General features: G+C 43.3%; 2 protein-coding genes and 1 long non-coding RNA gene across 5 annotated transcripts; 1 reads left to right on the top strand and 2 right to left on the bottom strand.

Annotated features, from left to right (window-relative positions):
• The first annotated feature begins 20,391 nt into the window (after positions 1–20,391).
• LOC121281460 (UDP-glucuronosyltransferase 2C1-like) lies at positions 20,392–22,005 on the top strand. Its single transcript, XM_041194407.1, has one exon. The coding sequence runs from the start codon at positions 20,392–20,394 to the stop codon at positions 22,003–22,005; it is 1,614 nt and encodes a 537-aa protein (XP_041050341.1).
• A 35,839-nt stretch (positions 22,006–57,844) lies between these two features.
• On the bottom strand, positions 57,845–255,044 carry LOC121280820 (dihydropyrimidinase-related protein 3-like). Of its 3 annotated transcripts, none has more exons than XM_041193083.1 (15): positions 254,618–255,043; positions 167,180–167,268; positions 155,449–155,633; positions 139,135–139,299; positions 134,194–134,255; positions 132,580–132,660; positions 132,032–132,100; positions 125,540–125,660; positions 125,275–125,431; positions 120,996–121,137; positions 119,554–119,724; positions 89,675–89,854; positions 66,123–66,282; positions 63,130–63,165; positions 57,845–61,447 (listed from the first exon to the last, which is right to left on the bottom strand). In XM_041193083.1, exons 1-15 carry the CDS (start codon positions 254,960–254,962, stop codon positions 61,359–61,361), a joined length of 2,052 nt encoding a protein of 683 aa, XP_041049017.1. In that variant the 5' UTR covers positions 254,963–255,043; the 3' UTR covers positions 57,845–61,358. The 3 variants fall into 3 exon arrangements, with proteins under 3 accessions (XP_041049017.1, XP_041049019.1, XP_041049018.1); XM_041193085.1 differs by lacking the exon at positions 254,618–255,043 and adding an exon at positions 183,310–183,580; XM_041193084.1 differs by lacking the exon at positions 63,130–63,165 and having other exon boundaries at positions 254,618–255,044.
• On the bottom strand, positions 232,243–237,596 carry LOC121280821. Its single transcript, XR_005943715.1, has 3 exons — positions 237,547–237,596; positions 237,212–237,338; positions 232,243–232,358 (listed from the first exon to the last, which is right to left on the bottom strand). It is a non-coding gene; the product is annotated as an uncharacterized LOC121280821 (long non-coding RNA).
• Positions 255,045–278,229: the final 23,185 nt, after the last annotated feature.

The following is a 278,229-nucleotide window of genomic DNA, read 5'->3' as shown; positions in this document are numbered from 1 at the left end:
AGTTCACCAACTGTAAGGTAGGAGAAATGCATAAAAGTGCGTGTATGATAACAGTATGCAGTTTATCATAAGGAGGGATCTCTTTTACAACCCTGGAACAAATATTTTCATGCCTCCATCGTTGCTGGGTCAAAATCCTGTAACTCCCTAACTAACAGCATTTGTCCCGCAGACTGCAACAGTTCAAGAATAAGGCCCACACCCACCTTCTCAAGGGCTCTTAGGGTAGGTGACCATTTCCCAAACAATGTCCCCGGAGATTCCCTGGTTTTGAGTAAACCTGCTGATGAGCTGTTTGTGTTTGTCCTCCTTGCTGACCTACTCTCAACTCAAAGAAAGTGGTAGAATCACAATGCAATGGAATGAGGAAGGGACATCAAGATAATTGAAAAGAATCCATGTGACATTCCAAAAAGAAGAATGTACGATCAGCATAGGTGGTATCCACTGTGCGCACATACCCCGCACTGTTCATTAGTGCACAGTGGTGCTAGCGAGCCTTGCTTCTTTCTCTTATACTGTCTTATTGTGTCCTCTCTTGGCCCTGGACTTTATTTTTATTTTCAGTTTTTTTTATTAAACACCCTGTGTTAAAATTGACTGCTTGTCCAATTGTACAACATCATTAAATCAAAATTATGGGATATGGTATAAGATGGGGACAATATTAAATGTGTTAGAGAGAATACACCAAAAGTTTTATTATTGTAATTACTATTAGTTATAATATAGATTGACGGTACAGTATTACTGCAGTTGCCATAGCTCTGATGCTGACTGATTGGCTATTGGCTAAACCACAACGATCCCCCTGTAGAGACCGATAACTTTTAAAAAGAATTGAATTTCCCAGCAACTGAGGGAAAGAGGAAAGGGCAAGATTTCATATTTTAACACTTTTACTGTAACAAACAAACTAAGATCAACATAAATGCAACATTAATTAACAGGCAGCTAATATGGCAAAATAAAGAAATGGTACTTTTGCATTAGCTAGCCAAAACAACCAAAATGCATCTTTTGAAACACTTTTACACAACGTCATGCTTCTGGCAGATATGTCGCATATCAAGGACTGTCTCACAGTCAATCCCAGTTTTTCAACAGGTTTACTACCACCTGCCAGTGTCCTCTGACAATTGTTCCATTCAGTGTTCAAGATTACCAGATCCCAGATCCAATTATCCCCAGCATGGCATACCTTGGCAACTCTTCATTCCTTAAATCTCCAAGAACCCCACCCATTTTGTTCCATTTATACTGAACAGAAACCAAATTCTCACTAGCAGCCTGTTTGGTCCTTAGCTCAAAAACAATCCACTTTCTTCCCCAAAGCAATAGCTTCTTTGTCTCTGTGTCTCACATGGCAACTGTCCTTTTTTCTGTGAGATACTATAAAAAGGTGTTAAAACTAACGTCCGACACTTCAATGGGTTTTGGTTTGAGTTTCTCTCCTCATGGCAACTGGATCACATAGCTGAGGTGTTTATTATGACTTCACCATCCCTCTTTTGAGGATGGTCTGTTTCACCTTAAGTTAAAGGAGGCATACTAAACTATAACCTTCCTGTAAAACTCAGCATTTATGTTGATTCATAGAACACATGTAAGATTCAGGATTTTGCGTAAGTGAAATTATTTTGCTTTGATGACCAGTTTCAAAAGAATTTTCCATAATTATTACCAAATGGAAAAGGAACGTTTGTATTATGTTCAATAAGCCAGTCAGTATTTTCCATTTAAATTGGAGGCAAGCCATCAATAAAAGTACCACTAAACATAAAATTTCTTTTACAGTATCTGCTAGTTCAAGTCAGAGATGAACCAACACAGAGGTCTCCCAGATTTGCACCAAGTGCAGTAGCGGACGGGAAAGGCAGCATTTTACCCGCCGACCGCAATGGCGGTTTCTCACACGGTATCGTCCCAATCCAGCCACATTAATTATGCATTCCCAGGAAACACGCCATTTCGATGGCAGGCAGGCTCCGATTCACCCATTACGCTGTCACCTCGCTGCTTCACTACACCAGTGCCACATTTAAAGTACAACCACACTCGCAAATCAGTGCTTCCAGCCCAGGACTGCTGCAAAGAAGACACATCCCCAAAAGGCAAGAAGACTGCAGCCCCTTGGTTTAGTGACGCACACCTCAAATGCCTTTTGGATGCCGTGAAGCCCTGCTCTAATGTCCTCTACCTCCGCTCTGGCTGCATTACCAATCTAGCTTGGTAGGTGATGGCAATGTGATCAGTGCCAATGCTGCACAGAAGAGGTTAGCCATCCAATGCAGACAGAGGATAGCCCAAATCGCACAACCCTTTGATGGAAAAAAATCTCCTCATCTCTGTCTTAAAAGGGTGACCCCTAACTTTAAAACAGTGTCCTCTAGTTCTGGACTTACACGCAAGAGGAAACATCCTTTCCATGTCCATCTCGTCAATACCATTCAGGATCTTATATACTTCAACCAAGGCACAAATCACAGAATTTTACCAGCACAGAAGGAGGCCATTCAGCCCATCGTGTCCGCACTGGCTTTCCAAATGAGCATTATGACCTAGTGCCATTGCCCTGCCTTTTCCCCGTACCCTTGCATATTGTTTCGATTCAAATAATCATCTAATGTCCTCTTGAATGCCTCAATTGAACCTGCCTCCACCACACTCCCAGGCAGTGCATTCCAGACCCGAACAGCTCATTGTAATAATTCCAAATGTTTTTGCTCCATGGGCAAAAAATGAGCTGATTGAAGACCTAAAAGCTGTTCAACATGCATTATTGTCAGTTGTTTATGAATCAACTAACAGACAGGTAAAATTGCCTCCTTCCTTGATTCACTATTTCAAGGCTTATGAAGGCAGCTCATGTGTGCAATTTAAACTTGTCGATTTGGTCAAATTTACAAGTGGGATATCAGAACCTATTGCAGCTGAGATAAGAAATGTCATGAATAAGTATGGAACTGAAAATAAGGATGCGGCATTCTCAGCAAATAATTGTGGTGAACTGCACTGAAAATAGGAATTTCAAATTAAAGTCAAGCTTAAAAACAGATCACCCTTGGGCACCCTGCTTACATTGTGCACAATCTATTACCATCATTGTGGGTCTTAGATGTGGTAGTCATGGATCTGGATTTACAGATAAGGCTGGAGGTTAGGTTATTGAAACTTTACCTTTTATTGAACTTATACTATTTACAATGCAGACTCAGCATGACACTCCACACAAAAATATCTCTCACCATGTTCTGTTATCATGTGATCTTATGTCGCTGATGATGTAGACTATGGGCAGAATTTTCTGCCTGTCGGGTGGGTGGGCCCGGTGGGCCTGATCCAGTTCTCCGGCAGGTGGGGAACCGATCCCCGCCGGAGAAATGGCCCAGCCGCCATTTTACATGGGTGGGCCAATTAAGGCCCGCCCAGCGTGATGTCCGGTGGGAAGTGCTATGCACTTCCTGTGTGGGTGGGGTGTATTCCCCAAAAGCAAGAGGTCGTTTTTTCGCGCATGCACACGAAAAAGCACACATCTCCCTGAGGCTAAGTGCTGCCTCAGGGAGATCACTTACACATTGAAAAGTATGAACAATAGAAAAAAAAATTCCCTAACATGTCCCCCTCATGTAACAATGTCACATGAGATGGGGCATGTTCATAATTTACATAATTCTATTAAACTTTTTAAAACCCTACATGAACCTCATCCCGCCGATGGATGAGGTTTCATGTTTTATCTATTTACCGCCGGGGCTCCTGCCTCCTGCCAACTTTAATGTTGGACGGGCAGGTCCTTTAATTGTATAATTGATCTTGTCAATGGCCTCAATTGGCCATTGACAGGTCGACAGGCGCACAGCTGATTTTGCTGCGGGTCTGCCTTCCTGAAAATTTAAAAGGGGTGTGGTGACATCGGGGGTTCTGCCCAATGTCATCCCACGGCATTTGACATATCAGCGAGCGGGCCCCGCCCCCTGGTCGCCGATGGCAAAATTCTGCCCCATATGTTTGCATATTTAACATTCACACTTTATACTACATCTCCCTCCAAGTCTCTCACTCCCATAAATACTATTTATATTATCCCACATCTCCCCCTGAAGTCTTTGCATTCAACTCTGGTTCACAGAGATAACGCTGTAGGGGTTTCACCAATCTCCCCAACTTTGTTCTCAGTTCTCTCGGAGGTTGTATAGGATTCAAGTTCTCCATGTTTTCACTGGAACTCTGCAGATAGTACATGAATCTTCAGAGACTATTAGTTCTCTGTTCAGGTTGTCTTTCTGATCATATGTGTAGTTACTTCATTGCGTTGATGGCCTTCTTCTTGTAGAGATAAGTGCACTTCTATTTCTTCACTTTCAGTCTCCACAAGAGATAATCTCAGACTTTGTGTTTTCCAGTACTTGGCCTTCTTGATTATGGTCCAGGCTGATTCGCTTGGTGGGAGTCCTGATAAGTCATGCACTCTATGGCACTGATTGTAGTTTTTGGTCTGATTTTTACCATACTCATCCTCCTTCTCCCTTACTCTCTGGATATCAGTTGTTTTTGCACATGGCATGAGTGGATGTGGAAGAACAGGAGGTTGTACAGGAGGAAGTCTTTTTCCCATCAGAAGTTCTGACATAGCCAATCCATCCTGAAGTGATGTAGAATGGTAGCTCAACAGTGCTGATTTGACGTCATCATTCTTTTCCAACAAAGCTTTGACTGTTTTTACTCCTCTCTCAGCCTCTCCATTTGCATGTGGGTACCTGGGTGAGCTAGCTGTGTGGGCAAATCCATTGTCTTCAGTAAATTTCTTGAACCCTTCATTCGCATACTGTGGGCCATTGTCAGGAATGACAAGCTCTGGAATGCCACATGTGGCAAAAATTTCTTTTAGTGAGTTAATGACTGCTTCTGAGGTTCGACCATTTAACATCAATCCATCCAGAAAAATAGTCAACAGCTATAAAGAATGTCTTCCCCTTGAGCTCAAAAAGGTCCATTCTGAGATGTTTGCACAGACTGGGTGGAAATGAGGATACCGCTAGTGGGTTCTTTTTGCTCTTGGTGATGGCTTGCACAGGTGATGCAGCTCAAACTCATTTCCTTTAGTGATTTTGAGATCCGTAGCCACCAGCCTGAATTACACACCCTAGTGCAGCTAATGCCTAGGTGTCCCTGATATCTTCTTTGAAGGACCTCGGTCTGTGGACCCTTGGTATGACCAATATCTCACTATAGATTGATAAGTCATCCATAATACTGAGATGTCTGCGTTACTCGGAGTATTGTTTCAGGATGAAAGTGTTTGGAACATGTTCTGGCCATCCATTTTTGCAGTATTCCTGTATTTTAGCGCATGCTTCATCTGTTTTTTATGCTTGCCATATTTTGTTCAGCCTCTGTCTGGTTGCTGGTAGGAATTTTGTCGTAAATGAGCTGTATGACTCTACATCTTCAACAATATTTATGTCCTCCTGTTCCGGCTCTCCGGCCGGAACGTGTGATAATGCATCTGTTGTTTATTGTTTGCCTTGTACATGTTTGCCTAGTTCCTTGACCTGTTATTCTAGGAAAATCTTCTGCCTGGTTTTCTCAGGGTATTCCTGATCATCACCTTTGTTGATGTGTAGATCTGTGCAAGTTTTTTGACATAACAGTGAACATTCTTGATTGTGGGTCACATACAGAGTTTTTGTGATTTAGCTTTCTGTGTGTTGGAGTTTAGCAATTAACTGTCCATTGACTTGCAGATGAATGCATACCTGGACCATGTAGCCTTATGGTTGATGGCTGGAGTAAGTCTGGTTTAACCATCGTTCCATGTTTGAAAGCTCCAGCGCCTAAATTAAAGTTTGTTTTTTGTCCATTGACCATAATATCTGCACTCCAATAGTTCCCATTTGATCCTGTAATTTCTCCCAAGGAAGTTGTTTCTGTTTTTTTTTTAACTTCTTCAATGTCTTGAATGCCTTCAACTCCTTGAATGGTCTTTTATCTTGCTTGTTTTCCCTTTAATTGTTTTGGTAAGCTGTTTGCTATGGCAAACTGATTTAAAATGACCTCTCTTCTTGCTGGAATGGCACTCCATAATTTTGGCACAGCATTCTTCACGCCGATACAGCCTATTGTGCCACAATGAGAACACTGAATAATTGCTGCTATCATGCCCGCTTCACTTTTTCTCTATTTGAGGTTGGATGTGCTGCAATCACTATGAGTTACAAATTGGACTTGTTAAGAAGCAGAGATAGTTTAAGTAAATAATATTGGTATTTGTGGGTGTTAGGAATGAGTTTTAGCTTTAATGTTTAAATTTGATTTGTATTTTGGTATCTGTGTGTTAAGAAAAAGTCAAGTTGAGTTTTAGTTTCTCTTTAAAAGCTGCCTGCATTTCTAATGTGAGTTTACAACTGTAAGAGAAGTTAAGCAAACACAAGAGTAGAAAAACTTGGCTGTTGCCTAGCAACAGGGGTCCAGAGAGGCAGGTCCTCCCACAGACACACACACACAGAAGAAACTAGAGACAGCAATGTGGTTTGGAAGCTGTTTGAGTTCAGTTGTTTTGAAGATAGCTGCCAAGCAGCAGCAACCAAGAAGGGACTGGTAAATCTCCTCTGTGCTCTCTCCAGAGCAATTATGTCAAAGAACCAAGAAAAGTACAGCACAGGAACAGGCCCTTCGGCCCTCCAAGCCTGCGCCGATCATATTGCCCGTCAACTAAAACATTTTGCACTTCCGGGGTCTGTATCCCTCTATTCCCATCCTATTCATGTATTTGTCAAGCTGCCTCTTAAACACCACTATCGTACCTACTTCCACCACCTCCTCTGGCAGTGAATTCCAGACAATCACTACCTTCTGCGTAAAAAATTTGCCCCGCACATCTCCTCTATAGTTTTCTCCTCTCACCTTAAATCTATGTTCCCTAGTAATTGACTCTTCCACACTAGGAAAAAGCTTCTGACTATCTACTCTGTCCATGCCACTCATAATTTTGTAAACTTCTATCAAGTCGTCCCTCAATCTCTGTCGCTCTAGTGAGAACAATCCAAATTTCTCCAATCTCTCCTCATAGCTAATAACCCCCAGACCAGGCAGCATCCTGGTAAACCTCCTCTGCACCCTCTCCAATGCCTCCATATCCTTCTGGTAATGTGGCGACCAGAATTGCATGCAATATTCCACGTGTGGCCTAACCAAGGTTCTATACAGCTGCAGCATGACTTCCCAGCTTTTATACTCAATACCCCTGCCAATGAAGGCAAGCATGCCATATGCCTTCCTGACTACCTTATCCACCTGCGTTGCCACTTTCAGTGACCTGTGGACCTGTACACCCAGATCCCTCTGCCCGTCGATGCACTTAAGGGTTCTGCCATTTACTGTATAATTCCTGCCTGTATTAGACCTTCCAAAATGCATTACCTCACATTTGTCTAGATTAAACTCCATCTGACATTTCTCTGCCCAAGTCTCCAACTGATCTATATCCCGTTGTATCCTTTGACAATCCTCTTCACTATCTGCAACTCCTCCAACCTTAGTGTCATCTGCAAACTTACTAATTAGCCCAGTTACATTTTCCTCCAAATCATTTATGTATATTACAAACAGCAAAGGTCCCAGCACTGATCCTTGCGGAACTCCACTAGTCACAGCTCTCCAATCAGAAAAGCACCCTTCCACTGCTACCCTCTGTCTTCTATGACCAAGCCAATTCTGTATCCATCTTGCCAGCTGACCTCTGATCCCGTGCGACTTTACCTTCTGTACCAGTCTGCCATGAGGGACAATGTCAAAGGCCTTACTGAAACCCATGTATATAACATCCACTGCCCTTCCATCGTCGATAATCTTTGTCACTTCCTCGAAAAACTCGATCAAGTTGTGAAACATGACCTCCCCTTCACAAAATCATGCTACCTCTCACTAATATGCCCATTTGTTTCCAAATGGTAGTAAATTCTGTCACGAAGAATCTTCTCCAATAATTTCCCTACCACTAATGTAAGGCTCACCGGCCTGTAATTTCCTGGATTATCCCTGCTACCCTTCTTAAACAATGGAACAACATTGGCCATTCTCCAGTCCTCTGGGACCTCACCCATAGCCAGTGAGGATACAAAGATTTCTGTCAAGGCCCCAGCAATCTCCTCCCTTGCCTCCCTGTAATTTGGTGGCCAAAACTGTTTGCAAAACTCCATCTATGGCTTAACCAGCGTTTTATACAGTTCCAGCATTACATCCCTGCTTTTGTATTCTATACCTCGTACAATAAAGGAAATCATTCCATATGCCTTCTTTACCACCTTATCTAGGTGTCCTGCCACCTTCAGGGACCTGCGGACATGCAATCCAAGGTCTCTCACTCCCTCTAACCCTCTCAATATCCTACCATTTATTGAGCATTCTCTTGTTTTGTTTGACCTCCCCAAATGCATTACCTCACACTTCTCCAGACTGAATTCTATTGGCCACTTTCCTGCCCATTAAACCAAACCATTTATATCATTCTGGAGTCAACAGCTATCCTCTTCACAATCAACTACATGGCCAATTTTTGCGTCATCAACAAATTTCCCAATCATACCTCCCACGTATGTGAAAGGGAAAAGCATGATTTGAGGGAATTGAAGTGTCTGATTTCAAAGAAAGTCTCTTTAAGATCCGAGATTGGAGCATTGGTCAAGTTACTGCGGAAGAAATGTTTCAACATAACCATGAATGAGCTTGTGCTGCTTGATGAAGTAACTTTGTTCAATGGGTTTTGTGATAGTTTAGAAGAATGAGAGGTGATCTCATTGAAACATTCAAGATTATGAAGGGGCTGGACAAGGTAGATACTGAGAGATTGTTTCCCCTCGCTGGAGAATCTAGAACACGGAGGCACAGTCTCAGGATAAGGGGTCAATCATTTAAGGCTGACATAAGGGGAAATATTCTTCTCTTTAAGGGTGTGAACCTTTGGAAATCTTTACCCTAGAGAGCTGTGGATGCTCCATCATTGAATATATTTAAGTAAAGAGACAGATTTTTGGTCTTCCAGGCAATCGAAAGATATGGGGAGTGGGTACGAAAGTGAAGTTGAAGCCCAAGATTAGCCATGGCCATATTGAATGGCGGAGCAGTCTCAATGGACCATACCATCTACTCCTGCTCCTGTTTCTTACGTTCTTAAGACAGGGGAACTGTGTAAGTGGAATGACAAAGCTACAACACTCACGGCATGACAGACATGTTTGATTTGGAGATATTGCGGTGCTTCACTCGATTGATTCCAGGAGTGAGAGGATTGCCGTACAATGAGAGGTTCAGTGAACTGGGCCTATACTCTCCAGGATTTAGCATTGAAACATACAAGATTCTGAGGTAGCTTGACAAGGTAGGCGCTGAGAGGTTGGGCTGAATTTTACGCTGGGGATGATGGTTTGGCACCCTCTTGTAAAAGCCAGGGGTGAGCCCAATTCCATTTGGTTCTCATCAATAGCATTAAATGGCCAACAGCCCTTTCATTGGCTAAAGATGGGACATCCGCTCCTCTCCAAGAGGAAATCCCATCTTAGGAAGCTGCAGGCCAATCAGAGGGCCAGCAGCTCTCATGCCCCAGCAGCGCCACTGGGAGCAGTGGTCACGGCAAGGACTGCAGCAGGCCAAGAGGAAAGAATTCAGCATTGGAGCTGGGGTGTTAGGTGAATATAGGGTCTCACTGGGGCCAGGCTGACAGGTCTCAGCGAGGGAGTGACGCAGGTGTGGGGACTTGTTTGGAAAGGAAAAGTGGGGTGAGTGCAGGGTTGCTGCTTCACACCTTGGTGGCAGCCTCTAATGGGCATAGGATGCCAATCAAGGAGAAGCCTACTCGCCAGCCCAGCACCAAGGCTCACAAGGTTTTATCTGGGGACCTGATAACCAGGCATGGCCTTTCCCGCCACATGTAAAATCCCTGTGGCAGCAGGAGGAGGCCCTTAAGTGGCTATTAAATGGTCAATCATTGGTCTCAACTGGCCCTCGGACTGGCCTGGAGCCTGCCTCGCCACTGATAAAATTGCAGCGGGGCAGGCAGGTAGGCACCAGGAACAGTGTCACTGGCATGGTGTCCAATTTTATGGCTCCCTTCCCCCCCACCTCAACATCCCTCCCCTGGGGGTCATAAAATTCCAGCCATTGTTTCTCCTGTCTGGAGAATCCAGAAGTAGGTGACATTCTCTCAGGAAAAGGAGTCAATCATTTAGGAATGAGTCGGCAAGAAATTTCTTCACTCAGGATATTATGAATCCTGAATGAATTGGGCCGATACTTTCTAGGATTTAGCATTGAAACATACAAGATTCTGAGATGGCTTGACAAGGTAGGCACTGAGAGGTTGGGCTGAATTTTACGCTGGGGGTGATGGTTTGGCACCCTCTTGTAAAAGCCAGGGGTGAGCCCAGTTCCATTTGGCTTTCATCAATAGCATTAAATGGCCAACAGCCCTTTCATTGGCTAAAGATGTGAATCGTGAAATTCTCCTGGCCACAGGATTGTGGGTGCTCCATCATTGAATATATTCAAGGTCACGATAGATAAGTTTTTGAACTTGAGTGAATCAAAGGATACGGAAAGCAAGTGGGAAAGTGAAATTGAGGCAGAAGGTCAGCCATGGTCATATTGGGTGAAGCAGCAGACTTGAGGGGTGCTATGGCCTACTCCTGCTCGTATTTCTTATGTTTCGATGTGTGTGGCAAAGGTGATTATGTAAACAAACAGTTCCAAGAATCTTCGGCATGACACACAGATATAAAAGAAACAGGCAGAGCTGATACCGTGCCTGCTGTAAGGCTTCATAGAAGGGAATGGTTTCTGTCATAAACATCCTGTTGACAGCAGAGAAATCCAGATCCAAGGTTGAAACTGTGAAAGCCATTCTCACTGTCAAAACAAACTTAATCTTGCCTTGCCTTGAGTCCTTCAACAAACTGAGCAAGGATCTAAAAATCCTAAAGCAGATACATTCATCAGAGAAATAAAGCTATTAATCCAGCAAGCTTCTGTTATGCTACCAGTATCATATATGGTTAGGAGTGGGAGTATTTTTTTTTTAACTATAGACAATATCCATCTCCTAGACATCTTTGTGGAACTTTGAAAATTAAAATTGATGATCTGGCATTACTAGAGCTACAAGCTATATAAAATAATTTTGTTTGTAATTTAACAATGTGCCACCAGGTGGCAAAAGTCATTTCTGTTAATTCTCATTGAAATTATAAGACAAATTCTACCTACGTTAGCATTGACTGCAATCATAATAAGTCTGAAAAATAAATTACTTGGACAGCAATGTAAAGAAAGAGGATGTATAGACAGTGGGTACGGAAATCTGAAGTTCTTGAATATTGCATTCTTTATAAATGGTGTTTGAATGCTCTTCAGCAATGTGACATCACATCTTCATTAACTATATACAAATTTGTTTTACAACTGCAGTGTATATATGTACAACAGGTAAAATATTGGCTGCTAAAAAATGTTGCTTCGCAAACTACATTTAACGTCCTGGCTGCTTTGCTGTGCTCTCACCCTGGGTGTACTCAGATTTACTTTTAAAATTCATGGTCACTCTTTACTAGGATAGGGTGTTAAGTATTGGCTTTGCTGACAACATATACAGCTGAAAGAATAACAAAAATAAATGCATTGTCAAGAGCTCTGGAACCCTGATTCTTCAACTGACTGTTAATTCTTTGTGTGAATTTATATATAGAAGTTGTAGGGAAAAATATCAGACCATATTCTCTCCCTCTGTGCTCTTAACTGAACTCATTTATATTTTAGGCTTCTATTGATCCATATAGGTCTGGTCTTCCATGGAACCCTATCTTCTTTGCTCCCAGAAACAAAAGAAAGAAACGTTTGTATTTATATAGCATCTTTCATGATCTCAGGACATCCCAAAGCGCTTTATGGCTAATGAAGTACTTTGACAGTGTGGTCATGGTTTTAGTGCAATAAAGAACAGCAGCTGGTTAGTGCACAGTACACCTTCAGAAACAGCAAAGCGATAATGACCAGATAATCTGCTTTAGCGATGAGGTTAAATATTGTACTGGACACCGGGGAGAACTCTTTTGTTCTTTTCTGAATTTTTTTTATTATTCTTTCATGGGATGTGGGCATCATCATCATCGCATGGGTGAACTGCAACAATTGTTTATTCCTGTCTGGTGCAGAAGTAAAACAGGAAAGGTGGCCAAACCATGGCTTACAAGAGAAATTAGAGATAGTATTAGATTCAAGGAAAAGGCATACAAATTGGCCAGAAAAAACAACAGACCTGAGGATTGGGAGCAGTTTGGAATTCAGCAAAGGAGGACCAAGGGATTGATTAAGAAGGGGAAAATACTGTACAAGAGTAAGCTTGCAGGGAACATAAAAACTGACTGTAAAAGTTTCTATAGGTATATGAAGAGAAAAAGATTGGTGAAGACAAATGTAGGTCTTACAGTCAGAAACAGGGGAATTTATAATGGGGAACAAAGAAATGGCTGGCCAATTAAATACATACTTCAGTTCTGTCTTCACAAAGGAGGACACTAATAACATACCAGAAATGTTGGGGAACACAGGGTTTAGTGAGAGGGAGGAACTGAAAGAAATCAGTGTTAGTCGGGAAATGGTGTTGGGGAAATTGATGGGATTGATGGCCGGTAAATCCCTGGGGCCTGATAATCTACATCCCAGAGCACTTAAAGAAGTGGCTCTAGAAATAGTGGATGCATTGGTCATCTTCCGAGATTCTATAGACCCTGGAACAATTCCTACAGATTGGAGGGTAGCTAATGTAACCCCACTATTTAAAAAGGGAGGCAGAGAGAAAATAGGGAATTATAGACCAGCCAGCCTGACGTTGGTAGTGGGGAAAATTCTAGAGTCCATTAGAAAAGATTTAATAGCTGAGCATGTGGAAAACAGTGGCAGAATCAGATAGAGTCAGCATGGATTTATGAAAGGGAAATCATGCTTGACAAATCTACTGGAACTTTTCGAGGATGTAACTAGTAGAGCTGATGAGGGGGAGCTATTGAATGTGGTTTATTTGGACTTTCAGAAGGCTTTTGACAAAGTCCCACATAAGAGATTGGCGCATAAGATTGGGGGTAGTGCTTTGAGATGGATAGAAAACTGGCTGGCAAACAGGAAACAAAGAATAGGAATAAACAGGTCTTTTTCCGAATGGCAGGTAGTGACTAGTGGGGTACCGCAGAGATCGGTGCTGGGACCCCAGTTATTCACAATATATAAACGATTTAGATGAAGGAATTAAATGAAATAACTCGAAATTTGCAATGACAAAAAGCTAGGTGGGAGGGTGAGCTGTGAGGAGGATGTAGTGATGCTTCAGTGTTATTTAGACAAGCTGAGTGAGTGGGCAAATGCATGGCAGATGCAGTATAATGTGGATAAATGTGAGGTTATCCATTTTGGTAGCAAAAACAGGAAGGCAGATTATTAGCTGATGGCTATAAATTGAGAGAGGGGAATGTGCAATGAAACCTGGGTGTCCTTGTACACCAGTCACTGAAGATAAGCATGCAGGTGCAGCAGGCGGTAAGGAAGACAAATGGTATGCTGGCCTTTATAGCGAGAGGATTCAAATACAGGAGCAGGGATGTCTTGCTGCAATTGTACAGGGCCTTGGTGAGACCACACCTGGAATATTGTGTGCAGTTTTGGTCTCCTTATCTGAGGAAGGATGTACTTGCTATAGAGGGAGTGCAGCAAAGGTTTACCAGACTGATTCCTGGCATGGCGGAACTGACATATGAGGAGAGATTGAGTTGATTTTGATTATATTCGCTAGAGTTCAGAAGAATGAGGGGGGATCTCATAGAAACCTATAAAATTCTAACAGGACTAGACAGGGTAGATGCAGGAAGGATGTTCCCGATGGTGAGTGAGTCCAGAACCAGGAGTCACAGTCTGAGGATATGGGGTAGACCATTTCGGATTGAGATGAGGAGAAATTTCTTCACCCAGAGAGTGGCGAACCTGTGGAATTCGTTACCACAGAAAGTTGTTGAGACCAAAACATTGTGGGCAGAATTTTATGGCTGCCGTGCGGGTGGGCGTAGAAGACACCACTATCCTGCTGCCAGGGTACACAGGCGGCGAAGTAGCTACCTCAATATGACTCAGGTGCAGTGCCGAAGGAGGCTCTGTCTCTCAAGGGAAACAGTCAACTACATCTGTCAGATGATTGGCCCTGAGATCTCCCCTAACTGTGTGGGTGGACACCCCATGCCAGTGGCTCTGAAGCTCACAGTTGCCCTCCACTTCTATGCCTCTGGCTCCTTCCAGGGCTTGGTGGGTGAGCTTTGCGGTGTCTCCCAATCAGCTGTCCACACTTGTGTCAAGCAGGTTACAGACGCTCTGTTCAGATGTGCATTGACCTTCATCCACTTCCGCTGCGACCAGGCAAGTCAGGCACAGTGAGCCAGAGGCTTCACGGCCATTGCTGCGTTCCCCCGTGTCCAGGGTACAATAGACTGCACACATGTGGCCATCAAGACGCCAGCAGGTGAGCCCAGTGCTTTCATCAACAGGAAAGGCTGCCACTTCGTGAACGTGCAGATAGTGTGTGACCACAGGATGCAGATACTACAAGTCTGTGCAAGGTACCCAGGCAGCTCCCACGACACCTACATCCTCAGACACTCAGGTGCCGAACCTCTTCAGTGCTCCGGCTCGACTGGATGGATAGCTGCTGGGTGACAAGGGATATGCCCTCCAAAGGTGGCTCACGACGTCTCTCCACCATCCAAGAACAGAAGCTGAGGAGCGCTACAATAGGATCCACGGCACCACAAGGGCTGTGGTGGAGAGAACCATCGGTCTTCTCAAGGTGCACTTGCAATGCCTGCACTGCTCAGGGGTCTCAGTCCAATACCCCACAGATCGCGTCTCAGTGATAATGGTAGCATGGTGCGCTTTGCACAATCTTGCGCTAGAACAGAGGGATGCAGTTGATGATGAAGACCCTGACGCCCTGGATGAGGTTGCACATGATGAATCCAGCAGTGCCTCAGAGGATGAGGAAGCACAGGGCGATGATGAGGGGCAGAACGATGACCCGCATTTACACCAAGGAGGCAGAGAGACCCGGGACATTTTAATCCAAAGAATGTTCAGCTAGCTCCACACACGTGGATGAGCAGGAACAGCATTGCCTGGCACTTCCACACATGGTACGAAAGAGCGACTCTCGCTTTTGGGGAATCCCCCCTGCCTTCATCCCGCCTGCACAGGAAGCTCATAGTGCTTCCCGCCGGACATCATGCTGGGCGGCTCTTAATTGGCCCGCCCATGTGAAATGGTGGCAGGGCCCGCTTCTCTGGCACAGATCGGCTCCCTGGCAGCTGGAGATTGGGTCGGGCCTGCCCACCCAACAGGCAGAAAATTCTGCTCCCTGAGGCAGTCCTGTGCCTCAGGCAGATTGGACCTGATTCCCCCTCCTCTCTCCACTCGCATAGGTAGCGCTTAGCATTGCCCCTCACGATCCACACTGGGTGGGCCTTAATTGGCCTGCCCACATGAAATTGTGGTGCGATGCCGACCGTGGGTGGCAGTCGGCTCCGCGACCACCCCCGCCACCTCCTACCAAGCCCGCCCGACGAATGGAAAATCCGGGCCACTCAATTTGAATTAGCAGCCAGGGATATTGGCACAGGAGGAACTGCCTTACCTTCTCTTGTTCTCGGAAACCTCTTTAATCAAAGTTGAGCTTTTTGTAAGTCGGAAACTCACCAGGAGACCTCATGGCTGCAAACTGAGAACTCTTAAAGGAGGATTCTGAATCAACATCACTGAGTCCACGAGAAAAGAGAAGCAACCAGCCACAACTGCAGAATGGCTTTTCTAGTGAGGAACCCCAGTACCAGCGCTACTTTAGAAAGTGACTCTTCAGCTGCAAACAAGCATCCAATCCAGGAATAATTTAATTTCTGAATTTCCTTTTCACTTGGTCAAGTTTTAAGACCTGATAATCCACAATTTTATTTCTTTTTTACATGCTTGTGGGGGGTTGTGTGTATGTTGTTTTTGCATTAGTGAGTAGCTGGGTGTAATTGTACATTTTAATCCTGTTGTTAATACTTTCTGCATCTTTACCTGAGTGAGTTTTAGTGATAAAACAAATCCTTCATTTGTTAACTTAAGGAACCTTGCGGACTTATTTCTTACATTGAGCCACACACAGTTAAGCGTATATATTGAATTGGCAACCCCGACTTTTTGAATTTAGCTTTGTTATAGCCAACCCAGGAGTGGGACACAGAGAGAAGTCAGTTCACCCTTCCTAATCTGGTTATAACTAGAGACAAAGGCAGCAAATAGAAGGGGGATATTTTAGAAACATGGGCAGGATTTTGGGGTCGTGCAGCAGCCGGACGGACCCAGGAGCAGCAAGGAAGCGGCCCGCCGCCAGAGACCGGCACCCGGCTGCCATTTCACACCGGCTGGCCAATTAACAAGCAGTCAGTGTGAAAGGCGCGCGGCGAAACTCAGTGCTGCCGGGGTGGGGGGTGAGGCGGTAGGAGGGCGAGCACAAAAGCCTGCGCGTGCGTGGGGGAGCACGCACTGAAACCCCCTGAAGGCAGGGAGCCAAACAATTTTGAAATCAAAAATAAAGATTTTTAAAATCTGAAAAAAATGTCCTGACACGGGATTCGCTCACAAAAACATCAGCAGAATAAAAATTCTGCCCAAAACTTTATATTCATTTTTTATTTAATTGTGGAAACCTCATCCCGGCCATGGAAGAGGTTTGTTTAAAAAAAATCAAAAGGCTGCCTGGCTGATTCGCCCGCCCGCCACTTGCAAGGTTGAATGGGCAGCAAAAAATAGGTTTACATTAATTGATTAAGAGCCTTAACAGACCTCTTAATTGTCAGCGGGCGCGCTGCCAACTCTTGCGTGCACCCGCCAACCGAAATATCACACAAGTGTGTGATGATGTCGGGATGCTTGCTGATGTCATTGCGCGTTATTTTACACCCGATCAGGCCGGGCGCGCAACCGCCCATGGGGCGTAAGATCCTGCCCCATTATGAGTGAGCTAACTGAGGTGGAAAGAAAAACTTTAGCAGACAAGACTAGATCAATCAGGCATCTTTGAAAAGAAGATTGCAAATTTGTAGAGTAAATGCATCCAATTAAAAAGGAGGCTGCTTCAAAGCTCAGGATGGCATGGATAATTAAAGAGGTTAGAAATTATCTAAAATTGAAGAAGAAGGCATATTGGCGTGTTAAAACTGATGAAAAGGGAGAAAACAAGTAAAGAGATTAAGAAAGAGAGAGGGAAAATGAGAATATATGAAGGGGGCCTGTAAACTGTTGATCATTCACTTCCTGTTTGAAAAACAGCAGCTGAAATTTGGGTGGGGACCTCTTACTCCCATTTTTCGTCTGATCCAACTTTCAGGTGGGCCTCTAAACATGTGCCTGGCACTCCCTTCTAAACCAAGTATTTGCAAGTTGAGATCCAATACCTGTTGCAGGACTTTGCGTGTAACTTTTAAAGAGTAATGTACAGAACATGCAAGTCAACAAATCCCCAAGTATTCAGAGACGTTGCTGACATCCCTTAAAGAGACAGCTGGTGACCTCTCCAAGGAAAAGGTAAATTTTGTAATGTTTTTATTTAAAAGCAGTTAGCAGGAATCCTCCTCTGAATCCCACGAAAATATTATGATCCATTTTCTCCAGTCCTACAACTGTGATCCCATTCTGAACTCGCATCTCTCTTCACTCCAATGGTAGGGCATAGAAAATCAGGGATGCCCAAGAAGTCAGAATTGGAGTGTGGAGATCTCTAGCAGTTGTAGGACTGGAGCAAATTGCAGAGATACGGAGGGGCGAGGCCATGGAGGGGTTTGAAAGCAAGGATAAGGATTTAAAAACCTGGACAAGATTGAGGGTGAACTTACAGCTTAGCATCCATCTGAGCCAGATTGATAGCTGGCTGAAAAGAGCCTGTTACCTTCTGCTCATTTGTCATTAAATTTAGTTTCAAAAGCTTCATAGTTGTGACTCACTTCTGTTTGTTTGGGTGCATTTCATGTCCTTGATCACAGGGAGGTGCCTGGGTATATATATATATATATATAAGAGAGGTGATGCTGTGCTGTGCTCACATAATTCAACGCAACACAAGCTTCAGCTATCTGTGAGTCCAAGCCTCCCAAACTGTGGGTTTATTCTTCTTGTTCGGTAAGTCATTTAATTCCTTTAAACACAAGTTTAGTTTTTTTTTTTGGAAGCTTAAAACTAAACCCAGCCTTTATTCTATTCTCACTGTGCACAAGAGGTTTCTCGCCACCTCTACTAAAGAAAGGACTAATTTTATTCAGTGACTCTCGCAACGTCACAGCACTTTACAGTCAATGAAGTACTTTTTGATGTGCAGGAACTGTAGTGTAGGAAATGGGGCAGGAAATTTATAGACAGCATAGTCTCACAATCAGCAATGAGAAAGTGACTATAGACAATCTGTTTTAGCAATGTTGGTTGAGAGACAACTGTTGACCAGGAGACCATGGGTCATCTGGGGATGGGCAGCCAGAGGTGACCTACCTCACCACCACCGTCAACCCCCAAAACCCCTGTGCCCCACCACCACCCCTGTCCTCACCCCCCACCACCCCAACCCACTGCTGGTCATGCTCATCCTGGATCAGTGCCAGTTCAAACATGAGACAGACTGAATACCAACATAACATTGACAACATGGCACTGATTGCAGGGAGTACAGCTGCAATACATGTCTTGATGTTTAGTTTATTTAATCTCTGAATGCCTGCAGTTATTGACCCAGATTCTGTGGAATACAGGCAATTTCTCAGCATTCCCTTGTTAATTGGGCTTCCCCCCCCTCACCCTTCAGCTTGAAAAATGTTTGGACCACAATTTACTCGAAATGCACATGGATAATGACACGGAAGTGGGCAGTGAGGCATCTGAAGCCTTGGCGTATGATGGGACCGACAGTCTAGCACCTTAACTAACAAGATTTAAAGAATCAGAAGGAAATCGAGATTGACAGCAAAAGAAGCTGTGTGAATTAGAGTCCAATCAGATACAAAAGAGAAATAAAAGAGAAAGACAAAACGATTAGATTAAGAGAGAAAGAAAAATGAGATAGAAAAATAAAGAAAAAGGAATAACTTTTAAATGCAGCAATTTCTTGAAACTCAGAGGGAAGTCGAGGGTGAGCTATTGTTTTTGAGGATAATGGTAGAGCAACTTGTGGTGATTCATAGCCCACAGGCTATCTCTTCTTCACCATAAGTTGCTGCATGGTTTACACACAAATAACGGCATGCTCATTATAAACTCACCCTTATTTTGCCAGCAAATGCAGGCCCGTTATTAAATAAGCAGTGTAATTATTGAAACCACTGTTCAAATTAGAGAACAGGGCTCCTTCAGACTGACTACATCTGCTTTATTTTTTGGTTGCTTCATGCTTGTGCTTCGTTGATGTTTAACTAATAACAACCTTGCTGTGGTTAAAAACCAAATGTAGATAATTACAAATCCTTGAACCAAATAAGACAAACTAAAACAAGCAGATCATGTGCAGTTTAAGAGGAGTTTCTCTTGCTGCTATATGAGGTAGAAACCAGAGTCCACTGTTTGTTGGACTTGCTAGTCCTTTTGTCTCAACAGTGCTGGAGTGGCTGGAAGAGGCACGAACTGCTGGGAACCGGAGGAGAGGTGAGTGGCAGGGGTCCCAGGGCAGGGAGGGTAGGGAAGGCCTGGGGGATCTGGAGGGGGGGGTAATCGGATTCCTGGGGGATCAGCCAGTAGTAGACAAAGGTCCGGATGTCAACAGGCCTTAAGGGGAGGGCACCCCACATCAGAAGGGGGGCTTCTTGCCCCTGACTTACCCCCGAGATCGAACTCCGTTCATTTTTGGGTTCCCCCCCACTTCGATCCCCCATCTGAGGCCCTGCCCGTCCTTGCATAAAATTGCAATCAGGGCAGGGGAGGCAGGAGCCTGGAGGGAATCCAGTCCGTGCAGTTTCACGCCTCCCTCCGGCCTCACAATCCGCAGGGGGTGGGAAGCCTAAAATTCTGGCCATTGTTCCGGAAACCTCTCCTGGACACACCCTAGTAAAACTGGTCCTGCACAATCAAATATTGAGGCAAATGTGGTGCGTTGTTGAAATTTTGGATGTTTTTCTGTTCTGAGTCACAGGCTGAGGAGGAGAGAAATGTTGAAGTGGACCCTAAATAGATCAGAACCTCACTGGAGTGAATGAGCTAAGTAGATCTGAGTTGATATTTGGCAATGTAATGTTGGATCTCTAATATTCCTGTTAAATTCTACGACAGGTCCTGCATACCATTTCCATGGAAATGGACTATTGTGGATTAAGAAACAGACTACAGATTGCATGTGTTTTGGGTGCCATCATCAGCGTCTCTTTCCCAGTTACTTATGGAGCTAAGATATTGGTTGTACCTGTTGATGGAAGCCATTGGATCAACATGAAAATTCTAATTGAAGAATTGAGACACCATGGTCACAACATTACTGCTCTTTATTCCTCAAAGGCTTGGTACATTAAAGAAAGTCCTGACCTCTATCAGTCAATCACTGTCCAATTGCAAGGCGGAACTACCAACTTTGATGATTCAAGTGGAATACAACATTTTCTTCAAAGGTTGCTAACAGCCTCAAGATATGGCTTGGCCCCTTGGGCTTTTATTCAGGTCCAGCGTCAGACAATATCCTTTCTGCGTGAATGGCACCTTTGGGCTGGAGAGTTCATTACTAGAATTTTTGAAGATAAGGAATTGCTGAAACAACTTGAAGAAGCAAACTTTGACTTAGTGCTTACGGACCCTGCTCTTGGTATCGGTTCAATGCTCGCCTATTATTTGAAAGCTCCTTTGGTGTACAATGTTCGATGGATCACGATGGGAGAAGCTCATTTCCTCTTTGCCCCATCACCACTTTCCTATATCCCCCTACTTGGGTCGCATTTGACAGACAAGATGAGTTTTCTCCAAAGAATTCGAAATGTTTTACAACATCTTCTTGAGCTATTCATTTCTGAATTTTTTATTCACCCCATATACAATGAAGCCTGCCGGCGATACCTAGGCATGGACATGGACATCAAAACGGTTCTCCTCCAGGCAGACGTGTGGCTGATGAGAGTAGATTTTGTATTTGAATTCCCGAGGCCCACCATGCCAAATATTGTTTACATTGGCGGTTTCCAATGTAAATCACCAAAACCTTTGCCTGTGGGGCTTGAGGAATTTGTTCAGACCTCAGGGAAGTACGGGATTATCGTCATGTCTCTAGGGAGCCTTGTCAACTCTTTGCCACTGGACATTACAATGAAAATAGCGGAGGCCTTTGCTCAGGTACCTCAGAAAGTGATTTGGAGACACAATGGAGAGATCCCTCCCAATGTAGCAAATAACACACTACTAGTAAAATGGATCCCTCAGAATGATCTGCTAGGACATCCTAAGGCCCGAGCCTTCGTTGCCCATGGTGGGACAAATGGAATTTATGAAGCCATCTATCATGGGGTGCCAGTCGTTGGCCTCCCACTGTTTTACGATCAATTTGACAACTTAATTAGGCTTAAAGTCCGAGGAGCGGCCAAAATGCTTGATGCCGCGACCATGCAGTCAACAGATCTACTGCAGGCCCTCAATGAAGTCATAAACAACACATCTTATAGGGTTAACATGCAGAAGCTGTCTGCTCTCCACAGGGACCAATTGGAGTCTCCAATGCAAAGAGCTGTTTTCTGGATTGAGTATGTCGCACGGCACAGAGGTGCAGCCCATTTACGCTCCGAATTTTACCGCCTCCCCTGGTATGCCCACCATTGTGTAGATGTGGTTGCCTTGCTCTTGTCCGTGTTTCTAATTACTGCAGTGCTGATTGTTTTAATCTTGAAGAAGTTTTGTAACATCGTAGGGAAGAAGAAGCAAAAAACTCAGTAGGATCCACCTATCTGATGTAATTATTACTTTGAATTTCACACATAAATTTAAATCCCTGTATTAAATGGACCATCTATTTCAATGTCTTTAATTGTGCCAACTAGTATTACTATTACTTGGTGATATATCGCAAGAGTGATTTGTCAGAGCCAAAGGTAACCCTTTGTGCGTGGGTACTGAGAAGCAAATTATGTACTTAATGGAAGATTTCTAGCAGACAGCAGCCTGCATTCCAATTATTGTTTTGGGATAACCATATGAATCGTAGACTCATACAGTTATTCAGTACCTGTACTGTTTTTTTAAAAGCACTATCCTAATTAGTCCAATACCCCACTCCTTCCCCACAGTGCTGCAAAACCTTTTATTTTCTAAGTTTATATTCAATTCCCTTTTGAAAGTTACTATTGAATTTTTTCTACCACCCTAGCAGGCATCACAACAACTTGTTGCTTCACTTTGCTTACCTTTACTGTCTGCTCTAGAGCCTCAACTCTTCCCTTACCAACTTTGAATTTACCTTTTCCTGAATCCTCCTACCATGTTTCCTGCCCCCTTTTTTAGTTTAAAGCCAACACAGATGATGGTGAAATGGATGAGAGATGTAGAACATAGGAAATAAATCAGGAAGGGTGGAGAACAGGAGTCTTCTTTTTAGAGACTGAGGTTGACATACAGTGTCAGAGAATTGCACATTAACCTTTAAACTGCCTTTGGCAGGGTCATGCAGAGCAATTGAGTTCTGGCTCCTGAACTTGGAGGATGTGTTAATCTTTCAGCCATCTCAATCCCCTCAGAATGTGGCAGCCTTTCATTCTAAATCATTTAGCATTCAGTATTTTCTCATCTGTCATGCTGCTGAACAAAGATTACAATGGTCCAAGGTGGGGAAGTATATTAGCAAACTGGGGTGAATTTTCCAATTCTCCACCCTCGTACTCATATAGAAAAGGAACAGCTAATGAGAAACACTGGCATTCTCGACCACCTTTTTAATTTTAATGAGTGAGAACTAAGGTTCTGGTCTAGCACAACATCATCATTTCATCTCCTGTGTTTTTTTTTAGAAACAGTAGTTGGATTTGAATGTTGACCCTGACAAACCAGATGAATGTCTCTTCCTGGTTGTGGAAGATACAGGGTGAAGCGGGTGCAGCTGTCACCGTGCATTTCTTCATGGGCATGGGATGGATGCTGACAATTCAGGGCTGGCTGCAAAATGCCAATCATTGGAATTAGGAATCTCCTGTTTAGCTATACTTGGGAGCAAAAGTGAGGTTTAGCAGCCCAGCTATGAGCCTGGGTTATTTTTTTTTTAAATTGGGGAATAATCCTGAGCTTTGGCAGCACAGGGGTAGAATCAGACTGCAGAATCTGGCTCTTGGGCAAAAATATCAGCCCAGATTTCCGTCCCTGGGTTGGGTGCACTGAATTGGGAGACTTCCCAGCCCTGCGAACCTGACATTTAAAAATGTCTGCTCACAGGCCGGATTTTCAATGTTGGGGGGTGTAGGGGGCAGAGGGCAGGGTTCAGGCTGCAAAAAGAGTCAGGGCAGGCGACCCGGAATGAGTGCGGAGGCTGGGTTGCTGGAAGTCCTGCCTTTGTGCAGAATTCAGTGAAGCAGTGCCTACCGCACAAGTCAGCAGCCTGATCTGGAGGTTCACTTTTCCCAGAAAAGAACCACCTCCTGGCATCCAACCTGGTTTTTTAATTTATTCTTTCAGGGAATGTGGGCTTCGCTGGCTAGGCTAGATTTATTGACTGTCCTTAATTGCCCTTGAGAAGATGGAAGTGAGCTGCCTTCCTGAACCACTGCAGGTCATGTGGTGCTCAGAAGCAAGTTCCAGGATTTTGCCCCAGTGACATTGAAGGAACGGTGATATATTTCCAAGTCAGGATGGTGAGTGGCTTGGAGGGGAACTTACAGGCGTTGTTGTTACCATGTATCTGCTCCCCTTATCCTTCTGGGTGGTAGAGGTCATGGGTTTTGAAGGTGCTGTCGAAGGAGCCTTGGTGAATTGCTGCAGACAGTATACACTGCTGCCACTGTGCGTTAGTGGTGGAGGGACTGAATGTTGAAGGTGTTGGATGTGCCACCAATCAAGTGGGCTGCTTTGTTTGATGGTGTCAAGCTTCTTGAGTGTTGCTGGAGCTGCACTCATCCAGGCAAGTGGAGAGTATTTCATCACACTCCTGCCTGTGCCTTGTAGATGACGGACAGGCTTTAGCAAGTCAGGAGCTGAGTCTCCATGGAATTCCAAGCCTCTGACCTGCCCTTGTAGCTACAGTATTTATATGGCTGTTCAAATTCAGTTCCTGGTCAATGGTAACCCCCAGGATGTTGATCATGGGGGGGGTGCAGCAATGTCCCAGGACTGAGGTGATTGACCTCCAACATCCACAACCATCTTCCTTTGTGCTACTTATGACTCCAACCAGTGGAGAGTTTTCCCCCGATTCCCATTGACCCCAGTTTTGCTAGGGCTCCTTGATGCCATACTCAGTCAAATGCTGCCTTGATGTCAAAGGCAGTTAATCTCACCTCACCTCAGGAGTTCAGCTCCTTTAGTTCATGTTTGGCCGAAGGCTCTAATAAGGTCAGGAGCTGAGTGACCCTGGTGGAACCAAACTGAGCAGCAGTGAGCAGGTTATTGCTGAGTAAGTGCTGCCTGATAGCACTGTTGACAACACCTTTCATCACATTGCTGATCTTGTACAACTTAAAACTGTGACCCCTTTACTCGCTCACCTAACAACCTATCAACTTAAACATAACATAGGGCAGAATTTTCTGCCTGTCGGGCGGGTGGGCCCGACCCAATCTCCGGTGGGTGGGGAGCCAATCCCCGCTGGAGAAGCTATTGCACTTACTGTGCGGGCAGGGGTGATTCCCCAAAAGCGAGAGTGCGCTCTTTTGCACATGTGCACGAAAGAGCTCACATCTCCCTGAGGCAAGTTCAGCCTCAGGGAGATCATTTCCACTTTGAAAAAGATTAAAAATAGAAAACAAAAATTCCCTAACATGTCCCCCTCATGTGAGAATGTCACATGAGATGGGACATGTTCATAATTTACACTATGGGCAGAATTTTGCCGTTGGTGAGCAGGGGGCGGGGCCCGCTCGCCGACATGTAAGATGACACAAGATGATGTCGGGCGGAACCCCTGACATCATCCCGCCCCACTTAAATTTTCAGGTAAGTCGGGGTGCAGCAAAATCAGCTGCAGGCCCACCGACCTGTCAATGGTCAATTGAGGCCATTGACAGGATCAGTTAAACAATTAAAGGACCTGTCCGTCCAACCTTAAGGTTGGTGGGCAGGCCAGGAGCCCCGGCAACAAATAGAAAAAACATGAAACCTCATCCAGCGGCGGGATGAGGTTTCATGCAGGGTTGTAAAAAGTTTAATGAAGTTATAGGGCAGAATTTTATGACTGACATGCGGGTGGCGGACCTCGCACATCAGTGCTTAAAATCTTGCGCGCTGACCTCGGGTGAGCGTCCCAACATCAGCGCGCGCCATCACGGTATTTAGCTGGGCGGGCGCTATGAAGTGTGACTCGCACCCGCCATTAATTAAAGGCCTTGTTAAGGCCCTTAACTCGGCAATCGATGCCGATTTAGAGGTGCCCGTGCGATCTTCGGCTCGGTGCACGGGCGCAATGGGCAGGCAGGTAAGTGACTTTTTAACAAAACTCATCCACGGGCAGGATATGTGGGCTTAGAGGGGTTGTTAATGTTTTATGTGAAGTATTTATTGCAGAAAGTGTTTTAAACTTGCCTGTATGATTGTCAGCAGTTCAGATCGATTTCCAACAGCTTTCTCCGTACTTTGAAGCTTCAGCTCAGCAGTCTGCAGATAGTAATCTTTATCGGGTCTGCAGCTTTCCAGAGGCCTCCATTTAGCCTGGGGGTATGGGTTCTGACATGTCCACTGGAGGCAGCTCCTCTGAGGAGGAAGGGAGGGATAGAATAAGGAGGAGGCCAGGAGTGGACAATCAGCCTCCAGGGGAGTCACCTTTGGGAGGCCAGGCGCAGGCACAAGGGGCACAGGGCCAAGAGGCTGTCCAAGGTGGAAGGGGCTGCAGAAGATGCCACTATCCTACTGCCAGGGTACACAGGCGATGAAGCAGCTACCTCAATATGACTGAGTTCAGTGCCGAAGGAGGCTCCGACTCTCAAGGGAGACAGTCAACTACATCTGTCAGATGATCGACCCTGAGATCTCCCCTAACTGTGTGGGTGGACACCCCATGCCAGCAGCCCTGAAGCTCAGTTTTCCTTCACTTCTATGCATCTGGGTCCTTCCAGGGCTCGGTAGGTGATCTTTGCGGTGTCTCCCAATCAGCTGTCCACACTTGTGTCAATCAGGTTACAGACGCTCTGTTCAGAGGTGCATTGACCTTCATCCACTTCCGCTGCGAACAGGCAAGTCAGGCACAGCGAGCCAGAGGCTTGGCGGCCATTGCTGGTTTCCCCGTGTCCAGGATGCAATAGACTGTACACATGTGGCCTTCAAGGCGCCAGCAGGTGAACCCGGTACCTTCGTCAACAGGAAAGACTCCCATTCCATGAACGTGCAGATAGTGTGTGATCACAGAATGCAGATTCTGCAAGTTTGTACAAGGTACCCAGGCAGCTCCCATGTCACCTACATCCTCGGACACTCCCAGGTTCTCTTCAGTGCTCCGGCTTGGCTGGATGGCTGGCTGCTGAGTGACAAGGGCTAGCCCCTGCAAAGGTGGCTCGTGACACGTCTCCACCATCCAAGAACAGAAGCTGAGGAGCGCTCCAATAGGAGCCACAGTACCACAAGGGCTGTGGTGGAAAGAGCCATCGGTCTTCTCAAGATGTGCTTCCGATGCCTGGACCACTCAGTCCATTACCCCCCAGATCACGTCTCTGTTATAGTGGTAGCATGCTGCGCCCTGCACAATCTTGCACTGGGAAGGGGGGTCACAGTTGACAATAAAGACCTTGACGCAGTGGATGAGGCTGCATATGATGAATCCAGCAGTGGCTTAGAGGATGAGGAAGCACAGGGCAATGATGAGGGGCAGCACGCCGACCCACTACTACACCAAGGAGGCAGGGACATCCGGGATACTTTAATCCAATGATCCTTCAGCTAGCTCCACACAAATGGATCTGCAGGACCATCATTGCCTGGCACTTTCACACGTGGCACTTAGGTGCTACATCTTCCACCTCATCAGCTGCAACTAAGGGCTTAGTACAGAAACATCAATGTCCACTCAAACACTCATGATAAGTCTGTGAAACAGATAAATGCAGCACAAAGGATACACCCTCAGCCATGGTCAGAAAAGTGGACTTTATTGCCACCAAAAACATGAAGAAACATGTCTGTGACGTTGGCAAACAAAAATTCCCTAATCTAAGGCCAACACAAAATCACCAGTGACAAACCCGTGGAGTGTCTAACATGCCTTATGCTTCCGTTTGCGGGTGCTATATCTTGGTGCAGCCCCATCACTCAGAGTGGCTTGTGAGACAGCCTGCTGGCTCTGCTGTCCTATTGGGCTCGATGACATTGGCAGCAGTCCTCTAGTCCATGGAGCCTGTGCTGGTCCTGCCTGGGAGGGAGTGGCCAGTTCCAGAACTGGTACCTCCCCAGTCGTCGCAGCCTCAACCGATGCAAAGGTCACTGGCAGAGGGGCAGAGGAGATTCTGCCCTCAACCGGAGCGCTCTGAGAGGAGCTCACAGTGACGACAGGCAGCTGCTGCGCCGACGTAAGGTTCCATTTGACCTCCCTGCTCACTGCAGATAGATGGGCACCAAGCTGGGATACTTGGTGCCCAGAACATTTCCCACATTGCCAATGATCACCTATGGCCATTAGCACTGTGAGGGCTTGTAGGTCAGAGTGTAACCCAATCAGAAGATTCTTAATCCGCTGGAAGCCCCTCTCCATGACAGTCTCCAATCTCTCAATGGAGGAAGCCTGAAGCTCTGTCCTGAGGTTCATGCCATCACTGACACTCTGCCTGGATTCCTCCACCACAGAGACCAAGTGAAGCACACCCTCATGCAACCCAGCCAGATGCTCCCACGCACCCTGCCGCTTGTCCTGCAGCTGCTGCATGGCTGACATCTCCAGAGGCACATCATCACTGCCGGACTCAGCATGTGCCTGGACCCCTGCAGTCTTCTGGCTACTGGCGCCATCTGCACTCTCTCCCCATGCCATCTCCTCCAGCGATTGTGCAGTGTCCTCTCCACTGTGCCCCGGGACACAGCCGACGTTATAATCCCACCGATGTGGTAGTCGCTGCGCTGGTGCCTGGTTCACTGAAATGATGTGACGCAAGTTGCAAGTGACGCCCCTCAGGTGGTGGGGGTGGGGTGGTGGTCTGGACTTGTTCCTGGCGGCTATGTGGTGGTGATACTGAAATTAACAACAAGGACAGTGCATCAGTTAGTGTTCAGTCAGTCACACAATTCATCCCTTTCCCTCCCAGGCTCATAATGCACTCAACCTCAAGAACCTAAGGAGACCAACATTGGTGGGGTGGTAAATAGTCAAGAGGAGGCCCAAACATTATACGCGCATACAGTCAGGCTGGTCAGATGGCCTAAGGAATGCCACATGGAATGTTATGTGGATAAGTGTTCGGTTAAGCACTTGAGCAATACAAACAATGTACGGGAATATAGGAGAAATGGTAGGACCTTGGAAAGTAAGGACGATTACAGGGACCTTTCTGGGCAAACCCGTTAAGGTAGCAGAACAGGAACATAAGGCATTTAACAAGGTAAAAGCCAGACTTGCCTTTATTAGCCGAGGAATAGAATATAGGAACAGGGAGGTCATGCTGCAAGTGCAGAAAACACTGTAGAGGCCACAGCTACACTTCTGCGTTCAGTTGTGACCTGTGCTTCATGGGAGGGATAGCAGTGGAGTGGAGAGAGTGCAGAGGTTCCTGACCTGGATGAATGTGGGCTGGAGAGTTGGAGTGATGAGGAAACATTGCAAACACTTGCGACATTTGCCGTGGAGCACAGGAGATTGACAGGTCACATTATTGACATTCATACCGTTATGAGGGGCATAGAATGGGTGGACAGAAGATAACATTTCCCCTTGGTGCAGGGATGGCATTTATTTAAGTTGAGTGCCATTTGTTGACAGGTGAGGTGCTGTGACCTTTTGGACAGAGTAATGTGGGACGCACTAGCTGAAAAGGTGGTGAAGATACAAACCCTCCTAAAATGCAATAAGTATTTGGACGTGCAGCAGCGATGCCATGGCATGTTAGGCCTTGGGGATAGTGGTCACAAATGATGTACGGCGACTTTGGAAGGTGATAGAGACACGCATCCTCAAGGGGCTGAGGGATCTTTGTGTATGACCTACACATATGACTCTATCAGTCTGTGAATGAGCAGTGTTGTTGCATTAATGATTGCAGCAATCATCAGTGCTTTGGATGGTGGTGAGACAGAGTGGATGGGATTGTGGATCTCAAATACCTGGCCGCTGCACCCCAGCCTTGCCGACACCTGCCGACCTGGCCGTCTGCCTCCTCCCCAGCTCCATGGCCTGCTCCTCGAAGTGAGTGATGTGCTGCAGCATGGCGTGCCCACCACCAGTCCACAAATGCTCCTGGTTGTTGTGTTCTGGTTTTGCCTGCAGAACAGAGAAGACCATTTATTGGGGTTGATCGCTCATGTACTCTGCACGCGCATGCCGCACCCCAACCACAGAGGCCCATCTGAGGCCTCCAGCGACTCCTGTCCACACCACTGGTGATCAGTCACCAGAAGATAGTACAGTTGCTCCCAACACCCTCCCCCAACGGCCACCTTGGACACATTCGGCACATTGAATAACACACGGGTCTTAGTGCCCATGACAAGGAGGCGAACTAGGTGCAGCTCTGAGGGCAGCAGATGGCTCTTGGACACGACACCTTGAGGCTCCCCTTCCACCATCTCATCACCATCAATAAGATAAAAACAAAAAACTGCGGATGCTGGAAATCCAAAACAAAATCAGAATTACCTGGACCTGCTGAGTTTTTCCAGGTAATTCTGTTTTTGTTTTTTACCATCAATAAGACATGTGTTGGAGTTCTGAGTATGTGTCTAGCTGCCTCTCCTGCAGGTTGCCCCCAGATTACTCAAATGCGACGAACACCAACATATGTTGTGGGGAGAACCCATCTTCTCCGCAACCACTAAGGCTGGTGTAAGCATGGTCACTATTTGTTTGCCCACCCAGCATGCGCCAAATGCCCAATTCAGTAATGACACTATGATGTGGGGTGGGGAGGGCCTCAAAGGCTAAGGCTACCTGCTGGGTAAAATGGCCAAGGCTGACATGGTACTGACCCTTCCAGAGCACAACAAATCATTAAAGCGCTTGCTGCACTGGGTCTCTATGTGCCGCACAGCATCTTGAAAGCTGACGACCTCCACCATCTCCTGCCAGTCCTGCTTGGTTACGTGGGGGGCCCTCCTCCTCCCATCCTCAGGAAACAAGACCTCCCAACGTTCTGCAACTTCTCCGAGGTGGGCAGCAAGGCACTGAACCGAGGGGCACATTGGCCCCCCCACTGGCCTACCCTCCAGCCTTCCCCCCTCCTCTGCCCTGCCCTCCACTGGAGCCGGCTATGCAGACCCCCTGCACCGGTCTGGCCCTGGTGAACAGCCTAAAGGAGGAGCCTGGCCTTCCTTTATACAGACTACCTGTTCCCGATTGGAACCGGCGGTCTGTACATGCCCGCCGCACATTTGAAATTCCCGCTGTCCAGGGGAGTCTGAAACTTGCTGGACGGGCCTTAATTGGCCCGCCTGTGCAAAATGGCGGTGCAGCCCGTTTCGCCAGCGGAGATCGGCTCCACTCCCGCCACCGATTGGGTCGGGCCCACCTGCCCAACAAACAGAAAATTCTGCCCCATGGACAATTATTCCAGTTGCACACCTCTGCACCACTTCCAAAGTTTCAATTTCACCACCAAATGAAGGGACCAAAACTGGACGTAGTATTCTAATTGCGGCCTGACCCAGGCCTCGTACAAGGAAAAAATAGTTTGCTATTTTCTATACTCAATCATCCTATAAACGTATCCCATACTTTATTCAGTCTAGCTGTTGTTTCGTGGTATTGCTTGAGATCCTTTAAAGACCGAAGCACTCGTATGTCCAGATCTTTCTTTCATCTCGAACTGTCATTTATTAAACAAGGAGGTCTTGTTGTGCATTGGGTAGCGTCCCTGCCTCTGAGCCCAAAGCTTTGGGTTCAAGTCCCATTCCTTGATGGCCAAGGAACGTGTGTCCATAACGCAGCCAGACAGGCTGAGTTTCAGCTTGTAAATCCTTCCAACATACGTTAAAAGCAGGCAGTAAGAGCAGGAGAGATTCCTGGTCAGCCAAATAATGCCAAAAAAATGGAGCCTCTACCATCACTATCCATAGCGGCAGGCTACAACATGCACTTAAAAGTTTATGTTGCCACAGCAACTCAGAATCCTTGGGAAGGTGGTGGGGTAATCACATTGGTGTCAACATGTCAACAGCATGGGGTTCGATCCCCATCACGGCTGGGGTGGATTTGGGACCTGCCTCTAATTTCCCTGCCTGCAGTGGAGCTCGTGATGCTGTAAGTTGGACCTGCCTTCAGGCAGAGAACTGGAGAAGAATAAGATGCATTAAACACTTAAAAACTGGACATTAGAAGCGTGCTACATCTTGAAGTTGTGCATGATTTGGATTTCCTATAATGACAAATGACACCTATTGAATTCCCAGAATAAGTAATCTTTTGGAAATCAAAACCAAGATGTTAACCCCAACATGATGGGCAGGAGAGGGTTGGGGAAGATAAAAAGGGAATCGCATGTGCTTGTCAACATTATTATGATGAAGGACACTATCCTATGCAAGTGGCCCCCGAGAGAGGGAACACTAGATTAACGTATTTAGATCAGACTCCCACATATCAGTTGGGAATCTGATTTAAATTTAACGGCTGCCAGCCAGGTTTCCCAGGAGGCAGGAGCTGCCAGCTCCAGAAGGTAAAAGCTATATGATAGCACCTCCTGTGGGCCAGGAGGAGCAGGAGTGCCCTCTTCTCCAGCCCTTCAAGGAAGACTCAACCTCCTCTCTGGCAATCGCAGCCTCTCATCGACTCCCTTCCCCCGCAGTGATCAGTGACTGCACCATCCCCCCCCCCCCGACCCCTCAAAAGCCCATCATGGAACTCCCTCCTTCCTGGTTGCCAGTGGCTGCCCCAAGAGTCCCAGGCAGCAACCTCCTGCCACTGGTTTTCCCAGCTGCCAGTCAACCTGTCAGTTTGGTCCAATAGGAAAACAGAAGAATAATGTTATAATCAAGTCCTGCTGAGGACCTCCAGGCCCTGGTCCTACAGCTTTTGCTGTGCTCCATTACACCCTCCTTGCCTACCCTTGAATTTTAGGCCGCAAATGTCTACCATATAACAACACACAGGTTATGTTCCCATGCAAAAACAAAACACTGTCAATGCTGGAAATCTGAAATAAAAACAGCAAATGCTGAACATACTCAGCAGATCAGGTAACATTTATGTTGAGAAAAACAGATTTGATGGCCTGAATAATATGTTCCAGTGAGCAAGGGGCGGGACCCGCACCTAGAAATGGGCGGCCTTCCGACTTCCAGGCCCATCGTTGAAACGCACCTCACAAAGTGCTCAGTTGAACCTTTTAAACCCGCCCTAACAAACTGCCTCATTAAAAAAAAGGAACCCCACATAGTGTGAAACAGACTCTGCAAGCGTTTCATTGCAGACACTACATATTATTCCAGTCAATTGCCTCATTAGCAAGCTTAAATACCTACGTTAATTAAATTTGAATTTAACCAATTCCTGGTCTCCTGATTTTTAACCCAGCCGACAGCTGTATTATTCAAAACTGGAGTGATGACCCATCACACTCAATAGTATGTCGGCGGGGGAGGGAAGGTAAGCAGCCAGTGATCGTGGTACACATTGGTACCAGTGACATAGGTAAACTATGGGATGAGGACCTGCAAGCTCAGTACAGGGCGATAAATTAAAATGCAGGACCTCAAATGTAGTAATCTCAGGATTACTCCCAGTTCCATGAGAGCAGGAATAAGAGGATAGATCAAATTAACACGTGGCTGGAGAGATGGTGTAGCTGGGAGGGATTCAGATTCTTGAGGCACTGGGACCGGTTCTGGGGAAGGTGGGACTTGTACAAATCGGACAGGCTGCGCCCAGGCAGAACTGGGACCAGTGTCCTTTCAGGGGCTTTTGCTAGTTCTGCTGGGGAGTATTTAAACTAGTTTGGCAGGGGGATGGGATCCCAGGAGTAGGATCAAATAAGAAAGATTCAGGTCAGAAAAATGGAGGTAGAACATTAGCTAGGGACGTTCTGATAGACATGGAATTACAGAAGAAGCAAAGTTTAAAAAGTGTCTGGCAAGGGAAATTGATGGGGTTAAACTGTTTATACTTCAATGCAAGGACTATTACAAACAAGGTAGATGAGTTAAGGGCACAGGTAGACACATGGCAGCAGGATGTCATTGCTATAACGGAGACCTGGCTAGAGGAGGGCCAAAACTGGCATCCAAATATCCCTGGTTATAGAGTCTTCAGACACGATAGAGTAAGATAAAAAAGGAGGGGGGTAGCACTAATGGTTAAAGAATCAATTCCAGTTGTGAGAAGGGATGATATACTAAATGGGTCAACAAACAAGGCTTTATGGATTGAGCTTAGAAATAAAAAAGGGGCAGTCACACCACTGGGAGTATAAAACAGACCCCCAAATAGTGAAAGGGAGATAGAAGAACAAATATGTAGGCAAATTTCTGCTTTTAAGAACAAGAGGGCAATAATAGTAGCAACTATCCTAATATCAACTGGGATTCAAACAATATTAGGGGCACTGAGGGAGAAAAATTCATGCAGTGTGTCCAGGAAAATGTTTTCAACCAATTAGTGACAAACCCAACGAGAGGAGATGCAATTCTAGACCTAGACTTGGGGAACAAAGAAGGGCAAATGGGTGAAGTGACAGCTGGTGATCATATCGGGGACAGTGATCACAACTCAGTTAGATTTAGCATTACCATGGAAAAGGACAGAGATAAGGCAGGGGGGACCAGAAGCTTAGGCACAGATCCAGCTCCTGGGACTTCACTGGAAGGCAGCAAGGATCATACAGTCCTATTGGAGAATGATGAGGCCACCGCCACATGGAAGCACCTCTCAGGGTATTTCTTATGGGGGCAGCATCTCCTCTGTCTATCCACTTTGACACAGTCTTCATGCAGTACCACGGCAATTCAAGATCCTCCTGCCGTGCAGCAGGAGCCTTCTAATGTAGTGGGCCGCTCCAGGCCACAGCCACACAGAGGATGCCTGCCAAAGTCATCGAGGACAAGAGAGGTGGCAGATCAGCAGTGTCTCTCCAGTATAACTGCAACAGAGGGTGAAGCACTGCACCTTCCACCTGAATGTCACTGTGTTCCCTCACCTCATCCTCATCCTCAGATGAGTGGCTCCTATCTGTCGTGCCCTCATCCCCAAGGGCATCCCTCTCTGGATAGCAAGGTTATGGAGGGCACAGTGCACCACGACCATCAGGAACACAGGTGATGGAACTGATTGAAATGCCCTCCCAACCTGTCAAGCCATCTGAATTTCATTTTCAATAGGCCGATGGTCTGCTCAACAATGGCTCCGGTGCTCTCGTGGTTGTCACAAGTGTCATAAGCTATCACTTCAGTGGGTAACTCTTGTAACCTAGAAGCCAGCCATCCAGGGCATCAGGGCCACTGAATAGGTCTGGTACCTGTGAGTTTCACAGAACGAAGGAATCATGGCTGCTGCCCTTGCACGCATTATCTGTCAATGATCAGATTGACGCTCAACAAGCAGAAGCCCTCCCTGTTAATAAAGGTGCAGGGCTGTCCAGCAGGAGCCTTAATGGCGCTATGCATGCACATGGCTCCCTGTACCCTGGAGACACTGCAATTGCTGCAAACCCTCCGGCTATATCCAGTTGACTCTGTTCATCCATTGTGAAAGAGATGTAATCCCCAGCCCTTTGAAACATTGCATCAATGAAGACCTTCACTGAATGAAGGCTGTGTTATGCCACCCAGGTCTCCACATGCTGCCTGAAAGAACTCTATCGCGAAGAAGTTGAGCAGAACACTGACCTTTAGAGCTACAGGTATTGGGTGACGCCCAACGCAGTTGGACGAGATCTCCCTTGCCAGCACGTGGCTCTTGAAGGCTTGAGCCTTCTCTTGCATTGTGTCTCAGGCATCTGCAAAAAGCTCAATCTCTGCCTATATTCTGAGGGGCTGCATAAATCCGTCTGTGCCTCCGTTGAGGGTTTTTGACGGCTTCATCACTCCCTGGCTCTGGCACAGCTCTGCCACCCTCATGCACCACCAGTGTATCCGGGGCCAGGATCCTGATCTGCCCTCTTTCCTCTCACTCTCCTCCTCCTCACTGGAGGTTGTGTCTTCCCACAGACAGAACTATGCCCATTTTCTTTTGGTTAGTTTGAAGCCTGGAGTAATCGACAAGGTCTAAATGGAGCACTCAGCAGTAGGAATAAGGCCTCTAATTGATATAAGTTTAATTAAATTCTGCTTCTTGAATGAAGCACTCCCAGCAGTAACAGAACTCTGAAATACTGTGCTCAGCTGAAACTTTTAAACCCGCCCTAACAAACTGCCTCATTAAAAAAACGGGAACCCCACAAGGTGTGAAACAGACTCTGCAAGCGTTTTACTGCAGACACTACATATTATTCCAGTCAATTGTCTCATTAACAAGCTTAAATATCTACGTTAATTAAATTTGAATTTAACCAGGGCTCCTGATTTTTAACCCGGCCGACAGCTGTATTATTCAAAACTGGGGTGATGACCCATCGCACTCAATAATATGTCGGCGCGGGAGGGAACCCTCCCAACTTCGTAACATAATATTCATCCCGATGATTCAGGTCAATCACCTTTCATTGGAATTCTGTTTTTCTCATGAGCAATGTTAGCTCAAGCTCATTGGGAAGATTCCTAGCATTCAGATGGCCACAGTTGTAATAAAGCACAGTTTGTGGGTCAGGTCATTACTTCACAGTCAATCTGTAAATCTACATCCATGTATAACGCTGTGAGTTAGTGAGCAGGTAGCAAGATACCAGTGGATATGGTACCACTAGCTGGTTGCAGCAATCGCAGTGGAGCTGTGTCTCTCCCCAACTCTAACTTCAATGTAGCTTTAAAGGTATCTGTAACTTTAATTTGCACCTCTGGTGTGATGGATTGTCAACATCAGGTCCTTCCAAATATCACCCACGAGATTGACACCTCCTCTGTGTCTACAAGATAATCAAGTTAAACCATCACATATTCCAACAATCTCTAGCCAATTTTAGCCAACCTGGAGCCAATCTTTGTTACTATGGCCAATTGCTAGGGCGATGTATCTGTTTTTGTATGGTATTTTCCAACATTTAAATCAACAATCTTTTTAACAGTCCTTCCGCCATTTTAACAGTTGAACCTTTATCCTTCAGGAGCCAAATTAATATCAAGCTTTCGTATATAAGATGGATACTTACTGCAGTGAACAACAATGGCTTCAGGCTTTGCAATATTCAGCTAAAGGAAATTTGGAGTTGATATCAGACAGGCAATTTGGCTGTGCGGAAATAATGGTGGGGTCAAGAGAAAGAGGTAAAGCAGGGTGTCATCAGCATTCATAAGGAAAATGACTCTATGGCTGGGGATGATGTCACTGACAAAGAAAGAAAGACTTGCAATTGTGTAGCACCTTTCACAAACACTAGATTTCTCAGAGCACTTTACAGCCAATGAAGTACAATATATAGCTAAGGAAAAGAAAGGGGTCAAAGACAGATCCTTGGAAGAACACAATGTGATGATTTGTGCAATGGAAGAGAAAGTATTTCAGGAGGTGGACTGGCTACATCATGAACGGGTTAGAACCACTCATGAATGTGAACAACAATGAGGAGGTGAAGGAGAATAGCATGGATTATTTTAATTCGAAAGGGCAGGGAACCAAAGATGAAGTTAAGATTCAAATCAACTATAATCTAATTGAATCATGGAACATGGTGTTGAGTGGCTGACTGGCCTCATTCCAAGTTCTTATATTCCTAGGTATGATGGACCATGTCAAGCAATGCAGAGCAGTTGAGGAGAACAAGAGAGATAACACAGGGATAGTACAGTCACAGGATGAGGATGCGACTCATGCAATAGAATTTTCCCCCCGTCAGGGTGGTGGGGAAGTTCAGGAGCGGGCGGATGGAGGCGCGCCTCCGATTGGCGACCCCGATTAGGGAGAGGGCCACCATTTTATGTAGGCGGGCCAATTAAGGCCTGCCCAGCGTGACATCTGCCAGGAAGCACTATGCGCTGCCTGTGCAGGCGGGGAGGGATTCTGTCAGTCAAGAGTGCGCTCTTTTGCGCATGCCCGCGAAAGAGCGCACTCGTGTCCCTGAGGCTAAGTGCTGCCTCAGGGAGATCAACTCCACATTAAAAAATGTTAAAAATAGAATAAAAATTTCCTTGACATGTCCCCTCATGTGATACTGTCACAGAAGTTGGGACATGTCCATCACTTTTAGTATAGTTGAACTTTAATTAAGTTCTTAAAAACCTACTTGAAACCTCATCCCGCCCATGAATGAGGTTTCACACTTTCTCTGAAGCCCGCCAGGCCTCCCAGCCTGCCTGCCAACCTTAAGGTCCATTAATTATGTTAACTACTTTGTCAATGGCTTCAATGGGCTCAATGGGCTGTTGACAGGTCAGTGGGCACACAGCTGATTTGGCTGAGCCCCCCGCCGACCTGAAAATTCAAATGAGGCGGGGTGACATCAGGAGTTCCACCCAACATCATCCCATGCCATTTTACGCGTCAGCAAGTGGGCCCTGCCCCCTGCTCGCCGACCAGGAAATCCTGGCCATGATGTTGACTAGTTTAGTCTTGGTGCTGTAACATGCGCTTGAGGGATTCAGAGTGTTTCAGAAGAGATGGACACACATGCTTAACGACTGCTGAAAAAGCAGATTAGAGATGGTTTTAGTTGAGGGGGGTGATAGTTTGAAATGATGAATGTTTGAGGGTGGGCTTTTGATGAGGGAATGATGTTAATGGGTTTGAAAGAATAAAGGGCAATGCTCAAAGAAAATGAACTGTGAATAATCTCAGGCAGCATGGGGAAGGGATCAAGGAACAGGGATTGGGTCTCAGGGAAAAGATGAACTTGGAAAGGAAAGAATGTAAAATGTTGGGAATTTGGAATTGAAATGTCTGAGAGGATGGGAAGAGGCCTGATGGGAAGAGGAGAAAGAAACTGAACATATTTATTTAAACCTATGTAGCATGTTCAGTTTTTATTTCTCAACATTTAAAAAAAGTCATTATTTAATTCCTGATTTTTAAATTTCTTTAAGCAAAATTAAATGATGGTGAAATAAATTACATTTTTAATAGTATAAGCAAATACCAGCTTTGAATTCCATTGATGCATTTATTATGTTGCTTTAGTCCGTGGATTGAAACTGGAATCTGGAATTTCCTTTTTTTCAATAAAGATGAATTTATGGATGCAATGTGAACTCTGAGAAATATTATCTGGATTCTATTAACAGCAAAACTTTCTGGGACACAAAACATGAACTTTCTTTCTACCCATTTATCTGGCCATTAGCTGACCTTCCATAATGTTGCTCATGACTCTGCATTTCAGAGCATGGTTGTAATGCTGAACTGCAAACCTGGCCCAGTTCATGAAGACCTCTGCTTAGGCATTAACTAAATAAGCTCGGGAGTGGGTCATTCAAGACTGGCAGATGAAAAGCTCCTTTTCTTCTTGTCTCAATAACTTTGCCAAGAGCTAGTGACCGGATAGAGTGTGAGATTGTTCTGTCTAATATGCTTCTCACGTCCTTTAAACATGTCCATTTCTCAATGTTGAAAGCAGAGCAGGAAATATTTCTCAGACTGCATACTTGATCTTTAAAGGCCTTGCTCAGAAATATACACATGCGACACCGAATGCCATGAACCATTCCCAATATACACACAGCACACTTGGAGTACAGTGAACCATTCCTAAATATATATATACTATTTGGTCAGATTCTCCATACATACAGTTTGTAATTTCCTGCTAAGGTATGGTAACCTGCACTTATTATTTAACTAGAAACATAGGCCAGGATTTTACAGCCCCGCTGTGACGTGTCTTCCCCCGGCAGATGCAGTGAGCCATTTAAATCTCCATTCAGTTCAGTGAGACTGTAATATCCCATCGGGCAGGAGGGACCATAAAATCCTGGCCATAATCAGATCTACCACCCCAAAAGTCTACTCTCAGTCATCAGCAAAGTGATGGAATGTGCAATCAACAGTACTATCAAGCGGCACTAAAAGACCAATGATCTGCTCATTGACATTCAGTTTGGGTTCTGCTAGGGTTACTCAGCTCCTAACTTCATCTAGCTTTGGTCCAAACAATGACAAAAGAGTTGAACTCTAGACAGCCATTGACCGAGTGTGGCATTAAGGAGCACTGGCAAAACTTAAGTCATGGGGAATCGGTGAGAAACTCTCCACAGGTTGGAGTCATACATAGCACAAAGGAAGATGGTTGTTGGAGGTCAATCCTCTCAGCTCCAGGACATCACTGCAGGAGTTCCTCAGGGCAGTGTCCTAGAGGCAACCATTTTCAGCTGCTTCATCAATGACCTTCCTTCCATCATAAGGTCAGAAGTGGGGATGTTTGCTGATGATTCTACTGATGATTGTTCATCACCATGTGTGACTCATGAGATACTAAGGTAGTCCATGTCCATTTGCAGCCAGACCTGACAATATTTAGGCTTGGGCTGATTGTGGCAAGTAACATTCACGGCACCTAAGTGCCAGGCAATAACCATCTCCAACAAGAGAGAAACTAGCCATCTACCCTTGACATTAAACAGCAATACCATTGTTGAATTCCCCCACTATCAACATTCTGGAGGTTGCCATTGACCAGAAACTGAACTAGACTAGCCATATAAATACTGTGGCTACTAGAGCTACCAGAGGCTTGGAATTCTGCATCAGGTAACTCACCTCCTGACTCTCCAAAGCCTGTCCGCCATCTACAAGGCACAAGTCAGGAGTGTGATGGAATAATCTCCACATGCCTGGATGTGTTTAGCCCCAACAACACTCAAGCTTGGCACCATCCAGGACAAAGCTGCCTGCTTGACTGGCACCTGATCCACAAACATTCACTCCCTCCACCACCAATGCACAGTGACCAGTGTGTGCCATCTACAAGATGCACTGCAGCAATTCACCAAGGCTGCTTAGAGCATCTTCTACACCCTTAACCTCTTTCACCTGGAAGGACAAGGACAGCATATAGATGGGAACACCATCAACTGCAAGTTCTCTCTTAAGCTACTCACCATCCTGACTTGGAAATATATCGCTGTCACTGGGTCAAAATCCTGGAACTCCCTTCCTAACAGCATTGTGGGTGTACATACATCACATGGACTGTAGTGGTTCAAGAAGGCAGTGCACCACCACCTTCTCAAGGGCAATTAGGGATGGGCAATAAATGCTTGTCTTGACAGCAATGCCCACATCCTGCGAATCAATAAAAAATAAAGGCCTACATGTGATGGCAGGATTTTTTTTATGCTTAAAAATATCAAGAAGTTTTCAGAACTCTTAATTCCCTCCAGGTTTGTTTGTTCAAAAAACCCAGTGGGATTTCCAGGTTCTAGGTTATGTCCCAGTATTTAATTTTTTAAAGGAAAGCTTACAATTTCCGGACAAACTATAAGTAAATGTTTTAGATACATGTACGTAAAGTGTCCTTCATTCTATATTAGGTTTTGGTGAATCTTTTGTGTTACAGCTTAGAGTGGCTCGACATTTAGTAGGACCACTCAAACAGATTCACTTACGATGATTGTGAGCTAGTAATAGACTGAATGAGCAGACACTTAGCAGCTGTCATTAATTCACAAGCCATCCGGATCACATGGGCTGAATGCATACCATGAAAGTTCAAAGACTTTCTTGTTGCCTAACCATGTGACCTGATGTTGTCATGATGTTCACATCTGCTTTATTATCCGCTCTTGCACTGTGTATTCATCACAATTCACGATGCAGGCAGACTAACCTCTCTTTTTCAGCTCTCCTCTGTGACTCACATAAGAGTGGCTCAGATTGAATTTCCCACAGAAACTGTTTAGCTCCTCCAGCTCAATTTATATCCAACCTCTGCTTTGTTACTCAGTGCACAATACATTAAAACATCAATCATGAACACTCAGTGAATTGACGCAGCAATTCTGTTTTACTCAGTGAATTCGTGGCTGGAGACGAACATGTATTTGGAGGGGGAGGATCCAGTTGTCAAGGTACATGTAGGGACCAACAACATAAGTAGAACTAGGAATTATGTTGTGTTGAGGGCATTTGAGGAGATAGAATTCAAATTAGAGCACAAAACCTTAAAGGTCGTAATCCCTGGGTTGTAACCTGAACCACCTGCCAATTGGCAAAGAGCCAAGCAGATCACAGAATTAAACATTTAGCTCAAAGGATGGAGTGAAAAGAAGGGAGTTCAATTATGGGGCACTAGCCCTATTACGAGGAAAAGAAGGAGCTGTCCCATTGTGTTGGGCTCCACTTAAACCAGGCTGTATTACTAATAGGATAGTTGAACAAGTGGCACAAATAGAGACAAATGGTTTAGATACACTCACCAGTACAGACACATGATTACCAGCTGACCAAAGTTGGGAAATAAATATTCCAGAGTACACAACAATTCAAAAAGATGAACAGATTAGAAAAGGAGAAGCTCTAATGGTGAAGGATGGCATAAGGACAGTAATGAGAAAGGACCTTGGCTCAGAGATCAGGGAGTAGAATTAGTATTGGTGGAAATTAGAAACAAAGGTCAGGAAACACTGGTGGGAGCAGTTTATACATCATCTAACTGTAGTTATAACATTGGACAGAACATTAAGTAAGAAATAATTGGAGCTTGTAACAAATGCAATGTAATAATCATTGGAGACTAATCTTTATTTAGGCTGGACAGATCATATTGGCAAAAGTTATTTGGAAGATGAGTTTGTAGAATGCTTTTATGACAGTTTCCTTGAGCACTATGTTGTGGAAGCAACCAGGATAAAGCTATTTTAGATCTAGTATTGTGCATTCAGGCAGGTTTAATTACTAATCACATGCTACAAGGTCCTCTGGGAAAAAGTTATCATAGAGCAACACCCTCCAGTTCCAAACAAGAATCTTAAATATAGACAAATTCAATAATATTGGTATGAACAGAGAGTTGGATAAGAATAATTGGGTAAATAGACTAAAAGATATGACAATAAATGAATGTTGGGAAACATTTAAAGAAGCAATTTAAAATGTTCAACATACATATGTTTAACATATGTATATACATACCAGAAATAGTGGGTACCAAGTAGCTAGTAAGAGTGAGGAAATTAGGATAAAAAATTTCACCAGAGCCAGGAGCGAGGTGGACCTCTGGGAGGAACAGCACTCAGAAAGCAGCAGCAGTCAGAGCAGCAGCTGAACGTGGAAAGAGGTGAAAAAATATCAGTGACATCACAGGAATCCTGTAAGTTGATTGATTGGCGAGTATGGAATGTGAGTAAATTATCTGCAGTTTAAAAAAAACATAAAAAAGTCAAGTAGTTTTCTTATAGCTAAGGGAAACCAGCAAAAGGGACCTAAGAAATTGGTGCATATTCTGCTTTATTCTATGTTTAAATGGTAATGTTTATTAATATTAGACTGGTAAGGTTTCAATTACAAGAGAAGGTACAAGGAAAGGAGCTGACAGGTGAGTAGCTGGTGAGTAATTCTACTTTCTAGTCTCCAGTAAATAGTCTGTAAAGTAACGTTAAGTCATGGCAGGGCAGCTCAGCCATGTGGAATGCCCATTCTGTAACATGTGGGAAGTCGTGGATGATTCCCGTCACTAAGACGAACATTTATGCAAGCATCATCAGCTGCCGAAATCTGACTCTGGTTTTGGAACTCCAGCAACAGCTGGAGTCACTGTGGCACATTTGTGAGGATAAGAACTATGTGGATAGTATCTTTAGGGAGGTGGTCGCACCGCAGGTTAAGAGAGAGTAGGTAGAGAGGGAATGAGTGACCACCAGACAGTCTAGGAGGGCCAGGCAGGCAGGTAGTGCAGGAGTTCCCTGAGTCCATCTTGCTCACTAACTGGTTTTCTGTTTTGGACACAGGTGAGGACGATGGTTCCTCAGAGGTGTGCAGCCAGAGCCAAATCCATGGCACCACAGCTGGCTCAACTGCACAGCTGGGGAGGAAAATGAGTGTAAGAGCAATAGTGATAGGGGATTTAATAGCTAGGGGGACAAACAGGCACTTCTACTGCCATAGTTGTAACTCCAGGATAGTATGTTTTCTCCCTGGTGCCAGAGTCAAGGATTTCACTGAGCAGCTGCAGGACATTCTTATGGGGGAAGGTGAACAGACAGAGATCATGGTCCACATCAGTATAAACAACATAGGTAGAAAGCAGGGTGAGGTACTGAAAGGAGATTTTAGAGAGCTAGGAAAGAGGCTAAAAAGCAGGACTTCAAAGACAATAATCTCAGGGTTACTCCCAGTGCCATGTGCTGATGAGTACAGAAATAGGAAGATAGAGCAAATGAATGCATGGCTGAGGGATGGTGGAGGAAGTGGGGGGTGGGGGGTGGCTTTTGATTTCTGAGGTATTGGGACTGATTCTGGGGCAGGTGGGATCTGAACAAGGAGGACAGGTCACACCTTAATAGGACCGAGACCAATATCCTCTCAGGGAGATTTGCCAGTGCTGTTGGGGAGGGTTTAAACTAGTTTAGCAGTGGGATGGGAACATGAGAGGGAATTCAGACATGACAGAAGCAAAGCTGGCTATAGCAGGGAGAAAAGAAGTAAGCGAAATTGGAAGACAGCAAGCACAAAGGCCAGCACCAAACAAGGTCAAAGTATGGAAAGATTAGTAAAAAGATTGAAGACGCTATCTGAATGTATGCAGCATTCACAACAAGATAAGTTAATTGATGGAACAAATAGGAGCAAATGAGTATGATCCGATTGCCATTACGGAGATGTGGATGCAGGGTGACCAAGGTTAGGAACTGAATATTAAGGGGTATTCGACATTTAGTGAGCATGAATAACTGAAAGAGATTAGCATTGGTTAAAAATAAAAAGTAATACTGGAGAAATTAATGGAACTGAAAGTTGATAAATCACTTGGAGGTGATGATCTACATTCCAGAGTGTTGAAAGAGATGGTTGTAGAAATAGTAGCTTCCTTGGTAGTCATCTTCCAAAATTCTGTAGATTCTGGAATGATCCCTGCAGATTGGAAAGTGATAACTGTCATCCTGCTATACAAGAAAGGAGGGAGACAGAAAATGGGGAACTACAGAGCTGTTAGTCTGACATCAATAGTAGGGAAAGTGCTAGAATCTATTATAAAGGATGTGCTAACTGAACACTTGGAAAATAATGGTAGGATTGGGCAGAGTCAACATGGATTTATGAAAGGGAAATCATGTTTGATAAACCTGTTGGAGTTTTTTGAGGATGTAACTGGCAGAATAGATAAAGGGGGGCCATGGTGGTATATTTAGATTTTCAGAAGGCTTTTAATAATGTCCCCACAAGAGGTTAGTGAGCAAAATTAGAGCATATGGTAATGGAGGTAATATGCTGGCATGGATTAAGAACTGGTTAACGGACAGAAAACAGAATAGGAACGAATGGATCATTTTCAGGTTGGCAAGCTGTGACTAGTGGGGTACCACAAGGATCAGTGCTTGGGCCCCAGCTATTCATAATCTATATTTGGATGTGGGGATCAATTGTAATATTTCCAAGTTTGCTGATGACACAAAAATAGTTGAAAATGTGAGTTGTGAGGGGTTTGCAAAGAAGCTTCAATGGAATTTAGACAGGCTAAGTGAATGGGCAAGAACATGGCAGATGGAATGTAATGCTAAAAAATGTGAAGTTCTCCACTTTGGTAGGAAAAACAGAAAAACAGAGCATTCCTTAAATGGTGAGAGACTAGGAAGTGTTGATGTCCAAAGGGACCTGGGTGACATTGTTCATAAACCGATGAAAACTAACATGCAGATGCAGCAGACAATTAGGAAGGCAAATGTGTGACGAAAGTATGATAATTTTCATAATATTTTTCTGGTTTATTGTGAAGTAGGTTTATGAGGGTAAATATAGTTGGGTCTGTTTGCGTGATTTAATTACATTTAGAGCCAAGTATACCGCAAGCTTTGATTTATCAAAAGAAGCTAGGTGCTTATAATGCTAATGAGTAAACATGGTTGCTGGATTAGCATGTAGGTATGAAGGGAATTTGCATTTTTAGATAAAGTAAGGATATTTGGATTTTAAAGAGAACTTAGTCTGTTTACAACTAGCCAGCTAAGCAGGGGTAAGGAGTGTGTTTATTTTCCCCAAAGGTTACTAACAATATTGGTGACATGAAAGTTGCCAATATGAGGGGGATTTAGTTTCAAAGACATATGGAACAATGGAATATACATTTAAAAAGAGACAAACATATATAAAGGAGAAGGAAAGGCTATGTGGAAGAAAACTATGTAAGATCTAACAGGAGTGTGTGAAATAGCCTTAAGGAAGCCTCCAGCCACTTGTGCATGACTCTGCTATGTAAAGAAACTAAAGTTGGGGAAAAGCCATTTGGAATTCCACTGTCAAGTGGGTATTGTGTTAACTTGCTGGTTCAGTTTTAAATCGAAAGTCTATTTTGGACTATTGCCTTAAAGGGGATATGTAACTGGGAGTCAGGTTAGTTAGGAATTTTAGGAGTTATTATTGTAGCAAGTAATTATAGCCTTATGTATGTGCTTGAAATATTTTATTTTGTTAATAAATATTTTACTTTAATTTTTAAAATCTTAGTGGACATATTACTTCTGAATTCAGTGCACACATCCTCTCATAATAAATACAAATTGCACAACCATTGTGATAGTGCAACCAAGTTTCCCTTGTGGATTTGGTCTGCCTGGCACAGATCATCTGCCATGTCATAACAAATGGTATGATGGCCTTTATTGCAAGATGATTTGAGTACAGGAGTAAAGATGTCTTGATGCAATTGTATAGCACATTGGTGAGACCACACCTAGAGTATTTAGTACAGTTTTGGCCCCTTTACCTAAGAATGATGCACTTTCCATAGTGTGAGTGTGAAAGTTCACCAGGTTGATTCCGGGATGGTGAGATTGCGCTATGAAAACAGATTGAGGAGACTGTATTCTCTAGAGTTTAGAAGATTGAGAGGTGATCTCATTCAAACATACATAGATGCAGGAAGGATGTTTCCTCTGGCTGGAGGGGTGGGGGTGGGGAAATGCGGTCTACAGCCAAGGGACACAATCTCTGAAGAAGGGGCAGGCCATTTAGGGCTGAGATGCGGAGGAATTTCTTCAATCAGAGGGTGGTAAATATTTGGAATTCCCTACCCCAGAGAGCTGCGGAGGCTCAATCATTGAGTATATTCGATAGTAAAGGCATCAACGGATAACGTGGGAAAATGGCATTGAGGTAGATCAGTCATGAACTAGTTGAATGTCGGAGCAGGTACGAGGGGCCAAATGGCCAACTCCTTCTTCTGCTTCCTATGTTCCTAAAAAGCATTGGAGAAACTTGAGGGACTAAAAGCTGACAAATTCCCTGGAACTGATGGCCTACATCCCAGGGTTCTAAAAGAGTTAGCTGCAGAGATAGTGGATGCACCAGTTATGATTTTCTAAAATTCCCTATGTTTTAGAATGCTCTTAGAAGGATCGGAGGGGAGGCAATGGCATAGTTGTATTGTTGCTGGACGAGAATACAGAGACCCAGGTTAATTCTCTGGGGTTCGAATCCCACCAGGACAGATGGTAGAATTTGAATTCAATAAAAATGATCAAGGAACCATTGTCGATTATGGTAAAAAAAAAATCACATATGGTTCACTAATGCCCTTTAGGGAAGGAAATTTGTCGACCTTACCTAGTCTGGCCAACATGTGACTCCAGACAGTCCCAACCACTCCACCAGCAATGTGGTTGATTCTGAAATGGCCCAGCAAGCCAGTTGTAACAAACCACTACAAAGTCACAAAAAAGGGAATGGATTCGGAAGGACCACCCAACATCGACCTAGGCACCAGAGACAACAATGGCAAACTCAGCCCTGTCGACCCTGTAAAGCCCTCCTTACCAACATCTGGGGGCTGGTGCCAAAACTGGGAGAGTTGCCTCACTGACTCGTCAAGCAATAGCTGACGTAGTCATCCTCACAGAATCATACCTTACAGATAATGTCCCAGGCACTAATATCACCATCCCAGGTTATGCCTTGTCCCATGGGCAGACCAGGCCAAGCAGAGGTGACGGCACAGTGGAATACAATCAGGAGGGAGTTGTCCTGGGAGTCCTCAAAGTCAACACTGGAACCCATGTCTCATAGCATCAGGTCAAACATGGGCAAGGAAACCTCCTGCTGATTGCCACGTACTGCCCTCCCTCAGCTGAACACCACTTGGAGGAAACACTGAGGGTGGCAAGGGTGCAGAATGTACTCTGGGTGGGGGCCTTCAATGTCCATCACCAAGAATGGCTCGGTAGCACCACAACTGATCCGGTTGGCTGAGTCCTAAACAACATAGCTGCTAGACTGGGTCTGGGGCAGGGGCAGGTGATGAGGGAACCAGCCAGGGGGAGAAACATAGTTGACCTCATCCTCACCAACCTGCCTGCCGCAGGTGCATCTGTCCATGACAGTATCAGTAGGAGTGACCACCGCACAGATGTTGTGGAGACGAAGTCCCACCTTCACATTGAGGATACCCTCCATCATGTTGTGTGGCACTGCCGCCATGCTAAATGGGATAGATTTTGAACATATCGAGCAACTCAAGACTGGGCATCCATGAGGCACTGAGGGCAATCAGCAGCAGCAGAATTATACTTGAACACAATCTGTAACCTCATGGCCCGGCATATCCCACACTCTACCATTGCCATCAAGCCAGGGGATCAATCCTGGTTCAATGAAGAGTGCAGGAGGGCATGCCAGGAGCAGTACCAGACATACCTAACAATGGGATGTCAACCTGGTGAAGCTATAACACAAGACTACTTGCATGCCAAACAGCAAGTGATAGACAAAGCTAAGTGATCCCACAACCAATGGATCAGATCTAAGCTCTGCATTCCTGCAGTGAATGGTAGTGGACAATTAAACAACTCACTGGAGGAGGATATCCCCATCCTCAATAATGGAGGAGCCCAGCACATCAGGCTGAATCATTTGCTACAAGCTTCAGCCAGAAGTGCCGAGAAGAGGAGCCCAGCACAACAGTGCAAAAGATAAGGCCTAAGCATTTGCAACAATCCTCAGCCAGAAGTGTCGAGCGGAGGATCCATCTTGGCCTCCTCCAGAGGTCCCCAGCATCATAAATGCCAGTCTTCAGCCAATTCGATTCACTCCACGTAATATCAAGAAACAGCTGAAGGCACTGGATACTGCAAAGGCTATGGGCCCTGACAATATTCCAGCAATAATACTGGAGACTTGTGCTCCAGAACTTGCCGCATACCTAGCTGAGCTGTTCCAGTACAGCTACAACACTAACATCCACCTGACTATGTAGAAAATTGCCTAGGTATGTCCTGTACACAAAAAGGACAAATCCAACCCAGCCAATTACCACCCCATCAGTCTACTCTCCATCATCAGTACAATAATGGAAGGAGTCATCAACAGTGCTATCATGCGGCACTTGTTTAGCAATAATCTGCTCACTGATGCTTAATTTGGGTTCCATCAGGGCCACTCAGCTCCTGAACTCATTACAGCCTTGGTACTAACATGGACAAAAGAGCTGAACTCCCGAGGTGAGGTGAGAGTGACTGCCCTTGACATCAAGGCCACATTTGACCGAATGGCATCAAGGAGCCCTAGCAAAACTAGAGTCAATGGGAATCAGGGGGAAAACTCTCCACTGGTTGGGATCATAACTAGCACAAAGGGAGATGGTCGTGGTCATTGGAGGTCAGTCATCTCAGCTCCAGGACATCACTGCAGCAGTTCCTCGGCTGAACCATCTTCAGCTGCTTCATCAATGACCTTCCTTCCAACATAAGGTCAGAAGTGGGCATATTTGCTGACGGTTGCACAATGTTCAGCCCCATTTGTGACTCCTCAGATACTGAAGCAATCGATGTCCAAATGCAGCAAGACATGGACAATATCCAGGTTTGAGCTGACAAGTGGCAAGTAACATTCGCACCACTCAAGTTTCAGGCAATGACCATCTCCAACAAGACAGAATCCAACCATTTCCTCTTGATGATCAATGGCATTATCATCACTGAATCCCCCGCTATCAACATCCTGGGAGTTACCATTGACCAGAAACTGAACCGGACTAGCCATATAAATACTGTGGCTACAAGAGCAAGTCAGAGGCTGGGAATCGTGCAATGAGTGACTCACCTCCTGACTCTCCAAAGCCTGTCTACCATCTACAAGGCACAAGCCAGGAGTGTGATGGAATATTCTCCACTTGCCTGGATGAGTGGAGCTCCAACAACGTCCAAGAAGCTTGACACCATCCAGGACAAAGCAGCTCACTTGACTGGCACCGCATCCACAAACATTCACTCCCTCCACCACTGACACACAGTAGCAGCAGTGTGTACCATCTACTAGATGCACTGCAGGAATTCATCAAAGCTTATTCGACAGCACCTTCCAAATCCACGACCACTAGAAGGAAAAAGGCAGCCAATAGATTGGATCACCACCACCTGCAAGTTTCCCTTCACGCCACTCACCACCTTAACTTGGAAATATATCGCTGTTCCTTCACTGTCGCTGGATCAAAATCCTAGAACTCCCTCCCTAACAGCACTGTGGGTGTACCTACACCACATGGACTGCAGCGGTTCAAGAAGGCAGCTCACCACCACCTTCTCAAGGGCAACTAGGGATGGGCAATAAATGCTAGCCCAGCCAGTGAAGCTCACATCCTGTGAATTAATTTTTAAAAAGTTATTCAGTGTAACACTGCTATTCAAGAGAGGAGGGAGAGAGAAAACAGCAAACTATAGGCCAGTTAGCCTGACATCAGTCTTCAGGAAAATGCTGGAAACCATTATTAAGGATGTTTTAAAGAAGTCATAGTATGATCAAAGTCAACGTCACTTTAGAAACTGGAAATCATTTTTGACAAATTTGGTGGAGTTTTTCCAAGATGTAACTGGTATGGTAGATAAGTGGGAACCAATAGAAGTAGTATAGTTGGATTTCAAAAAGGCACTTGATAAGGTGCCACAAAAATGGCATCAGGAAGATATAATAGTTTTCATAGGGTTGCATCTTCCGGTTGGCGAGCAGCGGGGTGGTGGGGCCCGCTCGCCGACGCATAAAATGACATGGGATGATGTCGGGCAGGTGTCCCAACATCACCCTGCATCATTTACATCTTCAGACCTGTCAATGGCCACTTAAGGCCATTAATAAAGTAATTGAATCAATCAAAGGACCTGCCCATCCAACCTTAATGTTGGTGGGCAGGCTGGGAGCCCAGGCGGTCTTCAGAAAAAACATGAAATCTCATCTACCAGGCAGGATGAGATTTCATGAGGGTATTAAAATTTGTATAAAATGTATAAATAAAAGAAATTGACGTGTCCCAGCTCATGTGACAGTGGCACATGAGGGGGCATGTCAGTAACTTTTTTTCTAATCTTTATTCAATGGTTCAAACCTGAGCCGATCTCCTTGAGGCAGCACTTTGCCTCAGGGAGATTTGTGCACTCTTTTGCATGCATGCACGAAAGTGCGCATTCCTGACTCAAGGAATCCGCCCCCCACCTCCACCCGCACAGGGAGTGCATAGCACTTCCTGGCGGACGTCACGCTGGGCGGGCCTTAATTGGCCCACCCACGTAAAATGGCGGTGCACCGCCAATCTGGTGCACCATTCGGGAACCCGCCTGCTCGCACCTGCTCCTGCACAACACCCCACCCCCCCCCGATGGGGGGAAGATCCTGCCCATTATGTTTTTGGAATTTATTGTAGAGAAATAGTGGGGTCTGTGTCTATGGGTCTGTGGTGTGTGTGTGTGTGTGTGTGAGTGGGCTTTAATTGAATTGCAGACGGCTGGTCTGAAGGCTTTGATGTAAGAAGGGGACCTAGGTTTGAAATGCGAAATGGGTAAAAATGTGGGAAGTTTTCAAATGTAAGGTGTAAAGGGAACATCTGCATTTTTAAATAAGCCAGAGTAGCTTGAATTCAAAAGAGGGGGTGAAAGGTTACACATAGCCAGATAAAGTTAAGAAACAGTGTATTTATTTTTCCCAAAGATTACTGGCAAAATTAGTACTATGATAGATTTTTATTATTAGAGAGGTAAAGTCCAAAGACGTAGTGAAACAATGGAAATGTGCATTCAAAGGGGAAAATGTGTCTAAAGGAGAGAAGTCTATGTGTAACAGCAGGCATTTTAAGATCTAACACAAGTGTGAAAAGCCTCCAGCATCTAAGCCTTAAGCTGCTGTCTACAAGGAACCAAGGCTGAGAAGACTCACTTTGAATTCAACTGTCTAGGGTATTGACTTTGCCTGGGTCTGTTTAAATCCATTTGTTTTACTGTGGCCTTAGTGGAGATGTAACTGGGAGTTAGATTAACTAGGGGAGCTATGAGTTATCATGGAAGTAATTTGTAAACCTACATAAACCTAACAAAGGTTTAATTTAGTTTTGTAAGAAATATAAGACTCGGTGGTCTTATTACTACTGAGTTAAAAGCACACACCTCAAAATAAATACAACTTGTAAAATAGTGGTGGCAGTTGTTTCAAGTTTCCCTCTGGGATTTGAACAACTCAGCATTTACCAACCGCTGTGCCATAACAATGGTTAATATTCACGATAAGGGCTTATGGAGTTGGCAATAATATATTAGCTGGATAGAAAGTTGGTTAATCGACAGAAAGCAGAGAGTAGAGATAAACAGGGCATTTTCAAGTTGACAAGTTGATGTAGGCAGATTAGGTGAGTGGGCAATGGTGGCAGATGGAGGACTGGATTTTAACAGCCTTCTGGGGGTGGGCTGGGAAGAACAGGGGCCAGTAAAATGGCAAGGGGTGGGGGGAAATGACATACCCATTTCCCACCACCATGCCATCTTGCCGATGGCAGGGAAGGTGGTGAGTGGCTTTCTGAGATGAACTGAGCCACTTAAGTGGCCTCTTCCCACTGCTACTGGCATTTTACCAGCAGTGGGTGCCCTCTGCCATGCAGGGAGGCTGTCCAGTGAACCCTGATGGCCTCTTGTGGGTTCAAGGGCCCTCTTATTTTGGCACTCTCTGGCCCACGGAGGGATCCCTTATGGCAATGGCCATCCCAGCAGCAACAGCGCTGCCTGCTCTCACCAACCACTTCCACCTTGCTGAGGCCTATCTGACTGGCTTCGGTGCCCCCAGACCCCACTTACCTAGTTGTGAAGACACTGTCCTTCCATTACATCCTCATCTTCCAGTTGCAGTCACAGCAATGGCCACCACATCCGTTGCTCCTGTGAGGCTGCTAAGCTACTGGCCCAGTGATTGGCTGGCAGCTCCTGGAGGCAAAACTCTGTCCCTAACAGGCCAACCCCAGCGACAGCTAATTAATTGGCTTCCACTGAAAAGGTGCAGACTAGGTCCCATAGACATTGAAATGGAGTCACCCTCTGCTCTTGGAACAATGGGTGGGACCCCAGCTGCGATGACTAAATCCAGCCCAGGGTACGATGCAGTAAACTGTGAAATTATTCACGTTGGCAGTAAGAATAGAAAAACAGAATGTTTTTTTAAAGAGCATGGAAATTCTAAATGCTGATGTTCAAAGCGACTTTGTATCAGAAACACATAATTAGCATACAGCAACAGTAAGCAGTAGGAAGGCAAATGGTGGTGTAGTGGTGATATCACTGGAATAACAATCTAGAGAGATGTGGATTCAAATCCCACTGCAGCTGGTGGAATTTACATTGAATTAATAGATTTTTAAAAATCTGGAATCAAAAGCTATTCCCAGGAATCATGACCACGAAAACACAATGGTTCTCTAATGTCCTTTAGGGAAGGAAATCTGCCATTCTTACCTGGTCTGGCCTATATGCGATGCCAGCAATGTGGTTGACTCTTAACTGCCCTCTGAAATGGTCTAGTGAGCCACTCAGTTCAAGGGCAATTAGGGATGGGCAACAAATGCTGGTCTTGCCAGTGATGTCCACATCCTATGAAAGAATTTGTAAAAATGGTTCCATTTATTGTAAGGGCATTGGGTTACAAGGATAAGGAAGTCTTACTACAATTTTCAGGGCTTTGGTGAGACCACACCTGTACTTACATTGGAGATGATACAGATAGATACAGATGAGAGGCTGAATAAATTGGCCTATAGTCCCTGGATTGTACAAGAATGAGAGGCAATCTCATTAAAACATATTGGACTCGAGTGGGGTTTGACAGGGTAGACACAAAGTTTATTTCTGCTGGCTACAACATAGGGCCACAACCTTAGGATAAAGGGTTGATAATTTGGAACTGAAATAAGAAGAAATTATTTCACTCAATGGGTTGTGATTATTTGAAATTTTCTGTCCAAGATAGTTTTGGTTGCTGCATCGTTGGATATATTTAAGATTGGAATAGACAGATCTTAGGTCTGTCAGGGAATCAAGGGGTATGGGGAACAGGCAGGGAAGTGGAGTTCAGGTAGGCGATCAGCCATGATCATATTGAATGGTGGAGCAGGCTCGACAGGCCGTCTGGTCTACTCCTGCTCCCATTTCTTATGTTCTTCTTAACTTGCACATCAATCCTGTTACTCAGTAAACATATATTAATCCTGTGTTGGTCAGAGAAATAAGTCACAAAACTTGTTACACAAGACATTAATCCTGTGCTATTCAGTGAACTGATACACCCATCCTCTGTAACTCAAGTGAACAGGCACACCAAGCCTCTTATGTTACACAGTGAACCAACCCAGGAGCTCTCTGCTACTAAGTAAACACGTATATCAATCCTCTGATAAAAGCAAAAAGCTGCAGATGCAGGGAATCCAAAACAAAAACAAAAATACCTGGAAAAACTCAGAGTTTTTCCAGGTATTTTTGTTTTTGTGTTACAACAATTCTGTTACTCAGTAAACTGAACCACCAATGCTCTGTATTATGCAGTAAACAGGCACCTGAATCCTTCGTCACGCAGTGAACCGAATCATCAATCCTCTGTATTATTCAGTGAATTTAAGCTGTAGTTACTGCTTGTTATAGAAACAAACATTATTACAAAGTTGTAATCTGAGCATGGTACGCAGGTAACTTTGGGAAAACTGATGTATAACTGAATTTATACCTAGGCTTACAGTCAATCTCTGTATCTTTAATATCGCTACACTGAGATTTTTTCTTTTTGTTGCTTCTCTCCTAAAGTTTTTGAGTCATGCTCACTTGTGGTTGCACAGGTAGTATCAGCCCTTTGTTTCTACACCAGGCAGGCCAATAAAGTCCAACATGGGGCATCAGAGCAGAGCCAGATGCTGGTGGTCACTTAGGGTCCTTGACACATGTTCTACCCAGCAGTGGTATTCTGGATGACCAAGTTTCCGTTCTGTTACTGGGTTACTGGCTGACTGCTCTACTCCAACTCTTAACACACTTTTAAAAAAAACAAAACTTTTAACATTATTGGTCCAAGCAAAGAACAAGGAAAATGCAACTAAGCTGAGCTAGGAGAGTGCCTCAGTGTTAAACATAATCCAACAGGTGGCTATGCTGTCAAACTGGGTCAGAAACATTCAACATCCAATTTTTGAGGCAAGAACACTTTAAAATGAGTATATGAAGACTCCAATTTCTGTTTGGAAAAGGTATTAATGACTACAGAACCACAGCAGGTAAATGGGATTGATAGAGTAGCAATAATTTAATTGAAAAGAAAAAATTTTCATTTATATAACACCTTTCATGAATTCAGATTGTTTCAAAGTTCTTTACAGCCAATTAAGTACTTTTCAAGTGTAGTCACTGTTTCAGTATAGGAAACTGAATGGCAGAACAGGCTCATAGGGCTGAATGGTCTACCTACAACATAACATCCGCTACAAAAGAAAATTTGGAATCCACTTGCCAACCAATCAGCACTCTCTTCTTATAAAGTATAAATTGTTGTTTTCCCCTTATATTGGTATTCTTGCAGTGTCCTGACGAGTGCAAAATGAAAAGCTTTGACACGTCTCTTTTTTCAGCAATACTCAAGTTCTGTACTACCAAATGACTAAAAGAAAATTCAATGACCAATATAATATCTGCAGTGAACTCCCATTTCAAAGGAGCTACCTGCCATGTCTTTGGATAGCAGCAGTCCTTTACTACCCTATCCAAAAGGTGTTTAACCAACACAGTGAGCGGAATTGTCCCAGATTTGCACTAACTGTGGGAGTGGGCAGGTAAAACGATGCTTTACCCACTGGCCGTGATGGCGGATTTTCACGCCGTATCATCTCAAACCCGCCACATTACTTATGCATTCCTGGGAAACGCACGCTTTCCATGGTGAATGGGCTCTCATTGGCCCACTATTACCATCACCTCACTGCTTCATCACACCAGGCACATTTAAAGTATAAAACAAAAACAGAATTACCTGGAAAAACTCAGCAGGTCAGGCAGCATCAGCGGAGAAGAAAGGAGTTGACGTTTCGAGTCCTCATGACCCTTTGACAGAACTTCGACAGAACATTTAAAGTATAGCCATGCTCAGTGCTTCCAGCCCGGGACTGCAGCAAAGAAAACATGGTCCCGAAAGGCAAGAAGGCTGCAGCCGTCGAGTGCCTTTGAGATGCCGTGGAGGCCCTCACTCTGACCGCAGGAGGGGCAGCTACATTACCACTCTGGTTTGGTAGGCGATGGCAATAGTGGTCAGTGCCAATGCTGCACAGAAGAGGTTGGCCATCCAATGCAGTTAAGAGGATGAACAATCAGGGTAAGGCAACCATTTCATCACTCTAAACTCACACCCAAGCCCATCACACTCACTGCCAGCTCAAGGGACATCACCACTCACTCTCATGCATATATCCTCATATGCCCATCTGGCTCATCTCCTCTGGAGACTGCCTCCTCAGTCCTCACCATCTTGAGGTCACTTGCACAGATCAACATATGCCCCCACCCCACACCCAGGGATACCCTCCTTCCCCAGTACAGCCCTCGCCCTGCAGCCTCTTCTCTTGCCTGAGGCCACTTCCCCTGCTTCCCCAAACAAGACCTTACCCTACAGCTGTTGAAAAGCCACCCACATATGGCTTATCTGGTAGGTAGATTCCTACCTGTGAGCCCAACTAAAAGTGATATGGTGCTTTCTGTGAAGCCTGGCGCTGATGACTGTGAGTGCTGACCAAAGCAAGGTAGGCAAACAAACCTCGAAGTCCCAAGTGAAGTGCAGCTCGCCAGGTGCACATTGCTTATGTGTGCTGCCTTGAAACACATCGGCTTGTTTTCCCACTAATGTGGGTGGATGAACCAGGGTGGTGGGGGAGTGGGGGTGGTGGATGCGCCTAGCGCGTTGCCTTAATAATGAAATGCTGATGTTTTACAATGAGGTTCCCGACGTCCAATGGCGAGAAATGAGGCCTGCCATTGGCGATCTGAGCGGACGATCGCAAACTGGTTTCACGCTGTCGTGAATCCCATCACGCCATATTGTCTGCTCAACCACCAAACAAGCACGATGCCTACAGGCATGGAAAATCCCAACCAGTGTGTGTCATCAAGCTATTCAACCATGTTGAAACTCAGTCAAGCTCAATCCTGCCATCATCCTCAAAATACGGTCTTGACAGTTAGACTCAGGCTACTGAATTTTGTGTAAACTAAATGGTATTATTAGCTAAGTTGTGGAGCTCAAATTATGCACATTTTCTTAAATTTATAAATATTTGCTAGAAAACATTAAATGAAAATAAATGAGAGAAAAATGGGATGACAGTAAGAGCAGATATAAGTAAAAATATTCACATTTTAATACAATTGGATTTTAGGTTTTAATTTATTAATTTCTATGTGCGTACTTGGTCACCCAATGAGTAGAGAGTAGAGCTAACTTTTAACTAGTCTTAGATAAAGATTCAAGTACATTTTATTAAATTTAATTTCTCTGTTAGTCCACTGGGTGGTGACTGAATACTATTGTCAGCAAATGGCTGGTCACACGATCTTAAGATGCCATTTTATGTGAGAGCAGAGGCTATTTTTGAGTGGGTGGAAACTAAAGAGACCTTGGGAACTTCAATAATTGTGTTTTCAAAAGAGGGCCCAAAATCAGAAAGACGAGAAGCAAGTAACCTGCCTGCTAAAATCAGGCCCACAACGGGAATGACTTCGGATTGGATCAGCACAGTGCCCTCTGTTTGTTAGTTTAAATAAATGCACCAGAGTTTGATTTCAAGCACATTAAAAAAAGTTCCGTCCCTCCTCTCCAATTTTTAGCTTACATAGAAACATTTCACCAGACCTTTGAACAGCCAGAATGGGCAAAGTGCCTGATGTCTGCCCTTCACAGGGAAATTGCTCACAATGAGCTGAACTGCAGGCAAAAAGAAAATGATAAATGCAACACAGTGTGTCCTTGGGAAGCCATATTTGCATAAATTTATTAGTCCAAGACATGTACTGTAGATACAAACATAATTAAATACAAGAAACAATTTCTAAACATCAATCACCTTGGTAAAGTTGTCCTTACATCTTAAATCACAGGCTTTTTTGGGAAGAAAAAGATAATTAAAAATAGTCAGCTATTCAAACCTCATTAACTACAGGAGATTTTAGTGTTTTTGTTTAAAATTTGAACTGAGCCGATGTCAGCAACACACCCAGTACATCCTGGAACACCAAGTCAAACACCTCCCATTTAACTTGGAGTCCTTGGCTGCATTATGCTGTCTGTAAGCTGCATGTAAAATGAAACACTCCAATGCATCAATAGAAAAGAAGAAAAAAAAAGCATTAGGTATTTGTAAGCCTTTACCAGTTGCCATATCAATTAAATACCTGATAAAGGGACAAGGGATATGTGCTGCTTCAGTTATTATTGAGCCACAATAGTGAGATAAAATGGTGGACAGATGGCAGCTATTTTGAGGTCTCAAGGCCAAATTTATTTTTAATTTGACCTGGTTGTTTCATACTTTCAATTAAGTTCCTTCCCCTAACTTAGCAAGAGAGGGTAACTACATTTAATTCCAACCATTCGTCAAGCTCTCCATGAAACATGGTGGCTTTTTGTATTACTGGGACCATGACCTATGCCAATCCTCATTTGTTTGCATTTTAAAATGTGACATATTTTGAAGTATCTTTTAATCAAAACATATATACGCAGGTCCCTGTGTCTAAATGGGTTTATTATCAATCTCACTCATTTTGATAATAAATCTCACTCCTAGATCTTGGGAAAGGTCTGAGGAAAAAATGGGACAATATGACTTGAATAAATGCAAGGCCCCATTGTATGTAGATAATGTAATGCTTTGCTCAATTATTCTTAGGAGGTGAGGGTGAGGGAAACTTTGGTCAGGGATCTATTTTAACAAGGCCTTCCCTCACCAAATCCCACAAGAGACCAGGTTCTGTTGGAGGAGTGGGTCCTCTTGTGTCCATGCTTTCCTTGTAATCTGATGAAAGGAATACATTAATCATCGTGTCAATGTGCTATTCTTCCATTCTCTCTGACAAGCTCATCGTTTACAATGGAAGAGGTGCTCGTGGGAGGGAAGGGCACATTATTCGCTTAATAACAGCATCCCAGCTGTATGGGGCATAGGGGTGAGTTACTTTTTTTTTATAGGATTTATCGTAGATGTTTATAATTGAAGCTGGCTACAAATTTGACTATACAGCTTGCACTCCAACAAACATAAAGTATCGGAAGCATTTGTTTGAGGGCTCCCTAGTCATATCATTGCTAAATATTCCATTAACACGTTGCTGGTTAGGGAAATAATTCAGGAGCGTTCAAAAAAAATGCTGCTATTGTACTGTATTAAGGCTGTATAAAACATATTCATTAAAAAATGTCCTTGCTAAGGAGAGGGTCATGATAATACTAACACACTGATGTAATACCTCATGGTTAGTCTCTAAGTAGGGTGGTGTTGAGAGGTAGTATGTGCGCGTTTGTGTGCGCGTATACACACATACAGACAAGCAGCAAAATAAAAAATGTGAAAGCACTTTAGGTCTCCAAAGTAATGCAATGTATGACTTGATGAGCCAATTCCTAGAACATTCAGCATCATGCACAAGGTTTAACATGAATACACATCAAGACTATTGTTCTTTAAAAGGATGCATCGATTACAGAGTACTTGACACTTGTCAAGAAATTATGAAGAAAAATTACAACTTTGTTTAGGGCGGACTGGAAACTTGGCAGATCAGCCCGTGAATCAATCAAATTTTTTTCCACAATTCTGTCCCCCTCCTCTCCAGAAGGCAATAGCAATAGCTGTACTTCCTGTGAGAATCTAGACAGTGTGAAAACATTCAGCCATGTGGGAGCTCACAGTTGAATCTGATCCTGATCTTCCCCCACTGTCCTTTGCCATACATTGCCCAGATGGAATCAGTAAGATAGCAATGAGGTGTTGAGATCCTGGCTTATTCTCCTTCCTAATTCAAGGATGTTCAGGGTATTTTAGAAGTACACCAACTCTGTCCGCTGAGGCAAATTAACTTAGCACAAACTGGAGATTCAACGTGGGGCTTTCTGATCTGCATGGTTTATGAGTTGACAAAATTAAGTTAATTTGAGTAGTTTGGTGGACATTATTATAAATCTTCATTAGCAGCATCAAAGAGTGAATCTTGAGTCAATTCATTCAACAGCAAAACAACATTAGCTTTTAATGAGAGCCTTCCAAGTTCTGTTGAGCTCTATCTAGGTGCAATCGATTTTTTCACTCCCTTTGTCCCTGCAGCTAAATCTGCTGTGTATTTTGGGTTCAGATCAATTGAAAAAAGTAACTTTCAAGAAATGGTGATATCTTATCAATGGAACGTGCTACTGAAGGGCTTAAGCACTTCCTACCTTACTCCAAAAGCAAATGATTGCTTTTTGCAGGCTTGGAAAATGCCTAGCAGCTTCTGTAAATCATCGCCCAGCAACCACTGACCTGAAGAGCTGGTGAGAGTGAACTGGCAGCAGACTGCAAAGATGGTAATGGGCATTATGTTGTGGTGACCTATAGCTTGTGGCGGTTGCACTAATTCCTAATGTCACATGAACGTTCACTCAAGGAAAAGTGGGCTGTTTGCAATCTTTATCATTGGTGGGGGGATGACGACTGCCTTCAAAAGAAAGCTGCCCGGGAAACCTCAAGAAAAATCAACAGAGTTGCACAACGGCATGGCAATCTGAAGCTGGAGCCAATGCAATTTACAGCAAAGCCAATTTGTCTGGAAACAGGGAAAAAAATATTTGCCTGACACGCTTCCAGAGGGACAGTTAAACCATGTGAATTCTTGCATTTGAATTAAAGACCGAAAAACAGAATTCCTTCAAATGACATGGTCACATTTGATACTAAGTAAGAGCCAACATTTCAATCGAGAGACAGAAATATTAAACAGTGTAAACCATGGTTATTTTGCCCTAAAATGTCACTACACTGAAGCAGAAGGCTTGCAAAACTTGGGATTACAGGTAATACATGAGGGGTAAATCAAAAGCAGGCCTGAAGACCATCCTGAAGGGCACTGCAGATATACAAACAAGGTGAGTATTTGTTTTGCGAAAGACAGCAGGGACAATTGGAGAGAGGGTGGAGTAATGTTGTGAAAATAAATTAATAGAGAAAAAAACTGTAATCTCTGCATCCTTACTATTAACTTGTAAACTGTGACAGCTTAAGGCTAAATAAATGAAAACAAGACATTCTTAAAGCGATGGCAAAGTAGCATTTCTCATCAATAAGGCTTGAGGCACTGTTTATATTCAATCCAAATTAACCATTTATTTTGCTTTTTTTTGTAGGACAAACACAATTATCTTTTTTGCTTTTCTTTGCAATACATCATCATTACAGCACAATTTCTTTCTTCTCCCCCTCTCTCTTTCTCCTTTCCCACTGTGAGCTTCAGCTGAGCGAGGTGATGTTTGAGCGGCCACCAGGAGGTGCGACAATGCGGTGACCACTGCGACGAGGGCCGTCATCCACCTGAGCCCCTGTAAAGCGAGAGGACCAAAATGGGCATGAAGCACAGAGAAGCCCCCAAAGGATACTAACAATTATATATTCTCTCCCCTCACATAATACTTCCCCTGAATATTTCCACACCACCACCCCCCGCCCACATATACACACACACAACGAACGCCAGCTTTTTTGTCCTTGATAAGGTCAGTCAGGTTTGCGTCGAGTCAGTGATTAATCTTGCTCAACTATGACAATCTCTACGTGATTTGTTAAATTGTAGACAGCACACACAAGGTTTATGTCCCAATTTTGCAACAGCAATTCAGTCAATGGACATCAATAATGTGAATGAGCCAGGCACCTTAAGGAAGCAAAGGCAACTTTGAGGTGATGTCTCCCCTGTTCTCTCCTTTCCCAATCCCCATCACCTTTGGCATCCACCTACAGTTAGCAAGGATGAATTTTTCTTTCTCCTTCCATCTTAGCTGCACCCACCCCTCCCCGCCCCATTCGCCATCCTTCTGCACTTAGAAGACAAGTCCGTCGCTAACCACTAAACAAGGTTGCCGAACAACCAGCAAATGCTAATAAACAAAGCAGAAAGCAGCCGCTCTTTGACTGGTAACAGGTCATGTGACCTCTCTCAGTTTAGAGCATGACAAAGGGTCAGAGGAAGGTTACACTCCTTCCTAACGCCTTCGCCTCCAACTTCATTTGTTTGCTGACCTCAATCATAAATCTACATTTCCTGTATCCGCTGTATACTCTCAGCTGCAGAAAGCATCAGCTTCCACTTCCCAGCTCACTCTAGTCAATACTGCCACTATTTTGACACATATGGGTTGACAGGATCAGTGGATAAACACAGGGGGCACTGAGGTGGTGCAATGGAGCCTACCCTCTACAGGGAGTGGGGATTTAAGCCTCTCTCTTTGTATAAGTCCTGTGAGCTGGTGCAGTTGCAAAACCAGCTACTGCTTTAGCTTAGAGCTGTTGGCTGATCATCCAGACAATTGGAATGGCTGTGTGGGAAGTGTACAGTCCGAGATGTTTTCCTGAGGTTTGGGATAGGAGGGGCGCTAAAGCACAGAAAGGGTTCCCAAATGAGGTTTGTGGGTTAGAAAAAACATCACTCAGCCTTTTGCCTGTCCGAGAAGTGACCTGAGAATGCTTGATATTGATACTGGGTGGGGAGAATGTGTGTCGTTCCCCATACAAACTCTTCACCTTAACCAGAACCAAGATCCATATATTAAAAAAAAGACCAAAAAAGGGAAAGTAGCAACTAAAAGTTAGGGAAGCTAAGCCATTCACCCATCAGCACCATGCATCATTACAAGGGAAGCTTTGTGCTGTGCAGGAAGGTTTAGTGTGATTAAAAAAAGCAAAGACCCCAGAAACAGTAAACGTATTAGCTAAAGGCACAATGATCACTGCCTGGTTCTTCATAAGGGCTAATGTCAAAATATTCTTAAAATTATATAAGAAATTGTCTGTAATTCTTTGCTAAAACTTTTTGCATTACTTCACCCCCCACCAGTTTACAAGTAAAGACACTGGAGTTGGAGAGTGGGGGAAATGGGCGATGTTTGCTTAGTGTGTGTCCAATCTATTTCAGTAGATTAAATACAGTCAGTTGTATTCACAAAAAAAGTCTCTCTTTGCCTCAAGGCACAAGTAATTTTGATTTTTAAACTTGATTGTTCCATACCTGCATTAGGTTTTGTAAAACCATCAGTAGTTCTTCCTATTGAAATGAATGGAAATGTTTAATTGACAACGGCAAATGGCCAATTTTCTGAAGGGCTCAAGACTATCCTCTAATTACAGCTTCAAATGATCACTTTTGGTGATATTGTTTGTTCATCAAATGATTGCTTCACAGAGTACTCTCTGGCATTTTGAATAATTTTAATGAAAAAAGTCTAAATTTCATTCTCATTAAAAACAGACACAAACATCAACAACATTCACAACATTTAACGCAGTAAAATATCCCAAGACATTTCACAGGAGTGATGGTCAAACAAAATTACTGCTCTGGTGGATTCCCCCCTCAGTTGACCAGTCCATGAAGCTGCGATCATCGGTTGCCTGAAAGCCCCAGTGGGAAACCCAATCCTCATTGGTATTCAACAGGTGATGATGCCAGCTCCGCATTGATGCAATATCAAAAGGCTCAAACCCACAAGGAGATAAGTCTGTGAGAAGGTGTGAGGCAGGGGCAGGGGCGGGGTGGGGGGGAGGGAGGGAGGCAGTGGTGGTCTCGGTCGGGGTACATGTCCCCTGAGCAGTAGTTTTTGCAGAGCCCAGAGAAACACTCCTGCTCCTCGATGGAAATGCATGTAGCAATTAGCCGCAGACTCCACCTTCGGCTGGTTCCCCATCCATATCATCGAATCCTGGCTCACACGTTAAAAGGGATCAACAATTCAAATCAGGCGGCTGCTGTAGCCACTCGGAGGTAATCCAGGCAGAGGTTTGCTATGGCGACAGCGATGACAGGAACAGTGCAGTAGACCATTCTTCCGCCAACTTCATGGCAACTACCCACCAACCCCACCCATATCCGCTAGTCTGCTGGCCTCAAAATCTGCTCCCGTAACTCTAACTGTAAAGTATTTAATGAGTTATTTGGTTAGTTTGATTAATCCTTCTGCAGTACAATATCACAGTGTTATTTTTTGCAGACGTGCAAATGCTTGAAGCATGGTTAAAATGGTCAAGATGGAGGAGCCAACAGGAAAACATTGATACCAACTGATTATGGTCACATGGCTAACACCACATATCGCACCGAGGCATTCCTTCGAAACATTCAGAAGCCAACCCTTGAACTTTAAACTTGAATGTTATTCTTTTTTAATTCAGTACTTTCTACCAAATCCTGAATTAAAATAAAACTTTAACCAAAGAGGAAAGTGAAGGCCACGCACTAGCTGAAGAAAAATTAAATCTTGCATCGGACAGAATATTCTTCCACTTCAAAACCATTTTGCAACTATGGCAATGGATCAATGGATAAATACATTTACTGCACTGTGTGATACTGAACTGCGCAGAGCTGAGACTTAGCTGATCTCAGCTGGATCAACAGTTGGGACACTAATATTAGCTTCAGTACTATGAAGGCGAGTGGTGGGGGAGTTGGTGGGAGCTGACCGGGGGGGGCGGGGTGCTGGGGAATTAGCCAGAAATAATGCTCTTGATTTTTATCCAGTGCAGGAAGGTATGGATGGCAGCAGAGGAGAGAATGGAGTCACATGCTTCCAAGGGCCTGCCAATCATTTCTAGGCCCCCACACATGAAGTCCAGGGTTGATGTGTCAGGTAGCGACAGTGTGCCTTCACACTCCATTATGTTTTGCACAGAGTGACAAAAGTGAAGGGAGAGGGGGAGGAGAAAGAAAAAGAATTTCATGGTAAAGCAGCACATTTAAAATTTCATTTCTATATAAAGTAAATACTCACCAAAGTCTGGAGTAGATCAATCCTTCTTCAAACCAAACTCTCCTTCACAAACCATGGGCAATGATCCAAAGCTAGCAGAGCTCCACTGGGACAGTTACCAGTCCTTTTAAGACCTCCTATCCCTCGAGATTTCACCCTACACAATAATGCCCTCAGAGGCTCTCCCCTTCCCTTCAACTAGTGAAGGCCTCAATAAAGCACTTCTGCCATTCAAAACAGAGAAAGTACCTTCCCTCTCAGAGCTGATATCTATCAACTTAGCCAATTGTGCCTGTGTTAGCTCTTTGAAAAAGCTATCCAATTAGTTCCACTCCCCCACTCTTTCTCGGTAGCCCTACAAATTTCTCATTTACAATTATATATCCAATTCTCTTTTGAAAGTAACTATTAACTTTCAGTCATAGCAACTCATTGAGTAAATAAATTCCATCTCATCTTCCCAATGATTCTTTTGCTAATTATCTTAAACCTCTGTTCTCTCAGTACTGACCGTCCAATCAGTAGAAATATTCTCCCCAAAAACGCTGCCAAAACCTCTCAAAAAATTTGAAGGCTTCTATTAAATCTCCACATAATCTTCTTTGCTTTAAGAAAGATGGTCCTAGCTTTTCTTGTCTCTCCATATAACTGGACAACCTGGTACCAATTTAGTAAATCTCCCTTTAATCGTCCCCTTGATCCTTTATAAAATGGGGCACTGGTCACAATAGTCCAGCTGTTTAACCAGCAACTTATAAGAGTTTACCATTACCTCCTAGCTTTTGCAGTCTATGCCTCTCTTATGAAAGCTAAGGATTTTTTTTTTTAAACAGCTTTTCTAACTTTTCTTGCCATCTTTCAAAGTGTAAGTTAACTAAACAAGTCTTTCTGTTCCCGCACCCCCTTTAAAATTGTACAACTTAGTTTAAGACTTCCCTCATTTCTGATTCCAAATTGCATCACTTATCACTTCTCTGCAGCCTCTTATATCCTTCCAAAAGTGTAGTCCCCAGAGTGGGACACAATAATCTAGTCAAGGTCAAAGCAATGATTTATAAAAGGTATGCCATAAATATGCTGGTACAGCACCCAACTGACAAGAGCCCAATGTTCTCTTAAAGTGACAGGAATCCCATCATGTTGTCCCACTGGCTATTGTGGCCTTTGAATAATATACCATGGTACATTAATGGGAGAATCCATCTATTTGGATTATCACGAGTTAGAAATGGGCCTACTGGTACTGAGTTCTTACCTGAAAGGCTGAAACCAGATTGGTGTAGATTTCGAACTGGTTGGGGCTGTTTGGAAGGAGATGTCTTGGCTGATGCTGAAGGGGTTCCTGCTTTGGGTGTTCCTAGGTCATACACTGGGCCATCATACATTCCTCTGGGTACACCACGCACTTGTGCCAACTAGAAAAGATAAAGGTATAGGTTAGATGTAGATTCCAGCTATACAGTGTTGATGGTCAGGTCTTGCCAAGGTGATGCGGATAAAGAACTATTACTATCTCTGAATTTTTGAATTTCTCATCATTTATCTCTTAACATACTTGGAAACTCCTTCCACCTCTTGGCCATCAAACACTTAATTCTTTCACTAAGGTAGCTGTTAGGCAGCTCATCCGCAGGTCTTTGCCGGCAATGCGGCTGTCAGGTGGTGCATTTTCAGAGCAACTTGCCTTGGTTCTCCAAAATGGCTACCATATGGAGTGGATTAACCTAGGTGGAAAAGATCATGCCAGAGCCAGATCCATCTCTGAATACATACAGGGCAATATGTAGCCAACAAGAGATAAGAATGCATGGAATAAGAGAAAAATACAACATTCAACCTGTGAATCCTGGTCATTACATACATCATGCACAATCAAAGAATTTCTACACATCTACAACCCTTTCCACGCTGACAATTCCCTCAGGAGTGATAGTGTTCCATGGGTTATTCAATCCACACATCCCAATGACCTTCAATTCCTTTCCTAACCATCTACTGCCCACCAGAAGGAAAGAAGGAAAATTTCTGTAGTGCCTTTTATGACCTCAGGACACCTCAAACTGCTTTACAGCCAATGAAATGTTGTAATGTTGAAGAGAAGTGCTGCTTTAAATGTTTAGCACCATTCCCTTCCCTGCTCCATCCCATCCAAATGCACGGCACTGGTATTGAGAGGGGAGGGTTAAGAACGGGCACAATTCTTTCATGGGATGCGACCGTCACTGACAAGGCCAGCATTTGTTGCCCATCCTTAACTGCCCCTTGAGAAGGTGGTGGTGAGCTGCCTTCTCGAACCACTGTAGCACGTGGTGTTGGAACATCCACAGTGCTGTTAGGGAGGGAGTTCCAGGATTTTGACTCAGCTACAGTGAAAGAAGAGTGATATATTTCCAAGTCAGGGCGGTATGTGGCTTGGAGGGAAATTTGCATGGGGTGGTGTTCCCACGTGACTGTTGCCGTTGTTCTTCTAGATGGTAGTGGTCATATGTTTGGAAGGTGCTGTCAAAGGGGCACTGGTGAGTTGTCACAGTGCATCTTGTATATAGTACACACTGGAGCCACTGTGCACTGGTGATGGAAGGAATGGATGTTTAAGTTGCTGGATGGGATGATTATTAAGTGGGTGCTTTGTCCTGGATGGTGCTGAGCTTCGAGTGTTGTTGGAGCTGTACTCATCCAGACAAGTGGGGAGTATTCCATCACACTCCTGACGTGTGCCTTATAGATGGTGGACAGGTTTTAGGGAGTCAGGTGGTGTTAAAAAAGGGTTTAAAGATAAGTCCAGCAACCACAGGCTAGTCAGTTTAACTTTGGTGGTGCAGAAACATATAGAAACAACAATCATGGACAAAATTAATAGTCACATGGAGAAATGCAGGTTAATTAAGGAAAGCCAGCATGGATTTCTTAAGGAAAAATTGTGTTTAACTTGCTTGAGTTTTTTGATGATGTGACAGCGAGCGTTTGTTGATGTGGTGTACATAGACTTCAAAAAGGCATTTGATACAGTGCCGCACAACAGATTTGTGCGCAAAGTTATAGCTCATGGAATAAAAGAGAAAATAGCAACATGGATACAAAATTGGCTGAGTGACAGTAGTGGTTAATAAGTGTTTTTCGGGTTGGAGGGAAGTTTGTACTTCAGTTCCCCAGGGCTCAGTGTCGGGAACCTTGCTTTTCTTGATCTATATTAATGACCTAGATGTTCGTGTACAGGGCATAATTTCAAAGTCTGCAGATTATACGAAACTTGGAAGCATTGTGAACCGTGAGGAGTATAGAACTTCAGAAGGACACAGACAAGTTGGTGAAATGGGCAGATGGGTGTCAGATGAAGTTAAGGGGAGAAATATGAAGTGATTCATTTTGGTGGGAAAAACATGCACAATATAAAATAAAGGGTACAACTCTAAAGGAAGTGCAGAAGCAGAAAGACCTGCATGTATATGTGCATAAGTTACGGAAGGTGGCAGGATAGGTTGAAAATGTGGCTAATAAAGCCTATAGTATCCTAAGCTTAATTAATAGGGACATAGAGTACAAGAGCAAGAAGATTATGTTGAATTTGCATAAGACTCTAGGTTGACCTCAGCTGGACTACTGCACCAGTTCTGGTGCCGCACTTTGGAAAAACGTGGAGGCATTGGAGAAAGTGCAAAAACGATTCACAAGAATGGGATGAGGAGCTTCACTTATAAAGTAAGGTTGGCGAAGGTGGGACTTCCTTGGAGAAAATAAGCTGTTTTCCTCTGAGAAAAGAAGACTGAGAGGAAATTTGATAGAGGTATTCAAAATCATAAGGGGTCTGGACAGAGTAGATAGTAAGAAACTGTTCCCACTCGTGGAAGGATCAAGGAGGAGGGGGCATAGATTTAAAGGAATTTGCAAAAGTGACATGAGAAAAAAGCCCTTTCACACAACGAGTGTTTAAGGTATGGAATGCTTTGCCTAAGAGTGTGGTGGAGTGTTCAATCGAAGCATTTAAAAGGGGATTAGGCTGTTATCTGAAGAGAAAGAATGTGCAGGGTTACAGGGAGAAGGCAGAAGAATGGCACTAGGTAAATTGCTCATTCAGAGAACTGATGCAGACAGATGGGCTGAATGGCCCCCTTATGCGCTGTAAAAAAAAATCTGTGACTCTGAGTTACTCGCCTTAGAATTTCCAGTCTCTGACCTGCTCTTGTAGCCCAGTACTTATATGGCCTGTCCAGTTCAATTTCTGGTTAATGATAACTCCTGCCCCACTCAGGATGTTGATGGGTGTGGGATTCAGCAATGATAATGCCATTGAATGTCATGGGGATATGGGTGGATTCTCTTGTTAGAGATAGTCATTGCCCGGCACTCGTGTGGCATGAATGTTACTTGCCACTTATCAGCCCAAGCCTGAATGTTGTCCAGGTCTTGCTGCATGTGTACACAGCTTCAGTATCTGAGGAGTCATGAATGGTGCTGAACATTGTGCAGTCATGTTTTCCAATTGGTGAAGAAAGCAAGCACTCAGTGGGTTAAACTTGGTGAAATAACAGGGCTTCAGTGATAAATAGGAACTCTCAAGTTCTGCCATGAGCTCTCAATACCCAATGGAAAATACTGCTGGAAGATGTGCAGTGTATTGATAGGCTGGCAGTAATTTATTTGCTGAGTGGCAGGAGCATATATAAATATTATTACAAGTCTGTACTAATTAACGTTAATCCATCAGCACGATGCTAGGAAAACTGAAGCCAGATGTTCCACACAAAAGAAAAATCATAATGGGATTAGAAAGAATTACAGCTGAATAAATGATGAGTTAATGGGAGAATCAACAACCTGTCATTTCCAATCTTCACCAAGTGGAACTGATGAAAAGGGTTTATCTTTTATTAAGACACTCAAGGTGAAGGACCAAGGCCCACAGAACAGGCCTCACCAGGGTTGAAAAGATGATGAGAAATGAAAGATAAATCAAATAGCAGAAGTTAAGTGATGCCGGTTTGGGTTTGAGCAGTCTGTAGATTGTAGGAGGAAGAAGCAAACAAGCTAGGCCTTCATTTAGTTATCTGCTGAGAAACATTGGCCTGATAGCAGTGAGGTCACTAATAGCCACAACTTTACCCAACAGACTTGCTCAAAAATTTCCACAATAATCTTCGAAAGCTTTTGCTTATTTTTCATTAGAACAAAGGAATGGTCAGAACACAAGCTGCAATCCCACCCACTGCCCTTTGAGTCGTTATAGTCAGTGACTTGGCAGCTTTATTTCCAAATGCACAATGATATTTTATTTCCCTTTTCCTGAAGGTGTTGACTGGGTTGCTGCTCTGCTTGCCAGCCACTCGCCTCTCGAGGCTAGCACAGATCCTGTTCTCATTCAATGTCGAAACAAACTTCCAGCAGTGGATAGTGACCAGGAGCAAAAACCTTGCCCCACTTGCCTGACCAGAGGCATTAAGGGATATGGGCAACAGCTGGCTTATGGAGTAAATTCAGAGATCAGCCATGATCTCACGGAATTGTGGAATAGGTTTGAGATGTCAAATAGTCTCTTGTTCCTTTGTTCTCACAGAGTTTACAGTGTTGAGGCCAGCTGCAGTGTTACTATAACATTTGATGGCATAAGAGTCGGTGTGCTACAAGAAAGCTCAGTGCAATGAAGTGCTTTGAAATATTTCTGAGCAATGCTTTATTTAAGTCTAATTTAAACAATGCACCTGAAGTTTACACCAAGTCTAAGTATCTGCTATTGGATCTTACTAATGTGAGGAGAATGCACAAACTGGATTCATTTTTGTTTGTGTTGAGAATTCATCAACAGGGGGAGCTCTTGTATTGCTGAATTTGTGCCATCTCCATCTAGGCACAACTGCAAGTATAACTTGGGTAGGCTGGGTCTGTACGTGACTAGATTGAGCTGGTTCTAGACCTGTTAACAATGATCCAATGTGTGACAGCCTATGCTGTACACACAGTGAAGGTGGGAAAAGAGAGAGAGAGAGAGAAGAAAGAGAGATGCAAGCAAGAGATAGAGAGGAGGGCAGAGAGGAGGGAGGGGGAAGGGAGAAGAGAGGAAGGAAAGTGGGAGGGGTCAAATGGGGGAGGGACAGAAAGAGAGCACAGAGAGAAAGAGTACAGCGAGAAAGAGAGAGAGTCAGAAGACAAAGAGTACAGAAAGAGTATAAACAGCGAGAGACAATACAGAGAGACAAAGAGTACAGGGACTCCACCATGATAGAGAGGCCCTCAGTTGTGGCGAAAATAGCAGAAACCACTGAAAATCCTAAGTCCCACCCGAACATGGCACTTCCCATTTTTGAAAGGGCGGGGCGTGTTTCACAGAGGCAGCTGTCCTTCACTGAAGTGGGATTTTGGTAGGCCAGGAGTATGAAACCCAAAGTGCAGATTATACCAGGTAAGAGGATTCCTGAACTTAGTGATTCATTTGGATACGCATGGTACCCCTGTGTAGAAGTAAGGTACCCCCTTGGTCTTAGAAACCTTTGGTCAGGTACCTTTCTGAAGTAGGGTAGGTACCCTTTGGAATTGTTAAAAGTAGGCATAAATATGCGTAAAAAGTGCATAAACTCATTACTGTCAAGTTCATTGAAACAGTCAACAGACCTGTCAAAATCAACTGACAAACCTGTCAGAAGCACCTATCAAAGCATTTAAAAGTCACGCCCTTAAAATCTTGGGAATAAAATATCTGGAGTGTTTAAAACAAATGATTGCTTGCTATTTCACTCTGTCTGTTGACATAAGCCTGAGAGTTTCCCTTACAGTATTAGTGTTGCATGACTGATTTCACAACCATTTATTATCACAGTAGGGCCCCTGCCATTTCACAGTTTAACTGACAGCTACAAGTAGTTATGGACCCTTTGAATTGGGACTATGAATTCCAATGAATGTTGTTATAAGGGATTGTGCACTTGAATAAAATATTTGTCGTTATAAGGATTTGTTTAGTTGAAGGAATATAAATGTAGTAAAGGGGCTTTTATGAATGAGTTTTTTTTTCAGTATAGTGGTCTGCAATAGACAGTTAGAACTTAATTTTATCTAATCTCTACATGGGTCCTGAGGTCTGCCCATGGTGGATACTAGGTGAGTTGTCATGGTAGGTATAAGGGCAAAGGGTGTTGGGCATGGGTTGACACTTGTTGGCATTAAGTTGGCATAGAGGGTATCAAGGGCCATGGGGTGGGTGAAGGGGCTGAGGTTGGCATGGAAGATATGAGGAATTATTGGTGATAGGTGGGGGCAGAGATTAGCATGGAGGGCATGAGTGGTTATAAGCGTGGATGGGTTCAGGTTCAAACAATTGCCAGGGACAAGGATGGAATCAGTAGCTACGAAATAGAAAAGCAAAATACTGCAGATGCTGGAAATCTCAAATAAAAATAAAGAATACTGGAAAAACTCAGCAAGTCTGGCAGCATCTGCAGAGAGAGAAGAACAGTCTCGAGTCCATATGACTCTTTCAAAGCTAAAGAAAAGTAGAAATATAATGGGTTTTATACTACTTAAGAGGGGGTGGAGCAGGTGGAGCAAGATAGAAGGTCATGGATAAATGGGAGCCAAGGAGAGATTGACAAAGATATCATTGACACAGGACAAAGGGAGTGTTAATGGTGGCAGTCTTTACCACTACTGCTAACACTCCCCTTGTTTTGTGTCCATGACATCTTTGTCAATCTCTCCTTAGCTCCTACTTATTGCTGACCTTCTATCTTGCTCCACCTGCTCCATTCCTCTTAAACAGTACAAAATCCATCATATTTCTACTTCTCTTTAGGTCGGAAGAAGAGCCATATGAACTTGAAATGTTAACGCTGTTTCGGTCTCCACGGATGCTCCAGACCTGCTGAGTTTTCCAGCATTTTTTTGTTTTTAGCTAGTAAATGGAGTTACATAGAAACCAGAAGCAGGAGTAGGCCATTCAACCCTTGGAGCCTGCTCCGCCATTCAATATTCCCACTTTCTCTCCATACCCCTTGATACCCCTAATATACAAAAAATTATCAATTTCTTTCTTGAATATACTCAGTGACCCAGCCCCCACAGCCTTCTGTGGTAGAGAATTCCACAGGTTGACCACTCTCTGAGTGAAGAAATTTTTCTTCACCTTAGTTCTAAATGGCCTATCCGGTATCCTGAGACTGTGGCCCTTGCTTCCAGACTCCCCAACCAGGGGAAATACCCTCCCTGCATTCAGTCTGTCTACCTGTTAGAATTTTATATGTTTTAATCAGTTCCCCTCACATTCTTCTAAACTCTAGTGAATATAGGCCCGATCGAGCCAATCTCTCCTCATACGACAGTCTTGCCATCCCTGGTATCAGCCTACTGAACCTTAGCTGCATTCCCTCGATGGAAAGTATATCCTTTCTTAGGTAGGGAGACCAAAACTGCACGCAATACTCCAGGTGTGGTCTCACCAAGGCTTTGTATAACTGCAGTAAGAAACATCTCTACTTCTGAACTCAAATCCTCTTGCAATGAAGGCCAACATATCACTTGCCTAAGTTGTGATGGGAACTGAAGACAAACAGAAATAATTTGCTGTTTAGTGTGGCCGAGAGGGTAGATGAGGCCTCAGTTTAATGGCTCATCCAAAGGATGGCATTTCTAACAGTGCTGCACTCCCTCAATACTGCACTGAAGTCTCTGGAGTGGGGCTTGAACCCACAGCCATCTGACTTCAAAGGAGAAAGTATCACTGAACAAAGACTGGTACCATTTAGATGCAATCATCACTCCTGTTGGTTTGAATTGCCATGGGGATATTTCTAAAATGCTTGCCAGAGTGAAACTAGAACGTAAATCGTCTGATTTCCTACTCTCAAAATGCATTGGCTGCAAGTGCATAGTTTCCCAACCTATGCTCCATGGGGAAGTATCACTGCACTGGGATGTAGAGAATTGAAAATACACCCCTCAGGTCTTTACTACTGTAACACTCAATGCATCTTAGCTCATATCAAACGTCATGAATTAAGTCGAGTTGCATACTAGATATGGAAATCATTTTCCTGCCAAACATGCACTTCTTGCAGTGGAGCTCAGTAATTACAGGTAAGCAGGGAGATTGCAGATTTATGGCTCTCAGCTCAATGTTTTAAATGGCTTCAGGCTTCAGAGGGAAAAAAAAAGTTTCAGGCCAGGGCAAATTTCCCAATTGACAAAGCACTGGCTCTATTGCTGTGGACCACAGCAGCAAGACTCTATGCTGGACGGTCATCAGGGACACAACATGATGAGAGATCGGCAGTTGTTTGTGGCTGGCTAGATAATTTTTAAAAATGAAAGGAAAAACTTAATTGGAAGAAGGCACATCCAATTTGGACAGACCAGACTGGGGGCTTGAGGAGTCATTTTAACTTTGGCCAAGTGTGAAGTGGACAACAGGAATGAAAATCAGGAGAGATGTACAGCATGCTGCTGATTGGACAGCACATGCATTACAGCATTGGCCAAAGTCAGAATGATTCCGAATGTCTCATCCTCTTAAATTATCAATGGTGAACACAAGAAATATGCAGAATTAAAGAGGAAGAAAGCCAAACCTAGTTTAAAAAATACTTTTAACACAGTTTTAATGGTTGAAGGCTGTGCAGGGTGTGTCCCCAGAAGAGTTGTGGTCAGCAACAGTCTTGGAAATGATATCTAGATGTTGGGTGCTGAAAGAATGGCCCTCGGAAGGTAAAAGGTGTCAGAGAATTGAAATTCAGCCTGCGAAAGTAAAGGCTGTTTCTCCAGATAACAACAGTGTCATCCTTGTTAGCAGATACAATAACAATGTCAGGATTGGTAAGCTAGAGTGAGTGAGGACAGCAGAGAAATTGAGACTGCTGATATCATGGCAGCAGTTCCTAATGAAAGATCTAGAGATGGTGTTAGGCCAGAGGGAAGATCCAGGTAAGATGGGAATTCTGAAGATGGGAGAAAGGGCCTGCTAACTACAAAAGAGGGTGCGGAGGTGAAGTTGACAAATTAACAGTTCAGCATTGTGCTGAGCTCAATATTTAATTGAAGTGGGAGTGTAAGGGCACAAAGCTGAGGCCTTTGCTGAGGAGTAATTGTTCAGGGTCAGAAAGGGAGAGGTCAGAGAGGATATTAAAAACACAACAAAGGGCAAGGTTGGGGAATGGATAGGATCAGAGAAAGGTAAAGGAGAAGAAAGATCTAAATGAGTGTGGGTATTCAAGAGTTGTTGAAGCCCTTACCCCTTAAAAATCTTGACATTGTGTGTGTATGTGAGTCAAAAACAGTATCCCTGAAAACATCATGTCATTATACAAGCAGGTGGCGACCTTTCCATTCCTGAGGTGCCCAGCACTGCCACCTCCTAGGCCCAGCTCTACATACGCCAGGTCCAACACACCAGCGAGCTCACTGAAATACTTGAATATTCAGAAGGTGCAAACCATTGCTGCAAACACAAAGCTCCACTGTCACCACCCGAATACACATTACACTGTGTAAATTTTATTTTATTGGAGCTACCCATCTCTATGAATGAAACAGATTAATACAGAGTTCAAACAGCTGTTTTCCAGGGGCAGATAGGTCAACATAAAATCCTGCCCCAAAGTGTGCCTGAAACAAAGCTCTGTTTAATGGTACCCTCAGTACCATTATTGAACCCAACAGAATATATAATTTTCGATCATGTAACTAAAGAGAACATGTAATATTAACTTGCCATCTTGTATTTCAAAGCATGGGGGCTAAGATGGAGGACAATATGACTGGGAAATGCAAGGTGCACTGTGGGAACCTACACAGCCTTCAAGGCTGCACAAAACCCATCAAGGGGCAAATTCCCACGCAAATTAGAGGCCACCTCAATAACACACCTGGAATGGCTGAGCAGAGATCTTAGGGTTGTCCAAGGGAAATATTTTAATCTTGCTCCTCCTCTCTGCCTAATGGAGACATCCACGACCATTGGTCCTCAATTCTTTGATATCCAAAGGATGTTGTATTGGAGAAGTCATTGTGCCAAAACAGTTGACAGAAATATTGTACTATTATATAGGTAAGCAGCAGCCCTTTCATTGCTGCTAGTGCCCCAAAAGCCCCATCTCCCAAAACTGTGTAGGAACCATGGGTTACAAAAACATTTAGATAGACGTGCAAAGTCACTCATTTGGCTCTCGGCTCACCCTTTGCCTAAGATAGGGTTGCTAACTCTCAGTAGGAATCTTAAGGAATTAAAGATTAATCTCCAGGACATTATGATGAGCAATCCAAAGAGTGATACCAGGACATTAAAAGGAATCATAATTTTCATTTCATTTTCTTTGAACATTTTCATTAATTCATAAAGATAGCTCGAGATTGGAAAAAAAATGGCTCATTAACCAACAGAAAAGGATTATTCAATTGGATAACTGGGTGTGTTCACTATTCAATTGGTGAGTGAGTGTGCCACAAGGATTGATGTATTGAGACTGTGGGAGTGGGTGGTATCTGGTTGCATACTCAGAGTTGACAACCCCAGCCCAAGGAGAAGCTGCCCTGGTGACATGGCGTTGTGCCTGTAAGGTTAACTACCTCAATGGCAATTGTTGCTTCAATGACGCTGGTTAAAGGGTATCAGGCAGCAGACATTATGGTGGAACGCGTCCATGCCCCATGACATCATGAGACATGAAGTTGTGTAACACTAGGAGCGGCATTTCGCAATGTCACATGATGGGAAAGGTCTACACAAAATGGCCACTTGCAGAACATTTCCAGCCAGCAACTTGAAAGCTTGTACAATAGATCAGGTCCTGAAATGCACAGATCTCTTTCGCCCTCTGTCACATTCAGCAGTGCACAACTTCTCAATTACAAGATGTTCTTCCAAAGCGTGTCTTGACGAGATAACAACGCCTTAAGGTTAAAAAAAAGTATAAAATTTCATGCAACTCTTTTTTGAATTGCAAAAAGAAGTGTGATGGTACTCGTCCAAAATCTTTTACATGTACTTTTAAAGATTTAATTAAAGGAAATAACATCTCCAAAAGAGGTTCGTAACAACCAAGACATTGTGCCAGAGCAATGACCCTAAGGATATGAAAGGAGTCATTGTAACTGTTTTTAAATAAGAATGGTGTCAGATGTTGGTGTGCAGTTGTAATCTAAAACTGCAGTCACTCACTCACCTCCCCCAATACAAGTACTAGGCAAAGTCAAAAAGTTCCAATCCCATTTAGTATTATGACAAGTAAAGCATCACCGGGGGAGGTGGTGGGCTGGTGGTGGTGGTGGGGGGTGGGGGGGGAGAAGGGGAATGGAAGGGATTGATGGGAAATGATCCTGATATTTTATTTCATGGATTACATCCACTCAACCCAAATCTTGAATCATGCCTCATGCACCCACCCAAACCCTCTCCATTCCCAACTATGTGTGTGACTGGGCCACTAACCAACAATGATTAATGTCTAAGTTTGAATGCTCGTTAACCTGGGCATTAACTGTGATCCATCCTCCACATGCAGACTTCCTCTGATCACACCCACACCACCAACTTGCACCCGCCCCCCCCCCCCCCCCCCCCCAACCACCAATTCAACTTCCTCTGGATGTCATTCAGCCCACTGCTGATGTCAAGTCACTGTTTCATGGTATACCGTCACTTGAGATGGATCATTACAATCCCTGGACATCCTTGTGAGGGCAGGAAGGAAAACCAACTTGGTCAAAAGGCCAGTTAACAGCCTGCCCCTTGAGGCCCTTCAGTCAGCAACTTCCAAAGTAAAGAGGCGTAATGTAGAAATCCAAGCATCTGAGGTAAGAGCCTCCAAAGAGACTTGCAATTACATTTGAGCTAATTAATTAACTGCGATTGCTGACTCCGCAGCTGCAGAGGCCACACACAGCGGACAATGGTGCACAACAAGACATCGGCAGTTCCTGTTAATGCCAGTCGTAGCCTGGAAACTATTGTTTAAACATTTAAGAAAATATTTTTCTTAAGAACTGGACATGAAGTTCTTCCCTGGCCTTCAAGTTCTTCAGGCGGAAAGCTAAAACGACAAACTTGGTGGTATTTGGTCAAAGTTTCCATTTTCTGAAGTAGGCTTCCCGAGAACATAAATCTTCAGTGAATGTTTTCTCAATGCCCTGAAGTTCTTTAGCCAGGAAAGCCAGGGCCAAATCGTCAGCATATGTGAAGAGCCGTGTCTTTGTGGGAGGGTGGTCACTGGTACATATGTTGAAATGAGCTGGTGCGAGTGAAATTAGGAAACACTTTTACACGCAGTGTGGTAGAAGTTTGGAACTCGCATCCATAGACACCCGTTGATGCTTTGAGCTTTCAGTCCTTTCCCCCCTACTCATCGAAACGAAGCAAGTCTTTAGTTCATTATAGTAACTCCTCCTCCTGAGTCAGAAAGCGAAGGGTTCAGGCACCACTCCAGATAGCCTGTCCAAGTGAAGACTACAATATGCTCTCTAGACACTGAGTTGATATCCGGTGATGATTCCAGTCTGGAAAGACTGACCAGTGGCAGAGTGGTGGTATTTCCACCTGAGTCATAAACATAATGACCTCCCTGTATACGTGCTTCCATACTATGTCACATGGTGTGCGCAACTTTTAAGAGAAGGGGAATATTTTTTAAACCCATGTGCTGCCCATTTTCCCCAGAGGTGCTATTCACTTATTTTAAGTGGAGCAAAGGTTTTTCTGAGTCTTAAAAGAAAAAAGGAATTAAACATGGAAATAACTAACTAAACACTGATTATATTTGGGCATAGCTGTGCTATGTTATGCTATGCTTCCTAAAGAAAGCCTGTAGCCTAAACGTCAGAACTAACTGATCTAACTTTCCTACTGGATTAAGGAAACCAAGCTGAAGTGGCAGCTACCGACATGAGTAATGCACCCTAATAGATTGAGGAGTGCTCCAGGCTCTTTGCTCAGGAATGTTTCGCAATTGCATTTTTGCCCTGTTACTGCTGTGCAAGAATGGGCTCCATATATAGTGTAGCTGTACATCAATTTGGGGAAAAAATATCCTTTGAACTTTTTCCTCCATCTGCTCTCAGGACTGAAAGGTGCTGACACCATGTCGGAGCCGCACATTTGCAGAGTATTACATTCTAAAGCGCTGAAACATCTGTTTACATATGGAATAGATTACTTTGCCCCGTTGTGCTTTACTTCAACTAGAAATGTAGGAAGCTGAAAAGGTTGTTCAGCCCATCAAGCCCACTTTGCTATTTTATTAAACATGCCCACTTGTTATCTTCTCAATCCAATTCCCCCAGTCTTTCACTATATTCTTTAATATTCTTTTTCTGGAGTATATTTTTATGTTCCTTTTAAACACTCCCAGTTGACTCTGCATTTATATGGCAGTGTGTTCTCTCAACCATTTTCCTAGAAACCTTTTTCACCAGTATACTCCTTCAACTCTTTGCATTGGCTCCTGGCCCACCCTAGGAAAACAGAGCAGGAGTGGTTGATTTAGCCCCTCAAGTCTATTCTGCCATTCAATGCCATTATGACTGAACTGTGACCTAACTGCACATACCTGCCATTTCCCCAAACCCCTCAGTACTGTACCTTTTGAAAACAAACATCTATCAATTTCAGATTTACAATGAACATTTGGCCAGCATCAATCAGTTTTTGTGGATGCGAGTTCCAAACTTCTACCACACTGTGTGTAGAAGTGTTTCCTAATTTCACTCGCACCAGCTCATTTCAACATACATACCAGTGGCCTCCCTCCCACAAAGACACGGCTCTTCACATACGCTGACGATTTGGCCCTGGCTTTCCTGGCTAAAGAACTTCAGGGCATTGAGAAAACATTCACTGAAGATCTATGGTCTCGGGAAGCCTACTTCAGAAAATGGAGACTTTGACCAAACACCGCCAACTCTTTCATTTTAGCTTCCTGCCTGAAGAATTCAAAGGCCAGGGAAGAACTTCATGTCCAGTTCTGTGGTTGACCATCCACCCATGACCCAATGCCAAAATACTTAGGCAGCACTCTTGACTGTACAGTGATCTGCTGGCAGCATCTCCAGAACACTGGTGCCAAGTCATGATGAGAGTGAATCTTATCAGAGATTCAGAAACTAGCGGGTACCACTTTGGGAAGCACAGCCAACGCACACTACCCACTGCTTCACTCGCCCTGCTCTATCCAACAGAGAGACCTGCTGCTCAACCTGACTCAGGAGCCACTCCACAAATGTGGTAAATATCCACCTCTGGGAAGTCGTGAAGAATATTTCTGGGGTGTTGAGATGAGCACAGCTTGAGTGGCTTCCTATGATAGCACATACTGAACTTCCTGATGTCTGCAGGGAAAACATCGTCCTCAAAGAACATCACTGGCTAATAGCCAATGAAGCACACCATTGACACAGGACCTGAAAAAACAACCATGCACTCAACTCGTCTAAAATCCTGTAGCCCCGACTCAAGTACACTCCACTGGACAGCCTCACCTCTCAATTGTACACTTCCTGGTTAACTAAAATCACCAACTGCAATCTGGTAACTTAAGTGTTAAAGTCCCAGGTTTCAACCTACCATGGGAAATCTGGACAGTCCTCAACCGCTTGAGGACAGACTTGGGAAGATGTGGTCACTTGCTCCACAAGTGGAACATGAGGATCAGCTCAAATCATGACTGTGGTCATTCAAGTCATGTCATTGCCCAAATACTGAACTCCTGCCCAGAGAAATCCATTCCCGGTGGCATCACAACCATCCACACTGCGTCAGCTGAAGCCACTGAATACATTTTTAACTTTGACATTGAGTTATAACTGCTTCCCCAGCCACATAATTTTTTTTTAAAAAGCCTTTAAGGCTTGGCTCTAATTTTTTAGGCTGTGTACCCTAGTTCTAGATTTCCCAAATAGTTTCTATCTATCCCAGCTGTTCCTCTTAATATCTCGACAGCTTTGATACAATTGCCCTGTAATCTTCTAAATTCCAGGGAATATAACCAAGTTGGTGTAATCTATCTTCTTAACTTAACCCTGGGGAGCCCAGTCATCATTGTAGTAAATCTATACTGAACTTCCTCCAAAGCTAATATGCCTGTCCTAAGATGTGGTACCCAGAACTGCTCGCAACACTACAGGTGTGGTCTAGCCACAGCTTTGTATAGCTGAGGCATGACTTCTACCCTTTTGTATTCTAGTCCCCTAGATATAAAGGGCAGCATTCTATTAGCCTTTTTCATTATTATTTGTACAAGTCCATGACATTTTAATGAACTATATATATGGACCCTTCATTGTTTCTAGCTTTTCACCAATTGAAAAGTACTCTGGCCAATTCTTTTTAGGCTCAATACAGATAACCTTGCATGAGCCTACGCTGAAATCTATTTGTTACAGTTATGCCAATTCATTTAATTTATTAATATTAATAATCTTACGCTTCCATCTTTACTGCTTACAATGCAACCTATCTTTGTCTCTGACAAACTTGGCTATGTGGTCTTTTATCCCATCACCCAAGTTGTTAATAGAAACAGTGAATAGTTGAGGCTCCAACAAAAATCCTTGCGCAACACCATTAGTCACGTCCGGCCAATGAGTGTACCTTCTTGTTACCCTTCCTCTCTTCCAGCTGCTCAACCAATCTCCTAAGCAGGTCAATAATTTGCCCTCGATTCTATCAGCTTCAACATCTTTAGCTCACAGTCTCTTTGGCAAATGCTTTCTGGAAGTCCATATATGTGTTCAGTCACCCTAGCCTTATTTAAAGACTCCAGTAATTTTCTGACAACAGATGTTAGGCTAAACAGCCTATAATTCCTCTGGTTTCTTTCTGTCAAATTTCTTAAGTAGCACAATGACATGTGAAATTTTCTAATCTCGGTCCCTAAATCAAGAGAAATTTAGATGATCATGGTTAGGGCATCTGCAATAACTTGATATTAAAATCCTATCCTTGTGTTTAAATCCATCCATATCCTCAATGCTCCTTATTTCTGTAACTTCCTCCAGCCTGACAACCATCTGAGAGATTTGCGTTTCTCTACATCTGAGAGATTTGTGTTTCTCTAACTCTGGCCCATTGTGAATTCCCCACTTCCTTCACTCCAGCAATGGAGCGGGCACCTTCAACAGCCCAGGCTCTAACCTGTGGAATTCTCCCCCCAATCCTCTCCATCCTTATTTCCTTTTTTTAAGATGCTCCTTAAAAACAGTCCCTGTGGACAAACTTTTGGTCACCTGTCCTAAAGTGTCCCCCTTTGGCTTGATATCTATCTGATAATCGCCAATCTGCACCTTGGGACATTTTGTTTCATTAAAGGCGCTATAGAAATGGAAGTTGTTTTTTGTTTAGCTCTTTTTTTTTCAGGTTATACCTGTAAATGTAGGGACTAAGAACTTCACAGTAAATACCACTGTCTAATTAACTACTCGAATCATGGAATGGTAATTTTTTTCATGGCCCCTCTTATTTTCTCCTTCTCTTGCATGCGTTGCCTCACACTGTGGCAACTGGCCAACCTTTGGCTCCTTGCCCAACTGGACATTCTTTTTGTGTCCCCTAAAGCAGTGAATACCATCAGAGCCATTGCCTGTTCGCATCCAACAGCCACACATGCACTGTCCCCAGTAGGCTGAAGACTGGACTGTGGTCAGCAGCAGGAATCCCAGAGGCAATTGCTTTCTTCCCTAGCCCAGGAGCAGAGAGCACAATCCTGACAGATTAACACTGCACAGGCTGGGAATCGAACCTGGGTGGAGATCTTTTTTTGCCTGGATGGGTCAGTTCATTGAATTTTGCCAACCACTGCATCAAGGAAGCTCCTGGTAGCTTTGTTAAAGGCTGCTTAACTGTTGAAAGTAACGGACAGAGCTATAGAATGCAAGTTGTGCTTCCCTCGCATGATGTTAATGAGCTTGAGCAGACAATTCATCTCCTCTATTAACAAAGGAAGACAAAATCTTTTGGCTGTCTGGGGCACCAGGGTCACTTTGCTCCAATAGTTACTAACAATATGTGAATCCCATTAAATCCTAACGAAGATAAAAATGACAATAAACCTCCGAGGTTAACATTAAATATATTGTCACCCAATACATTCCAGGATTGGAAAAAAACTTTCGCAAAACCGTTTCTTCCTTTGCCTATACAGGATTTCAAAGCTCCCTGGGTTTTGCTCATTTGATGTTTTCCACAGGGGGGCAATAAATGCTTTGTTTGACAAGAGTTACTGCTATGAAAAATGAGCAGGGAGGGTGGCATTTCATTTTTTTCTTCAAGTGAAATGAAAGGGATTGAGCGAGGGAGGTATTGGGTTTAGTCGTAATGTACAAAGCCTAAGCACAAAGGATACGGTCTCTCGTGAACTGTAACCCCCAGATCAGCAGCAACAATCAGTAACGTGATACACTGGCCTAACCTGTCAAATTATGTTTATTCAGAATGCTGCCCTACTTGCTGTTAATTTTAAATCAAAACTTCAAGTGCTGCTAGCTTCAAATAAAAAAAACAGTATATTATTGAAAACTGAAGTTCAGATGATTTCTCCCACACATTTTAAGAACGATCCATTAATATGTCCATCAATGTTGAAATAATCTAATGATTATCATAAAAGGCATTTATGATGTTCACTGTTGAATACAAGTTCAAGCCAAGCACAGAAGATGTGACCTGTGACAAATGAAACACAGGCTTGAGGGGGAGGCGGTATGGAGTTTTAACTTAAAGGATCCACCAGCTAACAGGAGCAAGGTGAGGGGTGGGGGCAGTAAAGCAGAGAAGTCAGGGTTCCCCTTTTATGGAGTATGACAGGCTTGGCTTCCTGTCAAACGATGAGCAGTCTGGGGGGACACTGCTGGATCGAGTACAGCTGTTCTCCCAGATGGGAAGGGGTTGATCCCAGCACCGGCACTCCAGGGAGTGTTGGCAGGGCGGGGCAGAGAGGGAAGGGGTCATTCCGAAAGCACATGGGGCGAGTTGCAGGCCTCAGGAGGGGAATCACAGGCCCCTCCGGAGAGTGGGTGGGAGATCAGAAGCCTTGGTGTGCAGAGAGAAAGAGACAGAGAGAGAGAGAGAGAAAGAGAGAGAGAGAGAGTGGGAGAGTGGGAGAGGATCTTAGGGGTCTTGTTGGAAGCTTTGGGAGAGGCCTTGGTGGGGGGAGTTGGTGGGCTACAGGAAGAGTGGGAGACCTGACCCAAACTCAACCATTTTTGGGGCTTAAAATTCCTCCAGGGCAGAAGACAGAAACAAAGGTCACATATGGAACAATGTACAGGTGGGGAGAATGTTACATGTGGTAAAATTTGCAGACTGAAACATTACAGCACATGGCACAATCTAGACTGAAGCATACCAAACACTGTGCAACTGGAGCAAGTTACAAATGGGCAATTTACAGGGGCATGTCAAACATGGGGCTATCTAATAGCAGGAATCAACAAGGACTGAACGTAGCACATAGTCTAAGGGACGTTACAAACACTATTACAACCCAGGATCCAGATGTCGCTGGATCAGTTTATCATATCTATGTACTTTGTGTTTGTTGCTGGAATTAATACATATTATTCCTGTAAATTGGAAGGCAAACCTGGAGTGATATCAGAATGATGGATTCGAGGATTAAATCATAAAGTGAGATTACACAAACCAGCTCCAGCAATTTAAAATTAAGGAATGATCTGATCAAAGTTTTCAATATATTAAGTAGAACACGTAAGGTAGATGGAATGAAACTATTTCCGTCAGTTGGGGAGTCTACAAGGCAGCACAGTCTAAAAATTAGAACAGGACCGTTCAGGGGTATAGGAAACACTTCTACACACAAAGAAGTTTAAAACTCACTTCTGCAAACCACAATTGATGCTAGATCGATTGTTATTTTAAAACTAAGATTGATTGACTTTGTTCACAGGTATTGAGGGAAATGGTGCGAAGGCAGATGTACGTATTTAGGTTGTAGATCGGCCATGACCTCTGTAACAGGCAGGAAGATCGAAATGGTCTCCTCCTGTTCCTACTTCTGAGCGCTAGACATAATAAGATCCTGAGGGGATTTGACAGGGTGGATGTGGAGAGGATGTTTCCTCTTATGGGAGAATCTAAAACTAGGGGTCACTGTTTACAAATAAGGGGTCGCCCATTTCAAATGGAGGTGAGGTGAAATTTTTTCTCTCAGAGGGCTGTGGGTCTTTGAAACTCTCTTCCTGAAAAGGCGGTGGAAGCAGAGTCTTTGAATATTTTTAAGGCAGAAGTGGATAGATTCTTGGTAAGCAAGGGGGTGATAGGTTATCGGGGGTAGGCGGGATGCAGACTTGAGGTTACTATCAGATCAGCCATGCTGTTATTAAATGCAGCAGGCTCGAGGGGCTGAATGGCCTACTCCTGCTTCTTGTTCGTATATCAGGCTTCACAAATGAGTTTGTGAAGTGTTGGTTTTCGACAAGCCTTGAATATTAGTTGTGTTTTGACTCTGAATGTTATGGGAAGAGATGGAAGCCCTGCATGTGCACACTATAGGGGAACGCCGGGCCCTGCACACACTGTAGGGGAATCAAATCCAGTGGTTTCTCGCAAATAAAGTTAAGGTAGAACAAAATCCTCTTCTGAATTATGAAACATTTGGTTGTGCTTTTGTCCATAAAGGATTCAAAAATTAAACTCGCCTCACACTAGTTTAAGAAAGCTTTCAATAACTTTATCTAATGGGAGGGGCAGGGGTCCCAGTAATCTTGAAATTATTTTGAGAATGAGGTTACAACAAAAATAGTCTTTGTCAGTGAGTGGAATTAATGGGTGAAGAGTGAGCAGGCATTTGGAGATCTTTTCCTGTTTTAGGCATGGGCCCTGTGCTGGTTATTCTTTTTGACATTGTTTATCTTTCTTGATCTCTCACGCAAACACTCAGCATCTTGGGATGTGTGGAACATAACAGTGCTGGGGGAGGGGAATGCAAGAGAAGAGCAAGAAACATACACACACGCAAACATCGTTGTCAACTGCATTTGACCAATACGCTGGGAGAGGCAGAGGATTAGGAGCAGTAAAAACTGGCTCTTGTCATCTCCTGTATTGTCCAGCATCCTCATAACTTCTCCCTGACATTCCAGCAAGGGGAATTATTCGAGAAATACAAGTCAGGCCTCACAAACACACCAGGCTGAACTGGTTCAAAGCAGACTGTTTGGAACGCTTAGCAAATCTGACACTCAAACTCACAATTTGGTACATGGGACTTCAGCTATCAGGTGGTGGCCTAGGAATTTTGGTTGCCCTCTTCTGGGAACAATATTAAGGAAATGTCATTCGTCAGTATGTATCATAGGAACATAGGGACAGGAGTAGGTCATTCAATGGTGCCTATACCGCCATTCAATGTGATTATGGCTGATCTGCAATCTAACTCCACATACCTGTGTTTGTCACAGATTCCTTAAGACATTTGGTTGACAAAAATCTGTCAACCTTCATTTTAAGATTAACAATTGATAGCAATAATTGTCATTTGTGGAATGAATCAGTGCTCCTCCATGTTGAACACCACTTGGAGGAAGCACTGAGGATGGCAAGGGCGCAGATTGTCTTCTGGGTAAGGGACTTCAATGTCCATCACCAAAAGTGGCTCACTACTGACTGAGCTGACTGAGTCCTAAAGGACATAGCTGCTAGACTGAGTCTGTGGCAGATAGTGAGGGAACCAAAGAGAGAGAAAAACATACTTGACCTCATCCTCACCAATCTGCCTGCCGCAGATGCATCTTTCCATGACAGTATCAGTAAGAGTAACCTCCGCACAGTCTTTGTGAAGACGAAGTCCCGCCTTCACACTGAGGTTCGCAACCCTCCATTGTGATGGGTGGCACTACCACTGTGTTAAATGGGATAGACTTCGAACAGGGCTAGCAACTCAAACCTGTGCATCCATAGGGCACTTTGGGCCATCTGCAGCAGCAGAATTATACTCGAACGCAATCTGTAACCTCATGACCAGGTATATTCTCCACTCTCCTATTGCCATCAAGCCAGGATATCAAATCTGGTTCAATGAAGAGTGCATGAGGGTCACAGGTGCCAGTCTTCAGCCAATTTGATTCACTCCATATGATATCAAGAAACAGCTGAAGGCTCTGGATACTGTAAAGGCTATGGGCCCTGACAGTATTCTGGCAATAGTACTGAAGACTTGTGCCCCAGAATTTGCCACACCCTTAACCAAGCTGTTCCAGTACAGCTACAACACTGACATCTACCCAGTTATGTGGAAAATTACTCAGGTATATCCTGTCCACAAGAAGCAGGACAAATCCAACACTGCCAATCACCACCCCATCAGTCTGCTCTCGGTCATCAGCAAAGTGATGGAAACTGTCATTGATAGTACTGTCAAGCTGCACTTGCTCAGCAATAAGCTGCTCACTGGTGCTCAGTTTGGCTTCCACCAGGGCCACTCAGCTCCTGACCTCATTACAGCCTTGGTACAAACATGGACAAAAAAGCTAAACTCCCGAGGTGAGGTGAGAGTGACTGCCCTTCACATCAAGGCCACATATGAGAGTGTGGCATCAAGGAGCCCTCGCAAAACCAGGAGTCAATGAGAATCAGGACTCTACTAACTGGAGTCATACCTAGCACAAAGGAAGATAGTCGTGGTTGTTGGAGGATAATCATCATTGCTGAAAAAGTTCTTCAGGGTAGTGTCCTCGGCCCAACTACCTTCAGCTACTTCATCAATGACCTTCCTTCCATCGTAATGTCAGAAGTGGGGATGTCTGTACATGATTGGGCAATGTTCAGCATCATTCGCGACTCTCCAGATACTGAAGCAGTCCATGTCCAAATGCAGCTTGGGTTGACAAGTGACAGGCAACGACCATCTCCAACAAGAAAGAATCCAATCATTTCCGCTTGATATTCAAAGGGCATTACCATTGCTGAATCTCCCACTATCAACATCCTGGAGGTTGCTATTGACCAGAAACTGAAATAGATTAGCCATATAAATACTGTGGCTATAAGAGAAGGTCAGAGGCTGGCAATTCTGCCAAGATTAACTCACCACCTGACTCCCCAAAGCTTGTCCACCATCTACTTGGCACAAGTGAGGAGTGTGATGGAATTCTCTCAACTTTCCTGGATAATTGACACCATCCAGGACAAAGCAGCCCACTTGGTTGGCACCACATCCACAAACATTCATTCTCTCCGCAACCAATGCAAAATGGCAGCAGTGTGTACCATCAACAAAATGCACTGCAGGAAAGCACCAAGGCTCCTTCGACAGCACCTTCCAAACCCACAACCACTGTCATCTAGAAGGACAAAGGTAGCAGATAGATGGGACCAACACCTGGAAGTTCCTCTCTAAGTCACTCACCATCCTGACTTGGAATATATTACCGTTCCTTCACTGTTGCTGGATCAAAATCCTGGAACTGCCTTCCTAACAGCACTGTGGGTGTACCTACACCACATGGACTGCAGTGGTTCAAGAGGGCAACTCACTATCACCTCCTTAAGGGCGACTAAGGATGTACAATAAATGCTGTCTTAGCTAGCGACACTTGTCTCACATGAAAGAATAAAAACAAAAGAGTTGTAAACTTCTACCAACAAAAGGGTGTTTCCTAATTTCACTCAAAGGACAGACTCGACATTCTTATCCAATTGGGTACTGAGGAGTCTGTTTTCTATCCAATTGGCCATAGGTGGCGGTTGGGGGTGGGCATGGTGGGCAACCAACTGCGGCTGCAATGGGCAGTTGGAGGTTGGAAGTCATGTGACCACCTGGTAGAAGTCCAGGACTAGTTGGTTATCTTACATCACAGGGTGAATGTAGGTCCTTGCAACTTGTTCTGGCATGAGTGTAAATATGGCATCATGTGATATTCCTGTATTTGCATCCCCCACCCACCCCTCCCCCTCCCCCTTGCTGGCAAATGTTTACAAGTAAGAAGAGAGATAGGGAGCGTGGACAAATGGTCCTGTCCCAGTTTCTGCCCCTGTCCTGACTTAGCCCAAACACAACACCCCAGCACCAGAAGCCATCCTGGCTGTCTCCTTCTGCCTCTACTAGAGATGCTTAGTCAGTTCTCAGAAGAAATCATATAATTGGAAAACCAGTTCACAAATCCATATAAGTCTGTTAAAAATGGCCAGGAGTCAATTTAAAAAGTTGAGTTTACCTGCGGAAATTGGTAAAACATAAGACAAGGAATCTTGAATGCCTTTACAGGTATTTTCCGAATCTACGAGCGGCAGATGAAATCCTCAGAGGGCAGTAGTTGTGTAGTCACCATTGGAGAAACTACACTCGAGCCACCATGCTTCAATGCTGAGCAATGAGCTTCTTGTGTCATTTACTTAATACATCACCCAACTTATTCCTAATGTTACCCTGGCCAGCATTTCACACTCAATATCAATCAACTCCAAGTTGCTGCAGACACAACACAAATCAGGGAAGACAAAATCTACCATTTTCCTGCTGGGTTTCTCCACTGCTCGAGCGGAAGCAGTGTGACAGCTTCATGTGCTGGCCATCCCCCTTTACTTAAATCCCAGCAACAACAGTCTGCAATTAAATTCCCCAGGGGCTTCGCAGGAGACTCACAAGACAAAATCTGGCATTGAGCCACATAGTGAGATTAATAGGATAGGTAACTAAAAGCTTGGTGAAAAAACTAGGCTTGAAGGAGAGGTAGAGAGATGTAGAGCCTTAGGAAGGAGAGAAGTCCAGACCCTCGGGTATCTCCAGCTGAAGGCATAGCTGCCAATTCCGGAGTGGTGCAAGTTGTAGAAATACGCAAGCCATGCCGATCCTGAGCCATTCACACAGACAGTGGGCTCCTTACCTGTTTCCGTGCCTTGATACGCTTGTGTACATAGTCTGAAAATGGCTTGCAGGGAATAAAGCGGCCATTTCCCGGAGTTACGTGCAGGTTTCCATCTTCGAGCACAATCTTCCCCTGACTAATGACGACTACAGGAGCCCCACACAACTCTGTTCCTTCAAAAATGTTGTATTCAGCAGCCTGAGGCACAAACACAAAAATTAAAAGGGAATTATTAACAATGACATGCATTTATAATCAAGCCTTTCATAGCTAAATGGAAAGTTCAGATCAAACGTGGTAAGCATTTATCTCAACCTTCTCATTAAAGTCAAGACAACCCACTGATCCACTATCTACATCCTGGGGGTTACTATTGACCAGAAACTGAACCGGACCAGCCCACGTAAACACTGCGGCCACAACAGCAGGTCAGAGGTTGGGAAATCTCCGGCAAGTAGCTCATCTCCTGACTCCCCAAAGCCTGTCCACCATCTACAAGGCACAAGTCAGGAGTGTGATGGAATACCGTCCACTTGTCTGAATGAGTATGATTCCATAAAACACTCAAGAAGCTTGACATCATCCAAGACAAAGCAGCTGTTTGACTGGCTTTCCACAAACGTTCACTCTCCCCACCACCGACGCACAGTGGCAGCAGTGTGTACCGTGTACAACATATATTGGAGCAACTCACCAAGCCTTCTTCAACAGCACTTTCCCAACCCGCAACCTCTATCATCTAGAATGACAAGGCTAGCAGATGCACAGAAACACCATCACCTGCAAGTTCCACTCCACACCATCCTGACTTGAAACCATATCACTGTTCCTTCACTGTCGCTGGGTCAAAATCCTGGAACTCCCCTCCCCAACAGCAATGTGAGCAGATAGACTGCAGTGGTTTAAGAAGGTGGCTCACCACCAATCAAGATCAATTAAGAAAGGGTGACAAATGCTGGCCTTGCCAGCAATGCTCACACCCCATGAACGAATAAATAACAGGCTAGTGGGGTGAGGTCCTGAACCATGAAATTCAGGAGGTGAACATGGTGCCTCATTTAATCTCATCTGCGCTGCTTTCAGTCTGGTTAGCAGCAGAGTTATAACAATCGGCGCCTCATTGAGGCATGGGAGAGAACCAGTCAGGGTTCTCTCTCCTTATCATCATCCACAAAGCCCCCGGGGAAAAGGTTAACATCAGGGCAGGGCTAGGCACTGATGTGGTGCCCACCATATGGAGCTTGTCCATGCTCACACCCAGGCTTATAGTGAAAGTGACAGTGAAAGACAGTTTCAATTGGGTGAGGCAGCTGTGGAACTGTAGCCTACACAGAACTGTAGCCTACCTGAGTCTGAAACTTGAGGGGAAAGAATCATTGTTTGCTCCCAAAGGGGGAGGAAAAGGTTCAGAACAATTAATAAGGCCGCCAATGGAGAGATAATTCCAGCACACACTCAATCTTTTTATGAAATGAAAACAGAAAATGCTGCAAAGCATGACAGATCAGCCGGTATTCAAGGACGACATGTTGGGTGAAACCTTCATTAGAATGAGTTCTGTTTTTAATTTAAGGTCAGCAGTCTAACTGGCACAGATTAATTAGCCTGAGCCATGCTTTTAAGGCAAAAAGAAAATACTCTTTACTAGGCAATAAAGCAGAGACTTAAAGCAGCTCTAGGTTCAAAGCTGCCCCCTGCAGCTGGCCAAACACAAACGGTTAAGCAGTTTGAACGATAATAGGACACCTCAGCCTTGAGAATTCCCAGCCATATAGCTGATTAGTTGCTATGCTAGGGACTGCAGAGGAATCCAGAATCTATTTAGTTTCTCTAAACCCAGAGACGCTAGCTTTGATTCTGGGTGAGCAATGCAGCAATGTTATGACAGGCTCCAAACTGTGAGCTGGGCAGAAGGGAACAGTCAGACACAAAATTAGACTCAGTGAAGCTCCCTCGCGCCAAGTCCAGAATCGCAACACTGTGCTCAAATTATCAGCATGCTGAACAGGCTTCAAACACCGTTGGACCTCCTCACTCTGGCTGCCCTGAGAGGCTAAGCACTCCTGTCTTGGCCAGGGTCACGGGTAATGGGGAACGTGAAGAGGGGTTGGGGGGGGGGAGAAAAACAAGCAAGATAGGCGTACCTCTTGGCAGTCATTCAGGTCCAGCGTGAAGATTGTTAGTTAAATGTTCAAAAGCTGCCCTGATTTGACCTATACAACCTGTGGGAGGGTGGAGGGTGGAGGGGGGACATGTGAGGAGATGGAGGAATCCTTTTTAACAAAAGAAATTAAAAAAAAAGATGAATTTGACTGTCAAGCCCTTACCAGGAACTGTGTGCCATGGTTAAAGTTAATCACTTTAAGAAAAAGAGTTAACCAACAGATCAAAAAAGTATTTCTAGTCAACATCCTTTCTCCCCTTTCCTCCTTTTTATCCAATGCAGGGCAGCTAACAGGATGGAGAGAGGGTATCTAATGGGGAAAGGGCATCTAACAGGGTGCAGAGAAGGTATCTAGAAGAGTAGAGAACATTTAACAATACCACTCTATTAGCGTTACTTCAAATACGGGAGTGTCTGATGCTGACACTAAGGAGATAAGGGTATAAAAAAAGGCAGTGGAGTGCTGACTGCCTGATAAGATACCTCACCCCATTTTCATCCCTTTGGCATGAATGGAATGGATAATACGGGTTGGTTGTACAAACAGGTGGCTGATCCACCAGTGCCTGTTACGTGCAAGTGTTGTTGAATTTCACTTTCTAGGGCTCAAAATAAAGTATTCCCTCTTCCCTGAACAAACATCCTATGCACTGCCAAGAGGAGCAGAAAAAAGTCAAAACAAAGCAGTAGTGTATACTGAGACTGCTGTGCAGACTTGTTCCAGAAGGTGGGAAAGCTGGTTTGAGGCAAGTACCTATGGAAGGAAATGGCAATAGTAAGTGGTTATTGGAAAGCACCACACTAAGTGATGACAGGCACCAGTAAAGACTCTGCTTCCAGGACAGTTTTAGCTAAACTTTTTTATTATATTTGTTTCCAAAGAAATGAAGGCATTGCGTTATCTTTATCATGATGGCATCACATGGTAACACAATGACAATGTGCTTCAATGCATCACGTGAAGCATTTGTAATCAAATGAAACGTTGCTAAATATCCACACAGATTTTAAACTGTTTTTTTTAAATAGATGGGGAGGCTGGGCATGGGTGGGGGGGCAGGGACTGTCATGAGGGGGCTCATTCAGGAGGAGGTGAGTAACGTGTCCGGCCCATCTCCCGCGCATCCGCCCTCACGCCTTCTCCTCCCTCCCAGAAACATGATAGGGTCCCCCTTGTCCTCACTTATCACCCCACCAGCCTCCGCATTCAAAGGATCATCCTCCGCCATTTCCGCCAACTCCAGCATGATGCCACCACCAAACACATCTTCCCTTCACCCCCCTTATTGGCATTCCGTAGGAATCGCTCCCTCCGGGACACCCTGGTCCACTCCTCCATCACCCCCTACTCCTCAACCCCCTCCTATGGCACCACCCCATGCCCACGCAAAAGATGCAACACCTGCCCCTTCACTTCCTCTCTCCTCACCGTCCAAGGACCCAAACACTCCTTTCAAGTGAAGCAGCATTTCACTTGCATTTCCCCCAACTTAGTCTACTGCATTCGTTGCTCCCAATGTGGTCTCCTCTACATTGGAGAGACCAAATGTAAACTGGGCGACCGCTTTGCGGAACACCTGCAGTCTGTCCGCAAGAATGACCCAAACCTCCCTGTCGCTTGCCATTTTAACACTCCACCCTGCTCTCTTGCCCACATGTCTGTCCTTGGCTTGCTGCATTGTTCCAGTGAAGCCCAACGCAAACTGGAGGAACAACACCTCATCATCCGACTAGGCACTTTACAGCCTTCCGGACTGAATATTGAATTCAACAACTTTAGGTCGTGAGCTCCCTCCCCCATCCCCACCCCCTTTCTGTTTCCCCCTTCCTTTTTTTTCCAATAAATTATAAAGATTTTCCTTTTCCCACCTATTTCCATTATTTAAAAAAAAACCCCACTAGAGCTATACCTTGAGTGCCCTACCATCCATTCTTAATTAGCACATTCGTTTAGATAATATCACCAACTTTAACTTTAACACCTATGTGTTCTATTGTACTATTGTCGTTGACATCTTTTGATGATCTGCTTCTATCACTGCTTGTTTGTCCCTACAACCACACCCCCCCCTCCACCTCTCTCTCTCTCTATCTCTCCGCCCCCCACACACACACACCTTAAACCAGCTTATATTTCAACTCTTTCTTGGACTCGAACTCAAGTTCTGTCGAAGGGTCATGAGGACTCGAAACATCAACTCTTTTCTTCTCTGCCGATGCTGCCAGACCTGCTGAGTTTTTCCAGGTAATTCTGTTTTTGTTTTGGATTTCCAGCATCCACAGTTTTTTTGTTTTTATAGGAGGTGAGTAATGGCTGGCAGGGGTTTTAATGTAGAGCTCTTCGAATCTTCCTGCTCTCTTTGGACTCAGTAATGAGGTAAGCAGGAAAGCTCACCTGCTGGGTGCCAACCTCTAGCGGTCCTTTTACGAATGGTTGATTTGGCTACCGAATATTTGACGAAATTTGACCATAATGCGCATGGCGCACTTGATGGCATTCGCAGTCCAATTTGGTGAAGGGGCCTCAAATAGATGTTAAGCACCCCGATTTGCATATGCAACATCTATTAAATGACTTTCCAACTGGGTGGGTGAGGCCACCTCCGCTGTAAAATACCAGCATTGGCCTGCTTTGCTGATCATCAAACTCAGCCATCGCAAAATTCTTGAGCCATTTTCAAAACTTAAGTACAGAGCTGTTAAAATTAACCCTCCCCTTCCTCAGCACAAAAAAAATTGCTTCAAGACTTAACGTTCAAAAATTGCAAGGAAACAATATAAAACTTTAACAGGATCCCCCTGGAAAGAAATGTAAAAATACTACAGATGAAGGGTCACTTCCATCAGATTAACCTAACATTCTCTCCCAGATGCTAATGGCCTTGCTCAGTGCGTCTAGCATTTTTTTGTGTTTTCGCATTTATGAGCCTTCACATGGTATCTGGCATTACTCAAAGCCAAAAGAAAAACTGGATCAAAGGAGAAATGAATATTCGGTTTGGTAATTGTGCTAATTTTGCTATACAAACCAGGTTCAGACCTTGGCATTTTCTCAATCAGTCGAGTGCAACCGAGGTGCTATCTCTACGAGCTGGAGGTGGTGTGAGGGGGCACCCCATGTTCCAAACTCCTGATTACTTTCCAGCCACCTACACTGGGAAAACCAAGAGTGAGATAAGATAGGCCTCAGCTGAGAATGCTGCAGAGCCTCCAACGTTCACTGGCAAAGCTCCCACAAATAATGTCCACCAGAGGGGTTTATTAACCATCTGTGGAAGCCAAACCCAGGAAATGTCTGCCTTCAGAAAAGGGACTTGGGGCAAAGAGTGCATGAATTCATCCTTCTCTTCCCTCCAGCGAATGTGTTGCCACCCTGGGATGGAGTGACTGTCTCAACAGTTAGACTAAACACTTGGCTGTTTTTTGATGTCAAGCTCCAAAGCATTTTAGATAAAAGCAAAATGCTGCAGATGCTGGAAAACTGAAAAAGAAACAGAAAATGCTGGAAAAACTCAGCAGGTCTAGCAGTATTTGTGGAGAGAGAAACAGAGTTAGCGTTTCGAGTCTGTATGACCCTTCTTCAGAGAAGTGGAAATGTGATGCAATTTATACTGTTTAAGGGGGGTTGGGGCAAGTAGAGCTGGATAGAAGGTCAGTGATAGGTGGGGACAAAGGAAGGACTGACAAAGGTGCCATGAACTGAAGGACAAAGGAATTGTAAATGGTAGTGGTTAGTGCTAAAAAAGTGCTAATAGTGGCACAAAGGTAAGAAAGCAGAATGTGATTATAGCAGAACAACGGTAGCATTGTATGAAAGAACAACGTGGGACAAGTAACAGATGGCCCTGTAGGGGATGGGGTGGGGGAGGGGGCGGTGGTAGGGGAAAAAGGATAGAAAGTGGGATCAAAAAGGGGTTAAAACCACGGATAAATGAATAAAAATAAGTGGATAAAAATAAAAATGAATGTCGATTAAAGGGGATTTAAAAAGGGGGTCAAGAGGGGGGAAGAGAGCTTGTGGTCTTAAGTGGTTGAAGTCAATGTTATGTCCGGAAGGCTATAAAGTATCTAATCAGATGAGGTGCTGTTCCTCCAGTTTGCATCGGGCTTCGCTGGAACATTGCAGCAGGCCAAGGACAGACAAGTGGAGGAGAGAGCAGAATGGTGTGTTGAAACGGCAAGTGACAGGAAGGCCTAGGTCATGCTTGTGGACAGACTGGAGGTGTTCTGCAAAGTGGTCACCCAGTCTGCTTTTGGTCTCCCAGATGTAGTGGCTGCTCCCAATGCGGTCTCCTCTACATCGGGGAGACCAAACCCAGACTGGGTGACTGCTTTGTGGAACACCTTCGGTCTGTCTGCAAGCATGATCCAGGCCTTCCTGTCGCTTGCCATTTCAACACATCATCCTGCTCTCATACCCACATGTCCGTCCTTGGCCTGCTGCAATGTTCCAGTGAAGCTCAATGCAAACTGGAGGAACAGCACCTCATCTTCTGACTAGGCACTTTACAGTCTTCTAGACTTAACATTGAGTTCCACAACTTCAGACCATGAACTCGCTCCTCCATCCTCAACCACTTTTTTTAATCCCTGTTTTTCTACATTCATTTTTATTTTTATTCATTTATCCCATTTTCTATCCTTTTTTTCCCCCGCCACTGCCCACACCTCCAACCCATCTCCTACAGGGCCATCTGTTACTTGTTCCACGTTGTTCTTTCATACAATGCTACCCTTGTTCTGCTATAATCACATTCTGCTTTCTTATCTTTGTGCCACTATTAGCACCTTTTTTAGCACTAATCACCAGCATTTACAACCCCTTTGTCCTTCAGTTCATGACATCTTTGTCAATCCCTCCTTTGTCCCTACCTATCGCTGGCCTTCGATCCAGCTCCACCTGCCCCACCCCCATTAGACAGGATAAAGTTGATCACGTTTCCACTTCTCTTCAGCTCTGAAGAAGGGTCACAGGGACTTGAAACGTTAACTCTGTTTCTCTCTCCACATATGCTGCTAGACCTGCTGAGTTCTTCCAGCATTTTCTGTTTTTGTTCCAAAGCATTTCAGTGTCTCTTGAGCATGGGAGCACTTGTTAACTGGGTCAGACTTTGTACTGCTGGCTCCTGACAGCTTCTTGGAAAAATATTTAGGTTCTGGATGCAGTGATTTATGAGTCTGGCTGAAGGAGAGATGCAAAAATGAATTTTGCATCTCAGCACAGCTGGTGAGACAGATAAGTGGAATTGAAATTGCCACGGAAAAAGAGAGGGGATAATAAAACAAATTTTAAAAGAAACTTATAGGAACGTGGCTGGCTTTCTACTTACAAAATGTAATTGTTGCCTGTTGCCGGTTAAGAACAAGCTCTGCCCATTGTACAGTACAGGCCTCAAAACTTACACTGACTAGATAATTGTTCGAGTCATGTCCTCTCACAGCAGCAAGGCTTGTTGCATGGCAACCACTGGTTTCATCTCAATGCCATTGCATCAGGACACCAGGCATGGAAGTAATTTATAATGTGAATCAATTGGAGAAGAAACAGTGCTAGAATGTTTAAAAGATAATAGCCCAGTAACAAATGTTCCCAAGTGAGCTTAGGGTGTGGGGAACAGAGAACATGGGAGGAGCAGGGAAAATTGATATAGACTATAGACTCCTTCTGTTGACTCAGCTGCTACCAGAACATCAGGTAGGAACGGAAAAGCTGCTGGTTTACAAAGGTGGAGCTGAAATGCTGTCAAGATACTCCAGCTGTAGCTGATGAACCACTGATGAACTAATGAGCCAAGTGCAGTTGGCAAGCATGGCATCAGCCAAGAGCCAGTTCCCTGCGCCAATGACATTCTAACCCAAAGAAATATGCTGTATGCAATAAGACTTTTGTATTCTCCAAGGGGTGAGGTGATCCAAAGCATTGGAACTGAGTCTCAGATTATTTTATCCACATCATAATTAAAGGGATATTCCTCTCAAGACAAAACACTCCAAATGATGGGGAGATGGTGGCATTATGGTCATGTTGCTGGATTAGTAATCCAGCGGGTGAATTTTACAGCAGTGGGATTTTATGTTCCCGCCGAAGCCAATGGAGTTTAGAATGGCTCACTTCATTTTGCGGCCCCTGTCCCCTCTGCAACGGGGCTGTAAAATTTTGGCCCAGTACTCTGGGTCCACAGGTTCAAATCCCACCATGGCAGCTGGTGGAATTTGAATTCTATTAATAAATCTTGAATATAAAGATACTCTCAGCAATGGTAACCAAGAAACTACCAGTGATTGTTGTAAAAACCCATCTGCTCCACTAATGTCCCTTTAGGGAAGGAAATCTGCCATCCTTACCTGGACTGGCCTACATGTAACTCCAGACTCATGGCAATGTGTCTGACTCTTAACTGCCCTCTGAAATCACTGAGCAAACCACCCAGTTCAAGGGAAATTAGGGGTGGGCAACAAATACCCAAATCCCATGAGACAATAGAGAAAAAAATGATATTACCCACTTCTCCTATTACATCTCGGTTTAAATAAAGGAAAGATACATTCCATTGAATCTTTCCATATTCCTTCAACATAATAAACACAAATCCTCAGTGATGTCTCTCAAATCACTCGCTATTACATCAATAAAATAATCATTAGAGTCTGTTCAAGAGGAGGCATAATGTAGAGTGTTTTTTTTTAAAGACATCATTGGATCTTCGCTTCAACAACACCATTAACAGTGGCTGCTGCCCTCAGTCTATTGTTCTTGTCCCTGCCACTACAGTGGACATCGATACAATTATACAGTGCACCATCACCCACTTTGCTTAATCAAGCCATTGTTACCTCCTGATTATTCCAATATTCCCTCCCACTTTGCACCTTCCATAAAATTGAGCTCATCAGAAACTCTGCTGCCCAAGATTCACATCAAACTGAATTACTAAATTGGTTTACTAGTCCAGCGACATTACCATTACGCCACCATTTCCCATTACCCCTGAGCTTGCTGACCTACAGTGACTCCCGACACAGGTATACCTCATACGAATTATGCCAAATAGTTCTAGTTGATTGATCATCCCCTTATGGCTGAGCCAACAGGTTAGTGACTTTGGAACCAGACTGAGGTTAATGGCATTGGAAGGTGTGTCATCATGAATTTTATGGCACAGTTAGCTTTGAGAAAATAAATGCTTTTACTTGGTATTATGAAGTAAATCTTTCCCACTAAGGCCCCCATCTGCGACTCCACCTTCAGTATTTCAAGTGAGACCTATCATATTCGCAAGAGGAAAAGAATATACAGTAATTCCCAGACGGAGCTTGATGTGATTCACAGCGACTGAGGCAGGTGCAAGCAGCTCCCTTACACCTAGTGGACTGGAACAGATCATTACCAGGGACAGAACAATCCCTTTTGACAATCAAAGGGTACTGATCTGTGTCTAATGAACTGACTCCCCATCAGACATTGCTTCAGTTCACTGTTTGATTAAAGTGAAGGGTGAAATACTGCTGCACAGTCACAGAGCGCAGAGTGGGAAAACAAGGCTGGCAAGATAGGTAGCACCTAGCACTGATGAGTTAGAGTGCTATTTATTCAGCAATGATGGTAAACTGGCTAATTGTATACAGGTCAGAAGAGCTCCAAGATTAGATTAACTGGTCCTGCAGAGAACAAGAGCAGCTACAAAGATGGCTGCCATGCAATATTGTTTTTACCTGGTGTTATAAAGTAAATCTTTCCTACTAGAACCCCCAACTGCGATCTCACCTTCAGTATTTCAAGTGAGACTTATCATATTCTCAGGAGGAAAATATATAGTAACACACTTATATACATATATACATAACATACAAAAGAATACATAGTAATATACAGTATCAGTGTTGTGCAGTGGGGAGTAGCATGTTCCTCTGAGGTTTTGTCTAAGGGAAGCTTTACAGCAACCTCCCCCCTACCCCTTTCTCTCTGTGATCTGCTCATGCATGTCCAAGTGCTCAGTTACTTTTTGTCCCTGATGCTAGATTCATGTCCCTGATGAAGACCTAACTGAGCACTGAACTTGGGACTTCCTATTTTTCTTAACAGTATTGCTGAATGTCACTGCATGTTTCATTATCCAATAGGCTATCATGGGATATACCTCAACTCATTAATGAGCAGCTGAGCTATTCAGATCAGAGATTCAATCCTCAGTCTGCGTTGAGTTAGGTCACCCAAAGTGTGGCAGTGATATGAGGGCTACATTTCAACTCAGCATCTGAGGTATGTAGGAGAAAAGGGCCAGTGTTCCCCTTTCTGATCCCTATCCAGTGAGCCCTGCCCCACATGGTGAAAGTCATTTCGTATGTCGCTGCTGGAGAGCGGAGAGGCTTAATGTGAGACCAGCGGCTGCGTGACAACACAAACCACAACATGACGGGAGTGCAGGGAAAGCAGATGATTGGTGAGTAGGATTGGTGAGTATTTCTAGTCTTTAAAGTGAAAGTGAGGTCTTTATGTTTAGGCCTCTAGTCTTTTTTTTCTTCTCTTTTTCTTAAAAAATAGCTTAAGTGTAAGATCAAGACTGGTGTAAAAAAAATTAATTACAATAAAGTGCAAACTGTGGGGAATTCTTCAAGAGTAAAAAGCAGGGATACAAGAGTAATTAATAAATTAAATTAAATATGATAGTGAAGGCAGAATGGGTGATGTGCTGCTGCTCATGGACACCAAGGTGATGCAGAGCAAACACATCTGTACTAGTGTTTTTGGCTCGAGGAACTTTGGATCCGAGTTAAGGAACTGGAGTCTGAGCTGCAGACATTGCGCCACATTAGGGAGGAGAAAAGGTACCTGGACACTTTGCCCAGGAGGCGGTCACACCCATAGATTATATATTTCCAATTTGGTCTGTGATCAGGGACAGGAGGGTGAAAGTGTAGGTGAGACAGGTTTGGGGACCCAGGGGGTAGGGTTCAAGAAGCCTCAGTCCCTGTAATTGTCCAACATTTATGAGGTCCTTGCAAACTGTGTGGACATGAGCAGGGACTGCAGGGAGGATTAGCAAACTAACCAAGGCACAGTGGTATAGGCAGACATTCAAGTGGGGGGGAAGAAATAGGAACATAGTAGTGGTAGGGGACAGTATAATTAGAGGGACAGATACTGTTCTCTGCAGCCACGAGCATAAGTCCAAAAGGCTGTGTTGCCTGTGTTGACATCTCCTCAGGGCCGGAAAGGAACTTGGAGTGGGAGGGGAGGGATCCAGTTGTCGTCATCCACATTGGTACCAATGACATTGATAGGTCTAGAAAGGAGGTTCAGCTAGAAGAAATTGAACAGTTAGGAGCTAAACTCCTCCAAGGTAATAATCTCAGGATTACTACCTAAACCATAGGCAAACTGGTATCGGGTAGGCAAAGTCAAGGAGTTAAATGCGTGGCTCAAAGATTGGTGTGGGAGGAATGGGCTTCAGTTCATGGGGTACTGGCACCAGTACTGGGGTAGAAGGGAGCTGCTCCGGTGGGACAGGCTTCACGTAAACCGTGTTGGGACCAGTGTCCCGGCGAATCAAATAACTAGGACTATAGAGAGGGCTTTAAAATAATTGGGGGGTGGGAGGGGGAAGAAAGAGTTCTGGAGAGGGGATACATGGGCTTACAAAGCAAAAGGATATGTCAGTATTGCAGGGCAGCTATTTAGGTAACAAAACCCAGAGTGTCTATAGGCCCCCTAACAGTATCTATATTGTAGAACAGCGAATAAATCAGGAGATATTGAGGGCATTTGAAAAAGGCAATATATTAATCATGGGTGAATTTAATCTTCATGTAGATTTGGAAAATCAAATTGGCAGAGGTTACCATGAACAAGAATTCATTGAGTGTATTTGAGATAGTTTACTAGAACAATATGTTGTGAATCCAACCAGGGATCAAGCTATTTTGGATCCGGTAATGTGTAACGTGGCATGTTTAATAAATGATCTCAGATCTCCTAGGAAACAGTGACCATAACATGGTAGAATTTAGCATTCAGTTTGAGAGTGAGACACTTGGGTCGAAGGGATAGTGTATGAACATACAAAAACAGCAGCAAAGAGGGTCAAAGGGGGAAAATGGTAAAATGGCAAAACTAATGGCTCTATACTTAAATGCACATAGTATTTGGAACAAAATAAATGAATTAACGGCACAAATAGAGGTTAATGGGTATGATGTTATAGCCACTATGGAGATGTGGTTACAAGGAGATAAAAGCTGGGAACTAAATATTCAGGGGTATGTGACCTTTTGAACGGGAAGTCAGGAAGGACTGGGTAGCAGGGTAGCTTTGTTAGTATCAGATAGAATAAATACAATGGCAAGAAATGATCTTGGATCAGAAGACGTAGAATCCATTTGGGCGGAGGTAAAAAATAACAAGGGGAAGATGACACTGGTGGGAATAGTCCACAGGCCCCCTAACAGTAAAAGGATATGTCAGTATTGCAGGGCAGCTATTTAGGTAACAAAACCCAGAGTGTCTATAGACCCCCTAACAGTATCTATATTGTAGAACAGCGAATAAATCAGGAGATATTGAGGGCATTTGAAAAAGGCAATACATTAATCATGGGTGAATTTAATCTTCTTGTAGATTTGGAAAATCAAATTGGCAGAGGTTACCACGAACAAGAATTCATTGAGTGTATTCGAGATAGTTGACTAGAAAAATATGTTGTGAATTCAACCAGGGATCAGGCTATTTTGGATCCAGTAATGTGTAACGTGGCATGTTTAATAAATGATCTCACATCCCCTAGGAAACAGTGACCATAACATGGTAGAATTTAGCATTCAGTTTGAGCGCTTGGGTCGGAAGCTTAAATAACGGTAATTACAAAGGAATGAGGGCAGAGTTGGCTGGAATGGACTGGGAAAGGAGGTTAACAGAAAAGACAGTTGATGAACAATGACAGCTATTTAAGAAAATGATTCATGACTCGAAACCATAATATATCCCAGAGAGGAAGAAGGATCCTAGGAAGGGGATAAACCAATCATGGTTATCCAAGGATAGTATCAAACTGAAAGAAAAAACATACATGGTAAAGATTAGTGGTAAGCCAGAGGATTGAGAAAGTTTTAAAAACCAATAAAAAGGTGACCAAAAAAGAGAGAAAATAAACTTTGAAAGTAAACTAGCAAGTAATATAAAAACAGACAGCAAGAGCTTCTTTAAATATATAAAAAGGAAGAGAGGCGCCAAAGTGAACATAGGCCTGTAGGATATTAGAGGAAGCAGCTACGCAGATAGTGGATGCACTGGTAGTAATCTTCCAAGAATCCTTAGATTCTAGGAAATGTAACACCAATTTAACATCCTTATTTGAAAAGGGAGGGAGACAAAAAACAGGTAGCTACAGGCCAGTTAGCTTACATCCATCATTGGGAAAATGTTAGGATATATGATAAAGGATGTAATAACAGAGCATTTAGAAATGCATAACATAATCAAGGAGAGTCAGCATGGCTTCATGAAGTGGAAGTGAGTGTACTTTCGCCAAGTGTGCGGATGACACAGAAATAGGTGGGAAGGCAAGTGGTGAGGATGACACAAGGAGTCTACAGAGGGATATAGACAGGTTAAGTGAGTGGGTAAAAACTTGACAGATGGAATGTGGGAAAATGTGAGGTTATGCATTTTGGCAGGAAGAATAGAGAAGCTGAATATTATTTAAATGGAGAAAGATTGCAGAAAGCTGCAGCATAGAGGGAACTGGGAATCCTCGTGCATGAATCACAAAACGCTAGCATATAAATTCAGCAAGTAAGAGGGAAGGCAAATGGAATATTCACTTTTATTTCAAAGGGAATGGAGTTTAAAAATAGGGAGATCTTGCTTAAACTATACAAGGCACTAGTTAGACCACACCTAGAATACTGTGAACAATTTTGGTCCCCTTATCTAAGGAAAGATCTACTGGCATAGGAGGCAGTCCAGAGAAGGTTCACGAGGTTGATTCCGGGTATGGAGGGATTTTCTTATGAGCAGAGGTTGAGTAAGTTGGGCCTGTACTCATTGGAGTTTAGAAGAATGAGAGGTGACCTTATTGAAACATAAGATTCTTAGGAGGATTGACAGGGTAGATGCTGAGAGAAAAATAAAAATAGCTGGAAAAACTTTGCATGGCTGACATAATCTGCAGAGAGGAATACAGTTAACATTTTGAGTCGGTCTGACTCTTCATCAGAACTGAGGAAGTATAGAAATGAGGTGAAATATAAGCTGGTAGAGAGGGGTGGGACAGGTAGAGCTGGATAGAGGGCCAGTGATAGGTGGAGGCAAAGGGGAAATTGCCAAAGATGTCATAGACAAAAGGACAAAGGTGTGTTGACGGTGGTGATATTAGCTAAGGAATGTGCTAATGGGCACATTAAGGGTAGAAAGCCGGACAAGCAAGTGACAGATGGCCCTAGTGCGGGTGGGGTGGGGGGAAGGGCTAAAAGGTGGAGATGAAACAATGGATGGAAATATATTTAAAAATAATGGAAATAGTGAGAAAAGAAAAATATACTTCAAATATTATAAATTATTGGAAAAGGGGGGATCGGAAAGGGGGTGGGGATGGAGGAGAGACTTCATGATCTGAAATTGTTGAACTCAATGTTAAGTTGGGAAGGCTGTCAAGTGCCTAGTCGGAAGATGAGGTGCTGTTCCTCCAGTTTAAGTTGAGCTTCACTGGAACATTGCAGCAGGCCAAGGACGGACATGTGGGCATGAGTGCAGGGTGGTGTGTTGAAATGGCAAACGACAGGGAGGTCTGGGTCATGCTTGCGGACAGTCTGAAGGCGTTCCCCAAAGCGGTCACCCAGTCTGCGTTTGGCCTCTCCAATGTAGAGGAGACCACATTGGGAGCAGCGAATGCAGTAGACTAAATTGAGGGAAGTGCAAGTGAAATGCTGCTTCACTTGAAAGGAGTGTTTGGACCCTTGGACGATGAGGAGGGGGGAAGTAAAGGGGCAGCTGTTGCACCTTCTGCGGTTGTATAGGGAGGTGCCATGGGATGGGGTTGAGGTGTAGGGAGTGATGGAGGAGTGGACCAAGGTGTCCCGGAGGGAACGATCCCTGCGGAATGCCACCGGGCGGGATGAAGGGAAGATGTGTTTTGTGGTGGCATCATGCTGGAGTTGGCAGAAATGGCGGAGGATGATCCTTTGAATGCGGAGGCTGGTGGGGTGATAAGTGAGGACAAGGGGGACCCTATCACGGTTCTGGGAGAAAGAGGAAGGTATGAGGATGGATGCAAGAGAGATGGGCTGGACACGGTTGAGGGCCCTGTCAAGCACTGTGGGTGGAAAACCTCGGTTAAGGAAGGAGGAAGACATGTCAGAGGAACTGTTTTGGAAAGTGGCACCATCAGAACAGATGCGACAGAGACAAAGGGACTGAGAATGGGATGGAGTCCTTACAGGAAGCAGGGTGTGAGGAGCTGTAGTCGAGGTAGCTGTGGGAGTCGGTAGGCTTGTAATGAATATTGGTGGACAGTCTATCACCATAAATTGAGACAGGGAAGTCAAGGAAGGGAAGGGAAGTCTCAGTGATGGACCATGTGAAAATGATGGAGGTGTGGAAATTGGAAACAAAACTAATAAATTTTTCCAGGTCCAGGTGAGAGCATGAAGCAGCATTGAAGCAGTCCTCGATATACTGGAGAAAGAGTTGTGGGAGGGGACCCGAGTAGGACTGGAACAAGGAATGTTCCACATACCCCTAAAGAGACAAGCATAACTGGGGCCCAAGTGGGTACGCATAGCCACACCTTTTATTTGGAGGAAGTGAGACGAGTTTAAGGAGAAATTGTTCAGTGAGAGAACAAGTTCAGCCGGACGGAGGAGAATAGTGGTGAACGGGGATAGTTCGGGCCTCTGTTCGAGGAAGAAGCGGAGAGCCTTCAGACCATCCTGATGGGGGATGGAGGTGTAGAAGGATTGGACATCCATGGTGAAGAGGAGGTGGTTGGGGCCAGGGAACTGGAAATTATTGATATGATGTAGGGCGTCAGAGGAATTGCAGATGTAGGTGGGAAGAGTCTAGACAAAGGGAGAGAGAATGGAGTCAAGATAGCAAGAAATGAGATGCTGAGAGGTTGCTTCCCCTTGTAGGAGAATCTAGGGCCAGAGGGCATAATCTCAGAGTAAGGGGTTGCCCATTTAAGACAGAGATGAGGAGGAATTTCTTCTCTCAAAGGGTAGGGAATCTGTGGAATTCTTTACCGTTGACGGCTATAGATGCTGGGTTGTTAACAATATTCAAGGCTGAGACAGATAGATTTTTAAGGGAATCAAGGGTTATGGGGAAAAGGCAAGAAAGTGGAGTTGTGGATGATCAGATCAGCCATGATCTCATTGAACGGCAGAGCAGACTCGATGGGCCAAATGGTCTACTTCTGCTCCTAAGTCTTATGGAGGTTAGTAGGTTGGCCAAATATTTAGGTACCACGTTTAACAAAGAAAGTAAAGGCACAAAAAAATGTGTAAACCTTGCACAGAAACTTACTCATGACTTTATCTGTATTTACACAAGCAAAAAAATAACTGAGGCTGAAAAATGGCTCCATTCCAGGGATAACAAAATGGAGTTGAAGTGTCCTTTGATTGAGTGTTGTTTGAAGGAGGTCAAGGTTGTTGATTACAGTCATTCAGACCTGAGCAGTAGTTGGCAGCACTTCAAAAAGACACAGGTTTACATTTTATGTGAATTAGAAATGCCATCTTTCTGTTACTGGCCTGATTTAACACAGAATGGCTTTTTAAAAACTCGTGCAGGGATGTTAATTCAAAGTCCCATCTGCCCTCTCAGGTGGACGTTAAAGATCCCTTGGCACTACTTCAAAGAAGAGCAGGTGAGTTCTCCCCAGTGTCTTGGCCAATATTTATCCCTCGACACATATCACCAAAACAGATTGTCTGATCATGCATCAGATTGTTGTTTGTGGGAGCTTGCTGTGTACCAATTGGCTGCTCAGTTTCCTCGATTACAACAGTACCGACACTTAAGTTCTTCTTGTGAGGTGATTTGAGATGTCCTTAGACTGTGAAAGGTGCGACGTTTGTGCAAATGCTTTCTTTCCTTCCAATTAGTGCCCATGCCCCAGGCTTCTAATGAGCACAGGCATAAGAGCATCCACACTGAGGATGTTTGTGCACATTCTTTGAAGGTGGCAAGACGGGTTACCAAAACAGTTAGTAAACTATGTATGTTCTGTGTTTTATAAATAGAGTACTAAACCCACTTAAACACAAGACTAGCCTTAGCTGAAGTATTGAGTCCATTCTTGGCACCATACTTTCGAACGACATGAAGGCTTCAGAGAGGATACAGAAGAGATTTATTAGAATGGTTTCAGGGATGAGGGATTTCAGTTATGTGGAAGCTGGGGCTGTTTTCCTGACAGCAGGGGAAGCTAACAGAAGATTTGATAGAGGCGTCAGAAAAGATTTTGAAAGAGTAAACAATGAGAAACTTTTCCCAATAGCTGAAGGCTCGACAACCAGAAGACACAGATGTAAGGCAATCTGCAAAATAACCTTGAGGAAATAAGTACATGAAGAAAAATAAATGGTTAGGATTTGGAATGGGTTGCCTGATTGAGTGGTGGATCCAGGTTCAATAGGAACTTTCAAAGAGAACTGGGTAAATATTTGAAGAAAATTGTAGGGATGTAGAGACAGAATGGGGAAGTGAGGCTAGCTGCACTATCCTGCAAAAGAAACTGCATAGACTCAATGGGGTGAATAGCCTCCTACACAGCTATATTATTCCATGACTCTATAAGAATCAAACAGAAATTGTGGTTTCAACTTGGTCTCAGGATTCAAGGGGCAAGAGTGACCGGTTTCCAACAGTCTTTCAATGCGACAGAAGTTTTCATATCAAGATAGTTTTAAGGGGCCATAACCTGCTAAGTGGTGATCCCTCGTGAGTATAAAATGAGGAGACCCTGAAGCACAGGCTTGGAATGGTAGATGAGTCAGGTACAAGTCAATCATATGGCCCTGGAAACAGAACTTTAAGCATCAGAAGTAGAGTGCTACAGGGGTCATGTTAAACCTTGGAAATAAGTTGTTGAAATCAATATTCTCATACAGGAACTGAGAATGATGGGCCTACTTCTAAGGACCAAATAAACTTCTAAAGGCATTAGTTACCTGCTGCATTGTGCTGAGTTGACTCAGGTTTGATTGCTGTTTGTCACTTTGAATAATTAGGATAGAAGTTAGTCCTATTTGGCAATGTACTATTAAACAGTGGTGTTATGAAGCCTTACTCCTTTTCCTTACCATGAAATTACATTCCCTTAACAAAAAATCAAATCCTTCTGTCCCGATAAGCTACTGCACCATCTGCAATTTCCCATTGCTCTGCAAAGTTCTTGAACATGTTCTCACGTCCCGAAGTGTGCCCATCCTTTTCCAAAAACCCAACTCTGAATTTATCTGATCATTGAAAGCACAGCATTTCCCTCAGTCAAGATTCTGCAGTAAAGTTTCTGGAGTGGGATTTGAACCCATAGCCTTCTGATTCAGAGTGTTCTACCAATCGAGCTAATATCAAGGCCTGAATTTTACGTTCCCCATTGGTGGGTTTGGAGAGCAGGTAGCCTTCTCACTACCTATTCGGCCACCCCTGACCTGCCTGAAATTTTACGGGGGGGAGGGGGGATCGCTGGGCCACCCTCTCACCCTTGGGCCTATTGAGGTCCTTAAATGGATGCCAACCATCTGACTGGCTGGCAGCTCTCCAGTAATTAACAGTAGTTAACACTGCTCCCAGCATTAAATTACTGCAGGGCAGCTGTCGGGATCATGGGCAGGCTCCACCACCCTGCCTGACCTTGCAGTCAGGAGGGGAGCAGATCCCAGCACCCTGTAAAATCCCACCTCAAGCTCACACTCGAGTAATGGCTGCTTGATTGAGATACTCGTGGGGACCAGCACCAGGGAAACAACATCCTGGTCAGCCGATATTATTAGGAGGCGAGAGAGAGAGAGGGGCAATGTTCCCTCAAAGCTGGGTGTACGCTTAGTCACATAACAACCAGGAACATGCTGTGCAGGGAACAAAGAGGCTGTGAACAAGCAATATTCCCTTTAAGCTGCACCTATGCTCACACATCAATCTTAAGGGGACTGAACAGTGCAACAAGCAGGCCGCACTCAGAAAGCCTAAGTTACAAGGAACATAAGAGAGGGAGGAAAAAAATAGCAACAAGAAAATGAATGTCAACAGAAGCTGGTTGAGACTTTTTAAATGTTTTGGTATATGGCAGCAACTTTTACTGAAAGAACTTTTAACAAACAATTTCATTCCATGAAGGTACATGACAGATATTTAGGACCCATCCAGCCAAAAGAAAGGACAGCTATGACTGTATTCATTCCCATGTCTGCCTTTAAGTAATATTGAATGGTGTGCCAGCTCCTCCATTTATCGCAAACACCCTATTTCCTGTTTATTTGACGAGTGCCTGTTTAAATTTTGGTTGCCAGGTTTCAAATCACGAAGAAATTTAAAATGAAGAGTCCACTCGGACTGCTCACATTAAACCAGCAAAGCCTTGAAAGAAAACTGCAACCCAGAGCATTAAATGCCGCTAAAAACCGGCTACTTTGAAAGATCACTTGTAGCTATAAACTGAACAAAATTTATGGACTTCTTTTGTTTCTTCCTAGGAAATGACAGATGGTGGTATTTCCTGTGAGGATGGGCACTGGTTCAAGTATATTAAATGTAGATTTGATCATTTTGAAGAGGCGACTGGTTGGGCCAAATTCCTGTTCTGAAATCACTGTGTTTACACAGACAGGCAAAATGCTCCCTGAAGTCAAGTCTCTAATTGGCAATTCATGTCAGGTACACGTCAGTTGATATAGAGGGACACGCATGCACGCACACAAACACACACATGCACACGCACGCGCACATGTGCGTAAAGTGAGAAAATTGGAGGTATAATGGATGGTGCTGCAGTCCAACAGTACAAGTTTTCAGAAATTACAGAGGCCCTGTGACTTTGCACTTTTAGTCTGAGGATTCTGGATTACTGGCTTTTTCTTTTAATTCCTTTGCTCTACTTCAAATAACCAATCTTTCAGCCAATCTCAAACCACTTTATCTTCCTACTCATCTTCCTGCCTTGGAAAGCCTGTTTGACCTTGACCTCAACCTCTCCCTTCCTTGCTCTCCTAGCCTCCAGGCTCCCCTTCCTGCCTGCCGCACATTAAGTGCTTGGAAACTTGGCTCTGAGAGACCTGCTACCTAATTGTTTGTACTAAGGTAAATTGCCTAAATTCCAAAATGGCTCCTTCTGGATCGAACATGTCTTCAGGGGACACTGTCTTCGTGAAAAACCTTTTACTTCCATTTGCTTATAGATGCAGCAAATGATCCTAAAATGCGTTAAAAGGCAACATTTGCAAAGGTTGTCAGAAATGGAGCAAGTTTCTCCTTTCCCAAAACAAATAAGGTTTGTGGGAACATTGTCCATTTTTATAAGAAAAGGCCACACCCCTTTAAAAAGACAACAGAAGTAACATACAGCTGGAATGCCCTAGGGTTCACAACAGATGGGCCTCATCCAAGGTAGGGCTAAACAAAAAGTCTACCGGAAAGAGAGAAAAAAAATCATCACAGGGTCAGGTAATTGCAACCAACTAATGAAGTGCTATAGTGAGCACAGTGGTGGGTCCAAGCGACAGGAAACATGAGAATCAGCAACAGCTCATCAATTGTATTGGAGGAAATAGGGCAAGATTAATCATTGACTTGTAGTTACTAGACCTTTCCAGGAAGGTAAGGCAAACACTTTGTAGCTGCCCGAGAGAAATGTGCCAAAACCTCCTCGCACTCCCCTGCTCCCATCTCAAGGCGGCAAATATCTCCCTCTAATCTCTGGTCATCTTCCAATAAATGTTATCTTCAGCTTGTAGCCCCCTTCCTCCTTACTCTCTCCTGGCAGACAGCTGGAAGCTCACTGATATTTGGGTTAAGGGATGGGTGAGAGGTTAAACCGAGCTCCTGTCTACAGGAGAGAAAGAAAAACAGGTCTGCCATTTAGTTCTGACAAATGGCCAGGATTTAGCAGATCCTGTCAGAACGGGCATGATAGTGGGGGAGGGGTGAGGGGCTGGGAGAATCGGACACTAGCACCAGTATCTCTTTCAGATTGATATAAACAATCCTGTGTCTTTATTTCGAAGAAGAGCAGGTGAGTTCTCCCAAAATACCTGGGCCAATATTTAACACTTAATAAACTAAAACAGATTATCTGGTCATTGTTACATTGCTGCTTGTGGGAGCTTGTTGTGCACAGATTGGCTGCCACGTTTCCCACATTACAATAATGACTACACTTCAAAAGTACGTCAGCTGTAAAGTGCTCTAGGATGTCTTGAGGTTGTGACAGGTGCTAATTAAATGCAAGTCCTTTTTTTTTATAAATGTTTTAGATGGAAGAGAAAGCCACTAGGTTTTATTCATATTTGTGTTTGTCAGCACTCTAGATTAATTTCTCATGACATTGACTTCCAGGCCAGCAGTGCCACCAAGGGAGGCGCCTGTTGCTAATAATGCTTCGAGGCCTTCACCAGGAATCATTACTGGATCCCTTGAGACAGGTGAGTTGGGCTGGATGGGGGTCGCGTGGAGGTTGTTGCTGGCGAGGGGGTGTGGGGGTCAGATGCAAGGACATGGAGGCGGCTTTCAAGGCTCTACTCCCACCTCCTCCTGACGTCGGGTCCCTCGAGTGCCTGTGAACCAAGGGTTGGTAAAATCTGACAGGATTTTCTGGGCGGCCTTTGGGAACCATGGGAGATCCGTATGAGTTCTGTTATATCCTTGAGCCGCCTTTAAATTCTGGTGGGTTCAGGGATAATTGTCTTTAAGTGGCTCATTAATGAGCCTAACTGACATCCTGCCACCAGCAGGCAGGCTTCCCCTCTCTCACTAAACTGGGGATAGTTTTCCCAATGCCAGGAATTAGAAACAGGTAGACCTGACTGATATTCCCTGCCCCCCTCCCCCACTATCATGCCCACTTTGCAAAGATTCATTAAATCCCAGCCATTTGTCAGAACTAAATGGCAGGCATGTTTTTATTTCTCCCCTGTGCACTTTTGTCCAGCAGATTGGACATCTGGTTTTACAAATTATCTTGTTGACCATTTTCCTTGATTCCTCTCAAATGGTGTTTGCAGGCCCCATTCAGCCTTTAATCATTCCTCCTATCATTTGTTGCCCATGCGCTTCTTCCTGTGTCACACAGTTTTGCCCAGCTTTATGGTATCCATTCATCTTAATCCTTTAACAAGTTGAAGAGATTTGGAGACTCCTGTTGGGGAGCAAAGTGGACATTCATTCTGAAGGCCTTGTCCAGCTGGGTTAGGTAATGGGGATCACAATGTAAAGGCAATTGGCAAAGCCAGCTTTACACTTGGTCTAGTTTCCTTCCCCAATGAAGTCAATAAAAAAGAAAACGGCTGAGTGCAAATCCGATAGGTTTCTTCTGAAGCGATTATCTTAGATAGGGTGGATGGCCTTTTGCCAGTTGTATTTACACTGTGATCCTCAATGCCTGCTCAGTGTGAGAATGGGTGTTTTGAAAATATTTTTGGAGAATATTGTGTTATTCTGTGAAGAAGGCTGGGTGTCATTTGTGTGTGTGTGTGTGTGTGTGTGTGTGTGTGTGTGTGTGAGAGAGAGAGATAGAGAGAGAGAGAGATTTAATTAAACTGGGCAAGAAATTTATAGGAGTCAGGTTGTCTGGGGAATTGAAACATGAGAAGGATAGGTGTTAAGTTAAATCTAACACGGCATAATTAAATAAGTTGAGAGTTTTTTTGAATATCAAAGGGGAGACAGAGGTATCAAGGAACATATTTGCATCTTGGAGTTCCATAGGTAAATATGGTGAGGTATTATATTTTATTGACCCTAAAGCAAAGACAATATAGAGACATGAGGGATTTTATCTTTGGAAGGATTTGAGTTTCAGAGGTGTGAGAACAATGGAACCAGAGATCAAAGGGGAACAAAATATATTTTAGAGTTACTGTGGAGAGCTTAGGATAGGAGATAGATGGAGCTGTTTGAGCTATTGAACTAGAGCTAAGGAGATAGCTGGAGATGAGCTGGGGGGCTGTTAGCTCTGGGCTGGAAGGAGATGCAGTGTGAACCAGCCATGCAGTCAAGCCAGAAAAGTCTCAGGCTGCAACAAGCAGTTTTATTCTGAAGTGGATTCCACCACAGAGAAGAAGAGGGTAGGGGTCATGTAGTATGCCTTTATTGAAGCTACAGCAGTTTTCCTTGTGTAAAATTACTGGATTTCATAGTAGACATCTATAGGGGAGTGTTGCCTGGAATGTGTTTATTTATGGGTTGACCAAGTAGAGAGTTTTGGTGAAATGTTCTGTAAGACAAACCTTAATTGTGTAACTGTAATCTTGTGTGCTTAAGTTTTCTTTACTTTTTGTTAATAAAACTTTTACTTTTAATTTTTAAAATCCCAAAGATGCTACTGGACCTCTCGTCGCGTTCTTGTTTTCAGAATATAAAAAAAAGTTATGGCCCCTAAGCCAAATTTCCCTCTGGGATTTGGTTTGCACAGTAATTTACACTGGCTGTGGTCATAACATTAGCCAGGAGGCAGCATGTTGATGCCGGGAAATAGGACTCTTCTCAGAATCCAGTATGTGCAGCACAAAAGGATCCCTTAATTTTGCCCCAGCCATATCTCTTGACCCCAGTCAAAGAAGAGTACCTCCTATTGCATCAATGCAATAGTTTACACAACAGATTTCCAATGGCATTTGAGTGAGGCTGCCAGCTCAGTACTCACAAGGGATGAATTGTGACCATCAACGGGTGATTTTGCGTAATGCATAGGCTTGCAGTTGAGCGGTGCTTTCATGACCTCAAGACATCCAAAACACTTTACAGCCAACTAAATACTTCTGTCATGATGCAGGAAATGGACTCACTTCCACTAGAAACTGGGTTGAGCCAATCCCTTAATCATTTTAGGAGCTTGTGAGGAAGGGAGATATTCAATCCAGTCAGAATGGGTGACAGGGGAACAGGAGAATGCCATTCAGCCCCTCAAGCCCATCCTGCTACTCAAATAGATCATAGTTTATCTGTCTCTTAACTCCATCTACCTGCCTTGGCTCAGTAACCCTTAGTACCCTTCTCTAACAAGAACATAGTAATTAAAATAAGATTTCAAATATGAACAGTCTATCAAAAATGAAATGGCCTAGCAAGCTATTCAGTTGTATTAGGGATGTGCAATAAATGCTGACCTTTGCCAGAGATGCTCATATCCCAAGAATGAATAAACAAAATGTCATGGTATTGTTCCAATTTTCCAACAAATCTTAATACTGGGCAGCTTTTAAGAGTTATAAAATATTCTGATTGAACAGAAGCACGAGAGAGAGATTGGAGAAATAGAGAAAAAACTGTCAAAACTTTGAACAAGCTGCACTTGGCCGATTTGGGCTATTAGGTTTCTGAAAAGATAGTCAGAGTTTAAGAGACATGGCCATCTGAGGAGACATGCTCGCAAATTGCAGGGGAAGTTCACCAGGAAACCACAGATTAGTCAGCGAAATCCTTCACACCCACATCCAGCTGGATATGAGAAGTCAGTGGAGAAGATCAAGAAGGCATTGCAGTGAATTTCCTCCGTGAATGAATGAGTGCATCAGTAAGAAGGCAGCCATTGATAGCAGTGCATGTACACTGAAAAAGGCCCACTTATTTGGATATCTACATGAAAAAGGTGTTATCGCTCTATTCTGTAAATACGAATGATAATCACCATTAAATTTAACTTAAAATAGCGGCTTAGAGGGTTAACTTCTGCATCGGGTCTGCATAAGCTTGACTTGTATTCCCTTGAGTACAGAAGTGTGATGGGTGACTTAGATGAAGGGATAGCATAATATATCAAAATTTGCTGATGATACTAAGCTAGGTGGGAAGGTAAGCTGAGATGCTGCAAAGAGATACAGACAGGTTAAGTGAGTGGGCAACAAGATGTCACATGGAGTATAACGTAGGGGAGCATGAAATTATTCACTTTGGTCGTAAGAATAGAAATGCAGAATATTTTTTAAAAGGTGTGAAACTTGTAAGTGTTGCTGAAAAAATACTTTTTGTTGATGCTTTTCATCTTGCACTTATCGGAACAATTTGGGAGAACACCAAATGTAAAGGGAACAACAATTTATACTATGCGAGAAGAGATTGCTGATTGGTTGGCAGGTGGACTCTGGTTGGTAGAGTCATTGCCATGGAGAAAGCACCAGTTGATGGTGACTGACAGTTAACTGCCAAGCATTGTTTGAAATTTAAACCAGGCAGCTTTACTCTGATTGTCAAGGCATTGGCCTGAGGAATGAGCCAGTGAATGGCTGTCACTGCTTTTGTTTAGCTGAAACACATGCAATGCGTGTACATGTTCTTTCTGTCTGCAAAGAACAGGGCCCTAGGTTGTATCTTCTGGTACATGCAAATGCACCACATTGCGAACCTGAGTGACAATCTTAAATTGGTTGTCAGTGTAATTTTTAGCACACTGAGGATTATTTAGCAAATGCTGTCCAATTGTGAAATCACATCTAATGTTGGACACTGAGTTTTAAAAGCACGGGGTACGGCCTGTACCTTGCCTGTTGCGAACTGCAGAAGGGACATGCTGTTTGAGACGATCCACCAGCTTTTGGGATATACAACCTATATACTTAGCATCACATTAGCAATGAAATTCATGAATGAGCCAAGTGTGGTGCATTTGCATATACTGGAAGGTACATATATTAATACACAGGGCCCTGTTCTTTCCAAACAGAAAGAGCATATACACACATTGTACCTGCTAAGCAACATAAGTGACAGCCATTCTCTGGTTCATTCCACAGGGAAATGCCTTGACTAATCAGAATTAAGCTGCCTGGTTTAGATTTCAAACAATGCTATCAATTGAAGCTTTCGTAGCTGAGATTGATAGTTTTTAAGTTAGGGAAGGGTGTCAAGGGATATGGGGCAAAGGCAGGAAAATGGCGATGAGATGACCTAACTGAATGATGGGCAACATGACTTACCTCCGTCTTCCTAAAATTTTTATAAAGGCTTGTATTGAAGTCTCTTCTACCACACCATCTGACCTACCCAACAGTGGCTGAGTTAGTAAATAGGCTGCAAGTAATTATACAGATGAGGAAGACCCCCTCTCCTCCTCACCCCCAATCTTAGTTTGAGCCAAGTTAACCAACACCAAGGTCATGGTAGGAATGTTTCTCGGTATTCCCTGGCTAGAGATGGGAGCTCTCAAACACTGCTCCTGGGGCTAATTCTGTGATCTCTGCTGGACAGCGCACAGGAGGACAGAACTGGGTTCAGCTGTGAGCTCCCTGAATCAAGAGTTACTCTCTACTGGGATTCATTACTGATGAGTAGGCAGTTGAGTGATGGAATGGCGAATCTGCTTGTGCTCAAGAAGGGTGGAAACTAAAATACGATGGGGAGGGAGAGAGAGGAGGGAGAGGGATATAGGCCAAAAGAAATAATGCAACCATTTAACTCTCAGGAAATTGAGCTCAGGAAGCAATGCTGCAAATTGATTAAAATAATAAAATACGTTAATAAACAAAGCATAAGTGAGGCAGTGAATAATGAAACCCAGCTAAGAATTAATGCCTCCTAGACAGCTTAAGACGACAAGGAGCAACAGAGGGTTGTTAATGGCGTGGATAGTTTGGCTCAGGATAAATGCTTCAGCTTGATGGAAGGAAAGGTTCAATTCTTTGACAAAGATCCCCAGTAAAGAAAAACTAAAGCGATACATTCACAACCTTTGATGTGGGCTTAGAATCCATGTGATATAAAACCACTGGTCTTTCTGATCTTTCGCCTTGAGGTCGAGTTAAACCATCTGTGAGTCAATGTAATCAGCATTCATGATGCAAATGAAATGATCCAAATTAACTAGACTACACCCTTGCCAATCCTCTGTCAACTCTTCCTAACCCCGCGCACTGTCACTCCCTCACACCCATCCCATATCTACCCACTGACTGTAATCCACCCATCAACCTGCTCCCAAACCACTCACGGTTACACCCACCCCATGCTCCATCGTTCTTCCTCCTGCACCCGCCCACCGTGCCGCACTCAGCCACCCCACTCTCCATCACCTCTCCTCCACCACCCATTTTCATCCATCCGCCACCCTACCCAGCATCGTTTTCCTCACCAGCCCCACCCATTGTCAATCCCCCCTCCCCTACTCCACCCATTGTTGCCTTTCTCCTCACCCCACCAAGTGTGGTCCCCTCTCATCCACCCTATCCACTGTGTCACCCCATTCCCCCAAACCCACCAATCATTATGCCTGAATAATGAACTAAAGCAATGCTTCAAGTGTGGTTATAGCCATTAGAGCTTCAAGGCACTTGGTAGCAGGTTTTGTCAAATAAAACTGTGAAACGTAAAGAAAAACTATCAGTTTATCTTCGCAGCAAAAATTTCTGAATTTTGTAAAGGCAGTGCTTAATTTGAATGCAAAGCACTCGTACAAGGATGCCCTCTATTATTATAACTCTACTTTCTCATGAGACTTTCTACGTCTGTTTAGCAATAGGTTACAAATGGACAATGAATTTTGATATCAATAGAGAATCTTCTAAACTCTGGCAGGGTAAATGTATAAACTGTGTAGAGCCTTGTGATCAAACACACAGGCAGCAGTATAAATGTCCTCATCCTGTTTGCAGCAACAATTGATTGCAGGTAGTACTACAATAATACATTCACAGACACCAACCTTTATCTAGGGAAAAGCAAAATACTTTGTCCTAACTACCAGGAGTCAGCCAATGTCCTTAAATTCCCATATAATATAAAGGCAAAATGCCGCGGATGCTGGAAATCTGAAACAAAAACAAAAAATGCTGGAAAAACTCAGCAGGTCTGACAGCATCTGTGGAGAGAGAAACAGAGTGAACGTTTCGAGTTCATATGACTCTATATGGGATACTTGCCTTTATCAGTCGAGGCATAGATTACAAAAGTAGAGAGGTCATGTTGGAGTTGTATAGAACCTTGGTAAGGCCACAGCTGGAGTACTGTGTGCAGTTCTGGTTGCCACCTTATAGGAAGGATGTTATTGCACTGGAGGGGATGCAGAGGAGATTCACCAGGATGTTGCCTGGGATGAAACATTTAAGTTATGAAGAGAGGTTGGATAGACTTGGGTTGTTTTCGTTGGAACAGAGAAGACTGAGGGGCGACCTGATCGAGATGTACAATGAGGGGCATGGACAGGGTGGATAGGGAGCAGCTGTTCCCCTTAGTTGAAGGGTCAGTCACAAGGGGGCATAAGTTCAAGGTGGGGGGCAGGAGGTTTAGGGGGATGTGAGGAAAAACTTTTTTACCTAGAGGGTGGTGACAGTCTGGAATGCCCTGCCTGGGAGGGTGGTGGAGGCAGGTTACCTCACATCCTTTAAAAAGTACCTGGATGAGCACTTGGCACGTCAAAACATTCAAGGCTATGGGCCAAATGCTGATAAATGGGATTAGGTAGGTAGGTCAGGTGTTTCTCATGTGTCGGTGCAGACTCAATAAGCCTCTTCTGCACTGTGATTCTGTGTGATTCTTCAGGCCTGATGCTGAAAATCCCAGATCTGGGATTTTCCAGCATTTTCTCTTTTTGTTTCAGAATTCCAGCAGCCGTGGTATTTTGCTTTTACCTCTGCATTCCTAGTCCAGTTAACACAACCACTATACTACCTACTCAGGAGGCTTGGACACGAGAAAGCCTTTATCCTGCCTTTCCTAACGCTCAGGTCCGTGCACTTTTCAGCCCAAGCCTGTGGGGCAGTGATCAGGACTGAGAACCTCATCTGAAAGGACAGGGGCACTGAACCCATGCTAGGCCTCAAATGCTTCACCTATTGAAAAATTGGTTAACTTGGCATTTACAATTTAGATTCAGCTTGGGATCTTTCCAGCTGTACTGGCTTGATACTTCACCAAGTGCTGCAATGATTCACTGAACTTTCCACCAGCCCCTCTTGATGGTTTAAAGAAGGAGCAGGTAGACCTGGTTTGTGAAGCTGTCACAAAAGCACAACAGTCGGGGGAGGAAAAGCTGCAGGGACGAAATTGAGTGTTGCTGAAAAAGCAAGACATGGCAAAGCTTTCCATCTTGCCGAGAAAGTCCCTTTTTTCAGCAATACTCAAGTTCTGTACAACCAAGGGAATTAAACTATTTTCTACTAGGAAAAGCAGCCAGGTGACCTATTTCTCCTGCACAATTTTATGCACTGAGTTTGTTTTTTTCCACGTTTCATATGAAGGTCATGGAAGCATTTTCCTCAGTACATTTTAGAGAACGTTAAACTGGGCTGCTAATAAAGATAGTTAAATGCTGGCCTTGCCAGCGAAGGCCCCATCTTGTTAAAAATAAAAGAAAGGATAATGAAAAAGTTTGACGGGGTTAACATACGGAAAACATTTTCACACGTAAGGGTGTGCAAGTTATCATCAATATAATAAAATCACAAATAAATCCAATAAAGAATGCAGCAGAAAGACTAGATTGATGGGGTTAGAAGGAGACTCATGCGGAGCATAAAGAGCAGCACAGACTAAATGTGTTGAATGACCTTGCTCTGGGCTGAAAATTCTACGTAAAAGTTTGACACCTACCGATTGGTGGGTTTTGGCAGACACCGTCTTCACCGCGTCTGGATCCCAGATAACCAGGTCACTATCAGAGCCGACAGCCACTTTGCCTTTCCGTGGGTACAGATTGAAGATTTTGGCAGCATTAGTGCTTGTTACCGCCACAAACATGTTCTCGTCCATTTTACCAGTCGCCTGCCGGAACAGAAACAGTTGACATCCTCACTCAGCTTCTCTCAGAGGGCCGGGGATGAATGGGGGAGGGCGATATTCCTCTTGAACACATTGAACGATTTAGAGAAAAAATGACATTCCTGTTTCTGAACTTAATGTCCTCAAAGCTTTTAGTTCAAAGGTATGTTTGTGTACATACAGGACTTGGGGTGGGGGGAGGAAATAATGCAGATCTAGTATGTAAAGAAAGTACATCAGCCATGATCTAATTGAATGGTGGAACAGGCTCAAGGGGCCAAATGGCCTACTCCTGCTCCTGTGTCTCCGATTTCTTTTTGTTCACCACCCATCCCCATACTTTTCACCCAGTGCACTAAAGCCTCACTGTAGTCTGATGGCACACTGAACATAAGATTCATAAAATGTTAGTCAATCTTGATGAGAAATGTGTGTGGGGGTGAGGACGGGGAGAGTGGCGGTGGGGAAGAGGGGGAAATGATTCAGACCAAACTACCTTAAAATCAAGAGAGCTTGGAGTAGATTTTCAAATCGCCTCCTGGATATAAAGCTGGCACTGCGGATTGGTAGTTCCTCCAATGGGCGGTCGATGCGCAGTGAAAGTTTTGTACCTGGGCAACAAGTTGAAATTCTATCCCATTGTACCCAATTCCTTTATGTGATGTGCCCTTAAAGGCCTTAAATCCTATTTATGGATTCTTCCGCAAGAACCTCCTCCATAATGGTTTGACTGACCTTCTCTTTTAGTTGACTTTATTTTCTGCCATCCTAACTTTTGCTTAATTACCTGAAGTTAGGATGCAAGAACTACCAGAAAAAGAGATTTGTTTTAATGCATCATGTTATGATGATGTGAAGTGCAATGCCTGAAAGAGTGGTGGAAGCAGATTCAACTACAGCCTTCAAAGGGAAATATGATATGGCATATACTTGCTGGAAAAGGAATAATTTGCGGGCCTATAGGGAAAAGGGAAACAGGACTAATAGGATAATTCTTTTAAAGAGCTGGCAAGGGCATGATGGGCTGAATGGCCTTCTTTTGTGCTGTAAAGCTCTATCATAATATTGACTCTAAATGAGTGCAGGAGCCTGCCAGTAACATGGCAACATGTGACCTAAATTCCTGACACATTCCAGGGAGAAAGATTTAAAACATGCACATTTTTTGCATGTGAGTATTTAAGGTTACTGGTAGAAAACCAGTAGCTCTCTGCACACCATGCTGCAACTAAACAGTCTCACGACAGGCAAGTTAGTGCAATAATTCCACCTACCACTGCCTTGTCCCAGATGATGGACATTCGCTCCTCTGCTCCATTCGTGCCCTCAGGAATCTGAGTGAAGTCATCCTTTCCGATCGCTTTCTGTGCTGTGCTGAATGTGCAGTGAGCACTCCCTGCTACTTGCAAATCACCACTAGATAAAGATTAGGCACAGTCACTTAGTGGAACAACGCAGTTACATTCACATTCCATCTCACTGTTGGTCCAAAAAAGCCAATTGATTTACAAGCTTCCCACAGACTAATATCACAACGTGTGGGATTGGACACATTTAACATTCAGTGCCCCGAAGAAAAACTCCTTACCCTGTTTGCAGATTGTAAAGCAAGAGGGTGATTTTGAAACCTGTGAGTATTCAGCATTTGCTGGAGATGCAGTAAAGAGAGGAACCTTTAACTAGACTCCATCAGAAGGCCAACTGTGACTGGCAACCAAAGCACAATTTTGTTAATTTTCTCCCAAAATTGCTCTATCCACAGCTAATGGTGCAACAACTTATTTTAACAAAACACGGGACAATGAAGGAGCTTGATCTAGGTTTGAATCCAGATCTGACTGACAAGGTGAAAGACTATATTAACTGTAAAAGGTCCTGCGTGAATGCATTTACTAGCTTAATTGTTCCGAGCATTAAACATTGACTCCAAGAAGCCATGTAATTCAAAGAAGCCATGGTGTGCCAGATGTGGGAAATTAAAATAAATTGCACCAATCATCAGGGGTGCTCTGCTGGAAGAGAGGCAGAGGCATATTTCTGAGGTCTAAGCAGTGTGCAAGGACTTGAGACCTACACTGGGAAAGGGTCCATTCTTCAGTGCTGGCATTTAGCAGAGTACAAAACTGATCTAAGAAAATGGTACAAAAATCCTTCACAATATCCTTTTCACTTTAATACACTGAACACAGACATCCAAAGGGTTAAGTATAGCATAATCCCCAAAGCCTTCTGAGGAGGGAGAGAGGGGCCAAGGTTACGCCTGCTGAATTGTGGCTAAATTCTGCTGAGAGCTTGTGTGCCACCAGACTTACAAAACGTCTCATTAACTGCACACATGAGCCTTGAGAGAGAGACTGCGGTTGAGTTAATGCTCCGTGCTTCAGTAACAGCAAATCTGTCCAATAAGATTAACAGGTTGCAGCAAACTGATGAGCCATCTCTGAGTTATGCTTCTGATTTGGAATTGAGTAGGGTCCGAACACAAGAAGGAATTACAATAAAAAACTTATTTTTTTCCTTTGGTCATCACTGAAGTTCCTCGTGATGAATAAATCTTCTGTACACATGACGAGGTCTCCAACAGATAGAAAGACTTGCACTTATATAAGAGTCTCTGCATGATGAGTAGGACCAGGCACTTAGGAGCTTACAGAATTGGAGGTTATTCTGCCTGTGTTGATATTTTGAAATAACTGTCCAATTCGCCTCACTCTCCTGCCTTTTCTCCGCAGTCCTGCAAATTTTCCCCTTCGGGGATGTAAATCCAATTCCCATTTGAAAGCTACTATTGAGTATATTTCCACCACCCTTTCAAACAGGGCATCCCAGAATATAACTCACTGGGCAAAAAATTCTCATCCTTCACAGGCTTTTTTGCCAATTACCTTAAATCTGTGCCCTCCGGTTGCCAACCCTTCTGCCAGTGGAAACAATTTCTCTCTAGTAGTCTATCAAAACCACTCATTTTTGAATACCTCTGCTAAATATCCCCTTTAAGAATAATTCCAGTGAACTATGGCACCATTGTGTCATTCTCCCCATTTCCTACACCCAGCATCCTGTGGCCTGGCTCAGTGGGATCGCCAATTAGTGTAGAGTTGGCACTGAATTTCCGTTGTAGGCAAAATGATTCAGAGGTCAGTTTATTGGAAGACGACAAACTGTTCTGTTCCAGTGACTTATTTTCTTAATGCAGCAACCCCGTGGTAGAAAATGGCATTCATAATGTGATGTAACACACGCAGGACTATTCCCAGGGCTGTACTTTTCTTCATCATTTGGAACTGCCAACCTGCAGTGCTGTTGACTTGCATCCATGGATGTGGACATTGCGGCTTCTGTTCACCACTCAGGCCATGTAATATCACTCCCTGGTGTGATGCCATAAGACAAAGGCCCCTGGGTAATGCATTCAAGACCCTGTGCAGAAAACTCCCCTTCATGGGTTGAGAATTCTCTATCAAAGTTAGCAGGGAAAAAGCTTAAAACAAAAGTAATTTTTATTTATTACGCATTTGATAACTTATGTCACAAACATTGCCTAGCAACGTGGCAGCAGTGTGTGCCATCTACAAGATGTGCTGCACGAATGTACCAAGGCTCCATAGACAGCACCTTCCAAACCCATGACCACTACTATCTAGAAGGACAAGGGCAGCAGATAGTAGGGAGCACCATCACTTAGAGGTTCCCCTCCAAGCCACTCACCATTCTGACTTGGAAATATGTCACCGTTCCTTCACTGTCGTTGGGTCGAAATCCTGGAACTCCCTCCCTATCAGCATTGTGGGTGTACCTATACCACATGGACTGCAGCAGTTCAAGAAGGCAGCTCACCACCACTTTAAGGGCAATTAGGGATGGGACAACATCCCATAAATGAATTTTAAAAATCTCAAACTGAGGCACTCGTAAAAAAATAATTTAAATTGTAAAATCTAAGAGGCAGACATTTCATTTGCCAGCATGTTTTGCACTTTAATTATGTCAGTTGGCAAGGCTGCTGCGTGGGGGAACACTGTACTAAATTTTGGAATGAAAATCCCTTAAATTGCTCAAAAAAACAAATGAGCCAGATTGAGGGGGTGGGGGAGCGAGGGTGGTGGAACGGGGGGGAGGTGGCACTGACAACAGTTCAAGTTTCTGACATCAACTGGCATATTTTCCATTCAAAACAGTTGTGATATATTTTATGGGTCCAAGCCCCTTTAAGAACCTAATTCTGAAGATTTGGCCTGTCCTATGTTTGGAGTGTAAGGTTTGTTTCCAGTGCAGGAAAAAGGAGAGGATAGCATAAAAAAAAAGTTAATCTTCATCCAGTCCTTGTGACCTCGATTCTACAGCAGAAACTAATTCAAACTTGGCATCTTACCTTCAATGGAAGGAAAAGCATTGTGTCATCTTACCTATGTTTTCTCCATCCTGCATCTCCTACTCAAACCCACCCTTTGCCAGGACCTGAACTCCTTACCTCCCTTCTTCCCACAGAAGAGAAGTTTCCAAAACCCAAGCTTGATATCACCTAATTCTCAATTTGGGGCGTCTGCTGTCCCGCCCTTTGAATTCTGGGTTTGGCTCTTATTTGGCAATGTTGAGGCAAAGACACTGAAACAGGGTACCTGGATATCTCGATACCAATGTCTGTTGTAATGGACAGGATTTTCGCTGCAATATGAAGTTAGGAATGGAGGCGGGCGGGCACATAATTTTGTGCTGTCAGCAGCATGCCGGTTTTCCTGAACCATACCACCCCCACCCACACTTTGCGAGCCATTTTTCTGGAGGTTACCTCAAGGGGAGGATATCAGCTCATTTAAAGGCCAGTTAGAGCCAATTACCAGAGGCTGACGGAATTTTTCAGTTGGCCTGCTAGTCTCTTGTGGCGTCAGGGGCACAGTTGCTGCTTAGAGGTTGTCTCCCTGTGGCAGAACTGGGGAGGGGGTTGGGGGGGGAGGAGGGTCGGGGTGGAGCTCCAGGATGCATTTGAGGCCGTCCCCTACCTACCTGGCCACAGTTCTGTGCAAGGGCTCCAACTCCACACTGGTGGCCCGGCAGCTGAGGCCATTTCTGATTTCGAATATGCTACACTCACTCTCCCTTACCTGTGACATCAGGCTGCAGTTCCTTCCAGGCTGCTGTTGCATTCCATTGGCCCTCAAGCTTTGACAGCCCAGCTGCTGTCCCTAATTGGATAACAAGTGCACCCTCTGGTTACTAATTGGCCAATTCAGGCAAAATCAGAGTGGGGTGCCTGCTCATGGCACAGTCTGAGGTCGGGACCCCCATTTGACCCCCCCCACTTCAGGGTCCTAACCCAAAGCACAAAATCCAGTCCAACATGTCAAGACAGCAGCAGGATTCTGAACAAACATCCAAAGATACATGGGGATTGGAAGCTGTCAGCACTAGTGGTTGCGCACCCTGCCATTCTGATTAATAGTTTTACTGTTAATTTAAAATAATAACAATCAGAAGATCCTTTCACTTCACCCCCTCCCCCAAAAGTTCGCAGCCGTTCAAATGCTTTTTGAGTTCCAATCTATTTGGCTTTACCTTGATAAGAGAGAAATCAGGTGATCAGGAGTGGTAGGATCTGGGCTGAGCGGTGGGGAAGTCACAAAAGCGGCAGCCTTGGCCCAGTTTTTGCTCCAATAGTGCGTGCCGTCTGTGCCAAGGCTGGCACTGATTGGTTCTCCAAACACAACATTGCCTAGCAACCAGAAAAATAAATGGTTTAGCATTAAACTTTAAATTCTTCAACAAGTGGCTTCAAACAGTCATCAGGCAAAACAGGCAGGAAAAGAAAACTGCACCCCACCTTTTTTCTTGGCTTGGGCTATGATGTCTGCCGCAGTCTTACTCATTACTTTTGTGACATAAAGAGGACAGTTGGTCTGACCAGCGATTGTGATAGCACGGAACACAGCTTCTGCCTCCAACTAAATAATAAATAACACATGTTATAGATGGAGCTCTTGGCTACACAAAAAGGTATTTTGTGAAAGGCTGTCAAACTCCTATTCAAAACGGGTGGCTTTTCTGTAGAATATACACACAGTGGCAAGTCATTAATTTAACCACTGCCCACTTGTTCAAATAGCCACTACTTACATTGATATAGTGCCTTTAACATCATATAAATGTTCCACTTTACAGGAGTATTATCGGACAAAATTTAACACAGCCGCACAGGGAGACATTAGGACAGGTAAAGAAAAACGTGCATTTTTATTGCGCGTTTCATGACTGCTGGATGTTTTTAAGCACTTTACAACCAACAAAATAACTTTTGAAGTGTAATCATTGTTGTAACACAAGAAATGCAGATGATTATTTGCACACAGCAACCCCCACAAACAGCAAAGTGACAATGACCAGATAATCTGCTCTTATAATGTTGATTGAGGGATAAATACCGCAGGACACCAGGGATAACTCCTCTGCTCTTCTTCAAGATCCACACCATGGGATCTTCTCCATCTACCTGAGAGGGCAGACGGGGCTTCAGTTTAATGTCTCATCTGAACAAAGACACCTCTGACAGTGCAGCATTACCTCAGTACTGCACTGGAATACCATCTTGATTTTTTTGCGCTCAAGTCTTGCAGTGTGATTTGAACCTAGAACTTTCTGACCCAGAGGTTAGAGTGCTACTAATTAAGCCACAGCTGACCCATACAGGTGACCCAAAGTTTGGTCAAAGAGATGTCTTGAAGAGGACAGAGAGGTGGAAAGGCACTTAGGGAGGCAACTCCAAAGCTTAGGGCCTAGGCAGCTGAAGACATGGCCACCAATGACAGGACAATGGACATCAGTAATACACAAGAGGCCCAAGTTACTGTACAGACTAAAACAAAGCCACTTTTCAATAACCAAGCGCCTTCCAAAACTTAATTATGTAGAGGAAACTGGAAATGCTCACTAGGTTTACCAACTGATGTGTTCTGACTGCACCTTGAATATCCCTGATGCTGTTTGCAAGTGCACAGAAATTTATTAGAATTCTTTGAGGAGGTAACTAGCAGGATCGATAAAAGGAAACCAGTAGATGTAATATATTTGGATTTCCAAAATACGTTCAATAAGGTGCCACATGTAAGGCTACTTAATAAGATAAGAGCCCATGGTGTTGGGGGTGGTATATTAGCGTGGATAGAGGACTGGCTAACAAAGAGAAGACAGAGTTGGGATAAAGGGGACATTTTCAGGATGGCAACCTGTAATTAGTGGGGTGCCACAGGGATCAGTGCTGGGGCCACAATTATTTACAACATATATTAATGACTTAGATGAGGGAAGTGAATGTTCTATCGCCAAATTTGCGGATGATACAAAAATAGGTGGGAAGGCAAGTGGTGAGAATGACACAAGGAGTCTACGGGGGGGATATAGACAGGTTAAGTGAGTGGGCAAAAAAGTGGCAAATGGAATATAATGTGGGAAATGTGAGGTTATGCACTTTGGCAGGAAGAATAGAGGAGCTGAATATTATTTAAATGGAGAAAGACTGTAGAAAGCTGTTGGCCTTTATTTCAAAGGGAATGGAGTATAAAAATAGGGAAGTCTTGCTAAAACTGTATGAGGCACTAGTTAGACCATACCTAGAATACTATGAACAGTTTTGGTTCCCTTATCTAAGGGAAGGTATACTAGCATTGGGGGCAGATCAGAGAAGGTTCACTAGGTTGATTCCGGGTATGGGAGGATTTTTTTATGAGGAGAGGTTAAGCAGGTTGGGCCTTTACTCATTGGAATATAGAAGAATGAGAGGCAACCTTATTGAAACATAAGTTTCTTAGGGGGCTTGACAGGGTAGATACTGAGAGATTGTTTCACCTTGTGGGAGAGTCTAGGACCAGTGGGCAAAATCTCAGAGTAAGGGGTTGCCCATTTAAAACAGAGATAAGGAGGAATTTCTTCTCTCAGAGGGTAGTTAATCTGTGGGATTCTTTACTGAGGAGCTGGGAAAAAAACTGAAGGCAACTAGTTGTCCCACTCTTGATCATGGCAGTAATGCTTATCTGTTAAATGGACGTGACTGGATATGGGGTTAAGATATGATCGAGTTTAGCTCATCTCCTATCCCCTCCACTCCTCTACTAATGTGCTGATACTTAACACCTAGCCTCAAGATGAAGAATAGTGAAGATTAGGAGAACTGCCAACACACATGGAGGCGAAGCCCATTGTGAATGAGCACTTCAGGTGAGCAGATGCCAAAACTGGAGCAGAAGCTAAAGTGTTTGTGCCTACTTGTCTTGACCAAGTCTTTAGCAAAGTCTTTATTACAGATGAGAGAAATGAAAAGCCAAAGAAACCTACAATACTTCCATCTTGATAGCATTATGTAAATCAAGAACTGACGTGCGTTCATGTGAATTGTATTACTGCTTGCTGTTTCATAAATAAATTAAAAATGTATTGTGAACCATTTGCAATCTATTGAATCATTTATTGAAAACTTTTAGCATTGAAACATGTCCCAAGGTTCTTCACAGAAGCATGATCAGACAAAAATGGATGCCAAATCGATGGAGGATTTATTAGGAGAGATGAGGAAGATTTTAAGAAGGGCTCACCAGGTGCCCTGGCTGAGGTGAAGAGATGGAGGGATTTAGGGAGGCTGATGGTATAACTGGTGAAGTAAAGGAAGGGGGGCAGAGCACAACAGGTAAAAGTTGGAGAAGGTGTTTGTAGGACTGGAGGAGGTGACAGGGATTGGTAATGATGTGGCAGTTGGTCAGTGGGGAGGGAGAAAGGCCATGAAAGGCCAACAATTTAAAATTTGAGATATTGGGGGCCTAGGAACCAACATAGGGTGGCAAGAATAATTGTGATCGTTGAGTGAGCTTGGTGTAGAATAGGATACTTGTGAGATAGAATATGGATGGCAGAGAATTGCATGAGCTGAAGTGTACACGCAAGGTGGACAGGAGACTAACAAGTGCAGCACTGAAATAGTCGATTCTTGAGGTCATAAAGGAATAGATGAGGGTTTCAGCAATGATTGGACTGGCACATAGGTGGAGGTCATGGAGGTGGAATTAGTTGGTCATTTTGATGGTGATAATATGGGGACAGCAGCTTGGCAGCGGCCAGTGGGGTAGGTGAATCAAATAGGATGCTGAGGTTGTGAACATTTAAAAACATATTATAAGTCCCACAAACATCTAGAATGTCAATAAAAACATCAAAGGTAGGTTTCTTTGGTCCTTTAGTGAAAAATCTTTATTTTCAGTGGTTCAAATTTAAGGAATATTCAGTCAGTGCAGTTAGATTCTAGAAGCCCTGGGGTTCTATTGTTCACTGAACTATGTGAATAAAGCCTTTCATTTTAATTATTGGCCTGTGCAGCATACTGCCAGCTAAGTCAGAAGGACTGCACTCTCACACTAATGCCTTGTTAGGGAGAATACAGTAAGAATTTATTGAAAGGGAATTACTTAGAATCTCCAGACAGACAGTACCATCAAGTACATTAACAGTTAAGGGTTACCAGATGAACTTTGCACACCCTTAGGACCTGCAATCACCAGAAAGACCCTGGAAACTAGGCTGGAGACCGAGGATGAAAACAAGATAGATTAAGTGTGCTCATCAACAGATAAGGAAAGGATGGACGGTCCCAGCTTAGATAGGGGGACAAGGCTCTGCCTGGGTGAGGGTTGAACAATGTTCTTGTCAGTGCTGTATAAATAAGCTGTATACTTGTAATTTGGTAGAGTGCTACCTCAAGTTGCTTTAGGTGATTCTCTCCTTGCAATTGCTCAAGTAAATGATTGTAACCTACACCTAAGCCTCCTGTGGTTTGCTTATCAAAGATACCACTACAGCCTAAGTCAGAAGTACTTCACTCTCACACTAATGCCCTCTCATGTCACCTCATGGAGGATCGCTTGTGTTGCTGAAGATACACAACCCCTGCCTGCACCCAGTTTGTGATTGTTATGAGAGTGCTCTAATTTATTAAGGCAAGGTATATGTTTGGATAGATCTCTTCCCAGACGTTCTAATCTGTTTCCAATGCTGCCCGAAACCTACTCCCAAGTGTTAGCTTAATCCCAGTAGTGTAGCCAGTTCAGAAGTGAGCTTGGAACATCATAACACCATTTATAACTGCAGAATCGAGCCTTGGTTCTTACTGGAAGTGAATTGGAACAGGTTCAAGGTGGGAGAGAACATAAACACACAAACATAGAGAGTGTTGCTTCATTGCTGAACCAGACAGCAACTCCAACCAGACTTCTACAGTTTGCAGCAGCGCGATGCCCCTGTGTTCAGCATACAGACAAGTACCTGTGCCTTCATAAACCTTCACTGAGGGAAAACATGTTGCTACTGTTTTACTTGCACATCATTTGAAGCATGGTATCATCCATGGGCTGGTAGAGCATTCCTGACAGATGATCCATTCAAGGACTCCAGGCTATTATCAGTGCTGCATTTATATTTTAACCTCAGGGCACTGCTGCTCTCTTATCAATCTGATTTTGAACACAAAGGTCATTCACTTTTCACCGCTATATCAATAACACAAAGCGAATCCTTTTGGTTCTGCCTTTACTGCAGTTCTCAAAGCATCTAGCCTTTCTTATTCTCCCCTCTCCGTCCTTTACCATCAGCATTCTCCCAATGCCATCCTTGTGCTGTCGAGCCAGTATTTGGTGCAACTGGACAGCAGCTCTTGGTACAACGTCCAATTGACCATCATCAATGTGAGAGTTTAGGCACAAAGGGCCCAATTTTAACCGTGCATGTGAACGGGTTTTGAGTAACTTAAAAAAAGGGTCCTTGTGTCCAGAGGCTGTTCAATTATGAAGCAGTATAGTCTCATCTAGCCTAATCCTATCGCCACCCCATATCCAGTCCTCCATCCTACAAGATTTTTTCTTCTCTAATGCTTATGAAATCCCCAGCACCACACTTGAAAGAATCAGTCAAGTTAGCACAGGCTAGATTTAAACCTGGGAATTTAACCAAATGAAACATCTGAAGTGTGCAGGCTTTCTTAAAAAAGAAACTCTTAAAAATAAATCACCAGACAAACGCAGAGTTACTATTATAGCTAAATTAATTTTAGCTAAAATTACAAATCTCAATTCTGTTCCTCTTGTATGTACCCTAAGTTGCCTCCATTTTCTCAGACTCGAAACGTCAACTCTTTCTCTCTCTCCACAGAAGCTGAGTTTTTCCAGAATTTTCTCTTTTTGTTCCATTTTCACTTACCTCTTATTCTTTTTATTTTTAAATTTAATTTAGCTATCTCCTTTTCTCTATATAATTTACTTTCATCTCTTTCCCATAAAATAGATTGCTTTAAATCTTGACGCATCTGATTTATTTTTCTTGATTTCTAATGCTCACATTGTACGTAGAAACAGGATTTTTTTTAAAAATGGGGGTTTCATGGGCTGCAATAAGCCAGCTTTAAAAGGGGAGTTAAAATTGTGATTTGTTATTTTTTAATTTTGCAAGTTTAATATTACAGCAATAAGGCCAAAACCCCCTGAGGAGCTGACATAATCAGACAACCTGCCTTATTCAAACAAGGAAGTGTTAAGCAATTGAATTGGTTGGTGATGGATCCTGACGACACCCATATGACTGTACTCTTCTGCAGCTCTGAAAGGGTCAGAGGGTGAGCCTATGGAGCTTTTCCTGACTGGCTTGAGGATGGCACTGGCAATGGCCAGCCACCATCAGTGAGAAAATGCCAGACCAAGGCTTCATGAACAAAACACAGCAATACCCAACCAACACCCACCCCCCACCGCCCCCCCTCACCTCCCAAAAAGAAAATCCTCTATGGTCTTCAAAAACTCAGCAGCTAAAGAACTCCTCTTTAAAGAGTTAAACCTTTCATAAGTGGTGGGTGACAATGTAAAACAAGCCAGGAATGGACAGGTTAACATCTTTCCACAAACAGCATTGATGTTTATTGAGAAAAAACAGATTGTGGAATACCCAGCCCTTTCAGCAGAACGTGGGCTCAAAGGTGAATCCTAATGAAGCAGAAGTAACAAAGGAAACTCTTAATTTCCCTCCAATTCCCTTCCCATGCTTCTTTGTTAATTGCTGTTTAAAGCACAATCTGTAGCTTCATTATAAGAGATGGCTGAAAACTACTAAGAACCATCTTGGCTCAGCTTCTCGGCATTCCTATTCCCTTAATCATACGCATTTTCCCCTCTTGCAGTGGGCACATTGCTTGTGTGTGCACACTGGCTGGTGTATTTTCCTACATTACAGCAGGGGCAACACTCGAAAAGTATTTCAGGTTAGAAGGGTCACAAATTGCTCATTTCATTACCTCCTCTGGCCGACTGAGCACATGTCCCTCCGGACCGCTGATCCCCATCTCCAGCAAACGTCTTTGTTCCTGTAAAAGATGCAAACCATGTTAAAACTGCCACATGCAGATACAGTAATACTGTTGAATGAATTTCACTGACAAGGATTTAATTAGAAACTGGAATGTAGATGAACAGAAAAAAAACAAGCTCCATCCACAATTCAGCTTCTACCATGTTCTAAGTCCCAAAATACAAAAAATAAAGTTATTGACTAATTATAGCAATCAATCTCTATCAATTAATCTACAATAGAGACATTCATGAAGTGAGGAAAACCCTAAAAGTGGAGGGCTTTGCAAAGCGTGCCGCACTTGCCACACGCTACCAAAAATAAACTGTATCAGATTGGCTGGCCTTTCTTTTAGGCATGATTCTGCCCAAGTTAAGGGTGTTAATCTGTCTCCTGCCAATTAACACACCTCAGAGTAGCAAATGGCTGTGGGGATGCTGTGATCGGCGGGGATGCATTTGCCAAAAATTCAGCCCAAAGTACCAATGCACTGACCTGGGCAATGATATCTCCATTCTCCGCGTGGACTTGCATTATCCCTCCAAGGTCTCCCACATACTTACAGATGTCATAGAGCTGCAAAGCAATTGGAAAAACACATTGAAGAGTTTGTGCCAGGTTCAGCAACTGATTCAACGTTTCTATAGATAAACAACTTGCCGTTTGGAATCACCAGCTACTGCCATATGAACAGCTCATGATGTTCTGGCTGCCAATGGGGGTATAAACAGATTTAACTTCGTCCTTACACCTCCATTCCCTGGTGTTGCCTTCCTCAATCTTACAACTCACATTAAGTGGTACATATCAGGGTCTGGGCAAAACATTAATTAAACCTAAATAAAGGCCATCACTTTAGTCTTGGGTCAACTACCTCTCTATCATTTGCTAAATTCTTCCTTGTTTAATACAACTGTCTCTCCCTCCAGGGCTGGTCAGTCAGATCAAAATGGTTTCTTGCATGTCCTGGACACACTAATGCTCCTATGCTATACCCAACCTCCCATCCAAACTTCCTCAATTGTCTCCTCATGCCATACCGGCGGCTTTGTGGATTCGGATGTCTGAATAAATGCCAAGAGGCATCTGTCACTATGTAGGGTCTGTCTGGATCAGAGACTCCCAACGCTGCTGGTCCCACTCACTGGTAAATGCAGCGTTATGCAAAGAAGGTGGAATTCTGTCAGGTCTTCCTCTCAATTCTCCCCCTGTACCTGTCATCCAACTTCTGCGGCAACATGGGGAGCCTGGCAACAGAAACACGCAGGCTAATGGTTTTTGCCAAAATTTTCAAATTATGAACAAAGGCTCCACATTTGTGAGAAATGTTTGATGTTCCTGCACATAGTTACCACGCTGCACTGGTTTTCATCTGCTCAGATGAAAGCAAAAAGAATTACCTAGTTAAAACCAGGTGCTGGGTTAATATTTCAGCAAACTGACGCATTTTAAAATTCCTCCAGAAATTAAACCATTGCATTCAGCAAAGCACCACACTGAAATGAAACGCCAGAGTTCCTCATGCTTTGCGAAATTCTCCATTTTGAGCAGTATTAAATATATGCAAATAGACATGGGTAGCCTTATAGTAGTATAGCTGGCCTGACAACGAACTGTGCCCAAGCCATCATTGGTCACATATTCTTGTCTGTAACATTGTAATGTTTCTAGTGGGAGTTTGTGGAAAGGGGCCCTAGAGAGAGAGTTGAAAGAAAAAGAGGCCTGGTAGTTACAGAACATTATTGGTAAAAGATTTGGCAACATCTTACCAGGGATGGAAGGATGAAAAGATAAGTTAAAGTAGTTTTTTTCATCAGTATTTCAAAAATAAATTGGCACCCGTAAATTTTCGTAATAGCTAGCCATATGAGCTACAGCATTCATCTTGCTGAAGCTATCAAAATCCCACAATTGCTCTCCGTGGTTTCCAAAACCCTGTCCCCTCAGGATAATCCCGGATATGAAGAATTTGAGCATTCTAGAATCCCAGGATAACTCCAAACACCTATTCTTAAAAGTTACCATGTGAATATTGTGCTACTGTGGCAGATGTGCACACAAATGAAGCCAAAGAATAAGAATACAGGTTTCACTTTTTAAAATTTTTACCTCAGCATTCGACATCTGATATAAATCTTTATAAGCCAGGTAGACAAGGAAGGAATTCACACCTGTCAGTAATAAAACACAGATACAACTCAAAAATATGGTAAAATAGGGTTAAAATAAAATATGTTACCTAGATTGGGAAGGGGACAAACATCATTTTTGAATTAAACTACACTCTGTAATACCAATAATAAAAATGCTAAGGAAGACTAAAGAACTGGCTATTGTATCCCAACATAACCAGCAAATAGTTCTGCATATTTTTCTTAAAAAGGCATTTAAAACTGGGTTACTCACAAGTGGTGAATTGACACAGATTAAAGTGTTATTTTAATTAATCTTTTTCAACTGACTACTCTTTAAAATAATCAAGAAATGCCATAATCGCGGTGTATAAGTCGAGCTGAGGTATGGGACTACCCCATTTTCCTGACCCCTAAAAGTCAAGTTTTTGCATATACTTGGTGTGTAAGTCAACCCTCACCCCCTTTTCAGCCACAACATGTTATCTAGTCAGCCTCAATTGTTTGATCCCCAAATGCATGTTCTACTTACTGATATCTTATAACTGGGTGCAAGGGAGAACACAGACTATATGGGCTATGTTACAAAGATGTTTAAGACACATCCCCACTCTGCATCGGATACCGGTAGCATTTCAAAATGGTGATCACCCACACTTACGGTTCACTTTTATACTCAGCATATAGGGGGAGACAGTGGCATACTAGTAATGTCACTGGACTAGTACTCCAGAGACACACGGCAACTGGTGGAATTTCAATTCAGTGAACAAATCTGGAACATAAAGCTAATCTCAGCACTGGAGACCATGACAACTATCATCAATTGTCATAAAAACCCATCTGGTTCACTAATGTCCTTCAGGGAAGGAAATCTGCCGTCCTTACCTGGTCTGGCCTACATGTGAGTCCAGACCTACAGCAATGAGGTTGACTCTTAGCTGCCCTCTGAAATGACCTAGCAAGATCAATTCCAGGGTAATTAGGGATGGGCAACAAATGCTGGCCTTGCCTGAGACGCCCATATCCCATCAAAAGATTTAAAAAGTCAACCTGGTTTTTGGAGGGATTTTTCGAGGCTTCAAAGATCCATGCATACACTGATATTTATGACACTTTTGAAAGCAATTTTTTTTTACTTGCCTTAAAAAGTGTATCTAATTTTCATCCAATAAATGAGAGGACAATTCAAGCTCTCGTTTTGCTGACATATTGCGGAGCAACATTCTTGATGTTTCCTTTTCAAACCCATTACATTAATAAGTAATTTTTCCTATTTCCATTTACACACAACACGCTCAGCATTACTTATAAATCACTTCTGACTGAATAATTCATGGTGGTCTTATTAGGCTTTAAATGTTACCATCTGTGGCCAGCTTTTAGAATAAGACGCCTTCAACAACCTTATCACATAATTCACAGGATGTTCATCAAAAAGTCATAACTAGGAATGTAAATATATAAGGCACATGGAGGAGGGTTGGATACATTGTCAATCAGTTGGATGGGGGAGGTGGGCCATTCCTGGGGGTAGGATTGCTCATTGGTGGGGGAAGGAGCTGGTGGTTGGAAGCCTCAAGCGGAGGTCGGAGGCCTGGAAGGGGTTGAGGGGAAAATTGGAAAGAACAGAGAAACTCAGAGACCTGGGGAGGAGAGGGAAAACCAAAGGGAGGTGAATTTGAGGCAAGGGTTGGGGGGTGGGGTGTGCTGATGGTGGGAGAGAAGAAATTCCTCATCTGCCTTGAATGGGAGACGCTTCATTTTTAAACTGTACCCCCAATTTCTAGGTTCTTCCACGAGAGGGGACATCCTCTCAGCATTTACCATCAAGCCCCCTCAGAATCTTACATGTTTCAATAAGATCACTTCTCATTCCTCTAAACTCCAATGAGTATAGGCTCAACGTTTCCTCATAAGACAACCCCATTCATCACAGAAATCAGCCTAATGATCCTTCTATGAACTGTTTCCAATGTAAGTATATCCTCCTTAAATAAGGAGACCAAAACTGAATGCAACACTCTAGGTGTAGGCTCATCAATGCCTTGTACAGTGGTAGCAAGACTTGCCTATTTTTATACTCCATCCCCCTTGCAATTAAGGCCAATATTCCACATGCCTTCCTAATTACTTACTGTACCTGCATGCTAACCTTTTATGATTTAAGCGGCCTGTTATTTTAGGTTAAAATTCCTCCCCTGTTTTAAGAGTTTCTAATATAGCTCCAATTTGAGATATCCTAGGGTGCACATCAGGTCAGCTTTGTAAGAATGCTAAGTCCTCCATTTTAACTGCAAGTCCACTGCTGTGGATGCTTTTCCTCTGGGGCCTATAAAACAATGACTCTTTTCGTGAAACAGGAAAGAGCAGATCACTGATTCAATCTGCAGTTAGTTGGCTTCTAAAGCATATGCAATCTATGTAATACCAATTCACTGTTTCAAGACAAGCAGAATCATAGAACATATAATGTATGAGACCATTCAGCCCATCATGTCTATACCTGCTCTCTGAATGAGCTATCTAATTATTCCTACTCCCCCGCTCTCATCCCACCCCCTTCCCCTCCACCACAGCCCTCCAAACTTTTCAAGCATTTATCCAATCCTTTTTGAAAGTTCTTGTTGAGTTTAAGACCAAAGGATGTCGGAGCAGAAATAGGTCATCCAGTTGATCGAGTCTGCTCGGCCATTCAATGAGATCATGGCTCATTTGATAATCCTCAACTCTATTTTCCTGCCTTTCCCCCAAAAACCTTGATGCCTTTACTGATCAAAAATCTATCTCAGCCTTGAATATACTTATTAACATCCCAGCCTCTACAGCCCTCTGCAGGTTCGCTACCCTCAGAGAAGAAATTCCTCCTCATCTCTGTCTTAAATGGATGATCCTTTACTCTGAGATTATGCGCTCAGTCCTAGACTCTCCCATAAGGAGAAACAACCTCTCAACAGCTATCCTGTTTTTTTGGCTCCCTCCCTTTTTGAAAGAGTGCATTACATTGGCAGTTTTCCAATCTTTGGGGGTTTTTCCAGAATCTGAGGATTCTTGAAAGATTGCTACCAGTGCATGATTATCTCTGTAGCTACTAACTTGAATATCCTAGGATGCAACCCATCAGGTTCAGGGGACTTTTGGCCTTTAGCCTCATTAGTTTCCATAGTACTTTTTCTCTGGTGATAGTCATTGCATTTATTTCCTCCCCCCACCCCTTTTGCCCCTTGATTATTTAGTATTTTTGGAATGCCCCAATGCCGTCTACCATGAAGACTGATGCAAAGTATTCATTCAACTCCTCAGCCATTTCCTGATTCCCCATTATTACTTCCCCAACCTCGTTGTCTAAGGGGCCTATGTTCACTTTGGCCTCCCTCTTCCTTTTTTATATATTTAAAAGGAGCTTTTACTGTCCATTTTTATACTAATTACTAGTTGGTCCTCAAAGTTTATTTTCTCCCTCTTTATTTTTTTTTGGTCATCCAAGTTTCTCAAGCTCAAACTGAATGCTAAATCCAACCATGTTATGGTCACTGTTTCCTAGGGGATCTTTTACTCAGAACATTTATTAAACCTGCCTCATTACACATTACCAGATCCAAAACAGCCTGATCCCTGGTTGGATCCACAACATATTGTTCTAGGAAAGTGTCCCAAATACATTCTATGAATTATTGCTCATGGCTACCTCTGCCAATTTGATTTTTCCAATCTACCCATGGTTAATGTACAACCTTTTTTACATGCCCTCATTATCTCCTGATATATTCTATGTCCTACAGTATAGTTACTGTTAAGGGGCCTATAGACTACTCCCACCAGTGCCTTCTTCCCCTTTTTATTTCTTACTCTCCGCGTTAATAAATTCTCTGCAGCTTCCGGGTTTTTTTGCCAATTATCTTAAATGTGTGTCCTCTAGTTACTGATCATTCTGCCAATGGAAACAGTTTCTCCCTTTCTACTCATCAATAAAAGAGGGAGCTCCTTCACAAAATAGGCCTTAGCAAATTCAACTTATGCTTTAGGAGGAGAATATAGGGCAAAGAAGGGTGCACCATACTGGCACTAAGCTCGCCATAGCAACAATCGGTTGGGGGTATATTCAGGCCACCAAACAGTACTGCTTTAAACACATTTAATCAGAGCTGAGCCTAAAACTGGGAAGTCCAGGATCATTCATGACAGGAAAACAAACTGTCAGTAAAGCTAAGCCAGGAGAAAACGTTCCCACATAATCAGCGACTTACTAAAAGCAACTCATGACACTTTCCCTGACAGGGTGGCTAATTACACAAAGTAGTATTGATCTGTTTGGGATTCAGCGCTCAGTCTTTGCTGAGCTTATTCAGGATTCCACCATTCCATCATGGTGGAATCAGGATTAATCATTTAGCTTGCCGCTCAGTGATCCCTAAAAGATAGAGTGTGAGCGAGAGAAAGAGCAAGCAAAGAGGAGACAGAAAGAGAGAGAGAGAGAAAAAGAACAAACGTAACAGAGACAAAGAGGGAGAAACAAAGTAGATAAAGAATTGCACTGACAGAGATAGACAGATCGAGACAGGTACACAGAAAAAACAAAAATATAAAGAGCAAGAAAGACAAACTAAAAAAAAGACTGATGCACACAAAGACAGAGAGATAATGAGAAACAGACTTAGGGGAAAAAGGAAATAAAGCCTCTCTAAGGAAATGAGTTGATTAGTGCAGATAGAAAAGGTTAAACAGAAACAAAAGAGGAGTCAAATCAGAGGCTATACTCAACATATGATGAGAGGCTAATGATTCTCTGACACTGGTGCTATAAACTGAAAGCTTAAAGGAAGTTACTCTTCATGAGTGTTATGTGTGAATTTAATGCACGTTATATGAATATAGATACTAAACAGAAAGACCTGTTCTATAAAAGTATTGAACAGACCTTTATCTTTGACAAGTGTCTGGATTTCTTCTTTCACACCCTCATTCCAGTCGGTGATATCCACGTGCAGTGAGTAATCGCAGCACGATTTGCTGTCCGCCCACTCCCGCCATTTCTCATAGGCAGCGATGACACTGCTCTCGGGCTCTGGGACCACATGGTCAACTGTGAAAAGACAGGAAACACTGCATCAGCGTGTGACATCTGGGAATTCTTCAAACAGCCTCAACCAAAGATAGCAAATATCCACATTCTCACTTTTAGGCTGCTTCAATCTCCTCTTATATCCGAGATCTCTGCGCTCCTCTAATTCCTGGGCATCCGCAATTTTTATTGCCCTACCCTGGTGGCCATGCCTTCAGATGCCTAGGCCACAAGCTCTGGAATTGTCACCCCCAAACCTCTCACTCTCACTTTCTTCCTTTAGACACTCCTTAAAACCTACCTCTCTTGGTCATCCAACCTGATATCTTGCTGTGACTCGGTTTCACAATTTAGATTATAATGCTCCTGTGAAGCATCTTGGGATGTTCCTTTACCTCAAAGGTGTTATCTAAATATAATCTGTTGTCGTTGCTTGTATTTTTCACAGTGCTACAAAAATCAATGCTTACATCCTGGTAAAATGCAAATAGCTTCACATATACACAAGATAAGTGATTTTTAAATAGATTTTATTTACCATGTACATGGAACCTTACCCCCTAGCCTTTCAGATCTACTGTGCCTGTGGGAATCATGGAACTATAACCACACAAGACGGTTATGAAGAGCTCAGATTTCCAGAATGATTGACAGGCAGAAACTATTGCTCACTCAGCCAAACTGGTTTATCCTCTCTTGAAGGTGTTATTTTCACACAGGCAATACTTTCCTACCTAAATTCTCAATGATAACTTTGCCTTCCCTACAATCCTGCAGTGAAGCAGGCAACCATTGACTGTCGAACGCTCATGGGTGGTGCCAGCAGTTTGCTGGCATGTGCTTCATTATTGCCCATATGGCACCTTGCCCAGTTGCTGATCGTTCAGGAATAGCTCACGTCTAAGGTCTATCCCATTGAGGTTACAGAGTGAAGAACTGGCCAAGAGTACCAAACTGTAGAAAATGATCAGCACACCAGTGCTGCTCAGATTGTTAAATAATTTGAAAATAAACCAGCCTCATCCTCTTCTCCTAGGGGTGTGGTTGCATGCTGAGGTAGGTTCCCACAATACTGCCCACCTTACTGCATTTCACCTTAGTGGCTGTCGAGTATAATCATTAACAGCATCGGTAGACTATTATACCCCAAGGTGGCATTAGAAGCAAGACCAGCTCTGTCATCACAGAATCATATAGTACAGCTAGAAACTATTCGGCCAATCCTGCCTGTGCTCCTTCTTTGAAAGAGCTATCAAATGAGTAACATTTTCTCTCCCCCACTCTTTCCCCATAGTCCTGCAACTATTACTCCGTTTCAAGTAGATATCCAATTCCTTTTTGATCCAACTATCATCCTTGTCTGAGGCCAATTACATCACAGGCCAGGGGTTGAATCTGGGGCATTCTATGACTCTGTATCATACTGACCAATGCTTTGCCCAATGGTCCATTGGGACAGCTCAATGGGTGTCCTTGAGCATTTTCAGCCTATACTGAGTTCAGCATTTTTGTTGTGGCTTTCTGCACATTCAGCAATGGACTGTATCTCAATCATGCCACATGGGATAATTAACTCTTTCACCGAATGTTCAGCAGCCTCTGATTTAACTCTGTTTTATCTCCCAGTTTAACTTTTCCCATCTGCACTGATCAAACCACTTCCTGAAAACTTTCTTTCCACTTTGTCCCAAGTCTGTTGCTCATTGTCTCCGTCTTTGTGTGCGTCAATCTCTATCTTTCAGTCTCTCTCTCTTTCCCTCTTCGTACTTCTGTTTCTCTGTGTGCTTTTTCGATCTGTCTGTCCAGAGTACCAGTCAAAGTGCTTCAGTCCCGTTGTGCTCCTTCTGAATCTGCTGAAATACTGAGATTCTCTCCTCCCAATTTTTGCTACAGTCGAGATGGAACTGCAATCTGCAAAAAGATTAGTGAAATGGAGTTTTTCTGGACCATCACTGAAAGGCAACCAAAGTCCGTTCTAAGCAAATCTCAAATACAAATAAAAACCCACCAAATTTCTTGTGAAGAAACTGCTACTTAACAAGCAGAGACCAACCTTGTCTGGATTCAAAGCCAGGTGCCAGATGTGAAAGGTTAGTGTTCCAAACCACTGCACAAACTGACTCCCCGTGCAAATGTCTCAGAGACCCTGGGGTGGGAGGGGGGTGGAGGGGGAGGGGTTTCAAAATCACAAAACAGAATGGAAAGAAAGAATCGGAAACCTTGGGGAGTCAATGAAATAACTGCAGGCCTACATTCAAAATATTCCTCAAAACTTATGCCTGTAACTGTGCCATCTATCAAGGAGGCTAGCATTTCTCTCAGTCTTCAGCTTTGATTTCGCTGAAGAGGCTCAAGCCTCCGCAGAACATTAAAGGCTAACAAAAAAAGGTTGAATGCCCAGATCTGAAGCTGGGGTGCATTTAATTTCTTAGTTGACTCATGTAAAGACACCTTGTCCAAATGGTATCAGTACCCACCACCCCCCGACCTCTCTCCTACACCATCTCTCCCGGCACAGAATTTGGCTCTCAATTAAGCAACAAAGTACGTGCACAGCAGACTCAAAGCAGGTTTCCCTTGGTTATATATATATATACTTTTTAAACAGAACTCATTTTCTCCACTGGCATAAGGAACAAGGAATCATTATATTGAGGTAAACCGCTTTTCAGAAACTAGGAGGCAAGGAGAGAAGGGGATAAAAAAAACATCAGGCACGCTGGCCTACAGATTCTTAAAATCCCCAATGTGCTTTTATGAATCTGTTTAAAGATTTAAAACAGCAAACATAATATTTCTGCAGCAAGCCTAATGATTCTGATGTCAGTCAAAAGGTCAACAAACAAAGCTGAAGATTTTAAATCTGCCAAACTCCAGAAATATGGAAGATTTAATACTTAGGAACTGAGGCACTATTTATCATCACCATGGGGACCCAATGAAATCCATATCTGAAACGTATTCTGTATACTGTGAGCCGTCCTAAATTTCCAGGTTTCTGTTGCTACGAAAAGTGTGTATTTCTTTTAAAAAACACCGTTGCTATGATGCATTTTTTTTGTTGTCTCTCAACATGACTAATACAACCCAGAGTTCAAGGAGGTAGTCATTTCTCTAGGGTCGAATTGAAAGCTTTATGAAGAAAAACTCCTTATAAACATGCTGGGGACTTCTGCAGGCTCTTAACAGCAGGACTCCTGGAAGTCAGTCACATTTGGATTTGAATAAATATCCTGACAGTTATCATTCCATAGTTGTTTCCGAGGAAGATGCAGTGTACGGGTGTAAAAGTCTCACAGAGTTATGTTCACTGAGCTTTCCTATTCCTCCTGCAGCACCATATCTTTCCTTGTTTAAGGACACATTAATGGCCCCAATTTCTTAAGGATTCAACGGCGTTAACAATGGTGCACCTATGTAGTAGCGTTCACAACATTTTTTCACACCGTAGGCCCCCAGGCATTTTGCATAACTGGCAAGTTATGCCACAAGTCACGACTGGGTGGCGAGCTGAATTGGGAAACTTAATTGACTTCTGCCAGAATGCACATTGCTAGTTTTCATTGGCCATGGACATGGCATTACCCATGCCATGCCCTGGGAACATTGGGTGATAGCTCAGAACATGACCTCTGCCAAAACCCTCCCAACAAATCCCCACCTCCACCCATTCGAAACAGGCGCAAGTGCAACTTTTCCAGATTGCGCTAGATTTCTCGTGATGCCCAGTTACTGCTGAGACATCTAGATAAAGCCCGGGAGTACCTGCTAACAGTGATATTTATGACTGTTAAATAAATCACCTCAAAGTGCTTCACAGCCAATGAATTACTTTGGAAAGTATTAGCACTTGTAACGTAGGAGAAATTGTTTATGCAGCATTTGAGCTAACTGAACCATGAGTTTTACAGCTTCATCTCTGCAATATGGAATTCATTCCAGGTTCTTTTCCTTGCTCCCACTTCTTACTGAAATCTTCAGTTTTCCTGCCAGAGTCCCGTAACTGGCAGTAGTCAAGATTTTCAGGACTTCCACCTCAATCACCCATCTCCACATGTTTGCAGAGTTCGTCAATAGCTCTCTCACCTAGCGTCTTCCTATCCATCACACCTTATTACAGTGCCCTCACCTCAAAGGTACTCCATTAACTGTAAAACGGTCTAAGCTACATTGAGGAAAGGGGGCTCAATAAACTCAGGTTTTCTTTCTATTATGCAGTAATGAAAGAAGAAGCCATAGCATGTGAGGCTCCATTGGTTCTGAGCTACCACTCAAGGTTCCCAGGGCATGGCATGAGTAATGCCTTGTCCATGGCCCATGGAAATTTACAATGTGCATTCTGGCAGAAGTCAATTAAGTTTCCCAATTCAGCTCGCCACCCAGTCGTGACTTGTGGTATAACTTGCCAGTTATGCTATTCAAGTAAATTCCTGGCCTTCTGGCCACCAGAGGTCCACTTGCTACCTGCCAATTAGTTTACCAGGAAATCACAGCTCAAGTATGTGTCAGGTGCACACCAACCCGTACGGCGGTAACTTTAATTCCTAGAAACATCCAGCCAATGTATTTTGAGTTGCATCTCCCTACTTCTGGGTAGCCGCTTCTAATATGCAGGGCTGCTCCTTCCAAACGCAGGTGGGGGGAGGGGGACGCACAGGTGGTGCAGTCCAGAGGCCGCATAGCCTCTCCCTCATTATCTGAAACTACAGTTTGAGGGATCACAACGCAAACACAAATTAACAACTTCTTCGCTTGTCCCTTGCTGCAAAACCCAAATATGGGATTGAGTCATGCAAATAAGGGCAGGCATGAGGAGCAACAACAACATGGCACAGGTGGACAAGTCATAATGACTCAATTATATTTTCTCCAAAACTAAAATCCCAGCACTCCACAACTGTCTCCCATGAGGTGAAATGCAAAAAACAAAAGCCAGCAGCTCAGAGTGTGAAGATTTCCCTGAAGACGACAGCGCCAAAAGGGTTAATTAATTGGATATAAATTACACATAGACAACGGTGTTCACTCAGGATTCAATCAGGCAAGTAAGGTAAACAGCCTGGCATGGTAGCTTGTTGAGTGCTTACCCAAAGGGCCTATGAATAAAATGTCAACACTAATCCAGTCACACTTTTGGTTTACTCTGAAGTTGACACTATTTCCAATACCTGAAATTTAGGTGCTTTCACAGTGAAAGAGAAAAATACAGCCACTTTAACTATTGTAGATATGCTAACAATGTCATTCTCTTAAATGACAACAGTCTCCTTAGTAAAAATGCACAGACCACTTACTACGACTGATGAAAATCCATCCAATAAGAACTTACAACAGTTTCTGAAAAGACAGAAGAACACTTGAACTCTTCTTAAAATATCAGAGACAATCATCTTACTTCATGCTGACATGATTCAATTTTGAAACAAACATCAAAAAGAAATAACATAAACCAGGCTCTCCAAACGCCAAGGGAAACTGTAAGCCTATATATTCGCTCTCAGGTTGGGAGCACAGGGACAGGAGAATTCCCAGCTCTGCCAACCAAACTTTGAAAAATGGCAAAAAAAAGGGGGGGGGGGTGGTGGTGGTGGGGGTGGAGGAGGGTGGGATGACTGGATTGGATGTCGGGTCTGCCGCCCCTGTAACGCAAACGGATGCTGCCTGGTAAGGTGTTGGGCAATGTGGAAGGCCTGCCTCTGTGCTCCAGCACAGTGCTGTATTAAATGAAAAGAGAATAAAACATAAAACAACCCTCCAGCTGTCACCCATCACACACCCCCCCCCATGCCCCAGACCCTTAACCTATGCCACCACAACTCCACCATTACACTCATGGCCCCTCATATCACCATATGCCAATCCATGCCCCTCTACCCACCACCTATGGCCCCTCATACACCCTATGTTTGCCACCCCCGCATCTCCATGGCACTTGATGGCCCTTATGCCAACTTAGTGCCAACCCATATTGCTACTCACCACCCTTTGCCCTTACCCCCTCTATGTCAAATACCTAGTATCGCTTGACAGTTCCTTGACAGCTTGACAGTTCCTTGACAACTTGACAGTTCCTTGACAGCTCTCTGACAGCTTTCACAGCTCTCTGACAGCTTTCACAGCTCCAATGAGTTTGTGCGCTTTTTACGCACAATCACGTTTACAATCCCAAAGGACGCGTTACCTCTCCCAAAGGTGTCCCGGAACCAGATCCAAAGGGGTACCTTAGTTCTTCAAAGGGGTACCCTGGGCCATCCAAATGAATCACCAAGTTCAAACCTGCTCCTGCCTAATATGCACACTCCAAATTTCACACTCCTGGCCTATCAAAATCCCACCTCAGTGGAGGTAGCTGGTGATTTAAACAGCCAAATGCCTCTGTGAATTGCGCATATGCAAACCCTGGTCTAACTTCACTCCCACCCACCCCACCACCTCTTCCACGATAATGGAATATGCCATGTTTTGGGGCCGGGGGGTCACCATTGTGGCAAAAATATGCGTGCAATTGTCTAAACAGAGAGGACTGTTTTCACCCCACCCAGTACTAAGCCTCAATCCTTACTCAGGCCACTTGGTTAGCAGTGCCTTTATTCCCTGTCACAATCATTCAATCCGTTCTGTATTCAATACACTTGATGAATTTTTTGTATAGTTTATAATTCAAAGTCATGATATTCAAGAGGAAAAGGCCATCTTTCCCAACAAGCTTGCTGTTTTAAGCAATCTTGGACCTGTCCTATTTCTTGTCTCTTGTATGATCGATACTATTGATATCCCCACCAAGTAATTTATTCCACAACTCTACTAATCTTTGGCACAGAAATTTTTCTTCATTTTCAACTTACCATCTGCATGAAACTTTTTGCCTTGGTCATGGATTTGTCCAGTTTTGGCATCTCAATTATAATACTTGTCAATCAGATCACATCAAAGTCTCCTCTTGTCCACATAAAGTACATCCTTAGGTGGGGCAATGGTAATTTTTCTGAATTTTCCTTGCTAATAGGGTCCTCTTGATTAGTCATTCATGATCAGGGAATTTCTGCCTCCATTAGACTAACAGATTGAAAATCAGAAGCAAGGTGCCCAAGCATTCTGACTACACAGTGACTTGGTGACAGGGAATGGTGAAGGTTCTCCTATAATAACCGAAAGGTGGAAAATCGACCCTAGTCTGGAGATCACCATGGCTGCTCACATTTGTCCTGTCTCAAGGGCAACATTCTCTTAAATGTCTTTGGGATTCACACCTCAGGTCACAGCTGTGGCTTACTATAGAGACCTTCACTCCTACAGATACAAATACTGGACAAACCTACTTTCACTGGCACCAGTGATCAATTCTTTTCAAGATTAACGGACAGACCTCCAGTCAAACATTTTCTCCAGGAATAGCAAACAGTTTGTTTTTTAAAAAGAGGCACACAATCACCTTTATTTTGAAGCTAAACAGTTCACATTTCAGAAAAGCAACTCAGTTAAAGGTGCACACATAGACTGCATCTCGATCTAGCGCGCAGCAGTGCAGTGTTACAGTTCACTCAGGAAGTCAGAGTTGCTATGGTACCGTGCACATTGTGGTCTGGAGCTATGGATGGTAGAGGCTCCGCAACATTCTTTCCATCACATAGCTGACCAGGAATCACTTCTGCTCTTAGTGCCTGCCACATGTTGGATTTTCAGACTGACACTCAACCTTTTTGGCCAATGTTATGAACGCACTTTCTTTGGCCATCAAGTCCTGGGGTTGGATTCAAAACCAGAGTTTCTGGCTGAGAGGCAGGGATGCAACTCAATGCATGACAATATCCCTCCAGGTCAAGTATGTGATGGTTAAATTTGATCTAACTTAATAAAGGAGACTTCTGTGGTATCAAACAGAGGCCAGTTCAGTAGAAGCAAGAGTTGGTTCAGCATTATTTTTAAAATATATTTAACAACATTTCTGGAGAAAGGCTGAAGGGTGTACTGAGTAGGCAAGACTACTCTATAAAAAAAAACTTACATCTATATAGCGCCTTTGACATTCTCAAAATTCCTGAAGCTCTTTACAGAAGAATCAGACACCAAAGCAAAGCAGTAGACATTAGGACAGGTGACCAAACGTTTGGTTAAAATAAAAAGTGAGGTTAAGCAACATCTTAAAAGAAAGAGAGGTGTGGAGCTGAAGAGACAGTAGGAGAGGAATTCCGAGCTTACGGCCACTAACAGTGCAATTAGGGAAGTGAGGGGTGTGCAAAAGGCCAGACTTGGAGGAACACTGGGTTCCTAGTTCAGTGTCTATTTACTGAAGTCGGTCCCAATCCCCAAGTACTATTCAGTTATTCAGAAATGCAGAACTGAAATTCTGATAGCCATTTTGAGCAGGAGCAGGTTAATCCCCACTGGACAGGGACCAGCAAGAGGAGGTGTGTCGACAAAATGACTGTGGCTAAATATTTCAGGAATGTTCTACAGATTATCACACAATAACCAACAATGAACGACAAGATGGTGATCAGCAACTTCATGTCTCAATCCTACTTTCATGAGAAACTATCCTATTGTTGAACTAAACCGCTATCTAACTTGGCACAAGTTACTGAAGTCAAGAATGCAGTTCACAGACAAACAGGCAACAACTGGTAGCATCCCATCCTTTCATCAACAAAAGTTTAGAAAATGTTACTGACTCAGTCATCTTAATGTACGGTTCACTTTGCAATTCTTTGCCAATCTCTATGCTGTACTCACAAATCAATCTTTAAACGGTCTCAGATGTTCGCCTTCAGGAAATAAGGTAGGGAAACCTTCGCTCTCAGGGGCCATAGGCTTCCAACATTCAAGGAAGTGGGACTTAAAGTGGATAATGCTTTGCACATGAATGGAAGACCTTTTTGTCCTGTCACAATTCCCAAAGGGGCAGATAGGGAATCATGAAATAGATTATTTACTTACATTTTTGTGCTTCCATCTCTTTTGTTGCCTTGCCTCTCTTTTGTTTTTAAAAATGATATACCCTTCCATACCTCTTGCTGCCACAGATCCATATATTCATGCTCTTCTGAAATCAGGACTCCCATCTCAAGTGATGCTTGATTCAAAAGAAGAACATCAAAGCTCTCCCTGATATCCTTGCCAACATTTTATCCCTCAACCAACAGGTTAACTGGCCATTATCACATTGTCATTGCAGGACCTCGTACACAAAATTAGCTGCCATGTTTCCCACATTAACACCATTTCAAAATTACTTCATTGGTCGTAAGGCCCAGTGGGACATCCTGAGGTTGTGAAATTATGCTATTTAAATCCAAGTTCCTTTTCCTTCTTTCTTTTACCCAGTCATGTTCCTTTCCTGCCATACATACACCTCTCCTTAAGGTCACCAAAGATCATGTGAGAGGAAGTCAGGGCACCCACAGATTAGTAACAAAATAATGGTGAGGTTGCCTTAAACGCTACATTGCTCTGCTTCTGACATCCTCCTTAAGTTTAAGCTTCATGCACTGCTGGAATTCAGCATCTGTTTTAGGTTGGCTTGCCACAGAGGTAGTAAAATTCTGCCTTTTGCTTCCTGAATCTCAGCCCATGAGAATTCTTTGCCACTGACTGTGCATGATACAAGGACTAGGTTACGGGATCAGCTCCATGCCTACATCTGTGGCCTCTGGACTCTACCCAGGCCAAGGTACATGTCTATTTTAGACAAGTCACTCTCCTGCAGTCTGTACAGTGTAACAGTATTGCTGGGATGTGCACATTCTGAGAGACTTCTATTGATGATTGAGACACACAGAAGAGGGAGGGAGCAGTGTGTTTAAATCTTTGTCCGTTTAGTGCTTCGTAAAAAGGAATGTGCTCATTACAAATGTGCATCCTTGCATATGCACCTCGCTTATCAGGAATGTGAAACTGAAAGATTCAACTTGCATGCTACTGGTTTAAGGAGTTAAGTCTGGCCTGATGCAAATTTTCATAGCTCTGTTCTAAAAGTCACATGCCAAGCCCAGTCACAACCATAATGCCAAGGTTGTTAAATAACAGACATGTCGTTTTTAGCATTTTTGTGGCACAATGCTGAAGGTCACAGGTCACCATGTATAATAAATCAGTCAGAGGCTGTGTACAACACACTACAAAGTGCTCAGTGGCTACATATAAAAAGCCAATAGAAATCAAGTCAGATCAATGAATAAAGTATATCAACATTTCGATGACAAAATAAAAAGTTGGCATTTATATTGTGTCTTTCATAACTTCAGTAAGTTCAAACCACATCACTCTCATTTAAGTGTGCTTGAAGTGCAGTGAATGGGTGTTTTGTATAGGCAAACGCAGCAACCAATTTATTGCTTAGCTCACCAAAGCAGAAGTGAGATACATGACCACATAATCTGCCTTTGTGATCAATGCTGCCTAGAACAGGAGAACTCCCCTGCTCGCTTAGGATAATGTCACTGGGTCTTTTATATCCACATGAGAGGATAGATGGAGCCTTACTTTGATCTAAAGCACCACAAGGTGTCATCCATAACGCTTTAAGTCTACGAAGTGACCCAGAGGGACCAACTCCCCATTCCCCTATCCAGAGCTGAAGAAGGCTCATACAGACTCGAAACATCAACTCTGTTTCTCTCTCCACAGACGCTGTTAGACCTGCTGAATTTTTCCAGCATTTTCTGTTTTTATTTCAGATTTCCAGCATCCACAGTTTTTTGCTTTTATCTAAGTAGCTAAAGTAATCGTTTTCAACTTTCCTATCAATATTTTTGGGAGCTGCAAAGTACTTACCATAATCTCAACGGCTAGCAGGGGTTTGATCCATCCCTGGTATCACACTCGCACCCTACCCCGAACTCTGAAATATCAATGCATTCCTAGACAAGAGCTGCAAAAATAGTGTGAAATACAAATGACTGCAACCCTCTTATGTTTCACCTCAATACTGAGTCACAGTGTAGGTCAGCACTGGGCTTGAAGATAACTAAGGCTGATGAGAGGAAAGCCTCCTCTCCCCCTCTGTGGTTGCACGATGAGTTTCGTTCATTTGAACGTGATTCCTGGTGAACACTGATGCGGGCACTGCACAAACAGTCTGCAACTTGGCATGAATTGCACTATATTTTGGCAATCTCCATCCAAATGACCATAAAGACAGCTGGTGCGGGAACTCCAAATATCACAGGTGCAGTAGGAAGCTCTGTTCAAGGTCAAGCATGAAGGATCATTGTTCGGTTACCAAACAGGGATCTTTACTCAGCAGCAAATAAGTGCTTTATATTCAACACTGGAGTGCTTGATCTTGACATTGGATGGCGAAAGTGGGGAGATTTCCATTCCTCATATTGAAAGTTCACACAAATTTCATACATATTTAGAAAAAAACTATATGGCCCTTCATCTTTAGAATAGTCAGAAGTTGATGGCAGTCTGGGATTTGAAATATATTTAATATCAGATTTGGCTCAACTTGTAACACTCCCACCTTGCAGTCAGATTGTCATGGTTCACGCCCTTATGACAATATGAGAGGGACAGAGAATTCTTCTGTTGTCCTGGCCAACATTCTTCTTTTAAACAATTATCCTACTGCTTGTGGGATTCTTCTCTGTGCATACTGACTGCTGCATCTGCCTACATTACTGATACTGCACTCCAAGTAATTCATTGTATTCTCTTGGGGTGTTGCTAAGAAATGTAGCAAATGCAGTATTTTTTCAAAAAAATGAGGAACTATATAACTAAATCAAACCCAAATTTTATCTAATTGATTATAACTCCTTTTCTCTTTTCAACGTTAACTTGAAATGTTTTGTCACTTTTTGGTTTCTTTCTATCCATTTTAAAAACAGAAACAACTTCTGAGGGAAACATGCCTTGACTCCAAAACAATTCTAAAACATATATTCCAGGCAACTGGAAGTCTGAAGAATTGTCCTGCTCACATGTAGTGGCAGCAGGTCAATATTTGGCACACAAAATCAGAGAAAACAAGGAGGAACTTTCCAAAGATAAAGACATCCATCTGCGGCAGCTCAAGTCGACGCCCAAATAATAGCATCCACAGGGTGCTAAGGGTTAAAATGACCTCTGTACCTCTCCTATTGCACATCTGATTTTTATCACTTCACCCTTGGCAACAGTGCCTTCAGCTTCCTAGGCCCCAAGCACTGAGCTTCCCTCCTAAACCTCTCCACCTCACCCTCCTTCAAGATACTCCTTAAAACCTAGTCGGCTAATTTGACCACTTGTTCTAATATCTGTTTGCGGGCCGGTGTCAATTTTTGTCTGATAATGTTCCTGTGAAGTGCCTTGGGACATTTTGGCACATGAACGGCACTATATAAATGCAAGCTGTTGTTGCTGCACATGGTTGGCCCGTGGGTGACTATACAAATAGCCTCTTGGATCACAGATTAAGTTTGGATGGTGATTATTTGTAGAGTGCATGACATTAATTCACTCATCCGTCAATTACAATCCAAACAAAAAACATTCCAAATATTTAATACATACCCCAAGTAATTTCTAAAAAGTTGGCAGTAAATACAGTTCTGTGCAGACTAACAAATGGCAGACAATTCAAAGCTTTATTAACTACTGAGGAATTCTGTGGAAAAAAAATTGATTTTTTTGCATTGCAATTATGTCCTGCAAAGGTAAGTAAAGAGCAAATGAACCTGCTCTTATGTATGAGCCTTTCATCATCTCAGGATTAGCTCAAAGTACTTCACAGCCAACAGATTACTTTGTGAAGTGGCAGCATTGTAATGTAGGAGCAATTATTTATATAGTCTTTGTGTATTGAGTTGACCAGTAGGCAACTGAGTGACCACTCTCTCTCTGCTTCACTAGTTTTGGCACAAACTTCACTCATCATGACCCCCATCTCCAGGTAAAGTCATTTAATTTGAATTCTTATTGGATTAATTAGCAAGAAAATTACAGAGAGTGGTTAGAGAATGTGGAACTTGATACCACATAGAACCACAGAAAAGTTACAGTGCAGAAGGAGGCCATTCAGCCCATCACGCCTGTGCCAGATGGAGCAGTTGTAGCGAGTAGCATAGGTGCATTTAAAGGATAAATTAGATGTGCATGAAGGAGAAAAGAATTAGAAAGTGAGATTGATAAACATATCAAGTAAGGTAGGAAGAGGCTTGCGTCGAGCATAAACACTAGCATAGGCCAAGTGGCCTGTATGCGCTCTAATTCTTTGTAAACTGTTCTAGCTCTTCACCTCTCTCTTCTCTGTTAAGACCTTTCTTAAATACCACATTGTTCCCTCCAAAAATCTTGTTTTGGTTTCAATTTTTTTGACTACATTTGGACTTTTTAAAAATAATATATTAAAGGTGGTATATAAATGCAAGCTGTTGTTTTTGCTGCAAATCTTTTTGACAATGCCATCTCTCTCCCATCTTCATTAGCCTTTTCAAAACCCATCTCTGGCAGTACATTGAGTCACCTCCTTGAACTTTTTCCCAACTCCCACTCAGTGTCTGACCCACTCCTCTATGAGGTGTCCGAAGACATTTTGTCACGTGAAAACCATACACAGGAGCACAGGTTGTTTTCAACATGGCATTGGTTCTTAAAAGCACAAAATTCAAAACATGGCCACCTAGGGTTCATACATCTCGAACATTTACAAAGAAGTCTTCCACCAGTCAATGCCCCATTTATATCACAAACCCAAATCCTATGCTGCCCCAGATTTGCCCTGTTAGCTGAAGGGGGTGAATTTACAGCACCAGCACTTTGACAGATACTCTCAGCATTATGTCACAATCCCTGTGGGAGAACTGTAAACCAAACTTACCAAATGACCTCCAAATGAAGAAATTACCAACAAGATTTCACTTTTACTTTAACACAAACAGAACCCATTCAAAGTAAACATAAACTAACAGGCAAATAATACAAACAACAAGGTCAATTTCCACTTTAAATGGTCGATGCAATGAAGATTTGTCTTAAACAACCACAAACACCTGCATCACTCCCCGCATAAATGTGGCACCACTTGCAATCTCAGAACCTTTCCAACTCAATTGAGTCACATTCACTGGAAGGCGTGTTCCATCCAAAGTCCCCAGATACAGACAGCAGCAACAAGGCACATGTCCACCAACCCTCTCTCACTTGGATCATGTCAGTCTTGATGGCATAGCTTTCCAGGGTTCCTTTTCAACTGACTAACCAACAACACCCCATTTAAGATTTGGTCCTCTGACACCAACTCTTAGCACTTACAAATGCTTGAGTTTTTCGTGCCACTTTTTAGGATTCAGTCCCTTTCAGCTCGCTCAAACGTCACTTCTCCAAGAGCTTCTGTAATTCTATTTTTCTTGTTTGTGCCAAACAGAAAACCAATATTTTCATAAAGGTTTGCTGGCTTCTCCTCACACAAATTCTATATTCCTCTTTTTGGCTCCATCTGCTTTTTCTTTGTGTCTGTATCTTTGTGTGCTGACTGTTTTCACCATCCAGCTCTCCTTTGTCTGTCTGGGAACACGGTTCTGGTCCTAACTTCCTTTCTATTGGTACTTATTTCAGGTCAAGGGTCACCAGGTCACATGGACCATTTCTTATTCCAGAGAATTATAATGGCATCAATTGTAAAGGGATCAAACTTTTAAAAGTCCTTTTCAAACATTCTCAAAAACAATTACAGATTCTATAGACATTTTAAAGAAGTTACAAATTTTCCTTGCTGTACTGCTTCTGGGTTAGAGGTCATCACACAACTATGTCTTCCCAACAACCGGAATAAAATAGGAACCTGACAGTACCATCGGGACCCCGTATCTGGTAAATTGAGTAAAACTCTTGCACAGACAGGGATGCAAGGCCTCCTATACCACAGTCCTACTACAATCAAAAGCACAATGTAATATTTTTTATATAAACACTGGTACTCATTCAACTCAAGTCTACATGTCAACTCTTGTATTTCTGCCACACCATCTTCCATAGCTTTTTGAGTAGAATCATAAATTCAGGTTTTTCCAGGACTCTCCAAACTGCATTTGGGATAAGCTGAACTTACCAGTGTATACTCAGGGAGCTGGTCTCCTGGAACATGAATGAAGCTAATCATCTGCATTAAAGCAGTTTAAGAGGTCACACTTATTAAACCATTTGTCACGAAGTGATCAAACAAAAACAACTATCACTATGGTGACAACCAGACAACAGTCCAGGGTGGCTGATGTGGCAAATGGGCAACTTCTAAGTGGTGGGGAAAGTGCATGGAGCTTTGCATAGCATTTTCCTGCAGAGCTTAGCCAGTCTCTGACCGAGTAACTGAACTGTGGAAGAGTTCCATTCGTCAGCACTAACATCCTTCACTGCGACATTTAAAAATTCTGTGGGCAGAATTTTACGACAGCGGGATTTTACGTTCCTGCTGAGGTCAATGGGGTTTATAATGGCTCACCACACTTTACAGCCCCGCCCCTGCCAAAATGGGGCTGTAAAATTCTGCCCTATATGTGGGGAAGTTATATCTTAACTGGATGCTCATCTTTCTCGTTCTAAGATGAATCTACACCCCTTTGCCCCAGAGCAAGTATTCAGATTGAAAATCATTCTGGGATTTATCCATTTCATTTTGGATTTTAAGTATCTTTTCTCTACTATCCCTTGTGTCCAAGGTAAGTCTATTCTCATGTCTCAGTTGGCCAGTCCAATTCATGCCCTTTTTTTTTGTTTTCCTTCCAAGACCTGGATATCCTGGCAGCTGAATCATGGCCTGAACTGCACACAATACTGAGGGCGAGGATGCTTTGCACACCAGAGTTCCCATTAGTACTTCCATTAACCCCTGATCGGCTATCATTTGGAATCGGGCATAGCAAAGAAGGGGAATTCAAGGTGACTCAAAAACAAGAGCCGTATAACCAGGAATTCAATTTTAATTTAAACCCAAAAAAAAATTGCATTTGTTATTTGACACATTCATCACAAATGTCAGAATATTAAAGTGACTGTGGAATGCTACAGATTTAAAACATGATTGACCAAAAACATTCATGCAGGAAGCTTTCTCTCCACTCGCAAAGTGCTTTGCTGAGGTGCACTGTTAAAAGGTCCATTAGCTCCACTGAAAAGGCAGTGTGAAAGGCTGTTTTATTTTAAGCGGATGGGGGGTTTAAATATGAATGAGGAAGCTGCTTGACTCACTTATCATAGTGGTTCCACCTGCCAGGGAGGCCTTTGTTCCTTGAATGAAATCGTCGGCAGTGGTGGTCCCCTTGTAGGGCATCTGAAAGCGGGTGTGCACATCGATCCCCCCAGGGATAACCATCTTGCCATGAGCCTCAATGATCTTCACACCTCCAGGAACAATCAGATTATCACCAATTTGCCTGATGAGAGGAACAAAACAAGCTTCGGATTATTTTTCTTTTTAAATACTCATTTTCATATCTGTAGAATGCAAGTTTTTACACAGAATATAAGCACGATAGTAAAAGAGTGAATTATAAAAAAAATTAGTCAGCAGGCTAATAGGGTAGTCACTGAGGTAGCTATGGTGTCAATGTTCCTCCTTTAATTAGGGTCTCTCGATACAAACATTCATCTTGAATCTAAGCTGCTTGTGATGTGAAACAAGGAGTCACCATCCCTGTTCCTCCTCCATCTTTCTTACCTGTCTCCTCCCAAATGTGCTTTAAATTAGAATCTGTGATGAAGGAGCTCAGTCATGTTTGTTCCAGGCAATTCCACCCCTCTGAATGAAATTAACTCAGCCAGTGATTTAAGTGGATCCAAGACAGCACAGTCAAGCCTGACCCTAATGTCACTGGGTGTTCATACACCAATCTTAGGTGTGCCAGAATAGTGATAGGGAGCTGGAATCCTGGGCAATTGTAGCCACCCTAACTCAGAGATACCAAGGTCAATAGCAGCACCTCTTCTTTCAACCTGGCTGAAATCACCTACAACAGTTAGAAGCTTCTTGACTCCTTATTGGATAAACTCCTTTATGGACCTTAAAGAAAAATCCTTTCATTCACTTTTTTTGGAGTGGGGATGTATGGGTACATACCTCATGTATCACTCACCCCCCAACAATTTTCTCCCATCCCCCCCATAAGCATCAACTCTCAGTGGGTGCTGTTCCCACATAGTCAAATGTGACCCCTGCCCAAATGGCTGGTTTTCATGGATGTATCTAGACAATGTTAGCAGAATATTGGACAGTTGGATGGTGGGTTGGAGCGAGAGCCAATTGCTCTGCCTAAAAAGAGAATCCTGGCACATGCAGGGAATCCTAAACCGATCGTAGCTGATTTTTATCACTTATCTACCCTATAACACAAAGTCCAATTGTAACAACATGGTTAGGATCAGCTAACTGAACTGAACTGCAGATGAAAAACTAGCGCTTTCCTGGTCTGCATGACTCAGTTTTGGACTGAGCAATGTACTTACGACTGAAGCACCAGGGAAACTGTGAGCTTCTTAAATAAAATAAACATAATCAATAGCTAAGCATCACAGCTTGATGTGGTAGACAATTCCGATTACTCTCCGAGTGAAGAAATATCTCCTCGCCTCAGGCCAAAATGGCCTTTTCCTTATCTTGAGACACAATTCCTAGTTGTAGGCTCTCCAGCCAAGGGGAACATCCTCTCGGCATCTACACTGTCGAGCCGTCTTACAATCTTATGCATCTTAATGTATTCTTCTAAACTCCAGAGAATATGGACCCATTTTGCTCAATCTCTCCTCACAACACTATCCTCTCATCCCAGGAATCAATCTACTGAACCTTTGCTGCTCTCCTTCTAAGGCAAATATATCCTTCTCAAGGTGTGCAGGCTAAAACTGTGCACAGTACTCAAAGTGTGGCCTCACCAAAGCCCTGTACAATTGCAGCAAGGTTTCTGTACTCTTTACCCCATGTGCTCTATCCATTAGACATCATTGGAAAGTGATCAGAAGAAGAAATCCTGGCTGATTTCCCTCTGCACCCCTGAACCCCCTCTTCCTTCCCTTGTCTGGGGACAGTGAAGCCAATTGTAATCCCTCATTGCTAACCTGGCTGAGTATTCACTAACTTGGGATAGATCAGCAAATGAAGCTAGGACCAAATTACTCCCTTGGCTCACACAGTGGTGGCTTACTAATGCTTTCTGACTAGCTGAATGATGTTTCCGTCTTGTGGCAAGAAAATACCAAACTTGACACAGTAGGTGATCTCAGCAAATGGGAAATGTTCATTGTGAATTGTGGTCTAACTGGCAGATGAGATGGTAAGAGCAAATTATTATTGGAAAACAAACCATTGGAGGAGAGTTTTGTGCAATATGTGCAAGTTATTTGAGACTACCCCGATTTAGAAACATACTGCCCTGAAGCCACAAAGACTTGGAAGTCCCTGGATTTGGGCCCTGATTGACTAGGGCAAAAGTTGAGGTGTTATGACTGGCATCAATGTCTCTTCATGGGGTGAGAATAAAAAAACAGCAAGGGCCCTACATGGGTGGACATTAGATGAGGGAAGTAATGGGCTTGACCATAAATTTCCCACCAGCCCCTTCCATACCCAAAGGTTAACTAGCCTGTCACAGTCTTGGATCACAGATGAAGGGTGGTTAACGTAAGTGGGATACCAGAGGACTGGTAGGAGAACAGCACCCTCATATTAGTCACTGGACTAGGGAGGAGAGGGGAGAGACAGAACAAGGAATTATGGGAGAGAAATACAAGTAAACGTAAAATGGGAGGCAAGATGCCATACCTGCCCGAAGATGTTGCTAAGAGGCCTGTGCCAAATTCAGCCTCAGACCTCACTTAAACCAGCAAGCAACGGAGGTCAACCAGCCATTCCAATGCAGCTCACCATTCGGCAGTTTAGGTGTTCTGCCCAGCTCCAATGCAGAGCTGGCCCGTAATCTGATCTTGGCCATGATGGGAGTTGATGGGGGGGTAAGGGGGTCAGCCTGAGTCTGGCAGTGGTTCACAGAATTCTTGTGGAACCAAAAGAAGAAACTATAAAGAAAAAAATCTCATCTTTATGGAGGTGGCCTGCAACCAGTAAGGGCCGACCACCAGCTAGGACAGTGAACAACTGAGAGGTGCATACACTGTGCAAACCCCATCCATTTGATGCCCATTTTTACAATGGAGTCCTACAACTGGCATCAGGAACCCTATTTGCAGATTTAAGACATCCAACACCTGTTTTGGGAGGGCAGTTTGCATACCTTGAAACCACAAACTTCCAAATTGACATTTGCAAGGTGGTCACATCTTAAAATTCATCTTCCCAACGATGTCCAATTTATTCCCAAGTTAGTAAGAGCCATTCATTAATCACAATCAATTGGCCTCTTCAACTCACACCTAATGCGTGCCACAAGGGCAATGACCAACAGTGCAATAATAGGACCATTCTTTTTTAAAGTTGGACTCTGATGGTGAATTAGATCATAAGGAAACTCTGTACAGGGGAAACCATTAAAAGACTCAGACTAAACAATGAATAACGTTTGCTGACTGGCATTGTGTGGGATGTGTCATAAACACTACAACCCACAGCATGAAAGGCTCAGATATCTGAGGGGCCAGGAGGGAACTGTCTTTATCGTTCATTTCACTGGGGTTGGTTATCTGGTACGGAGGAGGTTGCAGTTCCTGAACAGCCAAGTTCAGGGAACAAGGCCATGCAGCCATCACATTGCCAGCAGCAGGCACCATTTTTTGAACCACAGGCTCTAATTATTGTCGCAGTCTCAGGAAAATGAGAGAGATAAAAATACAGGGTTCTGTGTGCACAAAAGATTACAGTATAGCGATGGGGAAAACACTGACATACATAAGAACATATGAATTAGGAGTAGGCCATTCAGCCCCTCAAGCCAGCTCTGCCATTTGATAAGATCATGGCAAATCTGATTGTGGCCCTCACTTTCCTGTCAACCCCATATACCCGTTGACTCCCATGTCAGCCAAGAATCTATCTAGTTAACTCGGCCTTAAAAATATTCAATGACCCAGCTTCCACTGCTCGCTGAGGAAAAGAATTTCACAGATTAACAATCCTCTGTGAGAAAGAATTTCTCCTCATTTTGGCCTTTAATAGGAGACCCCTATTTTTTAAACTATATTCCCTAGCTCTAGTCTCCCACAAGGGGAAACATCCTCTCAGCATCCACACTGTCAAGTCTCCTCAGGATCTTACATGCATCTATAAGATCACCTCTCATTCATCTAAACTCCAAATGGATACAGGTCCAACCTTTCCTTATAAGACAACCCCTTCATCCCAGGAATCAGTCGTGAGAACGTTCTCTGCATTGCTTCTCATGTAATTATATCCTTTCTTAAGTAAGGAGACCAAAACAGTACATAGTGCTCCAGATGTGATCTCACCAATGCCCTGTACAACTGTAGCAAAACTTCACTACTTTTATATTCCATTCCCCTTGCAATAAACAACATTTCATTTGCCTTCCCAATCTTGCTATGCCTGCTACTAACTTTTTGCGATTCATGTAACCCAGATTCCTCTGTACCACAGACTTCAGCTACTGTACACCTGTACACTGCATATATCCTTCATGTTAAGCCATCTTATACAGCAACTCCATCTGAAGAGCCTCATCAAATGCCAGCCAGCACACCTGGAAGGTTCCAGAAATATCTCCCGGATGTCTGATCGATCAGAATTTCTAAATCCCGTCACCAAGTTTGGAAGAAATCCCTCAGTCATCCCCTTGGAAGACCACAGTACCCAGTCCCACAATGAGCGGTAGATAGGTATTAATTCCAAATTTTGACCCAATAATGAAGAAACAACAATTCAAGTCCAAGTCAGGGTGATATGTGCTTTATGAGAGAACTTGGAGATGGCGATGTTGTCATGGTGTTTACATCATGATGTTGCAGCCACTAACAGTGTGAATAGAGAATTCAACACCAAATTCAATATTTCCATTTGTTGTATTACTGGAGGAAAACTTTATAATGCCAGAGGAATTTCTATGCAGAATGTCTGCTCTGAATCATAAATATGAAACAAAGTAACATGGCTGGCAAGATAGATACCATTAGATGTATGGTTAGGGACCATCGTTCAGTAAGCCAAGCTCCACAAGCCTAGAAAACAAAATCATAGGTATACCACTGATTGGGAGAGTTTGAACCAACACTTGCTGCTAGTAAGTCTCACTGGAGTAGGCTCATATCATCTGACTTAGAACAGAAAAGTCTTTCATCCATTCTCCTGCTCCCACCACTTTCCCATCTTAACTAAGAAACTAGCAAGAAAAGCCAAATGGAACTGATCTGGTGCTTCTGCCTCACCCATCCCATCTGATTTGATACTTACTGATCAATAGCCGCAGGCAACATGTAGCCCAACAATCCATCAACTGCAAATCGAAATACCATTAAAGGACAAGATTATTCTCAATGCTTGCTTCTCAATGCCAACTCATGCATTAAGTTCACAAACCCACTGAAAGAATGCTGCATTCAAAGCATTCTGCCTCTGACCCACACAATAACAGAAGACTAAAAGATAGGGTAAATAGTGTGTGAAAAAGATGGTAGTTATCCCAAACCAACCCTTCACAAATCTCTGTAACACTACCATGAGAAGGTGTTGGGCTGCCTTCTTGAAGCATCGCTGGTGGGTTGTTAACTGAGTTACAACTGACCTCGATTCCCTAGCTAGCCACTCCATCCCCCTCCCTGTCAACTGCTTGAGACTGAGCCAGATAGTTTGCAGCCTTGCTGTCATACCTGACACTAAGTTGAGCTTCCCACCACATATCAACAGTATCACTAAAACCGCCCACTTCCACCTCGTAACCTTGCCTAACTTCACCCCTGCCTCAGATCATCTGCTGCTGAAACCCTCATTCATGCCTTTGTTACCTCTGGAATATCTCAAAACACCACCGACTGGCCTCCCACATTCTACCCTCCATAAACTTGCTGACTCAAAAATCTGCTGCCATGTCTTTAAACTTGCACCATATCCCATTCACCAATCACCCGTGTTCGCTAACTTACACTGGCTTCTGGTCAAGCAAAGTCTCAACTTTAAAATAGTCATCCTTGTTTTCAAATATCCACCATCCCTGACCCCCATGACCTCGTCCTTCCCGATCAAATTAATCATCTCCTGCCCCACTGTCCTCTAAGATATCTGCTCTCAATTAATTCTAACTTCATGAATATCCCCAATTTTAATCACGCCACCAATGTTGACTGTGTCTTCAGTTGCTTAGACCCTGGGTTCTGGAATTCCTTCCCTACACCTCACCAACTCTCTACCTTACTTTCCTCCATTAAGACACTCCTTAAAACCTACCTCTTTTACCAAGTTTTTGGTCATCCCGCCCAATAATCTCCTTGTGGTTGGCATCATATTTTATTTTATAATGCTCCTGTGAAGGGCCTCGGGACATTTTCTGATGTTCAAGGTGCTATATGAATATAAGCTGACGTGCAATTTGCTGAGTTGCTTCACTGGGCAATTATCGCAATGGCATGGGGCTAGAGTCCAGACTGGATAAGGAGGGCAGGTTTTCTTTCCTTAAGTGAATCAGCTGGAATTTTACAATGGGCGTAATTTTGTGTGCCCGCTGGCATCAGGGCATCATGAGTGGACAATATGGTGAGAAGGCCAAAAATCAGTTTCAATCTATTGTGAAACCAGTTTGCTATTGTTTGCTCTGCCCATCAATGGCGGGCCACGTTTTCCACCATTGCACATCGGGAACCTCATTGTACTAGATCTGCATATCATTATAAGCCCAGCTCGCCGGAGACATCTCCCATGCTGGATCATCCAAGCAAGTTGGTGTATACAACAACATTTATAAGGCATGCGTTGGCAAGCTGTACTTTGAGGGGAACTCGGAGGTGAGTGCACAACAACATTGTGCAGCACTCATGAGGGTCACCTGTGGAGCCGAAAGGTTGAGGCTCCACGCATTCAGGTGAGGGCACAGGCAAGGTGCATTTTCCCGGCTGGCTGACACAAAGGTGCCAGGACAAGGGCTGCCCTACGGATAATGCAAATTGGGGTGGGGGGGGGGGGGGCGGGGACAGAGAGAGCTGCACTGCAGTTGAGGTGAGTTGGGTGGGGGGGTTAGGGCTGCACTGCGGTTGATGGTACTTTACAAGCATGTGCAGGGGGTGGGTGGAGGGAAGCAGCTACACATTAGGGAAACTGTGTGTAAAGTGACTATTACTCCGCAGCTGAGACAGTTCAGGCACAGCCACATTGACATGCTTGGAGTCGGGCCTCTAGCTTATTTGCCCAATAAAGCAGCATGGAAGCCTGAAAGTGCCACCAAGTGCTCCAGTGCTCTTCACCCCTCGGGCACAGGCTGCAAACTAATGAGGGTTTTAGTGGACTCCAGAACAGTTGGATGACTGGGCACGTTGTATAAACTCCTTGCTAAAGCTGGCCATGGAGCAGTCACTGGTGGAGCTACTCACAGCCCCTTGCAATGTCTTTATTCAGGTTTGGACCAGTCTCCCCCATGGTTCAAGCTAACAATGCAGCCTTGTAGTGCGGGTTAGGAGAATGCCTGCTCCTGAGTTGAGAGCACAGCATGCAGTCCAATGGGCAAAGCTAGCACCAATCAGCCAGGTGAAGTCATGGGCAGCTATGCAACGCACTAAACTCTGGCCATTCAAGTGGTGGCCAGCACTGTCTGGAATTATTAAGGGGCCTTCAAGCTTAACCAAGGGAGGTTCTTAGTATACCCATGCTAACCCATGCGTATCCATCTTTCACCCTGCATGAAGAGTACATCAGGAACATGGAGCCTGGTGACCTAGCTGTATGCCTCATGGCTTACAGAGAGCAGAGATGGAGGAGAAGAGAGTGACGGAGGCACCTGGGCTGGGCAGAGGGAACAGCAGCTCCCTCAGGATGAAGGGACGACCAGGGCTCCTGTGCATGCTGCTGAAGAGCCACAGTGAGTCGTCACCTAGCTAGGCATAGGGTCTATAGGCAGCATTTGTCATTCCTGCAAGTGACCAAGGACAAGTGCCACTAAAGACTGCACTTGTCTAGGGAACTGGTTGGTCACATCTGCCACCTGTTGCAGGATTTGGTGCCACGGGAACATGGAGGGCATCCACTGCCAGTGACCGTGAAAGTGACTGTGGCGCTCAAATTTTACACAACTGGCTCCTTTCAGGGCTCCATGTGTGACCTCTGTGCGATATTGCAAGCCTCCACACACAAATGCATCCATGAGGTCACTGACACCATCATCACGAAGGCACACAACTTCATGCATTTCGTCCTCGATCAGGAAAGCCAGGAAGCAAGAGCGCTGGGATTTGCACAGATCATAGGTTTCCCACAGGTGCAGGGTGCCATTGCCTGAACTCATGTGGCACTTAAATCTCCATGGCAACAAGTGGTCAACTACATCAACCTCAAGGGCTTCCAGTCATTGAAGGTGCATCTGGTGTGTGACCCCCACAAACGCATCCTACAGGTCCATGCATGGTTCCCAGGGAGTGTCCACAACTCCTACATTCTTAGTCAGTCTCAGATCTCTAACATCTTCCAGGGTCCACAGAGGATGCAGGGATGGCTCCTCAGGGACAAGGGTTACCCACAGAGGACATGGCTGATGACACCCGTATGGCGGCCTCAGACTGCAACAGAGCGAAGGTACAACAAGGCTCATGCTGCAACTCACAACTTGGTGGAGCAGACCATCAGGGTGTCGAAAATGAGGTTCCAGTGTCTGGATCGGTCTTGTGGAGCCCTGTAATATAGTCCATGGAGGGTGACACAATCATCATCGTCTGCTGCGCCCTTTACAACCTGGCGCTGCAATGTGGAGAGGAGCTGGCTGACGAGATGGAGGAGGTGCACGTCTCCTCCACTGAGGAGGATATCAACAGGGATGAGGGTGATGAGGTCCTCAAAGATGACAGTGATGCCAATCACACTGGTCAGACAAGGCAGGTGCGCTTGGGAGGCCCTCATAGCTGCTAGATTTGTGGAGGATGATGACAACGACATGCAGTGAGGAGACACTATAGATCCATACATTGCATCTATGAACACTTGACTGCTGTCTGGCTGATGGCAGTGCACATACCCTCCGTGATATAGCTCCTGTCATGGAGATGCAGCGGATGCCCATAGTCCCTATGTTCCAGGAGGATGATAGCGACATGCGGTGGGGACACTCCATAGATCCTCACATAGTTTATGCAAATGTTTGACTCTTGTCTGGCTGATGGCAGCTCACTCGTACTCTGTGAACAGGGTCACATTGTGAAGATGCAGCAGTGAAACTTTAACTTCCCCTGATCCTATGGCATCCGTTGTGAGCTGAACCCTTCATGACCATGCTGTCACTGGAGAGAGATGCTGATGAGATTGGTGGGGTGGGGTAGCCACACCTCAAAGATACTGAGAGCACACAGAGAGAATGATGGAACTCTGCCATTGGCCCAGGATATTCTGGCAGCAATGATAATCCCCATAGAGGCACAGGCATCGCTGATGTGCCCAGTGACAGTGAAGGCACACCAGCAATGTGCTGGGAAGGTTGCACAAAGCACAGGGAAGAGGCCCTGGACTGTGACAGCTGCCTTTATCGTATACAGGGACCATCTGAGTGACACGAACACTGCTCATCAGAACAAGGAGCCATAGGCAAGGAGGCATTCTTGGGAGTTCACTAACAAAGTGAACATAATGTACAAGTGATTAATACCTGTTTTTGCAGTTTCCCTTCAAGGGGCTGCCTTTTAATTTGTCCCTGATTTGTTAATTTAGCTTATTTGGTTTGTACTCAAAAGGGTTATACCACCTTAACCTTCCTAATACTGCCGCTATGTCTTGTGCTCCCCCGACACCCACAGTGGAGGTGGAGGCAGCCTGCTGACTGCTATGCCCAGTCTGTGATGGCCTTGAAAGGCATCCTTTGGAGGGCCAACACCTGGAGGCCCCAGGCCTGCTTTCGGGGTCCTGTTCTGTGGCAGTGGAGGCTTGTGGAGCTGGATTTGCTGGGGTCACAGGAAGAAGAGATTCGGATGGGTCAGTCATTCCTGGAGTCACCTGGGTGAATGGCCCGGGATGTGCTGATCCTCCTCCCAGAGGCCCCAAGCTGACTCCATGAGGAGAAGGGGAAGCTGGAGTGAGATCGAGCTGCCCCACACCCCTCGCATGTCCACACTGTTGGAAGTCAACTATGGCATCAGCATTGGAGTTCAGCCCACGCAGCAGTGCAGGACCGATGTCCTACCAGCGTTGACCTCAGTGCGTTGGCATGCTCAAACTGAAGATGGAGGACTCCTCCATTGTGCCTTGCAATCTGAGGAGTGCAGCAGACATCCCTGCCTGGTGTTCCTGAGCTTGCCTTTGCAGGTCCAGCAACAGAGATATGCCCGAGTCCAGAGGCTCATCATCTGTCTCAGACTCAGCAGATTTCTTGTCTCCAGCAGCTCTCTCTGGTGCCGGAAACCGGGAAATCCCTGCCGCCACCTGCTGTGGATCAGAAAGTCTGATGTGCTCACCAGATGGTGACCCCAAGGCTACTCTAAAACTAGGTCACACTGAGGTGTGTGTCTCTGTGCTGATGGAAGGTGTGGGGGAACGGTGTGACAGGTCTTCAATCAGGGTTTCAGTAGATTCCTCTTCTGAGGTGTCTTCGAGAATTAAGTAGAGGACCTGGATCATGGACCCCCTCAACTGTTTCCCAGATGTGCCTGCGGAAGCAAGGGGAGATAATTAGCGCATGGCAGTGGCCTGTGAAACAGGACACATCACTCATGGTGTGGTTGCCAATGGATGTTGCACCGCTGGATCCTCACTTGGTTGAGCACCACCAACCTCACTATCAGCACAGAAACAGTCTAGATCCTGCTGGCCAGCTGGATGGCTCTGTTTTCAAAGTCCATGAGAACCTTGATTTCAGGCATTCCTCCACCGGTCTGCGACCTCTCCCTCTTGTTGTGTGCATGAATAGAGATGAAGAAAGTGTAAGCAGGACGCCTGCCAGGCCTGATGATAAGTACACCTGGCATGTGCGAGTGGTGATTGGTGCCATGGATGGGGTAAGGACAATGAAGGTGTGAGAGAATGAATGGTGATGTCCCTCAAACTGGCAGTGGGAGAGATCCCTGTGGATTTGTGATGTGTTTGTGAGTGTGTTTGAAAGTTGCGATTGATGAGAAGAGTGACTTATCCTGGCAGAACGAAGATCATTCATCCTCTTTCAGCACTGGGTGGCTGTCCTCTTTTGCAGGGCATTGGCACTGGCCACCGGCTTTCAAGCTAGATTGGTGATGTTGCTGCCCCTCCGGTGGCCAGAGCGGGGGTAGAGGACATCATGGCGGGCTTCCACTGCATCCAAAAGGCATTCCAGTGACAGGTCACTGAATCAGGGGGCTGCAGCCTTTCAGGGCCATTTCTTCTGTGGAGCAGTCCTGGGCTGGAAGCACTGAGTGGTGTGCACACAGCTGCACTTAAATATGGCACCCGGCGTGAGGAAGCAGCGAGGTGGGCAAAATGGAGGTCACTGCCAGAGAAATGGCGGGTTTCCCAGGAATGCATGATTAATGAGGCAGAATTGGGATGATACGGAGTGAAAAGCTGCCATTGCAGCAGGCGGGTGAAACACTCTTTTTCCCACCTGCTACCGCACTTAGTGCAAATCTGAGACAATTCCACCTAACAATTCAATATCAGCTTTCCAAACAGTATTCAAGTTCTCAAATTGACATGGTGGGACTTGAACTTCCATCCTTTTAGTTACTATTCCAATTTCTAGTTAGTAGTCGAGGTACATAACCACTACACTACTGTGCCTTAGAAGAATTTTGCTTCTATCCAGGCACAAACAAACTGTGGGCTTTGCATGTACATTTCTAATTTCGCTACTAGGGAAAAGAAAAGTGCACGTACTTGATGAGGCCATCTTCCATGTAGAGATCAGCATAAAAGGACTGGTCATCGTTGACAATCCGGCCTCCTTTGATCAGCAATCGGTCACTCTATAGATAGAAAATCAAAGTTATTTCCAGCATATTAACCAAAATACAAATCAACTGATGGCAGAGACTGTACAAATCAATACAGTTCTGCAACCCAAATCTGGTCGATGAGCTTGGGTTGCAATGATTTTTTTGAATATACTGTGCAGCAAAGGAAACGTAACAGTGTAGATAGTTAGGATTACCAACCTTTCAGGATTATCACACACTCATTACAGCTTAGTAGGAAGCCATTTGGCCTATTGAGTCTGCTCCAGCTCTCTGAATGTCCAATTTTCCTGGGTTCTTCCCAGGATTATGGATGGGACATGGCTGTGAACAATCCAGGTGAAAAATCATTGCGCTAGTAAACAAAATTGTGGGGTTTTTTCACTTTGAGCATTTTTTAAAGTTATTGGAGTTGGGAAAATTGTGTTTTACTGACAGTGAATGTTAATCCAATAGGGTGACAAACAATTTGTTTCTTTTCCAATCAACATAGGAAGGCAGCACACCTAAAGGAATGACAAATGGCAGGAGCATGGGGAGGTCATGTGATGATATCTCCAGATATAACACCAACCAGAACCACCAACCAACAGCTTCCAACATCCAGGTTTCCATGCATTACCATTCATCTGTGGGATGTAGCTCCGAATGAATGCCATAAAGTTTCTCCCTTCTTCGGGTTGCTACACAATTTTGGGAACTTGCAAATCTTATTTCTAGTAGGCGTGGGCTCACTACTTAAGGCCTATTTTAAATGCAAAGAGCGTCCATAAAGGCCCAAGGACAGGTGATGTGGAAAATGCAAAACACAAATCTTCACTCTGGTGCGGTAGAGAATGCTCCCCTGAGATTGGGCTGAGCAGAGGAGAACTATAATCCCACATCCTGACAAAAACAAACACCTGGCCAAAGATATATCTACCATGGCTCATTAGTGCTTACAAAATAGGAGCAGGACAATTATACTTCTCAAGGCCAGAAGAAGCCAATTTAGTCAAGGTAGTGAGCTACAGCGTACTTTTTGTATACACACACAGAAATGGGTGCAAGGACTGAAGTTAAAGCTGTACTTTTTCAATGGGAGTAATTTAGGTATTTGATTTACATGCAAGGAAAATTTAATTTATGGGTTGAGGAGGGGGACAGGAATTATCAATAGTTCTTTACTGTCCCTGTGGGATAGGATGTTTATAATAAAAGGTTTAAATTCCAGTACTTTATAAAGGTCTGTCTGAAGTACATATAAACGCAGTCACTTCAGGCTTGATTGATGCACCAACTTCAAGGAGTCTCTCAGTCTAAATGAGTCCAGTAAGAGAGCAGGATTTGTCCATAAAACACAGCACAGGCCACAATGGCAAATACAAGGCTAACAAAGTGATGACAGCTCTAAGCAAACATATACATTAGCAGTGTCTGTATGTGGGTTCAGCAAAATATGAGGCTCATCAACTCTACCTGTGGCATCTACATTCATGCGACAAAGAGACAGAGAGTAATGTATCTAAGTTTGCTGACAATACAAATTGTATCATTGCTAGGTGGGAATGCAAGCTGTAAGGAGGGCACAAAGAGGCTGCAAAGAGATATAGACGAATTAAGTGAGCGGGCAACAAGGTGGCAGATGGAGTATAATGCAAAAAGTGTGAGGTAATTCACTTCGGTCATAAGAACAGAAAAGCAGAATATTCTTTTTAAAGAGGTGAAATTTGCAAATGTTGATGTTCAGAGAGAGACTTGGGTGTACTTGTACAAGGAACAAAATAAGTTAGCAAGCAAGTACAGGAAGCAATTAGGAAAGCAAATATCATGTTGGCCTTTACTGCAAGGAGATTGGAGTACAAGAGTAAAGAAGTCTTGCTGAAATTGTACAGGTTTTGGTGAGACAACACCTGGAATACTCTGTGCAGTTTTGGATTCCACATTTAAGAAAGGGTAAACTTGCGTTGGAGGCAGTACAGCGAAGGTTCACTAACTTGGTCCCTGGGATGAAGGGGTTGTCCTACGATGAGAGGCTGATTAAACTGGGTCTATACTCTGTCTTGACAGGGTAGATACTGAGGGGTTATATCCCCAAGCTGAAGGATCTAGATCAAGGGAGCACAGTTTAAGGATAAGCGGCTGGTCATTTAAGACTGAGATGAGGAAAAACCTCTTCACACGAAGAGTCGTGAATCTTCTCTACTCCAGAGGGCTGTGGATGCACCATCATTGAATATATTTAAGACTGGTGTAGACAGATTTTTGGTCTTTCAGGGAACCAAGGGATATGGGGAGTGGGTGGAAAAGTAATGAAAGCTCAAGATCAGCCGTGATCATACTGGATGGCATGCAGGCTCAATGGACCACATGATCTTCATCTGCTCTTATTTCTTATCTTCTTATATTCATAGCTTCCAATGACTCAATCGCCCGTGGTTGTGAATGGAAGGGGCAGAAGATAAAATAGCTGGCGAGGGATAAAAATCAGAAACAGGGATTGGCCATTCAACCCTTCGAGCCTGGTCTGCCATTAAATTAGATCATGGTTCCCTCAGTTGTGCAAATTTCTCCAGACACAAGCAGCATAGATGCAGATTAAAAACAATATAATTGCTCCCCTTCTCTCCAGCAGGTACTGACTCTGCTAGGATATGGTTCCATGGCTCGTGACACAATCAATTAGCTGTTTTTCATATCTCAGCTTGGATGTCAAATGGGCCATTTGACCATGGAAAGCAATGGAGACTGAACTCAATTCTCACCTAATAAAAACTCATATGCATACAATCCAGCAAGACTGAGTGGATAGCTATCAGGAACCCTGCCTTGCTTTTCCCTTGCATACAAACATGCGAGTTAAGAGCAGAAGTAGGCCACTCAGTCCTTTGAGCCATTCAGTAAGATCATGGCTGATCTGACTGTAACCTCCCACCTACCCTGATAACCCTTCACCCCCTTGTTTATAAAGAATCTATCTAGCTCTGCCTTGAAAATATTCAAAGGATCTGCTTCCACAGTCTTTTGAGGAAGAGAGTTCCAAAGACTTGCTACCCTCAGATAAAAATATTCTTCTCATCTCTGTCTTAAATGGGTGATCTTTATTTTTAAACAGTGACCCCCAAGTTCTAGATTCTCCCATAAGAGGAAACACCCTCTCCTTATCCACCCTGTCAAGTCCCCTCGGGATCTTATATGTTTCACTCAAGTCGCCTCTTACTCTTCTAAACTCTAGCAGATACAAGCTGAGCCTGTCCACCTATCCAATCTTTTCTCAGAGATCAACCTGCCCATTCCTGGTATTACTTTAGTAAACTTTCTCTGAACTGCTTCTAATGCACTTACATTCATTCCTTAAATAAAGAGACCAATACTGTTCACTAAGTCAGAAACAACTCTCCTAAGGAGAGGTGAGGAGTCAGCCCATGTTTGTCCCAGCACCTTACTCAAGTGACTGCCTTCAAGGGCAAGTCAAATGAAGCAACCATACCATCTTGGCTGACGTTAGTTAGCTAGATCAGCACAGACTGAAGGTTGAAAATGTGACCCACCTAAGTTTATCCATTAATGTTAGCTAAGTACAGTAGATTTAGAAACTTTGGAACAGGACTAAGCCATTCAACCTCCTGAGCCTCTTCCACCATTCAGTTAGATCATGGCTGATCTACATCTTACCTCCATCAACCCGTCTTGGTTCTGAAACCCTTAATACCCTTGCCTAACAAAAATCCATCTATCTCAGTTTTGAAAATTTCAATTAACCTTGGGCCTCAACAGCTTTTGGGGGGAGAAAGTTCCAGATTTGTGTTCCTGTTTGTGGAAAGAAGCGCTTCCTGACATCACTCCCAAGTGGCTAAACTCTTATGTTAAGGGTATGCCCCTTTGTTCTGGACCCCACCAGATGCAGTCGTTTCTGTCCAGTTTAGCAACTAATTTAACTAATTCACCTTAAACATCTTAATAGATGAGCTAAAAACAAAAAAACTGCGGATGCTGGAAATCCAAAACAAAAACAGAAACAGAATTACCTGGAAAAACTCAGCAGGTCCGGCAGCATCGGCGGAGAAGAAAAGAGTTGACGTTTCAAGTCCTCATGACCCTTCGACAGAAGTTCTGTCGAAGGGTCATGAGGACTCGAAACGTCAACTCTTTTCTTCTCCGCCGATGCTGCCGGACCTGCTGAGTTTTTCCAGGTAATTCTGTTTTTGTTTTTGTGTTGTTAATAGATGAGCCCTTAATCTTCTATACTCAAGGGAATTCTAGCCTAGACAATGCAACCTGTTCTCATAACTTAACCCTTTTAACCCCATTAAGTGCCAGCACCATCTTCCCGTCATCAAAAATAACGATGGTGGGACATTCGACTGTAGTGAGATCAAGCTAGGTTAAGTGACATCATCCTCAAAGTCATTGTCTCCCAGAATCTAAACTAAAGGACACCCGGCATAATCTCTGACAAGAGTGGGTACATAAAGTACACAACACTGGCATATGAACTCTGCAGGCAGTTGCCAAGTTTTTAAAGATTCTGGCCACTCCTGCACACAAACATGCATGTGGTTCAATTCCATTGAAACACAGAGGCAATTCTAATGAGAATATACAATGGGGGGAGGGAGGGAAAACCCTCCTTGTGCAGAAGATCTAGTTAATAGAACGTGTCCAGACAGGAAACTGCCAAGGTTTGCTGGGGCTTTTTACATCCAATCTGCTAAAGTGAGCTTTTGTTTTCAACATATTGAAAGCAATCTAATTTTAAAAATGGGTGGATAATACTGGAATGCACGCAGGGAGTCATTCATGACATAATGTCTAAAAACAGCCTGCACTTGAGTACTACAGAAGCTGCTTTGAACTTGGTTGCACGAGTTGGAAATGTGAAGGAAAAATAAAGTGCCTGCGCACAGTAGCTTAGCACTCCAGCATCATCCATGCAGGGAGGTGGCCTATTACAATGGATGCTGTGTTTGCTGTGCCAAGCTACAACCTCCAGTCCTCATTTAGACAGGAGTTATTCTATTTAGTAACAGTAATTTAGGACAGGAAGCATGTATGTGTGCAAATGTCTGTCTGCTTGTGTTAACATTTGGTGATAGTTAAGGGGTAAAATTTTAAAGTTTTCTGTTCCCCCACCACACACACCCCACACCCCACCCCACAACGCTCCGGGCAAAAGGACAAGCGAGGGGCCTGGAAAACACTCCTAATTGGTTAGAACTGACAGCCATATTATGGTAATAAAACCTACCTCCTGGTAAATAGGAAGGTGACTGCAAAAAATCTTCAAAGCGTCCCTTGCTGTTTCCCATTAGCTGTTTAAATAGAGGCACTTGGCCTGGCTGACACACAGACCTAGGTTTCCATTGCAGTATAATGCTGGATATTGTGAAAAGGATTTTAAAAACATAGCAAGAACACAAAGCACACTTCTCTATTCTGAATACAGCAAGCCCCAATTACAAGAGAGATGTTGAGATGCATAAAAATAGAGGGTCTGTTCTAAGATCCCCTATAGCAAATGAGACATAAAAACTCTAGAATACACCAAGAGCTCAGAATATATTGGACAGCCAGGCAATTGGAAGGGAAATCAGATTAAATCCTTTGTCGATTTTAGTCCAGTCTCCAGGAGAGTTACTGTCATTAAAACGTTTCAAGGTTTATCAAATACTCTTCCTTTATAGGATGCAGCTGAGACAGCCTAATTAGGTTTGCTGTTGAAGGAAAACAGATGAAAGAGCTGCAGGAGTTAACTGTAAACCCATCGCCCTGGGTCGAATGTATCTATCCCTTCAGAACCACAGCAACAATGCAATGCATGCCGAACGGGAAGAATCAGCAACACTTAAAAGCGTTGTCCAAAAAGATAGTTTTCCAAAGGGAATTTTTTCTGACCACTTAACTTGATTACAAGTTGAAGAACCTTTAAAAAAAGCTCCATTTTCTTCCAGTCACTTCTCCTTTTCGACTTTAGCTGGTAATCAGCTTTTAATGTTTGATGCCTGCATTGATCAGCCCTTACTGACCGAGGTTTATAGACTCAAAGTCTCTCACTGAAGCTTAATTGAGTTAAATAGGGCACGAGTACAGCTGCACACACTGAATGGCTGCTCCTGTTCTTCCACTCCCCTCCCCCATTCAACCACATGCAGACACAGATTCCCCAACACATTCATTGTTGGAAAGTTGAGGGCAGGGGGATTCTTGTGGCATTCACAATGAATGTTGTACACTGCTTCAGTATTACTAATAGATCAATCAGCACCCCAATCCCAACTAATGCCTCGCTTGAAGACCACTCTCAGAAATGCTGCTACACAGAGATAGCTGGAAGCTTTATCCATTATAATTATCTCAAAAGCTGAGGATTTGCATCTTAAAAATCTCAGGATTTTGAAAGCAGTAAAGAAGCAACATTCGCCCAAACTGGGATTTACAAATATACCTAATCAATCTTTAGCTTAGTCACCAGAGATCTTCCCATTTAAACTGTCTCCTTCACCATATTATCTTCATTAATCCACATTAGCTCCCACCCCAACAACGCTTCAATTTTAGAATTCCCGTCATCCTGTTCAAATCTCCCCATGGCCTCACTCCTCCCCAAGTTGCCTCCTCCAGTCAGACAATCCTCCAAGAACTCAGTGTTCCTCCAACCCTGTTCTCCTGCGCATCTGCCACAACAACCCAGGCAGCCATGCCTCTAGACTTGAAGCACCAGAATCTCTTCCCCAGAGCTTTCTGCCTCTCTCTCTCCCTGTAAAGGTCCTCACCTCTTTGACCAAACGTTCAGTCACTCTCCCAATATCTCCTCCTCTGGCTTACAGTGAATTTTTGCTTGATTGTGCTCCTGTGAAGCACGGTTGGGGGTTTTCCTATGTTAAAGGTGCTACATAAATGCAAGTTGTTGGTTGCTATCCTATTCAGCACTGGTGAGAATTAACAGTCAGTATGCTTTTGATAGTTTTCAGTCTCAGTTTCCAACAAGGATAAAGTTTACTTTTGTGCGGATGTGAGATAGAGTTTTGGTGCTAATGCAGACTTGGCTTCAGACACAAGCCATCCTAGGCGGCAGGTTATCTTTGTACATGTCAACCGCACCACCCACGATGCTGTGCAAGGACAGCTTACAGCCGCCATTAACTCTCACTGCCTTGCTGCTGCCCATGACTTGTATCACCGGGGCTGGAGGCACTCCAACTGCAGGTGCTACACTTCATTTCAACCCCCACTCTCCAAGCCTCTGTCAGTTATGATTAAGTAGCCAGCTCCCGGCAAAGCAAACCTTCATTTTCATGCCAACTGCTATTACTGAACGGATCTGCAAGGCTGAAACCCGGTGTCACAACAACATTTGCAAAGCCTAAGCAATGGGCTGTGGGTCAGTGCTTTAGCTATGCAGTAAACTCCTGTTCAATTTACTGTGGGCAAGTGCAGGCTTTTCACTACATGACCTCAGGACATCCCAAAGCAGTTTAGAGTTCTTGCATACTTTGAAATGTAGGAAGCATGGCAGCTAACTTGCTCCCACAAACAGCAATGGGATAGTGACTATTTTTTAATGATGATAATTGAGGGAGAAATGCTGGCCAGGGGCACGGGGAGAACTCCCCTGCTCTTATTCAAAATAGTGCTGCTTGTTCTTTTATGTCCACAAGATGGGGCATCAGTTTGACGCCTCATCCAAAAGACAGCATTTCTGATGTGCAGATGTCCCTCAGCACTGCATTGAAGTGTCAGCCTGGGTGAAGTATTGATCATTCTAATTTAACAGGCCTCCTTCACTTACTGTATGGTGATGGGTGTAACAGTGCCTTCAGATCATGTTCTCCACTGGCACACTCTTTCCCAATTTTTCTTACTCAAAGGTTAAAAAAAAATAGTAGAAAGATCTCTTTGAATCCTGACTTGATATCTCATGGCTAGGTCTGGGGAATGGGTTCAGGATCAGAACAGAGGGCCAGGTGTACCTGAGGAATAGGTCTCCTGAAGGGATCAGGTGAAGGGGAAGGTAGGCTACAAATGGATGCACAGTTCTATTCTAAAGTTAGAGATGGCAAGACATGCAGTTTGCACAGAGGCTCATGAAATCTGACACCATCCAGGAAGAACCACTTACAAGGTTGCTGTAAACCTGAATATATTTGGAACAGTAGTTTAATGAGCAACACTGGATTTCTGGGCATAATTGAGTGAAGGACTGTGGAATCACATTCCACTGCCCTGCACTACATTTTCCTCTCAAAGTCACAGCCACGTCCATCGCACTGAATTCTAGACATCAAGATGTACTTAAATCGGTGGTGTTCAGGGTGTCACACAGTTGTATGGGGCCCAGAGAGTGGCATATAAATTGAGGTTTCATTAATTTCCCTGTATCACAAGTCATTGAAACTACCAAATCTTGGTGCGAGTACAATGCATCGAGGCCAATGCCATCCTTTCCAACCACCGGGCCCACAAACTCACTAAACCAGGAAATAAAAAACATATAGAAATGCAAATTGAGCTTTGAAGCCCAGGTTGTCAAGGCTGCAATCTTCCAGCCCCACACCCTCCACCCCCCCAACCCCCTATCCCCCCTCACCACCCCACCCCCACCCCCACCCCCACCCCCCCCACCCCCCTACCCCCCCCCCCCCCCCCCCCCCCCCCCCCCCCGCCCCACCCCACCCCACCATGACAGGACCGGTGAGCCATTGAAATCTCCGTACACGTCGGCGGGAACGGAAGATCCCATTGGCATTAGGGGCTAATTTCAGCCTACATATCAAAAGACACTAAACTATAAGTCCCTCTGGTAGTGAGATCATGCCCTGTTGCCTTGCCCTGTTGCAGTTCCACTATGTGTCCCCCATCCATGCTTGTCAGGAGTCATCTTTTCTGAAAGGAACACGCATATAAAAAGAGACTTAGTCACTGAGGCAATACGTCAGAGTTTCCAACCACAAATGGGCAGCATGCCCATGCTTGAGAGGAATCAGATGCGATAATGAGGGTAAGCACCGATAAATTTTGGTTGTGCCCCACGCAAAGTAATACATTATTGAAGCAGGGAGACAGGCTGACAAGGAAGACTTTGTACATCCAAGTATTGAAAAGGTATTGGAAATGAAAGTGGAAAAAAATACAGATGTAAACAGAATAATTAAAGGCTCAAACTGAGCAGGACAATTTACACACCATCTTTGGAAGACTTAATTAGAAGGTCATTACTGTTCTAATTAAGTCCTTGTGCATACATGCCCTTGTTATGCATGTTGAAAGTACTGAAGTTTGTGACAATCCTAACCAGTCTAAAGCAATCCGTCCTTCATCAGTCCTACCATATGGAAATTTGGAGCCCGAGCCAATTTCCACATTGCACACAAAATAATCCCAGATGCCAAGCCGTTCACTGTCAGTGTTAGTGATCTCAACCCTGTTAGAAAGACTGGCATTACCTCCAGAAAGTCAGCAAGATCCTTTAATAGGGCCAATGTACAGAGAACAATATGTTAAGATCTACAAGCAATCAATAAAAAATTAACAGATGTTGGGTAAGAGACAAAAATCCTGAAACACTTTAAGCACCAGCTGGAAGTTATGATGGAATACTCTAGGTGCATTTGGATGGACAAAGTAGGATGAACTTAACATCTTCTCTCCCCCGCATTTATCCAACATCATGCATCTCCTTCCATTAACTTCTGCTCCAACCTTACTTGCACAGCTCCAATTGGAAGCCCATGTACTGTCCAGCCACCTCAGACGTGTACATACAAAGCGGTCCTCCTCCTGCACTTTGTATGCTGAGAATCAGAGGCACATAATTTCCTTGTGGGCTGCAGTGCCAAACTGGCAATAGTACAAAACAAATTTATACTCCAGGGTACATGCATCATTGACAGATAGACTTTGCAACATTTCCTCAAACCATCTCCGTCCCAAGTATTTGGTGAAACACCAAAGCTGAGGATAAACAAGAAGCAAGAAATAAACTGCAAAGTTCCCAAATAATCCCACCCCAATTCTATACAGTGGTCATATTGCCAAACAATTCCCCAATTTTAGCCCACTGCCATGCTTCACTGTTGTCTCATATAAGGTGCACTAGTTTAAACAAAACTCCTCTGGATAGTGCTTCCCCCTACCCCAAACTTGCTCCGTGGATAAATAAACCATGTGATGTAATTCCCAACCATAGTTTCAGGTAGATCCTAAATCTGGTCTGTGTTGGGCTTGGTTGATCTTGGGCGGGGCAACATTGGTGGTGTTACAATTGTCTTCAATGTCCCTGAGCTAAGGATGTAGGTAAGAAGGGAAGAAAGAATATCAGCTATAGTTCTCGGACACAAAACTAGTCTTGCATTATGGCACAGAATAGGCACTAGCAATTCAGCATTCCATTTACAACCTGCCCATTTTCTTCCCCATTGTCAAATATAACACCACCTATGTAGTATTTGGGATCTACCTAGGAAGTATAGTTCAGAATTACAGCTTGTGTGCTTTATCCGGTCACATGCCTGGAAGTCTAGCAAGGCTGGTATCTAGCATGCCTTTGCATCTGCTGAGGTAGAACAGCCTGCCAAGGATTGCTGTGTGGGCTCAAGGATACAGAATGGGCACTTGTGTGAGGTACTGAAGGTCAGCTGATGCGCTCTGAATGGTGGCCCTGTGAGAGTCAGCACTTTCTAAGAAAGAATAAGAACAAATAGGGGGAGCTGAAAAAGGTAGGCAGACCAGAAGGCCCCAAGTTCCATTCCTGGTCTCTGAGTGGTAGCCACCTTAGCCAATTTGATATTAGGGGTGCTACAGTTGGCCTCAGGACCACTGACTTGGAAGGGGAAAGCGAAATCAAGCAGGGTTCCCACTCCGGATCATTATAGGGAGATTCCTGCTGGGATGTGCAGCTATGCAAATAGTGGGGCTATCATGCCTGGGTGAGTCAGCAATCGGTGGGGGGGATAAAACTGAATACTCAGTGTCTATAAAACCATTCCCCAAATATGGATTTTCCTTTAGAATAAGTCGAGAATGAAGAAGGGAAAAATATGGGAAAAAGCCTCATAACATCAGGAAAGCATTCTTTTTGAATTCCATTAAAAACACATGATTTAAGGCACCCATTTTTCCCAGATGCGGTAAAAGAACCCAGACAGCATTAACATAGCAAATATCCCAAGGTACTTCAAAAGAGTGTGCAGTCACTGACCAGGCAATAGGATAAGAATTGGCTGCTAGAATAGGCTTTAGAAGATGGGAAAGACGGTTTAACAATGCAGTGGTATTTTGGAACAGAACTGCACAGTGCTGACATGAAAACAAAAACAAAAATACCTGGAAAAACTCAGCAGGTCTGACAGCATCGGTGGAAAAGAGCACAGCTGACGTTTCGAGTCCTCATGACACTTCAACAGAACTAAGTAAAAATAGGAAAGGGATGATTTCTGTTGAAGGGTCATGAGGACTTGAAACGTCAACTGTGCTCTTCTCCACCGATGCTGCCAGACTTGCTGAGGTTTTTCAGGTATTTTTGTTTTTGTTTTGGATTTCCAGCACCCGCAGTTCTTTGCTTTTATTTTTGCACAGTGCTGAGATATGATGGCTGTCAAGTCTTCCACTGGTGGTAGAATGGAAGAATACCAGGTTAACAGGGGACAGGGTAATGGGACGGGAGCAGGCGTGCCGGAAACCAAGCATCATCAAAGCAGAGATGAGCTGGGATGTAGGGCTGCAGGACAATATAAGAGTGGGATGGAATGAGCCGGGATGTACAGCTGGAGGCGGTTGCAGAAGGGGGATGGAGTGAAGCCATGGAGGGACTTGCAAATGAGAACTTTTGAAATTTCAAAATTAGAAATTAGAATAGCCTCCCCTTCGTATTAAATCTGTCGTCCACAGACTTGCATTTGAACAGCCTGTTCAAAATCCAGCTCCAATGTGACTGTCACTGAGATAATTACCTCTCACGACTAACTCTTTACCCTCCTCCAGCCCTACATCTTAGCTGACTTCATTCTACCTCTGCACCCACAACTTCCCACCCAGCTCTATGCATTGCTGCACTCAAACTGGCCTCCTGGTTCCGTGATGGAGAGAGATTTTTATTCTGTCATATTGCCACACGAGTCTGACCCACTGAACTCTTCATACATTGAGAGCTCTTGATCATGACTGAGTCATCAGACTGCTGGGAGGATAATGGTTAGCAAGACAGGATTCCACAGGATTGATGTTTGTTATATGGGGTAGGGGGAGGTGAGAGAAAGTGTAGAAACGCAGGATAAATGTGTTGTTGGACGTTTGGTGTAGACTGGAATGATGTATTGCTAGAGCTCTGCCACCAGAGGGATCCCTAGTGCTCAAATGGCTTCCAGGAGGCCTCTAGTGGCCAAAGCCCAGTGCTGCACTGCCAGCCTGTCCTGTCCTTGAACATGCTATTTCTCCAACACACTGCCCCATAAGAACAAATAGTTGGCCCATGCTCCCAATAAGATTGTCCATGTTTTTAACATAGCATTAAATCTTCAAATTTTTTTTGTGGTCCCCTAACTTGTGTGTATAACCTGGATGAGGTATTAAAACCTCATGAATTCACATAACCTTCTATCGAATGGTAACATTACTTTGGTCACTATTTGCTGTTAACCTTTATAAATGTCTTATAGAATTTTTCTTCGGTTTCCCATATATCAAAGTTCTTTCATTAAGATGGAACTGTCGGCTGCAGGCACTTCATACCAGAGCGAGGCTGTAAATAAAACATCAACATTCTAACTTGGCGTGATTGAAGAAAGAAGATTTGGTGCAATTTATCCTAGGTGGGAGTGGGTTCTGAGTAAAAACTGCAGAAGCTTCTCTTTTGCAACATGACCGTGTTCATCATATTCCTTTAACTTGCTGACTCACTGAGATCACTCAGAACTTCAACTAGTGAAGGAGAGGATTGCATCCAAAGCTTTTTCTGATGCAACACATCTGCAATTACATAACCTTGACTTGAGTTCCACTTTGCAGCTTCTAGAATATGCTGTCTGCAAAGCAAAGGTCCATCTAGTTCGCCTGCTGCCATCCTGGTAGTCACATGATACAACAATAATGGAGTTGCTGACTAATCTGAGCAATCAATTTCTAAAAGACAGACATTAATACAATGCAGTATTTTACCGCTTTACACTCACCCCAACCTTTCACTAAGATTAAATGCGCCAGTTCCATTCCACCAGTGCTAAATGTAGGTTCTGCTCTCAGCTTCCTAGTTTTAATGGAATAGCAACAATCCCAAGGACATTAGCTAGAATTAAGTCCCTTTCAAGGTCCATAACAATATCGATGGCAAATATAAGGATATAAGGTTAATATGAGTGCTGTACTGTGGAAAATTATTGGCAGAATCCCCTACTTTGTGTACACACTTTTCCCACAATTAACTCTTCCTCCTGTCCTTAACCAAAGCTAAGGTGGTGTACCCATATCCTCAATGAGCTACTCTAACCTGTCCTTCTATTTGGCACTGCACCATCATTGAGCCTCTCAAGTCAACAATTAACCTTCTCAAAATTGCAGAATCTAAACCATTATTCCCAAATCCTATTTGAGAGGCTGAGGCAAGAAAGTCTGATTTAACAGCACAGCGCTATCACCATACCCTCACTCACCAACCCTTTTAACTTCCTTGTCCCACTGAGAACAAACTTGGAGCCCCTGGTTTACACACAGCATTGTACATAGGCGGAGAAAGGAGCAAGCTGACAAGCTCAAGGTAAGAGGATCTGCACAGAGCTCTGACACTTTGACCCTCAAACTTAGACTGAGCTGCCATTCAATAAAACAGGACATGTATATAGTTGTCACATTACACTTCTTCACAGTCCTGATAAGATGTTGAAATCAGCTTGGACAGAAAGGAGGCATGTTCAGTCGAGTTGTCACTTCCGCACCAAAATGTCCAAGCTTTGAAATGATCTGCCTGGGAATTTCTAAAATGCTCAAAGCCTGGTTTTCAAAGAAAGCCCCTCTTATCCCATCCTTCCCACACCCCCCAATCCATTAACCCTCACAATGCTTTTGCTTATTACTATACAATCTAACAACACAAGAGATGGCCATTTGGCCCGTCAAGACTGCACCCTTGCACACTTTGAAAGAGCTATCAAATTGGCCCCAACCATGTGCTCTTTCTGTATAACCCTGCATTTCTTTTTCATTTTTAAGTATATATCCAATACTGTTTTGAAAGTTATTTCTGAATCTACTTCCACCATTCCTCAGACAGCACTTTCCTATTTATAACAACTCAGTGTGAAACTCTGGAGTTGAGGAGTCATAATTGCAAGTTTCCACTGAGGTTTCCTCAGCACCAAAGGTCACTTTAGAACTAAGGCCACAACCCCATCCCTTAGCCCTTGTCTTCCCCTTCTGACCCGGGCCAAATGCCAAAATAATCAACAGCCTCAGTGCCAAAGTCAGACTCAAGATGGCAGGCGACAAATCACAGTGGAGTGATACAAGGGTGATAACTTTTGGGAGGGAAGGCAAAAAGAAAACAAAGGCTCCCTTTAGGTAGACTAGTTCTAACAACACCCAAGATTCGCACATGTGTGCGTGTGTGTGTATGCGCGCATGAGCATGTGGTGCATGGCAGGAGACCCCAGTTCTTGTAAATCGAATAGAAGATACACAGCCGGAACATCTCAAAAACCATAGCAACTGAAAAAAAAATTAAAATCTCTTTTATGTTTTATCAAATTATGAATATCATTTCACTCATCTACCTTTAGAGCTTGTAGATGGAATTCGGTACACATTATAGAAACCAATATTGCCAAGCAAAATGGGATTCAGCCCCACTCAGAGGAGGAGAGAGGGAGCTACCACATTGCACTATCAAGGGACTTTACCTCCTGTTCCCCACCCATCCCTTGACTCCACCCAAAGAATATAACACAAAGATGCATGCACAGTCACAATGCATCGATAATTGTAATTGCTTTATACTGAAATCCTTTGGAATGCTGCAGATGACTGGAAATTAAGATTTGGAATTTTTTAATGGAAAACATAAAAAATATTAAGTATTGATCTGTACAATGAATGTGCGTGCTGGCCAATTTCCTTTTTCAAAAAAAGACTCAAACCTGCTGCCAGTCCCTTTCATGCACTGGGTTAAATTCTTTTGTTTGACCTGACAGAATGCCTCCACCCCACGCCTTCCCAACATATCCCAATTCGTCAGAGACAAAGGCAACAGCCCCAACACGACAATAAGACTGGTCCAGAAAGAAGCTAAAGGACACACAGTCCGTCCAGCCGGGACTGAAGTTTATCCCGCCAGCCAATCCTCAAATCAGCCCGCAAAGCTCACTGACTCCGTATCTATTCGTTTCACTATGTAAATGCAGTTTTAGTGATGCAACGGAGAGACTGTGCCATAAAGGGCTAACTGGGTGGTGTCTCCGCGCTTGTTTTCTAACTGGTCCCACTCCCCATGTTGAAATAAAACATGTATGTATAAATACACACACACAAACGTGTGTATGTATAGACAAATAAAAGTAAACACGCCGGTGGGATTCGTTTGTTAAAAAAGGCACATGAAGCAACAAGAATTGCCTTAAAAAATGTAAGATTTCAGCCTCTGGATCGCTCACACTAAGAGTACGCCTCGTTTGTAAAGAACAGAACGCATAATTCCTAACGGTAGTCACTCCAGGAACCTGTAAAATCCCTATTCTCAACAACTTAAGTCGTTTTTAAAGTTGCAATTAAATAACAAAAAAAGGGGGAAACAAACATTCCCCCGCCACCCGCCCCGGATAAATAACATCGATTAAAATTCAAGACATATTTCTTTCACACATTACCTTCTTGCAACGGTGCTTTTTCCTATGCGCGCACACACAGAAAAAGCCCCACTTTAAGATTTCTATTATCTGCAGCACAGTGCACTGGAGGCTAGAAGCCAGCAACACAATGCAGTAAATATACATCCCTGACCATTTGTAGTCTTATCTAGTCCCGGCGCAAAGAATCCAAGGAGAGAACAACTGCACGATTAGAAGATGCAACAAAACAGGCATAGAAACATACCGTTATCCGAGGAATGTTCTTTTTACCCTGATATCCCGACATCATCATGTTTTTTTTTAAAGGGTATTATAATCTATCAGTTAAAAAATAAAATAAAAACTAAGCACTTTTTTTCTCTCTCTCTCCCTCTAGCTTCTTCTGCTGGAGTCTTGTAGGGATGTGATTTGCTCCTGTGCCCATACAATAGCAGCGCTGTGCGAGTGTGCTGGGCTCTGACTATAGGCTGCTCCAATGCTGCGCCTCCCTCCAGCTGCTATTGATCGCTGTCTGCAGCTCTCGCCTCGCCCAGGCTCTCTCTCTCTCTCGCTCTGTGTGTGTGTGTGTGTGTGTGTGTGTGTGCATACGCGACGCGGCACAGTTACCACCAGGCGGAGCCAAGGCTACTCCCAACATCCAGCACCTCTGGCACCCTCAATAAAGTCCCCAGAAAACAGCTCAAAGAGAAAAACAAAATGATATATATCCTCTTGGGTTTCTGATAATTAGGGATCTGACCCAATTCCAACCACCTCTTCCCTCTGACGGGGATCCAAGTTGTATTGTAATGTGCATTAAACATGTTTTTTCCATTTATGATCCTGCCTGTATCATGTTAAAAAATCAAGGTTAAAAATGAAAAAAAACCTTATAATCAGCCACATGGAGTGATTTTGTACTGTGCCATCTACAACATTTCCTCCCTGTGATAAATGCATCATCCTTTGGTATGACACTTCTCACTTCAAGCAACCACTAGATCACTTGTGGCTTGCTCAAGGCATGTTCGAGGATACGGTTTAAGTTCGGCGCATGTGGGAAAGGGAAGTCAGAGGTGTAGGGTTGCTAATTCTGGTCGAATGTATTCCTGGAGTAAACCCACCTCCAACTGTCCCTGTCCCCATCCCCACACTGCCACCATCAATGACCCGACACACCACCTTAACAACACCTCACGGAAAATGAATAGCTGATTCATTAACAGCCAAGAATCAACTAAACAGACTTGTTTTCCCCCATCTTCAATATTGTGAGAGCTGGTAAACATAAGCCATTCAAAGAAAGAAACAAAAGGCACAATGGTTTCTAGTGCCCCTATGATTTTTCTCCAGGGCTGCTCACGGCAGTGGCCTGGAGATGACTCTTCCATTCTGAGCTGTTCAAGGCCAATTCTGGAAGTTTGGCAACTCCCAAGAGGTGGCGAGCAGACTGGGATTTAGGAAGAATCGTGTGAAAAATGCACTCAAACCATGAAAAGGTTTTATTTTTGCTTTTGAGTGCCTCAAATTTCCCAATGACCGATCAGGAAACCATGCCAGATTTATTTACCTACTTATATAGACCAAGCAGATGGCCAGATCACATAAATCGGCCAAATCTGCTGTTTTGAGAGGACCAGATTATTTCTTTTTTATTCTTTCATGGGATGTGAGCATCGCTGGCAAGGCCACCATTACTTGCTCATCCTTAATCGCCCTTGAGAAGGTGGTGGTAAGCCATTGGTACACCACAGTGCTATTTCTATGCTAGCATAAAGTACTCACAGCACAAACACAGGCCAGTTGGTCTAATCAAGGGTTAAAGCTCCAAATGAACCTTCTCCCCCACCTCTCAATCCAACCTGTTATGACATGGAAGATGATGTATGTCAAGTGGACCCAACCCACAAAGGAAACTTAGGCAACTATCATAACAGTTTTGCAATTTATATTTACTACAAGATGTGTGTACTAAATTCAGAAGTAATACTTCCACCAAAACCTTTAGAGGTTTTAAAAATTAAAACTAAAATATTTATTAACAAAATATAAAAGATTTCAAGCACAGACATAAGACTACAATTACTAACTACTGTAATAACTCCTAAAATTCCTAATTGACCTGACTCCCAGTTACACTCTCTTTAAGGCAACAGTCTAGAATAGATTTCAGATTTAAAACAGGACCAGCAAGTTAACACAATGCCCACTTGACCGTGGAATTGCAAATGGCTTTCTGTAATGTCAGTTTTGTTATATAGCAGGCTCATGCACACATGGCTGAGGGCTTCATTAAGACTATTTCACATGTTCCTGTTAGATCTTACATGGCCTTCTAACACATAGCCTTTCATTCTCCTTTATATATCTTTCTCTTTTTTTAATATGCAAATTATATTATTACATGTGCCTTTGAAACTGTATCTTCTTCATAAAATAAAAACTTTCCATGTTGCTAATATATTGTTAGTAACCTTTGGGAAAAATAAACACATTCCTTAGCCTTGCTTATCTGGCTAGGTGTAAACAGACTAAAATCCCTGTGAAATCCAAATCTCTTCATTTATCTAAAAATGCAAATCCCCTTCACACCTTACATGGTAAGCCAGCATCCAAGTTTATTCATTAGCATGTCAAGCACCTAGCTTATTTTGATGATTTCAAACTTGCAGTCTGCTTGACTCCAATTATAACTAAATCACACACAGGCCCAACTACAATTACCCCCATAAATATACTTCACAATAAACCAGAAAAAATATTATGAAAATTATTATACTTTCATCACAAACTCCAGCAACATAACTTCATAGGTTGAATTATCCCCCAATCGGGGTGGTTGTGCGGGGGCAGACAGGAGCGAGCCCGAACCCGATTGGTGCCCCCTATCGGGTGCGCGCTGCCATTTTATGTGGGCAGGCCAATTAAGGCCCACCCAGCGTGATGCACACCCAGAAGCACAGTGCACTCCCTGTGCGATTGGGGGGTTCGCGCATATGCGAAAGAGTGCAAAAATCTCGCTGAGCACAGAGGTGCCTCAGAGAGATTAGTTTAAGTTATGGAAAATTTAATTAAGGTGAAAAAAAATTTTTAAGGACATGTCCCCTCATGTGAAACTGTAACATGAGCTGGGACATATCCATTAATTTTTTCAAAAATTTTTACTTAATTAATAAACCCTTCATGAAACCTCTTCCCTCCTTGGGTGAGGTTTCATGAAAAATGCGAAGGCCGCCTGGGCTCTTCGCCTGCCCCCCCAACCTTAAGGTTGGACAAGCAGCATTCTTAACTACTTTAATTACTTTCTTAATGGCCTTAATAGGCCTTTGACAGTTCGGTGGGTGCATAGCCGACTTGGCTGCGTGCCCGCCAGACTGACAATCTAAATGACACGCTGTGACGTTGGGATGCCCGCCCGATGTGACCACGCATCATTTTATGCTTCGGCGGGTGGGCCCCGACCCCCTCCCCCCACCCCCCTCCCCCCCACCCCCCCCCCCACCCCACTCACCGATGGGAAAATTCTATGCTATGTTTCTTCAAGAGCAAGTATGCTAGATACTGAAAACCAGACATAAAAACAGAAAATGTTACATACGAACATATGAACATAAAAGCAAGAATCAGGAGCAGGCCATTTGGCCCCTCGAGCCTGCTCCAATATTTAACAAGGTCATGGCTGATCTGATAGTAACCTCAAATCTGCATCCGACCTATCCCCGATAACCTATCACCCCCTTGCTCACCAAGAATCTATCCACCTTTGCCTTAAAAGTATTCGAAAACTTTGCTTCCACCGCCTTTGCATGAAGAGAGTTCCAAAGACTCACGAACCTCAGAGAAAAAATTTTGCCTCCTTATGTCCTCTTCACAACTTACTTTCTTACCTACCTTTGTGTCATCAGCAAATTTGGCAACTATCCCATCCATCCCTTCATCCAAGTCATTTATACAATTGTAAACAGTTGAGGTCCTAGCAGTGATCCCTGTGCCAACCTGAGAAAGATCCATTTATGCCTACTCTTTGCTTCCTGTTAGCCAGCCAATCTTCTGTCCATGCCAACACGTTACCTCCTATACCATGAGCTTTTATTTTCCAAAATAATCTCTGATGTGGCAATTTATCAATTGCCTTCTGGAAATCTAAGTGCAGTACACCCACCGGTTCTCATTTATTCACGACAAATGTTACTTCTTTAAAGAACTCCAGTAGGTTGATTAAATATGATTTCCCTTTCACAAAAACATGTTGACTCTGCCTGATTACCTTGAACTTATCCAAGTGCCCTGCTGTAGCTTATTTAATAATAACTTCTAACATTTTCCCTATGACAGGTGTTAAGCTAAGTGGCCTGTAGTTTCCTGCTTTCTGTCTCCCTCCCTTTTGAATAATGGAATTACATTTGCTATCTTCCAATCTAATGGGACCTTCCCCAAATCTAGGGAGCTTTGGAAAATTAAAACCAATGTATCAACTCTCTCATGAGCCGCTTCTTTTAAGACCCTAGGATGAAGACTATCAGGACCCGGGCACTTGTTAGCCCGCAGCTCCAACAATTTACTCAGTAGCACTTCTCTGATGATTGTAATTTTCCTGCATTCCTCCTTACCTTCCATTTCCTGGTTTATAGCTGCTTCTGGGATGTTATTTGTATCCTCTATAGTGAAGACTGATGCAAAATACCTGTTGAATTCATCTCCCATTTCCTGGTTTCCATTATCAATTCTCCAGACTCACTTTCTATCGGACCAACACTCATTTTGTTAACTTGTTCCTTTTAAAATATTTATAGAAACTCTCACTATCCATTTTTATATTTCTGGCTTGCTTTCTCTCGTACTCTAATTTTTCACTCCTTAATTAATTTTTTAGTCATCCTTTACTGTTCCTTATATTCTGTACAATCTTCTGGCCTTCCATTTATCTTAGCGCAATTATACACCTATTCTTTAAGTTTGATATTATCTTTAATTATTTTAGCTAACCACAGATGGTGTGTCCATCCCTTGGACTTTTTCTTTCTCATTGGAATGTTTCTGTGCATTCTGAAATATCCCCTTGAAAGTTTGCCACTGCATCTCTATTGACCTAGCCCTTAACTTAATATGCCAATTCACTTCAGCCAGCTGTTTTCATGCCCTCATAAATGTCCTTATTTAAGTTTAAAAACATAGTCTTGGGCCCACTCCTCTCTCCCTCAAACTGAATGTAAACACCAATCATGTTATGATCGCTACTACCTAGGGACACCTTCACTATGAGGCCATTAATTAATCCCATCTCATTGCACAATACCAGGCCTAGTATAGCCTGCTCTCTGGTTGGCTCAGGAACATGCTGCTCTAAGACACTATCCCGGAAATATTTTATGAACTTGTCATCTAGGCTACCTTTGCCCATCTGACTTTTACAGTTCATATGTAGATTAAAATCTCCCATGATTATTGACGTGCCTTTCCAACTAGCTCCCATTATTTCTCTCTTTATGCTCCATCATAAGATGTGGTTGCTGTACATGACTCCCACAAGTGGTTTCTTGCCTTTACAATTTCTCAACTCTACCCAAACTGTTTCCACAGCCTAGTTTCCTGAACTTAGGTCATCCCTCTCTAATGTACTATATCATCATTAACAAATGGAGTCACCTTTCCATCTTTTCCTCACTTCCTGTCCTTCCTAAATGTCCTATACCCTTTAATATTCCAGGTCTCAATCCATGTCCCGCTGCAGCCAGGTCTCTTTAATGGCTATCAAATCATAATTATTTATTTCTATGTTGGAAATGCTCAGTAGGTCTGACATCTGCAGCGAGAGAAACAACTTATATTTCAAGTCAACCAAACACTCCTGTTTTTGTCTCCATTGATGCTGCCAGACCGGCTGAGTATTTACAGCTTTTTCTGTTTTTATTCCTTTGGTTTATTCCTCCTTCATGTACATATCTAGATTCCACGTGAACACATCTATGATATCTGCCTCAACTACTCCTTTTGGTAGCGAGTTCCACAATTAATCATACTCTCCACTTGCCTGGACGAGCGCAGCTCCAACTACACTCAAGAAGCTCAACATCATCCAGGACAAAGCAGCCCACTTGATTGGAACCCCATCCACTACCTTCAACATTCATTCCCTCCACTATAGTGGCAGCAGTGTGTACTCTACACAAGATGTACTGCAGCAACTCACCAAGGCTCATTCAACAGCTCCTTCTAAACCCACGATCTCTGGCACCTAGAAGGACAAGGGCAGCAAATGCATGGGAACACCACCACCTGCAAGTTCCCCTCCAAGCCACACACCATCCTGACTTGGAAATATATCACCATTCCTTCACTGTCGCTGAGTCAAAATCCTGGAACTCCATCCCTAACAGCACTGTGGTGTACCTACACCACATGGACTGCAGTTCATGAAGGCAGCTCACCACCATCTTCTCAAGGGCAATTAGGGATGGGCAATAAATGCTGGCCTTGGCAGCAATGCCTACACCCCATAAAAGAATAAAGAAAAATTCAAACCACTCTCAGGGTAAAGAAGTCTCTTCTGAATTCCCTATTGGATTTATGAGTGACTATATTACCTTTATGAGCTCCAGGTTCTGGTCTCCGTCAAGTGGAAATACCTTCTCTAAGTCTCCCCTATCAAACCCTTTAACCCTCAACCTAGTCATTGCACAGTTTTCTCTTTTCTCAAGGAAAGAACTGCTGTCTGTTCAATATTTCCAGATAGGTAATACTCTCAGTTCAAATATCATTCTTGTAAAACTTTTATGAACCTTAACCAGTGCCTCTAAGTCCTTCTCATAGTTTGGAGACCAAAACCTTTCAATTACTCCAAGAGTAGCCAAACGATAGGGTATAGGACATTCACTGATTTTCATTTCTATTCCTGGTTTTTATTATGGTTTGTGTTGCTAGTTTTAGTGGTCTACGGGCAGAATTTAGCCGATGTCAGGCCAGCTCAGTGGGGCGGGTAGGGGTGGTGGGGAAGCCGACAACTGCCCGCGATCGAGGCCAGAAGGTGATTTCACGCTGGCGGGCCAAGTAAGGACTACCCAACGTGAAATACGCGCAGCAACGCTCAGCTCTGCCTGTGCGGGCAGTGGGGGAGGGGGAAGAGGGCAAGTAGGGCGAGCGCGAACTTCGCTTATGAGCATGCGTGTGAGCTTCAGGATCTTCCTGAGGCACAGAGCTGCCTCAGGGAGATGAAGAGTTTTTAAAAAATAATAAAGAACTTAAAAATGTAATAAAACATGTTCCCTCATGTGACTCCATAAGGTTGGACGGGCAGCGAAAAATGTAACTTAATTGATAATTTAATGGCCTTAACAGGCCTTTTAATTGTTGGCGGGCACGCTGCCGACCCTGGCGTGCAACCACCGACCAAAATATCACACGATTGCGCATTGACATCGGGACACTCGCCCGATGTCAATGCACGTCATTTTAAGCTCAAGCGTGTCGGGTGAGTGGCCACCCACTGAGCTAAAAACTTTGCCCTATGTATCTGTACTATAAGAGCTCTGTTCCTTAATTTAGATACTTTAAGGGGGTATTTAATAGAGGTGATGAGGGTTTTGCCTGCCGGCTGGAGAGCCTTGCATTGCTCCTGTGAAGAAAGGCCGATCAGGCACTTAATTGCACAACAGCAGACCTTCCCTGGGATCAAGGACCCTTACCACTGAGAGCTCCTGGCTGACCAGAGGCCAGCAGCTTTTCATTGCTCAGCAGCACCACCAGGGAGGTGGTGGCTGCTGCCAGTACTACACCCACACCCACTGGCCCAGACATAGCTGAGTGATGGCGGGAAGAGGGTCACGGGTGGGGGTCGTGAGGAAAGGTGGGTGGAGGGTCAGCAGCAAGGCAATGGGGTGGATCTCAGTGGGGCCCCCACTTCCCAATGCCGGATTCCTCAATCAGGCACTGACTGCTTTTGAATGCTGATCGCCCGTGAGCAATCCTAACAGGATTTTCATTGTTGTGCTTCCTGCATGGTGAGTCCCTGCCCACTGTTGGATGAGTATGAGCAGTGGCGGGATGAGGCAATTAAGTGGGCAATTTAGGGCCTCGGTTTGCAGCGGTGCTGGGAGGCCATCCATGGGCCTTCCCACTACTGACTTAATCTGGACAGTAGCGGGAAAGTGGTGGGCTCTCTGCCCAGCACCTTGCCTCCTTTTTAAATGCACTCGCCACGGGGCATGACATTAAATTTAGTCTTTAATTTTCAAGGAATATGACTCCTTATTCTTCCTACCAAAATATATTACTCACACATAACTCAATTGATGTTTATTTCCCAATTACATGCCCATTTATTAATGTCTTCCTGTATTTTGTCACAGTCCTCCTCTGTATTAACTGTAAAGCTCACCACAAATTTTGAAATTGTATGCCAAGTCTAAAGCATTTATATAAATAGTAAACAAAAGGGGTCACCAGCTCCAATCCTTGTGGAACACCACCATTTGTCCATAATGTATCTTTCTGCTGCTAAGATGTGCCCTATTAAGAATTCAAATTCTAATTACTGTTAGGCACACACTGTGCGATGCCAGGATTTGATTACTTTCCAGTGTATAGGTCCTCGTAAGTGATGATTGTTAATTTTTCTCAAAGCTTACAGGCAGTCTGGATCCCAGGCAGAATAGCTGCCATTGTTTTTTCTAAGTATGATACATGTATTTGAGTGAGACATTGAAGTGTGACAGAGAAGGGTGATGATCAGGAAATGCACGTTAGATATACCTTTTTGTCATATTACTAACAAACTCACATCGCATAGTTCACAATAATTTTATAATGGTTGAAGCATGATGTATTATTGCTCTGCAACAGTGTGTATGCATGTATCTTGGTGAGGCTATAAAGATTTAATCACTGCTATGCAAAACTAGGTTTGTACAGAGGTCATTAAGATACTGCAGACAACTTGACTCTGGTATTTTGTGTTCTTAGAAATTTCCTTTATCTCTTTCTCTACTTTCCTTTGAACTGTGTCACAGAAAGTGAAGTGTGACACTTGATGTGTGACAGACCAGAAATGCATGTTCGATGTTGTGGTTTAATAACATTACCAGTGACTCTTTCACAGCTTTGCTCATGGTAATGAGGGGTAGGGGTGGAGGGGGGTGGGGGGTGTTGGGTGGTTGGGGGTTGGGGGGGGGGGGGGGGGGGGGGTTGGCGGAGTGGGGGGGAACCTGGTGGGGGAGGGCGATGGTGGTGATGGTGGTATTTTAAACCAACTGCCTGGACATAAAACTGGCGATGCAGATCCATTGCCCATAATAGAAACAGTCCAATCTCCTCCTGAGCTGCAAGATGCTATGTTTCGATGTTACTAATTGAAGCATTACCCAAGTGTTACCAGTCTTAACCGGAAGTTATCAATTCGTGACAACAGGGAGTGCCAAGAATTGCTCTGATACGAACAGATCTGCTAAGACATTCTGCACAGTAAGTTGAAATTATGTTATTTTATAACAATAGTGGTGTTTATTTCATGCTAGACCATTGATCAAGGCCACTGATTTACAATGACTGAACAAGTCAAATTCTTATCTAATGGTACTCCAGGGTGTGAATTCCACAAGTCTCTCCATAGCAAAAATAACCATCCTTTAATTTAAACATATATAACTTTACCCATGTATTTATTTTTAGTCTTTACTTGTTTAAAACTACGAACACAGCCACATGATTTGCAAACTTTAGTGATTGGAGTCAGATAGCTGGGCCACAGAAATCCATGGAGCAGCATTCCAGCACAAGGATGCGCCTACATCTGTTGCTCAGCTTAATATGCTTTCTGAAGGTTTCTGAAGGAAAATATCTCATTATCGCATGCACACAAGTGTATATTTTTTTACAGCGACAGCCTCTCCCTTTCTAAAATATTCATTATGCAGTTCTACCCGAATAAACCTACTGAGGTTTGTCTACTGGCTGTTTTGAGATAATTTTGAAAAAGAACAAAATAGATTTTCTTACATAGAAAACGTAGAAAAATAGGAGCAGGAGTAGGTCATTCAGCCCCTTGAGCCTGCTCCGCCATTCAAAGGGACCATGGCTGATCCTCTATCTCAATGCCATATTCCCGCTCTCTTCCTACACCCCTTGATGCCTTTAGAGCCCAGAAATCTATTTCCTCCAGACTGACTAAGTAGCTTTCTACCACCTGGCTCGCTTAAATGCTGCTGATCCATCCTGGAAAATTATGTACATATTGCATATCTTCTGAATGCAACGTCTACCTTCACCTGTTAGAAGAAGAAGCAAAAGATACACTTTTCAGAATATAAGCAATAGGAGCAGGAGTAGGCCATAGAGCACCTTGAGCTTACTCCTCCATTCAATACATTGATCTTCTATTTCAACACACTTTCCTGCCTAATGCCATATCCCTTTATTCCTTGAGGGGTACAGCAAGCAACTAGGAAGGTGAATAGTATGTTGGCCTTTATTGGAAGGAACTTGGGAGTGGAAGAGTAAGGAAATCTGTCTCTCTGAGTCTGAAATATATTGAACAATGGAGCATCCACCACCCCTTGTAGCAGAGAATTCCAAGGATTCAGAACCAGTCGAATGAAGAAATATTCTCCTTATCTTAATCCTAAATTGCTGACCCCTTATCTGAAGTCTATGTCCTGGATTCTCCCTCTGGGGCTGGGAAACAGAAGTCAGGACAGTTTGCAAGCCAGAAACCCACCCCACTCCCCACCCCAGCCCACCAGGAGGAAAGTTTCACTCTTTGGGATTTTGAGGCACTCCCTTAACTAGCATAGAGACAGGTTCCCTGTCTAATTCAGGGTGGCATGCAGGCTCCCAATGCTGGAGGACCAATCAAAGACCATTAAACTCCAGAGAGGAGAGTGCCATTCAGTTCAATCTCTCTTCATTGGAAACCATCTCATTCTGAATAAATCAAGTGAACCTTCATTGCACCACCTCTAAGTCAAAAATACCTTCCTTCACTACAGAGATTCCTGACATGATTGCACCAAAATCCTGTATAATTGAGGCAATGCTTTCTAACTGTGGTATTCCCAAGTTCCTTTCAATAAAGGCCAACATACCATTCACCTTTCTCATTGCTTGCTGTACCTGCATGTTAACTTTCTGTGATTTGTGTACAAGGACATCCAAATCCCTCTGAACACCAGCATTTAGTAGTTTAAAATATATTCTGTTTTTCTATTCTTCCTGTCGAATAACCTCACATTTCCCTGCATTATAGCCCAACTGCTATGTTCTTGCCCAGTCACGCAGTCTGTCAGTGACACTTTGCAGCCACCGTGTCTTCCTTGCAGCTTACAAACTGACCTGTATTGTCAGCAAACATGGATACATTACACTCAGTCTCTTCAGCTAAGACATGAATATAAATTTTATGTACCTGAGGCCCATTAGTGGCACTCCATTAATAATAACCTGCCAACCTGAAAATGCCCTGTTCATTCCTAGGCTGTTGCTTTGTTCTTTAAACACACTTCAATCCATGTTAATATCGTACCAACCCCATGAACTCTTATTTTGTGTATCAACTTTTCATGTGGCACCCTGACAAATATCTTTTGAAAGCCCAAATATACTACATTCATTGGTTCCCCTATGTGTTACATCCTGAAGAAACTCTAATAGGTTTGTCACTGTTTCCCTTGCATAAACCTATGTTGGCTCTATTCATATCCTGAATTTGTTAGCACCAGGTTACCATTTCTTTCATAATGGATTCCAACATTTGCCTGATCACTGATCAGGCTAACTTGTTTATAGTTCTGTTTTTTTTTTATTCTTCCTCCTTTCTTGAATAAATCTGGAATTTTGGAAGATCACAACTAATGCATCTGCTATTTCTGCAGCCACTTCTTTAAAGACTCTAGAATGTGGACCATCAGGTGCAAGGGATTAATCAGCTTTTAGACTCATTAATTTCTCCAGTACTTTTTTTATACTAATGATAATACTATAACCTCCTCACTCTCATTATTCTCCTGATTCCCCATTATTTCTAGTATGTTTGTTGTAGGCAAAAATATCAAGTGAGAAGAAGAAAGAATAAATGTGTTATTTATGTAGCACCTTTCACAACCTCAGGACACCCCAATGTGATTCACAGCCAGTTAAGTATTTTGAAGTCTATTTCCTACTGTAGCATGGGCAAATGTGGCAGCCAACTTGCAAAATCCTGGAACCCCCTTCCTAACAGCACTGTGGGTGTACCAATACCACATGGACTGCAGTGGTTCAGGAAGGCAGCTCACCACCATATTCTCAAGGGCAACTAGGGATGGACAATAAATGCTGGCCCAGCCAGCGAAGCCCATGTCCCATGAATGAATAAAAAAAAAAGGAAGCTTCCACAAATAGCAATGAGATAAATATTAAATCTACTTTAGTGATTTTGGTTGAGATATTGATGTTGACCAGAAACCTGGAGTAGTCTGCTGCTGTTTTTTCAAGCAGTGCCTTAAAATTTCTCATGTCTATTTAAGAGGACAGGTAGGATCTTTGTATAAGATTTCAACAAAAAATTGCTATCTTTGATGGTGCAGTACTGCACTGAAGTGTCAGCCGAGTGTCTCTGGACTGAGGTTTGAACCAATGATCTTACAAATATACATCCAAGCTTTTGGGGGAGGTAAAAGCCTTCAATAAAAAGTATCATTTACTTAGTGAAAGACAAGCAATTAAAAACAATTCAATGGAGAATATCAAATATGCATCAGTTTACTTTTGTTTAATAATATTATTTTGGCTATTAAAAAATTTTAATTACAGAGAAAAAAAAGTTGATGAAAACTTTTTCAAAATATATTTTAACTGCTTCAATTGGTTAATAAACAGAGAGTGCGAGTGGTGTTGACGCATTTAGTCAGCTTTTTCTTTTGTGATGTGTGACGTATGGGCTTTCCATTTTAGAATGTGACACAGCAAGTGGGATTACCATGTACAAAAAATGTATGGTATACACAATGTTTTAAGTGAGAGTGTGAGAGAAAGTGAAAGAGACGGAGAAAGAATGAGAGAGAGTGAGATAGAGACAATAAAAGAGAGAGAAAACAGATAGAGACAAAGACAGAGATGCCTATTATATTGTAACTCTCAGATTACTAGCTTTTGGCTAATCCAAATGTTAACTTGGATAGGTAAGGGGCAGAACTCAAATTCTGACTTGTTTCCTGATGGAAAAGAAAAATATTTATTGACAATTTGAAGAAACTACTCAATAATTGACTCAAACATAAATGAAAACAAAGTTTCAGAACACTTCTGGACAGCTAATTCAGATTGGAATTATGCAGTTCAAACAGAACAGGGTGTCAGTCCTGCATCTACCCAACATGCAAAATAACTCCCATGAAACACATTAGAATTTCGAGCCAGATGCAAAACACATTGCCCGAAGATGGGTGTTTTGCCATCTTCTTCCAGTGGTAATTAAATATGCATTTCAGAAGTTCTCTTTAAAGGCGGAGTGTTGAACAACTCTTAGCACATATTTCCTGCTGTTTCCCTAGTTTTCTGCCATGAGTATAATAGTTTTTAAAAATATTTTTAAAGCGACCTCTTTAATGAAGTTGTGATTCCCCAGTTCACTTCCTATGAACTTTATCAAGCATTACGTTTTTGAATTAAGAAGCTATTTAATCTGACTGGGTGATGGCAGGGGTTTGAACCATGTCCTAGATAGAAGGTATGGGTGCGCATTATACAAAAAGCCATATCTGAGACAAAGTTTCACTATGAGTTCATATGCAATGATTATCAGGAGCAGGATATGGGACTATGAGCACCATCACAGCCAAGTTTGATCCTGCCCTCCTCCTCTTCCATCGACACATGTAATTTCCACTGCTGGCTGTGCACCCACTCTTCTTTCCTCTCCTAACTATGTTTGTCCCAGCAAGGGGTAAAAATAGCTCAATATAATCTTAGCATTTCCTCGTTGTAAGGAATGATATCCACCTAGGTGCGCATATGCTCGTATTTGTGGGAGTGCATCATTCATCACTCCTGGAATGTTAATACAGGTTAAAGGTTTGGATAACCTGAAGCTGTGATGCTCTGGGAGATGTTGCAGCAGCATCCTAATGCCCATAGCATCCACGTTTTGAATGGGGTGGAGACAAAATCACGGAAAGCTTCCAATCATGTTCGTTATCCAGTTACCCCTGTCTTTCCAGAAGGATCAGGAAGGGCCAGGATTGTACTCAATTGCAATGCACGCCTAGTTGGCCAGTCTGCCAACATTCACTGTGTGAGCTTGTGGATGGAGGCTGAGTGACTGAGCGCAGCAGAAAATGGGCTACTGGTCTATATTCCTGCATGTGCCTACTCATCTTTAACAAGAGCGGACAAATCCGACAATGGCACAAAAAGTAAAACACTTGATGGCAAATAACACCCCCACCCAACTCCACCATCACTCCACTGATAAAATCCTTTAATCCATAAGGAGTTAGATGGGTATTGTATTACTCATTTAGTCCTGGAGGGCACTGTCTGGATAATTCGAATATGTGAAATTGCAATGAATTGACAACCAGCTCATTAAAGAAAGAGGCCAGCAGCTTTAAAAGGATCATTATTCAATCACCATTAGCTTTACTACAATATTATTCTATTTCTATTGATTCTCTAATCCATTTTAGGCTACTTTCACTTATTCTAAAGCAGGAGCCAGTAATCACTTATACACTCAACCCGTCACTGGCAAGAAATATATATGGTTTAGAAATGATTAGCACTTCTATAATGCTCTGTTATGTTGCCCAGAAACTTCTCATGGTATCTCACAAAAAATGAATTGCATGGAAGGGCAGTGACTATTGTTGCATGGGCAGTTCAAATGTTGATTCTTGAACATATCTGGACAATAATAAATCACTTACTGCCCCCCAAAATGACTCCTCTAATTAACAAGAGTTTGACCTGAATTGCCTGCATTATTAAGCTTCCTGTTGTCTCATTTCGAACTCTCAATAAATACAATGATAGTGCAGTGCTGTAGATTTGTGGTGACTGGCAATTGGATTGATGATGTCTAAGCTCGCAAAGGATCAGGAGAGAAAGAAAGAGGAGGATTAAAAGAGAGAGGAGAGAGAGAGAAGAGGAGGGGAAGAGAGAGAAAAAAAACCCTTCATTTCTCTGAGTCTAGGCTTTTTTCATGCTGAAGTATTACGTTCTGACTGACAGAACCATCCAGCTCTAGGTTCGGACTTTTGGGTCAGAATTAAATAGTTAATGAATCAAAATTAATAATTTTTTTCTGAACTATTCTTTAAGAATGTATTTTGCATACCTTTCATTGTTCATCATTTTACCAGCAACTTCAGGAGGGGAGAAAATTGGGAAATAACTGAATTTTGATTTAATGGAAATATTAGGACCCATTTTCCTTTCACATTGCCTCTCCCAATGTTTGCCCCAGTACATTGAGGTCAGCATCACTAGAAAGGAAATGATTCCAGGTTATAAAGTGTAGAAACTGAATGTCACCAGAACTGAGGTTTTCAGGTCAATTCTACCCTCTTTGTGTGGAGACCGAATGACAAGAACACGAAAGTGCACAACTCAAGATATTCCATTCATTCATGTTAATGGATGGAAACTCATAAGCTGTGCCCATGACTATCCCTGTAAGTATGTCTCCCTGCTGGAGGCAGCAAAGCATGGAGTCAGCACTTACATTCTTAGTAATTGACTGAGAATAGTGTAACAATGGCAAGGGATACTAGGGGTGACTCGCAGGCAACAATCACCACAGAAGTATCACTGTTAGCACTCTCAAAATGCACAATAGGCCAGCTCGCCGCACAATGTGGTATCAAGCCACACAGAATGGCAAAGGCACCACTTTGGTACTCTATTCTTGCTGATTTAGATGACCCTAACCCTAAACCTAATGTAGCCAGTCTGGAGGTAAGAGTATTAACAATTATCCTCAGTGCTCTTTGGGCAGGGAGATGAAATCTCAAGCAGCCTTTGCAATTCCTCTTTGAAAGCAGACGCAGTCAGCATCATATGATGGCTTCATGGTTTGCTAACATTCATTGTTAATGCTCACATGGGGCTGGCTGCAGTTCCTTCCACCCAAAAACAGGAGTTTGAATGGTAATCAGGTAACAGTCTTAGCATGCCTGATTCCTTAGTTAGTAGTGTTGACCAGACCATCAATCCATCAGTTCTAGGTCCATCGAGAAAAGTCAGAAAAGGTGGATTGACATTGTCACCAACATTCCCAACCCCACATGGTGTCCCCAAGCCTTCTCAAGCCCCAGCAATTTCTCCATATATTCAGTCCACTACAACAGGAGAAAGCAAGTAGATCTAGCAGTTACATACCAAGAACTGAGTGCCAAATGAAGATAATATTTGTGGCGGCATTGCCCATGATTACTATCAACAAGGCTGACCTGTTCTTTATGTAGTCCGCTCACTGTTAAGATCATGCATACTGTCCTGTCCCAGAGCAGGGCTGGACATTAAGTCACTGTGCTTGCTCAGATATTCTAACCCATCAAGAGCCACTTTTTGTTTTCATTGTTGTTCCAAAGAATGGGGCTCAGATTGATGCTGCTCTCTGAACTTGAGCTGAGTTGAACTGAAATATTTGGAGCTAATTGTGATGAAGTGAAATGCACTGTGCAAACTGGCCTCACTTACTTAAGTCATGCAAGTGCTGAATATGGGAACATTGTTCCAGTCCATTATAGGTGGTGCTCAAATGAGGTATATGATGAGTCATGTTGTTGGGGAAGAGTGGAGGAAGTCTGTATCTCATAAGCTGGTTTTGATCGCCTGGGAGGTTTGAAGAGGCATTTTCCAGTGTATTTATTTACTTATTGACGCTGTTTTATTGCCTCTCCCAACATAGCTGTTGGGTTGGAAAGTGTCTAGACATAACACTCCAGCCAACATGAACGTAAGGGAGGCTTGATGGGGTCTCTGGTCTTATCCTGCACATAATTTTTGCAAGCTTTACTTGCACCTAACCTGTGGTGCACATTTCTTGGATGTTGACCCTGAGTAGGCAAGTGTTCAATTTCTCAGCCGTAATATCCCTCGACTCAAAGAACAGTAAAAAAAAAATTTCAAATTTAAAGAATTTATTTTGACATGGTGCACAGCCATTGCGCAGTGCCAGTGTCTGGAGTGTTTCAGTTTTGCTCTTACACAATTGAGTTTTACAGCATCCTTTCAAATATTAAACACTTGATCTTATTAAGTAAGATCAAATTCTAAGGCTTTTGTTTTTGAAGTTTAAAGTTATCTTGGACCATAGGGAACCTGTATACCCACTGCTAACGTTAACATTGGCTACAGCTTCGCTCATTAATTTCCTTAAGTTGACATTGGGAGACTTTTTCAAGTTTCAGAAGATGGATTTTGTTTTTCCTTTTCATGTGACATCTGTAAAAAAACCATATGTAAGGCTCTGTAAAGTTATAAAGTGGAGCTTGAGAATCTTGGAGAAGTAGGAAACATTTCTTACAAGGTCACGGTCTTTTGTGGAAGTGATGCTTGGTAAATCATTTCTCATTCTGTTGTAAATATTCAACGTGATGACTTCAGTCATGAAAATACGTCATGGCATTATGTGGATGGTGCAATTGCACTAAAAATGACACATGCTTCCCCTGTACTTCACCCATACCTCAGACCCACTATCTCCAAAACCATTTTACCTATCTTTGTCACCCCTGTAGTATTAGGGTGCTCAGGACTGTAAGGGTTAATGTGGGACTGAGGAAACAATACCGCCCATATTATGACCTAGCAGGTCATATGAGAGTGGTAGAGAGTAATAGTGAATCTGGTAGTAGTTGGCATGAAGATAGCACCTAGTCAGGGTTGAATCTTGTATAAAAACACAGAATGCTGGAAAAAATCAGCAGGTCTGGTAGCATCTGCGGAGAGAGATACAGAGATAACACTTCAAGTCCATAGGACTTCTTCAGAGCTGAAGAGTGGTATAAATGTTTTTTTCATTCATACATGAGATGTGGGCATCATTAGTTAGTCCAGCATTTATTGCACATCCCTAAATGCCTTTGAGAAGGTGGTGGTGAGCTGCCTTCTTGAACCACTGCATTCCATGTGGTGTAGGTACACCCACAATGCTGATAGGGAGAGAGTTCCAGGATTTTGACCCAACGGCAGTGAAGGAACTGTCATATGGTGGTGAGTGGCTTGGAGGGGAATTTCCAAGTGGTGGTGCTTTCATGTGTCTGCTGCCCTTGTCCTTCTAGATGGTTGTGATCATGAGTTTGGAAGGTACTGTTTAAGGAGGCTTGGTAAGTTTCTGCAGTGCACTTGTAGGTGGTACACACTGCTGCCACTGTGTGTCAATGGTGGAGGGAGTTAACGTTTATGGATGGTGTGCCAATCAAACGGGGTGTTTTGTCCTGGATGGTGTTAAGCTTCTTCAGTGTTGTTGGAGCAGAAAGCGGAGAGTATTCCATCACACTTCTGACCTGTGCTTTGTAGATAGTGGGCAGGCTTTGGAAAGTCAGGAGGTGAGTTACTCGCTGCAGGATTCCTAGCCTCTGTCCTGCTCTTGTAGCTACAGTCTTTATATAGCTAGTCCAGTTCAGTTTCTGGTCAATGGTAATCCCCAGAAAGTAGATATTGGGGAATTCAGTGATCATAATGCCATTGAATGTCAAGGGGTGATGGTTGGACCCTCTCATGTTGGAGATGGTCATAGCCTGGCATTTGTATGGCATGAATGTTACTTGCTATTTGTCAGCCCAAACCTAGATATTGTCCAGGTCTTGCTGCATTTGGACATGGACTGCTTCAGTATCTGAGGAGTCATGAATGGTGCTGAATATTGTGCAATCATCAGCAAAATGCCCACTTCTGACATTATGATGGAAGGATGATCATTGATCAAGTAGCTGAAGATGGTTGGGCCTAGGACATTACCCTGAGGAACTCCTGCAGTGATGTCCTGGAAGTGAGATGATTGACTTCCAACCACCACAACCATCTTCCTTTGTGCTAGGTATGACTCCAACCAGTGGAGAGTTTTCCCCCAATTCTCATTGTTTTACTAGGGCTCCTTGATGCCACACTCACTCAAGGACAATCACTCTCACGTCACCTCTGGAATCCAGCTCTTTTGTCCATGTTTGAACCAAGGCTGTAACGAGGTGAAGAGCAGAACCCAAACTGAGCAAAAGTGGGCGGACTTTGCTAAGCAAGTGCCACTTGATAGCACTGTTCATGACCCCTACCATTACTTTACTGATGATTGAGAGTAGACTGATGGTGATAATTGGCCGGATTGGATTTGTCCTGCTTTGTGTGTACAGGACATGCCTGGACAATTTTCCACATAGCAGGGTAGGTGTCAGTATTATAGCTGTATTGGAACAGCTTGGCTAGGGACGCAGCAAGTTCTGGAGCACAAGTCTTCAGTAATATAGCCGGAATGTTGTCAGGGCCCATAGCCTTTGCAGTATCCAGTGCCTTCAGCCATTTCTTGATAGCAGGTGGAATGAATCAAATTGGCTGAAGCCTGGCATCTGCAATGCTGGGGACCTCCAGAGGAGGCCGAGATGGATCATCCACTGAGTACTTCTGGCTGAAGATTGTTGCGAATGCTTCACCCTTATCTTTTGCACTGATGTGCTGGGATCCCCCATCATTGAGGATGGGGGTATTTGTGGAGCCTCCTCCTCCTGTGTGTTGTTTAATTGTTCACCACCATTCACGGCTGGATGTGGCAGGACTGCAGAGCTTAGATCTGATCCGTTGATTGTGGGATCGCTTAGCGCTGTTTATCACTTGCTGATTATGCTGTTTGGCATGCAAGTAGTTCTTGTCTTGTAGCTTCACTAGTTTGACACCTCATTTTTAGGTATGCCCGATGCTGCTTCTGGCATGCCTCTGAGTTGTGCACTGTTGAAGAGAGGGGGTGGAGCAGGCAGAGCAAAATAGAAGGTCAGGGATAGGTGGGAGCTCAGGAGATGTTTGACAAAGATGTCACGGATACAAGATAAAAGGAGTAGTGATGATAGTGTTAAAGGCTAAGACAGGTGTTAATAGTGGCATAAAGGTCAGATAACAGAATATGTCAATAGCAGAGCAAGGATAAGCATTCTCTGAAAGCAAAACATGAGAACAAGTTAATGATGGGCCTTTGTGGGGAGAGGAGGTTGGAAAAAAATGCAAAAAATATCAAAATAGAGGGCAGAGTTCATGGTCTGAAGTTCTTCATCTCAATGTTAAGTCCGAAAGGCTGTAAAGTGCCTAATCGGAAGAGGAAGTGCTGTTCCTCCAGTTTGCGTTTGGCTTCACTGGAACATTGTAGTAGGCCAAGGATAGAAATGTGAGCCTGAGAGCAAGATGATTAATTGAAATGGCAAACGACAGGAAGATCTGGGTCATGCTTGCAGGCTGAGCGAAGGTGTTCTGCAATGAGGTCACCCAGTTTGCATTTAGTCTCCTCAATGTAGAGGACACCGTATTGTGAGCAGCAAATGCAGTAGACTAAATTGAAAGGAGTGCAAACCAGAAAGGAGTGTTTGGGGCCTTGGACAGTGAGGAGAGAGGATGTAAAGGGATTGCATGGGAAAGTGCCATGGGAAGACGATGAGATGTTGGGGTGATAGAGGAGTGGACCAGGGTGTCTTGGAGGCAACAGTCCCGACAGAATGCAGACAGGGGTGATGAGGGCAAGTTGTCTTTGGTGATGGCATCATGCTGGAGTTAGCAGAAAGGGTGGAGGATGAGCCTTTAAATGCGGTGGCTGGTGGGGTGAAAAGTGAGGACAAGGAGAACCTTATCATGATTCTGGGAGGAAGGGGAAGGGGAACAGGTTGAGGGCCCTGTTGTTTCCCCCCCACAGTTGGGAGGAAAGTTCAGCCCAGGAAAAACGAAGACATGGCAGAAGCGCCATTGTGGACAGTAGTATCATCAGAACAGGTGCGACTGAGGCAGAGAAACTGGATGAATGGAATGGAGACCTTACGGGAAGCAGGGTGTGAGGAGATCTAATCGAGGTAGCTGGGGGAGTCGGGCTTATCATAAATGTTGGTAGACAGTCTATCACCAGAAATGGAAAAGTCAAGGAAGGGTAGGGAAGTGTTGGAGATGGACCATGTGAAGGTGAGAGAGGGGTGGAAATTGGAAAGAAATATGATAAATTTTTCCAGGATCAGACGAGAGCGTGAAGCATCAAAGGTTCAGTCAGCGATGTACCGGATAAAGAGTTGTGGAAGAGGGCCTAAGCAGGACTGGAACAAGGAATGTTCCACATAACCCACAAGAAGACAGGGATTACTGGGGCCCACTTGGGTACCCATAGCAGCTTCACTTATTTGGAGGAAGTGAGATGAGTTAAAGGAGAAATTGTTCAGTGAGAGAACAAGTTCAGCCAGATGGAGGAGAGTGGTGGAGGATGAGGATTGTTTGAGCCTCTGTTCAAAGAAGAGTCAAAGAGTCCTCAGACCATCCTGGTGGGGGATGGAGGTGTAGAGGGATTGGACGTCCATAGTGAAATGAATCCTCCGAAAACTTTGAAGTGGTCATGAAGTCCTTTAACACCAACTTTAACCTAAGAAGCAATGAAATCGCATAGCAAGCAAAATTTAACAAGAGGGAACCCATCAACTCTTTCATGAATGAGTTATACATGGTGACCTTAAGTCAGAGCGCCTAAGAGACTAGTGGGAGTGGCCGCTAATACTCTTTCGAATGTGCTCCAATCTAAGGAAGATCTGACTTTGGAAAAAGCCTTCCAATCGTCAGACAATCCAAAGTTTGCCAGCAATCATCTCACTGCTCATTGGCTGCAAGCATCAAAAGGAGGCCCAAAATTGTAACTTGGTCGAGCCAATTAAAGCTGGTCTGCACTGCTTAAAGGGGAGGTGCATTCTTGCTGGAGCAGTTGCTGGTAATCATGCAGGAAATTAACGGAAACAGTGAAGAATGGCACAACATGGCAGAGAGTGGGCTCCAAAGTTCTCAGAGGCTACATTGGAGGGCTTGGTGGAGGTGTTGGAAAGTAGGAGGTCCTCTAGATCATGGTCAAAAGGCAGTGGAAACAAAGCTCTGAAAATCAATACCAGGAGTCAAGCTCAAAGGACTTGGATGCAGTGCCATAAAAAGTTCAATATTCTGACATGAATGATCAAGGTCAGTGGATGCACCTTCAAAAATAATATCCCATTAACCACACCACCAGCCTCAGACACTGCTCAAATCACCACAGCCCTATCACTCACCTACCTACAATCTTTATCAATCAGGACATGTACTAACATTCACATGCTTCACCTCACCTCACACACTTAATATGATGTGTGCAAGCCTCACACCCACATCTCATACATTGCACACAACGCCAATTATTCAACCATGTCAGCCACATCACCCATACTCACTGATGCACTTCCTTCTGTCTTGCAAGACAAGGTAGCACTCAACCAGAGGCAGCATGAGCCAAATGGACAAGACAGTGCTGGCCATTTTTGGAAGGGCCATTGCTGAGGTTGTGCCCAGCAGAGGGGCTGAAAGCTCTGAAAATGAAAGCACTCCGCATATTTAATCTAGCTCATCCCATATTTCTGATTTATAAGCTGCAGATGGTGTAAGAATGCACTTCTAACGTCCCACACCCACCACCCCCCACCACCTCACTCTCCGCATCACAACCTTATCCCTGTGTCTATTATCTGGTACTACTGGAATCAAAGTGTTGCAAGTTGATTGACAATATGATCTGCCTGCTGTATATACTTCTGGTGGGCATTCTCTGTGAGTCTGTTGATGCCCTCACTGATATGACATCTGGTGTGATACACCCCAAAAGTGGCCCATACTGCAGACACCATTTTGGAGTTTTAAAGGTGTTTGTTGTGTCCAATAAATGGACGCCAATGAGTCCAAATTCTTGCCCGAGCAGTTTGATCAGTCACTGAGTTTCTCTTTAAGTGACATGATCCCCATGATATAGAATGACTTTTCATTTGCATAAGAATGTTCCAACTTCAATTTGTTGACAGAAGTTGAGGTATTAATAAATGTTGGGATTGCTTCACCACTCACAGTGGAAAAAGCAAACTAAATAGTAGAGAAAAGCTTCATTGAAATTGTGCAATGCTGAGAGTGAAGCTACAGCACTTACTTAGCTGAGACCAGGCTTCACAACCCCATTATTCTGTTGGGTACACCCACGGATAATTTTATTTAAAAAGAATTACATATGAACAGTCTGTAGTTGGCTTTGCAATGCATGTAATTGGCATCTGTGTTTTTGGGGAGATGGTGGCATACTGGTAATGTCACTTGACCTATGATCTAGAGACTTAGGCTAATGCTATAGGGCCACAGGTTCAAATCCCACCACAGCAGCTGGTGGAATTTAATTTCAAAATTAATAATAATCTCATTTTAAAAATTGCTAGTCTCCATAATGGTGACAATGAAACTATCAATGATTGTCTGGTCTATGTCTATGTCATCCTTACCTGGTCTGGCCTACATGTTACTTCAGGCCTACAGCAATGGGCAAAATTTTGCCCTAGGTTGCCGGCCAGGCCGCCAGATGGGAAGCGCTATGAGCTTCCTGTGCCGGGGGGGAGGTATTCCACATCTGTCAAAGTGCGCTCTTTCGCTCACTTTGGACATGAAACCTCATCCTGCCAGTGGATGAGGTTTCATGTTTTTTCAGAAGCCCGCTGGGGCTCCTGGCCTGCCTGCCAACCTTAAGGTTGGACGGGCAGGGTCTTTAATTATCTTAATTATCTTTTCAATGGCCTCAATTGGACATTGCGCTGTCCGCCTGCCTTCCTAAAGATTTAAATGGACTGGGATGACATTGGGGTTCCTCCCAACGTCATCCTGCGTCATTTTCCCATCGGTGAGTGGGCCTCACCCCCAAATCACCGAGGGGAAAATTCAGGCCAATGTGTTTGACTCATAGCTGCACTCTGAAATGGCCTAGAAGCCACTTAGTTCAAGGGAAATTAGGGATGGGCAACAAATGCTGACCTTGACAGTGACACCTACATCCCATGAAGAATAAAGAAAAAATGTTCATGGGTACATGCTTTTAATAGTTTTAATTTTATTAATATAGTCACGTCTGAGGTCGGAAAACATTGGTGGAAGTGTTACGGACAGGAGAGACATGGCTTTCCACGTCTCTACTGACCAAAGACAGATGTGTTTTTTTAAAAGGAAATGTGTTTTAGCCCTCTGAGTGCTGTAACTGTTACAACAGACAAATGACAGGTTTCCTTGTAAGGGTAAAAACTTGGTTTGGTTCTTCAAATAGACAAGAAAAGGCTAACATGAGTTAACTGCCTGCTAATTAGGCAGGGTTCTATTCCCCTGGTCTGGATCCCTTCTTGCTCTTTGCACTCCAAACATGTGTCTTATTAAATATCCTTTGCCGGAAATCTGGTTTCTGTCATGTGACCGTTGTACCTTTCTCATGGTCCTTACAAATGGTCTCTGACAACTTGGCCATTGTCAAACAATGGGGGTCTGGAATTTCACCCATTCGCATATTAATCTGGCAGAATATGGTTTTGTCACGCCCATCCTTTGGAATTCTACTCTAAAACTGAAAAGACTGCGAATCCATTGTGAATTAGTCTCTTTAATTAATTGGATAAAGCATCCATTAAACCACAGGAAAGGTCTGTCATATTTTAATTACCTCTCAATAAGATGTCCCAAAAGTTCATTTGCATTTTAATGACTTGAACAGACATGAAGGTTAACTCCAGGGCCTTGTGTAGTTTCATGTTTATTGACAGGAAGGAAAAGGTCACCTGAGCTATCAACTCCATTTAAAAAAAAAGTGTCCATTCTCCATTTTGTTTTCAGGAAGATTGTTCATTTTGAATTTATACTCCATAAATCCATGAGTCCACATTGTGTGAGCATGAAAGAAGGAAGAAATGACAGATATGTGAGCATGTGTGTATTCAGTTGTCAGATTTTTAAAAATCCTTTTTCCTGTGCATGTTATCTTCTGGGTTTGGGAGGCAATTTTCATCCTTGTGTTCAGGTGGAAATGGGGTGATAATGGACCAACAGGTGCAGTGCAGCATTGGACACTTTGTTCCCACTGACTAAGAGTGGGCTGAGAAACAGCCAAGCAGAGGCCCTGCCCAAAACAAAGCAGGAGAATTTGTACCAAACGCAAATTTGTGATTCACTAGTGGTGTTTAGGACCCTGCAGCAAGTTGGTTCTTTCCCCGGATGGGGAGTGCTCTCCACTCACTTAGACTGAGCATGGAGTGGCCAAACTAGTGGTTCATAAATATATTGCTGTAGGTGAAAAATAACAAAGAAAAGCTTTGCCAATAATTTTTGAGGCCAGAAGAAGCACAAATGCATCCCCTGACTGTACAATAGTTTTCCCGTTCACATCCATGGTTGCATTTCCTTGATTACCCAGTTGCTTTAATGCCAATAATTCAGGCTCAGTTTCCTGGAGAATTTCCTAGTTGTCTGATTGGTGGGATGCCTGTCAGTGCATGTTCGCCGTGGGAAGCTGACTAATATTATTGTAATAAGTGCTGACCATAAAAGTGGTTCAGGTTTCATACTAACATCATTGGCTGTAAGCATTTGACATGCTAATATAAAAGTGCCTCAATGGTATGGTATTGCTGCACCTTTCAGGTACCTTGCCAAAGTGACCATGCTTCATATGTGAGTCTAAGCATTGAATAATGCAGGCCATTGCATTGGAGCTGAGCCCAATCCTATCCTCAATTGTTATGTGCTCACCACCATGAATCCCCAATCTTCCTCCCGCTTCCATTATAGCAGTTTTAATACTGGAACACTGCTTTCAGTATTGCACTGGAACGTTATAGGAACAATGTTTTTCAAAAAATATTGCCTGTGCAGTGATTGTTGCATGCACAGTTAATTTTGTTACCCACAACTTTCCAGTGCTGCAGAGAAAGCACAATGCTACTGAATGTTGGTAAAGCAGTGCAGCTACAAGGCTAGAGGGCGCAGGTACAATTTAGTAAACTTTAAGCAGGATTAGAGTTTAAGTCGTTGAAATTCCAGGAGCTGGGGAAAGCAGTTTTGGTGGGTCTTTGGAGACATGAACGGGATTTGTGGCACAGGACGGATTTGGCCCATTCTGGTCTTGCTTAAAAATAATAAGGAAAAGATTAGGGAGGTTGAGAGTCTTTTCCTTGGAGAAAAGAAGCTGGAGGAGGCTTGATGGTGGTATTCAAGATCCTGAGGGGTAAAATAGTGAGAAGCTGTTCCCACTCAAGACAGCATCAAGAACTAAAGGGCACAGATTCAAAATATTTGGCAAAAGGAGTAAATGGGATGTGAGGAAATATTTTTTCAACCAGAGGCTGGTTGGAATTTGGAGCAGACTTCCTGAAAGAGTGGTGGAGGCAGGTTCAATCGAGGTATTCAAAAGGGAATTGGTTTGCTAGTGGGACTAGGTGGAATGCTCTTTCAGAGAGCCAGCGCAGACTCGATGGGCTGAATGGCTTCCTTCTGCACTAAAGAATCAGTCCTGGGACATCACTGCAGGAGCTCCACAGGGCAGTGTACTAGGCCCAAACATCTTCAGCTGTTTCACCAATGACCTTCCTTTCATCATAAGATCAGAAGCGGGGATGCTCGCTGATGATTGCACAATGTTCAGCACCATTTGCGACTCCTCAGGTACTAAAGAAGTCCATGTCCAAATGCAGCAAGACCTGGACAACATCCAGGCTTGGACTAACAAGTGGCAAATAACATTCATGCCACACAAGTGCCAGTGACCATCTCCAACAAGGTAGAAATCTAAACATCTCCCCTTGACATTCAATGAAATTACCATCGCTGAATCCCCCACTATCATCATCCTGGGGATTACCATTGACCATAAACTGAACTTGAACAGCCAAAAAAATGCTGTGGCTACAAAAGCAGGTCAGAGGCTAGAAATTCTGTGGAAAATAACTCACCTCCTGACTCCTCAAAGCCTATCCACCATCTGCAAGGCACAAGTCAGGAGTGGGATGGAATACTCTCCACTTGCCTGGATGAGTATAGAATCACAGAATCACAGAATCACAGTGCAGAAGAGGCCCTTCGGCCCATTAAGTCTGCACCGACGCGTGAGAAACACCTGGCATACCTGCCTAATCCCATTTACCAGCACTTGGCCCATAGCCTTGAATGTTATGACATACCAAGTGCTCGTCAGCTCCAATAACACTCAAGAAGCTTGACACCATCCAGGACAAAGCAGCCTGCTTGATTGGCACCCCATCCACCACAATAAACGTTCACTCTCTCCACCACTAACACACAGTAGCAGCAGTGTGTATTATCTACAAGCTGCACTGCTCACCAAGGCTCCTTTGACAGCACCTTCCAAACGTACAACCTTTACCACCAAGAAGGACAAGGCCACTATATGCATGAGAACACCACCATCCGCAAGTTCCCCTCCAAGCCACTCACCATCCTGACTTGGAAATATATCGCCGTTCCTTCACTGTCCCTGGGTCAAAACCCTGGAACTCCTTTCCTAACAGCACTGTAGGTGTGCCTACACTACATGAAAAACAGCAGGTTAAGAAGGTAGCTCACCACCACCTTCTCAAGGGCAATTAGGGATGAGCAATAAATGCTGCCCTAGCCCACATCCCATAAACAAATATTTTAAAAACTGACCCATTTTGCGTGGCAAAGTTAAACCATGTTACAGAGCAACCCCAACAGTCTGGCTCATAAAGCAACAAAAGGGCAAGGAGACACCAGGACAAGGGAAGCAATACCCAAGCAAAACACAAAATGGTGGCAGATCATGTCAGCACTGTGGCACCAAAAGACCTCCCAGGCGCGAACAGTGTCCAGCAATTAGAGTGCCGTGCTTTCACTGCAAACACCTGGGACACTTTGGAGAAATGTGTAAGTCCAAAACCTCATAACATGCGGAGGATCCCAAATAAATCTATGAGATAGATGAGCCACACCAAGACGAAGTCCAATAATGCTTCTTGAGAGAAACTAAGGATCCCAGATTCACATTTTGGAATGCCGACAATCTGTAAAAGATCACCTCACAAATTTCAAGTTAGACACAGGAGCCAGTGTGACAGTCCTGTCGGATCAGGAACTGCGGCTAAAAGACCTCTGATTATGGACAACCGACGCACCACTATACGGGCCCGGAGGAATCCAATTACCGGTCATAGGCATGACTGGAGAGCTGCTCCCAACAACAACCCCTAGACTTCACTTTTTCCCTACACAAATCCAGGCTTCCAAAAAGCATTCAAGAAATAAAGCCTCTTCAACCAACAGCTCCTCCAAATTGTTTGCTCTTGTAAGACAGGTGATTACAGATTTCAGCTGATTGCACTTTTGCCTCTAAGCCACAGGGTTCTGGGTTCAAGTCCCACTTCAGGAGTTAAGCAAAAAACATCAAGGCTAGCACTCCAGGCTGCTTTTTAGATGGGACGTTAAACCAAGGCCTCATCTGCCCTCTCAAGTGGATGCACCATTTCAAAGAAGAACAGAGCATTTATCTCTGGTGTCTTGGTCAATATTTACCCCTCAACTAACCTCACAAAAACAGAGTATTTTGTCATTATCATATTGCTGTTCATGGGAGTTTGCTGTCTGCACATTGGCTGCCATGTTTTCTGTATCAAAACAGCCACTGCATGTCAAAGACTACTTCATTGACTGTAATGCACTTCGAAATCTTCGGTGGTCAGGAAAAGTGCTATATAAATGCAAGTGTTTCCTTTTTAAAGATCTAGTGGTACAATTTGATAAAGAGCAGATAGTTTTGCCAGTGGCCCAGTCGATATATTTTCCTCATCCAACACTAGCAAAAGTTGGTTAATAGATTATTCATCTCAGCTGCTTTCAGGACATTAATGATGTAACATACTTACATTAACTGTGCTTTCAAAAATTCAAGAGAGATCTGGTGCATAAATACACACCTCTCTTTTCTCCTCTCCTGTCCTGAATCTAATCACTCATTTTGGAATATGTGCCACAGACATTAGCAACCCCTTTCACACTGGGATGTCCAAACTATGACATGGAAGTCATATATAGCCTGTGAGTCCTGGCTCTCTAAAGGTCTCAGGAACAAATTCTAAGTTCCCCTATGTTTTTCCCCTTTAGCGTCTCGTGATAGGGCGATGGTGGTATAATGGTAATGTTTGTAGACGAGCAATCCAGAAGCTCAGGTGAATATTCCACCATGGCAGCTGTTAGAATTCAAATTCAGTTAATCCATCTGGAATTGAGAGCTAGTCTCAGTAATGGTGACCATGAAACTATCATCAATTGTAGTAAAAACCCAGCTGGTTCACTAATGTCCTTTAGGGAAGGAAATCTGCCATCCCTACCCAGTCTGGCCTACATGTGACTAACAACAGCAAAGTGGTTGATTCTTAACTGCTCTCTGAAATGGCCTTGTCTCTCAGTGGTCAAGGTGGCGCCATCTTCTGAAGGGTGGTTAGGGATGGGCAACAAATTCAGGCCTTGCTAGTGATGCCCACATCCTGTGAAACAATAAAGCAAAGAAAAAAATAGTAAATGTACTTTTTCGACACTGTTCTCATGTTGAGCACCATGGTCTGTAGTGCTAACCTAAGGCAATTTATGGGAGCATTCATTTAGATTTTATATGGTGGTCTGAGAGGGTCCATGATATGTACCCAAATTGGTGATAAAGACAAGGCATTTGAACACCTTTGCTCCAGTATCAAGACCAGGCCATTCTTCTTCACAGATGTTCTGAGACAATGTCAGCAGGCTATTTGACCCTGGTGGTCATAAGCAAAGTCATCATCTGACACCCACCTTGACATATTTCAAGCAGCATTGAAGGTAGACAGTGAGCAGGACATTGAAGCTGATATTAATTGCAATGTTCCTGCTGTCACACCATAGCACAGATCGGGAATGGAAATTTAGACATTCCTGGAGCCACGGGAGAGTAGTTTAGACACGTGAGAGTAAACAGGGCAATATTGGTTCACATTTCTTCTGATTCCATAAAATGAAAATCAACAAATGTCTATAACAGGCAACTTCACCTGATTAGCCCAAAACAAAATGACCCAAACTCTCAGCAGCATAGCAAACCATGAATTCATCCTCTCAGACATGAGGGCAGCTTCACTCAGTTTCAATTTTGAATGAACAAAATTATTACAGCAGGCATTATAGAGAGCTTATTCATAAATAATGGTTCTATTCACCCCAGCTTGCAAATGTATAATTATTAACAAGAGTAGCTAGTAGTTATAGCAACTACATTTCCATTTGCGAAATGAAACCATCTTAAATTGTATGTCATAGATGGAATAACAAATATCTGGGCGGGGGTGAAAGACTATAATTCAATCAATACTTCATGCTAGTATGATGCCAACAGAATCTTCAGGAATGAATTACAGCTCTCATATTCCCCTTCTGCAAGGCTCTGCTTCGATCTATAATCCTGTTACATTCAAAATTTTGACATCCTTCAAGTCTCGCTGGGTTATAATGAATTTGCTGTCATGGGCCCACAGCTTCTGGAATGATTCAAGGTCACAAATAGTAAATAGTCGGTTGTCAACTACGAGTCTCAAGAACTCAAAAATCATTCTGTAGTATAAGTGAAGCTTCACAAAATTCTTCAGCAGCCGTTTTACAATGTACTTGACTTGTCCCAACATTTCTGTGAATGTATTTCGACATAACCCATGTTTCTCTTTGCTAGACATGGCCACAGACACTGAAATTAACCAGAGATCCCTCCACTTGAACACTGAAAGGAAGGGTTTAGTGTTCTACTTGCATTCCATTATATTTTGAAAAAGAAAGCACTTCCACTTGAACCTCAGAGGAATTCAAAGCAGCCTGTGCGCCTACATGAAAAAAAAATTGCTTTGCTTTTTACACTGAGCAGGAAGTGAACTTTGAACCAGGGCAACATGCCTGTCAGACCATTTCCTCCCTGATAAAGTTAAGTTTCACTGCCAGATATCAATTTATAAGGGGACTGTTTTATATTTTGTTGCACTGCATAAATACTTGAAGGACAGAGTGTGGATAAAATTCAATCTTTGTTCCTTTCTCTCTCCTGAAGGTGTTGACTTATGCTAGGCAATGGGCTTCACAAACTCCAAACTCATTCAAATGACCATTTAGCATGGAAGGACCTAGACACTGAGTCTCAACAGCTAATGCCAGACATGCCTACCCATTCATGCTGACAGTCAATGTTTCATATGCAATTAAGAAAATATCAGTGTAAATCTGGGCCCCATTCTCCACTGGGAGGTCTTACTTTGAGAGTCCTGTCTCAAAGGACAGTGATTCTGCACTTTGAACACTGTTGGTGAAACTAAACATGAGTAAAGGAGATCCAACCTATAGTGCTTGGAGGACAGGCCTCTGTTGTGGGGAGGAGAGGGAAGTGTCAGTTGGGGGTCGGTGGGATGGTGTGGGTCGAAGTATTTGTTTGAATAGAGGGCTACAGGGGCAGATATCCAGAAGAAACTGAAGGCATCACTGCACTAAAGATACCAGCTGAGGCCTCAGTGGCTTAGTTCTTATGGTATCAGTGAATTGGGTCCTGAGGAGTACATTGTCTCTGTGAATTAGTTCCTGAGGTGTTCAGTGTCCTGTGAAGCAGGTTCAATGTCTCAGTAAATTGTGTCCTGAGGAGTACAGTGTCTCTGTGAATTGAGTTCTGAGAGGTTCTGTGTGTCTGTGAGCTGGGGTGGTTAGGTTATAGTGAAGGGAGTGGAGGCAGTTCAGTGTCTTTGAAAATTTTTGAAGTAGATTGATTCTCGATAAGCAAGGGGGTGAAAGGTCATGGGGGTAAGCAGGAATGTGGAGTTGAGGTTACAATCAGATCAGCCATGATCATATTGAATGGCGGAGCAGGCTCGAGGGGCTGAGTGGCCTACTCTTGCTCCAAATTCGTAGGTTTGTATGTCTCCTTGAATTGAAGGCCAACGGTGTCTCTGTGAACTGGTGTTGTGGGCAATGGTTTTGGGAGAGTGAATGGCCAAATTTTGAGAAAGCTGTTTGGTCTGTTTAAAATCACAGCTCTGCCGCATCAAATACACACATGTTATCCATTATGAGGCACTGGATTGCGCTAATCAGGAATATTTGCAGATTTCTTTCGCTCATCCTAGACAAGAGGTACTCAGTGCTGCTCATCATTCAACAACAGTCAATTCTAGATACTTGCAGGGTAAATACCTCCAATTGAGGGTCATTTATTCTATGAACATTGTTGAGGCAACCAATTCTAATTTTTAATTGAAAAGACATAGTCAAAAAGCTAATGTTCATGTTCCAATTTGCCATAAAATGGAAGGCAATTCTACATTAATGCAACTTTGGGTCATGTACCACAACTTGCCTCAACCTGGTTTAGTCGGTACCATACCCAACTCAATGAAAACTGGACAACATGGAAGTGTATAATGATGTAGGCTATGCTCCAGTGGAGTTTTGAATATTACATTAGGGAATGATGGTGTAGCGGTAATGTTTTGCACTAGTAATCCAGATGCCAGAAGCAGAACCAGACATACCTAAAAATGAGGTGCTAACCTCAAGAAGCTACATGCATGCCAAACAATTGGAAGCAGCATGTGGTAGAGCGATAAGTGATCCCACAACCAACAGATAAGGTCAAAGCTCTACAGGCCTGCACATTCATGAAAGTAGTGGGCAATTAAACAACTAATCGGGAAAAGAGACCCCATAAATATCTCCATCCTCAATGATGGAGGAGGTCAGCATATCAAAGAGAAGGCTAACACATTTACAACCATCTTCAGCTGGAAATGTTGCTGATCCATCTTGGTCTCCTCCTGAGGTCCCTAGCATCACAGATGCCACTCTTCAGCTATTTTGATTCACTCCATGTGAGAACAAGAAACAGCTGAAGGCATTAGGCACAGAGAAGACTATGGACTCTGACAACATCCTGGCAGTAGTACTGAAGACTTGTGCTCCAGAACTAGCCATGCTCATAGGCAAGCTGTTCCAGTACAGCTACAAAACTGGTATCTACCTGACAATGTAGAAATGTACCCTGGCATGTTCTGTCTACAAGAAGCAGGACAAACCGAATCAGGCCAATTACCAACATTTCAGTCTACTCTCGATTATCAGCAAAGCGATGGAAGGTGTAATTGACAGTGCTATCAAGTGGAAGGTATACAACAATAACCTGTTCACCGATGCTCAGTTTGGCTTCCGCTACAGTCATGCAGTTCCTGACTTCATTACAACCTTGTTCCAAACATTCTGTTGGGATGGGCTTAATTTGAACCATGCTGGAACCAGTGTCCTGGCGAATCATATAACTAGGGTTGTAGTTAGGGCTTTAAACTAATTAATGAGGGTGAGGGTTCAATTGAAGGGAAGTTTCAAAAGACAAAATTAAATGAGAGAGCAGAGATTCAGGGTAGCGACGAGGCAAACGATAATGAAAGCGTGAGAGGAAGGGGCAGAAAATATAAGCAGTAGAGTGCAGCAGAAATTAGAACCAGAATGAGTAATAATGGTAAAAAGTCAAAGCTTAAGGCTTTTTATCTGAATACATGCAGCATTTGTAACATGATAGATGATAGCACAAATAGAAATATATGGATATGACTGGATAGCTATTATAGAGACGTGGTTGCAGGGTGACTGAGGCTGGGAACTCAATATTCAAGGGTATTCGACGTTCCAGAAAAATAGGCAAAAAGGAAAAGGAGGTGGGGTAGCTTTGTTAATAAGGGAAGGTATCAGTGAGGTGGTGAGTAGTGATATAGGTGCAATAGATCGTGATGTGGAATCAGTTTGGGTGGAAATAAGGAATAGCAAGGAGAAGAAGCCACAGGTGGGAGTCGTCTATAGGTCCCGAAGAGTTGCCTCACTGTAGGACAAAGTATAAATCAGGAAATAATGGAGGTGTGTAAGAAAGGCACTTCAATTGTCATAGGTGATTTTAATCTGCATATTGACTGGACAAATCAGATTGCCAGCGGTAACATGGAAGACAAATTTGTAGGGTGCATCAGGAATTGTCTCTTAGAGCAATACGTTACAGAACCTACCCGGGATAATGCCATTTTAGATCTAGTAATGTGTAAAGAGGTAAGATTAATAAGAGATCTCATAGTTAAGGATCCTCTATGGGGGTTGCAATCACAACATGGTAGAATTTTAAATTCAGTTTGAAGGCGAAAAACTCAGATCTCAAACCCATCCCCTCAACTTAAATAAGGACAATTACAGAGGTATGAAGAAGAGTTGTCTAAAGCAGGCTATGAAAATAGACTAAGGGGAAGGTCAGTGGATGAGCAGTGGCAGACATTTAAACAGATATTTCATAACGCTCAGCAAAAATTTATCCTGGTGAAAAAGGACTCGATGGGAAGGATGAACCACCCATGGTTAACAAAGGTGGTCAAGAAGAGTATCCAATCAAAAATAATGGCATACAAAGTGGCGAAAACTAGTGGTAGGCCAGAAGATTGGGAGTTTTTTAGGAACCAGCAGCGGATGACTAAAAAGCTAATAAAGAAGGAGAAAATTGATTATGAAAATAAATTGGCAAGAAATAGAAAAACAAACAGCAGAAGCTTCTAGGGGTATATAAAAAGAGAATAGCTAAAGTGATCATGGGACCCTTGGAGAATGCAACTGGAGAATTGATAACAGAGAACAGGGAAATGGCAGATAATTTTGCATCGCTCTTCATGGTGGAGGACACTATAAATAGTCCAAAGGTATCAGATAAGCAAGGAACTAATGGGAGGAAAGATCTTTTAACAGTCTCTATCACAAGGGACAAAGTATTTGACAAACCAATGGGACTAAAGGCAGACAAGTCACCAGGACCTGATGGCCTGCATCGAAGGGCTTTAAAGAAAGTAACTGCAGAGATAGTGGAGGGATTGGCTGAAATATTCCAGAACTCACTGGATTCCAGGAGGGTCCCAGCGGATTGAAAAATCACTAATGTGATGCCCCTGTTCAAAAAGGGAGGGAGACAAAAAGCAGGAAACTACAGGCCAGTCAGCCTAACATCTGTTGTTGGGAAAAAGCAGGAGTCCATTATTAAGGAAGAAATAGCAGGACATTGAGAAAAGCTTAACGCAATCAAACAGAGTCAACATGGTTTTGTGAAAGGGAAATCATGTATGACAAATTTGCTAGAGTCCTTTGAGGATATAACAAGCAGAGTTGATAAAGGGAAACTGGTAGTTGTTTTTGGACTTTCAGAAGACATTCGATAAGGTGCCACATAAAAGGTTATTGCACAAGATCAGAGCTCACGATATTGGGGATAACATATTAGCATGAATTGAGGGTTGGTTAACACACAGAAGACAGAGAATCAGGATTAATGTATCTTTTTCAGGTTGGAAAGATGTAACGAGTGGAGAATCACAAGGGTCAAACCTAGGGCCTCAGTTATTTACTATCTGTATTAATTACTTGGAGGAGGGGGCAGTGTGATGTATCCAAATTTGCTGACAATACAAAAATAAGGTGGGAGGGCATGTTGTGATGAGGACATAAAGAATCTGCAAGAGGATATAGACAGATTGAGTGAATGGGCAAAAACTTGGCAGATGGAGTTTAATGTAGGAAAGTGTGAGTTCATGCACTTTGGTGGGAAAATTCAAAAGGCAGACTATTATTTAAATGAAGAGAGACTCCAAACAAGTGTAGCACAGAAGGATCTGGGTGTTCTTGTGCATGAAACACAAAAAGTTAGCATGCAGGTGCAGCAAGTAATTAAAAAGGCAAATGGAATTTTGGCCTGTATTGCTCGGGGTTTGGAGTTTAAAAATAAGGGAGTCCTGTTACAACTGTACAGGTGTTGGTGAGGCTGCACCTGGAGTACTGTGTACAGTTTTGGTCCCCGTATTTAAGAAAAGATACACTGGTATTGGAGGCAGTTCAAAAGAGATTCATCAGGCTGATTCCTAGGATGAAGGGGTTAACTTATCAAGAATGGCTAAACAGGTTAGGCCTTTATTCATCAGAGTTTAGAAGAATGAGGGGTGGTCTTGTTGAAACATACAAGATTCTGAGGGGGCTTGACAGGGTAGATGTTGAGAAAATGTTTCCATTAGTGGGGAATCTCAAACTAGGAGACATAGTTACAGAATAAGGGGGACACTCATTTAAAGCTGAGTTGTGAAGGAATTTCTTCACTCAAATGGTGGTGAATGTCTGTAATTCTCCACCCTAGAGAATTGTGGAGGATAGATCACTGAGAGTATTTAAAGAGGAGGTAGATAGGTTTTTGAAATATCAGGGAGTTGAGGGCTATGAGGAGCTGGCAGGAAAGGGGAGTTGAGGCCTGGGGCAGATCAGCCATGATCTTATTGAACTGTGGGGCAGGCTTGAGGAGCCAAATGGCCTACTCCTGCTCCTATTACTTATTTTCTTATGTTCCTCTGTTCTTATGGACAAAAGAGCTGAACTCAAGTGTTGGTGAGGTGAGGTTGACTGCCCTTGACATCATGGCAGCAGCTGATGGAGTATGGCATCAAGGAGCCCTGGCAAAATTGTACTCAATGGGGATCAAGGGGAAATCTCTCCACTGATTGGAGTCATACCTAGCACAAAGGAAGATGGTTGTGGTTTTTGGGGGTCAGTCATCTCAGTCCTGGAACATTGTTGCAGCAGCTCCTCATGGTAGTGTCCTCAGCCCATCCATCTTCAGCTGCTTCATTAACAACTTTCCTTCCATCATAAGGTCAAAAGCGGGAATGTTCATTGATGATCATCAAATACTGAAGAGCCTGTGTCCATATGCAGCAAGACCTGGGCAACGTTCAGTCTTGGGCTGATAACTGGCATGTAATATTTGCACCACACATGTGCCAGGCAATGACCATCTTCAACAAGAGAAAATCTAACCATCTCCCCTCCACCATCAAAGTTCTGAGGGTTGCCATTGAGCAGAAACTGAGCACTACTTCACTGTAACTGGGTCAAACTCTTGCAAATTCCTTCCTAACAGCACGGTGGGTGTACCCAGTCCAGAGGTAATGCAGCAATTCAACAATGTGGGTCCGCACCACCTTCTCAGGGGCAATTAAGGATCAGCAACAGGATTGACAAGCTCCATGAAAGAATAAAAAACTTGGAATGTGCCATCCATCATATGTCACAATAAACCAATCTGCCTTTGTCTGTTACAAATTCAAGCAGACGTTAAAGATCCTGTGGTGCTTTTGGAAGAGAAAAAGCCACCTGGTGACCTGCTCAGCCAGTCTCAAACAAGACGCAGCAAGTGTCCTCCAAAGAGGATTACGGGGAGATGTAATTCAGATGTTTATAATACTGGCAGGCTCTGATAGAGTAGATAAGAATGAACTGTACTGGATGGAGGGTTGGTAATCAGAGATCAAAGATTTAAGATAACTGACAAAAGAACAAAAGGAGAGATGACAACTGTTTTTCTCAGTGAGTTGCTATGGTTTTGAATGCACTGCCTGAAAGGATGGTGGAAGCACATTTAGTAGTCACCTTTGAAAGGGAAGTAGATATATACTTAAAAATGAAATAAAGGGGTTACAAGGAATGGGCAGGGGAATGGGACTAACTGGATAGCTCTACCAAAGAGCCGGCGTAGGCATAACAGGCAGAATGGCCTCATTCTCTGTTGTATGGCTGTATGATACTATAACTCCACCAAAAACAGATTAACTGGATACTTATTTCATTGTTGTTTGTGGTTCTTTTCTGTTCGCAACATGGCTGCCACATTTACTGGAAGAGTCACAGTACTTGAAAATGAATATTTGCCTGTGAAACTTCGGCCAGAATTTTCCAGCACCTCACGCTGGTGGGATCTTCTGGTCCTGCCAGGGTGAATGAAGATTTTACTGGCTCACTGACCCAGCCACGGGTGTGCTGGAAAATTCCAGCCTTTGTGTCAGTGACACCAAAAAATGAGTTGTACAAACATAGCCTTTCTTCACTCTATCCAGTGGTTAATGTTTAAAGTTGGTGAACTACAAGCATCATTGAACTGAATTATTGGAGGAAGTCTCACTGCACACTTTGAATAGTAAATTGATACATTCTGCCATCATGATATAGTCACATTCAGACTAGTTCTTGACCATCCCAACAAATAGGATAAGAATTTGACAAATTGTCCAATATAAAACAATAGTGCATAGTCAGGTGTATGTGGATGCACCACATGATAATGTAAATTGTACCTCCAATATTGTCACCGAGTGGAAAATATGCAATAAACTTTCTTTGCATCATTTGTGTACTATCCCTTCCACACAAAAAATTGCAATTCTTCTCCTACAAATACTCAATAAAGTCTCCCAATTTCAATTCATCATTACCTTCCTTTCCTCTCTAAAGTCCTCAAATGCATAGTCACCACCAAGCTCTTTGCATCACCCTGAATCTCTTCCATCTGGCTTCCACTCTGCCTACACATCCATCATTTCAAACCATTAATTTTTCATTTGGTCTTTCAACTTTTGACTCCTGAATGTCGCAAGTTTGGACTGTGTAAGTGTCTGAAGATGAGGCCATATAACTATTATCTATTAGTGTCCCTGGCAATACACGTATATCATCACTAGAGCACCATGAATTGGGTTTACACTCATCACTAGGCCATCAATGATTGGATATTCACTCATCACCAGAACACCAATGATTGGATATTCACTCATCATTGGGCCACCAAGGATTGGGTGTGGAATGAGCATTTGACTCAGGAATAGTATTCCTGTTTCTGAGTAGAAAGTTGCAGGATTTTAACCTCACTTCGGACATTGTGATGGGTGGAAACCAGAGCTCCAGCTCTGAATTCTGAGTTGACATCATCTGAGGTACGCATGTCCAATTGATGTGGAAGGCCCCTTTCATCATATGGGTTATGGCAGCTCCTAAAATCCTCCCTTGACTTAAGACTAACCACGTTGGCTAGGATGAAGGTAATTACAGCTATACAAGGAACATTGATATCACGGATTATTAGCTGGATTGTTAATCCTTGCATTATTTTACATTGTTTTCCAAGAGATGATGTGAAGTTACAAAAACAGCAAAACTATATGACTCGGAATTGGTATTTACTTAAAACCAGGTCACCAAGGATTTATAGTTCTTCAACACTTCATGGACTCTTAGGGGCAAGTTGTACTCCTTCTCTCCAATTTTAAAGAGAATAACCCTTTATAGTGTGATTCTGGAGGTCTTATGATGCAGTGGTAGTATCCCTAGCTCTAGGCCAGCAGCTCTGGGTTCAAGTCCTACTTCAGGACCTGATGGCCATGGAAGGTGCATTCATAACATGGCCAAACGGATTGATTACCAGCCTGTAAATCCTTCCAATATGCCTGATGGCAGGCGGTAAGAGCGGGAGAATTTCTTGGTCAACCATATTGCAGAGGGCAACAGCAAACAACTGCTATGCTTTGCCAAGCATAATCACAGACCAATCCAATGGAAGTCCATGGTCATCAATGCCCTCTTAGGCATGGTACCTGAAGGAGGAGGAGTGTGACTCTAACTGTGGTTCACAGTGTCATAAAGGAGAGCAATGAAGTTAGCACCACTAACACACAGAAGCACATATTGATGCTTCAGCCACAAACACCAAACCAAATTTTACCTTTTCAACATGTTGCAAATTGAGATTTATGCGTCATGGTGAAGCAGAATTTAAATTTTTGCATATTTTTGCCCATCACAGCAGCCCCTTCAGGTCTAAATTAGGTCAAATCTATGTTTGGAAATGGTAGGACTGAAATGACCCAATTAACCTGGAAACAGTTTGTGACCTCGGAGTTCTCTGACCAATTGAATTCTTGTCCTAGAGTGACTTATCTGAGACTTCCCAAATTAAGTTCACTTGTACCCTGAGCAATTTTCATTATTAGGGGATGGAGTCAGACTTAGATGTCCCAATGGTTCACTAAAACCCTTTAAGGAAGGAAATGTTCTGTCCTTACCTGGTCTGGCCTACACATGACTTGAGATCCATAGCAGCGTGGTTGATTGTTAACTGCCCTCTAAAATGGCCAAGCAACCTATTCAGTTCAAGGGCACTGGGGAAAGGCAACAAATGCTGGTCTAGCCAGTGACACCCACATCCCATGAAAGAACGGAAAAAAAAATAGCTGAATGCTAGCGACATTAGAAGCATCACTGGCCACTGTCCAATGAACTTCTTCAAAGGATCGATGCTAAAAGTAGACTGCTTTACACTGATTCAGAAGTCAATGACATCAACAGCAGGGAAAGCAAGAGTGCAGTTGTTATTGATTGAGAAAAAATTAAGCTAAAATGTTTCTTATTAACTCCTGTAGGAGCTGCTCTATCTCCATGTCCTGTGCACTGCATGTTTGAATTTAGTCATCTTATAAAACTCATCATTTTCTCTTCACTTTTGAGTGGGTAGACCACAAAACAGGGTTGGATGAAGAAGGCTATTCAACTTGTCAGATCTCATCCTCCTACAATATACCAACCCCATTGTCTGCCTATTACAATATCTAGCATTTCCTGATTGATTCAAGTGAACAAGCTTTAGCACTTTCTGGTATCAAATATGGCTTGCTCTCCTTTCTATTCGCAGTCATATGCCTCCAAGCCTTGCCGAGAGGGCTGGGAGGTAATTTGTTCGTAGGATTGTAATCTGTTCAAATAAGGCGTGGCAAATTGACACTGCGTAATTACTCTTGCACTGCTAAATTGCTACTTCCAAGGTGTGACATTACAATCCCAACCCAGCAGGGCGCTACACTTTCTGAGGAGTATTGCGCCCCCAATTTATGAATCTAATTTAAACACATTCCTGCCTTACTGGTGCTTTGTGAAGGAGGGTAATGATATGTGAGGGACAACAAAATAACACGCAAACTTGCAGCCCTTAAAGCTGTAACTGTAGTTTAAGGAGTGACCATACCTGTACCTGGAATCCCTGTGAAACACTTCGATGAATTTCACTGGAGCAGAGAAGCAGAGAAAATGAATGAGGACATTTATAAATGATTTGGGTTGAGTGAATGTGGGTAAACTATTTTGTTTTTTTAGGAAGTCAGTAATGAGGAGGCGTCAATTTCAAATTGTCACGGAGAGAGAGAGGAGAGAGATAAGCGGAAATGTCTTTACTCAGAGGGTTGTTGGAGACATTGCTTTGTCACAAGGATTGGTTATGTCCCTGCAGTAACTAAGGTATAGCCTCTCTTGCTGTCTATCAGGGATCACATGAAGGTCCGACAAATGAGCCCTAAGCATGGGTAATCAGGGGGTCGGGGCTTCCTGATGAGAGTCCTGATTGAATATGTAGCATCTGAAAAGCTCACTGTAATAAAGTTTATTTGTTTCTTGTTGAAACCTGTCCAGTCCATCAAGTCATTGCATTTGGCAACCAGGGTAAAATAGCTCCAACGCTGCCTTGCTAATGTGAGTACACTAAATCCAAAGAAAAAAGAAAAGACTACTCACCAGTCATGCCACTCTTTAGCAGAATTGATCCTTACGATACAACTATTGGAGACTGGAGCCAGTATGAGGAGAACCTTGGTTTTTATTTCATAGTGAATGAAATTACCACGGAGGAAAAGCAGAAAGCCATCCAATTGAGTGTATGTGGTGGCAAGACATTCAACCTCATTCACAGCGTGATGGCCCCAAACATGCCCAATTCTAAATCCTTTAATGAATTAGTGGATCTCATGAAAACGCATTTCCAGCCGAAGCCATCCATAATATTGCAGCGGTTTGAATTTAATTCCAGAGTTAAGGCCACAGGAGAGTCCAATTCAACCTATGTAGTGAAGCTGAAGCAGGTGACAGAACACTGTGACTTTGAGGACACATTAAATGATATGCTGCGGGACCGTTTAGTTTGTGGAGTTCTCAATTCAGGGCCGTTTACTCGCAAGGATCAACATTGATTTGAAGTGCATCCTGGAAATAGCACTCACCATGGAAAATACTGCGAGGGACTCACAGGCTTTACAACATATACAACATAGCGCTGTTCTTCATGTGGAGCGGGAACCTACCACTGGGCGTGGCACAAAAACCAGACCCACAGTATCGAAGTGAGAGGCAATGTCCACTATTAAAAATATGAAAAGGCCTAGTAGAAACACATCAGCAGTGACTCCAAGGTTAATTTGTTATAGATGTGGGGGTGACCACGGCCCAGACACCTGCAGATTAGAAACAGAATGCCATAACTGCCATAAAAAAGGTCAGGTTGTAAGGTAATGCAGGGTGAAGTCGAAACAGCCCAAAAAGCAGCAAACCAACAGGAGTGAATTGAAAAATACAACAGAACTTGAAGCTGGTGGCACAGGCATCTATTCCCTGTATAATGTCATCACTGTAAAAACTGAACCTACCACTGTCACCATCCAAGTTAATGGGAAGCTACTAATGATGGAGATAGATACAGGAGCCTCAACCACAGTGGTGGGAGAGCACACATTTAAATACCTAAATGAAGGTACCCAGCCAATAAATCTGGAGCAGACAACCACTAAATTGAAGGCATACACTGGAGAGTCTATTCAGGTAAAGAGCATCTCTACAGTACCGGTGTTTAATAGACAGCCCAGTTTCTAGTGATAGTGACAGGAAAAGGACCCAGTCTTCTGAGCTGGGGCTGGTTACAGAAAATCAAGCTTGACTGGTCTGAAATATTTCACCTGAAAAACAGGAAGAGTTCCTGAACTGCTAAGGGAATATGAAAGTGTATTTCAGGATGAATAAAAGAAGTTAAAAGGCTTGCAAGCAAAAATATATATGGATCCTCAGGCGATACCACGTTTCTTTAAGGCCAGACCTGTGCCTTATGCAATGAAGGATAAGGTGGCTGGAGAACTGGGCCAGTCAGAAAAGCTGGGCATCATCCAGCCTGTCCAATTCTCAGAATGGGCAACACCCATAGTTCCAGTGGTTAAGCCTGACCAAACCATACACATTTGTGGGGACTATAAATTGACTGTAAACAAGGCAGCCAAACTAGACAAGTACCCCATTCCACGGATAGATAACTTATATGCAAAGCTAGCTGGAGGCAAATCCTATACAAAATTAGATATGAGCCATGCCTACAAACAATTAGAGCTGGATAGCACATCTAGAGGGTACAAGATTATCAATACACACAAAGGTCTTTATCGGTACACTGGCCTACCCTTTAGAGTATCGTCTGCATGTGCAATCTTCCAAAGGACAATAAAGAGTCTTTTGTAATGACTTCCCTGAGTGGTAGTATACCTAAATGATGTTCTAATCACAGGGTCAACCGAGACCGAACACTTGGCCAAACTAGAAGTGGTGCTAAGAAGATTCATGGAGCCGGTGTACAATTAAAGAAAGAAAAATTCACTTTCCAAGTGCTAGAAGTTACATTCCTGGGTCACAGGGTGGATGCCATGAGTTTGCATCCACTAGAAGAGAAAGTTAGGGCAATAAAAGATGTGCCCTCACCGTTTACTGGGCATGATCAACTATTATAGCCGCTTCTAGCCAAACTTATCAACTGTGTTAGCACCATTACACTTGTTGTTAAAAAAGAGTCACTGTTGGCCATGGAATTCACAACAGGAAGAAGTCTTTGTGAAAGTAAAGAAACTGTTGCATTTGTCGTGTTTATCGGTAAACAATGACCCATCAGAAGAATATATATTAACAAGTGATGATTCTCCTTCTGGTGTAGGAGCTGTGTTATCACATAGAATGGAAGATGGATCAGAAAGGCCCATTGGCTACATATCGAGAACCCTCTCCACAGCTGAGAAGGGTTACTCCCAGTTAGAAAAGGAAGGTTTACTGGTGGTATTTGGAGTGAAGAACTTCCACTAGTACCTTCATGAACGACATTTCATCATAGTGTCCGACCATAAACCATTAACGGGTTTATTCAGTGAGGATAAGGTAATTCTTCCAATAACATCAGCAAGAACACAACATTGGACTCTGATATTATCTGCTTATGAGTGTACCTTTATGCACCATCCTGGCTTACCTATCACAAATGCAGACGCACTTAGTCATCTCTCATTACCGGAGAGCATTGTACATGCTCCTGTGCTACAAGAAGTTGTGCTAGCGCTGAATTTCTTGGATTCTTCACCTGTGCACGCAAAGCAAATTAGAAATTAGATGAACAGAGATCTAATTTTGTTGAAAGTCAGAGACCTTGCTTTGCAATGGTGGTCAAATTCACCTGTATCTGAAGAGATGAGACCATTGTATGCCTGTAAAACAGAGTTAAGTTGTCAAGATGGAATTTTCTTGTGAGGATCAAAAGCTGTTGCCCCTTCACAAGGAAGAGAACCACTCTTGACAGAGTTTCACAGTGCGCATCCGGGCATATCAAAGATGTAAATGCTTGCATGGGGCTATGTCTGGTGGCCAGGCATAAACAGTGACATTGAAAGCATGGTCATGCACTGTCTCCAATGTCAACAACAACAGAAGTTGCCTGTTTCAGCTCCACTGCATCCGTGGGAGTGGCCTGATCGATGCTGGGTTAGACGACATACTGTTTACGTAGGAGCATTCTTAGGTACCATGTTTTTGTTGAACGTAGATGTACATTTTAAATGGATGGATGTATATAAAGTCAGATCACCAACATTGAGTGCAACTATCATTGTTTTAGCATACATGGCCTACCGGAAATCATTGTTTCTGGTAATGGTACAGTCTTTACCAGTGCAGAATTTCAGAGATTCATGAATTTAAATGATATCAGATATATTAAAACAGCTCCATGCAATCCCTCATCAAATAGTTTAGCCGAGGGAGTTGTGAAAACTTTCAAATCTGGAATGAAGAGGTTATCAGAAGGTACTGTAGAAACTCGACTTTCCCACTTTCTTCTCAGTTATTGTACAATGCCACTTTCGACTGCGGGTTCAACACTGTCTGAATTATTGATGAAACGCCTCCTATGTACAAGGTTAAGCCTGGTGTTTCCAAACTTTGAGGGGAAGATAGAGAGATATCAGGGTAATCAAAAATTGAATCACAATATTCATAGCAAAGCTCACATATTCACGACAGGAGACACAGTATTCGTGCAAAATTTCAGAAGTGGGCCTTGCTGGGTTCCTGGAACCATTGTCTCAGGGATTGGTCCCTGATCCTTCCAGGTGGAAGTGGAAGACAGAATTGCTCAAAAACACATGGACCATATTTGTGATAGAGTAACATTCCAACAATCAACTATTCAACTATTGTTATCTACTTGGAATTCCAGAAGGCCTTTGACAAGGTGCCGCACAGGAGGCTGCTCAGTAAGATAAGAGCCCATGGTGTTAGAGGCAAGGTACTAGCATGGATAGAAGATTGGCTGTCTGGCAGGAGGCAGAGAGTGGAGATAAGGGGGTCCTTCTCAGGATGGCGACCGCTGACTGGTGGAGTTCAGCAGGGGTCAGTGTTGGGACCACAACTTTTCACTTTATACATTAATGATCCAGATGAAGGAACTGAGGGCATCCTGGCTAAGTTTTCAGATGATACAAAGATAGGTGGAGGGACAGGTAGTATTGAGGAGGCGGGGAGGCTGCAGAAGGATTTGGACAGGTTAGGAGAATGGGCAAAGAAGTGGCAGATGGAATACAACGTGGGGAAGTGTGAGGTCATGCACTTTGGTAGGAAGAATAGAGGCATAGACTATTTTCTAAATGGGGAGAGAATTCAGAAATCTGAAGTGCAAAGGGACTTGGGAGTCCTAGTCCAGGATTCTCTTAAGATTAACTTGCAGGTTGAGTCGGTAGTTAGGAAGGCAAATGCAATGTTGGCATTTATTTCGAGAGGACTAGAATATAAAAGCGGGGGATGTGCTGCTGAGGCTTTATAAGGCTCTGGTCAGACCACATTTAGAATGTTGTGAGCAATTTTGGACCCCGTACGTCAGGAAGGATGTGCTGGCCCTGGAGAGGGTCCAGAGGAGGTTCACAAGAATGATCCCAGGAATGAAAGGCTTAACATATGAGGAACATTTGAGGATGCTGGGTCTGTACTCGATGGAGTTTAGAAGGATGAGGGGGGATCTGATTGAAACTTACAGAATACTGAAAGGCCTGGATAGAGTGGACGTGGGGAAGATGTTTCCATTAGTAGGAGAGACTAGGACCTGAGGGCACAGCCTTAGAGTAAAGGGAAGACCTTTTAGAACAGAGATGAGGAGAAACTTCTTTAGCCAGAGAATGGTAAATCTATGGAATTCATTGCCACAGAAGGCTGTGGAGGCCAGGTCATTGAGTGTATTTAAGACCGAGATAGATAGTTTCTTGACTGGTAAGGGGATCAAAATTTACAGGGAGAAGGCGGGAGAATAGAGTTGAGAAAAGGCGGGAGAATAGAGTTGAGAAACTTATCAACCATGATTGAATGGCAGAGCAGACTCAATGGGCCGAATGGCCTAATTTCTGCTCCTATGTCTTATGGTCTTATGGTCTATTCCATCTGTGATTAACATCGAACCATTAATCCCTGAAGTGACAGATCGACCTAGAAAAGACAAGCCCAATATGTGTAGAGTTGCCTAATCCTGAACTGCCACTTTCTAATGATGTATCTTGTGCTGCAGATCCTGATCATGTCGATCCAGCGGGGGAACTTTATGTGGTAGAGCTATGCTGCTTTAACTGAATAAGGAGAGCACCTCAGGGACTTAATCCTTAATCATCTGAAGTTGTTTATATATATATATATATAGATAGATATATATGTTGTTGGATATTCAAATGTTCTCTGTAAACAGAAACTATAAAAAACTTAAGGGGGAAGAAATGTAGTAACTGAAGGTATAGCCTTTGCTGTTGTCTATCAGGGGTCATGTGATGTTCTTGGAGGCTCTGACCAATGTGCCCTAAGCATGGGTAATCCGGAGGGGGCAGAGCTTCCTGACGAGAGTCCTGATCAAGCACGTAGCAACTGAAAAGCTCTCTGTAATAAAATTTATCTGTTTCTTGTTGAAACCTATCACGTCTGTCAAGTCATTACAATCCTTTAATGGAAAGTTGGATAAATATTTGATGTAGAGACGATGCAGCACCAAGAGAGAAGTTGGGACAATAGGATAATTTCCCATTTCCTCTAATAAAGAGCCAGTACACAAACAATAAGCCAGATAACCTCCCTGGGTGCTGTAAATTTCAATGGTTTTATGCTAAACCTATTCTGTAGCCAAGCTGGATTATACACACACTGATGGCCCCATTCACATTGCAGTTACAAAGCTGCTCAGTCCACTCATGGTTATTTAATAGGTATGCAGTCCCAAAAAACCTGGCAATTTTCATCACAATGAAACAATACACAGAGAATCTCTTTCCATACCATGCCCTAGGAGGGCATTGGCTAACATGGACTTCCATGTTTTGGTCCATGGTTATGTTTGGCAAGGTACTGCAGTGGTTTGCTGTTGCTTTCTGCAGGATCTGGCTGACAGGATCTGGCTGACCAGGTGACTCTCCCACTCTTACTACCTGCCATAGGTGTTTTGGAAGGATTTGAAGGTTGATAATCAACCTGTTTGGCAACGGCATTAAGCTCCAGAGTGGGACGCGGACCCAGAGCTTTTGGTTCAGAGGTAGGGAACAACAGCTCCCACATGGAGAGTCAGACAGTCAAAATTAGATGCAAAAGCTATGACTGCAACATTCAGTGAGTATAGATCCCTCCAATGATCAATGCAAGCAATGGAACATTGTAAAACTCTCCTAATATCTCCGCTGGGTTTTGTCCCTGGATGGTTCAACTGGAGTCGTGAATGCCATGCATGTGGAAAAAAATGCAGCTCTTTCTTGGCCCTGTGTTGCCACTTTTTGCCTGAGTTCTGTCAGGAATGAGAACTTCTGTCTGATATATTTGGCTCTCTCAAGGCTACACATTGTTCTTTTGTTCAATGAGATTCCCATTACATTAATTGAAATAGATTGAAATGTCCATTGAGACACAGTGCTTTCTTCTCAGAACATCGTCAGAGCTGTCCAAAATCATCCTACTGCTGGTCCCAGTATACTCCCAAACATCATTCATGATTAGTGTGTCACTAATTTTGTTTTCCATGGATATTTCAAAGCATTGCAAATGTTTTTGAAGCTTCTTTTCATCGCTGTAACATATATGCGGAACATTTATAGTTTTTATTTCAAAAACTAGGCTTCAAACACGGATCCATCCTACTACTTTCATCTGTTATCTCCATCAGAATCTTAGGATTTGGGATTAGCTAGTTTGGAGATTTTTCTATTCTATACATTTCTACTCACTGAGCAGTAGGGAAATCTCTGGTGGAAAGCAGCAGGTCAACAGTGATATGGCAAGAATGCAACATGCCAATTAGTTGAGTCAGAATTTACTAGAGCTGGAATATCACCATGAGTGCTGTGAAATGGATTTTTATCCTGCAACATTTGACTCCAATTAATTCTGCTGTACAAATTGCAGAAAGGGCCGATTAATGACAAGGACAACGGGACCTTGATGAATGTGGGTACAATACTCCATCTCCTCTACCAATTCAATTGCAGGATCTGTATGGTGAGTAAAGCTCTGATGTGATAGCTGATTCTGATTATTGGAAGAATGTTTATCTCTGAATTATAAGGAGGAAAATGTGTAATTCTAAGTTTTTTTTTGCCAATGGAAAATGACACATAAACATATATGAATGAGACAGCCAAATGCCTAGGTTCATATTTCAATTTTTTTTTAATTCATGTGTTACTTGCGGAGTCATCATGGTGTTTTTTTGTTACTTAAAGATTAGCGGACCCACATGCTTTGAGGGACGAGGGTAACTCTAGATTCTGACATGTTAAAAATAATGTAACATCGACTCCTAGCCAGAATCCACAGCAAATCAATTTAATGGAACAGTTTAATCAGTTAAATAAATCAATTTAACTTGCATCCTGATTGTGTGCTTTATACAGCATGTGCAGTCATTACCATTTAATTGCAAACTGGTTTCAAAGTGCAAGGCTATTGGAAGCATAAAATAGCCTTTAACAGGGTCTTTAAGCCACTAAATAGCAACCAGAACTTTCTGCAGCAAGTTTAATTGTTTATATACTGTGCAAATACAACAATTTCTTGATGCTTATTTCCCACTCTTCAATTTTAGCACTCTCCAACCAATAGTACAGGCATGTAACCAGCACCTGCTCCAGTAATTGATGAGCTGATAACCAGGTCACACTTGAAATCCTTCCAAGGCGATTGTCACTCCCATTCTGACATTCATGTAGAATGTGTCACCTCTGCAGCTAATCCTTATGGGATGCAGAAACTGGAAGCCAACTGTGAGTGGAGAAAAAAATAGGAGGTCGCTTGAACCCAAATCAACCGACTCTGTGGTATGGATCATTTCAGTTCTCTGCTGTTACTAGGTTCAATAATGTTTGAACATTATGCACATTTGAAAATGCAGCAGTATATTCAAGTCAGAAAGAAGGACTTGCATTTAGATAATGGCCCAGATTTTGTGGTGGAAATGCCACTGATATTGCTGGCATTCACTATCATGGCTCCAGTAAAACTGACAGCAACTTCATAGGGAAAATATGTCGAGAAGGCCAAAAATTGGATTCAAGCCTATCGTCCACTCCACCCGTCAATGGCTGGTTGTGTTTCCCACCATCACATGTCGAGAATTCAGCTGTCTTATTCATATGTTTATGTGTCGTTGCATCTAATTATAAGCCCTGCTCATTGGAATCATGCCCCCCCCACCCCACACTGGATCATTCAGGATCACACCAACATGTTATACAACTGTACATAAGCGATATGCACCCAGCGACCTGCGCTTTGCTCGGGACTTCGAGGTTTGCTTGCCTACTTTGCTTCGGGCAGCACTCGCAGTCATCAGCACTAGGCTTCACAGGCAGCACCACATCACCTTTAGGGGTCTCACAGGCAGGTCTCTAACTACCAGACCAGTCACAGGAAACGTGCCATCTCGTTGGTAGGCAATCTCCGATTTGCCTGCCACTCGTTACCTCGCCACTTCCTCATTAATCAACTGCTGTGTCATAACAGAGCACATGTTGATCTGTGCAAGTGGCCTCAAGATGATGAAGGCTGAGGAGACAGTCTCCAGAGGGGATGAGGCCAGATGGTGATGTGTGTGTGTGTGTGTGTGTGTGTGCATGAGACAGTAAGTGGTGAGTGCCCTTGAGCTAGTAGTGAGTGAGATGCCAGTGAATGTGTGATGGCCTTGTGAGTATTTGAGCTTAGATTGATAAGATGGTTGCCACAGATAGGGATGGCTTTTCAACAGCTGCAGGGCTAGGGCTTGTTTGGGAGAGGGGGAAAAGTGGCCTGAGGCAAGGGAAGAGGCTGCAGGGTGAGGGCTGTACTCAGGAAAGGGGTATCTCAGGGTGTGTATGGGGACCATCAGGGAGACATATTAATGTTATTAAAAATTATTTTTTAAAATAGAGGTTTCATCTGTGTGTGTGCGTTAATTGGATTCAAGCCAGATAGTCTGGTTGAGATGTAAACAGTAGTTAGAAGATACATTTGTATTTTGTTGAATGGAGCATTCAAGAGTAGGAGTGAAATCTTACACCTAGCTAGAAGACACCAAGCAATGTTTATATCACTAATGAAATTGGTACTATGAAAGGAGTTTTATTGTTAGAAGAGGTGGAGTTCAAAGGTCCTGGTGATATGATAAGAATTTGCATTCAAAAGTGATGGCTATGTATAACCTGAGAGGAGTTTGAATGTGCAGGTCAGAGGCATGTAAGATCTAAGCAGTTGTAATCCTACAACTGTCTGCAAAGGAACTTAATTTTGAATTCATAAGGTGAAAATGCTTTGCCTAATGTCTGGTTAAGTCTATTGGTTATTGTTGCCTTAGTGGAGATTAATTTGGGAATTTGTTAAAAGTTATGATTGATTTGTAGCCATATGTATATGTTTAATTTGTTGTAAATTAATAAATGTTTCATTTAGATTGATCTAAAAACCTCTTGAGAACTGGTGGTCTTATTCCTGAATTCAGAGCTGCAGCTCAAAACATACCAATTGAAAATATAGATTATGACTATTGTTTAAAGTTTACCTCTGGGATTTTAAATAACTCAGCCTTTACCAACTGCTGTATCATAACAGGACACATGTTGATCTGTGCAAGTGGCCTCAAGATGGTGAGGGCTGAAGAGACAGCCTCCAGAGGAGATGAGGCCAGATGGTGATGTGTGTGTGTGTACGTGTGAGAGAGTGAGTGGTGAGGTCCCTTGAGCTGGTAGTGAGTGAGATGCCAGTGAATGTGTGATGGCCTTGTGAGTGTGTGAGTTTAGAGTTGCCTTACCCTAGCAAGACCTCATCCCAAATGAGATCATTCATCTGTTTTCTGCACTGGATGGCTGCCCTCTTGTGTGCAGCATTGGCACTGACCAGCTGTGCCACTGGGTCCCAAGCCAGAGCATGACACTGATGGGCCTCCTGTGGCCAGAATGGGGTTAGAGGACATCATGGTGGGCGTCCATGGCATCCAGAAGGTGTCCCTGGTATGCATTACTGATTCATGGGGCTACACACTTCTTGGCTTTTGGGGCCATGTCTTCCCCGAAGCAGTCCTGGGCTTCAAGCATTGAGAAGTATGCGTGCAGCTGCATTTTAAGTATGGCGCCCTGCATGAGGAAGTGGCAAGGTAACAGAGTGGCAGACAAATCAGAGGTTGCCTACCAGCGAGATGGTATATTGCCATGCGGTGTAACTGAGAATTTAACAGCCTACAAATTTCATAAGTACTGCTAAACTCCCTCAATGGCTCTGAAAAACTAATACTATATTTATGGGATGTCATGTTTCTCCATTATGATAAAAAGTTTTGATTTTGGTTTAGTTTGTTTACATTGATATTTTAAATTGTATCTAAATCCAATTATTTATTTTGCTACCTAAAAATTTAAATTATAAGTGAAGAATAAAGCCTTTTTAATGTCCTGGTTTGCTGATTGTGAGAATACATCAATGTAATTGGCTGCTTACTCTGTTTGCTGACATCAATCCTGCTACATGTTTGTAGATCCCTTGACATTGTGCCAGATTTAAGTTCTTGTCAGGAGAGGGAAAGTCATACTACAGAGATCATCAGATTAGCATGTGCTAAAGTGTTTTGCTGCCAAAACATTACCAACTTCTTTTAAAGTATCCTGTTATGTAGGCACTTGTGGTAGCTAATTTGCATTCAACAAGCTCCTACAAACAACAGCGAGATCAAGTAATTTGTTTTTTGTGGTGTTGATTAAAGGATGACTGTTAGCCAGGAAATTGAGAGGACTTTCTGCTCTTTCTGAATAAGTGCCATAGAATATTTTACATTTACTTGAACAGGCAGACAATGCAATTTCTCTTTGGAAGGAAAGATGCACTCAGTACTGCTCAAAGTGTCTGGTAAATAATGAGCTCAAATCTCAAAATGGGTCTTGAACTCATGACCTGCTGACTTAGTAGCAAGAGATGAAATTCATTGAGCCAAGCTGACATATTGGAAGGCTGAATGGTTTTCATCTCTTCATCAAGGCAAGCTTTGTATTTTTTCCAATATGAAGCAACCAGTTGAAAACAGTGCTGTCTGATGTGTGATACAAAATGGGTCGCTGACATGGCACAGTTATAGGTTACCACGGTGCAACATCACAGAGCTCTTACCACAGCCAGGTGCCACAGGATACCAGTAGACTTCAGTCAAATTGATTTCCATCATACGCAGCAATATATGATAAAGTCAGTCACTCTGCAGCCATGTCTCAGCACTCGTGCTCTGGCCCAGTGGAAGATCAGTTCAACAGAGGGCCCCATTGGATATTTGGCAGTCGGTTTGGTTTGGGTGACACTTGACACATCTGCTTCTGTTAGCCATTGTAGAGCTGAATCCAAATCTCAACATTCAATCTAAACTACATGCATTAATATTGACCAGATAAGGCCCAATTTTCTCCTGAAGAGGTTGACCATGGGGGTGGAAACAATGTGGTTTTCCGGTAGTAATAATCTTAATGCCAAGTTAGTGACTATACAGAAAATGTCAAGTCAATTTATGAAGGCTTATTTTCTGAAAGTGCACTAATTGTGGGATCATCAGCTGCCAGCTACATGTCAGGAAAGCAGGCCATACTGAATGGATGGTGAATCATGCACTGTGTGCCAGCGAATTCCTGACATGTGTAACCAACAAGCAGTATTCACTAATAGTCCAGAAAGCTAGTAATACCTGCCTGAGCCTTGCACAGCTTTCACCGCCATGTGTTTTGTATTTGACCCTGACCTCTGGCAATTCCAGATGGACCTGATGAATGCCCATTACTTCTGCAAAATACCCTCAGTTCTGATGAAGAGTCATAAGGACTCGAAACATTAACTATATCTTCCGCTCCACAGATGCTGTCAGACCTGTTGAGTTTTTGTTTTTGTTTCAGATTTCCATCAACCGCAGTATTTTGCTTTTACCCTTATACTGGGCTTTACTCCAATGCCCACCAAAATAAAGTTGATGATTGATTGTGGCACAGTATCAGTTTAGTATTGGTACATTACTGTTTATGTTTCTGGACTAACAATCTAGAGAATGTGAGTTAAAATCCCACCAAGGCAAGTTAAAATTTGAATTCAGCTGAAAAGAAATCTGGAACTGAAAATCTGGCATTGATAAAAGTAACCAAGAAGCTGTCGGATTGTTGTAAAAATCCAGCTGGTTCTAAAATGACCTTAAGGCAAGGAAATCTGCCATTTTTACTCAGTCTAGACTATATTTGACTCAAGTTCCACCTCAATGTGGTTTGCTGCTACCTGCCTTCTGGCGTGGCCAGCAAGTCATTCTTTTGTATCAAGCCCCAGAACAACATGGATGGACAAATTGCCCCCCTTGCTGGTAATGCCCATGTCCTAAGAATGAAGTAAAAAATGGGTCTTTTGCTAGCAGAGCTGTCTGAAGAGTTGACTCTGTGTCTCATAGAGCACTTCTCCCTGATGCACCTATATACTGAAATCTCTAGGTCATTGGAACTGTATTATAGGCCTTATGTGGGGTGACATATATAGACTATAGTGTAGTCAATCTCCAGTCTTTTCATGCATGACATTCAGTCACAGCAGTGTATGATATTCTGTTTCTGTGGTTGCCTAATGCCTGTACCCACCTGCTCCTCTGTTGTCGTTGCAGGCCTAGAGCCTTTTTTCTGGTCTCTCTCCATTGTACATTCAAAGAACTGAAGTGTTTTGTCCTGCCTAGCAGGTGATTGCTCCTGTTGTGCAGCATCTCTGTTTCTGTGAAGAAAGAAAGACCTATCTTACCAGTGCATCACCATGGTGTCAAGCCAACCACTGCAGGAAGGCAATGACCACGTATTGCCAGATATGAAATAATAGAATGCATTATGTCAGCACTAGCGCCATTATCCTTTTTCTGTTTTCAGATTCAGATACTCAAACTGTGTGATATATTTTAAGAAGATACATTTATAGAGATGCTTACCAGAGTCAGCACTGCTGGTCCCAATATCTGCAGCTGGAGTTGAACCACACTTCAGGCTGATCAGCTGAGACACTTTTTAAGGCTGGCATTGATTCTTGGGTAGCTGCGGTTCTCCACCATTGGCTCTTCTTACCCAGTGACTGAACACAACCTGCTCCTTGGCAGTCTATTTTGTATCATTAAAACATTTGCTGGCCTCCTGCCAGCTCTGATGATAGCAACAGTGGTTGCGTACAATGTCCTCTGAGGCCTCATGTCTGGCCTAAGGACTGGCTGGCTGCCATCCATCTAATACCCTCAATTTCAGTCTTCTTGGCCATTGCCTCCTCCACAATAAGGGTCATCTCCATTTCTGCTAATGACCCTGCACTGACTGTGTCATAAATTCCAGCATTTCCTGCCTTGGCAATAAGCAAAGACATTCACAGCTGCTAAACTAACAAGCCTTAATTTTAACTCAATCGCATATTCACCCTACTGTTGTCTCATCTGCTTGTAAGATACTAGAGTTCTCACAGGAAAGATCAACAAACACAACTTATATATTGAGCTGCTTAAACTCTGCTCTCCAACCCACTTCTCCCATTGGCTACTGAGGTAGAACACTCAGAAGTCAGTGTTGCCAATACACAAATTAACTGTTATTCTGCACTGAAGAATGAGAGGAGGCAATGAGTTAGACACCTTTAAGGAATTGTTAGGTACGGGCCTTAAAGGGCAAGGTCTTCGTGAAATGTCTGTCAAAAATATAGTGTGCATTTCGAAACAAGTTTGAAATGTTTGCCAAATGCTTTTTCTTGAAGGCGGGGCCCCCTTTAAAGTTTAAAAAAATTCAAACTTGTCATTGTGCAGACTTCTTTTCACTGTCTGTGATTGTGATTTTCTAACCACAGTTTTCAGCAAGGAATTTGCTTACCACTTTGCTTTTAGTAGTTCATTCTGAGGTCTGTTCTGGATATCAGCAGCCTGAAACTTCCCAAAATAACTCACTTTACTCTAAACTAGTCTGCCAATCAGCAGAGTTGGCCTAGCAATTAAACCAGACACAGTGACATTGGGAAGGCCTGCCAACTTTTTTTCAATGGAAGCTCCCGACCTGACTCATCGACATCAACATACTGGCAGGATTTGATGCCATGGCAATTAAGTGAAAGTGGCTTTTAATCACTTTCTCCACTTTCTTTCGGTTTACAATTGGCAGAACGGCTCCGTATCCAAGAAGTCTTACCTCATGATTGTGTCGGAACATCAGAATTGCTAGTGCAATGTCCATCTGGTTTTCCTTCCTCTCTCCTGGTCATTGCATGATATCATATTAAAGGGATTGTTGACCAACAGCAAACAATTGGTACACAGCAGACACAGAATGAGGCAAGGAAAATCTCAAATGTGCATACTTGGAAAGGGTGATTGACATGTATTGCATCAAGAGGGAAAATAGAAGAAAGGGACATTAATTTCAAATATGATGTCAAGCAGTTGACTAGGAAGAAGAATGTGGTACTTTTTCAGAAAGTCCTCAGATTCTATTCAGTTAAATATAGAGGCCATAAATATCCATGGGAAGGATCCATAATAGGGATATAAGAACATAAGGAATAGGAGAAGAGGAAGGCCATACCGACCCTCAAGCCTGCTCTTCCATTCAGTAAGATCATGGCTGACCTTCTGCATCAACTTACTTTGCTGCCCAATCCCCAGATCCCTTGATTTCCTGATTGTTCAAAATCTATCAGTCTCAGTCTTGAATGTACTTATCAGCTGAGCATCCACAGCTCTATGGGGTAGAAAATTCCAAAGATTCACAACCCTCTTTGCTCTACATCTCAGTCCTAAATGACTGCCCTTTTTATCCTGAGATTATGACCCCTAGTTCTAGGTTCTACAGCCTCAGCATCTGCTCTCCCAAGCCCTGTTCACCTCTCATTCTTCTAAAATCCAGAGGATATAGGCTTTTTCTACTCAATCTAATAAGGGGATCAAAGGTTACGGGGAGAAGGCGGGAGAATGGGGTTGAGAAACTTATCAGCCATGATTGAATGGCAGAGCAGACTCGATGGGCTGAATGGCCTAATTTCTGCTCCTATGTCTTATGGTCTTATAGTAGAACAGATGACACATCCCAGGAGTAAATCTAGTGAAACTTTGTTACCTTTAAGGCAAGAACATCTTCCCTTAGCTAAGAAAAAAAAATTAAAAATTGCACACAATACTCCAGGCTGCAGTCTACCCAAAGCCAGCATTTGCAGCAAGACTTCCTTATTTTTATAACCCAGTCCCTACAATAAAGATTAACATACCATTTGCCTTGCTAATTACATGTTGTAGCTGCAAATTAACTTTCTGTGATTTGTGTACAAGGACACATCCCTCTGCATATGAACATTTACTGGTCTCTCACCTTTTAAAATATTCTATGTTTTCATTCCTCCTACCAAGGTGGCTAATTTCACACTTCCCCACATTATACTCCCGTTGCCACCTTTGTGCCCAAGCAATTCACAAGTCTATAATCCTTTGCAGTCAGTTTACATCCTCCTCACAGCTTACTTTCCCACTTAGTACCATCAGCAAACTTGGATATATTACACTTGGTCCTCTCATTTAATAATTGATATACTAGCTAAGTGCACCCCTGTATCCCAAAGGGCTCTGCTTTATTGCTATTTGGTGCTTTCTGTCGGTTAATTGAACTTCAACCCACGCTGATATGTTACCCATAACCATAAGACCATCCAAGTGTAAGTGCCAGGATTTGTCATCACAGGACCTCTGTCACATGCCTTGAACAAATCTGGCAGTCAGGGGAAGCCGATAATGGCATGCGCCCACATGGCTAGGGCTTCAACAATGTTTGAGGAGTGGCAAAGTCTTTAGATGTTAATGAGACTACCTTCCTGGATGGTTTGCTGGATAAATACATGGGTTGGTGTTCTGTTGAAACATAAATACCAAGAGGATTCACATTTCCAGTTCAGTTAACCAGGGACATTAACAACTGAACTGGGAAGGGGAGTGAAATCCATAAAAGGAATCACACTGCATTCCCAATTCTGGTTCCTATGTCATGCCCCCTTCCCCCCAACCCCCTCCACCCTCATCCTGTTCAATCTCCCAACCCCCCACAAAATGAGCTTTAATTTTCTACAATAACATTTGATGTGGCACCTTATCAAATGCCTTCTGAAAGCCAGTACAGTACATCCGCTGGTTCCCCTTTACCCACAGCACATGTTATTTCCTCACAGAACTCCAAAAACTTGGTTAAACATAATTTCCCTTTCACAAAAACATGTTGACTCTGCCTGATTACCTTGAATTTATCCAAATGCCCTGCTTCATCTTTAATAATAGCTTCTAACATTTTCCCTATGACAGATGTTAAGCTAACTGGCCTATAGTTTCCTGCTTTCTGTCTCCCTCCCTTTTTGAATAAAGGAGTTACATTAGTTATTTTCCAATCTAATTAAACCTTCCCTGAATCTAGTAAATTTTGGAAAATTAAAATCAATGCATCAACTATCTCGCTAGCCACTTCTTTTAAGAGCCTAGGATGAAATCCACCAGGACTCATGGATTTGTCAGCCTGCAGCTCCAACAATTTGCTAAGTACTTACTTCCCTGGTGATTGTAATTTTCATAAGTTCCTCCCTCCCTTCCAATTCCTGATTTACAGCTATTTCTGGGATGTTATTTGTATCCTCTACAGTGAAGACTAACACAAATTATTGGTTCAATCCACCTGTCATCTCCTTATTTTCCATTATTAATTCCCCAGGCTCACTTTCTTTAGGGCCAATGGTAACTTTGTTAACTCTTTTCTTTTTAAAATATCTGTAGAAATTCTTACTATCTGTCTTCATATTCCTAGCTAGCTTTCTCTTGTACTCTAATTTTTCTCTCCTCATTAATCTTTTTGTCATTTTTTGCCTTTTCTTATATTCTGTCCAATCTTCTGACCTGTCATCCATTGTTGCACAATTATATGCTTTTTCTTTAAGTTTGATACTACCTTTAACTTTTCTAGTTAACCATGAATGGTGGGTACCCCTTTTGGAATTTTTCTTTCTTGTTAGAATGTATCTATTCTGTATATTTTGAAATATCCCTTAAATGCCACCACTGCATCGCTATTGACTTATCCCTTAACTTAAATAGCCAGCTCACTTTCACTAGCTCTACTTTTATGCCCTCATAATTGCTCTTATTTAAGTTTAAGATATTAGTCTTAGACCCACGTTTCTCTTCCTCAAACAGAATGTAAAATTCAATCATATTATGATCACTGCTACCTAGGGTGCCTTCACTATGAGGTCATTAAGTAATCCTATCTCATTTGCCCTTGAGAAGGTGGTAAACTGCTTCTTGAACCACTGCAGTCCATGTGGTACAGGTATACCCACAGTACTATTAGGAAGGGAGTTCCAGGATTTTGAACCAACAACAGTGAAGGAACAGCGAAATAGTTCCAAGTCAGGATGGTGTGTGTCTTGGAGGGGAACTTGGTGTTCCCATGCATCTGCTGCCCTTGTCCTTCAATGTGGTAGAGATCACAGGTTTGGAAGGTGCTGCCGAAGGAACCTTGGTGAGTTACTGCAGTGTATCTTGTAGATGGTACCTAGTGCTGCCACTGTGTGTCAGTGGTGGAGGGAGTGAATATTGAAGGTGGTGGATGAGATGCCAATCAAATGGACTGCTTTGCCCTGGATGGTGCTGAACTGCTTGACTGTAGTTGGAGCATTATTCATTCAGGTAAGTGGGGAGTATTCCATCACACTCCTGACTTGTGCCTTGTAGATAGTTGACAGGCTGCACTTCATAAGTACTTCATTGGTTGTGAAGCACTTTGAGACATCCAGTGGTCATGAAAAGTGCTTGAAAAATGTAAGTCCTTCTTTCTTTCATTGCCACCTTGTTGTGTTAAACCACAACCACCTTTGCCTACCTTTCAGCAGTGACTGCAATTTAAAAGTACTGAACATGTGGTGAAGCAATTTGAGACTTCCTGACCTTATACATATCGCTGTTCCTTTGCCAATGGGTCAAAATTCTCTTACTCCCTACCCGAGTGCACACTTTTCCCATAAAGTACTGCAATGATTCAAGCAGAAGGTCCACCAACTCCTTCTCAGGGCAACTGGTGGTGGAAAATAGATGCCAACCTTGTGATTGATGCTCATATCCAGGGAATGAATTTTAAAAAGGAATGCCAAAACCATTATGAAAATAGAAGTTCTCTCTTTCTTTACAATATTCACTAAAAGGTAAATGAGACAGCAGCCTACATGTTCTGATATTTACATTATTTTATGGTGGTAGGTTTTAAGCACAGTCTAATTAAGTGCGCCAAATGCATACAATTTTCAGAGGTGAGCTTACTAACAGTTTCAAGTACAGATTCAGATAGACAACAGACATAACAGCCACACCGATGATGGTTGTAGAAAACATCTGTAAAGAAACACTTAAAGGGTTGGAACAATTAAAGGGAAATGTCCCAATCGAGTGACACAAAAAGCCTTGAAAGACCTAGGAGAGCCTCAAAAGGTATCTGTATCCATTAGTAATCTTTGCCATCCTTGATATGTCAAAGGATTAAAGAGATCCAGGGAATATGAAGCAAAGAATATCCAAGGCATTGGCATAAATCTACAAGTAAGCGATGGAGCAGCTCAGCATTGGCACTCTGTTTGGTTGCAGCTGAAGTTCAGGCTGTGCTGGATGAACTGGTTGGACAAGGGTAATTGAGCCTGCCATTGCATGGCACTATCCCTACAGTTCACCATTGCAAAATGTCTGAAGTGAAATGGAGCCAAATTTTAGGCCGCAGCTGACCATTACTGTCCCAATACTATATGTTAGCTGCTGATCTTCTTGTATAAGATATTACAAGCAGGAGTAGGTCATTTGGCCCCTTGGGTCTGCTCCATCATTCAATAAGATTATGGCTGATCTAAATGTGGGCTTAACTCTCTGTGACACCACCACCCCCTCCCCCCCCCCCGCCTTTGCCCCCAATAGCCCTTGACTCACTTGTAGATCAAAAGTCTAGCTCAACCATGAATATATTCAGTAAACCAGCCTCCACTGTTCTCTGGGATAGTGAATTCCAAAGATTAACAACCTTCTGAGAGAAGAAATTCCTCCTTATCTTCATTACAAATAGGAGATCCCCACAGCATTTACCCTGTCAGGTCCCTGCAGAATCATATATATTTCAATAAGATCCTCTTATTCTTCTAAGCTCCAATGACTTTAGGCCCAAACTACTCAGCCTTTCTTCATAAGACAGCCTTTTCATCCCAAGAATCAACCTAGTGAACCTTCTCTGAACTGCCTCCGTTATAAGTATAGGCAGGACCTTCCTCTCTGATGAACTGGAGCACAGGAAGGACTGTACTCTGTTGCCACTGTCAGGCAGGTGTGTCAGGGCCTGTAGAAATGGTTGACAGCTTGGCATATATGCCCAGTTGGGCTTATGGGAATAAAAATTCCTTTCTAGTGAGACCACATCTGGAGTACTGCATACAGGTCACCTTATTTATGGAAAGATGTAAATGCATTGGAAGCAGTTCGGAGAAGGTTTACCAGGCTAATACCTGGAATGGGTGGGTTGTTTTATAAGGAAAAGCTGGACAGGCTTGGCTTGAATCCACTGGAGTTTAGAAGAGTAAGAGGCAACTTGATTAGAACACATAAGACCTAAGGGGTTTTGACAGGGTGGATGTAGAAAGGATATTTCCTCTTGTGGGAGAACCTAGAACTAGGGGTCACTGCTTAAAAATAAGGGGTCGCCCATTTAAAACAGAGATGAGTTGAAATTTTTTCTCTCAGAGGGTTGTGAGTCTTTGGAACTCTCTTCCTGAAAAGTTGGTGGAAACAGAGTCTTTGAATATTTTTAATGCAGAAGTGGATAGATTCTTGGTAAGCAAGTGGGTGATAGGTTATCGGGGGTAGGTGGGATGCAGACTTGAGGTTACTCTCAGATCAGCCATGATGTTATTAAATGGAGGAGCAGGCTCGAGGGGCCAATTGGCCGACTCCTGCTCCTTGTTCGTATGGGGCATAGCATAAAACTAGCAGTATTGCATCAGTTGCCCAGTGTACATACCACTCAATATTCAGTTTCATTGCAGTCAATGAATTCAGTACCTTGTGGGGAGTACAACCAGCAGCCAATGTGATACTACTCATTTAATACCACCGTGAAGAGGAATTTCTATCTCACACTCCCTCTTGATCACACTGGCATTCCTTGTTTTGCACTTTGTATTGGGGTCTAATATCCACACTAATATCTTGTCTGTCCATTGCAACTTTGTTTATGTCATTTCTCCAAGGGATTTTCATGGGTCTTCCATTAAATTTACAGTGGGCGATTAGGAAAACTTGCTGAGTTAATCCCATTATGATTATTGTACTCCTGAGGGAACATCAGTGAGGAGAGTTAGTCAGGCACTCACACAGCTTTGTGGTGCCAATGGGTCTGTGCTCACACCTTCAGGAACAGTCGCTTCCACTTGCACAAATCATGGCCAAAATGAGGTCTGTCAACTCTCTGCAGATGCAAGTATATGGGTAGTTCTTGTTGGGTACAAGAGCAGTGTTTGTGCAATCTGATCTGCCTGGCATCCTTCCATATGTCTTCTCCTCTTTCAAGGATATCAGATAGCTCAATTTCCATTCGAATCATAATAATTGGGCTGGGATTGGGCCAGGGTCAGGGCCAAAAATGAAATCATTTAGAACAAATGTTACAAAGGCTCATGAGCACTGTAGTGCCAGCAGAGGGAAACACATGAAACAAGAACAAAGAAAAGTGGTTAAGAAATCAGGAGAATAGACTTCATTCATTTGATTCAGTTGGTAGCAATGGAAAGTTGTGGGTTCAAGCCCCAGCACATAGCCTAGGCTGACACATGAGTGCAGTACTGAGGGGGTGTGACTTTGTCATAGTTGCCACCTTTCAAATGAATCACTAAATCACTACCCCATCTGCCTTATTCAAGCAGATATAAAAGGTGAAATGACAGTTTCCCAAAGAGGAGCAAATGGGTTCTCCCTAGTGTCCTGACCAACTTAATTCCCTTAACCAACACCTTCAAAACAGATTAGCTAGTCATTCATCTCATTGCCCCTGGTGGGAGCTGGTTGCATGTAAATTTGTTGCTGCAGCTGAAACCCACAATTGGACCTGCACACAAAGTGACTGGAGCTGCAGCAGAATAGAACTCCCTCTCATTTCCCAATACCAGTTGCTGTTTTCTTACCTTTAGTTACTCTTTCATGGGTTGTAGGTGTCTCTGGCAAGATCAGTAATTGTTGCTCATCCCTGATTGCCCTTGAACTGAGTGGCTTGCTAGGCCATTTCAGAGGGCAGTTAAGAGTCAACAAAATTAGATCTGGAACCATCTGCAGGCCTGACTGGGTAAGGATGGCAGATTTCTTTCTCTTAAGGACATTAGTGAACCAGCTGGGATTTTACAACAATCAACAATAGTTTCATGGTTACCCAGAAAACGAGCTTCAATTCCAGATTTATTAATTGAATTTAAACTCCACCAGCTGCCACAGAGGGATTTAAACCCATGCGCCCAGAACATTAGCCTGGGTTTCTGGGTTCCTAGCTCAATGACATTACCACTACACCACCATCTGTCCCAATTTACACTGTAGTGTCTGAAAAATTGGCCTAGTGAGTAACAGATCCAGCTACTTAGGATGGGTGACTTTAATCTTTGACCTGTGAATAAGTACATTAGAGTAGAATTTCCACACAGGGTCTCTGAATGGCCCCCTCCTAAAATCAATAGAAAATTCTCAGAGACACTGGTGTATTAGTAGTAAGAGTGTTTGTGCCATTTCGCTGCGGTTTCCATGGATCTTCTGTCAAAGTTAGGCCAGATGGTCAATAGGAGAAGCCACCGTGGAAATGAATGCCAATTGGTTTTATTGCTTGGTTGATTCTATCTCCTAACTTCCTTAACTCGGTTTGAAATCATATGAGTATATGGCGCATTTGAAGCATTGGCCCCTCCCACCAAAACTTTCCAAGATTGAGCACACTGAATGGGAGGCAATACATTACCACACCGGAATATAATTCTCCAATTACCAACTACTTGAGTTTTCTTTTATGGCAGAAGCTGCCAAACATGTGGTTGTAGTAAAACAATAAACATAACAACATAAACATATGTACCATATATACATATATATAAAAACACACATATTTTTATATATATATACACACACATACACACATATATAATATATAAACAGCATACATATTTACACACACATACATAAATGTATATATGTACACACACACAGACATACACATATATTTATAAGAATGAAAGGTGGTCCTATTGACACATATAAGATCATAGATCATGAAGGAACCTGACAAGAATAGATGCTGAAAGGATGTTTCCTTTTATGGGAGAGACTAGAACTAGAGGACATAGTTTAAAAAACAAGGGGTCTCCCATTTAAGATGGAGATGAGGAGGACTTTTTCACTTAGAGGGTCTTGAGTCTTTAGAACTCTTCCCCAGAGAGCAGTGGAAACAGAGTCACTGAATATTTTTTAGGCAGAGGTAGATAGATAGATTCTTGACTAACAAGGGAATCGAAGGTTATCAGGAATATGGAGTTGGGGCCATGATCTTATTGAATGACGAAGCAAGCTCAAGGTTCAAATGGCTAACTCCTGCTCCTAATTAGTATGTTCGTATATATACATACATACAAATGCATATATATACATATATGCATATAGCCACATAAGGAGATATTAATTCAGGTGACCAAAAACTTAACCAAAGAGGTAGGTTTTAAGAAGGAGGAAAATGAGGTAAAGCTTAGGGCCTAGGCAACAGAAGGCATGGCTACCAATAGTGCAGCGATTGAAATTGGTACAAAAGGTCAGAATTAGAATAAAGAGCTGACAGAGTAAAGTATAACCTATGGCCGTTTTTGTTCTATCAGAAAATGTAATTCATTTAAAACAAATTGTTTTTTTTAAATATGGAGAAAAGATCATGTTTTTTTTATAAACTCCATGCTGGAACCCATCCAAAATGTTGAAAGGGATATTCTTCCTTAGTTGCATCAAACAAACGCTGCATTGTGTCCTCTGTAAATGAAGATTTTCATATACTTAAGAATAAATGTGTATCATTGTTTATACAATTAGCACCAAGCTATGGCTGCCTCTGCTTAAATGAACTAAACTGGTGAGGACATGATAGCAGCAGGGAAGGCACTTCAGGAATATTGACCTTCCTGCCTGCCTCCAATCCTACTGGCATCACCCTTTGTCCTGACAAAGGCTGCCCTTGGATCCGTCAAAAAAACCCTTTCTAACTTTCCACTTCCTCTCCTTTGGCCATTTACAACACTACTTGTGGCTGTTCACAGCTCCCAAGTTTTGGTTTTAAATATTATTTTTTTCCATCTAGCTATACCAGTAAAGTCATGTTTGATGTGGTTCTTCTGAACTAGTCTTATTTGTCTAGATGGATCAAAGAGAAATCTTCCAGATTTCCATACCCACCCTACATTGCCCATCAATTGGCATTGACATTTATTTAATTTTTCACCTCTTTCAAAATACAATATGGCACCAAAGGAGGAAAGAGTTCTCTGATGTGATGCAAATGGCATCGCAAATGTAGCGGGCAGGCAAGATGGACCAGGTTGTCTTTTCCTGTGCAACACTTTTGCTTCTTTGTATATTAAGTCTCATGTGGGCTCCCACTCCTGCTGTTCCCTTGATAAAATTCTCACACCTGCAATACCAACAAAAACATTCATTTATATGAAACCCCTAATGTAGAAGGTGTGCCAAAGTACTTCAGGCAGAGGAACAGGTACTAAGTGTCATGACAAGGAAGGAAAAAACACCAAATTGTGTTTGGAAATATTGGACTTTAAAAATAAGATGTGGGTTTTTAAAAAAAATGTACATAAGCTACTGGCTGGAATGCTGCAGGGTGACTCCCTAAGAGGTAATGGAACCCCACCCTGTTGCCAGACAAGGTACTTCTAAAGACATCCAGAAACTAATTGCTCTCTTTGGTAGAGACAATGGAACATAATGGGAGATGAGTATCATCTCATCAAGAAACCCTGTGGGCAATGCCCAGACACATTTGTGAATTTGCTTCCCACTTGGAATATACAAAGGAGGGGTTAAAAGTGAGCTGGAAAGCTGCCCCGAAGTCTGTCTGTTGGTGGGCATTCTGAGAGAGAGCAAGTGTTGGAAGTTTGACTCAAAAGTAACAGCCACAAACAGTACCCCTGCAAATCACCATTTTGCAGGTATCCTGATCTCTCCCCCTCTCTACCAAATCCAACACTATTGGAACCTCCAAACCAAGTATTTCTCCAATGAATTCAACACTACTGGAACCTCAAAACCGACTATTCATCTACTGGAGTCAATTCTACTGGAACCTTGAATCGCAATGACCACAACGCTCAATCACCTACTCCCCATGAGTGAAGGATTGTTCCATATACCTTTCTAATATATACATATTCACTTACTTCAAGCTAAATTCTTACTTTTAACATGTATGATCATAAATGCATGTGTTTTATCCTTTCTCACTTTTAGTAGTTAATAAACTTACTTTTACCTTTAACTCAAGAAAGTCTGGTTAAATTGGTTCGTTCAAGACCAGAATGATTGGGTCTGGGAAAAAGTCATCAGCGAAATAATCCTTTTTAGATTAAATCTTGTCGCAACCAACAGGGGTGTGGGGGGGCGGGGTGGCGGGGGCGGGGGGGGGTGGTGCAGGGAGTACTGAATAATGACAGAGAGCCAGTTTATCCCTCCTTACCCAGTGCATAATAATTTGGGGTATCCCAGCCAGTGGGTGACAAATTGAGGGATCTCACCTGGATCAACAACTTTGGGGAACCTCATCTGGGGGTGGGTTGTAGCATAAGTCATGTTGGAAGAATTAGGAGATATGGCCAAAAGCTTGGTTGACTAGCTGCCCAATAGTGGGCAAAGGATCAGCAAGATAGATAAAAGGCAAAAATGCAGGAGAAATGGGATGGCATTAGTGGATTTGACGATGAGGATGCAATTTTTAAATTTAATGTACCTGGGGCAGGAATCAATACAGGTTAGTGAGAACAATGCAGATTTCTTGGAGGAGACGTTGTTGCTTCTCCTGACATTGGTATTCTTGCAATTATCCTGATGAGATGGGATATAGGATACACACTATTGAATTTTGGGCAAATTGAAAGGTAGAAAATGGACGGCCAGCATGGAGGATATTGGAGAAATCAAGTTTATAGGTAACAAAAGCATGGGTAAGGATTTCAGCACTGGTCGGGTGTAATGGGGTAGAGGTATAATGCTACAGGAGTGAAAAAAAGGATTTGGATGATCAACATGATGAGGGTTTGAAGCTCAGCACTGGGTAAAAAAAAGCATGTTTTACAATGTGGTTCAACCTAAGCTAATGGCTGGAGAGGGACATGGACTGTAAAAGACACAGATAGACAGGTTTTCTTGTAATAAAAACAAAAAACTGCGGATGGTGGAAATCCAAAACAAAAACAGAATTACCTGGAAAAACTCAGCAGGTCTGGCAGCATCGGTGGAGAAGAAAAGAGTTGACGTTTCGAGTCCTCATGACCCTTCAACAGAACTCAGTTCTGTTGAAGGGTCATGGGGACTCGAAGAGTTGACGTTTCGAGTCCTCATGACCCTTCAACAGAACTCAGTTCTGTTGAAGGGTCATGGGGACTCGAAACGTCAACTCTTTTCTTTTCCGCCGACGCTGCCAGACCTGCTGAGTTTTTCCAGGTAATATTGTTTTTGTTTTAGGTTTTCTTGTAAGGTTTGAATTATATGGAAATGGATTTATATGGAAATGGATTTATTGTACTTAAGACCTGATCAAAACTAATAAAAACACTCAAACTCACATTCACATGTGCATTCCAAAGCTCTCACACACAACCACACACATAGAAGTAAGTGACAAAGTGGAAGGGTAAGTTAAATTGTATGAGTCCCAAAAAGTCAGTTGTATACGGATCCTGTAGATTGATGACTTGAATGGTCATCAATCAAACTGTATTCACTGGTCTTTCAGGATTCCATGTTGAAATGATTTAAAGATGCTGACAGGTGATTTCTGTCTTTTTCCTCTGGAGTCAGCAGCTGCTGTCTTCATTTTTAAGATGGTGCCTGCAGCAAGTGGCTGGCCAGAAAACAGGCAGGGCACAAGATTGCAAGATGGATATATATATATATATAGAGAGAGAGACAGACAGACAGATAGAGTCCACTCAGGGTTTCTGTTCTTGAGTATTGCTGATAAAAGACATTTTGTTGAAGCTTTTCATCTTGCACTCATCAGGATAATTGCAAGAATACCAATGTCAGGAGAAGCAACAACGTCTCCTCCATGAAATCTGCATCCTGCATCTTCTGATTGAGCTCTTGGCCCCATGACTACCTTTTCTTTGCCTAGTATTCCCAAATATTATTAATGGCTTCCTTTCCTCAAATAATATTCCTCCTCCCTTCAACAGCATTACACCATTCCTCAAAAAGTACATTTCCTTTCTAAAGTCCAGAACTGTTGCTTGGTACTACCCTCATCTTTCCCAATCTATGCTTGACTCTCTTCAGTCTGGTTGCTTCCCTGCCCAGAGTATCAAGACCGGTCTGGTCAAATTAACCAATATATCATTGATTATTATTCCTCATCAACCTGTTGGTGCTGTTTTCTGTATTAGGCCATTCCATCCATGGTGTCAACTGTGGCCCTGGTGATAGCACTCCCTCCTCTGGGTTGGAGGGCTGTGGGTTCAAGCTTCATAGAAGAGACTTGAGCACAGAACTCCAGAGTGGTACTGAAGGAGTGCTGCACTGTTGGATATGGAATCTTTCCAATGAGATGCTAAACTGAAGACCCAGCTGCTCTTTCAGATGGATGTAAAAAGATCCCATGGCACTACTTCAGTGAAGAGTAGGGGAGTTATGCCCACTGTTCTGGCCAATATTTATCCCTCAGTCAACATCATGAGAAATAGGTTATCTGATTATTATCACATTGCTCTTTGTGGGATTTTGCTGTGTGGACATTGGCTGTCACACTTCCTACATTGCAACAGTGACTACACTTCAAAAGTACTTCATTGGCTGTAAAGTACTTTGAGGCATCCTGAGGTCATGAACAATGCTATAGAAGTACAAGACTTCCTTTTACATGGGCTTCATCCATGGCAACACATTTACTTGGTTCTGCACTTACCCATTCTAACCGCACAGTTACTGCGGTAACAGCTCCATCCATTCCACAGTGTGTAAATGTCCCATAGTTCTTCCCTGTCCCTTGCTTTCCTTATCTATATGCTGCTCCTGGGTGATTTGTTTGTAGGCAATAGATTAACTCTTAGTTGTACATTGACTCCCAGCTCTACCTCTCCGCCACCATCTTTGACTCTACAAATATCACTGTCTCTGATCACTTGCTTGACAGCAAGTCCTGAAGGAGCCAAACTTGCTCTAAGTTAATGCCACCAAAAACAAAGCCATGCCTTCCAGCTTCCACCAAAAGTTTGGCACCTGCCCTGATCCCCCAATTCCAATCCCCTCTCCAGGTGATTTTTGAAGCTCAATATGATGGCGCACATGTATGAGAGTTCTGTTGAAGCTTAAACTAACCTTCAAACCCTATACCCTATGCATCACCAAAACTCCCTGTTCCATCCTTACATCATCTTACCACAGAAACTCTCATTTGTGCCTTTGCTACCTCCAGGCTCCATTTTACAATGCTGTCCTCACTAGCCACTTGAGTTTCAACCTACTTAAACTCCAACTCTTGCAATAAGTTCCATTCCACATTACCGCGATTGCTCAATGCACTGGAATCAAATCTCACCATGACCTTCCCTTTAACTCTATAGCCTCCTTCCGTCTCACATGACAAAGTACATAGTCCATCTTGACTCTAACCTCCTTTGCATCCCACTCCACCCTAGCGCCTTTGGTTAACTCAACCCTACACTGTGGAACTCTTCCCTTGAACAATCTGCCCTGGTGTCCCTCTGCCTCTTCAGAACATTGGAATATTAGGAACACGATTAGCCCATTCAGCCACTCACGCCTGCTCTGTCATTCAGTACCATTATGGCTAATCCCAATGGCTGATTTTCCAAAGCCTCCTTCAATCCTTGCTCTCTGACCATCCCTCGAGCTGCCTCCCCATCCGGAGCTGCATCCATTTTCATTTTCATAAAGCACACTTGGGGCATTTCCCATGTGGAAACCACTGTGTAAATGAAAGCTTTTGCTGCTGTAATCTTTCATCAAATAAAACACAGCAGGAAAGTCGAAAAAAGACTTCCTTTTTTAACAACAAAAAGGTACAGAGATATCCAATTTTCTTTGCAGGAATTCGGGGACAGGCGCGTCAAAATCCACAGTGGCTGGATCAATAAAACTAGACGGGTGACAAGCAGTTGGGAAGGATACTCTTAATTAACCCATGAAAGATTCTGAATCAGCCATTTCGCTAATCTTATCCTGGTTTGCGGTGACGAACTCCGGGTCACCGACATACGGGACAGGCTACACCACCTAAAATAGTGGACCTGTTGATGAAAACTGTAGCTTCTCCTCCACCTCCTCCCCCCACACCCCACAAATACATTGGAAGCAGCAGTTGCCAGAATAAGAGGGTCGACAGAATGTTTGTAATAGTCATGGGAAAATCTGGAAACAATTTAAATAATTCACCATGCATGAGTTTAATCAGTACAGAAAATCGCTTGTAAATGCAAAAGAAAGTAGTTTATGTGGCTAGCAGCTCCGGTATTAAATAGGTGTTTGAGCATGACCAAGCGCAATCCAAATTCTTGTTTGGTCCTCACGGAGCGAGTGGTGGGGTCTGGTCCACAGCAAGTCACACACTTTCGCTCCCAAGCAGCTGCAGTGAATGGTACAGTGCGGCAGCCCCGGTTCCAAGAGGTTAACCGATAGGAAGGACCGCATTTCACTACCGCAGTGCAATTCTAGTCTGCCGCCACACCGTGGCTCTACTTCCTTTCCCTATTCCCCACCGTCTCACCTGTCAGCTCAGAAAAGCAAAGGACCAAGGGCGAAAAGAGCCGCCTGTCTGCCAGTGCGTCAAACAACCTCTGCACCACAACCTCTGCTCAGCTTAGCAACATTAACGTGTGACAAAAAATGTTTCTTTGTTTGTGTGTGTGAAGACAATCTCTGCCATTGCAGCAACCAAAAGAGCACTTTCTCTTTATTTTTAAAAGGGGATTTCTAAACAGTTCCCCAGGCGGCAGAAATAACTAATTCAACATAAACCAATGCAGCATTAACTAATGCAGAACTGACCAACGCAGCCTCAGCAACACAGAACTAACCAAGACAGCTTTCACCAACACAAGTGCCGAATTAATGTCGCACGAACCGAATTGTTCATCCATTTTTGATGGGGAATGTTAATTTCTGAGTTTTCTGTTTTTAAAAAATAAAATCCTTTTCATTTACTCAATCTTTCTCAAAGGACATTTCTCTAAAGCTCTGGCCTCCCAGACAGACTGGTTTTACCTTTAATGCTATCGTGTCTAGTCATTGAAGTTTGGTGCACTCAAATGACTCTGTACATATCCCCGGTCGCTACCATTGGACAGGCAATACGCCTCCCTGATCCGGTTACTAGGACCAGCGGTTACATACTGGGCTAGACCGAATGGAATGCCACCTGACAGGATCACGCTATTAACGGTTCAATATCCCATATGAAATAACTCATCAATATCTTTTTCACACAAAAAAATCACCAAAAATCTTGAGCTCTTTAATCTGTGAACTTCACCAGGAGCAGGGAGCTATTTCACACATTTCTGTACATTATCTAACGATCAGCCGTTTTACTTAACCTAAAACCTAAACCCACAGATTAAATGTCATTATTTTAAAAAGTAAGTTTGGCAAGTATTTTGCCCCCAGTTTGATTTGACTGTGTGATATGTAGATGGTCAAAGCAGATAGAAAGAGGCTGATTTACCTGCGGGTCATCCCGGTTCTGGAGTCTCTCTTTGCCGCTTGCTGAGGTGATTTGGACCCCTGGGTTCTCGGCTCTCTCCGCTGTCTCCGGGCCCTCACTCGCCGTGTCGCTGGAAGCCTCGGTGTCCCGGGACGAGTCGTGTTTGCCGGCGCTCTTCGAGCTCCGGGAACTCCTGCGGCCAACGCTCAGAGCATCGAAATCCAAGGTCTTGCTTTCGTACGCTCCCTCCACCGAGCAGAACATGCCCCCGTACTTCTGCCGGGGAACCTGAGCGGCCGTGCCAGGCCGGGCCAGATAGACTGGTAGGTCATCTTCCTTGTCCCAGGTCCTCTTGCCCTCGGCCATTGATCTGGGTGGGCTGATGGAAGTAAAGGTGTAGGCTGCCTGGTTGCAGATACAGATATTGGGGTGGGGGGGAGGGAGTCAGAAGCTGAGCCGCTAGTGGCAGACTACTCCTGAAATCCCTTGACACGGAAGTGATAACGCGTGAGCACTGCACACTGAATGGATTTTTAAAGTACAGTTACCCCCTGTTCGCCTGGCCCTTTGCACTAGATCGTCCGTAGATGAGCAATTACAGGCGCCATTCCTTCAGATTGGCTGCGGACAGTCGCCACCGAGAGGCCAAAGCTATTGTGACATTTGGAGGAAAAGCCCACACCTTAAATCACAACCAGCTCACAACAGGCAATTCTAAAAGTAGATTTTTAAAAAAAAAAATACACTTCCCCGTTCACAGCATTCAATCCCAAGATTGACACACCAGCCCAATCACTCCTTAAAGGGGAAAGAGGGAAAAAGAATCAGAGTTTTCATCCTGTCACGCAGGAAGGGGCTTTACGATCCAATTTACTTTGGAATTAACTGCTGACTCGGATAACACAATGCAGGTCCCCCTCCCCTCCCCTCCTTTAATACCAGCTTCTCTTACAGCTGTAATCTCAGTTAATAGTGATGCGGGATTCTGAAGTATATTAGTCCAGACTGGTAAAAAAAAACACACGCACTATGGGAAACGAAGTGTAACATGATCAAGAACTATGGATATGACAGAGAGCTGGGGCAAGCAGTGAGGGGGATTGAGACTAGCTGAATAGGGATTTAAAGTGCCGACACAAGCAGCACCCCTTGGGTGTTGCAAGATTCTATGCATGCGCTACGGGTATAAAATATAAAGATTGCAGTTGGCAGAAGTTTGCAGAATGAATAAAGCAGCATGTTTGATGTCGACACAACTGATGTAGCGGCTGGGCGTGTAAGGTTGCGGGTGTCATCTTTGTTTAAAAGCCGTTTGTTTTCGGTGCTGCTTTGAGCATCACACCCCCCCCCCCCACCCCCAACCCTATACATTGCACACTGGTCCGAGCTTTTATTTTATTATTAGACGCGAACCTGTTTAATATAAGACGTTTTGCAGGCTATTCACCCCGGGGTCGACCAGCAAGTCATTTTAGATCATGATCTGTGAAGCAGACAGTTAACCTCGCTGGTCAGGAATATCAGATCATCTGCCAATCCCGAAAGACACACACATTAACTACGCACCGAATATTGTTCAAAATCTAAATTGTTCCTCCCAGGAGCGTTCCGGAATGTGATTAATATAAAAAAGTTTGAATTGAGTTAATAATCCCAAAACTAACTATAAATTGGCACACAATCGTGGGGTCTTTTCAATGTTGACTTCAAGGCGATCGCTAATAGTGAGGTTGTTTTCATTATTTAAATAAAAGCATATTTTTTAAAAAATCTAAACATTAAAAGCGAACTCCCTATTTTAGCAATGCTTTTTTTTAACTCGAAGATCTAAAGGTAATACGCCTTGAGACCCAATCCAGACCTGTACCAATTGATTCCTTTCATTTTGAGAGCGACCTGGCTCCCAATGCATCCGCGCTCACTTATTCCTCATGAGGACATCGTTATTCACCGGGCATCAGGAAGAGATGCCAATTGCATTCCAAATGCACAACCTTGCCATTCCCTTCGGCAGATTTGCATCCTCCCCTTTGTCGTGCACAAGATGCGGCGCTCCCAAAGGGAACTGTCCTTTCAGCACCCTCATCGATCCGCCTGCCACATCAGGCACGCCACCCGATCGCAGGCAGAGCCAATTAACCATTGAGTGGCCACGACCCCAGCGTTCACTCAACGCAACGGCTGCTGCCAAATTCACATGCTGCCCAGGTTCCCCCCTCCTTCAGTTCTGACCCTCTTGCAGTCTTATTTCTTCCTTGCCTCTTGATTAGACAACAAAAGTTCGAGGCGTCGCCGCCATTAACGTTTGGGTGTTCGACAAAGTCATTCTTATGGGAATTCATTTTACGAGGGTTTGGAGTCCTTTATCGATTATAACGTAAATCCCAATAGGAGCAGGACAAGTTTTATTTCTGTGGTAATACCTCACATTACAACAGTGGCTACACTTGAAGAGTGATTGACATTGACTTGTGTGAAGACAACTGGGATGTCCTGAGCAGACCAGCATATCAATTAGGGTTCATTCGGCCACTGGAGCCTGCTCCACCATCAATAAGATCCTGGCTGATGTGATTGTGGCCTGGACTCCACATTCCTGCCTACCCTCCACCGCATAACCTTTAACTCCCTTGTTAGTCAAGAATCTATCAACCTCGGCCTTAAAATATTCATTGATCGCTCTCTGGGGAAGAGAGTTCCAAAGATGCATGACCCTCTGAGAGAAAATAATTCTTCTAACCTCTGTCTTAAATAGGAGACCTCTTTTTTTCAACAGTATACCCTAGTTCTAGTCCCTCCCACATCCTTTCAGCATCCACCCTGTCAAGTCTCCTCAGGATTTTACATGTTTCAATAAGATCACCTCTCATTCATCTAAACTCCAATGGCTACAGGCTCAGCCTGCCCAACCTTTACTCATAAGGTAGCATCCCCATCCCAGGTATCAGTCAAGTGCACCTTCTCTGAACTGATCTTAACTCTGAGGTCATGAAAGACATTATATAGAAGTCTTTCTTTTAACTTGAGGTTTATAATATTAAAGTGTTGACTAATGATCTTATATCCAGGCCCTAAAACCTAATTTCATGCTTTATAACCCCACATCAATAACCTGCACCAGACACTTAATTTGTGTCCCTGTACATCTACCCATTTGTTCCAGGTTTAACTTATATTTTGGAAATTACCTGATGCATCTTAAACCTTAGGCTTTTTTGGATAAAGCATATCAGGGTGTCAAAGCACTAATTCTTTCAGTTGCAATGGATACTATTAAAAATAATGAATCCATGTTAAATGTTACAAAATGTCATCAACAGCTGATTCAGCCATTGCTGGTGAGTCTCATTGGCTTTCTGGCTCATTGTCTGCCACTTGCACAGGAACAATAGATGGCCCAGGTGTGGTATCACCCTGAAAGAGTAATGAAACAATCAAACAGCACAGAAGGAAGCCAGTGCCACTCTTTGAATAGGTTATCCAATTAGTCCCACTCTCTTGCCTTTTCACACAGCCTTGCAAGTGTTTCCTTTTCAAATATTTAATTAATCTCCTTTTGAAAGATGCTCCTGAATCTGTTTCCCTTGTACTTTGAGGCAATCCATTCCAGATCATAATGATTCGCTACGTAAAAATGTTCTCTTCATCTCTCCTCTAATCCTTTGCAAATTACCTTAAACCTGCACCCTCTGTTTATTGACCCACCTGCCAGTGGAAGTGGTTCCTTCCTACTGGTTCAATGAAAACCTCATATAATTTTTGATACCTTCATTCAATCTCCCCTTACCCTTCTCTGCTCTAAGGAGAACAATCCTTTCTTCTGTAATTTATTCACTGATATCACTCATTCCTATACAAAAACAGAATTACCTGGAAAAACTCAGCAGGTCTGGCAGCATCGGCGGAGAAGAAAAGAGTTGACGTTTCAAGTCCTCATGACCCTTCGACAGAACTGCCACTTGCACAGGAAAAATAGATGGCCCAGGTATGGTATCACCCTGAAAGAGTAATGAAACAATCAAACAGCACAGAAGGAAGCCAGTGCCACTCTTTGAATAGGTTATCCAATTAGTCCCACTCTCTTGCCTTTTCACACAGCCTTGCAAGTGTTTCCTTTTCAAATATTTAATTAATCTCCTTTTGAAAGATGCTCCTGAATCTGTTTCCCTTGTACTTTGAGGCAATCCATTCCAGATCATAATGATTCGCTACGTAAAAATGTTCTCTTCATCTCTCCTCTAATCCTTTGCAAATTACCTTAAACCTGTCGAAGGGTCATGAGGACTCGAAACATCAACTCTTTTCTTCTCCGCTGATGCTGCCAGACCTGCTGAGTTTTTCCAGGTAATTCTGTTTTTGTTTTGGATTTCCAGCATCCGCAGTTTTTTTGTTTTTATCACTCATTCCTATTCCAGCTATAACAATGCTGCTGATTTTTATGGGATCAAGACTCTTAGATTGATTATTTAAGTCCTTGTTATGTCATAGTTCTCCCAGTCTGATCACACAACATGATCACACAACATGTCAAACTAGACAAGAGTGTTAGCAAGCCTGGTCCCGATACAATGGAAGCAGCATGTGCAATAAACATAAGAAGTATTTCCTTTGTGTTTGAGGCCTCTAACACTGATCCTGTGATGTCCTGCAAATACCCCTGGAGTCATAGCACAGTGCAGTTTATTATGATTGCAAAGTAAACTTCTCCACACTCCTTATGAGATCTCTTTCAAGCTCCTTTGTACAATACTTCAGAAATTACTCTTATACAATCCTGGCCAGACCGAAATCTCCTTATGTATACTGGCCTTGTGATGTCAGAATCCCTATATACTGCTTAAATGGTAATGCTTCAATAGGTAGCAGGTGCCTGTCCTCCATATGTCAATATGATTTGCTCTCCTATCCTGTGATTCACCCCATGCTTTCTCCTAATCCTCACAACCTACATTATCAGCGTGTGCAACTGTGCTGGTGCTTGGCAAAGAATAAGAGCAAGCCCAGGGTACCTGGTTGACTGGGGGCAGTATCTGTGGGCTTCAATTTTTTCTTGCAGGTCTACATAAATAAAAGAGGAACAAATTTCAAAATATTAATTCCAAAAATCCCTTTGAATACTTCTTGGATTATAATGTACCGTAACTGATGTTTTTGAGGTTCAATGTATGCTTGTGTATCGGTGACTGAGTAGGGGATAACACATAATAAGAATATATTGGGTACTAACCTGAGATTTGTGGTAGGCCAGCTGACTTCACTCTTCCATACACTTCCTTGATGCTGTCACACTCTTTGATGTCTACTGGGGCTACTTCAAATGAACTGTGGTTAGGCAGCGATTGGGACCCCCCAGTTCTGCAAAGCCCTTTCCTTATCTTGAGTCACATTAGTCTGCAATCAAATAAGTAAATAAGTACCCTTACAGGTACCCAGATACAACTCTCTTCTCCTCAGCCACCGGGGCAGCAGGAGGCTAGCATGCTGGCAGGGGCTTGTGGATAGATGCTTTGGGAGGTTGGGGACAAGACACGATAATGAGGTAGAACAAAGCTGGGCTGGCAGTGGCTGCAATATTTCTGTAAGGGGCAGAAAAAAATTAATTAATAAAACATTCTATGGGGTATTTTCTGACCAAAACACCATCCCACATGGGCAGAGTTTTTCTAACCATGTCATTAGGACAATGATTTAATGGAGAGGCCTACTGCTAATTCAGGCAGGCACTCAGTAGTAGGGCCACTTCTAATCACCAGTATTAAAATGCGGTAAGGCTGCTGTCCCTTTTCGATGTACCATTAATGTCAGGTGACTTAAGTCACAATTGACCCCATAAAAGAGAGAAAGTAAGGTATAAGGGCAATAATCTTTGAGCTAAGTAGCAGAGGGGCCTGAGGAATAAAATTGGGAAAGATTTTTCATATAACATGGAACAAAACCATAGAGAGAGTTAAAGTAGGACGAGAACCTTGAAGATATTTGGCAGGACTGAGGAAGTTAGTGAAGCCTGGCTGAAATATATAACATAGAACAGGTCACTCAGCCTAATTAGTCTGTGCTAAGGCTTATACTCTATACAAGTCTCCTCTCATTCTGACTACCTCATTTCAGTCTTTCAACGTATCGTTGTATTCCTTTTTCTCCCATATATTTGTTTAGTTTCCTTTAAACTGCATCTAAACTATTCAACCACTTCCTGTGATAGTGAGTTCCACATTTTAACGACTTTCTGAGTGAAGATGTTTCTCCTTATTCTCCTATGGCCTGAATCTTCGGCTTGGCAAGTGGGGGTGGGGCCTGCTTGCCAAGGCATAAAATGACACACGTTGACATTGGGCAGGCGTCCCAATGTCACCGCACGTCATTTAGATTTTCAGTTCAGCAAGCGCACCCCCGAGTCGGCTGCGCGCCCGCCAAACTATCAAAGGCCTATTAGGGCCATTTACATATCAGTTAAACTAATAAACAGAGCTACCCGTCCAACTTTAAGGTTGGCGGGCTGGCGAAGAGCCCAGGCGGCCTTTGCATTTTTCATGGAACCTCATCCATGGACAGGATGAGGTTTCATGAAGGGTTTATAAATTAAATAAATGTTTTCATTAATGTTCATTGACATTTCCCAGCTCATGTGACAGGGTGACATGAGACATGTCTTAAAGTTTTTCTTTTCTTTATTAAAATTTTAAAAATTTAAACTAATCTCCCTGAGGTGTGAAAGAGCGCAGGCCCCGACTCAGGGAACCCCCCTGGCCCCCCCCCCCCCCCAACCCCGACCGCCAGCACAGGAAGCGCTCAGCGCTTCCGGGCGCACATCATGCTGGGTGGGCCTTAATTGGCCCGCCACCGAAAATGGCAGCATGGACACGATCGGGGCACCAATCGGGTACGCGCCTGCCCCTGCTCACCCCTGCACAACCCCCCCAATGGGGGGGAAAATTCTCCCCATTTGTGTTTCTTGCATTATTGTGTTTTGGCATAGTGGATTGGGCTGATGGGTGAGTAGGACTTTAAGAGAGGATTAAGGTTGCAAGGAATTAAAAATAATAATTACAATGGTGTTGATATTGCAATAAACAGATAAGTAATGTTTAAACTGTTTGGTTTGAGTATGGAGCATGATAATTTTTGGAATGTAGCCAGTTACTGACCCTTTCTCAAAAGAAGAATATATGCGCAGTAGTGACCTGCCTGAGGGTGGGACCTCTGCTTATTTCCCCAGGCCTTGCGATCTTTCAGTTTCCTCTTCAGTTGCTTGTAGGAACCTCTCATTTGCAATTTCAATGAGCAATATGACTAGGGAAAAGAATACATGAGATAGTTTCCCTTTGCCTTCCTCATGTGACACAAGTTCTCTTCCTGAAAGATCCCCCGCCTGTAAGCAGCTATGTCCTTCGCAGTTCTAGCTCTCCCGCCATCGCCACAGAAAATTTACTGGCTCCACCGTTGGCCACTGCTCATAACCCTGAGCATGGGACCATTATCTGAGCCTGGGCCAACTCACAAAAGGCCAGGGATGACTACCCCTGAAGTCTCAAATGGCCCTGTTGCCCAAAATGCACACATATCCTTCGACAACCATCAGCTGTGCAGTTCTTTGCTTTTCAAAAATGCAAAAATAATTCCTCATGCTGCTAACAGTTTAAAATATATATTATAATTAACATATCAAAGAGTGAGCTTCTAATCAAATTTTCATGTCTCATCTTGTCTCATGTCTCATCATCCATGATAAGATTGCAATCTTGTAACTGTCTCCCAGGTGTCATTTCCTTCTATACAATTCACCATTCATTGGGTACATCTTTAAAAACTGCCTAACCCATGAATTCAGTGAGTGGAATGGACTAGGATAGTTCAATTTTGCTGTTCTCCAGAAAAATGCCCCATGGCAGAGCTCTGCTCTTATAAAGTGTGTTAGCACACCTTTTACAACAGCCTTCTGCATAGAATATAATTTTATTGCATAATTAATGACAGAGGAGAGGACTTAGAGCCTCACACTGAAGCCAATATTTCAGTCAGCTTAAATATGCAATTTATTAATGACCATTATCTGTCCATATCAATATGCCGTTAGCAGCTCTTTACAGGAGTACTGAGGTGAAAGATCATTTAAAGTACATAGAACATGCATTGAAAGAGCATGCCGCAACAGCAATAAGATAAACCATTGACTGGGAGGCCACTGGGACCATCAGCATGATCTGATAAACAAAGACAGCTCGCAAGTGGATTGACTAAAAGTAATGTTGCAATTCCAGGACTAAATATTAAAATTCTGAAGGTCACATATACCTCAAATAGATAACTATAGCTAAGGATAATTTGAAATGCTGGAACAGTACTTTCATTTTTTAAACCTCTCTCACTGTAACTGTTCTTATTTTCTTTCTTATTTAATTTATTACAATGTTTTGTTGTCAGCCTTGATTCAGCCTCAATACTCTTGTCTCTTGAAGTCAGAGGTTGTGGACTCAAGTCATACTTCCGGACATTAGGGACACAACAGTGTAGTATTGAGGAAATGCTTCACTCTCTGAGCTGCAGTCTTTAGAATGAGGCATCAAACTAAGGCCCCAGATACCCTCTCAGGGAACTTAGAAGAATAGAAGAGTTCTTCCTGCCATTGTGGCCAATATCTATCATTCAACCAATATCTGAAACAGATTATCTGGTTTTTACCTCATTGCTGTTTATGGGACCTTGTCATGTGCAAACTGGAGACCACATTTCCTGCATTATAACAGTGATAACATACCAAGCATACTTCATTGGCTGAAAAGCACTTATGGATGTTTTGTGGTTATGATAAGTTATTACATAAATGCAAATGCTTTCTTTTCATTGGTCTGTCTACCATCCGCTAAATCTTCTTGTCACATTTGCTCAAATACTCTTATTCCATTTACAGGTCACTTACTGATGTATTTATGATAGCATTTAGGTAACCCCCCTATTTACCCATCAGTTAATGTTTGTTTTCTTATAAATCTTCTGTCTAGCCTTACATCAGCTATGTCAATTTTTTTTAAACTAAATTTATTCAGCAGAATACACCACACAGCATATCATGCATTCTGATGACCATGTGCAGTGCCTTATCTGTGCCCTAACTGGAGAAAGATCATAAATCAATTAATAAAGAGCTGGGACATTTAAAATGTCATTACATCTATAACATTGAGGAAATGTTCCTTCTATATCGTCATTTTCTTAGAATCAACTTGTTGGTGCCTATTACTGATTCTTCAGCTAGTAGCCATTTTACATTGCAGGTATAACTGCCTATTGGCCAGAGTGCCAACGGTAAATGAAATTCTTTTCCCCTGAGTGGGCACACATGTTTGTCAATGGGGGCATAGGGTCAGTGTTGCAGGAAAGTGAAATATTCCTACATGTGTCATGCTGAAAAGGCATGAAGAAAAAAAATCTAAAATAAATCTGTTTCTTTTCCATGTTCTCTTGTTTAAACTACTTTTCTTCCAGAATTTGACAATTGCCAGGCAGATAAAATGGCTGCTGCTGGTCACATGCTGGTAGTTCTGGAGATTCTAAGCTGTTCTAATGGACAAACTCATCATCCTCCTAGAATGCAACACCACTTGCATTGTAGGAACATTCCAGCCAAGTCAACACAAAGGACTAATAGATGAGATATTTGCCCCATCTGGGTCTGGACAAAGGTAGATCTATTTGTGATTCCTCATCTCCAATGTTGTGCAAATGGTTCCACAGTTACCTACTCAAAATACAATGGGTTTTAACGAGGATCCTGAAAGTACATTGTTAGCTGAGTGGCTCAACTTGAAACCTCCCTGTCACATGAAAGGCTTGAGTTGTTTGAATTGCTTTAATTATACAGCTTTCAGATTCCATCTTCAGTTGTGGTTTAACCTCAGAAAAGAAAACCAGACTCCAGGCTAGCAGCCTGCTTCTGAGCCCTATCTCTCTCAAAGTCAGATCTCTAGAAAGAATCCTATATTTCACCTACAAAGTGAACTAATTCCCAGGATACAAGAATACTTTGCTGCATTTTCAACCTGCAATCAAGTTGTTAGGGCCAAGACCAGGAATTCTGCCAAACAAAGCTACCTGAAAGAACCTTCATAGAACATTGATTTACAGGACTGTTACTGGACTCCACTCATGTGAATTAATGCCAAATGTCTTTTTTGATTTTTTTTAAAGTAACTTGCAATTTGTAACTTCTTTCCCTTTCTTTCTCTGCCTTTCTACCTTGTGTGCTCGTGAGTGTGAATATGTGTCACAATCAACCCCTTGGGATTTGAATGTGTTAATAAATCCCAATTTTGTTTCACCTTAAAGAATTTGCTGTGGGGTTATTTTTAACATTGGACCTCAAACTGGGGTTTGGGAAATGCGGCATGGTCCATTTCAACAAGAGAAAGGATACTAAGGGAAACAAAATTAAATTAGAAATTAAAAACTATCGCTGTCTCAAGCAAAAGGGGAGAACAGTAATATAATTCATTCACCTCACCCTCATGTTTGTAACAGATGTTTCAGCTAATGCTTCTAAGTGATTTACAACTTATGTTCAAAGCAATATAGTAAAACTCTAACTGTTAGCTAGGCTCAGTTGATAGCACTCTCACCAGTGAATTATAAGGTTGTGGTTCAAGTCCTTCTACAGACACCTGCACATAATGTATGCTGTCACCTCAGTACAACAGGAAAGCAGTGCTGCATTGCCATAGGTGTCTGATGAGACCTTGAAGCCTGCTCAGGTGGTATAGAAGACTCCATGGCACTATTCAAACAGCCATTCTCCTACTGTCCTGGCCTCAACCAACACCATCAAAAGCAGCTTAACTGGTCACTCATTGATTTGCTGCTTGCCAGACCTTCTTATGCACAATTGGCTGTCAGGTGTTTAGCCACATATTAACAGCGACAGTGTTTCAAAGCTAATTCATTAGTTTGCAACACTCTGAACAGTATAACAAGGTTTCATAAAAGTATAAGCATTCTTTTCATTTCTTTTTCCACAGTGTTCACAACAATGAGTAAGAATTAGCAATCCCAAGTAAACTGGTCTTGCATCTACATTTCACAATGAGTGACAGACAACTTACCAACAATTAGAGGCAAATTATGACAAACATTTTGTGGATGTGTTTTAATTTGTTCTTGGTATGTGAGCATCGCTGGCCAGGCCAGCATTTATTGCCCATTCCTAATTGCTCTTGAGCCTGTGGCATCTAGACATATATTTTCATTGAAAGCATGCTTCAGTGAAGATGTTTACCATCACCAGAGGAAAACTTACATCCTAAAAATCTGGATTCAATTCATACCTAGGTCACACCAGTGAAAGTGTTCTATTCACTGAGCTACCCATCCCCCACCTCTAATTGTAAAATGTATCATGGTTTCAGCTCTGTATTCCATATGATGCAGATTGCAAGATCACAGGTGCATGTCCTTGAATACATTCCAAACAGTATTGCGCATACAAGCAAAATGAAGCCGTGCTATTTTTTGGTATTAGGAGTATTAACCATATTCTTCCAACTCAGGTTTGAATGGTATGCCAGTGAATGCAATCTTATACCTCAACAAGTAGGCTCAATTTTGGAATAAAAACGGTACTTCCAGATACAGTCTTTACATTCTAGGGTACAGTGTAGAGTAATGCAAATTTAAAATACATCTTTGTGGCGAAATGAAAACACCCAATAGCTGTATTTACTTGTCCCACTAGGTAAGAAGGAGTTGAAAGCCAATGCTGATTATGATAAGTCAATGTGAACAATTGTGTATGAGTCATGCTTAGGTTATCGAACAACCTAAGACCTGGCAAGCTTCATGGAGCCATGAAATCTCACGCCATTGCTCTCATAATAATGGTTTCTGTCACAACTTAACTGCAGCACTCAGTCAAAATTCACAAGCAATTATAGTTACAGTGATTAATTCCTAAATTTCCCACTGCACTACATTAAGGGTGCAGTCACAGCACATTACAATGTGAGACTGATTTGACTTAGGGTGCATTGTTATTACATAGAGATGATTTACACAGTAATGTACTGTGATTAAAAGCCTAGAGTCCCTAAGCATCTTGGCCTTCTGGTGTTGGTCACCCCTTTCATGGATGAACGTAAACTTCAGAGTGCATGGTGTCAAGAGACAAAGGGGTAGAAATTGTCTCAGGCAGTGGTACAAATGGGCGGTAGGAGATCATTGCCCTTTATTGTAGAGCTTTGCCAACCTTTACCATTCTTCCCCTGGGCCAGTTTGACCATCCCCCATGTCATCCACGTAGATGGGATGGCTCTGGAGTATGTGAAGCGCTTCCCTTATCTTGGCAGCTGCCTCTCCCAAGGAACTACCATCGACAAGTAAGTCCAACACCAAGTCAACTTTGCCAGCGCTGCCTTCTTCAAGCTGAGCCAACATGTCTTCGACAACAGGGACCTTCGGAAGTCAACAAGGTTCTGGTTTGTAAGGCCTGTGTGTTGAATACCCTCCTGTGCTGCAGTAAAACATGGACTGTCTACCAACGCCACAATAAGGTACTTGAGAGCTTCCATCAGTGGTGCTTGCATGGAATCCAGGAAATCAAATGGGAGGACCGCCGGACTAATGTGATTGTCCTCCATGAAGCTACATCTACCAGCATTGAAGCCCTGCTCCTCAGAAACCAACTCCGATGGATGGGCCATTGTGTCTAAATGCCTGAAAACAGTTTCTCTTCTCACAGCTCTCCCGTTGGCCAATGCTCAAAGGGCGGGCCAAAGGAAAAATTATAAGGATACACTCAAGGTCGCCCCAAAGCACAGAGACATTAACACCATTGACTGGGAGGAGAATGCTGCCAATCGCTTGGCATGGCACCATCTGGTCCATCAAGACACAAGCCATTTCAAGGCTGAGTGACTCGACAGTGAGGCGGAACAGCGGTGCCAGAGGAAGGAGAAGGAAACCAATCCGGGGCTGCGTTTTCCACTCCGCTGCACAACAACATGTCCCCAACTGCGGAAGAGCATGTGGATCCAGAATTGGGCTCCTCAGTCATCTGAAGTCTCGCCAAGCCTGATGGATGTCATCCTCGATCCCAAGAGACTGTTGCCATTGCTGTCAATGATAGCACAGCTTGATATTTCATTCCATTGCAGTCAATGGAATGAAATATCAGGTGCGGCACATAATGGACAGCTGATTTGATATTGACTATTTTGCAACACTACCCAACATAAATTTCCCTTAACATATTCAACTCACATTCTGTAATATGCACAAACTTGAACAAACCAGAATGATAGGGCAGAATTTTTCCCTTATTGGGTGGGCGCGCACCCGACCCGAACGGGAGAAAAATAGTGCACGATGGCGTCAGGCAAGCGTCCCGACGTCATCGCGCACTCATGTGATATTTCACTCAACGGTCGCATGCGAGCGGTGGAAGTCTGCCTGCTGACAATTAAGAGGCCTATTAAGGCACTTAATCAATCAGTTGAATTGAATTTTTTGCTGCCAGTCCAACCTTATAGTTGGCAAGAGCTTTTGCATTTGTTGCGAACCCTCATTCATGGTCTGGATGAGGTTTCAACCATTGATTAAAATTAAATAAAAACTTCTAAAACTCATTTTTAAAATGTCCCTGCTCATGTGACAGAGTCACGTGAGGGGACATGTTTCCCTTAATTTTACCATCTTTATTTCTGAAGTCTAAAATCTTCAGCCCCCTAAGGCAGCTCTGTGCCTTCAGGGAGCTTTCAGTGAGCACACCTGCGCGCATGCACTGACTTCCACGCTTGCCCTCCTCCCTCCCCACCCAGGCAGTGCTGAGCGTATCAGCGTGCGATTCACACTGGCTGGCAGTTAGCCAGCCAGCGTGAAATCACGGCCGGGGCCCAATTGTGGGCGGCGTTGGTTTTGCGGCCATTCCCAGGCCCGCTCGCCAGGCTTGCCAACAAGGTAAAAAATCCTGTCCATAGTGTAACTTGCAAACCCAAATTCTGGTCTAACTCCCTAACAAAAGTGCATTACAGAGACAGAAAGGCATGTCAAATAAACCACCAAATTAATAATCCTTCACACTCAGCAAAATGTGGATTAGCCAACCTTAATGGGTGGCAAATCAATGGGAAGCAGCAGAGAAATCTGTGGCTGAAATGTCAGCCACCGATAGCAGGAAGTGTTGGGATTGTCTGCTGGGCTGTGCCAAGGGTGGCCCACAATCAGTCATGGGGCCGTGAGATCACAGTAGGGATGATGTGAACTTTCTTTGAGGGTCTAGAGAACATGGGCAGCTTTGGATGGGTTGTCAGGTGAAAATTGGAACTGGTTAGCTCCCAGAGTTTCTGGCTGGATAGGTAGCTTGGAAGATTTAAAATGCCCACTGCCCAGTTTATTACAAACAGGCAAAATTAGAATTGCTCTCTTCCTCCATGGGGTTGTAGTAACTCAGATATCACGCTATTCCTAACTTGAATGGCTTCACTTAACCAGAAGCCCATCTACTTTTATCTCAAGTAAGAGTTGCAGGTGGCCATCTTTTACCGATTTCCTAAGTCTTCTAAAAATGTAGGGATGATATGCCAAATGTGTGCTACCAGTGAGAATCTCAACCACCAGTCTCACACGCTGGGCAGTACTTAATGCAGGTTATGGGAGTCTAGCTTATCAGCTGGAGAACCAGCTAGAGCCTCACGTCTCCTCCTTGGGGAAGGGCCCATCAGGCACTTAAGTGGCCAACAGTGGGCCTTTCCTGGAATCAAGGGTCAGGGGTGGAAATCTTGCCTCCCAAGAGCTGCTGGCCAATCAGAGCTGGGCAACTCTTCATTATAGGCAGTGCCAGAAGGGAAACGGTGGCAGCGCTGGCATTACATGCACCAGAGGCCCAAGATCGCTGAAGTAACCCAGAACAAAGGTGAGTGAGGGCAAATGGGGGTCACGGGAAAGGGGGGAGGGGTCAGCAGCAAGGGCTAGGGGGTGGTTCTCAATAGGCCCCCTCCTATCCTGATGCCAGGTTCCTCAATCAGCCACTGAGTGAGGTGATGGCGCAATGGTATTGTCACTGGACTAGTAATCCAGAGACCCAGGGTTCTGGGGACCCGGGTCTGAATCCTGCCGTGGCAGCCGGTGGAATTTGAATTAAATAAAAATCTGGAATTAAAAGTCTAATGATGACCATGAAACCATTATTGATTGTTGTAAAAACCCACCTGGTTCACTGATGTCCTTTAGGGAAGGAAACTTGCTGTCTTTCCCTGGTCTGGCCTACACGTGACCCCAGACACACAGCAATGTGGTTGACTCTTAAATGCCCTCCGAATGAATAATAAAAAAAAAGAATGAGGGACACCTCACTCCACCTGCAATTTTTGGGCTCCCCAGATAGCAATTTCCCCACTGGCCACAGGTTGAATAGCAGTGGTGGCAGGATGAGGGCCTTAAGTAGGTGTTAATTTCCCAATTAAGGGCAGGATGAGGGCCTTAGGTAGGTGTTAATTTCCCAATTAAGGGCTTCATTATAGGCACAGAGTACATCCACGAGCTCTCCAGGCCCGGACTTAGTTGAGGCAGAGGTGGGAAGGTGGCAGGGTCACCACCCGCCACCTTCTGACCTGATTAAATACCCCACTGCCACCAAACTCAACTCAAGTGAGGGCATTAAATTCCACCCACTGGGAAATTGTGGGTGTGTTGTCTACAATTTCCCATATATCCAATCATTTGGGAGGAAAATCATTGGCAATGCCTGGCCAGAAAGCAAAGGTCTCCAACTTGTTTTGCACAATCATAGAGTTGGACATTAACTTGCAGATGTTAGCATGACATAGGTCTACATGGGATATACAGCACAGAAACAGGTCATTCAGCCCATCAAGCCTGTGCCAGTTTTTATTCCCCTTTCCAGCCTCCTCCCATCTTCTCTCATCTAAATCTGTCATCATGACCCTCAATTCTCTTCTCCCTTATATGCTTGTCTAGCTTCCCTTTAAATGCATCTATATGATTCACTTCAACCACTCCCAGTGGTAGCGTGTTCCACATTCTCACCATTCTCTCAGTAAAGAAGTTTCTTCTGAATTCCCCTATTGGATTTCTTGTTGATTATCTTATATTGATGATAAACACCAAATGTTAGCTCACATGTAATCTTCCAAGAATCCTTAGATTCTGGAAAAGTCCCAGAGGATTTGAGAATAGCCAGTGTAACTCCCTTATTCAAAAAGGGAGTGAGACAAAAAAACAGGTAACTTTAGGCCAGTTAAATTAATATCTGTCATTGGGAAAATATTGGAGTCTATTATAAAGGATGTAATAGCAGAGCATTTAGAAATATATAATTTAACCAAGCAGAGTCAGCGTGGCTTCATGAAGGGGAAATCATACCTAATAAATTTATTAGAATTCTTTGAGGAGGTAACAAGCAAGATAGATAAAGGGGAACCAATAGATGTAATATATTTGGATTTCTAAAAGGTGTTCAATAAGGTACCACACATAAGGCTACTTAACAGGCAGGTGAAGAGCAGACACGCAGAGGCGCGCCTCCAATCGGTGCCCCCGATGGCTAAGTGCTGCCTCAGGGAGATCGGCTCTACAGTAAAAAGTCTTAAAAATAGAAAAAAAAAATCCCTGACATGTCCCCTCATGTGACACTGTCACATGAGTTGGGACATGTCCATCACTTTTAAATACACTTTAAGTACATATTTTAAAACCTACATGAAACCTCATTTTGCCCATGGATGAAGTTTCATGCTTTTTCTTATGCCCATCAGAGCTCCCGGCCTGCCCGCCATCCTTAAGAATAGACAGGCAGGTCCATCAATTACTTTAATGACTCTGTCAATGGCCTCAATTGGCCACTGACAGGTCGGCTGGCGCACAGCTGATTCTGCTGAGCCCGGCCTACCTGAAAATTTAAATGGGGTGTGGTGACGTTAGGAGTTCCACCCAACATCATCCCGCATCATTTTATGCACCAGCGAGTGGGCCCCGCCACCCCACCCGCTCGCCAATAACATATTTATTATAAATGGATTAAAGAATTAAAATTAAATTTATATTTATCCACCAACAAGAAAGTATGATGCCACTATGGCAGAAATAGAGTTTGTCACGTCTGAAACAGCAACATTTTTGCAGTATATACGTTTTGACCTGACTTGAGGTTAGCTTAATAATTTGAATTGAAAGTTGGCTTCAGTTAACTGGAGAGAATTAATTTGCTTTGGCATTGACAGAGCAAACAACAAACAAAATTGTCCGGAGACGTCTATATTTCCAGGCAGGCATCTGGCCTAGCCCCAGTTCCTGGAAATAATGTAATTAAATATGTCCATAAAATAATTGCTTTAGAAATTATAAATTACATCATTGTCTTTAAAACGCCAATTGATGCAGACTTGCAGCCTCAAAGGAGACTGTCTAAGATGCTTCTCTGAAAGGCAGGTTCAAGGACAAAATTACACTGTATAGACAATCAGAAGATGGCCTAAAAATAGAAACATAGAAAGTAGGAGTAGGAGTAGGTCATTTGGCCCTGCTCCACTATTCAGTATGGTCCTGGCTGATCCTCTATCACAATGCCTTTCTCCCACTCTCTCCCCAAACCTCTTGACTTCTTTAGAGTCTAGGAATCTATTTATTTCCTTCTTAAATACATTCAGTGACTTAGCCTCCACAGCCTTCTCTGGAAGAGAATTCCACAGGTTCACCAGCTTCTGTGTGAAGAAGTTTCTCATCAACTCAGTCCTAACTAGTCTACCCCGTATCCTGAGACTGTGACCCCTTGTTCTAGGCCCCCTTCAGCCAGAGGAAACATCATCTCTGCATTCAGTTTGTACAGCCCTGTCAGAATGTTATACGTATCAATGAGAACCCTTCTCATTCTTCTAAACTCCAGTGAATACAGGCCCAGTCGGCCCAGTCTCTCCTCATTCCACAATTCTGCCATTCTAGGAATCAGTCTGGTGAACATTCGATGCACTCCCTCCATGGCAAGTGTATCCTTTCTTAGGTAAGGAGACCAAAACTGCACACAATACTCCAGATGTGGTCTCACCAAGGCCCTGTACATCTGTAGTAAGACATCCTTGCTCCTGTACTCAAGTCCTCCTGCAATGAAGGCCAACGTACCATTTGCCTTCTTAAGTGCTTGCTGCACCTGCACGCTTACTTTCAGTGATTGGAGTACAAGGACATCCAGGTCCCTTTGTGCGTTAACATTTTCCAATCTATCACCATTTAAGTAATACTCTGCCATCCTGTTTTTCCTACCAAAGTGGATAACTTCACACTTATCCACATTATACTGCATCTGCCATATATTTGCCCACTCACTCAACCTGTCTAAATCGGCGTGAAGCTTCTTAACATCCTCCTCACCACTTACATTCCCACCAAGTTTTGTGTCATCAGCTAACTTGGAAATATTACATTTGGTTCCATCATCAAAATGATTGATATATATTGTGAATAGCTGGGGCCCAGCACTGTCCCCTGCAATACCCCACTAGCCACCACCTGCCACTCTGAAAAAGGCTCATTTACTCCTACTCTCTGTTTCCTGTCTGCTAGCTAATACTCAATCCAGGCTAATATATTACACCCAATTCCATGTGTTTTAATTTTGCACACTAACCCCTTATGTGAGACTTTATCAAAAGCTTTCTGAAAATCCAAATACACCACATCCTCTATTACTTCATATCTATTCTGTTAGTTACGTCCTCAAAATACTCCAACAGATTTGTCAAACATGATTTCCTTTTCATAAATCCATGCTGACTTTGTCTAATCCCGTTGATATTTTCTAAGTGTCCTGTTATCACATCCTTTATAATAGACTCTAGCATTTTCCCTATTACTGAGGTTAGGCTAACCGGTCTATAATACTGTTTTTCCCTCCCTCTTTTTTTAAAGAGTGGGGTTACATTTGTCACCCACCAATCATCCAGGACTGTTCCAGAATCGTCAGAATTTTGGAAGATGACAACCAATGCATCCACTATTCCATGGTCACCTTCTTTAGTACCCTGGGATGTAGATTATCAGGCCCTGGGGATTTATCGGCTTTCAGTCCCATCAATTTCTCCAGCACTGTTGTTTTAGTAATACTAATTTCCTTCAATTCCTCCTTTTCACTAGACCCTTGGTTCCCTAGCATTTCTGGGAAGTTATTTGTGTCTTCTTCTGTGAAGATAGAACAAAAGTATTTGTTTAGTTGCTCTGTCATTTCCTTGTTCTCTATTATAAAATCTCCTGAATTGGACTGTAAATAACCTATATTTGTCTTCACTTTCTTTTACATACTTATAGAAGCTTTTACATTCTGCTGTTATGTTACTTTCAATTTTACTCTCATACTCCATCTTTCCCCTCTTGATCAATCTCTGAAGTCCTCCTTTGCTGAATTCTAAACTGCTCCTAATCCTCAGGCTAGTTACTTTTTCTAGCAACTTTATATGATTCCACTTTGGATCTAAAACTATCCTTAATTTATTTTGCTTCGCACGGCTGGGCTGCTTTTCCTGTTGTGCTTTTGCACCAGAAAGGAATGTATAACAGTTGTAATACATAAACACTTTATTCACTTGAATGGTAGAAATGGTTAATAATCTGATTATTTGAGAAAAGGTCTATTTGTTCTTCAAAGGAAATCCCCACCCCACTGCCCCACACCCAGATAATAGTGTCGTTATCATCTTTTAATTTCACTCTCAGGAAATGGGTGTCACTGGCAAGGCCAGCATTTATAAACCACGTCTAAGTGCTCTGAAAAGGTGCTGATTATTTTCTTCTGGAACTGCTGCATGTAGTTTGATACAAGTGAACGGTTTGCTGGGCCACTTCAAAGTGGAGTTGGGAGTCAACCATGGTGTTGTGAGACTGGAGTCACATATAGTCTAGATCAGGTAAAGATGCTCTGATTTCCTTCTCTCAAGGACATTAGTGAAGCATTCAGGTTTTTAACAACAATCCAGCAATTTTATGGTTACTTTTATGGATACTAGCTTTTTTATATTTCTTATTAAAACTGAATTCAAATTCTCAATCTGCCATGGCGATCTGGGTTACTAATCCAAGGGCGGAATCATCCGAGATTTGCACTAAGTGTAGTAGCGGGCGGGGAAAGGACGTTTCACCTGCAGGCCACAATAACGGGTTTTCGATTCCTATTGTCCCGATCTTGCCTCATTAAACACGTGTTCCTGGAAAACACGCCTCCGATTCGCCCACCACGCTGTCACCTTGCTGCTTCCTCATGCCAGGAACCATATTTAAAGTGCAGCTGTATGCACACCTCTCAGTGCTTCCAGCCCAGGGCTGCTGCATGGAAGACTTGGCCCGAAAGGCAAGAAGACTGCAGCCCCCCAATTCAGTGATGCAAACCTGGGATATGCCTTCTGAACACCGTTGGAGCCCATCTCAATGTCCTCTACCCCCGCTCTGGCTGCAGGAGGCCCATCAGTGTCACCACTCTGGCTTGGGAGACAGTGGCAGGGGTGGTCAATGCCAACACTGCACAGAAGAAGTTGGCCATCCAGTACAGAAAGAGGATGAATGATCACATCCATGCCGCCATGGTAAGGCAACTATCTCATCACTCTAAACTCACACATCCACAAGGACGTCACACATTCACTGGCATCTCACTCCCTGCCAGCTCAAGGGACATCACCACTCACTCCCTCACACAAACCCTCACATACACCCTCACATCTCCATCTGGCCTCATCTCCTCGGGAGACTGCCTCCTCAGCCCTAACCTTCTTGAGGCCCCTTGCACAAATCAACATGTGCCCCCACACACACACCCTGGGATACCCCCCTTCCCCAGTACAGTCCTTGCCCTGCAGCCTCTTCCCTTGCCTGAGGCCACTTCTCCCCCTTCTACAAGCAAGCCATAGCCCTGTAGCCGTTCAAAAGTAGAGACCTGCCTGTGAGCCTACCTAAAAGTGATGTGGTGCTGCCTACAAAGCCCGGCACTGATGACTGTAAGTGCTGCCAGAATCAAGATAGGCAAACAAACCTCAAAGTCCCAAGTGAAGTGCAGCTTGCCAGGTGCACGTCATTTATGTTCAGCCATGAAACATGTCGACATGATTCCCTCATGATCCAGCGTGGGGGGATTATTCCAGCAAGGTTTATAATGATATGCAGATATATTAAAATGAAGTTCCCGACATGTGGCGGAGGGAAAGGCGGCCATTGACGGGCGGAGCGGACGATTGCAAACTGGTTTCACTACGGCGTGAAACTAATTTTTGGCCTTCTTGCCATATTGTCCGCTCACACCTGCCATGACGCCCGACATCAATGGTCATGGAAACCCCAGCCCCAGGACTTTCCGATTACTAGTCTAATAGTTTACCCTCATTGGTGGAATCAAAAGTCAAGCAATGTGGGCATTCATTTAACCTTTTCTGGGCTATTCCCAGTAATTAAAATCACTGTCATATCATTGAGGGAACTTGCATTCTTTACTATACTAGACATAACATGTTTTTGATCTGTTTTGTACCATCATCCTGCCATGAGCAGACTGCAGCGAGAATATTTGCAATCTTTCTGGTTAACGCTTCTGGCTGCTTTTGAGCCTGCTCATCTTTGATTGAATGTAGAGATTTTTTTCTAGCCATTTACTTTGTCAGTGTCAACTTTGAGATTTAAAAGTACTGGTATCAAATAGTGACAGCAAAAAAAGCAGTGAGACAGGTTTCACTGCAGTCTAATTATGTTTGGAAGAGATACAGGTTCCAGTTTTCCTAACTTTATCGATAAAGATGTTTAGTTCTCAATCACATGAAACATGATCTGCGATAATGATTAGATTGCAGTACCTAGCTAATCTTGTATTATCAATTGAGTCAGTAGTTCTGTTGATTGTTAGCTGCTGGATGGTTCTTGTCAATGGTGAGGGATGCCATTTTACATCTACATGCTGTTCCAGTGAATCTACAGCACTATAAAATCAAACAGTATCTGTTACTGCTATAATACTATTTGCTGGTATCTGTTGCTGCTGTAATACTATTTGCTGGTATCCGGTGCTGCTGTAATACTATTTGCTGATTATATGAATCTATATTCAGGCCAATGCAGAGCAAAGTGATGCTTAATTCATGAGATTTACCCATGATAGGATTTATTAATCTGGAAGCAGGCAGTTGCCTGAGTCTGCCAGATTACTTCACCACAATATCTAAAGCATTGCAATGTATGACTTCAGACATTGTCAGTGCACCTTAGCTTCATTTGCTAAATTAGCCATGATGCAATGTGGCCTTCAATCAAAATCATATTTGCTAAATATTGTACAGCACTAATCAAGAACAATTATCTTACCATACTGGGTAAAAAGTGACTTTGTGGGGGAAAAAGGTAGTAAAATACATCATTATTTAGCTTTTCTTAAGTAAGTCTTCAGAAAAATATTTAATTGTAAGTTTCAGGCTACCACAGAATGGCAGAAATAGAATAGAATAGGCTGTGGCGATAAGGGCACATGCAGTATGCATGAGTTGTCGTGTCTGTATCTCTCAGACATTTGTAATGTAATTTTCAAACCATAATTTAAAACTAATCAATCCTACTTATTTTTCTGTTTATCTTTCAAGTGTTTTTATGCAGCATCCTCAATCCCCTCTTGTTACAACACATTGAAGGATAGCTGCATAAAGTTTTTATTTGAAAGTATCATAAATGCAATGCACTATCAAAGACCAGAGAGAGGCAATAGAGGCCATGTGACATCAGCATTGACATCGGTAATGGAAGGTGGAAGTGATACTCCAACAGCCTATAGACTGAACACCATAGGTGCTCATTGGCATCGGGGTGGGATACAAAGACTGACATGCAATAATTTTAACCTAAGCCTATTGAGTGGAATGGTGGTTTCACAGTCTGCCCATTATTACTCTTACCGTAAGTTTCCTTCAGGAAGATGGAACCATCAATATAAAGGCCTAAAGTTCATTATAGCCACCATTTAAAATACTGGACCTAACCAAGAGATAAGTAATTTGGATTAATATAGCATCTTTCATGATGTTGGAACATTCATCTTAAAGCCAATGAAGTACTTTATGAAGTGTAGACATTGTCGTAATGTTAGAAAGGTGCCAACCAATAAGCACACAGTAAACTTCCATAAGCAGCAATGAGCCAATGAGAGCTAATCTGTTTTAGTGACATTGGTTAAGGAACGAAAATTGGCTGGGGCAATGAGAAGAGCTCCACTATTCTTTTTCAAAATAGTGCTACTGGATCTTTACGTCTTCCTTAGTGGACAGACAGACCTCTGTGTAATCTCACATCCTAAAGCAGGGGAAGAAGGTACTGTAGTGGTAATGTCACTGGCCTATTAATCTAAAGGCCCAGGTTAACAGTCTGGGAATGGGGTTCAAATCCCACCATGTCAGATGGTGGAGTTTAGCTTCAATTAATAAAAAGCTGGAATTGAAAGCTAGTAGTAGTGACCATGAAACTATCATTGATTGACATAAGACCTCATCTGGTTCACTTAAAGCCCTTTAGGGAAGGGAATCTGCCATCCTTACCTGGTCTGGCCTACAGATAACTCCAGTTCCACAGCAATTTGGTTGACAATCAACTCCCCTCTGAAATGGCTTAACAACCCACTAAAA

The sequence above is a fragment of the Carcharodon carcharias genome, chromosome 8, assembly GCF_017639515.1.
Source record: "Carcharodon carcharias isolate sCarCar2 chromosome 8, sCarCar2.pri, whole genome shotgun sequence".
Taxonomy (NCBI): Eukaryota; Metazoa; Chordata; class Chondrichthyes; order Lamniformes; family Lamnidae; genus Carcharodon; species Carcharodon carcharias.
This window is presented reverse-complemented; position numbering and strand designations above follow the sequence as displayed.

Coding starts and splice junctions, on each gene's coding strand:
- LOC121280820 (XM_041193083.1), bottom strand. CDS start 254,962: ATGGCCGAGGGCAAGAGGACCTGGGACAAGGAAGATGACCTACCAGTC. Junction 125,661..132,031: donor TGCTCAGTCGGCCAGAGGAG/GTAATGAAATGA, acceptor TTTATTATTTAG/TTGGAGGCAGAAGCTGTGTT. Junction 89,855..119,553: donor CTGCCAAAACCCACCAATCG/GTAGGTGTCAAA, acceptor TTTGTGCCTCAG/GCTGCTGAATACAACATTTT.
- LOC121281460 (XM_041194407.1), top strand. CDS start 20,392: ATGGACTATTGTGGATTAAGAAACAGACTACAGATTGCATGTGTTTTG.